The 288,358-nt window shown below is 48.5% G+C and overlaps 1 protein-coding gene and 1 long non-coding RNA gene across 4 annotated transcripts; one reads left to right on the top strand and one right to left on the bottom strand.

The window, feature by feature from the left end:
* Window positions 1–30,453: 30,453 nt before the first annotated feature.
* LOC141278892 (uncharacterized) lies at window positions 30,454–71,391 on the bottom strand. Its single transcript, XR_012332292.1, has 3 exons — window positions 71,264–71,391; window positions 56,337–56,434; window positions 30,454–30,612 (listed from the first exon to the last, which is right to left on the bottom strand). It is a non-coding gene; the product is annotated as an uncharacterized lncRNA (long non-coding RNA).
* Window positions 71,392–141,232: 69,841 nt separating this feature from the next.
* SHB (SH2 domain containing adaptor protein B) lies at window positions 141,233–286,113 on the top strand. 3 transcript variants are annotated; one of them, XM_073806310.1, is made up of 6 exons: window positions 141,233–142,569; window positions 190,712–190,832; window positions 228,416–228,631; window positions 245,645–245,816; window positions 258,715–258,834; window positions 262,637–277,213. In XM_073806310.1, the coding sequence occupies exons 1-6, from the start codon at window positions 141,859–141,861 to the stop codon at window positions 262,758–262,760; spliced, it is 1,464 nt and encodes a 487-aa protein (XP_073662411.1). In that variant the 5' UTR covers window positions 141,233–141,858; the 3' UTR covers window positions 262,761–277,213. The 3 variants fall into 3 exon arrangements, with proteins under 3 accessions (XP_073662411.1, XP_073662412.1, XP_033714190.1); XM_073806311.1 differs by lacking the exon at window positions 262,637–277,213 and adding an exon at window positions 259,323–262,630 and having other exon boundaries at window positions 141,234–142,569; XM_033858299.2 differs by lacking the exon at window positions 262,637–277,213 and adding an exon at window positions 282,106–286,113 and having other exon boundaries at window positions 141,237–142,569.
* Window positions 286,114–288,358: the final 2,245 nt, after the last annotated feature.

The raw sequence follows: 288,358 nt of genomic DNA, 5'->3' as shown, positions 1-288,358 counted from the left end.
CACATTCATCACAGGATATGTCCATCCCACACTTCTGGAGTGCTGTGCTCAGCTCTGGGAGGGGGACAATGGAGAATCATAATGCATGAGGGGTTAGAGGACAGGATGGGACGAAGACCCAGTGTTGAGGGATCTGGGACACTTAACCTGGAGAAGACAGGCTGAATGAGACATGGTCACTTCCAAGTCTCTGAGGGGCTGTCACAGAACAAAGGGAGCAGACATGATCTGGGGTACTCAGGAGCTAAGCTAAGACAAATCAATGGATTTGAACCCCAGCAGGAGTGCTCTTGCTTCACTGTAGAAAAACAAATTCCCATAGTCAGAGCTACCCAAATAAGAGATGAGCTACCTTGGATAGTAGTCAGCTCCTCATTACTGGGGATGTGCAGGACTGTTTAAATAGTAGCAGATTGAATGCGATGATCCCTGACTCCTGAGATTCTCTCATCCGCTCATCCAGCTCAAGATACCCTATTTACTGCAGTGAGCCCAAAAACCCTGTTGCTGTCCCCAGTGGGACTCCAGAGCCAACCTAGTTATTTAATCCTTTGTGCAAATAATCAAATACTAATCATATTTTCACACTGACCATTCATATCCTACCTCCTTTTCCTGGCTGTACAGTGCTTCAGAGAATTCCCCAACACTAGGCTGGAGATCAGGAACCCTTTGTTGGGCCTCTCTCACCACTTTGCTCTGTGACCCTGGGAATGTTGTCTCCTCCCTCTGGACTTCAGTCCTGACATGGTTAATTAAACATCACACCCTGACCCACTGCCAAATATGACAAGTGGAAGTTCACTCAGGATGAAGCCTGTCTCAGGTTCACTGATGAGCCCCAGGACCTAAAATATACTAGGTGTTCAATAAACAGTGGATGGACTGCATTGTGCTTAGCACAGTGACTGGGTCTGTTGAACTGAGTTGAGTTGAATTGAATTCACAAATGTTTTTGGCCCAGAGCAGCAGAATGTTGGTGCTAGATTAAATTTATAAACCATTTGGTCCCAGCCTCTCACCATTCACCCTTCCTTCCCTACGACACCCCCATCTTCTGTTGACAGACAAAGGGGCTGAGGAGGCCTGGTCTCTTTTATCACAGAAAACAATGTCTCTGAACCATCTCACCTGTGCTGAAAGTTTTAACTTTTTGCTTTCAAACCAGACCTCTCTCCTAAGCTCCAGATCTGTTTGGCCTCTGCCCACCAATATTACTATGATGATTCCACATGCACCACAAAATCAACATGTCCTGCATCCCCCAAATCTGTCCCTCTACTGAGTTCTCAATTCATCCCCCAGTCGCTTACTTAGGAAACCTGGCGTCATTCTGGACTTTCCTGACTTTTTCAAAAATTGGGCTGATTCCTGAGGGTGGAAAGTAAAGTAATGAATGATTTCTGAGCCTATTATTTTTACATCAGTGATAAACTCAAGTTTGCAAGCTTAGAATAATAAATTGAAAAAGACGCAGTGCAGAACTGATCTGAAAGTGTACCTTTCAGCAAAGTACACAAATATTTGCTGAAATAGCCAGATTATAAATTCCACACTCATCACAGTTTTCTTCCAGAAGCTGCATCCCCTCCCCACCAGGTTGGTCTAGCCAACCTGGATCATGCTTTCCTGCCTAGGAGGGGTTGGATCTACTTCAAGGGCCTCAGAGGGGCTACTGAGCACCTGACGGTCAGACCTGGCTTCTTCCTTCCCCACCTGTAGTGGGGTCAGGGAGTTGGATTAGAGCATCAGAATGCAGGTGTCCAGGCCTCACTGGTTCAGTAAGTGGGACACTAGACCATGTATCTTCAACAGGCTTCTCAAGTGATCCTGATACAGTTGGTTTGCCAGCACCACTTTGAAAACTACCTAACTAGACCATCTTAAGGGGTCCTCTGGGACTGATAGCTATGAAGCTATGACAGATGCCCCCTTCTGTCCATGCCCAGATGGGAGCTGGCTCTTATGTGTGACCAGAACCACTACAAACCACATTTATGTTATACCCCAACATGCCTACCACCTGAGAATGGGGCCAGCCATGCTCGGAACCAGAATAAGGGATGAATCAGCAGTCTGGATGGTAATTTATAAGGGCACTAAAATATTCCTGGAAATATAGCTGGATTTATTTCCCCGAATGCTCCTTAAGATAGAACCATGCATGCCTGGAAAGTATCCCCTGACAGATAACCTGCTTGGTCTGGGATAAGATGATGGCCTGCCTTCTCAGGAGAGTGATGTAAGTGTCAGGGCTCCTATTAGCAAGCAAAAGAAACAGACTCTAGCTGATAATAAGCAGAAAGGAAATGTAGTGAAAGCATAGTGAGCAACTCACAGTGTGGCTGGGACAGATGCAGAGTCGGGATTAGAAAATGGACAGAGGCCAGGACCACAGCCAAAATTCCACTACAGAGCCAGGATATCAAGGACACTACTACTGGCCCCAAGTCCTGCTAGCCACAGCTCACTGGGCACTGGATGCCACCACCCACCCCACTGCCGCCATGGCCCCTGGAGGCTGGGTGCTGCTGCTGCACCAGGGTGGAGCCTCCACGGCCTCTTTGTGTCACTGGAGCAGGTGGGTCTGAGTGCCCGTGGCCTACTATAAGGCAGGCCTGGGAAGTGAGTGTCCAGCTTTTCTGCTTCTATAGTGAGTCAGGCCCAAACATAGGCAGGCTGTTCAGAAGCCAGAACACTTCCCAACATTTGGTGTCCACTCCAAAAAGACTTGGCTACCTACAGGGTTCTAGTCTTACAGAATAAAAGAGTCACATTTGGGGCCAGAATTAAATATCTCAGGACAGTAGAAAGAGGATTCATGATGCCATTAACTATCCCCTCTTTCTAAATGTCAAGGCTTCCATTCTGAAGCTGAGTTAAACTATCTGCCTGCCCAGCGCACTTTCATGACTCAGAACCTGACCATTCCCCAATCATGACTTCTGTTGGGCCGGGTCAGGAAGGACTTAGACCTTGATGTGCAGGGAGGTCTAAGCTTACATCCTTGGAATGAACCATGGAGGCCTCTCTCTAATTGTGGGAACCTGGCGTGAGAAGAGTGTGGCCTGCATCCTGGGCTCTGGAAATTGCGGTGGTGTGCTCTGTGAGATTAGGAAAGCTATGTAGCTGAGAGCACAAGGAGGACACAATGACCAACGCTATTACTTTTGCCGCATATCTGCCTACACCGTGAGGGTCCTCTGGGGATGGGATGACACAGTTGTGTGGCCCTACACCCTCCCCCTCCCTGTTGACTCCCAATTGTCCACAACCCAATCACTTCGCAGGCAAATTACTGAGACCCAGAGAGAGTGATAGATGGCACCTCATTTGGCAAAAACCAGAGATCGCAGGAACCCAGGTAGGAGCAGGCTGCATCCCTTTTCCAAGATGCGGGTCGGGACCAGCTTGGATTTGAAAGGGCCAGAATCAGTCAGCTTTTGCCAACAGCCCTGAAATGTCAATAACACACAACAAACATTTATTTCTGGGTCACATCCATATCTACTGTGGGTCAGCTCTAGCTCTTTTCCACTCCATCTTCATTTCAAGACCCAGACCAGATGAGAACAACTTATTCTGGTCCTGTGGAAGAAGGGGAAGAGCAGTAACGGAAACATCTGACAGCTCTTAAAGCTGCTACTCAGAACTGGCATATGGCCCTTCCCTTTACTTTCAGTGGCCAAAGCAAGTCACGTGTCCAAATCGGATGTCAGTGAGGTGGGGCAATTATGATCTCACAAGGAGGGCACAAAACAAGGGAAACAGTAACACAACCTGCCACAGAGCCATCCCATCAGAAGCCACAACAGTGGCACCTAAGCCAGGTCTCCTGCTCCTCTGACCTACATGTCCTCCAGCTTTGTCCCATTTCTCTTGCTTCTTCTAATAGGGTTTGGCCCCACCATCCTAGTCCCATTTTAGAGATGTGGAGACTGAGGCCCACAGAGGAGCCCCGGGTCACCAACTCCTCCCTAATGCCCTTCCCTAACCAAAGGGCTCCCTGTCTACCCCATCCTCTTCCTTGCCTACCCCGAGTCACCAGAAATACTTGCTCTCTATGGAGCACCAGCACACACCTGCTATCAATCCGTAGGATCCTCACTTAGTCTCCGGAGCACTCTGTGAGGTCAGTCATTTATAAGGCAGAGCTGGAATGGGAGGTGCCTCTCCAAGCCCCCAGTCCTGAGCAGCAAACCAGACTGGACCCCAGTTTTGCCCAACTCTGAAGCTGGTATCCTGCCACTGCTCTTCATGCTGGCCTCAATACCTTCCTCCTCAGCCCCAGCCCACATTCATTGCCACCTGTGGTGTCAACCCGGGTCAGGATGTCACAGCCATGGAGCTGTTCCCTCCTCACCAGCCGGAACTAATCTTTAATTCAGACCCACAAAGCTGGCCCTTCAGTTCCCATTGCCAGGCACAGAAATGAGGATAAATGTGGCTGTCAGTGGCTTCCTACCTCTTTGTTTTTTTAATTTACTTAGAGCTGGGCAGCAGAGATGGCAGGAGAGGAAGCAGATGGCTCAGTGTGACAGATGGGATCCTATCCAGTGACACAAGGACAAGGTGAGAGAAAGTGTGATCAAGAGAAAACGCAGGCTCTGCGTGACAGCGTGTGTGCACGGGCCCCCATGCCAGGACGTCTGTGTTCCGGCCAGCTCGCCAGCCCAGGGCACTGGGCTGGGGCTCCAGTTTGCCCAGCCCCACACCGTCACCTGACAGTGAGGAGAGTGAGGCAGAGAGGGTCACCCACCCAGTCACGCGCTTGAAGGACACCTGACTCCACGCAGTCCCAGCTACACTGTGGTACGTGTGATGGGCGATGCCTGTGGACTGGCTCCCAGGGCTGTCCCGCCCTTGCCACCCCCTACCATACGTTCTTACAGAAGTCTACCTTCAGCCCTGCCTTGCCTATGCTAACGATTCTCCAGGCGGGCTTTCAGAGGAGTGTTTCGTGCCTAGAACATCCCAACATCTCCAGCACTAGGGCTCCAATCCAGGACTGGGAGCTTGGGAAGGGCAGCTCCCCTTCCACCTCTGGAAAGACCCCCTGAGAAAGCATTCAGGTGGAAGAAAGAGACGACAGGGGGGTCTTACCGGTGGCAGAGCTTTAAGATCTCGCAGTGCCCTGCCCTGGTTATGTCACGGATGGATAATAGTCCTATGTACATGGACGCTGTTCAAAGGGGAGAGGAGCATAAGATGAAAGACCCTTCTGTTCTCCTGGGTACACTCGAGAGATTCGGGCAGGACGGTGGCCTGCAGCAGAACTGGGGAGCAGGGGCTGCACCAGATTGCGGAGCTCAGCACAACAGTGAGAATTTGGAGCTCCCAGGACAATCAGGAGGAAGGGGAAAGGAAAGGAGATGGACTGGGGAGAGGAAGCCCAGAGCCTGCATTGGCAAAGTGCAAGCTTTTTTCTCTTTTGGGGAAGTCTGGTTTTGCCAAAATTGTGGAAAGGGCTGAATATCTCATTAACAGTATAGGAAAGAAACAACATGGGAGAGATAAAAGGATGATCCAGAAATGGGACTAACTCAGAGCCAAAGGTGACCATGGGAAACGAATTCCCTTCAGAATTTAGAGAAATCTCGGGGAGCACTGGATCCTCCTCAGAATTGGGGGTTGGGGGTTTGAGTCGATATTAACGTAAAAGGCTGCGTTTGGGACACAGTATTATGAAGGTCATTTTGCAGGAGATATAGAAAGATGGAAATGGGGAAATTCCTTTCTTCAGGAGCACTGTACTCGAGTGGGGAGGACCTGAGGATGAGCAGGTGTGGGTCACAGGACCACCCTATATCCCAGCCCTTCCCATCTATACCACGTGCAATCCTCGCGGTCACCTTGGAGCATGGAGGCTATTATCACTCTCATTTTACATATGAGGAAAGGGACTCAGCAATGAAGTGATTTGCCCATGGCCACCCAGTGTGTAAGAAGAGGATCTAGGATTCAAACTCAGGTCTATCCAATCCTAAAAGTCAGCTATTTCTTCTCCTGGAAACCAGGTTCCACTTGGACATGATAAGCTTGAAGGTAGGACGAGGCCTTTCTCCTCACTGACCACGTGGTTTTCCTCACCTGCCCCGCGTGAGCCACATGATATACTTGTCATTCCTAGGGACCCCCAAGGCTGGGCTCTGGGGGGTGAAACACAGAGGCACTGCACACTTGGACCAGCAGACCAGACCTTAAGCCACCAGGCCCTAGAGGTGTGAGCATTTCCTATCCTGATGTGCCCAGCCTCCCTGCAATGAAGAAGCCCAGCAGGAAGGCCATCCTCACATGCTGAGATGAGGGAGAAGGCAGGGGACAGGGATTCTCTCAAACCGTGTAGGTTCCTGGAGGATAAAGACTTCTGTAGCTATTTACTGAGAGTGCTAAAGCCAAGCTCTGCAATCAAACCAGAGGAGTCCAGAGGTGAACAAGGCAGGAACCCTTATCTCCAGCCTGAAATCTCCTCTCAGTCAGGATCTTAGCAAGAAATATGAATCCATTCACTGAAGAGACTTTGGCAAAGGGACCATGTGCAGGGATGTGAGCAGGATGGTGAAGCACCCAGAGACTTGTCACAAAGGGAGTCATTCCACACCGAGGCCTGGAGGGGTAGAGGGAAGAGATGGTGTTCTCAGACTCTCATGAGAGCTGAAGCTACAGAGGAGCAGCCGCCTGCTCACGGCAGTCACGGAGGGACTCACACCCTGCCACAGACATGATGCCAGAGCAGGACGGGAGCGGGGAAGAAATACCTGACCTCTCCTATCTTCCACCCTCCCATTTCCTGTGCTGCCTCCCTAGACTGAACCTAACCAGATGCCCAAGGGCAAAGGAGATGGTGCATTCCGTGGGGGTCAGAGACTGGAATGGAAGGGAACTGCAATGGAGAAGAACCATCAGACTTTTCCCACAAACCCCTCCTGATCAGGGCTTGACAAACCCACTGTTATTTATCAGTTAGAGGTTGAAATGAGAATCCTATAGTCAGGGACAGGCAGATTTTCTTCACTGCCTCACACTTCTAGGAAGTTGTTGATTCTCATGTTGACCCGGAGCCCCTTGGGCCCTCTTGTCTCAGACAAATGTGAGGATCACGGTTCAGGTTGGAGATCACGTTCTCCATCCCCTCCAGCTCAGCGAGCTCCTCCTGGGTAGCACCAGAGAGTCTGCCCTGACATTAGACATTCCCTTCATAAGTGTTCCTGAGGACTCAAAAGACAGTCAGCATAAAGAGCCATCTTCATGGATTTTCATTGCACTGAAAATTACACAAGTCTCCAATTAAACACAGAACTTTTCCCTTCCCACTGAGATTTCTCTTCTCCCCTTATTCCTGCTCTAATCTGGGACTAGAATTCAAAATCATTCCTGGTGAGAAAAACTAACTTGGAAGCTCTAAGTCACTGGAAGAGGTACAGGTGCTCCTTGAAGCGATGCTCCTGATGACTTTGAGAGAAGAGGAATGCACGTGAACCAGACCTGTCTGTCACCCTCCATAAGATAATGCCGCAAAATGATTTCAATAGGTTAGCAAAACCACATTGTTATTAGCCAGAGCCTGTCTGTACTCAGCACGGATTCAGCAAACCCAATATTATTGCAATTTTGATATCCTACGATTTACATGTTCCATTCTCCTGGTCAATAATTTCCCAACACACTTGCTCACCTCCAAATCCCCCAAATTCTTTACATCCTTCAAGGCCTGTCTCAAGAGGCATCACCATCAATCATTCATTTATTCAAAAATATTTTCGAAACCTGCTTTGTGCCGAGCATATTTATGGAGCTGCAGCAGTAATCAAGACAGACTTGACCCCCGTCCTTGGGTGTGTTTTCTTCATCATGCAGTCTCTTCCATCTTTGACCTCTCCCTGAGCACCAGCTCTGATGATCATATCACATTTGACCTTCAACGATGATCTCCACAGTCTTGTGTCTAGTCCTTCCCTCCAGAACAGGAGCTCCTGAAAAACTGACACTACACCTTCCTCTGTATTAACCAGTGCAACATCAAACATACGTGAGATTGGAATCCAACCACAATCTTTCAAGCAGCTGAGGCCAATCTCTTAACCTTGGTCTCTTCATCTATATAATGGGAGACATTATCTCAGGGTTTCCTGAGTCGAATTTTCTGAGTTGATGAATGTAAAAGCACTTTGCACACTGTTAACCTCCCAGCACAGTAGCCCGACCACCCAAAACAGTTAACCTAAAAGGAATTCTGTCCGGCTCTTCTGCAGATCAGGGGTTGCAGCGTGCTCCACAGCGAAGCTCAGCCATCGGAAAGACAAAGCAAGCGCTGACGAATCTGCCACCCCACCCCCTCTCCCTGCAGTTAAAAGGCGGGTCAATTACCATCGGCTCATTTGTAATCATTACAGTTGTCTAGAGTTTTCTCTGCTGATTGCTTGGGTTAGGAAGCCCCTAATCAGTGGAAGGGGTGTGGGATCTTGAGAGCGCCTTTTGTCTGCAAGCCCCATCCCGTCTTGCCTGGAAGCTGTGGGGAAAGGATGTCAGGAGTCCGTCTGTCCTTGGTATCGTATCCAGAGGCTTTGTGGAGCCTCGGAGGTTTTTCCGGGCTGACCTCTGATGGAGGAGCTGGGGAGGTAATCCCATTCCGGAAAGGGACCCCTGGAAATTTTCATTACTATTAATGCATACCATCCATATTTCACCATCACCAAGGCAGGTTTTCTCACTCTTTTGACAGGAAAACAGACAGGTGGAGTCGTTTTGATTTGGACTGCCTAGTTTCTTCCCCAGGGAAGCTGCTTCCTCTAGCTTGCATGATAATTGAATTTCACGGATGGAATCTTCCACATACTTCTCAATTAGGCATGTGTATAGGCAGTGAGATTTTTCAGGTGTTAATCTATGATTGTCACCCCCTTTATTTTAACCTTTAAATTAATTTTCTTAATTTCTGCCAGCTCTAAACCCAGCTTTGCTAAATAGCATGATTCTGACTTAAATGGTCTAACCTGTTTGTCATAAACTGGGTACAGCTGAAAATCGTGTATGCGTCAGAATTCCTCATTAATCACAGCTGACAAGAAGTCAGAAATGAAGAAGGCATTTCTGCCTCTGAAGGCAAAGTGGGGAAGGACTGGGAAACGCAGCCAACTTGGTGTGATAGCCGAGCTGGGAGGGCAGGGGAACAGTGAGTCCCAGCTCCATCTGGGTGACCTTGGTTAAGTCCTTGTCTCCTTGGGGCTTCACTTTCTACCCTGAAAAAAAATGCAGGCAGGGGTGGGATAGGGGGTTCAGATCAGCTGAGTCCTCTGGGACCTTTTCAGCTGTAACATTCTCTGAGCCTATACATGGTTTCTCAGGGAAATGCCACCAAAGTGACATCTCAGGATTTAAGTGCGCAGCTGTTGTTGAGAATACCAAGAGGACCTACATTCCCAATACTTTACCATAGCATTCTCCAAAACGAGGAAGGCAAGATGATTTTAGGTAGTAAAGGGTCACAGATTTCAGTCCCCTGGGAGTGCTGAGTCCCTGTGGAGTCTCCATCCCCCTGAGCAGATCTGTCTGGCACATCGCATCTTAAATGCCTCCCTGATGCTGGTGCTCCTCCCAGGTTATCAGAGAAGGAGCATTCTCAGACTCAAATCCTTTGTCAGGCAGCAGATCCAGTTAGAATCCAACACTTGAGCACTTCCCTGGTGGTCCAGTGGTAAAGAATCTGCCTTCCAATGCAGGGGACGGGGGTTCGATCCCTGGACGGGGAACTAAGACCCCACATGCCACGGGACAACTAAGCCCATAAGCCACAGCTACTGAGCTTGCACACCTCAACTAGAGAGCCTGCGTGCCACAAACTACTGAGCCCACGTGCCCTGGAAGCCACATGCCACAACTAGAGAGAAGCCCGAGTGCCCCAACAAAGAGCCTACGCACTGCAACAAAAAGATCCCCCATGCCTCAATGAAGATCCCGTGTGCCTGCAACTAAGACCTGACGCAACCAAAATAAATAAATAAATATTTAGGGAAAAAAAAGAATCCACTTGTTTGGTGGTGTTGAGAGAGGTTTCTTTGTTTTTCTCCATGTAGGGTAGAGATTGTTTCCTTTTAAGACATTTTTACTAAGGAGCTGATTTTGAAGAATATTAAGTTAATGCAGAAGCTGTGTGGCTTGGGAAAAATTAAAAGTAGCATGTGAATGTCTGCTTTTGCAGTCTCTGGAAAAGTATTTAGCCTCAGTAGAGAGCCAGGCACTATTCAGGCACTGGGAAGACAGGTGAGTAACACCTTTAGGTCCTTACCCTCCCTCCCAACCCCGCACTGCCATATCCTGAGTGCGCAGGCCACGCTCCCGTCCAGAGGCAGAGGCCTCCATCCAGGCACTGATTCCAGAAACCAGCATCCTCATAGCCCTTGGATCCCCGTGCTGTCACCACTCTGCCCAGTTGGGTGACCAACCACCCTGAGGGAGTTTCTGGAACATGGGACTTTCAGTTTTAAAACCAGGACAGTCCCAGGCAAACAGAGACAAGCTGGCCCTCCTACCAGTGATCCAGCCCAAACCTAAAGCAATGCTACCCTCCACCTTCTCCGTCCTCTGCCTTAGTGGCTGCAGCTGCAGGTGAATCAGTCTCCCTTCCCCCACTCCCCACAGACTGGCAGCCTTCCAAATTCTGGTCTCTGCTTAGCACTGCCTGTCAGTCTTTTGTAACCCTCCCCCACACCCTCAAGAGCTATTTCACACCTCTCCAGCCCTCCCCAACACCCTCCATACACCACCCATCTGCCCCTGCACAGCTGAGTTTGCTGTGCAGAGAACGGAGAACGGAGGAGAGGGCAGCAAGCACTAACGACCACTTCTCACCTCCCACTGTACATGCATGCAGTCTCCCCTTCCCTGCGCCCCACCCCCCAGCTCTGTCCTTCTGTCCTCCTTGCTGTCTCCTGTATCTGAGTCACTCGCATCCTACTGGAAGCTTCTCTTCAACTTAATAACACTTGGTCTCTCAACCCTTTCACACCCTCCCCACTGAACCACCACTCCCTCTTCTCACGTTCCCATCCAAACAACTCTAAGGAGTTGCCTCCACTTCCCTTTCTCACTCTTTCAGGTCATTCATTCCTCCCTCCCTACACTTGGGCTTCTGCCCCCTCTAAAATAGCTCTCTCCACATCTCTGATGCCCTGCTAATTGCCAATCCCAGTGCCTTTTTTTGAGTGTTTTACAGATATCAACTCATTTGACCAAAACTATGTATGTGTTGTTGAAGTAAAATAAAATGATACGTCAACCTAGTAAGATAACTTATCTTTTACCCCCACTTTACAGCTGAAGAAACAGGAACAGAGAGGTTAAATATCTTGTCCATGGTCACACAGCTACATGTGATAGAGCAATGATTCAGAAGTCTGTGCCCCTCACACTCTCCTCTGGTACTTCTCTGCTGCCTTCACCTCTGCTGTCCATTCCCTTCCTCCTAATCTTTGTCCCCAGCACCTGAGATAGGGTCTGACACACAGAGGGTGCTCAAAAAATGCTCGTGGTCTCAACTAACTGAATGTCTGTGACACACTCAGGGAAGTCACCATCCAGGGGAGGAAGATCAAACGCAGCCACCAGTGTGTTGAATGGTACACATCACATGGTCCGAGGGCTCTGACAACAGTGACAAGAAAAAACAGTAACAGCCACAACGACAGTGCCCACCATTTCTTGAATTCTAATATACACCAAGAGGTATACTAAGTAGTTTTTCTGTTAGCTCATTGAGTTCAAAAGAATTCTCCAAGGTAAGTATTATTTTTAAGCTCATTTACAGATCAAGAAAAGGAAGTTCAGAGAGGTCCCCAGGAAAAAAGCATATGTGAGGGAGCCTCAGACAGAGAGTGGGTGGCTAGGAAGGCTTCCCAGGGGAGGTGCCTTCTGAGTAGGGTTTTGAAGCACGAGTAGGAATTAGTCAACTGAAGAGCACAGGGGTATTCCAAGTAGGGAACAGTGTCTGCAACAGCTCAAGGTCATAAGAGCATGTACCCATCAGGGAACCTCAGACAGCTGGCCTGGCTGGAGGGCAGAGAATGAGATGGGGAGTGGGAGAGGTGAGGCTTTCAAGGGAAGTAGGAAGAGGAGGAGGGGAGCCTCACAGGCCACAGGAAGGAATTTCAACATGATGGGGCCTCAACATGATGGGGCCTCAGCTCTCAAACTGGGGTGTGCATCAGAATTGCAAAACTGCGACCCTAGGCCTCCTCCCCACACAATGAGTAGACCTAGGACAGGGCTCAGGAACTTTGTGTGTGTGTGTGTGTATCTTACTAAGGCTCAAATGTACTTAAACAGCTTTATTACATATAACTGATATACAATAAACTGGACATATTTAAAGTATAAATTTGATATAGTTTAAGATACACACACACACACACACAGCACACACAGATGTGAAACCACCACAATCAGGAGAGTGAGCATATTCATCATTCCCAAAGGTTTCCTCATAATCTTCAAAATCCCTTCCTCCCAACCCCATCCTCACTGATCTGCTATCTCTCATTATAGATTAGTTTGCATTTTCTAGAATTTTATAAATGAGATATAATATATATACCCTTTTGTCTGGCTTCTTTCACTCAGCATAATTATTTTAAAATTCATTTTGAGACAGGCACATGTTGTTTGTAGAAATAATTCATTCCTTTTTATTGCAGAATAATGCTCCATTGTGTGGAGGTGCCATATTTTGTTTACCCATTTACTTGTTGATGGATAAATAATACTGCTGTGAACAGTTGTGTAGAAGTCTTTGAATGGGCATAAGCTTTCATTTGTCTTGGGTAAACACCTAGGAGAAGGATGGTTGGATAGTAGCTTTTTAAGAAATGCCAAATTATTTTCCAAAATAGTAGTAATATTTTATATTCAAACCAGAAGGTATTATATATCCAATACCAGTGAGTGGTATCTCATTGTGGTTTTTAATTTGCATTTCCTTGATAATTACTAATGATGAGCATCTTTATGTTCTTATTTGCCATCCCTGAATCTTCTTTGATGAAGCATCTGTTCAACTCTCTTGTCCATTTTTAAACTGGATTTCTTATTTTCATATTATTGAGTCTTGAGAGTTCATTCTATATTCTGGATATAGGTCCTTTTTCAGATATATGAATTGTGAATATGTTTTTTCAGTCTGTTACTTACATTTTATTCTCATAACAATATCTTTTGAAGAGAAGTTTTTAACTTGATCAAGTCCAGTTTATCAAATTTGCTTCTGTAGATTGTGCTTTTGGTGACATATTTAAGAAATTTTTGCCTAATCCAAGGTTATGAAGATTTTGTCTTATGCCTCCATGTAAAAAAAAGAATTACAGTTTTAGGTTTTACATTTAGGTCTATGATGCACTGAATTAATTTTTGTATATAGTATAAGATATAAATCCACAGTTTTGGTTTTGGGGCCTTTTTTTTTTAATTTGGATATTTAGTTGTTCTAGCCTTTGCTAAAAAGTGTCCTTTTATCCACAGCATTTCCTTTGCACCTTTGTCAAAAATCAGTTGTCAATATACTTGTGGTTATATTTCTGGTCTCTTTATTCAGACTCCTTATTCTCTTTATTCTGTCTCATTTATCTATTTGCTTTTATGCCAATATCATGATTTTTATTACTATATGTTTATAAGTATTGCATTCAGCTAGCGTGAGTTTTGTCCTTCTTTTTTGTCCTTCTTTTTCAAAAGTTATTTTAGCTATTATGGACTCTGTGCATTTTAGTATGAATATTAGAATCAACATATGAATTTCTGCCAAAAAGCCCTGTTGGGAATTTGATTGAGATTGTGCTGCATTATAGATCACAATTTGGGGAGAACTGACATCTGAACAATATTGATTCTTCCAACTTCTTATTTTAGGTTTTCTTTAATTTCTCTCAGCAATATTTTATAGTTTCAGGGTACAGTTCTTTTATAACTTTCCTCAGATTTATCCCTAAGTATTTTATATCTTTTGATACTACTGATAAGTGGTAAGTTTTAAAATTTCTGTTTCCAATTGTTTGTTGCTAGTGTGTAAAATACATTGAAATTCTGTAAATTGATCTAGTATCCTGCAGCTTTGCAAAACTTATTTATTACTACTAGTAGCTTTTTGTAGATTCCAGTAGACTTCCTACATAGATGATTATGTTGTGTGTGAACAAAGGCAGTTTTACATTACCAATCTGAATGTCTCATTTCTTTTCCTTGCCTGATTGCACTGGCTAAGACCTCCAGTACAATGTTTAATAGAAGTGGCAAGAAAGGATAGCCCTGTCTTATTCCTGATCTTAGTGGAAAGGTATTCAGTCTTTAATGATTAAGTATGATGTTAGCTATTGAGATTTTACAGATGTTCTTAATCATGGTGAGCAAGTCCCTTTCATCACTAGTTTGCTGACAGTTTTTATCAGGAATGGATGTTGGATTTTGTCAAATGCATTTTCTGTATTTATGAGATCATGATTTTTTTTTCTTTTTTAGTCTGTTAATATGGTGAATCACACTGATTGATTTTTTAATGTTATACTAACCTTGCATTTCTGGGGAAAACCCTGCTTGGTCCTGACGCAAATATCCTTTTAGTCTATTGTTTGATTCAATTTGTGTTCGTAAGGGATTATTAGACTATAGTTCTCTTTTTTTATAATGCCTTTGTCTGCTTTTGGTATCAGGGTGAAGCTGGCCTCATAGAATGAATTGGGAAATATTTCCTCCCCCTTTCCCCCACTTCTTAAAACTTTTTGAAAGAACTTGTGTTAAATTGGTATTATGTCCTTCTTAAATGTTTTGTGGAATTTATCAGCGTGAGAAAGTTTTTATAACCTGTAAATTCAATTTCTTTAATAGATAAAGAGTTTTTCAGGTTAACTATTTCTCCTTGAGTAAGCTTTGGTAATTTGTGTCCTACAGGGAATTTGTCCAGTTCATCTAAGTAGCTGGATGTATTGGCATAAAGTTGTTCGTAATGTTCCCTTATTATCTGGAGACTCTATAGTGATACCACTACTATTCCTGATGTTAGAAATATGTATCTTTGCTCTATTTTCCCTGGTCAGTCTAACTAGACGTTTATCATTCTTACTGATCTTCCCAAAGAACAAGCTTTTAGTTTCATTGATTCTTTCTACTGTTTTTCTATACTGTTTCATTTATTTTCACTTTGATCTTTATTATTCCTTTCTTCAGTTGTTTTGGGTTTCATTTGCTCTCCTCTTTCTATCCTTAAGGTGGTAATCAAGGTCAATGATTTCAAACTTTTCTTTTTCTAATATAGCCATTTAGTGCTAGAAATCTCCCCATAAGTGCTGCTTTAGCAACATCCCACAAATTCTGGTATTGTATTTTTATTTCATTCTGTTCTAAATATCTTCTAAATTCATTTTTTCTTTGATCCATGGGTTACTTAGGAGTTAAGTGTGTTACTTAGTTCCCGAACATTTGAGATCTTTCTGTCATTGATTTATAATTTAATTCCAGTGTGACTTGAGAAAATAATTTATATGAAGTGATTTGTTTTAAATTTGTTGAGATTTGTCCTGAATAGAGTCTATCTCAGTAAATGTGCCATATGCTCTTGGTAAGAATGTAAATTTTGCTGTTGTTAGGAGTATTCAATAAATGTCATTTGGATTAAGTTACTTAATAGTGTTGTTCAAGTTGTCTATATTCTCACTGATTTTCTGTCTACTCATTCTATCAATTTTTGGTTATTTAAATCCCCAACAACTGTTGACTTTTCTATTTCTCCTTTTAGTTGTATTAGTTTTGCTTTATGAATTTTCAAGCTTTATGATTAGCCACATAACATTTAGGATTATGTTATCTTGATCGACTTCCTCTTATAATCATAAAATGACCTTCTCTATCTCTGGTAATATTTTTTGCTCCGAAATGTACTTCGATATTAATATAGCCTCTCCAGCTTTCTTTTGACTAGTGTTAGCATAGTATTTTTCCCATCAATCCATTTTTAACCGATTTGTGTATTTATAGTTAAAATGTTTTTCTTACAGGCAACATTTGTGCTATTGTTGTTATGCATTTTACATTTACATATATTATAAATCCCACATTACATTGCAGTTATTTTAATATTAACAGTAAAATATCATTAAAAGAATTTTAAATAATACAAATATATTGCATATACTTATCATATAGTTACCATTTTGAATGCTTTTCATTACTTTCTGTGAATTCAAAATTCCATCTGGTGTCATTTTCCTTCTGTCTAATCAACTTCTTTTTTTAAGATGTTGGGGGTAGGAGTTTTAGTAATTTATTTATTTATTTTTGCTGTGTTGGGTCTTCGTTTCTGTGTGAGGGCTTTCTCTAGTTGTGGCAAGCGGGGGCCACTCTTCATCGCCGTGCGCAGGCCTCTCACTATCGCGGCCTCTCTTGTTGCGGAGCACAGGCTCCAGGCGCGCAGGCTCAGTAGTTGTGGCTCACGGGCCTAGTTGCTCCGCAGCATGTGGGATCCTCCCAGACCAGGGCTCAAACCCGTGTCCCCTGCATTAGCAGGCAGATTCTCAACCACTGCGCCACCAGGAAAGCCCCTAATCAACTTCTTTTAGCATCTCTTTTAGTGTGGGTGAGCTAATGATGAATTCCCTCAGCTTTTATAGGTCTGAAAAAGTCTTTATTTTGCCATTGGTTTTAAATGATATTTTTGCTGAATATAAAATTCTAGGTTGAAAGACTTTTTTTTAATCATACAGTATGTCAAAGGTGTTACTTATACTGTTTCTGATAAGAAATCTCGTATAGTTCTCATCTTTTTTCCTCTGTACATGTCTTTTTTCTCTCATTGTTTTTTAAATTTTCTCTCTATCAATGCTTTTGAGCAATTATATCATGATATGCTTTGACATCATTTTCTTCATGTTTCTTGTTCTTGGAGCTCACTGAGTTCTTAATCTGTACCTTTATATTCATCACTGTTTGTAGTCTGAGAACATACTCTGTAAGTTTTTGATTTTTTAAAACTTATCAATGCTTGTTTTATTTTCTGGCCCAGCATATGGTCTATCCTGATGAATGTTCCATGGGCACTTGAAAAAAATAAGTATTCTACAATTGTTGGATATCAAAGTGCTTGATAGTGTTGTTGAGATCTTTCATATCTTCACTATTGTTGTTCTAATAATTCTATCAATTACCAGGAGAATAAAAACTATGGCTGTAGTTTTATATTTTTCTCCATCAATTTTTGCTTTGTATATTTTGAAACACTGTTTTTGCACATATTCACAATTGTAATTGTTTTGTCTTCCTGATGAACTGACCCACTTTTCATTATAAAGTTTACTTCTTTTTTTTTTTTTTTTTTTTTTTTGTGTATGCAGGCCTCTCACTTCTGTGGCTGCTCCCGTTGCGGAGCACAGGCTCCGGACGTGCAGGCTCAGTGGCCATGGCTCACGGACCCAGCCGCTCCACTGCATGTGGGATCTTCCCGGACCAGGGCACGAACCCATGTCCCCTGCATCGGCAGGCGGATTCTCAACCACTGCGCCACCAGGGAAGCCCTACTTCTTTATCTCTGATAATACCTCTTGCCTTGACGTTTATATTACCTGAAATTAATATAGCTACTCCAGCTTTCTTATAATTAGTGCTTTTGCATAGTACATCTCTTTCCATCCTTTTACTTTCAAGCTTTCTTTCACTTGTAGACAGCAGTGTCCACAGAAAGCTGACACCTGTAAACAGCAGTTAACTAGCTCTTGTTCTTTTAACCAGTCTAAAAACGTGTGCCTTTAATTGAAATATTTAGTTCTACATGTAATATTATTTTTGATATGGCTGCCTTTAGGATAGCCACTTTATTATTTGCTTTCTATTTGTCCTGTTTTCTTTTTCTCTGTTTCTCCTTTTGTGTTCTTTGGAGTTAATCAAAATATTTTTAGTATTCCATTTTAATTACTCTATTGAACTTTTTTCTCTTTCCAACATATTATGAAAAATGTCAAACATACCAAAAAGTTGAAAAAGTTTTTCAGTGAGTACCTATGTGCCTACCATCAATAGTTTCTATTCCTATATAAAAGAATAGAAAAGACCTCATTTGGTCAACCCACCTTCCATATTGGATGCCTTATCTCTTGATTTAAATAGGGTAGAGGTAAACACATTGACAGGGTTGCATTAATAGAAATGTAATTCTCAGAATTTGGGAAGTGAAGGTCCCATCTTTACATATATCGTCTTTACTCTGAGAGGGAGCAGGACAATCTGGACTGTGTCCAGAGTGGGTAACCAGGACAAGGCAGTGACTGGATGCTGGGTCATTTTGAGGAAGGAACTGGCTGTGCTATACCCAGGGAAGAACAGAGGGAGTTAAGGAGAGACATTTATAGGTCATAGCCTTTCAGCCTCGGGGAGGAGGGGGAAGCTGTCTTTGGGAAAGTCCATGAGTCAGGACTAGATAGATGGATGCTCCAGGAAAACAGATGTAGCTTCAGTAAAAGGAACAACTAACAGGAAAAGGTGTCAAAGATGGGCAAGACTATCAAAAGATAGTGAGCTCCCCGTCACTTGAGGTATGCAAGCACTCACTCATTCAACAATATTTATTAAGCCTTTACATGGCAAGCACTGGGCTATGCACTGTGGATCAAGTGGTGAATAAAACAGACAGGTATCTTGTCCTCATGAGGTGGTAAATATTAAACGATCCCACAAATCTGTAAGTATCAATAGTGATTCATGCAGGACATGTGCTCTGGCAAAAACTGAAGAACAGGATTAAATGTTTTCTAAGTCTGAGACTAAACAGCATTTAAACAGGAAGCCCTACATAAGTGATGGCTTCTATTCTTACGTTATTATTAGCATAATTATTATTGTTTGTTCTAGTGTTCATTCATTTCACATTTCCTGAGCACCCACTACGGGCTGTGCAAGGAGGCAGAGCTGCATGAGATGGGTCTTTGTCCTTCAAGTGGAAGGGTCGCTCTGTTACAGACCATCCAATACAAGGGGAAGTGCTGTGGTTAGAAACTAGGATGCCAGGGAGGCACTGGCTACCCAGGAAGCAGTTGAGGGTAAGTGGGGGGAGTCCTGGGGTGGGGGGAGTGGGGCGGGGGGAGCTTCCTGGAGTAAGTGGGAGTGAGTTGGATCTTGAAGGACAAGGAGAAAACTGCTGTGTGTTGGTTCCCTTCATTCCCCGAGGGGTCGGCCCCTCCTCTCTCTAACCCCCCTCCCCCTCTCCCAGCCTCATCCCCCTACCCACTTGGCAGTAGAGGGTTTCCGCTCAGCTGGGCCCCTCAGCCAATTAACACTCTTTGCCTCTGAAAAGCTCAAATCAGCTTCTCAAAGGTGTTAGAGATCAGAGCAATTAAGGTCTCTTTCTAATGCAAATCTAAACCCAAAATTGAATGTTTGTCTCCTTGGAAAATTAGGCTCCCAAGTTCTATGAGGAGCTAGTGAAATTCAGCAAGGGGAGGTGATAGCTTCAAGAACTAGAAGCCAATTTGTTGGGATGCTCTCCAGAAATATTTGATTCAATCAAATAAAAATTTACTCCACATGGCAGCAGAAGTGATTTCTTTAAACATGAATCAGATCCTCTCTCCCCTGGTCTCCGATGCACTTGCATTAACATCCAAAGCCCTCACCAGTCTCAAGGCCCCACATAATCTGACCCTCGCCTCCCTCATAACTTCATCTCAGGCTCCTTTATAAAGTGCTTGTCACACTTTGTAATTATTTTATTTACTGGTTGGCCTCCCTCACATCATTAAGTAAATACATCACCGTTACTGCTCACCCTGGAGCACAATATATAAAGTTATCCAAGTGAAAAACAGCTCGATTGCAAATCAGAGCTTGAGATTTGGAATGTGCCCTAGAGCCATTCGGAATAGGGCTCAGATTCAAAACGACATTGTTTTCCCCTCAACACCATCCCTGGCTGTTGTAGTAGCATCAGCCGTCGCTGACCTCTAGCTGTATCTAAGACCTCATTTTTCCGGAGAACAGCTAACTGCTCTCTCTTTGAGATGCCCCTCGGCGTCCCAAGCACTCTTCACAAATGGCTCATTTTTAGGTTGGACACTACTCACAGATAACCTCCAAATGCAAAGAAAATTCCTCTCGCCATGGGAACAGACAGAAACGACGTTTTATTTAACTAAGTTGTTTACTCTTCTTTCTCTTGTCTCCCAGTTGGAATGCATGGAGGGCGGGAACCTGTGTCTATCTTGGTCACCACCTATCAGCGGCACCCAGAACAGTGCCTGGTACTTGATGGATATTCCAGAAATATAAATATTTTGAATAAATGGATTTTCTGAAACTGCCTGTGTATAGGCTCAGTGACAACACAATGGGCACAGAGGTGGGCAAACCCAGATTCAGCCTTGGAGGAGCTCATAGCTCAGTGGGGGGACCCACAGGACCAAGGATTCATTTGTTCATTAAGTACTTGAGCGCCCCCTACAGTGGAGTCAGAACCTCGGTGCAAAGAGACACACATAGGCAAATTCCAGCATGTGAGTTTGAGGGGGAGGGGGGGAAGGAAGCAAGAAATAACCATCTTCCCATTGTGGGCAATTCCCCCAGCTAGGAGGGATCCTAACACCTCCTTTAGCCATCAGACAGACACTGCTTTAGGTACTGAGATACACTGATGAATTAAGGCTGCCCTCGTCCTCAAGTGAATCAGTCTATAATAGATGGCAATGTCACATGGTAACAATAGAAATATTTATGAGTCCAAACCTGTCGCAGAAGTGAAGGTGATTTACCACAGAGGAGAGTACAGTGAGATCTGTTAGAAAAGACAATTCCTGAGCTGGGTTTTTTCAGCTGAATAGGAGTTTTCCTTGCAGACAAAGGAGAGGAGAATGGCATTCCAGGGAAAGGGCAAACCAGGTGCAAAGGCATAGAAATGTAAACCAACATGATGAATCTGAAGAACTGCAAGCCATTTGGGGGTCATTGCTAAAGTATAAAGTGAAAAGGGAGGTCTGGAGGCAGGAGAAGTAGCTGGGCCCAGATGTTACGAGGTTTCACCTGGACTTTATGCTACAAGGGACCAGTGTTGGGGGTTAATCACAAGAATGATAAATCGGCTTTTGCCACACAATAAACCACCCCAAATCGCAGTGGCTTAAAACAACAGTGTTCATGACTTACCCATCTGGGGTCAGCTGGGGGCTGGCTGGTCCTGGCTGGGCTTTGATGAACTGGTTCAGTTCTTCATGAGTCTCTTATCTTCCTCCTGGGGCCATCAGGCCTGCGTTGGCATGTCTTGCTCATGGCAATGGCAGAGGCATAAAAGTGCAAAAGGAGACATGCAAGGCATCTTGAGGCCTGGGCTCAGCACTGGCACATTATCACTTCTACCTCATTCTGTTGACCAAAGGACATCATGTGGCCTAGTCTGGATTCAAAGGCATGCACCTGCAAAGTCATATGAGGAAGGGCATGAGCATAGGAAGCACTGAGGCATGGGGTCCATCAATGCACTCTAGCACAAGCTATGCGATCAGATCTCTGCATTAGGTCTCATGGCCGAGATGCGGAGGGTGGATTAGAAGGGATAAGGCAGTTTCAGAGATTCAGGCCTGAACTAAATGAATGCCCCAGGATCCCACGATTCGTTCTTTCCTCTATTCCGGGTACCGGGATTTAGCCAGATCAGGCAAAGGGGAGGCTTATCTTTAGTCTTTTGTTTGATTCTAAGAACTCAGCCTGAGCACTCTGGTGCTTGCAGCAGTAAATAAGGAGCCTTTGAAATAAGCAGATAAAGGCTAATATTCAATAAACTAGTAAACAAGGATTTTCTGTAACTCTCTTGGAAAAGACATCTCTGAGACAAACACAGAGCTGAGCTGAAATATTGGATAAGGCCCACTGATCACAAGAAAACCTAACATAGGTAATTGACTATTGGCAAATGCAACAGAACCAAATAAAGCGAGTAATTAACAATTATTGTGCTTGGAGGTAATGGAACTACAAATCCAGGCTGCCTATGTGTTTGTCCCAGGCACTGATAAGAACAAACTGGGTGAGTAACCCAGGTGTGAAATTCATTTTATTAGGCTAGATCTAAAAATAGGCTTGAATCAGACAGTGGAAAAGAACAGAATTCATCACCACTTGCTCACCGGGGCACATGGGGAATAAACTCAAGCTCTGGTTTTTGTTTAAAAAGAGAGAATTATGGTAGATTGTTTGCAAAAGTGACCCCCATTATTTCCCTTCCTGTATCTATGATGCTTCGTGGATGTGACTTTGTAACTCTTCCCATCAGGACATGGAGTCTGTTTCCCCACCCCTTGAGACTGTCTAGTTTTGACCAATAGACTGTGACAGAGGTGACACTGTGCTAATTCCAAGCCTTAGCCTCAAGACACCTTGCACCCTGTCACTCGCTCTCTTGGGATTTTTGTCCCTGCCATGTGAACAAGTCCAGGAGAGGCTGCTAGAGACGAGTTAATGTCAACTCAGCTGTCCCAGCAGAGGCCCCCAACCATGTGAAGAGCTCAGCCAAAATCAGCAAAGCCAGCCACAGCTGACCACAGAAGCAGGAGGAATGCCAGCTGAGTCCAGAAAACCTGCTGGCTGAGCCCAACCTAAACGGCCAACCTACAGAACCTTGAGGTTAATAAATGGTTGTTTTTTTATTTTTATTTTTTTTTTTGCGGTACGCGGGCCTCTCACTGTTGTGGCCTCTCCTGTTGCGGAGCACAGGCTCCGGACGCACAGACTCAGCCGCCATGGCTCACGAACTAGCCACTCCGCGGCATGTGGGATCTTCCTGGACCGGGGCATGAACCCGTGTCCCCTGCATCGGCAGGTGGACTCTCAACCACTGCGCCACCAGGGAAGCCCAATGGTTGTTATTTTAAGCCACTAAAATTTTTTTTAACATCTTTATTGGAGTATAATTGCTTTACAATGGTGTGTTAGTTTCTGCTTTATAATAAGCCACTAAATTTTAAAGTGATTTGTTACACAGTAACAGATAACAGATACAGGAATATTCATCATCAAAACAGCTAGAAATAAGCTGTAAAACACGATATAAACAGTAAATAAACAGTAAAAACACGATAATCACCGCTACAAATAACCGGGCACCTATTGTCTACTGGGAACTTTGTGCATCTGAAACTTTGCTGGGTACTTTACATATTCCATGCGGGGTTACATCATCGAAACTCTGCAAGGCAGAGTTATTTTCATCATTTTGCAAGTGGGGCAGATGAAGAAACTGAGGCTGGGAAGACAGTTTATGCAACTTGCCCAAGGTCCACAGCTATTGTTTTCTCAACCTGAGGCAAGTGGGGCTTCTCAGAGGCTAAGAGAGGCCTGGGCCACTTCCAATTTCTGAGATGCTTTGTATACTAGTAAATGAAGATATGAAGAAACAATTACACAAATGGTGACATATTTTAAATCTTTACATTTATTAAGTAATCACTTTTAATATCAAAGAAAAAAGCAATGCACTATAATTGCTAATCACAAGATAATCACGCATTTATTTTAAAAGCATATTAATTTATAGTAAACCGCACGTGGTATGATTTGGTAATGAGATGCAAACGTTACTTTGTGGGCTGAGCATTTTCTGCTTTTATCAGGTCAGGGTACCTCTATGATGGGACCTATAACCCATGTAACCTCCCTTGGAAATAACAACAAAAGATGAAATATGAGGCCTTTCAATGAGGTCAAGCCCAGCCACAGGGCACACCCTGCCAACCCCAGCCCAGCCCAGCCCTCAGGAGAGGCCTGTGCATGGCCAAAGGAGTCCATTCTACACCCTCAAACAGCCCTTGGCTGAGGGGTGAGCTTCCAGGGAGGGCTCGTACAGAAACTGAATTTCCTCCTCTCATCAGAGAATTAAGTCATCTTTATTTTCTATCACAAAATGACTGCATTCTAAGATGTTTCACTCCATTATGTCCAGGCTTACCCAGAACCAAGCAAAGTAGGGATTTACCAAGAAGCCAGACAACATTGCCAGTCTAAACACAGAGAAGGGAATGGGGATGCAGGACTCTGCATGGTCCAGAGGGTTGAGAAGTCATCTTAGAGATAACTTTGAGGCTGGATCTTGAAGCATGAATAGGAGCCTGCTGGGTGGCAGAGAGCATGCCATGTGGCTGGAACAGTGCTGGAAAAGGTATGGAATTAAGAAAAGACATGTACAAGTAGGAATGGTGCAGATGCCAGTGTAACTAGAGCCCAGGATGGGTGGGGGGAGGGTGGAGGCAGTTGAGGCCAGAGAGGATATTGGGGAAAAATAGTGGAGGGTATTTTACCCAAGAAGGCAGCCAAGTCTCAATCCCTTGTGGGTATGGCCTCTTGCTGCCAAGGAGGAATCTCAGTCTTAGAATGCAGCTGTGCACCCAGAATAAATCCCTACAGACCTGACTCCATCTGCTCTTTGCAGTAGCCCATCCACTGTCCTCCTTCCCAAAGACTTCAACTGTCCCCCCTCTGTAGGTGGCTCTCCTGCAAACTGCTGCAAGCCGAGTGTTCCCTGGAATCTAAACCCTGCATTTCTCCACTAATCTGCATAATTTACAAACCAGCTCTGAGGTCTTTCACACAGACTATTCTATTTAGAACAAAAAATGTAACCAAGTTTTGAAGCAGCAGCCTCACAGTTTTTTCATAATTTTACAGACTTAAGAGTAGAGAAGGGGGCTTGCCTAGTGGCGCAGTGGTTGAGAGTCCGCCTGCCGATGCAGGGGGCACGGGTTCGTGCCCCGGTCCGGGAGGATCCCACATGCCGCAGAGCGGCTGGGCCCATGAACCATGGCCGCTGAGCCTGCGCGTCCGGAGCCTGTGCTCCGCAACAGGGAGAGGCCACAACAGTGAGAGGTCCACGTACCACACACACAAAAAAACAAGAGTAGAGAAGTGCTAGACTTCCCTGGTGGCGCAGTGGTTAAGAATCCACCTGCCAATGCAGGGGACACGGGTTCAAGCCCTGGTCCTGGAAGATCCCACATGCCACAGAGCAACTAAGCCCGTGTGTCACAACTACTGAGCCTGCACTCTAGAGCCTGCGAGCCACAACTACTGAGCCCGCGAGCCACAACTACTGACGCCCACACGCCTAGAGCCCGTACTCTGCAACAAGAGAAGCCACCGCAGTGAGAAGCCCAAGCACTGCAACAACGAGTAGCCCCCACTCGCCGCAACTGGAGAAAGCCCACGCGCAGCAAGGAAGACCCAACGCAGCCAAAAATAAATAAATAAATAAATTTATTAAAAAAAAAGAGTAGAGAAGGGCCAAGAAGGTTGGCTTGAAGGTAGAGGAATGACTGAAGTGACCTAGCAGCATTAAGTCTTGGCATCTGGAGCCATCAGGGCCCTCTGGGATCACCTAGTCCAGGGATGGAAAATATATGACACACGGGCCAACCTCCTGCCATCTGGTGTCCAGGGCAGACATTGCTAATCTATTACCACACACTCTTTGGCTGAGCCCAGAAACAACTGAATCCTCCTGTACACAGCACTGTGGGCAGCCTCTACCCATCAGTCAGAGTCAGCCATAAATGAAAACCAGCTGGTCATTCCTGATGGTTTCCATTGCTCCCAGTTCACAGAGGAGAAAATAGAGGCACAAGGAGGGTAAGGGACTTGTCCAAGGTGGGCTTTCCTGTCCCTTTGGGCAGAGCTTTCCCCTATACCACATGGCCTCCCCATTTCCATATGGTTGCAGAGGACAAACACTTCCATGCCTCAACTGTAATTCAGGGAATGACTCTAGCATATGCGATGGAGTTTTACAAGCAACGTCATTTTTCTTTTGCTTCAAGTTGTTATTTGGTCATGCTTTAAAATGTAGATTTGTATTATCATAATCAAAGAACATATAAACAGTTAGTAGATTCTGCCCACACACTTAATAAAACCCTAAGGAATTCATTCATTCACCTATGGGCCAGGCAGGGTGCTGGGCATTGAGTTTATGAGAACACAAAGGACATCCCAGGTGCCCAGGGAGCTAAAATGCTCAAATCTGACATTCTGCTTAGCTTGGGGGAATGTGCTCAGTTCAACTCCCCCATCCTAGCACTGAAGGGACCCAGAGATTCCACACATGCCACCCCTCACCCTGTGCAATCCTCCCTAGAGCCCTTTAACAGGCCCTTGTCCACACACCTTCAATGATGGGGAGAACACTACCTCCCAAGGCTGCCAATTGGACCTTCAGATGGTTCAGCCTGCTACAAATTCTTCCTTTTGCTAAAAGAAAATGAGCCTCCCCAAGTCCTCCACGCACTGGTCCTGCCTTTGTCCCATGGGGCACTAACTTTCTGGGGACCTAAGAGAGAACGTTGAGGGGGAGGGTTGTCCAGTGAAAGAGAGACAAGAAAAGGGGAGAGGGAAGGCATTAAAACCATCCTTTACAGTGTGGCAAGACCGTTTCATATCCTTGCTCATAATTCTTACTCATATCAGTAGAACATCATCGTGCCCATTCTGCCCCAGTATATGCTGAGATCCTTATAAACCCAGCTCCTCCAGAAGGCCCAAAATGCATTTGCTATGGGATCCTGTGCAAGAGAGCTGGCTGCTATGGTAGCAATTGCATGTAAATTTCCCAGAACCCCCAAATAAACTATTAATCAGAAAGATGAAGAAAGGGCCAAGGGGGTAAATAAATCAGTGAAGAAATCGGCTCCTACCGGGAAGGACAGGGAGCAGGGCCACCCCAACCTGCTGAGGCAATAATTCATCCCTCCCTTTGATCCTTTAAATGCAGAAGGAGGGGCGGCTGGAGCCCAAGGGGATGCTATCTCACTCCCTTCTCCAACTGTTTTGTCTGTTATTCTTTTGGAGCCAGAGAGGCTTGATGGTGGAAGCTGCACCTGGCATCCCATCAGTGGAGAGAAAGAACAAGGCCCCCTGCTAGCAGGAATATCAAAGGTAAAGATGTTTGACCCTGAAAAAAATGTTCTGGCCAGCTTGAAAAAAGCATTCTACTGAAGTGTGGTGATGACAGTGGGATGAGGTTCAGCACTGGTGGATAATAGAAGGATTAGAGTGATGGAGCACAAATTTTATCTAGAAGATTGTGGGATGTGTTTGTTGGTTTTTTCCCCAGGATCTTGCTTTTTTTAATGTTTATATTTGGCTCTTAATAAGGATTATTATGGGAAGGCTTACTAAGCTTCCTTGAAGTAAAGTAGACCCACCTAGAACCTGGTGGGTCCCACCACACAGCCCCCTGGGGGGGGGGAGTGCTCTAATTAAAACGCTCCTGGGAGGAAAGGAACAAAGGGTACTATCCCGGTGTACACAGAAGCCTGCAAAGGGAACATCCATGTGACCAAGAAGGGATCTCAGACCTCAGGACAGGGAGAGGGATATTCAAGGTAAGCATGGTGGGCTCCACTGTGACTGTGGCCCCTGCTGACCAGGCCCAGTGGTAACCCCACCCCTGGCTTATGTAGGCAGGGCTATGGCAAGGGGGGAAGAGTGCACTGGAGAGGACCAGCCCTGGCTCCACAGCAAACTCACCCTGGATCTTGGGCAAAGCCCTTCCCTTGTCTGGGCCTCAGTTTCCCAAACTGCACAAGGATGGGCCTGGGGTGACTGAGGTCAACGTCACCATGTAGCTGGCAGTAATGGGCCTTGATGCAAAGTCTAACACGGGACCCTCTCCCCCTACCTTTTGTTTCTCCTTCGAGGGGAAAAAGGGGTTTAATCAAGGGTGTCATCCTTGGGTAAGAAGTAGGGGCAAGGGAGGGGGGAATCCCACCTCAAAAGCCACCCTGGGGGAGATCTGACCAGAGACTAGAGAGGGATGCCTCCAGGACTCCAACAGAGGGGCCCCTGAAGGCTTCTTTGGTGCTCTCTGGCTCTGAAATTTACGTCTCTTAATTGAGAAAAGAGGAAGGGGAGGTGATAGAGGATAGAAGGGGCTTTCTACCCTGTAGGCCAAGGTTGAATTAAAGTCACAAAGAGAAAATCCAAGGGCACCCTGCCTCTCTCCCCCACGAAGCAAGTCTTCACCCCAGAAAAAGCACTTGGCTACGCAGGCCACTTTGCCTGCTGCCTCCTGTAAGCCCCCTCAGAGAACTGTTTTAAGCTCATCAAAGTGAGGAGGCCTTGAAGGAAGCACTAAGGCCCAGAGAGGGGAATGATGGACCCACAGCCTCACAGTGAGGAGGTGGGAGAGGCGGAACTCGCACCCAGGTCTCCCACCCCAGACCTATTCAGTTTCCACTGCCAAATATCCCTACACTGTCTTCCCTGGGCTCTTGCTATAATTCATGTATATTGTACAGTGAAAATGGCAGGGAGAGATCCTGCCGGAATTGGTAATTTTTCACCATGGGTGGCACTAAGGCTTCCCTATTCCCTGGAGGAGGGAAATGAAGCGTTGATTAAGTACTCGAAACATCCCTGACTGTGGACCATTTAATAAGTGCCTCGTCCATCTCTCAGGCATTAGAACAGACATTTGGTCTGCTAATCCAATTTGGCCAGCCTCTCCAAGGCTGCTATCGCTGGCTGCTGGGCGCCATTTTGTTTGACGTGTCAGGAATCAATACAAGCTCCCTGCAATTGCTCTCACTACTGCTTGATTAATTACAAATGAGACCTCTCCCCTTGCATTAATGTTCCACTACAGACAGAGCAACCTGCAATGTCCAAGAAGCTTTGAGGATCTGCTGATGACCCAGCAATTCCCCTGATTCTCTCAGCATATTTCCTGGATGTGAATAAATCATCAGAAAGTAGGTGTGGGGTCTGCAAATCTTCACACCCTAAACTGTGATTTATGCTATGCTGTCCACTTGGGTAAGTGTCACCATACTCCTCACCGACATGATTCGGTCCCAAGTCACCCTCTCCCAAACCCCCTCCTCAGGAGACCACAGGTGTCCCTGTGACCAATTCAGTATCCTTTCTATGGAGGTGAGGCTAGTCATGGTCACACCAGCGGCCTCTTTGGCACCCTAATACAAGGATAGTTGGGCTTTGTCGATGACCTCCCAGACACTCCTTTCCGAGCACCTCTCAGTGGCCTCCCCTTCAGTGCAGACTGAAGGACAGTCTTGTCCTCTCTCCTTTCGTGTTCTCATTCCCACCTTTGACCATCTGTCTGCTGATGCTTCCAAGTCTCTCTCCAGACAGGCTTTTCTGGAGCTCTCCACCTGGGTGCTCCCTGCTCCAGGCATCTCAGCCTCAACATCTCTCCCATCTTTGTGAGAGCACCTTGGTCATGGCAGCTTAAAGACTCAGGACATGTCTTTTCTCACTCACACTCTGCCTCCATCCACCTGATCACCAAGTCCAGGCAGACATCTACCTGATGTCCCCGGAGTTCACTTCTACTCCCAGTTCCCACTGTTTCTGCTTCAATTCCTGTCAAAACCTGGTCTCCACACTGCTGGTATCCGCCCCCGCTCCAACTTACTCTCCATGCTTCCAACCAAAACTCCTCCAAAAATGCTGCCTTCACCTTGTAGTTTCCCTGCTCATAGTCCTCAAGGACTCCCTGTCACCAGACTCCTCACCTACATGATTTGGTCCCACAGTAAGAATAATCCAGCATAAAGTTCATCTTTTCCTACAAGTGCCTCATACTTCCCTACCTCCACATCTTTGCTTACATAGTTCTATCTTCTTCAATCTCAACCAATTGAACTCCTATTCATCTGTCAAAGCCCAGCTCCAATGCCCCTTCCTCTAAGAAACCTTTTAACTACCCCCACCTTAAGAGTCAACTTATAGACAGCCATAGACAGATATGTACCCAATCCATTGCTAGAACAATTATAAAGTCACACAGGCCCACCCTTGACGACTTAAGAACCCAGGACAAGTAAAAGAGGGAGTCTTGCAGCCCACAGCACCTGCTCCCCTCTTTCCACCCTTCTGCCTGACTTCATCCTGTGCTGTAAGGATCTTGTGCACATGTAAGGTTCTTGTTCAAGCCCTCATGCCCAAGATCCACCCCACACCCCCATAACCCCTTTCTTACTCCCACAGTCACTCTTTGACCATCCCTTGGGGCTACGGGTACAACAGCCTTGCAGAAGAGACAAGTACAAGTCCTGGATGCAGGCTTGGTCCCTTTGGGCAGGAAATCCCAGGATGGAGAGTGCTGGAGTGAGGTCCAGAAAGGGCCTGGGCTCTGGGTGGTCCTCATTACCTGTGGGGAAGACCAGGGGAGGAGGGCAGAGCTATAGCCTCTGCAGTAGAGCTTCTCACACTTGTGTGCACATGGATCAGGAGACCCTGCATTTATAACAAACTCCCAGGAGATGCAGATGCTGCTGGCCACAGACCACACTGAGAGTAGCAAGGGACTGGAGCACCAGGCCCAGGTCCAAGGGTGGACGGATGCTACATTAGCTGTATGCTGTCTTCTTTGCCACTTGATGAGGAAAAAACACTAGAAGGTGTGGTTCTCCAGAACGAGGGAAAGAGCTCAGGAAAAATAGGTTCCCATGAGGACAACTCATTCTCACCTCCATAGCTCCCAGGTCCTCCCTGCAGACCACAGAGGCAATGACCAGGCAGGTTGGTAGATTTGGGCCTCCTGACTTTAAGTCCAGACCCTTTGTCTACCTGGTGCTGTGAGGAGTCCACCAGACCCTGGGAGCAGGTAGTAGAAGGAAATCAGGTCATTTCCTGTGTACATATGACTGCCCGTGAAAACAAACCTCACCATCAAAACTGCAGAACTAGAATGATCCCAGGAGGCATCTCGGGGACTTTACAGGTAGGGAGACACTGCGCTCCCCCCAAAGGTCTTCCCTTCCCCTGCTCTCTCTCATGCTCTAATTTCACACCCTGGCTAATTACTCCACTCTCTTCTCCCCTCAGCAATATTGCTACCACCACCATTGGGCCCCCTTCCAGTTGTTTTATATATATACATATATATCTTGCCTGGAGTCACTGAGCAACAGGACTGAAAGTGCTCTTGTACAATTCTCTCACTTTAAAAATGGGGAAACTGAGATCCAGAGAGGGGTGGTGACTTGCCTGAAGTCCTACAAGTTAGGATGGAGCCTTAGCTAAGAAACAGGTCTCCCCACTTCCAGTGCAGCTCTGCCCACTGCCCCACACTGCCTCTTTGCTAAACCCACCCTTCATCCACATTGAGCATGTAAGAGACCTCCCTCAGTTAACATCTGAATGAGTTTCAGCAAGCCATTTCACCTATCTGAGCCTCAGCTTCCTTACTGCTCAGAGGGGAGGACCTAGCCCCACCACAGAGTTGTGGGGAGAATTGGGGGAGCCAGCACAGGGCCTGGAAGCGTGAAGCAATTATGATTAAGAAAACAGGCCCTTTATTAGCTCCCTTTGGCTGCTGTGACAAATTACCACAAACTAAGTGGCTTAAAACAACACAAATTTCTTGCAGTTTTTGAGGTCAGAAGTCAGAAATGGGTCTCACGTGACTAAAATCAAGGTGTTGGCAGGGCTGCATTCCGTTCTAGAGGATCTAGGTGAGAATCTGTTTTCTGGCCTTTTTAGCTTCTAGAGGCCACTCACATTCCCTAGCTCATGATCCCCTTCCTTCTTCAAAGCCAATGACGGCTGGTTGGGTCTTTCTCATACACCATTCCTCCTGCACACCTCTCCTGCCTCCCTCTTTCACTTAGAAGGACTCTTGTGATTACTCTGGGCCCACCTGGATGTCCAGGATGCTCTCTCCATCTCAAGGTCAGCAGATTAGCATCTTTAATTCCATCTGCAACCTTAATTCTCCTTTGCCATATAATATAGCATATTCACAGGTTCTGGGATTAGGATGTGGGAGGCCATTATTCTGCCTATCACGGTCCTAAACCATCTGGGAAGTTGGAGAAACTAAGGAAAACCAGGTTTGAAGAAAAATACACATGCAAAAACATTTTGGCATCTAATCTCAGGGGGTTCATGGGCACCCAAGCATGGACTCTAGTATGAACTCTTGGACTAAAAGGATAATATGGGTCCCCCACCATTTATGGGTCCCCCACTCTAAGTATTTTAGAGTGCACCCACGTGCACATGTGCATACTCATATACTCGTGCACACACATATACTCATGCACACATGTGTACATGCATACATGTGCCTATACCTGCACGCATGCCCTGTGTGCACACATGCATACTTATGCTGATACACACACGTACATAGACATATACACACCACGCAATTTTCCTACAGAAATTGGAAGACCTTCGTTGGCTTCTCTGCGTGAGATGCAGCCAGGAAGGCACAGGAAAAGTCTGCCCCTGCTTTACTTCTCCAACCAGCTCATTCCACCTCCACCCCAGCCCCTTGGGGTCTGTGGCCATTCTGTGCTTGTCCCTGACGTTCATCAGTGACCCTTGGCAGGTTTCCCCTGGTGGAGAGTGCGGACCAGCTGCTGGCTGGCACGAACCCTGTGGCTTATTCTTCTGCAGGGTGTTCAGCTTGCAAAGCTGCTTCCCTGAGGCTTCAGCTTGAGTTATTGCTCTGTACATTTATTTTTTTGAGTGGCAACACTTTAGGAGCCCCAGCTCTTACACCTGTGCATTCAGAGCCAAAGATGAAATTGATAGAGGCAACTCACAAGGAGGACAAGAGGGTCTGATTGCACCCAGGCACCCACATGTCCATGTACACTCACTCTCGGACATGCCCATCAACACAGGTTTATACACACTTACACACACACACACACACACACACACACACACACACACAGACCTATTTCTGACAGGGCTGCCTATCAAGACACCCAGGAAATCCACCTCGTGGATCCCCCGAATACGTGTACATCTCGAGGATGGCAGGTCCCCCAAAAGAGAAAGTCACAAGGGAAAGAGTGGCCTGGCCCCTTCCTCAGCAGGCAAATACACATAGTTGTCCCCAGCCAACCTCCCACACAAGCCCAGTCTCTCAGCCCCACAGTTCCAGGCTCCTTTGAGCTCCACTTCTTCTGCCAGAGTTCCCACCTCATCCTAAATCCCAGCCTCCAGCTTCAGCTGTCAGTCACCATTTACTTTGCTTGAGTTCTGCTGCTCCATGTGGTAGCGGATGCTGCAAGTCTCAAGGGTAAAGGGGAGCAGGGTGAGATCACTGTGATCTAGCCCCAGGTGAAACATCTAAAGTTTGGCATACTTTTGAGCCCACAAAAAATGATTCTTGTTGGCATATCTCCAGTAACTAATTATGTAAAACGATATCTCTTTCCTTCCCAGACTTGAGCCATGCTCCCCAAAATCTCATTGTCATTATTACATTAACTTTGAAAGGGGCAGGGTCCCAGACGGGAGAAGAACTAACCGAGGCCCTCGCCGCCATACCCCAGCTGGAGCTGGATCCCTGTGGTTGGGCTGGGTGAGGCCCTCACCTTCCCAGAGAGACACAACTCGCTGATCTACAGGAATGCAGCAAACCCTTCTGGCAGCTCTTCAGAGGACAATAGTCCATAACCAGGTGGTGATAAGGTCCTTCCACACCTGGATGAAGGGGGACCTGGGAGGCAGGTGGCACCTGGCCCCTGCACTGCTCATGCCAGTTAGCTCTGTGACAACCACTGGGCCCACAGACAATGGCATGCTCCTGGAGGTACAGCTTTGGGGGAGCACTGAGGAGTCACCTGGGGTTTCCCACTCTCAGCTTCTTTGTCCAGAGCATTTCAGCCCTGGCTGGGAGTGACATAGAGATGGAGGCTCTTGGCTCAAGGTGGAGGAACTGCAGGGAAGACCTGTATATGGGGGCAGGGAAAAGATGCTGGATTAGAAGGTCAAGGCCAGAGAGAAAGAGTGGAGAGGAGAGGGCAGTGTGGCAGAGACTACTCATAGCCAATGTCATAGTTAATTCCCCTTCTTCCTGGTTTTCTTGTTGACAGTGTGCCGGGGCTCCACAGCAGCCGTCAGTGGCCACAGCATATAGTCATGGCCAATGAGATGTAAGCAGAAGTCATTTGGGCAGGTTTCCGAGAAAGCATTTTTAGTACTGTCTGTCCTCAGACCCCGCTCTGGGTTCCGTGATTTAGTGGGCCTTGTATATCATGCAGACACACACACACACACACACACACACACACACACACACGCACACCCATTTCTTAATGAACACAAAGATGGTCTCTATCAGTTGAGATCATGTGCTTAACACTGACACAAGCAATCCATGCCCTAAACATCTTATTACAAGCACCATTCAGGCCCCAGGGAAATACACTTCCACATCCCTTGCCCTGTTTCGAAACAATACTGAGTCTGGAAATTTTGTGTCTGTGCCTGATGACAGTGGAGATGAATGCTCCTTCTGAAATCAGGAAGGAATGAATGGCAGAAGAGCTTAGGTAATGGGAAAAATTGTTAATTCCTTCCCAGCACATAGCATGAATGTTATGTTCTTACAGACCAAAGTATCATTTCCCTCTTGTGCCAAGCATCTATTTTCTTGCTCCTTTCCCAGTTCCAATCCCCTTCTGGAGGTACTCACTATTAGCAGGGTGTTCACAGCAGTTGTACATGGCAGCTGAAGAACATGTTGCCATACTTAACAATTCATATTACTCTCAAATTTGTATACTTGTAGGTCTAGACAGAATGTACACAAAGCATGATATGAAGCATTTACCTTGGCAATCACGTGGATGTTGAATGACAGAAGGTCAAGTTTTATTTTTATAGAAATGTTTACTAAGATTTGTTTAACTAAATTTTAAAAATAAATTTATTTAAATATTTCAATACATGAATTATAATTTATATTTTACCTTTTAATTGTTAAATAATTATGACTTTTGTAGAAAAATTAACTTCTATAGAATATGTATATGAAAAATGATTTTTTTTTTTTTTTTGCGGTACGCGGGCCTCTCACTGTTGTGGCCTCTCCCTGTTGTGGAGCACAGGCTCCGGACACACAGGCTCAGCGGCCATGGCTCACGGGCCCAGCCACTCCGTGGCATGTGGGATCCTCCCGGACCGGGGCACGAACCCGTGTCCTCTGCATCGGCAGGCGGACTCTCAACCACTGCGCCACCAGGGAAGCCCAATTCTTTGGTTTTTATGTTCACTTATTTTGTTTTGTTGTTGTTGTTGTTTTGGGCCATGCCACACAGCTTGCAGGATCTTATTTCCCAGACCAGGGATCAAACCCAGACCCTCGGCAGTAAAAGCGCAGAGTCCTAACCATGGACTGCCAGGGGATTGCCTACGTTCACTTATTTTTAACTAATGCTTTTTGATAAAAATATATTCAAATTCTGTATACTTTCATTACATTTACATTTTATGTTTTTATCCTTTAGATCACGGGTTGGCAAACTTTTTCTTAAAGGGCCAGAAATTTCAAGCTTATTAGGCTATACAATCTCTGTCACAACTATTCACCTCTGACACTAACGTGATAACAGCCGTGGACAATATGTAAAAAAATGAGCCTGGCTAAGTGCCAGTAAAACTTTATTTACAAAAACAGGCAATAGAGCGGCAGGTCATAGTTTGCCAACCTCTGCTTTAGATCATTACTGCCAACAGAATACAAATCTGTGAAAATCTTGATGATAACATAATTATTGAATTTTGCTGAGATAAAAGCAAAAATATAAAATTTATGGAATAAATATATGATAACTTATAAATTATGTATACCTTACTTTTATTATTCATTCAGACTTTGCAAGCACATCAACAGAATACCCAGATATATTCAGTCATAATTAAATTAAATTGTCTTTGGTGCTTTGTTGATCTTCAGTCATATAAAAATTATAGCCTGACATATATTCTAGATTTTGTCATTTTGAAGGTATTTTTGTCAAAGCAATAAGACAAAGATATGTTATTTAACAGTCTTCTGGCTTGAATTAACAACTTTTAAATTGATAAACCTACGGTAGCTGGGTGTCCCTTCATACTCTTGTCCTGGTCCCTGCAAATATCTGGAGTAGCCTGAGCCTTTTAGGAGGGGACAGGCTTGGCTGGCTTTCCCTTTCACCATTTTGACTTTCCTGTTTTCCTGGAACATAGACATGATGGTTGGAGTTTGGCTACTATATTGCCAACATGAGGAAGCAGCCAAGTGACTGGCAGAAACTTAGGCCTGACAGCACTAAACCTAATTTAGAAACCACCCACCCCCAGACCCTTACCATGTGAAGAAAATGAATCACTACGTTGTTATTTGGTTTTCTGTTACAAGCAGCCAAACACAATTTCCTAGACATAAATTCCAACTGGGAGGTGGCTCTCCCTCCACATTTCTTCTGATGCACCTATCACAGCTCCCATCACAGGCTGGTATGTGTCACAGTACATTCATTCATTCATTCATTCAATAAATATTCACAAGGGCTTATTCTGTGCCATGGCCCAGAGTAGTTCTGGGGCTACGTGAGGAACTGGAGAGAAATATGGGGAGAGATCTTCGTAAGGAGCTCACAGCCTAATGATGGAGACAAGCATGGAAACAATTACAATGGATCCTTGATCTACTATGGTGTTAGTTAAGAAATAGGTAAGAAACCATAAGTCTGGGCAGTTATGGCAGCTCTGGCTATGAAGTTGTCAGGGGCCCAGGCCTCCTCTCTCTTGTTGCTCTGTCATATTGGGGTTTCCTCATTCACCTGGTCCAAAATGACTCACCATGTGTCCATATTCCAGCCAGCTAGAAAGGGCAGAGGAGAACATGCCTCTTCCCTTTAAGGGCACAACCTCCAAGTTTCACACATCACTTACATCCATTGGGCAGAACTTTATTACACAGCTTTATTAACTTTATTAACTAGCTGCAGGGAAGTCTGGGAAATGTAGTCTTTTTTCTGGGCAGCCATGTGCTCAGCAAAAAACTCAGCTATCTATTATATACAAGAAAGAAAACCAGCCATTACTGCCACACTTTCCAAAACACTTCTGAACCACCAAAATAATGAACTCAGACATATAGGCTCGTGATTTCTAGAATCACATTCCCACAAGACACTGGTATTTACTGTTCTCACTTGCCCCATATGACCACTACTAGTTAACTGCCTTTTGAAGATTTCATTAAAGTTTTGTTTATCTCCACTTACTACATACATGTGCACATATACAACAAACAAAAAATAAACCAAAGTTTTTATCACTTAAGTAGAGTCATTCCCTAAGTGATGAATTGAGAACACCAAAACTTCAGAGAATTGGATGCCAGGCAGTCAGCTAGGTTCACTCACTAGCTCAGTATCTTGGTTCAGCACGTTGGCCTCACAACCCAGGATTCCAATTCACGGCTTTTAGGGTCTTCAGAAAAAGCCAAAACTATGTGTGTTATGCCTGTGAATCCTTTGAGCTGAGGTGAGGGTTGTGATGCGCATATAAGTGAAGCAGTCCATTTTAATGTTGCTATTTTCATTCCAAGGGCATTTCAATGTGGTACTTTTACCAGGTCATTTTGAGCTGTATCAAAACATAAAAGCTGTTTGTTTTCTGTGTAAACCCATCTTTAATCCCACCCTATTTCTCAGCCTCAATCTACTCCTTGCTCTACTCCCTCCTCACTCATTGTTATTCAACCACAAAATTTATGACCACAGCAAATGGCCCATGATAAATGGACCCTAGTAAAATATCTGTAAATCCACCATTCTGCTCCCATGGGAGATTTAATAAAAATGAACTCAGATAAAAATACTCATTAAAAATTGAAACAGAGACGGATAGACAGTGCTTAATTTATAATTAATACATGAGAAAATTACAGTCTCTTTCTCAAGGGTATTTGAAAATATTTTAGAGTCATAATTTTTTACCCGCATCAAAACTGTTCTATCAATTCTCATATTTTAATAATGCCTGTTATGGGGTTTTCCTTTATACATAGAGATAGTATCCTAGGTCTTTTTTGGGTTGGTCCCAGCACTGGCAAATTTCCAGATGGCTTTGACTGGATTGACAATTTTAGTCATTACCCTTCATTTTCCTTTTATGACCTAACGTTAGTAGAAATAATGAGGTTTAGTGGGGTTTATTTTTGACAATTTTGGTGGCTTTAAACAAGTGCCTTTGACCCAATTTTTAAATGGCTGCAGATTTTAAGGGGTATTATCTACTAAAGCATCTGATGGAACTTCTGGGTCATTAGTTGCCAAAAGCAGATTCATTTGAGATACAAGGGAAAAATTCTAACCACTTCTGTTTGGTTCTTTCTTTTTATTTTCTAATAAATTTTTTAATTAATTTATTTTTTTGGCTGCATTGGGTCTTTGTTGCTACACGCAGGCTTTCTCCAGTTGCAGCTAGCAGGAGCTGCTCTTCATTGTGGTGTGCAGGCTTCTCATTGCGCTGGCTTCTCTTGTTGCGGAGCATGGGCTCTGGGCATGCAGGCTTCAGTAGTTGTGGCACGTGAGCTCAGTAGTTGTGGCTCCCGGGCACTAGAGTGCAGGCTCAGTAGTTGTGGTGCACGGGCTTAGTTGCTCCGCGGCATATGGGATCTTCCCTGACCAGGGCTCGAACCCGTGTCTCCTGCATTGCAGGCGGATTCTTAACCACTGCACCACCAGGTAAGTCCCGTTTGGTTATTTTAACTCTTTCTAAGTTAATGTCTTTTACAGTTTTGGGGGGCACTAAATGGAAAATACTTTTAGTTCTCAAGAAGAGTGAATGGGTGGCCTCTAGTGTGTCCTGCTCCTAAATCATTACCACACATACTCAGTTTCCTCATCTGTGAAAGGGAATAATAGTGGTACCTAATTCACAGTGCTTGAGCATTAAATTAAAATATGGAAAGTGCTTAGCATGGCGCCTGGCACATAAAAAATGCTCACTGGATGACAGCTATGGTTCTATTGTTATTCCTCTTTTTTTCTTTTTAATTTTTGAATTTTATTTTATTTATTTTTTTATACAGCAGGTTCTTATTTTCATCAATTTTATACACATCAGTGTATACATGTCACGTCCAATCGCCCAATTCATCACAGCACCATCCCCACCCCGCCGGCGGCTTTCCCCCCTTCGTGTCCATAAGTTTGTTCTCTACATTTGTGTCTCAACTTCTGCCCTGCAAACCGGTTCATCTGTACCATTTTTCTAGGTTCCACATACATGCGTTAATATACGATATTTGTTTTTCTCTTTCTGACTTACTTCACTCTGTATGACAGTCTCTAGATCTATCCACGTCTCTACAAATGACCCAATTTCGCTCCTTTTTATGGCTGAGTAATATTCCATTGTATATATGTACCACATCTTCTTTATCCACTTGTCAATAGGCATTTAGGTTGCTTCCATGACCTGGCTATTGTAAACAGTGCTGCACTGAACATTGGGGTGCATGGGTCTTTTTGAATTATGGTTTTCTCTGGGTATATGCCCAGTAGTGGGATTGCTGGATCACAGGGTAATTCTAGTTTTAGTTTTTTAAGGAACCTCCATACTGTTCTCCATAGTGGCTGTATCAATTTACATCCCCACCAACAGTGCAAGAGGGTTCCCTTTTCTCCACATCCTCTCCAGCATTTGTTTGTAGATTTTCTGATGATGCCCATTCTAACTGGTGTGAGATGATACCTCATTGTAGTTTTGATTTGCATTTCTCTAATAATTAGTGATGTTGAGCAGCTTTTCATGTGCTTCTTGGCCGTCTGTATGTCTTCTTTGGAGAAATGTCTATTTAGGTCTTCTGCCCATTTTTGGATTGGGTTGTTTATTTCTTTAATATTGAGCTGCATGAGCTGTTTATATATTTTGGAGATTAACCCTTGGTCCGTTGATTCACTTGCAAATATTTTCTCCCATTCTGAGGGTTGTCTTTCGTCTTGTTTATGGTTTCCTTTGCTGTACAAAAGTTTTTAAGTTTCATTAGGTCCCATTTGTTTATTTTTGTTTTTATTTCCATTACTCTAGGAGGTGGATCAAAAAAGATCTTGCTGTGATTTATGTCAAAGAGTGTTCTTCCTATGTTTTCCGTTAAGAGTTTTATAGTGTCCAGTCTTACATTTAGGTCTCAAATCCATTTTGAGTTTATTTTTGTGTATGGTGTTAGGGAGTGTTCTAACTTCATTCTTTTACATGTAGCTGTCAAGTTTGCCCAGCACCACTTATTGAAGAGACTGTCTTTTCTCCATTGTATATCCTTGCCTCCTTTGTCATAGATTAGTTGACCATAGGTGCGTGGGTTTATCTCTGGGCTTTCTATCTTGTTCCACTGTTCTATGTTTCTGTTTTTGTGCTAGTACCATATTGTCTTGCTTACTGTAGCTTTGTAGTATAGTCTGAAGTCAGGGAGTCTGATTCCTCCTACTCCCTTTTTTCCTTCAAGACTGCTTTGGCTATTTGGGGTCTTTTGTGTCTCCATACAAATTTTAAGATTTTTTGTTCTAGTTCTGTAAAAAAATGCCATTGGTAATTTGATAGGGGTTGCATTGAATCTGTAGATTGCTTTGGGTAATGGAGTCATTTTCACAATATTGATTCTTCCAATTTAAGAACATAGTATATCTCTCCATCTGTTGGTATCATCTTTAATTTCTTTCATCAGTGTCAGTTTTCTGCATACAGGTCTTTTGTCTCCCTAGGTAGGTTTATTCCTAGGTATTTTATTATTTTTAGTGCAACGGTAAATGGGAGTGTTTCCTTAATTTCTCTTTCAGAATTTTCATCATTAGTGTATAGGAATGCAAGAGATTTCTGTGCATTAACTTTGTATCCTGCAACTTTACCAAATTCATTGATTAGCTCTAGTAGTTTCCTGGTGGCATTTTTAGGATTCTCCATGTATAGTATCATGTCATCTGCAAACAGTGACAGTTTTACTTCTTCTTTTCCAATTTGTATTCCTTTTATTTCTTTTTCTTCTCTGATTGCCATGGCTAGGACTTCCAAAACTATGTTGAATAATAGTAGTGAGAGTGGACATCCTTGTCTTGTCCTTGATCTTAGAGGAAATGCTTTCAGTTTTTCACCATTGAGAATGATGTTTGCTGTGGGTTTGTCGTATATGGCCTTTATTATGTTGAGGTAGGTTCCCTCTATGCCCACTTTCTGGAGAGTTTTTATCATAAATGGGTGTTGAATTTTGTCAAAAGCTTTTTCTACATCTATTGAGATGATCATATGGTGTTTCTTCTTCAATTTGTTAATATGGTATATCACATTGATTGATTTACATATATTGAAGAATCCTTGCATCCCTGGGATAAATCCCACTTGATCATAGTGTATGATCCTTTTTATGTGTTGTTGGATTCTGTTTGCTAACATTTTGTTGAGGATTTTTGCGTCTATATTCATCAGTGATACTGGTCTGTAATTTTCCTTTTTTGTAGTATCTTTGTCTGGTTTTGGTATCACGGTTATGGTGGCCTCATAAAATGAGTTTGGGAGTGTTCCTTCCTCTGCAATTTTCTGGAAGAGTTTGAGAAGGATGGGTGTTAGCTCTTCTCTAAATGTTTGATAGAATTCACCTGTGAAGCCTTCTGGCCCTGGACTTCTGTTTGTTGGAAGATTTTTAATCAATTTTTCAATTTCATTACTTGTGATTGGTCTATTCATATTTTCTATTTCTTGCTGGTTCAGTCTTGGAAGGTTATACCTTTTTAAGAATTTGTCCATTTCTTCCAGATTGTGTATTTTATTGGCATCGAGTTGCTTGTAGTAGTCTCTTAGGATGCTTTGTATTTCTGCGGTGTCTGTTGTAACTTCTCCTTTTTCATTTCTAATTTTATTGAGTCCTCTCTCTCTTTTTCTTGATGAGTCTGGCTAATGGTTTATCAATTTTGTTTATCTTCTCAAAGAACCAGCTTTTAGTTTTATTGATCTTTGCTATTGTTTTCTTTGTTTCGATTTCATTTATTTCTGCTCTGATCCTTATGATTTCTTTCCTTCTGCTAACGTTGGGTTTTGTTTGTTCTTCTTTCTCTAGCTCCTTTAGGTGTAAGGTTAGATTGTTTATTTGAGATATTTCTTGTTTCTTGAGGTAGGCTTGTATAGCTTTAAAATTCCCTCTTAGAACTGCGTTTGCTGCACTCCATAGGTTTTGGATCGTCGTTTTCATTGTCATTTGTCTCTAGGTATTTTTGATTTCCTCTTTGATTTGTTCAGTGATCTCTTGGTTATTTAGTAACTTATTGTTTAGCCTCCATGTGTTTGTGTTTTTTACGTTTTTTCCCCGTAATTGATTTCTAATCTCATAGCATTGTGGTCAGAAAAGATGCTTGATATGATTTCAATTTTCTTAAATTTACTGAGTCTTGATTTGTGACCCAAGATGTGACCTATCCTGGAGAATGTTCCGTGTGCACTTGAGAAGAAAGTGTAATCTGCTGTTTTTGGATGGAATGTCCTATAAATATCAATTAAATCTATCTGGTCTATTGTGTCATTTAAAGTTTCTGTTTCCTTATTTATTTTCATTTTGGATGAACTGTCCATTGGTGTAAGTGAGGTGTTAAAGTCCCCCACTATTATTGTGTCACTTTCCTCTTTTATAGCTGTTAGCAGTTGCCTTATGTATTGAGGTGCTCCTATGTTGGGTGCATATATATTTTAAATTGTTATATCTTCTTCTTGGATTGATCCCTTGCTCATTATGTAGTGTTCTTCCTTGTCTCTTGTAACATTCTTTTAAAGCCTATTTTATCTGATATGAGTATTGCTACTCCAGCTTTCTTTTGATTTCTACTTGCATGGAATATCTTTCTCCATCCCCTCACTTACAATCTGTATGTGTCCCTAGGTCTGAAGTGGGTCTCTTGTAGACAGCATATATGTGGGTCTTGTTTTTGTATCCATTCAGTGAGCCTGTGTCTTTTTGTTGGAGCGTTTAATCCATTCACACTTAAGGTAATTATCATTATGTATGTTCCTATGACCATTTTCTTAATTGTTTTGGGTTTGTTTTTGTAGGTCCTTTTCTTCTCTTACGTTTCCCACTTAGAGAAGTTCCTTTAGCATTTGTTGTAGAGCTGGTTTGGTGGTGCTGAATTCTCTTAGCTTTTGCTTGTCTGTAAAGCTTTTGATTTCTCCATCAAATCTGAATGAGATCCTTTCCGGGTAGAGTAATCTTCATTGTAGGTTCTTCCCTTTCATCACTTTAAGTATATCATGCCACTCCCTTCTGGCTTGTAGAGTTTCTGCTGAGAAATCAGCTGTTAACCTTATGGGAGTTCCCTTGTATGTTATTTGTCGTTTTTCCCTTGCTGCTTTCAATAATTTTTCTTTAATTTTTGCCAATTTGATTACTATGTGTCTCGGCGTGTTTCTCCTTGGGTTTGTCCTGTATGGGACTCACTGTGCTTCCCGGACTTGGGTGGCTATTTCCTTTACCATGTTAGGGAAGTTTTCGACTATAATCTCTTCAAATATTTTCTCAGGTCTTTCTCTCTCTCTTCTCCTTCTGGGACCCCTATAATGCGAATGTTGTTGCGTTTAATGTTGTCCCAGACGTCTTTTAGGCTGTCTTCATTTCTTTTCATTCTTTTTTCTTTATCCTGTTCCACAGCAGTGAATTGCACCATTCTGTCTTCCAGGTCACTTATTCGTTCTTCTGCCTCAGTTTTCTGCTATTGATTCCTTCTATTGTAGTTTTCATGTCAGTTATTGTATTGTTCATCTCTGTTTGTTCTTTAATTCTTCTAGGTCTTTGTTAAACATTTCTTACATCTTCTTGATCTTTGCCTCCATTCTTTTTCCAAGGTCCTGGATCACCTTCACTATCATTATTCTGAATTCTTTTTCTGGAAGGTTGCCTATCTCCACTTCATTTAGTTGTTTTTCTGGGGTTTTATCTTGTTCCTTCATCTGGTACATAGCCCTCTGCCTTTTCATCTTGTCTATCTTTCTGTGAATGTGGTTTTTGATCCACAGGCTGCAGGACTGTAGTTCTTCTTTCTTCTGCTGTGTGCCCTCTGGTGGATGAGGCTATCTAAGAGGCTTGTGCAAGTTTCCTGATGGGAGGGACTGGTGGTGGGTAGAGCTGGCTGTTGCTCTGGTGGGAAGAGCTCAGTAAAACTTTAATCCACTTGTCTGCTGATGGGTGGGGCTGGGTTCCCTCCCTGTTGGTTGTTTGTCCTGAGGCAACCCAACACTGGAGCCTACCTGGGCTCTTTGGTGGGGCTAATGACAGACTCTGGGAGGGCTCACGCCAAGGAGTACTTCCCAGAACTTCTGCTGCCAGTGTCCTTGTCCCCACGGTGAGCCACAGCCACGCCCCGCCTCTGCAGGAGACCCTCCAACATTAGCAGGTAGGTCTGGTTCAGTCTCCTATGGGGTCACTGCTCCTTCCCCTGGGTCCCGATGTGCACACTACTTTTTGTGTGCCCTCCAGGAGTGGAGTCTCTGTTTCCCCCAGTCCTGTTGAAGTTCTGCAATCAAATCCCACTAGGCTTCAAAGTCTGATTCTCTAGGAATTCCTCCTCCCGTTGCCGGACCCCCAGGTTGGGAAGCCTGACGTGGGGCTCAGAACCTTCACTCCAGTGGGTGGACTTCCATGGTATAAGTGTTCTCCAGTCTGTGAGTCACCTACCCAGCCGTTATGGGATTTGATTTTACTGTGATTGCGCCCCTCCTACCGTCTCATTTTGGCTTCTCCTTTGTCTTTGGATGTGAGGTACCTTTTTGGTGAGTTCCAGTGTCTTCCTGTTGATGATTGTCCAGCAGCTAGCTGTGATTCTGGTGTTCTCACAAGAGGGAGTGAGAATATGTCCTTCTACTCCGTCATCTTGGTTCCTCTGCCTCTACTGTTATTCTTTAGGGCAAAGTTAAATCATAAATGTTTTACTCCCTCAAAAAGGCACCTGTGAATATTGGCATAGACTCATACCATGTCCCCACCAGTTACCAAGGGGAAAATGGTGCCTTCACAATGGAGTAAGGTGGGAGACAACGATATAACTAGGTGATTAAAGTTAAATCAGCAGTGGTGCAATGATTGACATCGCATGCCCCCTGACACAGCGCACTGAAAGAGACCAGTGTAGTTTTTATGTGATTCCTGCCAAGAAAGCATGGTCTGAGTCTGGACACGAGAAAACATTGGATGGACCCAGGCAGAGGAACCTGATCCAGAATGAGAGGCCTGTACCATTTAAAACTGTCAGGGTGTGCATGAGTAGAAAAGACTGGGGGACAGCTCCAGATTGAAGGAGACCAAACAGACTTGATTACTAAGTGCAACATGTTAGCCTGAGTTGGTCCTGGACCAGAGAGGGAACAGAGACTCTGCGGGACAGCTGACAACAATGAGAGTTCTCTGTACAACTGGTTCTGCAAATTTCCACTAAATTTGAAATTATTTCAAAATGAATTATTATTATTATATATTTCTTCATGCCTTGATAAGGCAATGGGTCCCAAACTGGAAACATAATTGTTCCATTTTAGCTGAAACTATACACCTGCCGCAAGGGAGTGGCCACCAGCCTGAATGTATCTTCTGGTGACTCCAGGTAACATGAGATCATCAGGCAAATAGCAAACTATGAGTCAGAGCACTTCCACTTCTGCTCATGAAGGATTAACAGCTCTAGAAATTGCCATCCTAGCCTAAACAACTAAAAACCAAACAAAATGAGTAAAATGTCTTACACACATATTGGACCCAGGATACAGGTCTCAGGAAAAACCACAGGTGAGCCTCTACAGCTGTCCCAGCTGACTGCCTGGAGGGAGTTTCCAAGCCACAGCACAGGGAGCAGGACCCAAACCAAGACCAGCAAACCTACTGAGTTGGGGGACAGATCAGAGTTCAAGGAGGCAGAGGCAGCTAGAATCGGCAGTATAGAATGCCGAAGATGGCAGAGATGCTCCACGGGAGCTCCGGAGACCCACAGCAGACACAACTAGAAAGCAGATCAGTGGCTGCCCATGACGGAGGGTGTGCAAAGAGAACTGGCTGTAAAGAAACGCCAGGCAACTTTTCGGGGGGTGACAGAAATTTTTATACCTTGATTGTGGTGGTGGTGGTTACACAACTGAAAACACTTGTCAAAACCCATTGAATTATACACTTAAAGTTGGTGATATTGTATGTAAAATACATCACAATAGAACTGTCGATAAATCAAGCAGCAAGATCACTTGTGGCTTTGAGATGTCTAGAAGCCATGTCCGTGTTGGCCCTGATAACCTTTGGCCTCACCTTCACTGGACTACATTTTTTTGCTGTTTCAGTGTTCAGCAATTTCCCTTTCCTGATCTTGGAAGCACCTTAAAAAGCTCCATTGAGAACTATAGATGGAGCCTGAAGAGTTTCTCAAATGCAATTCTTGTCACCTTAAACTTTGGGACTCTCTTCCACATTCAAGAAATCGTTCACCTGCAGCTGAAGTTCCTCTGCTGCCACAGAATGATGCAAGGTGGCTTTTTAGTCACATGAAACACCTGTCACCATCCCAAAATCAAATGGCTTCTTTGAGGTTAAGTCTATCAGAGCAGCAAACAGACATTACCTTTGTCCTATTGGCTTCTGTTTGGCACCAGTACTAGAGGAATAAAAATGCCTTGTGAACAGGTTCCTGAACTACTGCCAAAAGTTTTCTTTTGACCTGTTGCTGTGATAAATTGCATCAACGCACTTCCTCATCTGAGTCATCTTTACATTCTTGAAATAAAACTGACTTGACTATAAGGTATTATTCTTCTAACATATCACTGGATTGATCACTATTTCATTTGGGATTTCGGCCTCTATGTTCTTAAATGTGTAACCAGTGTATCAAACAGTTTGAAGTCAGCAGGGCATAAACATAAAATGGTTTTATTTCTTTGTCCATTCGCTTACCTTCAGGCAAGTTCTGTCAAATCTCTCCCTCCTGCCCCACACTGGCATTTGAACAGATCACATGGCTTTCTGGTCACTTTTAGTTTTTAAAAAATCCAGGCCAACCTATTACAGGTTTAAAACTTCTGTTACAGTGTAGGCAGCCTCACGTCCAAGTTTAAGCCTGTCAAGAATGTTTCCTTATCTAAGGCTGCCGAGAAAAGTTTAGGGCTCAGAACCCCACAGAAGAGCTTCAGAAGTGTGCCGGCACCTACAAATACTATTTGATCCTCTTCATCGCCAGTGTGAGTTATAGCAGGCTGAGGACATTCAGAACACCTGGAAATAGCAGATGTCCTTTGGCAAGATCAAAGTGGTGACCACGGTGGCCTTGGGCAGAAGCCTATCTGTAAAGTACAAAGACAATCCGCACCAGGCTGGCAAGGAGTTTCTGGGAGAAGTCACGGGTCTCTGATCCAACAACCACCTAAGGAGGAAGCGAATGACATGCCCTGAAATTAGCCACATTCACCACGAGCCTGGACGTGGGGGTCTCTGGAGATACTCCCCTACTCCATGGATCCACACTTGGCCTGCTCACTACCCTAAAGAGGAATGTGGAAGAAATGAAGTGCTGATGCAGGTTACAACATGGACAATACTTGGAAACCTAATACTAAGTGAAAGAAACCAGTCACAAAAAACTACATACTATATGATTCCATTCATCTGAAATTCCAAACTAGGGAAATCTATAATATCAGAGTAGATTAGCGGTTTCTTAGGGTTGGGGGCTGGGGGTTGGGGAGATAGAGGGATGATAGCTGAAGGGTACAGGGTTTCTTTATTTTGAGATGATGAAAATGTTCTAATATTGACTATGGTGATGGTTACACATATCTGTGAATTTACTAAAAACCACTGAATGATACACACTTTTAACAGGTGAATTGTATGGGATGCAAATTATCTTTCAATAAAGTTATTGAGAGAGAGAGAGAGAGAGAGAGAGACTCTCCCAGCTACAGCGTACAGGAAAAGCAATTTGTTAAGGCACAATAGGTCCCTGTCTATAGGTGTGAGATGTCTGAATTCATAGTGGCCATCTGACCCACGCAGCAGTGCAGTTGGGAAGGTTCGAATCAATGATTATGAGGCAGGAAGCACGTCTAAGTCCTCAGAAGTACGGGAGGAAGGGGATCATGACTACTGGGGTACTCAGGCCTAAGGCCATCCCCTGCCCCCCAGGTCACGGGACTCTTCTTCCTGCCCTCCCCTCCCTGGGAATCACTTAGTTGATGCTGGTCTGGGGACAAGGAAGGGAAACAGAGAAGGACTATTTCTATGAAAAAAAATAATTTTTGTCTGCAGATAATTCCCTGTGGTAGCAAAAGGGCCATTTCTTAGAAAAGAACTCTGAAGTCATGCTTTCTTCTGGATTTCCAATATCAGAGCTTCTTCCCAGTCCTGGTTGTGCTGTAGATGCCCATGCACCAGCAGCTTCCTTGCACTGGGAGTGAGCAGCAGAAACTTCAGAGCTAGGATGTCTCTCCTTTCTTTTCCTCTGGTTGGAATGAAGACTTGCTGAGGGACATGAGCTCCCTGGTGACCCTAACCCTTGCCTCATCCCCCACTCCCACTGGGCAGAGGCCTGGGTCCTGCTGTGCCTTAGCCCTATGAATGTCAACTAGAAGAGAAAAGAATTCAGCAAGGTTAAGGCCCCTGGTGGAGCTTAGGGGGTGTAGGATAGGTGAGTGATGTTTTCAATAGCCAACAGTGATCTAAGAGGTTTCTTCTCCTTGGGGGTGACTCAAATGGAGGGTTTTGCCAAAATTGTTCCATTCATAGAGTAGAGAGGAGTTGAGAAAAAAGCTCCTTTGGTGCATGTCCCCCCTTTTCTATCACATTCAACAAGGGAGAGCCATTGCGGACCCCACTGTTGAGAGGCCAGGCTAATTCCCTAATTCCACTGAAGGAGGCTGGAAGCAGCAATACCCCAATAGCAATGAGCACACCTAGTGCCCAGATCTTGACTTCTAAATACCAGTATACACTGAAAGGAACAAAGACTCCTTGGAGAAATGGCTGACTCCAGGGTTTAGAAAGGGAAAGTACAGATGAACCTGGAACATCTTGTCCTGCTAGAAAGTAAGGAAGTACTCAAAGGACGATGGAGGCACAGGAACCAGCTTAAAGGCACTACCAAACACCAAATCTACTGCCCAACGTCTAATCTACTTTCTGTCTCTATGAATTTGCTTATTCTAGGTACCATGTGTAAATGGAATCATACAGTATTTGTTCTTCTATGTCTGGCTTCTTTCAATTAGCATAAGGTATTCAAGCTTCATCCATGTTGTAGCATGTATCAGAACTTCATTCCTTTTTAGGGAGGAATAATATTCCTTTGTATCTATATGCCGCATTTTGTTTATTCATTCATCTGTTGATGGACACTTGGGTTGTTCCCACCTTTTGACTATTGTGAAAAAGGCAGCTATGAACATTGGTATACAAGTATCCGTTTGAGTTCATGCTTTCAACTCTTTAGGTACAAACCTAGAGTGGAATTGCTGAATCCCATTTGCTTTTAAATTCCTGCTTCACTAAGTTCCTCTTATAGATAGCATATAGTCTAAGAATTTTTGTCTTAAAGAAATGCAACCCATTTACATTAATTGTTGTAACATATATTTAGTATTATATCTATCACCTGAAGATAATTAAAAGCTTTTTTTCTGATAAGAACTTTTAAGATCTATTCTCCTTGTCAAAAGGCACAATCTGGGCTTCCCTGGTGGCGCAGTGGTTGAGAGTCCGCCTGCCGATGCAGGGGATATGGGTTCGTGCCCCGGTCTGGGAAGATCCCACATGCCGCAGAGCGGCTGGGCCCGTGGGCCATGGCCGCTGAGCCTGCGCGTCCGGAGCCTGTGCTCCGCAGCGGGAGAGGCCACAACAGTGAGAGACCCGCGTACCGCAAAAAAAAAAAAAAAAAAAGGTACAATCTTCCAGTTATAAAATAAATTACTCACAGGATGTAATGTACAGCATGGTGACTATAGTTAATAATATTGGATTGCATGTTTGAAAGTTACTAAGAGAGTCATCTTGAAAGACCTAAAGATCATTTTAATTCTTGCTCTTTTGAGTGTTTGCTGTTTGGTGTGGGACCATGTATTCTTTGGTTTTTATCTGAGACAGAGAGAGAGAGAGAGTATACACACATACGTATTACATTATATCTCATATATTATACATTTTAATGTATCTTATATTATGTATATGTATATATGAGATATATATTCTGTCTATAATTCAATAGTTTTAAATTTTTTTAAGTATTCTTTAATCCACTTTTTTTTCTAAATATCAGACAAGAGTAAATCAGTACTTCCTGAGTCCTCTTGCCTCTTTTTGAGAATATTTTTAACTTTCATTATTTTGTACCACTTTTAAAACTTCTTATATTTTTCTATGTTTAACAGGCACTTGCTCCCTGCCCTCTTGCACCAGGGCTTCCCCACTTTCAGTTCTTAAATTTGCTTCATCTCTTGACAATATTTAATGCTTTTTCAAGTTTCTTATTCAAAAGGGTACAAGGTGGTATGTCCTTTAAACTCTTGCATACTTGAGAGTATGCGAACTTTAAACTCTTGCATATTTGAAAGTATCTTTCTTGAGATTTCAAATATTAAATGTACCTGGGTGGGGCATCAAATAATGGATTGCAATTTTTTTCTTTATTCTTCTGAAAACTGAGGGCAGTAAGAGTTTGAAGCCAGTTTGATTTCTCTTCCTTTGTAGGTTCCTCTTTATTCTGTGCATATACTTGTAGGATTTTTAAGATCCTGCTTCTTAAATATTTTTGTGAGGTGTCTAGATATAGTTCCATCTTCAGTGATGTTTGCGTGACACACGATCTCTTCTGAGCTGCACACTCAGGATTCGTGTGGTGTTCTCTTGTCTATTGCAGTGGTCCCCAACCTTTTTGGCACCAGGGACCGGTTTCGTGGAAAACAAGTTTTCCAAGGACGGGGGTTGGTGGGGGGGGATGGTTCAGGCGGTAATGCGAGCGATTGGGAGCAGCAGATGAAGCTTCAATTGCTCGCCTCCGCTCACCTCCTGCTGTGCGGCCGGTTCCTAACAGGTCTCCGACCGGTACTGGTCCGCGGCCCAGGGGTTGGGGACCCCTGGTTTATTGGATGATTGCTACTCTCCAATCTCACCCGCAAAAGCATGGAGTGTCTGCTTGGCACTGCTTTAGTCTCTGGTCTCCATACCTATCTTGTCATTTGAATTTCTTTGTCTTTTCCCCTGCATTTTTGATGAGAGTTTTCAACCTTGACCTCTACAGCACTGATTTAATATTTTACAGCACCAATTCTTTTCTTTAATCTCACCAAGGGATTAATGGGGAGTTTTAATTCTGTGATTACATTTTTAGTTTCTATCACAGTGTTTCCTTTTCTCATTAATTCCTTTTTCATTTAACTTTTTAAAAAATCTCATTCTGTGACTTGTCTGTCCCTCTATTCCTATGGCTTTCTGCCTTTATTTCATAGGGGCCATATCTTTTGACATATGCAACAGAATGTTGAATAGGTTTTTCCTTACTGACCCAGAGTTGTTGTTAAGACCCAAAGTGAGGATAAGGAGCTAGATGCCCAAGTTCAGGGGATGCAGCCCATGTAGACCCCATGACTTGATCCTGTGAATTTGTCTTGGTGGGGGCTACAGGGCATTCATGGGGCTCCTGAACAGACAGCCAGGCCTGCATTTCTTTTTTTTTTTTTTTTTTAATTTATTTATTTATTTATTTTTGGCTGTGTTGGGTCTTCGTTGCTGTGCACGGGCTTTCTCTAGTTGTGGCAAGCGGGGGCTACTCTTCGTTGTGGTGTGCGGGCTTCTCATTGTCATGGCTTCTCTTGTTGCAGAGCACAGGCTCTAGACGCGCAGGCTTCAGTAGTTGCAGCACATGGGTTCAGTAGTTGCAGTGCATGGACTCCAGGGTGTGTGGGCTCAGCAGTTGTGGCTCGCGGGCTCTAGAGTGCAGGCTCAGTAGTTGTGGCACACGGGCTTAGTTGCTCCGCGGCATGTGGGATATTCCCCGGCCAGGGCTCAAACCCGTTTCCCCTGCATTGGCAGGCAGATTCTTAACCACTGCGCCACAAGGGAAGCCCCAGGCCTGCATTTCTGAGAATGCTCCCACAGAGGGATGACAAAGACCCTCCTGCCAGCTTCCCTCCTTCCCATGAAGCTGGCAAAGCAGACCTTCCAGAGCCCAGGAGGCTTCTTTTACAGGAAAAAGCTCTAGGGCTTCACCTAGTCAACATCAACCCTGGAGGGAAACTCAGCGTTTTCCCCAGCTTCAAACTCCTTCAGTTTTCTCCCCAGCACTTCCTCCTTGCCTCAGCCTGGGAACAAAGACATCTGAACACATCCGCAGGAACATGCTAATTAGCAAACAACTCAGGCTCCCATTGCCCTGAGGGGGGTTATAGGTCTATTGGGCACTGCTTGGGCCCAACACCTTGGCAATAGCACCCAAGCCTATATTTTAATGTATTCAAATACGTTCCCTCGAGGAGTTTGCAGGCCCTCAGGGATACAGGGAGTCTGAGCTGAAACAATTTCTCCTAATTGCTGAAGCAGACACCCAAATAGAATTCTGAATACGAGGCTCCCACATGGAAATTGGCTCACTCTGGCTACAGGGTCTGCAAAGACCCCATGTAAATCAGGGTCTGCCAAAGTGGGTTTCTCAGAGCACTCTTTCCACAGAATGTCAATAGGTATTTTTGAAAATAGGGTCCCAGTGAAAATAAATTTGAGATATGCATAGTAAACAAAGGGTCAGTTTCCTTTCTGCAGAACTTCTTGGCATCTTGCATATTAATGGCCTATTACAGTATTCAGTCAGTCATTCTGCATACACTGAGTGTCTACTGTGCACCAAGCATTGTGGAAACAGGCGAGATTCCACATGGTCCATGCTTGCAAGCAGCTCACAGCCGAGCATTCCAACAGCTTTAGTACTCAAATCCTGGTCTGGGCCAGTAGCAGCAACACCAACTGAAAACTTGTTAGAAATGCAGATTCTCCAGCCCCACCTCCAGACCTACTGAATCAGAATCTGCATTTTAACAAGTTCCCCAGGTGATTCATGTACATTAAAGTATGAGAAGCCTGGAATAACATATTGCTAGGGAAGAAACATAAGGTAAGGAGAAGGGCTACTCTGGTAAGCTGAAGACCTTCTGCTGTGGAGCCCAAGTAAAACAGTAAGTAGCAGAGTTGGGGAGTGACTCATTGCCTCGCTCCAGCGTGCACACAGAGAGGCTCTGGTCAGGAGGACTGAGAAGAACACAGTTCCATTTTGGCATCAGTATTTGTTGAGGTAAGTTTCAGCTTTGAGGAAAAGAAAAACCCTAAAAATACTGTCTTAAACAAGATAAAAGTTTATTCTTCTCTAACTTTTGAGAAGTCCAGCAATAAGAATTACTGGGCTGGTATGGCATACCACAGGATCAAGAACCCATGTTCCAGGCTTCCCTGGTGGCGCAGTGGTTAAGAATCCGCCTGCCAATGCAGGGGACACAGGTTCAAGCCCTGGTCCAGGAAGATCCCACATGTCGCGGAGCAACTAAGCCCATGTGCCACAACTACTGAAGCCCGCGCACCTAGAGCCAGACTCCGCAACAAAAGAAGCCACTGCAGTGAGAAGCCTGCGCACCGCAATGAAGAGTAGCCCCCACTCCCCACAACCAGAGAAAGCCACGCACAGCAACAAAGAACCAAAGCAGCCAAAAGTAAATAAATAAAATAAAATAAATAAATAAATAAAAAGAACCCATGTTCCTTCTATCTTGCTACTCTACCTCGCATTCCCAAAGTTGACTCATGGTCCTATGTGACTGCCGGACCTCCAGCCATTACAGCTGCATTCCGGCAAGCAAGAAGTAATAAAGAAGGGCATCTCTTCCTACTTTTAAAGATACTTCCTTAAGGTTTATATACCATCTCTATTTATATCCCATTGTGTGAACACATGTGGGACATGCTCAGGGAACAACCTGGAGAGAATTTAAGAGGTGGCTGAAGAACTAGCAGAATTTAAGTTATTATTGTTAACTTTCTTTGCACCCACAGTGAGTTAGGACCAGGGAATTAAGGAGACTGTTTCCATAGGTTCATTCTCCAGAGAGAATGAGACAGTTGGACACAGTTGTCCAACTTTGGTGGTTTGGGAGTTGAATAGGGTCATCTACTCAATGGTTTCCACATAATGATAATAACATTAAGTTCATAGGGAGAATGTGCTGAATTAAAATTTTTTATTTGATAAATTTTTCTTAAAACTAGTGCTTGGAACTACTTGTCTACTTCTGAGCAAAGATTTTTTTTTTAACAAAAATAAGTGAACAAATGGCAAATGGAGAAATGAATATTAATAGGAAACAGAATAAAACTGCAAGTTCAACAACTTTTCCATGAGCGTATGGTTTTTACTATATTTTGCACACATAGAACAGAGCCCTGTTTCCTACAGGTAAACTGTTTCTGGTTCTCTTTTGCACGATGAACTTAAATGTGTTGAGATTTCCCAGGGAACTACAAAGCGTACAGCGATGTACAGACACTCCATCCTTGAATGGAGGTGAGGTCCACTGCTCTAGGCCAAGGCCAAGGCAGGCCCTGAAACCTGAGAGGCTGAGTCAAAGGACCCCACCGTCCTCTGTGGCCCAAACCAGAAACCTGGGAGCATGTCAGAGTTGCCCTCACCCTCACCCACACACCCCAGCAGTCACAAGGCCTGCTCAGTCACCTCAAATTCCTCCCTCTGCTCCTCCTGCACACTGAGAGACAGGAGAGCTTACGGCAAAGGGTCTGGACTATGGAGCTCAACTGCCTGGTGCAAATCTTGGCTTGATTTAGTAGCTGTGTGTGGCCAAGGGCAAGTCTCCTAACTGCTCTGGGCCTCAGTTTTCACATCAGTGAAGTGGGGATAATAATAGCACTTAGCACAGAGGGCTATGGAGGGTAAAGGAGTCCATGGACCTGAAGCAACTGAAACGATGCCTGGCTCACAGGAGCCATGTGAGCGTCAGCAATTCTCACTATCACTATGGCCACCACCTTAAACGAGGCCTCACAGAGGCCAGTAACCATCTCCTCAAGGCCAAGGTCCAAACCACTAAACAGCAAGGGCCCAAAGCCCTGAACCCTCCACTATCTTATTCAGAAAACTCCAGGGGCTTCTTGTGAACCACAGAATTAAGTAGAAACTTTTAATCATCCCATTCAATGCCCTTTATGATATGGAGCTCAATAGATATCTAAGGAGGGAAGAAGAGAATAGAACAAAAAAATGCAGGAAAGGAAGAAAATGATGAGCTAGAAAATTCCATCATCAGCTCTGCTTATTGGCCACTATCCTAAATAAGTGGTCAAGTTGGCAAACACACGTTGACATGTGTTTGTTCCACATCAATCATTAGATTAAGCTGGTCATCTCAGGAGAATCTATTCTCTGTGCATTTCAAAATCTAGACTGTAAATGTCAAAAGTGACTTACCACTCTGAGATAGGCAAGTCTGTACCAGCTTGAAGCTTACTCCTTGAAGCTCTGTGTGTGTGTGTGTGTGTGTGTGTGTGTGTGTGTGTGTGGTGTATATGTGTGTGCATGAAGGTATGTGAAAATAAACAAAGAAACACCAGGTCTTGGTGTGCTTGCAACAGAGTCAAGCTAAACGAAAGGCTTTGTCCTCAATACACACAAACATACTCATGTTCACATTCATTCATTCATGCACGCACGTTCTCACACACATGAAGTAGCCTATGTCCACACACAGGGCCAAAGTCACAGGCACAAAAGCTCACTCACCCACACATACATATGCACATGCACTCACATGCACCTCCAGGCCTGAGCAGGGGCCACCTCCTGGATCCCACATCTGTCCCCCTCTCCTGACAGTGATAGTGCCATGCCAGTAGCACTCAGAGGTCGATTTCCAGGTATAGTAGTGCCACATGCTTCTATCCTGGCCAGTATGTGGCTATCTCCAGATCTTTCCGTCCAGATTCCTGGAATTATGCTGAGCCTTCCCTCCCACCTGTGGCAACCCATTCCCAGAACAGCCTCAGGACAAATGAATCACCACAGTGTTTGTCATCTTGCCACTGGGTAGCTGCCATCTCTAGCCTACCTCACAGGATGTGAGTTGCAGGACCTCCTTTTTTAGTTGAAAGGTGTCTTAGAGATCATCCCTTCTGACCTCCTCAATGTGCAGATGGGAGACTGAGGCTCAGAAAGGGATAGGATTTGCCCAAGGTCGCCCAGCAAGTCAAAGGCAGAGCTAAACTTGAACCCTAACTCTAGGGCCAGGGCTCCTTCTACCTCACGGCCACCAAAAGAAGCCCCTCTCTTCTACTGGAGTCCTGATCCTACTAGTGGGCCTTCCTGGAAAAGTCAGGGGGGAAGAGCACAAGATAACAGCTACAAGTGGCCAAGAGTGCCCAGTGACACACTGACCACAGTCAGGAGGGGCCAGAGGTGCTGCTGTCCAGCCTGTGAGATGCCTCCACACACTGCCCTCATTTCCCCATGCAGGCCCCTCAAATGACTTACTATTCTTTGGTCCCTGGAGCTCAGGGTGATGGAGTCAGGGGAGGCAGTGGGCAGAGAGGCAGGCAGGGAGGCGGCCAGAGCTCCAGCACCTTCTTTTTCTAGAAAATAAAATATAACTCAGTCATTCCATAAATCATCTTTTTTGCTCCCCATGCCTGCTCTGCCCCCACCAGGTCCACCCATTCTCCCTGCCTGGTGTCCAGACCCACGACAAACACAGGGGTACTAAGAGGAATCAGAGCTGGGGCTACCACCTCCCCGCAAAACCCACCACTGCAACCCAGCATGGGAGGAGCAGAAAGAGCTCGGTGGAGGGGTGCTTTCCGGAGGAGGGGATACCCCAGCAAGGCTGGCAGGGGTTAGCCCCGTGAAGGGGTGGGGGGGAGGGGCATTCCAGGAAGAGGACAGGCAGGTGCAAAGGCCAGGAGGGGAAAGCACTCTGACCGATCATTTAGCATGAGTGGGGCAGAAATGCAAGGAGGAGAGGAGTCAGAAGAAAAACACAGAGACACCACAGAGGCAGGAGGAGGGCAGTGCTGTGGGAGGGTAGTCTGGGTCCCAGGGGTAGTCTGGGTCCCAGGCGCACTCTGGTGGTCCTCAGAGCTGAACCTGATCCCAAGTCAGCCTCATCACAAGCCTGCCAGACACAGCGTACTAAAGAAGAACAAGGTCAGTCCTCCCCTACTACCAGAGGGGAAACTGAGGCCCAGAGAGAGATAGACACTTGCGCGAGGTCACATTGCTAGCAGAAGCAGTGTGAACACCAGAAGCTCAGCCTCCTAACTAATGATTTGATTATCAGGTCAAATCATTCCTCGCTGCTTGCAAGTTCTGCCCATCCCAAGCTGGGGTATCAAGACAATCCTAGTGAGAGTGGTAAGAGCACAAGGTTGTGGATGGTGGTAGCTGTTCCTTACAGGAAACAGCCCACTGAGAGCAGAGGTGGGAGCCCCAGAGAGACCCATGGCTAAGCAGATGTTGGTTCTCATGAGGCCGATGTTCCAGGCAGTACACAGCTTGAAAGTTCAGCTCTGAGGCTGGGTGAGGCCCTGAGCCCGCGGAAGCCTCTGGAGACAGAGGAAGCATCTTCATGTCCTGTCTGTTGCTGTGTATATTTGGTCAGGAGAGTTATCTCAAGACAGAAGAAGCAATTATCTTTAGGACTTTCTGTCCCATACATTATTCAGTTGAAAAAAGAATGTCACCTTTGCTGTAAAAATCGATTGTAATAAGGGAAATACTTCTACACTCAACAAAATTCTCAGCCTCAGGATACACAAGCATTAATTAATAATGCCACCATTCCATCTTTTCTGTCACCCGCCCCCAACCCCAATTCAACAGGAGGACACAGGGTCAAAGAATCCCATGGAGTTATAGTTGAAAACTTCCCTAATATGGGAAAGGAAATAGTTAATCAAGTCCAGAAAGCACAGAGAGTCCCATACAGGATAAATCCAAGGAGAAATACGCCAAGACACATATTAATCAAACTGTCAAAAATTAAATACAAAGAAAACATATTAAAAGCAGCAAGGGAAAAACAACAAATAACACACAAGGGAATCCCCATAAGGTTAACAGCTGATCTTTCAGCAGAAACTCTGCAAGCCAGAAGGGACTGGCAGGACATATTGAAAGTGATGAAGGAGAAAAACCTACAACCAAGATTACTCTACCCAGCAAGGATCTCATTCAGATTTGATGGAGAAATTAAAACCTTTACAGACAAGCAAAAGCTGAGAGAGTTCAGCACCACCAAACCAGCTTTACAACAAATGCTAAAGGAACTTCTCCAGGCAAGAAACACAAGAGAAGGAAAAGACCTACAATAACGAACCCAAAACAATTAAGAAAATGAGAATAGAAACATATATATCAACAATTACCTTAAATTTAAATGGACTAAATGCTCCCACCAAAAGACACAGATTGGCTGAATGGATACAAAAACAAGACCCATATATATGCTGTCTACAAGAGACCCACTTCAGACCTAGAGACACATACAGACTGAAAGGGGATGGAAAAAGATATTCCATGCAAATGGAAACCAGAAGAAAGCTGGAGTAGCAATTCTCATATCAGACAAAATAGACTTTAAAATAAAGACTATTAGAAGAGACAAAGAAGGACACTACATAATATCAAGAGATCAATCCAAGAAGATATAACAATTATACATATTTATGCACCCAACATAGGAGCACCTCAATACATAAAGCAAATAGTAACAGCCATAAACGGGGAAATCGACAGTAACACATTCGTAGTAGGGGACTTTAACACCCCACTTTCACCAATGGACAGATCATTCAAAATGAAAATAAATAAGGAAACACAAGCTTTAAATGATACATTAAACAAGATGGACTTCATTGATATTTATAGGACATTCCATCCAAAAACAACTGAATACACATTTTTCTCAAGTGCTCATGGAACATTCTCCAGGATAGATCACATCTTGGGTCACAAATCAAGCCTTGGTAAATTTAAGAAAATTGAAATTGTATCAAGTATCTTTTCCGACCAGAATGCCATGAGACTAGATATCAATTACAGGAAAAGATCTGTAAAGAATACAAACACATGGAGGATAAACAATACACTACTTAATAACGAAGTGATCACTGAAGAAATCAAAGAGGAAATTAAAAAACACCTAGAAACAAATGACAATGGAGACACGATGACCCAAAACCTATGGGATGCAGCAAAAGCAGTTCTAAGAGGGAAGTTTATAGCACTACAATCCTACCTTAAGAAACAGGAAACATCTCAAATAAACAACCTAACCTTGCACCTAAAGCAATTAGAGAAAGAAGAACAAAAAAAACCCCAAAGTTAGCAGAAGGAAAGAAATCATAAAAATCAGATCAGAAAGAAATGAAAAAGAAATGAAGAAAATGATAGCAAAGATCAATAAAACTAAAAGCTGGCTCTTTGAGAAGATACACCAAATTGATAAACCATTAGCCAGACTCATCAAGAAAAAAAGGGAGAAGACTCAAATCAATAGAATTAGAAATGAAAAAGGAGAAGTAACAACTGACACTGCAGAAATACAAAAGATCATGAGAGATTACTACAAGCAACTCTATGCCAATAAAATGGACAACCTGGAAGAAATGGACAAATTCTTAGAAATGCACAACCTGCCAAGACTGAATCAGGAAGAAATAGAAAATATGAACAGACCAATCACAAGCACTGAAATTCAAACTGTGATTAAAAATCTTCCAACAAACAAAAGCCCAGGACCAGATGGCTTCACAGGCAAATTCTATCAAACATTTAGAGAAAAGCTAACACCTATCCTTCTCAAACTCTTCCAAAATATAGCAGAGGTAGGAACACTCCCAAACTCACTCTACGAGGCCACCATCACCTTGATACCAAAACCAGACAAGGATGTCACAAAGAAAGAAAACTACAGGCCAATATCACTGATGAACATAGATGCAAAAATCCTCAACAAAATACTAGCAAACAGAATCCAACAGCACATTAAAAGGATCACACACCATGATCAAGTGGGGTTTATTCCAGGAATGCAAGGATTCTTCAATATACGCAAATCAATCAATGTGATAAACCATATTAACAAATTGAAGGAGAAAAAACATATGATCATCTCAATAGATGCAGAGAAAGCTTTTGACAAAATTCAACACCCATTTATGATAAAAACCCTGCAGAAAGTAGGCATAGAGGGAACTTTCCTCAACATAATAAAGGCCATATATGACAAACCCACAGCCAACACTGTCCTCAATGGTGAAAAACTGAAAGCATTTCCACTAAGATCAGGAAAAAGACAAGGTTGCCCACTCTCACCACTATTATTCAACATAGTTTTGGAAGTTTTAGCCACAGCAATAGGAGAAGAAAAGGAAATAAAAGGAATCCAAATCAGAAAAGAAGAAGTAAAGCTGTCACTCTTTGCAGATGACATGATACTATACATAGAGAATCCTAAAGATGCTACCAGAAAACTACTAGAGTTAATCCATGAATTTGGTAAAGTAGCAGGATACAAAATTAATGCACAGGAATCTCTGGGATTCCTATACACTAATGATGAAAAATCTGAAAGTGAAATCAAGAAAATACTCCCATTTACCATTGCAACAAAAAGAATAAAATAGCTAGGAATAAACCTACCTAAGGAAACGAAAGACCTGTATACAGAAAATTATAAGACACTGATGAAAGCAACTAAAGATGATACAAATAGATGGAGAGATATACCATGCTCTTGGATTGGAAGAATCAACATTATGAAAATGACTCTACTACCCAAAGCAATCTACAGATTCAATGCAATCCCTATCAAACTACCACTGACATTTTTCACAGAACTAGAACAAAAAATTTCACAATTTGTATGGAAACACAAAACACCCCGAATAGCCAAAGCAATCTTGAGAACGAAAAATGGAGCTGGAGGAATCAGGCTCCCTGACTTCAGACTATACTACAAAGCTACAGTAATCAAGACAGTATGGTACTGGCACAAAAACAGAAAGATCAATGGAACAGGATAGAAAGCCCAGAGATAAACCCACACACATGTGGTCACCTTATCTTTGATAAAGGAGGCAGGAATGTACAGTGGAGAAAGGACAGCCTCTTCAATAAGTGGTGCTGGGAAAACTGGACAGGTACACGTAAAAAGTATGAGATTAGATCACTCCCTAACACCATACACAAAAATAAGCTCAAAGTGGATTAAAGACCTAAATATAAGGCCAGAAACTATCAAACTCTTAGAGGAAAACATAGGCAGAACACTCTATGACATAAATCACAGCAAGATCCTTTTTGACCCACCTCCTAGAGAAATGGAAATAAAAACAAAAATAAACAAATGGGACCTAATGAAACTTAAAAGCTTTTGCACAGCAAAGGAAACCATAAACAAGACCAAAAGACAACCCTCAGAATGGGAGAAAATATTTGCAAATGAAGCAATTGACAAAGGATTAATCTCCAAAATTTATAAGCAGCTCAATAACAAAAAAAAAACAACCCAATCCAAAAATGGGCAGAAGACCTAAATAGACATTTTTCCAAAGAAGATATACAGACTGCCAAAAAAACCATGAAAGAATGCTCAACATCATTAATCATTAGAGAAATGTAAATCAAAACTACAATGAGATATCATCTCACACCAGTCAGAATGGTCATCATCAAAAAATCTAGAAACAATAAATGCTGGAGAGGGTATGCAGAAAAGGGAACACTCTTGCACTGCTGGTGGGAATGTGAATTGGTACAGCCACTATGGAGAACAGTATGGAGGTTCCTTAAAAAACTACAAATACAACTACCATATGACCCAGCAATCCCACTACTGGGCATATACACCGAGAAAACCATAATTCAAAAAGAGTCATGTACCAAAATGTTCATTGCAGCTCTGTTTACAATAGCCCGGAGATGGAAACAACCTAAGTGTCCATCATCGGATGAATGGATAAAGAAGATGTGGCACATATATACAATGGAATATTACTCAGCCATAAAAAGAAACGAAATTGAGCTATTTGTAATGAGGTGGATAGACCTAGAGTCTGTCATACAGAGTGAAGTAATAAGTCAGAAAGAGAAAGACAAATACCGTATGCTAATACATATATATGGAATTTAAGAAAAAAAAATGTCATGAAGAACCTAGGGGTAAGACAGGAATAAAGACACAGACCTACTAGAGAATGGACTTGAGGATATTGGGAGGGGGAAGGGTAAGCTGTGACAAAGCGAGAGAGAGGCATGGACATATATACACTACCAAACGTAAGGTAGATAGCTAGTGGGAAGCAGCCGCATAGCACAGGGAGATCAGCTCGGTGCTTTGTGACCGCCTGGAGGGGTGGGATAGGGAGGGTGGGAGGGAGGGAGACGCAAGAGGGAAGAGATATGGGAACATATGTATATGTATAACTGATTCACTTTGTTATAAAGCAGAAACTAACACACCATTGTAAAGCAATTATACTCCAATAAAGATGTAAAAAACAAAAAAAGGATCCCATGGTGGGAGGGACAGGAAATACCCCTCGGGGAGGGGGCCCTATGCTCTGCTAACAGACTATATTCCCTAACTTCTTGGGGCAGCAGCAGCCATGGCACAAAAGTAGGGAAGGGAGCAGTTTATCCCAGAAGACAGGCGGAGGGGACCTTGCCAAAGTCCCAGCAAAATCCCTTAGCTGTCCAGCTTAGCACAGGCATCAGCAAAGGGACCCAACACATAGATCTGCCCTCTGCGACTTAGTTTCCCCATCTGTATAATAATGAGGGAGCTGGCTCTTCCAGCTATTATGTTCTGGGATCTGGAGTCTAGACCTGGTTGGCAAACTATAGCCTGCAGACCAAATCAAGCCCATAGCTGTTTCTGCATGGCCTGTGAGCTAAGAATTGTTTTCACATTTTTAAAGGGCTGTAAAAAAAGAAAGAAAATCACAAGGAAGGCTATGTGACAGAGACTGTATATGGCCTGAAAGACCTTAAATAAACTATCTAGCCCTTTACAGAAAGGTTGCTGACTTCTGCATTAGATTATGTTGGATCTGTGCTCCTTCCCCATTAGAGTTCATAGAACTCTCTGGAACTCTGTGGGATAAGTAGGATTTCTCACAGCTGTGCAATCCATCTTTAATTCTCTCTCCTCCACTGTCCTGTGGCTCCAAGGCACTCCTAGACCCTAGCATGTAGCAGATCTTTAGTCTGAATGAATGAAGTCTATGCTTTTGCATCCTTGTAGCCTATATGCACACTACTCAGGCTGAAAAATTACTCCTGCATAATGGAGACTGTAACCATAGGCTTATATTATCCAATTAACCACCACTAAGGGCTTTACTAGTATTCCACACTAGGCTGGTGCTCAGGGCTGGCTCTGTCCACCAAAGCTCACAGTCCAATAAGAAAAATCAGACAAGTAACGATAATACAAGCTAGACCATGCAGAAAGGTAGAGAAAGTGAAATGCACACACAAAAGAAGGAAGCAATTAAATCTGAACAGAATTAACATGCCACTAGATAAATGGGCAAAACCAGGAAAACACAGTTCACAAAAGGGAATATACTCTAATAAAACAAATATATGAGAAAATCTTCAGCCTTACCAGTAGCCAGAAAAATGCTAATAAAAATTACAGAGATATATTTTTATGATTATTAGAATAGTAAAAATTCTATTTCAAGTCATGATGCCCAATGTTCTCAATGGTACAATGAAAAGGCTCTCTCACACAATGAGAGTGAGTTGAATAACTCTTTGAAATCAATTTGGTAATAATATCATATATAAAAATTACGAACTTTGTGATCCAGTCATCCCACTTTTAAGAACTGGACCAAAGAAAATAATTCAAAATCAGGAAAAGTTTATATGCTAATACATGCAATGACTGCTATAGCAGTTATTTGGAGGCAATATAAAATCTCACCATGGGATTCTCTTCCCAGGATCCCTTTTCTACACCAGCTACCGGGTTATTCAAGGATGACCCACATTAGTAGAATGTGACCCTGCCCCTAACTACACAAAAGGAGTCTGCTCCTAAGAAAGAGGGACCAGTCTCTGAGGGGTGGCTGAATTATCACATGTAAAGCTTGGGCATGGTGTGTGGGTGTTCTCTGCCACGTGGACAGGAAAATCAGAGGAAGATCAGCTGGGAAAGAAGGAAGGAATGAAGTTGACACAGACACAGGATAATACCTTATGGCATTTGCATCCCTGTTCTGGGGGTCCCCAGGCATTTGCATCCCTGTTCTGGGTGTGTTACTAATCTTTTGGTTCTAAGTAACAGAAACTCAACCTAAATAAGCTTCAACAGAAAGGGAATCTTTATGCAGATGATACTGGAACATCTCACAGAAGCCAAGGGTAGGCTTCTGGCTGCTTTTCTTAAAGTTAAGAAAAAATTCTGAGTGAGGAGATGAGTCATAAACCAAAACACCTGTGATACTAAGTGAAATAATACCTGTTGTCCAGACAGAGGGCAGATATAGGGTCATGGAACCCAAAGGAAGGATATTTTTATTACCTCCACTGGAAAGATCAGAGAAAAAGCCATGAAGGACACAACATTTGAAATGGGCTTTCAGCAATGAGAACAAGGAGCAAGGTATCCAGACAAAGAGGGAACTGAAATGGAGAGAAAGAGAAACAAAAGCTTGGAGGTGGAAGGGCACGCATGTTTGGGGAAAGATGAGCCATTCTCTCATCTTTCCCTAAACATGGTAAGAGCAGAAGGACAGAGTGAAGATCAGTAGGAAATCAGGTTACACTGCAGAGGTTTTAAAGTAGCCACCTTCGGGCCACATTGGCCTAGTTGTTTTTTATTCAGTCAACATAGTGATCACACCTTTCTAAATTAGTTGCTATGCCTTTCATCTCTAACCCTACTCCTAAATTCTGCATTGTGATGCCAGACATGGGACTCTGTTGTTGTTGGGTTTGACCAGTTGGCGCCTTCTTAGCCTCTGCCAATAGGGGGCACTAGAGGGAGACCACAAGGTAAAGGAGAGGCGGAAACACACACTGCAGGTGGGAGTATTTGTTGATTTGGCTTTAACTTATGGGGTTGACTGTTCACATACTATATGATCCAGCAGTCCCACTCCAAGATATGTCTTTGAGAAACTCTTCCATTCACACTGGGAGACATGTCCAAGAATGGTCATAGCAGCATTATTCATCAGAGCAAAATACTAGAAGCAAACTAAATGTCCAGCAGCAAAAGAACAGATCAATAATATGTGGCATTCCACACAATGAAATATTATACAGTGGGGAAAATGAATTAACTATAGCTACATGCATCAACACAGATGGATTTTAGAAAAAAACATTGGGTTTAAAAAAGAATACACAAGGGCTTCCCTGGTGGCGCAGTGGTTGAGAGTCCGCCTGCGGATGCAGGGGACATGGGTTCGTGCCCCGGTTCTGGGAGGATCCCACATGCCGCGGAGCGGCTGGGCCCACGGGCCATGGCCGCTGAGCCTGCGCGTCCGGAGCCTGTGCTCTGCAACGGGAGAGGCCACAGCAGTGAGAGGCCCGTGTACTGCCAAAAAAAAAAAGTATAAAAAAAAAAAAAAGAATGCACAGAAGATAATATAGATTATAATACTACTTGAAGTTCAGATGCTGGCAAAAGTAAATAACATATGGCTTTGGGATCTATACATGTGTGCTAAAACTATTACAAAATAGGAAGGAAATGACAAACAACGAAATCTGGGTCGTGGTCACCCCTGGGGGAAGCAAGGAGATAAGATAGGGAAGATGCACCCAGACACATGCAAGAATGCCAGGAAAATTCTAGTTCCAAAGGTGGGTGGTGGGTCACAGGTGCTAATTTTACCATTATGCTTTTCCATGAGTAAATACATCACAAATATCTGTGTGTGTATAGACATATATGCATATACATATAATTACATAATAAACACCTTGAAAAAATTCAATCACAAACTAGCTTGTGACCAACAAGTAGTATCCATAGGTGGTCCCTGTGGGCTCTGCCCACAAACATGGGCTCTGCCCCCTGCTGAGGGCCAGGAGTGGATGGAAGATGGTGGGCTGGACCCTGGCCAGCACCACGTCCAGGCATCCCACCTGTCTGCTGCATCCACAGGCATGGCCACTCCTGAGGGGAGCAGGGAAAGCCCTGGCCTAGAAGTCTGGGCCCCTGGGTTTCCAGCTCTGCCTCTAATTACTGGGTGACTTTGGTCCGGCCCCCCTACCCAGCCTTAGTTTCCCCATTTGTTCAATGGGTGGTCAGAGCAGGTGCTTGCTCAGAGCCTTTGTTCTTAGTGTTATTGACTGACCTGGTTTCTTGATGGCAAGATCTGCTGGGAACTTGACAGTCCTGCCATAATGACCTGGGGGACTTTGAGCAAGTTACTTGACTTCTCTCTGCTTAGTTTCCTCAAGTGTTACATGAGGATGGAACTAGTATCTGTCTCATAGGGTTTTTGTGAGGATTGAAGGAAATGAAACTTGTAAAGTATCTAGCACATAATCTAGAAAGAGGGAGTTCCTAATAGATGACAGCCATGGTGAGGAAGACCAAGCAGCCAGGTAACCACACCACGCCTTAGAGGGTGTCTTCCCACATTGCCTCACTCCAGGAAGTAACACCCGGCCAGGCTATCTCCAGCTTTAGCTTTAGCCATAGCTGAAACTGATCACATCACTCTTGCCTTCTCTTTATTACCTCCTCAGCCTGGCATCCAATCCCCTCCAAAGCCAAACCCCAACCTCCTGCCCTGACTTCTCCCTCATGTCACCCTATAATGTGGCTCATTCTTTGGATGCTCCCTCTGGCTCCTGCACCACTCCCATCCCCTATCTAGGACATCATTTTCCCAACCCTGTCTCTCCTGGGCCAAAATTCTCTTCCATTGAGGTTCAGTAGGAATGGGCCCTCTTCCAGGGAGCCTTCTCTGATTTCGGCAGCTAGGGATATAACCACGCCCTTGTCCCACACCCTCGACCCCTCACACCCACCCCAGCTTTTTGTCCCTGTCTCAGGACTACAAGCTCTGCACCCCAGCATCGCAGCTGTTTGTGTCTGCCCCAGCTGACAGAGAGGCCCTGGAGAGCATGGCTTCATCTGACAGTGTCTGATTGTAGTCTGCTACACCGGCGTGGATTATGGCTTCACTTCAAAAGGAGAGTGCTAGTCCTATTCACGGCCCTTGTGGATAAGAGGCCTGAGGTTTGCTCCACAGCTCACAGGGCACAGGGACTATTTCATACTTTCTATAGTAAAGCCATTTGCCCACACATGTCCATGGTCGACAAGAAGTCCCTCCACCTCCCTTGGATGGTACAAGAAGCCCCCAGGTTTACACAGTCCAGGTCTTGGGGCCACTGCCCCTCATGGTCACAGCTGCCTATGTTCTTGCTCAGACCTGTACGGCCATCCAAAATCAGGTCACTCTGCTGGTCATTCTACTCCCTTCTGCCCCAAGAAATGCCATCAGGGTTGGGAGACAGTCTCTGCTGAGGCTCCTGGGGTTCCTGGGCTCCCATGCAGTCACCCCCACCCCAGGCCACTCCCCCAGGAGCCACACTGTGGTGAGGTTCAGGCCTCCCCATGCAATTAGGAACCCACCACCCCCCAGGGTAGAGAATGGGGAGGGAAAACAGGCAGGCAGTGTATCCTAGGGTTGCGCACTCCTTTTTCCAACCCCCAGAGCACAAAGCCTCACACCCTCTCCTCAGACCCCCTGGGGTCACCATCCCCATTCAAGGAGAGCCTCGGTTAACCTCCACGAGGCCAATTCTCTACTCTGGCCAGAAGACACCAGAAAACCTGCTTCCTTCCCCAGTGAATGGTTAAACAAAAGGCCCAGACCTTTGGAAAAACAGACAGGTTCCACCCTGGGTAGAGATATCAGGGCTATGGTAAAGCCTGGGGAGAAAATGCTTTTGTTCCTTCTGCAAAGCCTACAATAGTCAACAAAACAAGACACCAATTAATTTCTCAATAATTCTGTCTGTTGCACAGCCAGTGTTAGCCAAAATCCAATCTAGCCTACTTTAAAAGAATAATTCTTATCTGCCCCATCCCATAAAATACAAGCTAAAAGGAGAGAAAGCTGCAGACAGCAGGTAAGTAATGATCTTCAGAGTGGCAGGAAAAAGACTGTCTCCTCTGTGAGAGAGTTGTTGAAATGCATCCTGGTTCCCTCTGAGCTCTGTGGTTGGCTGAGGAATGAGCCCAGAGATAACCAGGCCCTCATCCTGGAACCTGGGAATGTCACCTGATATGGCAAAGGGGCTTCACAGATATGATTACGTTAAGGGTGTTGAGTTGGGGAGATTATCCTGGATTATCTAGGTGGGCTCTAAATGTGATCACAAGGAAGCTTGTAAGAGGGAAGCAGAGGGAGATTTACATGGACCAGGAAAATGCAATGTGACCTCAGAGGGAGAGTTTGGAGTGATGCAGCCACAAGCCAAGAAACGCCCACAGCCACTAGAAGCTGGAAGAGGCAAGGAAATGGAGCATCCCCTGGAGCGTCCTGAGGGAATGGTAGTTAGCCTGATAAGATTCAATTCAGACTTCTGACCTCTAGAACTCCAAGAGTATAAATTTCTGTTTCTTAAGCTACTAAGTTTGAGGTAATTTGTTAGAGCAGCCACAGGAAACTAAGACAAGCCCTGACTGCCAGAAACCTGACCTCAGTGACAGCAACTTTCTTAGCCTCGGAGGGCTGGATAATTAGTTTCCCTTGACTTATCTATAGGGGATAAAGAATGTGCATCTAGGAAGAAGAAGGGAAGTGAAACTGAATAGGTAAACTGAGGCCAGATCATGAAAGACCTTAAATGACAAGCTAAAGACTATGGTCCTTACCCTGAAGATTGTGGGAAGCCATAGGTTTGCAATAGGGAAATGATATGAATAGTTTTTTTTAAAATACACCTCAGTTCAGTAGAGAAGGAAATGAGAGGCACAAAACCATATGCCAGGGTACAGGAAACAGGTGACTGCAATAACACAGGGAAGAGATGAGGATGAATGGAGCCTGGAAGAGAGGTCAGGTGGAGGAATGCCCGCAAAGGCCTTAAATCTGGCAGAGAAAGTGAAGAGAAGGTATGCAGGACAGCAGGTAATTTCCAAAAAGGACAATGCAGGTTCCGTCTTATTTAGATGACATATACAGGAAAAGGAAGCCATTTGATCACACCTTTCTGGATATGTTTTTAAATGGCAAAAGCCAACCAAAATAATTCACTTAAAAAGAGAAACTTTTAAATTCCAAGAAGACCAGCGCAATTCTGACTGATCCAACAATCAGGGAAAGCCAGCTTGCACACTTCACTTTTGACCCAAATTTTGAAGAGCATCCAGCTGCATTTCACATGGGCCTCGTGTGATCAACCCAGGCACGCAGATGTGGGGCTTTTACAAGGGAAGCGGCTGGGGAAGGAGGAAGATCCTTCAGGCTGGGATGCAGGAGCTCATGGGTTCAGTCCTGGCTTTGCCACTGGCTGTGTGGCTTCAGGCAAGTCCTTGCCCCTCTCTGGGCCTGTCTCCCCCTAGTCAGCAGTGTTAAAACTGGGTGGCAGAGCTCTCGAATTCTGAAGAGGCACCCAGCAGCCATACAGTCCTGGGAACTGTAGGGAGAGGGTAGGAGTCCCTATCGTGCCCTGAGGAGGGCTGGCCATATGTTGTCTTCCTTTAGCTGACATTTATTGACTACTCGCTATTTGCCAAGCACTGTTCTAAGGCCCTACTTATAGTATGTGTTTGGCATATGAGGAAACTGAGGCACAGAGAGATGAAATGGCTTGTTCAAGGCTGCAGAGCTGAGAGAGGACAGACCTGGGATATGAACACACATAGTCTGGCTCCAGGGCCTGTGGTTTCAGAGGCCTGTTTCATGTGCCAGGTTATGTGCTCTCCCTCCTCTGTGCTCACAGAGCCCCAGGTTGTCCTCCATCTCACCCCTCTAGCACACTGTCCACTTAGCCCTTCCCAGTCACACTGGGAGCACTTTGAGGATCAGGACTGAGTCAGGTTTATCTCTGTCCCTCCACAGCACTGCCTGGCCACGGGCTTGGCTCTTGCTGACTGTTACTGAGGGGCTATCGAATGAAGCTTTAAATGGAGTCAGAGGGAGCCCAGCAATGAAGTGGGTTCTCTGCCCACTCACTGGGCACTGCCTCTGTACCAAACCCCTGTACTGGTGCTGTGGATGAAGAGAGGAATCCAACAGGCCCCTGACCTCCGGAAGCCCAGCCTGGCCAAGTAGACAGATCTGGAAGCTGATAACGAAACCCTGTATGCTACTGTCTAGTGTCACCCAGACAAACCCCACTGCACTGGGGATATAATAACAGGATCAATGAAATCTGCCTATGCCCCTGACAGCCACCACACCCAGCCCCGGACTTGGAGCCTGGCTGGCCATGGGGGAGGGCAGGCAGAGGGCGACACCGGCAGGCCAGCCCCCCTTCCTCTGCCGCAGAAGGCCCTTCCTTCCCTCATTCAGCCAGACATGATCAAGCAGTGCCGGGGCAGGCCCTGGAGGGCACAGACAAGATGGATCAGACACATTCCCTGCCCTTAGGGATTTCACAGGCCAGTGGGCATGGTGAGCTGCGTACACATAACTGTCCCACTAACACACAAGACTCAGACACTGGCAAAGCACCTCCAGATGCCAGGCTGGAGAGACAGATTCATGGATCACAACTGCTAAACACACATTTAACCAAACCTTGATTTTACAGGTACAGAAATTGTGTGCCAAAGTAGGGAGGGGGCTTGCCCACGGTCACACAGAGACCAGTGGCAGAAGCAGGACAGGAACCCAAGCATTCTCTCCCTCTTCACACCCCACTCCTTTCCCCAGTTTGGAAGGTAGAAATCTTCCCCAAATCTCAGCAACTGCTCTCCCAGTAGTTGCTGAGATCTGGGGAGCAACAGACAAAAGAACTCCATGCTCCCATTCCCGACACCCACCCCCCCAGGCCCACATGAACAGCAGCCACAGCCCTGGTGCAGCCACTGCTCTCACACTCATCCTAGACCAGGGCCTGCCTGGGGACCTGGCCCCTGACCTTCACATCTGCTCCCAGAGCCCCAGGACCTTGTCACCTGCTGAGGCACTTCTGTCCAGTGCGGGAATCTCCGGGAAGGGGAGGAGGAGGAGGTGGGAGCTCCCACTTGCTGAGCACCTACTAGGTGCTGGGATAGGGCTAAGACCTTCCCGCGTATTGTCTCCATTCATCCTCACGACTCTCGTCTAGGTGGGTAGGATGACCCCGTCTTTCAGATAAGGAGACTCAGGCTCCAAGAGGGGCTGCAGCGGTCACCGGTGGCCAGTCACAAAGCTCTGCAAGCAAGAAGGGGACTCGGCATCACCCTAAAGACCTGAAGGACCCACCGTCCATTTGTGAACACCATTTCCTGTAGCTTTGTTCCCTCAGTCACGGCTGTGCTTCCTTCTACAAATGCAGGACTACAGGTTCACAAAGCATGCTCTCATCAGGCGTCTCTCTGAGCCCCAAGGTCCTATGAAGGAGGAGTGGGGAAGTCAGCCTCCCGTTTCACAGACGAGGAAGCTGGGGCCCAAGAGCCAACAGGTGGTCAAGCTGACCCAGGTCTCCCTGGCCAGAGTTCTCTGAGAAGCCTAGACCCAAAGTTAGTTTTTGCCAGGAATTATTTTGGGGTTCATTGTGATCCTGGGTTGAGATGGCAAGAAAGGAGAAAGCTGCTAATAGCTTTTCATCAAGGAGGAGAGGTAGTACGGGCATGAAGCAGGGTTCAGGGTAGGTCAAGGATTCCAGACAGAGACACATAGTCTGGGTCCCTCAGCCCTGACTCACACTATTGGTCAGACCCAGTCGTTCAGGACCATGGGTGTCCCCAGATGGAGTCGGTATCGTCACCTAAACAGGCCTCATTCTCAGGCCCCATTCTCAACCCCCTTTATAGTACAAGTAGATGCTATAATGGGTTGCAGAGGGCTGGGCACAAGCCGATACTGGGAGAGTCTTGTCAGTATGTTGAGGCAACAAAAGGGGCTCCTAGAGGTAGTGTGTGTGGTTGGCAGGAACATGGGCTCTGGAAGCAGATGGAATGTAACCTCAGGTAAGGGGCATAGCACCCAAGAACCTCAGTTTCCTCATCTGTAAGATGGGGATGATAGGTACCACCTCCAAAAGGCTGTGAGGACTGATGAGTTAATGCACGTAAAGCACTGAGCATGGTGCCTGGTGAGGAGGGAGAACTCAGAGGACAAGAGCTGCTGGGAGTAGTAACAGCACCATGAGTGGTATCAAGAGTGGTGTCCCGGAATGGATAAAGGCCACAGGTTTCGGACTGGGTCTGCAGGGCCTTGGGGCTCTGAGGAGTTACCGCAGAGCTCAGGGGCCACTAGACATGGTGGAATCAGGAAGGGCTGTGCCTAGCAGGGAGCAGAGCCTGGGGCAATTCAACTAATACAGAGGCTACCTTATCAAGTATGTAAATAATATAAAAAGTAGGTGCTTGATGGTGTGAACCTTAGTATAGTACAGTCAGCAGTGTCTCATGGCACCCTGCCTTTCCCCCCATGCAATGCAAGGGGTCTAGGGATGTAGGGAATTGCCAAATGTTTTTGCTCATTCCCTGTTCCCAGTACCTAGCACAGAGCCAGCCACCTAGTAGGTCCTCAATAATTTTTGTTGGATGAAAGAAAATTCAGGCATGGCTCTGACTCCAGTCAAAGGAGAGCCTTTTTTTTTTTTTTTTTTGGCCGCACTGCACTGCATGCGGGATCTTAGTACCCTGACGAGGGATCGAACCCGTGCCCCCTGCAGTGGAAGCGCAGAGTCTTAACTACTGGACCGCCAGGGAAGTCCGAACTTCTCTCTTCTGTTTTACATAATAGGCTTCAATGTAGATTTTCCTTTGAATGAAAAAGGGTTTTTAAAAAAATAAAATTGAAATCCAATGATGTAGTTCATGCTCCTCCTTTTACAGAAAGTCGGAAGGACTTGCCCAAAGGCACACAGCTCAGCAGCTCGGTCAGAGTTCCCACAGACTCAGGCTTTCTCCTCCACCCTGCTAGGTCATCTTCCAGGATGCTGAAGCTATGGGCCCAAGAGCAGGACTGGGCTGGGCACTGCTGGAGATGAAGCCTCTGGGTGCCTGGTGCCAGGAGTGCAGGGAGGGTGAGGATTTTCCAATCACTCCCATCGCTGGAAATGGACCTTGAGTGCAGTCAGAGATGGCATCCAAGATTTATGCACCAGGATGTTTATCATCATGTTATTTATAATATCGAAAAATTGGAAACGACCTAGAAACAGTTTAATAAATTATGCCACAACCTTTCAGTGGAATATAATGCAGCTATCTAAATTCATCTCTTTGGAGACTGTTAAATGATAAGTTAGAATCAAGGCAAGATTCAAACCTCTTAAGGCTGACACCAATTTTTAAAAATACATATATACCAAAAAAAAAAAAAGGCTGTTGGAAATATATCCTAATGTTAAGAATGGTTATTTCTGGAGAGGTTGGAAGGGGGTGGTTAATAGGTGATTTTTTTTTCTCCTACATATTTTTCTGTATTTTCCAAATTTTCTACAATAAGCTTTAGAATCAGAAAGGGAAAAAAATTAAGATTCCCTGACCAGGGCCAGGTCCCCCTAAGAGGGTCAAGTCTCACTCATCCTTTGATCCAGTGAATATTCACTCAACATCTTGTTTCAGGCCCTTGTGTCTCCAGACATTGGAAATGTCTCAGCTTAAAGGCATACAAATGTCATTTTTAATCAATTTCATGAGTCAGTCACCATACATTAATAGGCTGTCTCTTAATTGCTCAACCAACAATTAGAGATTCTGAAAATGATGTAGTGCGTATTTTGCATTTAGGAAAGCAATTTGAATGTTCAAGCTTTAAAGCTCCAAAAGATAGTATTTGTGCCTTTTGCACACTGTAGACTGCTCTTTATCTTCTAAGAAGGAATCATGACAACTCTCTCCCCTGCATAGACTGAAGGTTCTTTTTTCTTCCACCTGATCTTATCACTGGTGCTAAAAGTCCCTGGTATACTGTGTGATTTTGAACCAGTCCCTTGACCTTTCTGGACTTTAGCGTCCCCTTCTGTAAGGGCTTTTCCAGCAGGAGATTCTTAGCTTCTCTGTTTCTTTGGCGGTAGGCAGCTTCCAGTGTCAAAATTAAGAGTTTCAGCCTCCAGACCCCTTGACTGCATCCTTACAAGATACCCCTCAAATTCTGGGCTGTTGATTTCCATATCCAGACTTCCAGGCATTTCAGAGAAGAAGTGGCATCCTTCAGGGGTGATGCTAAGATAAAATCAGCATCCTAAATGTGCAAATCATTCTGATCTAAATCTTTGTGGGCTCCCAGTGCCTCATTAAACATCCAAGGCCCCCAGGCTCTGAATCACAGCTCCTCTTCCCTCGCAGCCCTTCAAGAGGACTTCTGATTACCCCATAAATTACATGGTGTCAGAGGGTACCTGCAGGCTCTTCATCTTGCAATCCAGCCACCAACGTTTTTATGGGATATGGATCCTGCCAGGCTCCTACTCTCCTCCATCCCCATGGTTACCAGGGAGGGCCCAGCAGAACGTCTTTCTTGGACATTCACTGGCTCACTCTCCACTGATGTCTCTCCCCTCCCAGGAATGCATTAAATCCTCTGGAATGGAGAGTTCTTTCTACCAGAAGCCTTTGTTCTCAGCTCTCCTGCCAAAATGAAGTCTAGGTGGCCCATGGATCCTGCTGCCTCAGTGAAACTGACTGACTTTCCAAACACTCTTACCCCTCTTAGGAGCTCAAAGGGGCTTTCCCAGTGGCCAGACCCCAAATAGTAGCCATAGTGACCAGCCAGCCAAGCACCAAAATGATGGAGCCATAAAAACATCAGGTCAGGGAAGCTGTAAAAACATCAAATGTAAAGAAGGTCAACACCCTCTCAGCTCACACCCTAGGCTCAAAATCTCTGTCTCTCAGCTCCAAGGGGCTTGCCTTTGATTCCCGTGTCTGGAATGCCTCCATCTCACCCCTCTGGCCACTTAGGTCCATCGCCCACCGTGTTAACTTGGGTTTTCCCAGATGTTGCACATGAGACAAGCATTCAGGCGTTAATATATATTTGGGAGGTGAGCTCAGGAAGCACCTACTGGAGGCAGGGAAGGGAAGGCAGTCAATAAGGCGGCGTGGTCCAGCCTCAACCCACTGGGGAGCCTGGGGGTCAGAGTTCTCCATCCCCCTCGGTCATTGGTTGGAGGCTGCTGGGGAGGACACTTAGTTCTCTGGCACTTCTGACCTGCCATGGGCTCTGGCCAGCAGGATAAGCCCCTGGGAAAAGAGATGCAGATGCTAACACTGGAAATCAGGTGTTCATCACAATGGGAAGGGCAAAGGAATCATCTCCTACAGCTTCTTAGACACTTGGCAAGCAGCTTATCTCCCCTGGGAAGCTGTTCTGGCTACCACATCCTGTACCGAGTTAGGCCAACTTGATCCCCTTTCGTAACCTTGCCTCCATTCGGGGGAAGAGGGAATGTGTGGACACTGGGCCCCAGGGAAGAAAGTGAGTGCCCTAACAGCCAGTGGCTATGAGGATAGGACCCACCTGCTAATATCACCAGGTATGACGGTCCTTCTCCAACCTGATGCCCCTCCATTCCCAAGGTGATACATTTGTTCTCGCAAGAAAATTTGGGGAACCCAGATGCTTGATGATGCATCTCTAGTGGCGGCCTTCCCTTCCCTGCCTTCCCTTCTCAGTCTCCTACTACTTGCACTCAGGTCTACCTCTGGGGAAACCAAACAAAGGTAGCAGGCAATGGGCAGAAATGGTCAGAGAGGTGAGATGGGGGCACCTTTTGGAGAAGTCTGTATACCAAGACTGAATAATATAAAAATGTCAGTCCTTCCCAAATTAAATTCTCTGCTTAATATAATTCAATCAAAACCACAGTGGAACATTTAGAACTTAGTTTTTAAAAGGAATTTTAAGTTAGTGTATCAGTTTCCTGTTGCTGCTATAAGAAATTGCCAAAAACTTAGTGTCTCAAAATAATACAAATTTCCTCTCCTACAGTTCTGTAGGGCCAGAAGTCTGAGGTGAAGCTTAAGGAGCTAAAATAAAGATGTTGGCAGGGCTTGTTCCTTCCAAAGGCTCCAGAAGATAATCTGTTCCTTGTCTTTTCCAGCTTCTGGAGGCTGCCTACATTTCTTGGCTTATGGTCCCATCATCTTCTCTCTCTGCTACTCCTGCCTCCCTCTTATAAGAAGCCTTGTGATTACACTGGGCCAATTTGGATAATCCAAGACACTCTTCCCATACCAAGATCCTTAAATTAATCACATCTGCAAAATCCCCTTTGCCATGTAAGGTAACATTCACAGGTTGCAAGGATTAGGACACAGACATCTTTGGGAGGCCATTATTCAGGCCTACTACAGTTAGATTAGACAAATAAATGAATTGGAATTGCTAAGAAACTTTTGATGAAATAAAGGGAAATGAAAGTAAACTTGCTTACTTGATAAATAAACTCTAATAGTTAAAAGTATACTATGTGTAGAAAAATCAGCAGTAACACAGTAGCATAGAAATAGATCCAATTATATGTTAAAGATTGGTTTAAGATAAATGTGTTAAATCAAGTAAGTGGGGAAAGAAAGGAGTAATTATTCAATATATAGTTCAGTTGGTTAATTATATGAGAACAAACAGTTTCCTTACAACTTAAAACAAAAAAAATTATAGGTAGATTAAAGAGTTTAATGTTTAGGAGTTTAATCAGTAAAGTAGTAGAAGGAAATATAAGTAAAAAGTTCAGAGATGAAGAACACTGAGCCCAGCATGTTGTCTATGCTGACCATGAATTTTTATTCTGACTCACAAATTCCTTCCCACCTCTCTCATCTTTGTAGCCACCACCATGACCTAGAGTCCTAGCCTTTCAGTTCTCAGTCTACACTACGCTCAGTCTTTTCAACCATGGCCTCCCCCCACGTTCTCATGCAAGAGATTGACTTGATAATCTGGTATCAGTCAATAACATCCCAGAAGGTCAAAGAGCCTGAGGAAATAAGGGTTTCCCTGATATGTATAAGAATGTGCTATCCATCAAATGAGCAGAGAAGAGGGACAGGCAGTTCAGAGAGATGAAATTCAGTTAATTAACAAACATATATAAAAATTCAACTTCATGGGTAATAAAAAAAATCCAAATGAAATTAAGGCCCTATTTTTATCTACAAAATTAGCAAAAATTAATTTTTATTAACAAACCCAAGCTGGTAAGAGTATAATGAAATTGGGGGTACTATGTACTGTACTGTCCCTTGAGAAAGCAATTTGACAATATGTATTGGGGCATAAAAATGTCCACGCTATTGACCCAGCAATCCATCTTCTGAAATGGTACACTAAAGAAAAAAGTCTAAAAGAGAAGAGAAAAAAGCTTTATGTACAAAGATGTTCACAGTCATTTGGAAACAACATAAATAACCCACAAGAATATAGCTGAATAAATTAGGACACATACATAAAATGAAATATTCTGTAGGCCTTAAAGGAGTGTGACTCATTAAAATGGAAAAGCAATTGACTGAAAAATGATCAGCCACCCTTGTGATTAAATAAATGCAATTATAGCAATAAAGATATCCCATTTTTCACTTTTCAGACTAGTAAAGATTAAAAATTTTGTTAATGTCCTCTTGGGAAAATGGGAGCATGCTCATTTACTGTTCATGGGAGTGTAAATATTGTGTGTGGGGGGGGGTAAACTGTCCAAGCATACAGAAAAATATGGACAGGAATATAATAAACACCTGCATATCTCCAACTCAAATTTTGAAATGTTATCATCTATAGCACTTCTCCAAAAAGCAATTTGCCATTATCTATCACTCTTTTAAAAGTATATACTCTTATATACTCCAATAAGTCCATTTAATAATATATATTCTCGGGCTTCCCTGGTGGCGCAGTGGTTGAGAGTCCGCCTGCCGATGCAGGGGACGCGGGTTCGTGCCCTGGTCCAGGAAGATCCCACATGCCGCGGAGCGGCTGGGCCCGTGAGCCATGGCCGCTGAGCCTGCGCGTCCAGAGCCTGTGCTCCGCAACGGGAGAGGCCACAACAGTGAGAGGCCCGCGTACCGCAAAAAAAAAAAAAAAAAAAACAATAATATATATTCTCTTTGAATGTATATATTGTTACATACTCCAATAATTCAATTCCTAGGAATTTACTGTACAAAAATAGTTCTTTCTGCACACAAAGATACCTGTAGTAAAATGCACACTGAAGTATTATTTCTAATGGCAATAGATTGGAGACAACAGTAAGTTCATGCAGTGGAGAACTGGTTGAACAGACCCTGCTCCAGTCCACAATAGAACACCACCCTTTTGGAACAGAATGAGTGATCTCAATACATGCTAATAAGGAAGTATCTCTAAGATACATCACTGAGTGAAAAAAGCAAGGTGCAGAACAGAATGCACTCTAGGATCTCACTTGTCTATTTTAAAATATATGTATATATACACTTACATATTCATGAAAAGTTTTGGGAAGAATTCCCAAGAAAACTTTTAAAAACAGTTATACCTTGATGAAGGCAGCCTGGGGGAAATGGAAAAGACCTTTATTTTATATGTTTATTCCTTTCTGAATTATTTGCATTCTGTTTTATCGTATACAAATGTTATTTTTGTAATTAAAAAACTAATTTTAAAAGATAAGTATAAATACTCTAAGGCAAGTGGGAAATACATATGCTGTAATATTAAGTCACCAAAACAATAAAAAACAAGATGGATTGTGCACTCTGCATGTAGCATGGCTGTGTGCAGGGGGTCTTTTGGAGACAAAGGTAATCCTGCTGCCTCTGTCCTTCATTCCAGCCCTGCCCATGTCCTCCAGCCTTTTCTCCCCTTCAACCTCTCCCTTAAGCACTAACACTAACACATGATCAAGTGTCTCCTCATTAAGACAACAAAAACTCACCGACGTCTCTGGTTCCCTCACTTTCTTGTTCCTTTCATAGCCCCTCCAAGCTGGCTTCCATCCCACCCATCCCTGGCTTTTTGCAAGCTCATCAGTGGCTTAATTGCTAAGTCATGGACACCTTTCCACTACTGATTCACTGGAGCTATCTGCAGTGAATCACATCATCATTTCCTCCTTGAAATGTCTCCTCCTGGGGCTTGGGTTGACCTGGACCCTTCCTGCTTGTCATGGCTCCTGGAAGACCCTTAATGGCCACTCTTCTGCCCATACTCTTGCCCTGAACTTGGGCAGGTTGAGCATTGAGCCTTAGTCCTCTCCTCTCGTCTCTCTACCGTCTCATCCACTCCTCTAGCTTCAGAATCACCGTTGTGCAGTGAAGCTGCCCAGACATAGCCCGTGGATGCTGTTGTGTTCATTGGCCCACATGCACCCCCAGCAACAATACCCCACTTCTACTTTAGAGAATTCCTCTCTCCCTATTCCACATGGTCATAGTGCAACTGCCAATCATAATGGCAGCCCTCCCTTTGCCCCAGTGCTGGGTACCCTTATCCAGTCCTGGCCAATCAAAGTTCTCCCAGGACTTCGCTGCTGGCAGAAATTAGCCTCTTTCCACTGAAGATACTAAGCCTATCTGATAGAGAGAGGCTACATGAAGAATGAAGCCAAGCAGAGACCACAGCAGAACTGGAATGTGAACAGACAGACAAAGCTCCAGCAACTTCACTGAACTCCTAGATGCAGCCACATCTAACAGGATCATCATCCTTTGGACTTACATGAGCCAAACAATTGCTTTTGGCTTCACATAGTTAAAGTTGGGATTATGTCTCTCACAACTAGAAAAACCCTGGCTAATATACTCCCAAATCTATACCCGAGACTTCAAATTCATAAACACAACAGTCTTCTGGAAATCTCCACTTGGGAGCCACCGTGCACCTCAGGCCAGAACTAAACATGTCTTCCCCTCCCCCAGCAGACCTGCTCCTCCATCTGTGTTTCTTTTCTCAGCCTCTCCAGCCGCTAGACACCCAGGCAAAAACTGAGCCAACAGGAAGCTTAAAATGACAGCTCTTTCTACTCTGTTTGAGATTTTCCAATTCGATTGTTAAAGCATCAAATATTCAGTTGTACAAGCTCCAGGAAACTAGGTTAAAATGGCATCCTTAGAAAGACTGAGGATCAGCTGAACAGGACCTGTGCGCTGATGCCTCAAGCAACCGCTTTCCAAAAGGTTAGACTTGCTCCCACTTCATTGGCCCAGAAATCATTGCTAATTAAGTCCACACATATTGGATTTCACTCTTCTCAAACCTAATACTTTTAGCTAATGGCAGTCTCAACACTGCCATTAGAAGTGACTTGCTAATCACTACACACCTCCCGCCCCATCACTCCACTCTTCAAGAATATTCTGTGCATCTCCGTCACCAAAATGCTCCAGCCATCCGAGATCCAAGCAATTCCCTAGACATAATGCACAGGTTCCTGCTCCTGGGGCTGCTCTGACTCTGGTCCCTCATCCTTCTATTTCACCTCTTCTCCGCTTCCATTCTCCCAAGGTGTGGCTCAAACTCTGTCTCATCCAGGATGTCTTTGGTGACTCCTTCATGCCCAATTAGGAAAAAATGTCCTCTTATTCCAAAACCCAAAGTACTCATTTGTATCTCTAATGCCTCTGAGAACATATTGCCTTTGGCCTGTGTGTTTGCACAGCTCTTCTCTCCAGGGAGGTTGCCAAGTCTACTTGAAGCCTCGCCTGAGGCTGGATGGACGTCTTCCTCCTCCAGCTCCCACTGCAACGGGGAACGTCTCCTCACACTCACTGCCTATCACAGTGACTGTCACTGCCTTTTCCCAAATCTGGCTCTCCTCTTGGAGTGCAGGGCCAGGCAGACTCATCTCTGTCTTCATGACAAGACCAGAAGAAGGACCCCTGATGCCTTTGCCTGATGCCCTCTAATACTATCTCTCTAACCGGATGCCCAGGTGCCTATGGGAGCTTCAATCAATTGAACTCAACCCGAAAGGAGCAGTTGCTGCTTTATCTAGGGCAAGAGAGGCAAGAGGACACAGTGGAACTCCTCTGAGGGCACCAGCAATCAAGGCTAAATGTGTGGGCCTGGTCACCCCTTCAACTGCTGACAACCCCTGCCCTGGGATCCTGATGGCAGGTTTGCACAAGCGCATCACACTGAAAGCTGCCAAGGCTTCTCCCTTAGAAACACTTCGGGAGCTTGAAGAAAAATCAGGGAAGACAAGGAGGAGTGGTCTGAGAAGAGGAGAAAAATCAAAAGAGCCAGGTGTCAAGGAACCAAGGAAAGAGTTTCAAGAAAAAGAGAGTGATCTGCAGGGCCAAACGCTGCACCCGAGGAGAGGTCTGGAGAAGGAGCCTGAAGGCACTGGCTCCCCTGACCTAAAGGAAGGGCAATCTGGCCCGCAGGGATGGGGAGGGCGGGATAAGTGCAGAGCAGCTGGACTCCTTCAGACCTGCCCCCATAACTACTAGGAGGAGAAACTCTCTAATGTCACTTCCTTCCACCTGCAAAGTCCTCTCTACCTTCACTGCCCAGCTTGATATCACCTCTCCACTAAGCTGTCCCCGGATGTCCCCAGGTGGGAGGGATTGCCCTGTCCTCTGAGCCTAATGCTTTGACTCTTGTCAAAACACATTCATCCTGCTGCACATCAGTTATGTGTGGTCTATCCTGCCCTCTAAGCTATGAGAGCAAGACAGATGGCAAGTGGGGAGGAGGAAGGGCAGCAACTCCTGTAAACTCACTGTGTGCCAAGTCCAGGTCCAGGATGCTCTCTCCGCCTCTGGTCTGAAAGATCCCGAGGGCTGAGAAGCCTGAATGCACACACCCCAGGCTTTGAGGGTGAGGTTCAAAGCAGCAATCAGAGGCAAGATATTTCTTTTCCTTTTAAAAATGTAGGCACAAAACCACAATGAGGTACTACCTCACACCCATTAGGATGGCTACTATGAAAAAGAAAACAGAAAATAGTGAGTGTTGACTGGGATGTGGAGAAACTGGGACCTTATGCACAGTGATGGGAATGTAAAATGGTACAGCTGGTGTGGAAAGCAGTATGGCAGTCCCTCAAAAAGTTAAATATAGAACTACTATATGATCCAGCAATTCCACTTTTGGGTATATACCCAAAAGAATTGAAAGTAGGGTCTCAAATATTTGCATACCCATGTTCACAGCAGCATATTCACAAAAGCCAAAAGGTAGAAGCAACCCAAGTATTCCACAGATGGACGAATGGATAAGCAAAATGTGGTATATACATACAATGGGGTGTTATTCAGCCTTAAAAGGAAGGAAATCCTGTCACTGCTATAACATGGAGGAAACTTGAGGACATTATGCTAAGTGAAATAAGCCATTCACAAAAAGGCAAATACTGTATGATTCCACTTATACAGAGTACCTAGAATAGTCAGACTCATACAGGCAGCAAGTAGAATGGTGGCTGCCAGGAACTGGGGGGAGGGGAGGATGAGAAGTTATTGTTTAGTGGGTACAAAGTTTCAGTTTTGCAAGATGAAAAGAGTTCCGGAGATTGGTTGCACAACAATGTGAATGTATTTAACACTATTGAACTGTATACCTAAATGTGGTTAAGGTGGTCAATTTTATGTTAAAAATTTTTACCAAAAATTTTTAAAACTGTGTAAAACATGCATTCTATTCCATAATATATCCATCTGATTTTAATATAAAAATGATGCATATGGGGCTTCCCTGGTGGCGCAGTGGTTGAGAGTCCGCCTGCCGATACAGGGGACATGGGTCCGTGCCCCGGTCTGGGAAGATCCCACATGCCGCGGAGCGGCTGGGCCCGTGAGCCATGGCCGCTGAGCCTGCGCGTCCCAAGCCTGTGCTCCGCAACGGGAGAGGCCACAACAGTGAGAGGCCCGCGTACCGAAAAAAAAAAAAAAAAGATGCATGATTTTTCTCTTCCAAAATCTTTGATAACAACTGATGCTCCAGGAAGATACTCTCTGTTTATCCTGACCCAGGAGGGAACCCAAAGACCAGAATCTCTATGAGGGGAGGCCATGTGTCTGACCCTTCCCTGTTCTCCCCATCTCCAGGGCCTCAGGTGCTCTCCTGTCAACAGCCAAGCTGCCAAGAGCTTCCTCCTCACCACAGTGGCTGGCCAGAACTTCGGATTACTCCAGGCCCTAAAGGACAGAACCTAATTGCCTACCTCAACTAGCTAATGGCAGAGCCAAGGCCAGGGAAGGAAAGCTAAGTGAGATGTTAGAATTTGACCAAAAGCAGCTTCTTCGGTTGATGAATTAAGTTTCACAAAGCAATCCCTTTTCTCTTTCCTTAGAGTAGTGATGTCTCTCTCCTGGCTCCCACGTGGAGAAACAGCCATACGGAACAAAAGAGCTCAATTATGCTAATATATTTTTTCCATAATTGTGCATGGAGTGCTGAGGCCACCCTAGGATAAGCCCGTGGCTAAAACCCACCCCCTCTTCCAACTTCTATCTTAGCCCTTTCTTTCCACACACCACTGAAAGGGAGATCCTAAAACAGGCCACTCAGCAACCCTATGCCAGACAAACTGCTAAGCCACATAGGACAGAGTCACTGACTCCATCACTTTCCTGTCCTCCGTGTCCCCCAACTGCCTTCAGGTCAAATCTGAAACCCCGTAGCCTCGTTCATAAGCCTCATCTCCTGCTACCTGCCCCATACACTGGAGGTTCCAGGTTCCCACAGCTTTTACACATTCTGCTCTCTCTCACTGATTCTAAAACTGCTCTCATCCCAGAGCACCACCTGTCTCTCCTTTAGCCCTGGGGCACTTCCTGCCTTGTGCTTTGTTCTCAGGTTCAACTGTGATGGCCCTAAATCTGAGGCTGCTCACAGCTCAGCCCCAACAGGTGGTGGCATGTAGGAGATACCAACAAGCACTCTAAAGAAATCGACCAGCATAGGCTCCTGGAAGAAGGATCCCTTAGCTCACTGTGGTTTCTGTTCTCTGGAGACAGACCCCAACACCCTATGGTTCAGGCCATGGGTGGACATCTCACCCAACCCCAGGATGGTTTAAGTCCTTCTGGGGATGTCCCCAACTGGACGTGAGGAAAAAGGAGCCATCTGTTCCTTGTGGCAAAGCTCTGAGCTGTGGGATACTGGAGAATGGTCAACATTGTGTCCCCTAACATGCAAGAAGCTGTTAGAGAACGAGGATGACACACAGATAAGCGAGCTGAAAGATGGGAGGAGGGGCTTGGCTGCCTCCTCGAATTCTTGTGTCCCTGAAGTCAACCTGGATATGATTTGTTGATGTGAGAAAGGCCTTTCCATGATTTAGTGGCATAGGAAAGCCCAGTATCTTCCCAATAACCTCCTCTCCCCCTTGTCCTACACGTATGTGAGTTGGGTTTCTGTGATAACCAAAAGCATCCTGACTGAGTAAACAAAGTGCATTCTGAGTTTTGCCTCTATCCTAAGGAATCCTGTAGTCAAGCTTGGAAGACTCCCTGTAGGAAGAGGCCCCATTAAACCCCCTTATCTGCCTGGGGCAACAAGAAGCCTCAACCATGCCTCTGCTCCTTCTTCACCTGCTCTAATCTCCCTCCACCTTCCCTTCTAGAGAATTCTATGAAATCCCAAAGGACCTATCCTAAGGCGGCTGCCTGTCTATCCTCCTTGGTTCCAGAAGCACAAGCCCAAAGGAGTTACTCACTATTACTCACTCCTCACCTGCCCAGACTTTGCCCTGAGACCCCACACAGATAGCCTGGCCAGCAGACGAGCAACTGGGAGGGAGGCCTGGGGTGGCTTCCACTGCTGGGCTTGGGTAAGGGGCATGGGAATGGGGAAGGATTTGTCTCAAATGATACACTGTACAAGCCAAGAGCTATTCAAAAGTCAATTTGAAGATCCCATCTCAGTGCTGCCTCTCCAGCCCCTCATCCTTAATGAGATGAGACAAGATGAGATGAGGTAAGATAATCGGCAAGAGACAGCCTGAAGCACTGGAAAACCCCTCGCTGGTTCAGAAGCCTCAGGCTCTAGTCCCAACTCTGCTCTGACTGGCCATGTGGCCAAGCACAGCCCCTTCCACACTCTGGGCCTCTTTCTCCAGCTGCCAAATGAGGGGGCTGAAAGATTTCAAAGGGCCCTTCTAACTCTGATGTTGGTGGATTCCCCTGTTGCATGGAAAGGGAGAGGTAACGGAATTCCCAGGTTGGGAAGAGAGAATACAGCACAGACATCAGGGGTGCAGAACCATATACATGTCAGGCTGGGAACCCAGTCCCAGGCACAGCCTGAGACCAATGCTTGCCACCCTACCCAAGCCCCTCACTCCAGACAGCAGGGTGACATGGGGGCCTCATACCAGAGATAAGGCCCTCATGAACAAGTTCTCAGCTCTAGCCCCAGAATGGAAGTCTCTGCAGCCTAAAAAGTCATCTCTCTGCATCCTACTATGTCTCCTATTCCACTTCATCTTGGCCCTTTTGATGGCAGTGAAAAGGGCAGGGAGGACCAGGGGACAAGTCGGAATAAAAGGCACCTTTGAGGGAGGCTTCAGGAGTGGGGGGACGGGGGACGAGTCCCTGGCTAGGAGACAGGAGACCCTGGTTCACAGCCCAGCTCTGCCACTGTCTGCTGTAAGCCCCCAAGCAGTCCCTTCCCCTCTCCAGGCCCAGGTTTCTGCACAATGAGGGGTGAGAACATTTGACTGCTGAGGACCCTCCATATCTGACATTCTGTCTTTCTGGGAGAGGCTACTCCAATAATGATTCCAGGTCTCATTCTCCCAGGGAGGTGCAGCTTGATAACCTCATAACCTCATTTACCAGGGCATTTGATGACCATTGAGAAGGAGACAGAGAAACAGTCCTTTTCACTCAATTTACAATCTTCAGCCCTCCATAGGCAGCCAAGGTGCCTTACAGATGAGACCTGTGCCACCTCCCCATGCCAAACCTACCACCACTCCCAACCTCAGGAGACAGGCCACATCTTTTATGTGGCTCAGAAAAGTGGGGTGAGAAGGATTTGGGCAGAAACAACCACCCCCCTGCCCCAGGGAAGATGTGGCCCAGCAGAGCAGGCACCTGTGCTGTGGAAAGACCCCAGGACCTAAGAGTCAGCTGTGTGGTCTCAGTCTGGCCGAGAGACAGGGTAATGCACAAGATCACAAGATCAGGAAAGGGGAGGCATAAGGAAGGGGAGTTGTGGTCTCCTGGCTTCTCTGCACCCAGAGCATCGGAGCTTCCTGGTGGACCCCATTTAGCTCCCTGAGTAAACACTCCCACATTTAAACATAGGCCCAGGGCAGCCCAAATATGGAAAAAAATGATTTGCGAATTGTATCAACCGCACCTTCACTCTATGTGAATAGATGAAGAGTTGGTTCTACCCCAGCTAGACCTTGTCCTCTAAGATCTGGGCCCTGTCCTGGGACCTTGCTGATGTTCAATCACTGAGACTGTAGGACTGTTTTTACTGCAGGTCGCTTACCCTGACTCATATATTATCCAAAGTAAGTAACTAGATTCACCTTTCCTTAACTGCATGGTGCCTGAGGTTCTCCTTGGTATTTTCAGGATCCCCAGGAAGCACTCCCATTTCTCTGGGGAGTCCTCGTCTACTCTAGCTCTCCATGTCTGCACCCAGATCAATCCCCCCTCATTCCCAGCATTTCATCACCAGCCTCCAGGCCTGGCCCTCTGCCCACAGCCCTTTACCCCACCCCCACCCCAGAACCATCAACCACTAGAGCCACATAAGTTCACTGAAGGTCTGAGGGTCACAGCAGGGAATTACTTTACAGAATAAGAAAACCATTTAAAATTAAACATCAGGCATCACTCTTGCTAAAGCTTGTCAGCCAAACATACCATGGGAAGTCCCTTATTGCTTCAGCTTCTGGTAAGACTCCAGCCTCCTTATGTTTACTTATTCACTCAACAACACCGACTGTGCACCTTCCATGCTCTGGGCACCCCTCCTAAGTGCTGGGGACATGCAGAAAACAGCACAAAGTTCCCACTATTATGACGCTTACTTTCTAGTAGGGGCAGAAGACAAAAGCAAACAAGCATATGATGTCAAAGTTAAGAAAAAGTATTCAAAATATGAAAATAACACCCTTTCAGCTACAGCATTATCTAACAAGCTGTCTAACTGTCATCAGGGGACTTCCCTGGTGACGCAGTGGTTAAGAATCCGCCTGCCAATGCAGGGGACATGGGTTCGATCCCTGGTCCAGAAGATCCTACACGCCGCGGAGCAATTAAGCCCATGAGCCTCAACTACTGAGCCTGCGCTCTAGAGCCCGTGAGCCACGACTACTGAAGCCCAAGCGCTGTAAGTACTGAGCCCGTGTGCTGCAACTACTGAAGCCCGTGCGCCTAGAGCCCATGCTCCACAGCAAGAGAAGCCACCGCAATGAGAAGCCTGCACACTGCGACGAAGAGTAGCCCCTGGTCGCCGCAACTAGAGAAAGCCAGCGTGCAGTAACGAAGACCTTTATAAATTTATTTTATAAATAAATTTATAAAAAATAAATAAATAAATGTCATCAGACTTCCCAGGGCTATGCTGTCCAATAGGGTAGCTAGTAAAATTTATGGTGGCCACTTAAATTTAAATTTTAACTTATTAACTTTGTATTAATTAATGAAATATATTTAATATAATAAATATATATTTACATATAATTTCTATTTATATCATATTATTGATATCACACTATATTTATATCACATTGTTATATATATCGGTATGCACATAAAGTATATTTATGTATCAATTAAATTTATTGAGATTTCATTTAATTCAAATAATTAAATACTAAAATTCTGTTTCTCAGTCACACCAACCACATTTCAAGAGCTGACTGGCCCCATGAAGCTAAGGGCTATCATACTGGATGGCACAGACATATTGAATAGAACATTTCCTTCATTATAGAAAGTCCTTTTGGACAGCACTGCTCTAGGAGAGCAACTTTTGTTTGACTTACTATTTGCTATTGATTAGGGCCCAGACTCCTATAAGTAAAATGCTAACTTAAAGAAGACTGATAAGTGGCAAATGATTTTTGTCCAGCAGAGATGCAAATGATTTCTGTCTGGAGGAAAGGGCAACCCCAAAGGTTACGGTTTTGTTGTGCTATAGGACATTAACCAGCTTAGTATCTAACTTTGCAATCTTATTCCAGTGCTCTTTTTCTATTGATTATATACATCAGTTTCTCATACTTCCTTTGAACCAGCTTTGTCATCCTGCTGATTCCCTCACTATGAGTTAAATAAATTACTGGCACATCCCACTGGATGCTTGTGAGAGGGTCATGTTTTTGACTCTTTGGAAATTATACTTTGACATCAGGTAATGATGGGGGCTTGAGAGAAATTTAAGCAGAGTGTGGAGTTAGAGAGCGACAGAATGCAATTTTAGCTAGGCAGGTCAGGGGGGTGCCTTTCTGAGCAGGTGACATTGGACCAAAGACTGAATTGAAATGAAGGAGCAGGCTGTTTGGATATCTAGGGGTGCATGGTCCAGCACAGGGGGGACACAGGTGCAAAGGTAGGTGCTGAGGCTGTCTTGTGCTTGGTGTCTGAGGCGAGCTGGGAAGCTGGTGTGGGTTGAGCTGTGTGATCCTGATGGGCGGAAGAGCTATGGGAGAGGCAGGGGCCTGATTTTATAGGGCCTTGAGTCCAAGGTAAGGACTCTGGAATGCATTTTACAGATGGCTGATTATTTTAAGGCAGAAGCATAACTCCTTTTCATATTCCAGCGGTAGTGTTGAAAAGCATCCTTTGTGATCTATCCTGCTGAGGCTCTCCTGGGCAGCAGGGGTGGTGGGAGGGAATGGGACACCCTTCACCACGTGCTGAGTCCCATTCATGTAGAAGCACTGTGGGTGAGCACCTAGAGGTGCAGAAGGCCCAATCTGGGAGAAACCTCCCCTGACACCCCCAGCCCCACCCACCCCCTGTGTCTCACTTAAAGGTTCTTAAAAGAACTTCTCTAAAGGAGCAATTATCTCTGGAAGAAGACTCTGGCAGACCTTCCAGAAGGTTCCAAACTAGCCAGCTTTCAAACGAGAGGTTTTTTCTCATTCCAGATAGGTGAAGCTGGGTTTTCACCAGACATGGTAGCAGGTCTGGGGCTTCAGAGAGCGGATGAGGTTGCTAGTACGAGTCCAAGGATTGGGAATGATAAAATGAAGATAGGAAGGGCTAAAAGACTGGGTGAAATGGGGGAGGGTACAAAAAGCACCTAGAAGTGTCTCTAAGGTAGAAGAGCAAGGGCAGAGGGAAACTGTAGCCAGGGAGTGAGATGTGACAGCTGAGATTTCAGGGATGGGGAAGGCCCTGGTGGATGTGGGTCCTGGCACAATGGTGCTTGCATCAAATCCCAGCTCTGCTACTTAGAACCTGCATGACCTTGGGCAAATAATGTACCCTCTCTATGATGCACTTTCCTCATGTGTAAAATGGTAGGATAATAGTATTCCCTTGGAAGAGTTCGTTGTTGGAGCACAAAATGAGATAACATGTGGAGGCTTTAAAACAGTGCCTGGCATGGGGCAAGTGCACCACAATTACTAGCTGCTGCTATTGTTATAAAGGGCTATCCTGAGACTGCAGGGCTGAAGCTGAGTGTGAGTCCAGGGGACACTGAGGTCACTTAGGATGGCGGTGGGGCTTAGGTAGAGAGGAAGGGTGTGTTGAATTGAATGCTGCCGTTGGTGTGTTGAGGCAAGGGCTGTCAGAATGATGACCTGGCTGCCCGGGCGTCCTCCAGGCTCCAACTCCTGCTCCCCTTCCCCCAGAGGAGCCCAGAGTAAACCCCAAGCCACTCAGAAGCCCTCAGTGCCTCCCAGCATTATGAAGTCCTGGGAGCTTTACATGCATCATCACATTCCATTCTCTTACAGCCCTGAAAGACAAGTATGACCATCCCCATCTCACACTTCAATCCATGGTTAGGGGTGAGTTGATCAAGGGCTAAGCTAGGCAGGAACTTCTTCCTTTGCTTTAACCAGAACAACTCCTTTCTGTTGGTGTCCATGTGGATTTTCACTGAAGATATTGCTTGACAAAAGAATGCCACAGCTTAAAAAATAACAAGGATGGAAGGACTGAAAAGACCTGGACTTGATCACCTTTAAAAGGCTCTTAAAATTCGGATACTTTTTTGCTCTCAAACTGCACTGAAAACTTCCAAGTAACCCTTAGTATCAGTAGGACCCAAAGAGGTCTTTTCCCCCAATGTCATTGCTAAGCATGCTCCTTTGGCATCACACAGATCCACAAATAAACAGAAATGTCAGGGATTCTGGGAGGCTCTGCTCATGGGCAGAGAAGGAGAAGGAGTGGTGCCAAAGGGAGCAGAGAAAAGGAGTATGATCTTGTTCCTTTCCAGATCTCCCTTGCTCATTGAGATTCGGCAGCAGCCTACTTCAATACACTTCAACACATTCCCCGGGAGTGACACACAGAATGCAATGATCTGAGAAGCTTATCTGCTCACCCAGGCGGGTCACAGGACAAAGAGCACGCAAAGGGAGAGCCCATTCTGCTCCACCCAACCCCACCCTACCCCTGTCCAATTCTGTCAGCAGTATGTCCACTTTCATTGCCCCATGTGTCACTTCTCTTCCCCGAGGGAGGGCGGGACCCTTGCCCCTGGTAATGGACATGGCTGTTCTGGAACAATCCCTACCCCTTAGACACTTTCATTCCATCACTCATACTGCTTCCTCCATCTGGAAGAGAATGTCCTTCTGAGTCGGGAACCTCTCAACCTCCATGTCTGAGCGTAAAAATGACCGCTCTTAGCACTTCCCTGGTGGTCCAGTGATAAAGAATCTGCCTTCCAATGCAGGGGACACAGGTTCGATCCCTGGTCGGGGAACTAAGATCCCACATGCCGTGGGGCAACTAAGCCTGCGTGCCACAACTACTGAGCCTGCACACCTGAACTACAGAGCCCATGTGCTCTGGAGACCGTGCGCCACAGCTACAGAGAAGCCCGCATGCCACAAGGAAGATCCCATGTGCCGCAACTAAGACCCAACGCAACCAAGAATAAAATTAATTAATTAATTAATTTAAAAATAAAATGACCTCTCTCCCCCATCTTTATGTCTAGGAAGTGAGATTTTGGCTAATTTAAAATTTTTCTTATTTGTACTTTTCTATACTTCCTGGTTCTGTTGAATTAGCAGGTATTACAAATATAAAAGCAATAAAACTATTATTTTTATGTAGATTTCTTCTTTTATTATGGCTATTTACCCTTCAGGGTCCAGAAAGAACTTCCTGAGCCCTAGCCAGCAAAAACTTCTATCTCTTCCAAAACCCCAAAACTCTTAATTTCCCTCTCTCACATCCCTGAGCATTGTATGTCTGCAGTTATGGTGTTATGGCCAGGTCATACCTCCTTCCCAACCAGCCTGCAAGTGCACTGTGGACCAGACTGGGTGATCTGTCTCCACTGCCCAACTTGCCACCTCCAATATCTCCATCATTTACCACCACCATTCCTCTTTTCCACAACACCACACTATCACACCCACCACCCACTAACATCATCACTGTCACCTCTACCCCCATCACTACAACCACTATCACCCATTACCATCACTACACTCACCATCACTGACACCGCAACCAACAGCAACCACCAGAGTTACCACCACCATCATAATTACCATCACCACCATCACCACCACCACCACCACCATAACCCCTATGATAGGCAGAAAAATTACTTTCCAAAGATGTCCACAACCTAATCCCTGGAACATGTAAGTATATTACCTTACACAGCAAAAGGACTCTGTAGATGTGATTAAGGATAAGGACCTTGAAATGGGGAAATTATCCTGGGTTATCTGAGTGGATCCAATCTAACCACATGAGTCCATAAAAACAGAGAATCTTTCCTGGCTGTGATTAGAGAGATTGACAATGAGAGGAGAGTCGGAGAGATGTGACATTGCTGGCCTTGAAGATGGAAGTAGGGGCTCATGAGCCAAGGAATGTGAATGTTCTCTAAGAGCTGGAAGAGGCCAGGAAATAGATTTTCCCTTAGAGCCTCCAGAGTGGAACTCAGCCAGCTGATACCTTAATATTAGCCTAGTGAGCCCTGCATTGAACTTCTGACCTACAGAACTATACGGTAATAAATTTGTGTTGGTTTAAGCCACTAAATTTGTGGTACCTTTTGTGACAGCAATAGAAAATACAACCTCCATCAACAATACTGCCACAGTCACAACCACTCACTCATCATCACTACCCCCCAAAACACTACCCTATTACCATCATTAAAAACACCATCACAACCACCATCTCCAAAGCCACCACCGTCATGAACAACAAATCACTGTTACCATTACCCCCATTAAAAATACGTTAACCCTAAAACAACACCTGTCACTACTATCCCCACCACCACCACCACCATAAATGACACTACCCACCATCACAACCCACATTAGCACCACCACTTTTACCCCATCAACAACACTACAGTCACCACTGCCCATCAGTACACTCCCCCCAAAAAACACCCATCTCCCGCCACTACTACCCATCGTTACCAATACCAACAACCTATCACCACCACCCACTACCACCACAACATCAGCACCACCACAATCACCAACACTTAACAATACCACCCACCACTTAAAGCACCCTCTACCACTACCATCATCACCACCAATGCCACCCACTTCCACAACCATCACCACTCCTGGGAATGTGCATCATGAATGACTGGTTGGTTGGTTACATGAGTGAATGAGTAAGTATATGAATGAATAAGTAAAGGAATAAAGAAAAAGCCCCAGAATGCCTATGAAAGTCAGCTCCATCATTTGGTGATTTGTGGTGTGTAATGTAAATAGATTTGCACGTCAGAGCTTCATCTTTTTAACATCCCTTTCGTCTTCCCAGCTACCCCATCTGCTGCCTTCTTCAGCCACTGTCTAGCACTCCCCAAAGCCTGAAGCAACCTCCTCCAAGACAGTGCTTGAGATCAGTGTGTCCAAATAGATGGACTGGCAAGGCTTTGAGACAGAGGAGCTGAAAGTCTGAGTTCTTGGTGAATGAAAGGTAAGTGTGCATCCAGTTGCCTCTCAGCTCCCGGAGCGATGATGTGGGGCTACCCAACGAGCTCTGAATAACAACCTAATTTAAAGTGTGGAGCAGGAAGGGAGAAGCAGTGCCACTCAACCCAAATTCTGGGGATGTTTCTGGTGCCTTGGCTATTCTCACTGCCTATGAAACCCCAGTCTTGTCCTCCCAACTGCCCTCCTTGCCACTCAGCATATAGCCTAACACCCTGGGACATGGCTGGGAGCCAACAGATCGAAGTTCTAGCTTCTAGCTCCTGCCCTGACAATGGTTTTCTGGGTCTCTGTCTCCCATCTGAGTAATGGGTAAATTAGGAAAGATGTGTCTGGTGTTCCTCCAGTTCTGATGGTCTGTAACTTAACATTTCTACCAAGAAGATTTTTTTGTTGGAGGCATCAACATGTGAAGTCAGTCTCCTTGGACGTATAATCCCTCTCTGTTCACATGCTTGATGGCAGACACAATTCCAAAGTAAGGACTGAGCATCCAAGAAGAGGTGGAACCCTTTACCTTTATATCCAATGGCTCAGTCATGAATTTTAAGCCAGAAGGCCTCAAGGGTCAGCTGATCCAAAGCCTGAGTTGAAAACCTTCTCAAGATACCCAGTCAGGCAGTGCCATACTCCAAACCAGGGCCAGAGTTCCTGACATCCCTGCTCTGCTGAGCTCTTTCTGCAGCCCCAGGAAACCTGGAAGAAGCTACTGGATAAACCCCAACACTCTTCTTGAAGTCTCACCTCATACCCACATAGCTGCTGCAGCCCACACACCACCTGAAGAGCTGAAGTCCCAGCCCCCAATAAAGAAATCTTAGGACTTCTGAGGCCACATCATCCTATGAGCCTCAGAGAACCCAAAGGGAACAATAGCTGTACTCACCTTTGAAGCACTTCCCAGGGCTGGGTAGAGGAAGGAGATAGGAAGAAGAGGGGAGGGCTCGGTAAGTATAGCCTTCCCCCATCTCTGCTTCCTGTCTCTCTCACACACTGTCTCCTTCTGACTCTCTTTTGGTCTCTTTGTCTGTCTGTTGGTCTTTGATCATTTTCCATCTCTATTTCTTTCTGTCTCTTGGTCTCTTTCTTTGTCTATACTTCATTCTCTATGTGTTTCTCTCTGTCTGCCTCTTCTCTCATCTCTTCCCTCCCCCTTCTCTCTCTCTCTTTCTCTCTTACTCATCCATCAGTGGTTCCGCTCTTAGAATTTAAAAGATTGGTGCCAATTTCAAGGTCATATTAATCCAGCTCTAGGAAAATCCCTGTTTGTGAAATAAGATATCCAGGAGTTACAACAATTCTTACAAAACTCCATGGCCTGGTGGAGAGGGAGGAGCTCAGGCCTAGGAGTGAGAGCCCTGGGTTTCTTTCTCAGCCCTGCTCCAACCTGCTGGGTGACCTTGGGAAGCCTTCTTGGGGCTTCAGCTTCTGTGTCTATTTGGACACACTGATCTCAAACACTAGCTTCAGCTCTGACAACCTAGTATTTGGAAGGATCCAGATGTTCAGATTCCCCAGCTCAGCCAGTGCAAATCCTAACTGTGGGCCTCATCAACCACTTGCTTTTGTGCACACTGGCAGGGAATTCCACCAGAGTTCCCCATGCCAGTAGGTGTCTCTATGCTCAGTGATAAGGATCTTGCACTAATCCTTGCTTCTTTATGTTCCTCTGTTTAAATGTGTATGAACATGAGTTGGGTTTGGCAGCAGATAAACCGAGCCGCCCTTTGGGAAGATCTGTCTATGATAGGTGGTTTGGAGGGGGCCTCTCAAGTAGCCTGGTTGGGGACCGAGTCTAAAGGCAGAAAGCCAGAGAGGAGTTATTCCCTTTTTCAACAGATGTTTACTAAGCACCACCTATGTGCCAAGCACCCGACCAAATCAGACACTGCCTTTGCCTTTGTTATAATACGAAGAAGAAAGTGATTCTTCTCTGCTGAATGAGTTAACATTCTGTGGGAATCCAGAAGCTACAGTGTTTTGCTTTGAATGAAGAAATCAAGAAATGCTTCACAAGAAAGTGATAGCTGATCTGAGCCCTGGTGGGTAAGTAGGATTTCAATGGACAGAGAAGTGGGGGGGAAAGGTGTAGTCCAGGCAGAGGGAACAGAGAGCAAAAGAATAGAGGGACCATTCCTTTAGAAACAACTGAGTAGAGAAACTGAGTTGAGTTCAGACTGTAGAGGGGTGTGGGAACCTACAAAAGGAGGCTAAGGAAATAAACTTTATCCTGGGGATATGGGGAGCCACTGAAGGTTTTTCAGCAGGGTAGTGACAAGCTCCAATTTATGCTTTAGAAAGATCCCACTGGCCATCAATGTGGCAGCTGGATGGAATAGCAGAGACAGGATGCAGAGACTCTCTGGAAAGACCAAGAGAACACAGAAGTAGAAGCTGTGTCAACAATCAGAATAAATTTATACATCAGCATACATACCCTAGCTACAGGGTAGGGGAAGAAGCCAAGTGGAGTGAGTCAGGGACAGGAAATGAGGTCTGAGTAAGACTTGGCAAAAGAGAATTCACCTTAAAAGACAAGTCTGTCAAAGCAGGGAGAGAGAGAAGGAAGAACATCTCAGAAGCCCCATGAATGAGCCCTGTATTTGAAAGAAATCACATGTGATAAATCAGCATACATCAGAGCTGACAGGAGCACATTCAAAACAGTTCAATTCTGCATCCTCACTGCATGGATGGGGAAACCAAGATCCACAGAACATGAAGGACTTGCCTGGGTTCTCTAGCAAACCCATGGTAGAGCCTTGTCTAGAATCAAGAACTCCTGCCTCCAAATCCCACAGTTTACCCCCTCCCATATTTTGTCTGGCTAGTGTGTGGCTCCATCTTGCCAGGAAAAAAAGGACAATAGCCACAGGGACCACAGTAAGGTGCCTGGAATCCTAGCTCCTGTTAGGCAGACAGAAAGCTGTGGTATCAGGGAGTGTCACTCCATTCAGAGTTCAGTGAGGGCAGAGCTAGGGCAGAGCCAGTGAAGGTAGAAAGAAAAGATGGGGAGAGGGATATTTTGAAAGAAAAGTTAGCAGACTTAAATGAATGATGCTCCAAGAAGAAAGAAAACAAGAACCCAGGCATCCAAAAGCTCTGGTGATGCTGGATCCATACAGGATGTCATCATCATTAGGGAACAAGACCAGGTTAGAGGTGACCCCCAAACTGAGGAGACTGGGGGGCTGGAGAGGGCAGAAGACAGAAGGGCTTGTTTGGAGTGAAATTACGAGTTTGCTTGGGATAGGCTGAGTTCTAAGTGATGGTAGAACCCCAAGGCTAATTTTTTGAGCACTTACTCTATCATGGGCATGTGATAAGAGTTTTCAGCCTCACAAAACTCCTTGAGATAGCACAATTATTATCCTTATTGGATAGATGAAAAACTGAGGAATGGAGCTGTAAATAAATTTGTCCAAGGTTCCCCAGTTTGTAAATGTCCAAGCCAGATATCAAACCCAGGTCTGGCTAACTCCAAAGCCTGCTCTTGTTATTAGTGTGCTCCAGTTCCATCACCAAGGAGCTACAGAGAGGAGACAGGTGAAGAAATAAGAATAGATAAACTTGGAAGTAGAGAGGACAGAGAGAAAAGTGAGAGTATGGTAAACCCCAAGCAAGACAATGAGCCCAGTAAGGAGTCAGAGAGGAGCAGAAAGAGATAGAGGGAGAATAAATAGAGTCTTTGTCACAGAAGCCAAAGTTGGGGGAAGTTTCAAGCCAAATGTCAAGCCTAGAAGACTCAGAAGAGAAAGTCAGAGTGCAGATGAGAGCTCTAGTTGGGGCAGGGCTAAAACAATCAGATCTGTGAAGGCATATCAGGAAACATGCCCTGACACATTCCAGGGAATAGCAAAAACAAACTCTGGGGATGGGGAGAAAATCTGATCTCCAGAGTTGCCTTTTGTATTATTAGATATGTTCAGTGTTCGATAGCAACAAAAAAATATAACACATGCAAAGTAAAAGAGAGAATGTGTCATACATGCTGGGAAAAAGCAATCAATAGAAACTGTACCTGAGGAAATCCAGATATTTTAAATTAGCTCTTTTAATTATGTTCAAAGAACTCAAAGAAACCATGTCTAAAGAACTAAAGAGGGACTTCCCTGGTGGCGCAGTTGTTAAGAATCTGCCTGCCAATGCAGGGGACACGGGTTCCATCCCTGGTCTGGGAAGATCCCACATGCTGCAGAGCAACTAAGTCCATGTTCCATACTACTGAGCCAAGCTCTAGAGCCCATGAGCCACAACTACTGAGCCCGTGTGCCACAACTATTGAAGCCTGCACACCTGGAGCCCATGTTCCACAACAAGAGCAGCCACTGCAATGAGAAGCCCGCGTACCACAATGAAGAGTAGCCCCCGCTCGCCACAACTAGAGAAAGTCACAGGCAGCAGCAAAGACCCAACGCAGCCAGAAAGAAAAAAAAAAAGAACTAAAGAAAAGTATGAGAATAATGTCTCAGCAAATAGAGAATAACAATAAAGAGGTAAAAATTACAAGGACAAACCAAATAGAAATTCTGAGGTTGAAAAGTACTATAACCAAAGTGAAAAATTCACTACAGGAGCTCAGTAGCAGAATTGAGCAGGCAGAAGTATGAATCAGCAAGCTTGCAGTTAGGTCAATTGAGATTATCCAATTGAGGAAGAGAAATTTGCAAAGAGTGACTTAAAATAAACAGACCCTTAGAGACCTGTGGGACACTACAAGCATTCCATTATTCACATACTGGAAGTCCCAAAAGGAGAGAAGAGAGAGAAAAGGCAGAAAGAACATTTGAAGAAATAGAATAAAAAACTTCCCAAATTTGATAAAAAACATGGATCTACCCATCCAAGAACCTCAACAAATTTGAAATACAATAAACACAAAGAGATCCACACATAAATACATCATAACCAAAATATCAGAAGCCAAAGAATAATGGGGAATCTTAAAAGCAGCAAGAGAGAAGCAACTCATGTACAAAAGGGCCCCAATGAGGTTAATAGCTAATTTTTCATAAGAAGCCATGGACATCAATAGCCAGTGGGATGACATAGTCAAAGTGCTGAAAGAAAAAAACTGTCAATCAAGGTTTCTATATCCAGACAAAAACATTATAAGAAAAAAAACAAAACAAAACACCTAGAGACCAATATCTCTTATGAATACAGATGCAAAAATCCTCAACAAAATACTAGCAAACTGAATCAGGTAAAATATAAAAAGGTATTATGCACAAGGACCAAATGGGACTTTTTTCCCAGGAATGCAGGGTTGATTCAATATATGAAAATCACCCAATGAGATATACCATACTAATAGAATAAAGGGGGAATAATCATCTCAATAGACACAGAGAAAGCATTTGACTGACTCCAACGTCCTTTCATGATAAAAGCACTCAAGAAACTAGGAATAGAAGAGAACTTCCTTAACCTGTGAAAACTCCACAGTTAACCTTACATTTAATGGTGTAAAATCTTCATGGTGAACCTTACATTTAATGGTGTAAAATCTTCATGGTGAAACCATGAAAGCTTTCTCCCAAGATGAGGATCTTCTCTTACTACTTCACAGCATTGTACTGGAGTTTTTAGCCAGGGCAATTAGGCAAGAAAAAGAAATAAAAGACATCCAGATTAGAAAGAAAGAAGTAAAACTAGCTCTATTTGCAGATAGCATAATTGTGTATACAGAAAATCTTATGGAATACACATACACACACAATTAGACTAATAAATTCAGCAAGGTTGCAGGATACAGGATCAATATACAAAATACAGTAGTATTTCTGTACACTAGCAATGAAGAATCCAAAAATGAAATTAAGAAAACAATTCCATGTGCAGTAGCATCAAAAGAGTAAACCATTTAGAAATAAATTTAAGAAAAGAAGTATAAGACGCATATACTGAAATTCCAAAACATCATTGAAAGAAATTAAGAACTGAAAAAAATACAAAGACATTTCAGGTTCATGAACTTAATATTGTTAAGATGAAAATATTTCTCAAATTGATCTACTTATTCGACTCAATCCTTATCAAAATCTCAGCTAGGGAGCTTCCCTGGTGGCGCAGTGGTTAAGAATCCTCCTTCCAATGCAGGGGACACGGGTTCAATCCCTGGTCCGGGAAGATCCCACATGCTGCAAAGCAACTAAGCCTGTGCACCACAGATACTGAGCCTGTGCTCTAGAGCCTGCGAGCCACAACTTCTGAAGCCTGCGGGCCTAGAGCCCATGCTGTGCAACGAGAAGCCACGGCAGTGAGAAGCCCGCACACCGGAAGGAAGAGCAGCCCCCGCTCAATGCAACTAGAGAAAGCCCGTGCACAGCAACAAAGACCCAACACAGCCAAAAATAAATAAATAAAATAAATAAATTTATAAAAAAAAAATCTCAGCTGGGTTGTTTGTTTATTTTTAAGAGACTGACAATCTAATCCTAAAATTCATAGGGAAATGTAAGATATCCAGAAAATGCAAAACAATCTTGAAAAATAAGAAAAATGTTGGAGGGTTTACACTTCCTGATTTTAAAACTTACTACAAAGTTACAGTAATCAAGACTATTTGGATCTGGTGTAAGGACAAACTTACAGATCAATGGAATAGAACTGAGAGACCAGAAATAAACCCATATATCTATAATCAATTAATTTTCCCCAAGATAGTTCAATGTGGAAAAAATCGTTTTTTCAACAAATGGTCCTGGAACAAGTAGATATCCATACGTAAAAGAATGAAGTTGGATCCCTCTCTCATACCACATACAAAAATTAAATCAAAATGGGCTAAACACCTAAATGTAAAGGCTAAAACTACAAAACAATTACAAGAAAACATGGGTGTAAATCTTCATGACCTTGTATTAGATAATGATTTCTTAGAATGACAACTAAAGCACAAGCAACGAAAGAAAAATAATAAATTGGACTTCATCAAACTTAAAAATGTTTGCTCTTCAAAGGGCACTATCAAGAAACTAAAGAGATAAGCCACAGAATGGGAAAAAATATTTGCAAATCTGAAAAAGTATTTGCAAACCCTTATATCTGATAAGGGTCTAGTATCCCAAATATTTAAAGAACTTTTAAAACTCAGCAATAAAAAGACAAATATCCCCCCAAAAAAGTGGACAAAGGACTTGAAGAAATAAACTTTTCTCTAAAGAAGATATACAAATTGCCAATAAACACATGACATTATTAGTCATCAGGGAAATGCAAATCAAAACCACAGCAAGGGCTTCCCTGGTGGCGCAGTGTTTAAGAATCCGCCTGCCAATGCAGGGGACACAGGTTCAATCCCTGGCCCAGGAAGATCCCACATGCCGCGTAGCAACTAAGGCCGTGCACCACAACTACTGAGCCCGCGCACCTACAGCCCATGCTCTGCAACAAGAGAAGCCATGACAATGAGAAGTCAGCGCACTGCCACGAAGAGTAGCCCCCGCTCGCCACAACTAGAGAAAGCCCGCGCACAACAATGAAGACCCAACACAGCCAAAAATAAAAACAGATAAATAAATTTATATTAAAAAAAAAACCCACAGCAAAATACTACTTCATACCCACTAGGATGGTCATAATAGAAAAGACAGACAATAACAAGTGTTGTCGAGGATGTGGAGAAATCGGAACGCTTATGCATTGCTAGTGGGAATATAAAAGGGTACAGCTGCTTTGGAAAATAGTTAGGCAGTTCCTTAAAACCTTTTGCAGAGAATTACCATATGTCCCACATAGTCCACTCCTAGATATATGACCAAGAAAAGTGAAAACGTATGTTCAGATAAAAACTTTTACATGAATGTTCACTGTAATATTATTCATAATAGCCAAAAAGTAGAAACAACCCAAATGTCCATCAACTGATGAATGGATAAACAAAATATGGTATATCCATACAATGCGATATTATTCAGCCATAAAAAGGACTGAATTACTGACACATGCTACAATACAACGAACCTTGAACACATAATGCTAAGGGAAAGACGCTAGACACCAAATGCACTGCATTATATGATGCCATTTCTATGAAGTGTCCAAAATAGGCAAATCCATAGAGACAGAAAGACTAGTGGTTGCCAGGGGCTAACAGGAGAGATGAATGGAGAGTGATTGCCTAATGGGTACAGGATTTTTTGGGGGGTGATGAAAATGTTCTAGAATTAGATAATGATGATAGTTGTACAATCTGTGATCATACTAAAAACCACTGAATTATACACTTTAAAAGGGTGAATATTATGGTATGTAAATTATATCTCAATGAGAAAGAGTAGGTAAAATTTTCCAAAGCAAATATTGAGTGGTTGCTTAATCCCTGAGAACATCAAGAGCTCATTTAAATTATCCAGAAAAAAACAGATTTTATTCAACTGTTAAATTCTTTTGAATTTATTACTCTGAAGGCTAGCTTATGTTGCATTTTGTACTACCTTCTTACGAAGTGGTATATTAATTACAGCTGGATTTATAGAGAAATGTCTGCAAGGTTGTTATCTGAAATGTCAACAGTGGTTGCCTCTGGGAGATGGTATCTTCTGTAGTTTTAAATTTATTCTAATGCTTTTATGTACCACCTACATTTTCTATATGCATATATATCAACTTTATAATCACTAAAATCCAAAGCTCTTTTTTTTTGGCAAAAGAAAAAACACTGGCTATTTTGAGAAAATGTTGATAGATCATTTAAAAAATTCTTTCTACTCACATGAAACCCATAGCATTTTGCTAGTTGCTCCCAAGGGGGGAAAAATGCCCAATTAGCCGAGTGATCACAATTCAAGAATTATTTTTTAGATAATGAAAAAGGCCCTGTGCTAAGCCGTGCTGTGTGAGAGAGAAGGAAGTTTAGGGCATGGTTTCTGCATTCAAGAGTCTTTTGATGTAGTAAGGGACCTCAGATATGTAAATAAATAACTGAAAGAAGGCAGAACAGAAGTCTAGCAGAGAGGCGCCCGAGACGCTGCAGAATCCCTGAGGAAGCTGTGATTCACCACCACCGGATTCAAAAAGACCGGACAGCTTTAGAGTCTGGTCTTGAAGGCGAGTTGGATTTCACTTGGGAGGGAGCGGGGAGCCAAGGCCAAGGGTGAGGCATTTCTGAGCCCTGCCCACCTTTCCTGTCCCCCACCACACCTCCCCTTCGAGGCCCTGGCCTTCCTGAACCACTTACACTTCTGGGCACTGGCTGCTGTTTCAGGCCTTCATGCTGTTGTTCACCTGGAGTGCCCTTCCCTCCCTCATCACCTCACTCTCTCCTGCTATTCTATAAGACTCAGGTTCCTGTCACTCTTCCAAAAGAATTCTCCTTGACTGAAACAGGTTGAGTTCAAGGCCTCCCACCTGTGCTCTGACAGCAATCTGCGTCTGTCTCTATTGCTTCACTCTACACCCTGCATTGTAATGATCCGTTGAGTATTTATTTCCTCCACCAGATTGTGAGCTCAGGTGAAGGAGGGGCTGGGAACCTCGCACAGAGCACTAGTGCTCATTACTGAATGAAACACACACTGTAGCTAGTCCTAGGGATGGCAGCCACACAGTTCTGTGTGCCCAGCACACTCTTCTACTCCCTTCTTCTAGGAGCCCACCCTGCCCTTCTGGCCACAGAGTTGGGCCAGCAATGCTGGCTGGGCCAGTTATCACTCCCCATGCCCCAGATAGTGAGATTGGTCCAGGGAGGCAGGAGGCTCAACCAGGCAACTCAGAGTCCCTCCCCCAGGGCAGCGGGGAAGAGGTACACTTTCCCCATTGAGGAGTTCAGCCTTATTGCTTGCCAGGTAGACAAAACCTATCTGCAGGAGAGAATGACACACAAGACAAGCAAGCACAAATGAGAGGAAAGCAGAAACGGTGTGATGGTAGTTACTGACAGTCTTGGAGACTCTGGTTCCAGTCCTTGAGAGTCCCAGAGCTGGGCTCATTATCTTTCAATAAATACCTTCGTGGGTATAAGCTAGTCAGGCTGGGTTTCTGTCACTTACAAGAATATCCCTGTCCAGTGCTGGGGTCCTCAGTAAGACATACAGCTGGAAAGATCAGTGAAGGCCAGATTGAGGAGGATTTCTAAATGCCACATAAGGAGTGTTGGAGTTTATATTATAGGTGCAGTAATGGGTAATGGGTAGTCAGAGCCTCAGGAGATGACACCAGCAACATGTAAGTTTTGAATTAGAGGGAGAGGGGAGAGGGAAGGCCAGTTGGAAATGCGAAATAAAACCACCCCTATATATCAGAGAAGTCAAGGAGAAAGAAGGTTGAAGAAAACCCTGATTTTATTAGGTAGGAAAGAGCAACAAGGCTTGTGATAAATGGAGAAGTAAAGGAGAAAGGTGGACATGTTGAATAAATTGTCATTTCTAAAACACTGCAAACAGCCCCATGTGCAAACATTAGTCACTAATACAAATGTCTCAGGGGTTTTATAAACAAGCAAGCCATTGCCAAGACTTACATCTGGCAGATGATACATCCATCATGTGTAAATACTTCACGTAGCATCGATTACCCTGATCAATTTTAGGCATCTATCATTTTCCAGGCCTGCAACCCAGCACAGAGAAATTACAAAGAAATAAAATGTTCTGATCATTCTACAGCTATGCCTGGCTCACAGGAAAACAGTGAATAAATCCATGGCAAAACTCAGGTGGCTTCTGTAGCATAAAGAAAAAAATTGCTATTTTGTTTTTCCATAGAATTCTTTCTTAACCTATATCAAGAAACCATCATTTTCAAAATTCACTTCAAAAACCATCCTCATCTTCGGAGGGAGAAAGATCAATAGTGATATCCAAGAAATATGGACAAGAAATGCTTAAAACTAGGAGCCACAGTCATTGGACCTGATACAGCAGCATGACATCTGGTTAAAGGAAGAGAAAGTAAGACTGGAAAGGTGGAAGGCGGTAGGGAGGTTTTATTGTGTAGGCAAAGGGGAGTTGTAAGAGGTTTTTTAAGCAGGAAAAAGACATGGTCAAAACGGTTCAGAAAGGGCCTTTTCTAGGCAGGCATGGAAGGTAATAAGATCGCTGCAAGTGGGGAGGAAATCAGCAGACTCAGGAATGTCAGTCAAGAGAGATGATGGGGGTTGAAATGGGATGTGAGGAGCCCTTAAGACAGAGGTGGTAGCTGAGGCCCTGCAATGAGCAGGAGAGAGTGACTGACATGCTAAGGACAAAGAAAGCAGCTGGTGCTCACTGAGCCCTTACTGGGTACCAGCACTACCTTGGGCACTTCCTACTTACTATCTCATTTAGTTCCTCAAAACAATCCTGCAGGGTAGCCTTTATTAGTTCCAAATTTATATATGACAGAAAGGAGGCTCAGAGAGGTTGAATAGCTTGCCTGAGACCACAAAGATCTTTTGGACACAAAAGCCTGTGTCTTTTTCAATATGAGACACTACCTCCTGGTGTACATTATTTAACCCTCTCAACTTCATCAGGTAGGAGCTGAAGCTAAGATTTAAAACTTGACTGACATTTCCAGCCGGCGAGTGCCCAATTCTGGATGGGAGCCCAAGTTCGACCTGCTCCCACTTCCCCCTCACCTCCAAGGCAGCTGACCTGTTTAATGAGCCTTTGTTCTGCCACATTGTGTAGCTCCCTCGTGTTCATTGTTAAAGCAGGTCTTATTGGGTTTGTTTTAAAGGGGACCCTAAGAAGGGCCTGGGGGAGGATGTGGGATGGGGATGGCTCTTCCTCCCACCAGGAGGAGCCTCAGCACCTTTGAAAATAATTCCTCCAAAGTCGCCTAAAACCCTAGGTCTCTATCCAGCAGCCCTGGCCTGCTGAGGTAATTTCCAAAGCCCCAGACTTGAAGGCTCACAAATCCTCTGTTCATGTTCAGACATATAAATTGCATTAGAGGAGAGGAGAACTATGCACCTGGTGGTGTGATCTCCGAAGAAAAGGCGCTGGAGTTCAAGTGCACACACGTGAGCACACTTGGCACCTGGCCCATCTCTAGCAGAGCCCGGCGGGAAGGCTGGGCCTCTCCAGCCCTCTCCAGGCTAAGATGAAAGGAGCCCATTTCCCTCTTAAGAGCGTCCTAGTTGTGAGGGAGAGGGATCTCCCGCACTAGCAGGCTCATGCACACACACTCCAGGTCATAGTCACTAGAATTAACAATGTTCTCTCGAGAGGCTTGGCCCAGAGGGTCTGAGGGAATATATGGGGCAAACAACTTTTCCTGCAGACATACCAAAGATTCTGGATTTTTTCCTTCAGCACTTCCATCTAGTAGTTTACCAGAATTCCCAAGAACGAAATATTTTTCAATCTGTTCACATCTACCTTAAACCCCTGATCTGTTTTAGGTTTTGTGCTGGGTTCTAAGGACCCAGAGGTGAATTGGAAATGGCCCCTGATCTCAAGTTCTCAGTCCAGGGGGGAAAGCAGACAGTGAATGGGGTCAAGGACTTAAAAGGGCTCTTGGCAGGTTTGGACGCAGACTTGGGTTCACATCTCAGTCTTCATGCGTGCTAGTTGTGTGGCCTTAGGCGAGTCATTTGAACAAATGAGCCTCTGTTTCTTCATCTGGAAGTTAAAATCTACCCAGCAGAGTTGGTATATGGAAGAGAGAGAGAGGATTGATATAGTATCCAGGACAGAAAAGATGTGCCATATATGCTATTGATTATTAAGAGAAGAGAGTAAATATTTTCAGTTGAAAGAATTAGTGAAGGTTTCCTGGAGGAGGTAATATCTACATAAGACCCTAAAAGATGGATAGATTTTGACACATAAAAAGCCAGGAAACATGGTTGTGAGGGATTAAAGGGAAGGATACACAGGTGGCGTGCAGGGGCTTTTTAGGGCAATGAAATCCTTCTGTATGATACACTAATAGTGGATACGTGTCATCATGCATTTGTCAAAATGTACAACACAAAGAGTGAACCCTAATGTAAACTATGGACTTAACAATAATGTGTCAACATTGGTTCATCAGTTGTAGGAAACGTATTACATTAACACAAGATGTAAATAATAGGGGAAACTGGAGGGGGTGCTGTGTGTGGGAACGCTGTACTTTCTGATCAATTTTTCTGTAAACCTTAAAAACAAACAAACAACAACAACAAAAAAGCCAGGAAAGAGAACTTTAGACAAAAAGACCAGCATAAACAAAGCTCGGGTGGCTGTGACATGTGGCTGGAGCATGAAGCACGTGAGAGAACAGTGAGCCCAGAGAGGTGGGTTGAATATCATGTTATGGTGTTTATGCTGAGAGTATGGAGAGATGGCAAATATTTCAAACAAGGTGCTAAAATGATCAGTCTGCATTTAAGGACTATCAGTTAAGACTGCCGCTGAACAGACGTGAATCTGTAACAAAGGCCAAGACAAGAAACAATGAAAATGTGAGTTAAGACAACAGCAGTGGGATGGAGAAAGGGGGCCAGATGCAAGACATATCCTGAGGTTGTCTCGGTCAGGACCTGGTGATTGATTGATTAATTGATTGACATGAGTGGGAGAAGGGGAGGAGTCTAGTAGAATGCCTGGTTTCTGGTTTATGCTAGATGGGGTGGGCAGGGCCATCCCTTCAGAGACCTAGAATGTAGGAGGGCTAGATCCGAAGACATGATGACCTGGCCAGCTTCAACACGTTTTTAAGATAACATTATTTCAGATGTTGTGCAAGACACATTAGAATTTTCCTGATCTGGCCCCTTGGGGCTGACTGGGGGATCACTACCTATAGACATGGGCCCATGCTTGCCTGTGTGGACACTCAGCCTGTTATAGAGGTCTTTCCAATGCTGAGCTGAAGGCTACCTCCCTGAAGCTCCCCCCCACTGGGCCCAACTCATCCCTTGGCAGCCTCACAGACAGGCTTTCTCAGCCTCAGGACAGTCCATTCGAGATTTGTAGGCAATGTCCCTTGAATCTGTCCTTCTTCAGCTAGAGAGCTCCTAATCCTTCACTTGTTCTAACACAATACAGTTTCCAGGCTGCCCTCTCCACCCCAGACATACTCCAGGACACAAAACCCCAGGAATGTCTGGTGCAGCCCAGAGTGTATAGAAATTTAACATCCTTCCTTCTAGACATTATTTCATTAGAGCACCCTGAGAGCCTCTCAGCCCTTGCAGATGGCCCCTCATACTTCCTACTCATCTCCATCAATTCCATCACCTGAGCCCTTCTCTCACTTACGTCTGTTGAGCCAGAATTCTGCAACTGGATTTTTAGCTCCAAGAGTAAGACTTGATATTGATCCTGGATAAACTCCACCCTGCTATGGGGCCATCTACAAGACAAACCAGTTGGAAACTGGAACACAAAGAGCTCCAGACAAGCCTTTTGGAGGACTTAGAAGCAGGTGAGGGGCAGCTGAGATGGTCCTGGCCCTGCTCTGGCCTCAGCTCCTCCATCTTCCACATGGGCTTTCCTGACAACCAGGAGAAGTGATCATACCCAGGTGATCATACCCCACCCCCAGGAACAACAGACTCTGAGAGGTCAACTTATACATCCTTCTCCTGCCGGACAACACCCCCAATCTATCTGAACAGGAAATTCTACAGAAGTTCTGATGTGCAAAAGTGTCCCCATAACTTGTTAACACACGGCCTTCCCAGGGTGGAGCACCCTGGTGGCTTCTGGGGACCCCTGCTCATGATAAATCATAAAGCTGGGAGTTCGAAGCTTGGAAGACATTCCCACAGCCAGTCAGGGACACAAGCCAGCCTCCTCCTACCGGCCAAGGGTGCTCATCCCCCATCCCAGCAGCTTGCACTGTGGGAACCCGGCCATCTCTACAAGAAACACAATTGCGCTGTTCCCAGCCCTGAAGCCCTATCCAGAAGCTGATTAAAGGTCTAACTTGCTTAGCTGCCTCCTTATGTCATTCAATATTTGGCCCATTGGAAAAATATAAAATTAAAAAACAGAGGCAGGTGATGTTGCTGACCAGAGCAATGATCTAGAAGACAAACCTAAGGGTCACTTACCTTTGAAATTCAATTCATTTTGATTCATCAAATACTAATATAGGGTTTAAAATGAAGTGATCCAGAGTTACACTGGCAAAATGGCAGGGTAAGGATTTCCAAAAATCCTCTCTGCACAAGCAATGAAAACACTGGCAAAAATTGTCAGAATCAACTTTTTCTGAACTCTGGAAATTAACCAAAGGCTTGCAGCAATCCAGGGAACATTTACTCAAGAAACTGCATGTCATTCAAAGACTTGCACATGAATGCTCATAGCAGCATTCTTCATAATTCCCCAAGTGTGGAAACGACCCAAATGTCCATCCAGTGAAGAAAGGAGAAACGTGGTATATCCACACACGGCAATATTATTTGGCCATAAAAAGGAATGAAGTACTGATACAAGCTACAAAATGGATGAACTTGAAAACATGGTAAGTGGAAGAACCCAGTCAGAAAGGCCACATAGTGTATCATTCTATTTCTATGAAATATTCAGACAGGTAAATTCATAGGGACAAAAAGTAGGTTAGTGGTCACTAAGGGCTGACAGGAGTGGGAAATGGGGAGTCATGTGAATGGACATGGGGTTTCTTTTTAGGGTGATGAAAATATGCTGGAAATAGACAACGGGGATGGCTGCACAACCTCATGATATAATCAAAATGACCGACTTGTATACTTTTAAAGAGTGAATTTTTATGGTATATCAATTACATCTTAATTTTTTTTAATACCCGGTAAACTAAAAATACAAACAACAAAACCCAAAAAGCAACAATAGCAAAAACACATAAATTATCTCTGGTAAAGCCAGAGATATTTTTATTTAACATAAAAATAGAATTTGGATAATAAAATAAAGTCTAACCTTTTTTTTTTTCTCCTCTGTGCTTAGTCTGACTTGACTTGCTCAGAGGGGGCGCTGGCAAAGTCCTCGTGCCCCGCACTTCAGACCACAGCTCCTAGTATGGAAGGCTGCGCCGCCGACACCTCAGCTCCGGGCCGTGTGAGGAAGCCGCGCTCCACACTCAATTCAAGATGGCGGGGCTTCAGTAGTTAAGAATAGCGCAGTAGTTAAGAATCTACCGGCCAATGCAGGTGGCGCAGTATTTAAGAGTCCGCCTGCCAATGCAGGGGACGTGGGTTCTGAGCCCTGGTCGGGGAAGATCCCACATTCCGCGGAGCAACTCGGCCCGGGTGCCAGAACTACTGAGCCTGCGTTCTAGAGCCCGCGAGCCACAGCTACTTAAGCCCTCACACCTGGAGCCTGTGCTCCACAAGAGAAGCCACCGCCTGCACGGCTCAATGAAGAGTAGCCCCCCGCTCCCTTTAACTAGGAAAGCCCGCGGGCAACGAAGACCTAACATATCCAAAAATTAAAAGATGGTGGCGGCAGCGGGTCGCGTGCCGAGACACTGCACAACGGCACTACAGAAGCACAGCTGCTCCCGTCTCGCGAGAACTCCTCTGACGGACTGACGCGATCCGGATAAAGATGGCCTGTCGGAGAAGCGTGTACTCTAGAGCGCAGACTCACACCTCTTCATTGTTTGATCAAAGAATAAAACTTTGTGGGCTTCCCTGGTGATGCAGTGGTTAAAAATCCGCCCGCCAGCAGGGGACACCGGTTCGAACCCTGGTCCAGGAAGATCCCACATGCCGCGGAGCAACTAAGCCCGTGCGCCACAGCTACTGAGACTGCGCTCTAGAGCCCGCGAGCCACAACTACTGAAGAGCTAGAGCTCGTGCTCTGCAACAAAAGAAGCCACCGCAATGAGAGGCCCATGCACCGCAAGAGTAGCTCGCAGGAACTAAAGAAAGCCTGCACACAGCAACGAGGACCCAACGCAGCCAAAAATTAATTAATTAATTTTAAAAAAACCTTTGCTTCTGAACTTTGTCTCTTTCTGTTGGCTCGAATGACATCAGGCAGGAGGACCCTTGTTGGGGCCCGACAGGAAAGTGTCAGCAACAAAACTGCATCTGTTCTGCTGTTTAAAACTCTTCAAGAGTCCCAATTGCTCTTAGATTGAATCAGACTCTGCATGACCCCCCTCCCCCTGCAGCCCACACCAGTCTCCCTGCCCTGCATGGAAGCCACAGCGGCCCCTGTTGTGTCCCAGGACTCATGCACTCTGCCTGGAGCACCCTTCCCTTCAGGGCTACTCACTCTCAATCACTGGGTCTCAGCTCACAGTCCCCTACTCTGTTCATCCACTCCACAGCACTCGACTCAATCCATACCCACCACGTGTGATTTGCTTTCTTGTTTGTTATCTAGTGCCCACCGGAGAAATGAACTCCATGAGGGCAGGGACTTGGCCTGCTTTGTTCACCATACCACACAGTGGTCACTCACTGCGTGCTTTTTATAATGAATTAGTGATGTCCTCTCAAAGCTTGTTGTTGTTTGGAATTAAACATTTTTTTTTTCTTCTATTCCTTGCAATATGTCTCTTTCCAAGAAAGACATTTAGTCTAATTGGTCCCCTGATCAGGATCTTTTTGAATCACATGAAAGACATATGATGATGGTAGGGGTTGGGGTCATGACACTTGTCTAATAAGGGGATATTCCACTCTGTATTGGAATGTCTCAGGCCAAGATGAACTAACTTCTGTCCTATTGGCCATGTTAGCAGCTTGAGGGGCACCAGGAGGCACTGCTGCCCCACAGAGCTCTCACTTTCTGGTAGAATGACTTATTTTCCCTGTTTGTGGACACACTGAAGTGAGCCGGCCTGGTGCCCTTCCCGCATTGTGTGACTACCGCGTTAAGGTGCCATGCTGAGAGGAAGGGCTCCTCTTGGCCGTTGACTGGAAGATCCTGCCAGACCGTCTCCAGCTTTTTTCTTAGCTAGTATCAGCCCTCTCCTCACCTCAGACTTCCACGAAATTTCTCACGCAGATGTCTCTGTTTCACAGGCATGGAGAAGACACCCACTTAGATGATTTTCATACTGTTTTCATGAATACCAACAGTACTTCCTTCTATACACATCCCTGTGCACACGATTTTGCATTCTTATCTGTTTATTTCCTCAGATACATTCTTAACACTAAAATTACTGAGTTCAAGAGTATTCATACTTTACAATTTGATTACCAAGTTGCTCTCCATAAGGGTTGAACCAATATATCCTCCTCCAGGAGTATATAAATTCCTGTTTTTGAAGGCATTTCCCAAGAATTTTTAACTCCCAATTCCTACCTTACTATATTTTACTTTTCATGGAGGTTGAAAGTAGACTCCCTGTCTCACTGGAGAAATTTGGTGGAGGGGGGAATCCGTCCTGTAGGGGAGCAGCGTGGACAAAGCGGAGAAGGGTTGCTGCCTCCCGGGTACATCCTGGGGCAAACAGTGTCTCAGGCGGTCGCCCGTCCTCTGGGTGAAAGTATCCTAATTTCAGGGGCCCCAGACAGCAGAGGAGGAGTTACAGTGAAGCAGCCTTTGTAGGATTCTCTGAAACATTCCAGACACTTCCAAAGAGCTGCTTGGAGAAGAGCCCTGCCAGGACTTTCCTCAAACTGTTCTGTGTCTTTCCCCACCTCCCCAGGCACCCCCTCTTCTGCTGGCTAAGGTCAGGCTCATCTTAAGCAACAAGAGAGCACTGCTCCCCTCCCCGCACCCATCAAAATGGTGAGGATTTAAATCAGAAAATACTGTTGGCAAGTGTGCAGTGAGATCGGAGAGCGCCTGTGTTACTGGTGGGAGCGTGATGGTCCGTAGGATTCCAAAGCCAGAGCAATGTTCACACCCTTTTTCTCCAGGAATTCTATTCCTCAGGATCTGCCTAAGGGAATAACCAGGTGCTGTCACAGGTTTCACATACGAGGATGCTCACTCAAGCATTATTCATAGTAGCAACAAATTTGGAAACTACCAAAATATCCTATGATAGTGAAGTGGTTACACAAATCCAAAGACTCAAATACTGAACAGCCATTCCATAACATGTTTTTGAAGAATATTTAATGACATGGGAAAAGGCGACACATGAAATGAAAAAAAGAGACTGCTGCCAAATTATATCTACACGACGATTTCAACGTTGTTAAACGTAGGTAAGAAGCCTTGACGGTTACTCACTAAAATGTTTATGGTGGTTTCTCCGGATTAAGCGTGGTTATAATTATCTTTTTCACTCCTTTGTGCATTTCCCAAATTTTCTTTAAGGAGCGTATATTATTTTTAAATTTGAACAAAAATATTAAAAATAAAGTCCTATCATTTTCCAAGGCTCAGCTGAAATTATACTTTTTCCTGGAAACCCTCCTAATGGGTGTGACAAGCGTTTCAAAGATGTGGCCATTAACGTGACAAGTTTCTGTGCCTGTCAGCTCTGGTCATTGAACCTTCGCCCTTGCACCTCTTTTGTGGCACTCATCTCGGTCTCTCTTGCTTTACAGTTATTTAATAAAGTGCCCACCTGCTGCCCTCTCCCCAGGGAGAGGAGGCAACCCGAGGGACAGGGACAAAGTCTGTGTTTTTGTCCTGTTTTTCTAGGGCAGAAGACAGTGAATGTTTATTGAATTTGTTGACTGTGATCAGTCAGATTGTCCAGAGAACAAGAAATTCTAATTGTATCCTGAAAACCTAGATCAGTGGAGCTCATATTCCAAGATTGGATCAAGACCTCTGCTTCTGACCATGGCCTGTAAGAAAGGGCTTGGCCGGGGCTTCCCTGGTGGCGCAGTGGTTGGGAGTCCGCCTGCCGATGCAGGGGACACAGGTTCGTGCCCCAGTCCGGGAGGATCCCACATGCCACAGAGCGCCTGGGCCCGTGAGCCATGGCCGCTGAGCCTGCACGTGCCCAGCTGCTGCGCAACCACGCAAGCAACGGTCCGCCCCATGCTCACAACTCCTTGGTCGTACTCGCTGTCTCCCTCCATCTCTGGCCCATGCCATGCTCCTTTCAACCTAAGGGCCTTCACACTTATTCCCTTGGCATGTTCCCTTTGTCCCCAGAAAGCTGGCCATCTTCTTGTTATCTGTCAAGTTCAACTCCACAATAGGCTGGTATGGTCCTCCCAATAGTCATGTCCCTTCTTATCCTTTCCCACAGTGTTCATTCTACATTTGTGTGAACATTTGCTTTATGCTTGTCTCTCCTGCTTCACCAGAATCCCCAGAAAGCCAGGTCTGTCTTGATTGTTACAGCTGGTCCCAGCCTCTGGCACACAGCTTGGCACAATCGGGGCTGAATGAACGAAAGGAGACAGATGATGTGGAAAGGACCTGGCAATTAGTAGGCATATTTTTCCACTTCCCTCCATCCCCAGATCCCAGAGCTGATCCAACTCCCTGCATTCAAGCTGATGATGTGGCATCAGAGTTTTACAGCCAGCCAAGGCACAGAGAGGTGAAGAGTCTCGTGGGGCACACAGCTTGTTTACAGTAGGGTGGGGTCCAGAGCCCAAGCTCCCGACTCCTGGCACAATACTCCAAAGAGCTAGCACGTGGAGTTGGAAGCAACCCGAGGACAGGCTCTGTTTTCCCACTTCCCAAGTCCCTTCCAGGGAATGAGTCCTGATATGGTAGATGAGAGTGAATAAAGTCTTTCACGCCATTATTTATCACCAGGGCAGGGAACCCGGAGCTCTGGCCTGTTTGGATCTAGGTCAGTGCAACAACAGTAATCCCTTGCATCTTTACACTGCATTGTCATTTGTAAAGCACAGTTGTTCTCTTGTTTTAGCTTCACAGAAATCCTGTGAGGATGGGCAAGCAGCTGATTAACCCATGTAACACGTGAGAAACAAGAAGCCCAGAGAGGCATGTCAGTTTGCCCAAGTTCACACCACTGGTTAGTGGAAGAGCCAAGCCTGGAAGCCAGGCCTCCTGATGACTAGTCCAGAGCTCTTTCAGTATTTCCAGCATCTAGCCATGACACGCAAATATTTCTTTATTTTTCTTTATTTTTTCTTTATTTGTTTGTTTATTTTTGGCTGTGTTGGGTCTTTGCTGCTGCGCGCGGGCTTTCTCTAGTTGCGGTGAGCAGGGGCTACTCTTTGTTGCGGTGCGCGGGCTTCTCATTACGGTGGCTTCTCTTGTTGTGGAGCATGGGCTCTAGGCACACAGCCTTCAGTAGGTGCAGCATGCGGGCTCAGTAGTTGCGGCACACAGGCCCTAGGGTGCTCAGGCTTCAGTATTTGTGTCTCATGGGCTCTAGAGCGCAGGCTCAGTAGTTGTGGCGCACGGGCTTAGCTGCTCCACGGATGTGGGATCCTCCTGCACCAGGGATCGAACCCATGTCCCCTGCATTGGCAGCTGGATTCTTAACCACTGTGCCACCAGGGAAGTCCCAAGTCTTTGTTTCTTATAGTACTTTTTAGTCAATGACATCTCAGTAGTGTTGGCCATTTGAAAATAGCTCAGGGAGGAGCTGATGGTGTGATGGGTGTGGCCCCCCATGACTCTGGCTGTCTCCAGGCCCTGGTTTCCATCACCCCAATCATGTGGTCTGGACCTTATGGCTTAAAGTTCCTTTCCTGGCCCCTCTGCTCCGATCCTGACTCTAAGAACAAAACAGATCCTGTACTCTTCCTCCAGGCCCAGCCCCTGCAAAGCAGGCAGGACAGGCATGGGGAGTGTTTGTGATGGAATCAGAACCAGGGATTATGTGTACCAGAGAGGAAAGTGCAAGCACTTTCCAGTTGACAAGAATTTGGGCTGTGAAACAGAGAGAGAAGAGAAAGGATGGGGGTCAGGAGCAGAATTCAGAACTCTTAAGAATCTGTCATAGAGATCTTAAGAACAAAGAATCATAGGGACTTCCCTAGCGGTCCAGTGGTTACAACTCCACGCTTCCACTGCAGGGGGCTCGGGTTCAATTCCTGGTCAGGGAACTAAGATCCCTGCATGCTGCGCAGCCAAAGAAAAGAAAAGAACAAAGAATGATATATATTGGGAAAAGCCCAGCTTGGATGTTAAGTTCTGACTTCCAGTTAGATTTCATGCTATAACCTTAGATAGGTCACTAATACATCCCTGGACTTTCATTTTCTCATTTGTAATATTGCATGGAAGGGGAGGGGTTAAGATGTCAAGCTTCCAGTCTTCCCAGTTTGTTCTGGCTGACCCCCAAACTGTTGCTGGGACGGTTCCCATGAATACCTTACATGAAGGATCACTTAGTAAAATATCCAAAGAAAGCAAGTCCTCATTATCTGGGACACCTTAGAACAGTGCTTTAAGAACATAGGCTCAGAAGCCAGACTCCATGAGTTCAAATCCAAGCTTGCCACTTATGAACTGTGTGACCTTGGATCAGTTACTAAATCCCTCTGTGTTTCAGTTTCCTCCTTTGTAAAACAAGAATAATATGTATACCATTGCATAGGGTTGTTTCTTGGATCAAAGGAGTTAATGCAAGTAAAGCACTTAAAATAGGGCCTGAGATATGGTAAACATTCATTAAAAGTGACTCTTATCATTACCTAGCAAAATCTGATACTCTCCATTCCACTTAAATGAAATTTACTGATAACTGATGCTTTCCCTTGGCCCCAATGTTAAAAAGTATAATTACTTTGGATATAAATTAAGAACTACAATCATTTTGAATGTAAACCTTTCCAAAGCACACTGTAAAATGCCTTGCTTTCTTAAACAGGATCTATTAAATATAGTTCCCCTCCTTTCCTGATTCAGGCTGAACAAGAATGGGAGATCACTGTAGACTAGATCATTTCTAAAAACCTTCCTAGTCTAAATTCTAAGATCTCACAGGTAGAACAGGTAAGGTAAGCCCACCTCCACCCTGGGGTGGCTTGTGACATGCCCCTGTCACGGCCGAGTCCCCGGGTGTGGATGGGTCCCCGGGAGCCCAGTGCCCATACCATCCCTTCCACCTTCTGTGCTGTCTGACTCTCTAGGGTCTTCTTGGGCCGAGCATCAGGATCGACAGCAAAGTTATGCTTCCAGGCTCCTGTGCTCTTCCAATATGTTGAAACTCAAGCCGTCTGGCAAGAAATTTGACTCCAGTGGTGCCAAGGATGGCAGTCTGCCCACTGCCCCACTGTGTGCCAGGGCTGGCCTGCAGGCTAGAGCTTGCTTCCCTTCTACCCAGGGCTTGCATCAGACCAGGCAGGGACCATGGGCTACCTGGTTTCCCACGTGGCCCAGGAGAAGGTTTCTGGCAAGCCCACACCAGCACTCAGGACGCCCCTCTCAGCCCCTTTGAGGAGAGGCCCTCAGAGCTGAACGGGAGCCAGTGATGGTGGGGTTCCTTGTCACTGGCAGAAAACCTCCTATCCCAAACTGGAGAGCCTCTGATTTTTTTCCCCAAATGGGAGAACCTCTGCCTCTTGCAACCTCACCTGAGGCAAGGTTAGACGTGAACTCCTGAAACTTGATGAAGGAAATCTCTCTAATGGTCCACAGAAAATGGAGGGAATGTCTCTGCTTAAGCTTTAGGGTCAGACAGATAAGCCTCCAAATGTGTGGTTACCTAACCTCTCTTGCAAGACTGGTGTTTTTGGGTTTTTTGTTTTAGCTCTCAGAATGGTGTCTGGTATATAGCTTAATAAATAGTAGTTGACTCTTCCCATTCCTGGAAGCTTCCTCATCATATGCCCAACACACACAAACACACACACACACCAACCACACGCACATAAACACACATGCCTTTCCCAATGAGGGCCTGGAAGCCTGGGTTAAAGAGGAATTAGAAAGAAGATAAGGGACCAGTTCACTCCTCACCATTGCCTCCCTTCCAGGTATGACTCTTTCTCTCCTCCACCACACTGCCAAGACGACCCCAAAGCCCACTCCCTCCTCCACCCCAGATAACAGCAATTATACCAAACAGTTCTTGAGTGCTTCCTCTGTGCCAGGTGCTGAACACCTCTCATGCATCACTCCACCAGCCTAGGGGCCAGGCCAGCCATCCTCAGGGGTCCCAGCCAGGCCGGGCTATAAAGACAAAAACTTCCGGGTCTCCTGCAGTCCCAAAGTCCAATTCCTTTAGACAACACCAGCCCAGAAGATCGCCAAGCATCATTTTCTGACGTCAAACATTCCTGAGAAAGTGCCTTACCTTCCGTGCTCTCCCATGCTCCACCTTTTTTTTAATCTTCAGATTATCATTTAGATTTTTTCCTGAACTGATATAGCACTGTTCTTTAAAAAAAAAAAAAAAAAGGTTTTTTTACATGACAATTTACCAAAGTCTTCTTTTGTTGCCTTTTTACTGGTTGATCAACTTTGCTTTTCAGATGAGTTTTACTGATTTTGACAAATTGGAACTACAAGAATAGCTTTCTTGGGCTTCCCTGGTGGCGCACTGGTTGGGAGTTCGCCTGCCAATGCAGGGGACACGGGTTCGAGCCCTGGTCCGGGAAGGTCCCACATGCCATAGAGCAACTAGGCCTGTGTGCCACAACTACTGAGCCTGCACTCTAGAGCCCGCGAGCCACAACTACTGAAGCCCCTGCGCCTAGAGCCCATGCTCTGCAATAATAGAAGCCACCGCAATTTAAAGCCCGTGCACCGCAACAAAGAGTAGTCCCCACTCGCCGCAACTAGAGAAAAGCCCACGTGCAGCAACAAAGACCCAAAAACAGCCAATAAATAAATAATAAATTCTTAAAAAAAAAAAAAAGAATAGCTTTCTCGTCCTTTCATAGAGACCCTCAACTCTGAAACTTGAAAGGGAAGGAAATTATCCATTTAAATAGACCAGTTGTTTTGCCCATCATCTCCCTTTCCCCTTCCTTTCTCTCTCTCTATACATATTAACATAATTTCATAAGACATCTCCAAGCAGCATTTCCACTGTAATTAATTGCCTTTCACTCAAAGTGACACATTTAAGAAGTGAAATAGCACAAAGAAAGATATATTTAAGAAATTGAGAGCTCAGTTAACTTTGTTACTGATTGCTGTGAAAATGAGATGCTCTTCCCTAGGAAAAGAGCGACTCAAGGATTAAAGAAGTTTGCCTCATTTAGGGGAAAAAACTACAAGAAACAGAATGAAATATTATCAGGGTTGCCTCAGCGTGACGGAGTGATGGATAAATACTTCCTTGCTTCTAAAGTTTTTCTGAGCTTTCTCATTTTTAAAAACTAAGCATGACTTGTTTTTATAATAAAAAGAAAGGAAAAAACACACTCAGGGTGATGACGGCTGTGATGAAGGTGCTTATCTAATGAGTCATTTCCCACCTCTCACTTCCTGTCTTTTCCTGGGGGAAACATCAGGGCAGAGGAGGGAGGAGGCTATGTCATCAAGAAAGACTTGTCCCCAGTGGGCAGATGGAAATTCAGAGGTTGCACAACTTGCCCAGAGTCACAAAATCTTTGGCAAAATTAGAATACACTCTGCCTGTTGGTTATCAGGTTGTCTGCCCAGAGCTCAGTGCTATGCTTTCCCCATTGCTCAATGCCAATGAATAATTACAGGCATCCTAAGCCATTCCAGAAACACAGCCTCCTAATGAAGACTAGGTTCCAGACAACCTCATACACATTAGGAAGGCTACTATCAAAACACAAAAACAGGGGCTTCCCTGGTGGCACAGTGGTTGAGAGTCCGCCTGCCGATGCAGGGGACACGGGTTCATGCCCCAGTCCGGGAGGATCCCACGTGCCACGGAGCGGCTGGGCCCGTGAGCCATGGCCGCTGAGCCTGTGCGTCCGGAGCCTGTGCTCCGCAACGGGAGAGGCCACAGCAGTGAGAGGCCCGCGTACCGCCAAAAAAAAAAAAAAAAGAAAAAACAAAAACAAAACAGAAAATAACAAGTGTTGACGAAGATGTGGCGAAACTGGAACCCTTGTGCACTATTGCTGGGATTGTAAAATGGTGCAACAGCTATGGAAGACAGGATAGAGGTTCCTCAAAAAATTAAAAATAGAACTACGTTATGATCTAGCAATCCGAATTCTGGATATATATCCAAAAGTATTGAAGGCAGGGACTTGAAAAAGTATTTGTATACCCATTATTCATTATTATTCACGAAAGCCAAGATATGGAAGCAACTTAAATGCCTATCAACGGATAAATGGATAAACAAAATGTGGTTTATATATACGGTGGGATATTCTTCAGCCTTAAAAAAGAAGGAAATTCTGACACATGCTACAACATGGATGAACCTTAAGGACATTCTACTAAGTGAAATAAGCCAGTTACAAAAAGACAAATACTGCATGGTTCCGCTTATAAGAGGTATCTAGAGAAGTAAAATTTATAGACATAGAACGGTAGTTACCAAGTGCTGGGGGGAGAGGAGGAAAGGGAGTTGTTTAACGGGTATAGAGTTTCAGTTTTACAAGATGAAAAAGTTCTGAAGATTTGTTTCATAACAATGTGAATGTATTTAACACTACTGAACTGTGCACTTAAAAATGGTTAAGATGGTAAGATGTGTTTTTACCACAATTAAAAACAGAAAGACTAGATCGAAGGCGCGAGCAGGTTACTATCTACTGTTTCCATAGACTTGAAGAGGAAGGGTTATTACATTACTATAATAGCCTTGGTAGTGCTCTCATTGGATCACATTGGTTCCTTTGTGTAACATACATGCACACCCATGGCAAGAGCCAGGCGTAGGTGCACCAGACACCGAGGGACTGGAGCCCAAGAATAAAGAGGGCCCTGGCACCAAGCTTGTTGACTCCCAGCTGAGAGCCCCTGGTGGGGGTGGGAAGGAGACAGGATTGGCCTCAGAGCTTCACTGGTCTGGGCCTCTTAAGAGAGGAGAGGGTAGCTTCTGCTCTGGGAAGAAGAGGGCTCTGCGGCTGGAAGAGAGTAACGGTCAGGCCCCTGCAGAGATGTGAAAGGTTTGGGACACGAGAATTACTTTCCAAAGCAGAAATCAGAAGAAATCAGCCCCTTCCACAGCTGAGCTGCCTTTTGTGTGCAAGTCACTGATGCCCTGAGATTCGTTCACAGCTTTGTGATATCTCTCTGACTCCTCCAGCTTCTGCTCTCCCTCACCTACCTTGACCCCCACCTCTTGTGTCTTCCTGATTTTAATACCTATTTCCTGCCTTTGTTCATGCACTCCTTCATTTGCTCTTCCACTCGTTCTTCTGTGCAGCCAATCATTCAATATATCACAGAGGTTAACAGCACAGACTCTGGAGCCATACTGCCTGGGTTCAAATCCCAGCTTTGCCCCTTTCTAGCTGTGTGACCATGAGCAAGTTACTTAGCTTCTCTGTGCCTCCACTTCTCCATCTCTAAAATGAAAATAAAAATAGTGCCTATCGGGCTTCCCTGGTGGCTCAGTGGTTGAGAGTCTGCCTGCCGATGCAGGGGACACGGGTTCGTGCCCCAGTCCGGGAGGATCCCACATGCCACAGAGCGGCTGGGCCCGTGAGCCATGGCCGCTGAGCCCGCGCGTCCGGGGCCTGTGCTCTGCAACAGGAGAGGCCACAACAGTGAGAGGCCCGCGTACCACACACACACACACAAAAAATAGTGCCTATCTCAGAGTACTATTCAAAGACTAAAGACTTAAATCCATGTAAAGTGCTGAGACCCATGACTGGCACAAAAGTATGTTAGGAACTCAAAGTATGCACTCAAACTATGTTAGGTATGATCATTCATTCATCAAACATTCATAGTACCTACCACATATCAGGCACAGGCAAAACAATACTGGGGCCATGAGAAAAAGAATCTAGATAAAGTGCCCCTGAGTTGTTCACAGTCTAGTAGGGGAAACAGCCTTATAAGCAACTAGATATAATCCAAAATGGGCAATAAAGTGCTATTAGGGGGTGGGATACGGAAGGTGGGAGGGAGACGCAAGAGGGAGGGAATATGGGGATATATGTATACATATAGCTGATTCACTTTGTTATACAGCAGAAACTAACACAACATTGTAAAGCAATTATACGCCAATAAAGATGTTAAAAACAAACAAACAAACAAAAATGCTCTGGGGCAAGAGGACAGAAAGAAAGGAGAAGCTGATTTAGGGGAGACGTCTTCACAGAAGTCAGGCATTTGTGCTGGACATTGTAATGACAGTATAAGATTCAAGAAGCTGAGACTGGAGACAGCCTCTTCCAGGTGGAGCTTGAACCTAGAAATATGTAAGTACTCAGGAAATGAAAAGAAGTGCTGTGTCCCTGGGGTCGGGTTGCCAGAGAAAATGCAGGACTCTCAGTTAGATTTGAATTTCAGATAAATATATAAATTTTTAGTACAAGGATGCCTCAAATATACTAAAAAATTATCTGTTAACTGAAATTCAAATATAACTGGGCGCCCTATATTATTTTTGCTGAATCTGGCATCCCTACCCTGGGGAGAAAATGAGCCCTTTTGAAGCCTGTGCCCTGGGCCTGAGCTGTGTCCCCACCTCACCCATGTGTGGTTTGCTACCTTCCTGAGTCACTGGCATTGTTGACTCCAGGCTCCAGAGGGACCCTGATGAACTGTTGGTGAATCATTCGGTGCCACTTTGTTATTAACAATCATGCTCCCCTTGTCCAAGACAGATGATGGAAAAATCCCACATTTGTTCATTTTGTTGAAGGTCACTGGGTCTGCCGTTTTTATGTTAGCTTCTTTATTTTTCTGAGATCACATCTCTTTTTTTTTCCTTTGAGATTCATTAGAACTATGATGGAAAAGAATTCATTCCCTTCTTTGCTGTTAGACAGAGAAAGAGAGAGAGGAAAATTTTTAAAATACCAGCATAATGGAGTAACTGAAAACCGTAGCCTTGGCTGGGAAATGCACTGAGGAGACCGAGGTTTCCATGGTGGGCCCAGAATGTTACAGGCTGGTGGCATTTTGTGCCAACTGTTTGGGAGCCTCTCTCTGTAGCTTCCACCCACACTGGGCCTTTAAAGCTTCAGGTGAGCAGCAGTGAGTGAAGAGGACCGCCACACGCAGAAGAGGACCGCCACCTGCAGAAGAGGAACCTGGCCATCCACAACCAGCTCAGAGGCTGTGGAAACAAAAGGCGGTCCTCAGGACCCTCCCCTCCCTCATCCATAAAACATGCCTCTTGGAGTCATTTCACGCCCCAGCATCTGCCTGCTGTTCCAGAAAGGTACACCTATTCATCTCTCTCAAAAATGTTTATGGAGAAAAATTATTAGCAAGAGAAAACAAATTCTCTGGCAAGATATTGCCCTTTGCGAGATAACTATTGCTGTGGAAACGTTGACAATGGGGATGGTGTCTGGCTTGAATGTGGTACGCCTGGGAGGACTGGGGGGTGCCCCTCTACAAAAATGCCCGAGCAGGGAGATTCTGCCTCCTAGGAGCCTGTCTATCTGGCTCGGCTGAAAGGTATGGTTACAATGAAATTTCTGAGACTAAAGGGAAGTGGGAGGAGGTGTCCTTTTCTTCTCCAGGCACTCAAAGCTTGCTCAGGCTCCCAGGCCAGAAGACACAACACAAAATGTAATCACTGAGATGAAAGGGAAGAACCTACAACCAAGATTACTCTACCCGGCAAGGATCTCACTCAGACTCGATGGAGAAATCAAAAGCTTTACAGACAAGCAAAAGCTAAGAGAATTCAGCACCACCAAACCAGCTCTACAACAAATGCTAAAGGAACTTCTCTAAGTGGGAAACATAAGAGAAGAAAAGGACCTACAAAAACAAACGCAAAACAATTAAGAAAATGTTCATAGGAACATACATAATGATAATTAACTTAAACGTGAATGGATTAAATGCTCCAACAAAAAGACACAGGCTCACTGAATGGATACAAAAACAAGACCCATATATATGCTGTCTACAAGAGACCCACTTCAGACCTAGGGACACATACAGATTGTAAGTGAGGGGATGGAAAAAGATATTCCGTGCAAATGAAGATCAAAAGAAAGCTGGAGTAGCAATACTCATATCAGATAAAATAGACTTTAAAATAAAGAATGTTACAAGAGACAAGGAAGGACACTACATAATGATCAAGGGATCAATCCAAGAAGAAGATATAACAATTATAAATATATAGGCACCCAACATAGCAGCACCTCAATACATAAGGCAGCTGCTAACAGCTATAAAAGAGGAAATGGACAGTAACTCAATAATAGTGGGGGACTTTAACACCTCACTTACGCCAATGGACAGATCATCCAGACAGAAAATTAATAAATGACACAATAGACCAGATAGATTTAATTGATATTTATAGGACATTCTGTCCCCAAAGAGCAGATTACACTTTCTTCTCAAGTGCACACGGAACATTCTCCAAGATAGATCATAACTTGGGTCACAAATCAAGCCTCAGTAAACTTAAGAAAATTGAAATCATATCAAGCATCTTCCCCAACCACAATGCTAGGAGATTAGAAATCAATTACAGGGAAAAAAAAAAAAAAAACGTAAAAAACACAAACACATGGAGGCTAAACAATGTTATTAAACAACCAAGAGATCACTGAGGAAATCAAAGAGGAAAAAAAAAAAAACCTAGAGACAAATTACAATGAAAATGTGACGATCCAAAACCTATGGGATGCAACAAAACAGTTCTAAGAGGGAAGTTTATAGCAATACAATCCTACCTCAAGAAGCAAGAAAAATCTCAAATAAACAATCTAAACTTACACCTAAAGGAACTAGAGAAAGAAGAACAAACAAAACCCAAAGATAGTAGAAGGAAAGAAATCATAAAGATCAGAGCAGAAATAAATGAAAGAGAAACAAAGAAAACAATAGCAAAGATCAATAAAACGAAAAGCTGGTTCTTTGAGAAGATAAACAAAATTGATAAACCTTTAGCCAGACTCATCAAGAAAAAGAGGGAGGGCTTCCCTGGTGGCGCAGTGGTTGAGAGTCCGCCTGCCAATTCAGGGGACACGGGTTCGTGCCCCGGTCCGGGAGGATCCCACATGCCGTGGAGCGGCTGGGCCCGTGAGCCATGGCCGCTGAGCCTGCGCGTCTGGAGCCTGTCCTCCGCAACGGGAGAGGCCACAGCAGTGAGAGGCCCGTGTACCGCAAAAAAAAAAAAAAAAAAGAAAGAAAAAGAGGGAGAGAACTCAAATCAATAAAATTAGAACTCAAATCAATAAAAAAGGAGAAGTTACAATGGACACCACAGAAATACAAAGCATCATAAGATACTACTACAAGCAACTCTATGCCAATAAAATGGACAACCTGGAAGAAATGGACAGATTCTTAAAAAGGTATAACCTTCCAAGACTGAACCAGGAATAGAAAATATGAACAGACCTATCACAAGTATTGAAATTGAAATTGTATTAAAAATCTTCCAACAAACAGAAGTCCAGGACCAGATGGCTTCACAGGTGAATTCTATCAAACATTTAGAGAAGAGCTAACACCCATCCTTCTCAAAGTCTTCCAAAAAATTGCAGAGGAAGGAACACTTCCAAACTCATTCTACGAGGCCACCATCACCCTGATACCAAAACCAGAGATACTACAAAAAAGAAAATTACAGACTAATATCACTGATGAATATAGATGCAAAAATCCTCAACAAAATAGTAGCAAACAGAATCCAACAACACATTAAAAGGATCATACACCATGATCAAGTGGGATTTATCCCAGGGATGCAAGGATTCTTCAATATATGCAAATCAGTCAGTGTGATACACCATATTAACAAACTGAAGAATAAAAACCATATGATCATCTCAATAGATGTAGAAAAAGCTTTTGACAAAATTCAACACCCATTTATGATAAAAATTATCCAGAAAGTGGGCATAGAGGGAACCTACCTCAACATAATAAAGGCCATATATGACAAACCCACAGCAAACATCATTCTCAATGGTGAAAAACTGAAAGCACTTCCTTTAACATCAGGAACAAGACAAGGATGTCCACTCTCAGCACTCTTATTCAACATAGTTTTGAAAGTCTTAGCCATGGCAATCAGAGAAGAAAAAGAAAGAAAAGGAATCCAAATTGGAAAATAAGAAGTAAAACTGTCACTGTTTGCAGATGAAATGATACGGCAAGGATACACAATGGAGAAAAGACAGTCTCTTCAATAAGTGGTGCTGGGAAAACTGGACAGCTACATATAAAAGAATGAAATTAGAACACTCCCTAACACCATACACAAAAATAAACTCAAAATGGATTAGAGACCTAAATGTAAGACCACACACACTCTAAAACTCCCAGAGGAACATGGGAAAAACACTCTTTGACATAAACCACAGCAACATCTTTTGTGATCCACCTCCTAGAGTAATGGAAATAAAAACAAAAATAAACAAATGGGACCTAATGAAACTTAAAAGCTTTTGCACAGCAAAGAAAACTACAAACACGATGAAAAGACAACCCTCAGAATGGGAGAAAATATTTGCAAACAAATCAACGGACATAGGATTAATCTCCAAAGTATATAAACAGCTCATGCAGCTCAATATTAAAAAAACAAATCAAAAAATGGACAGAAGACCTAAATAGACATCTCTCCAAAGAAGACATACAGATGGCCAAGAAGCACATGAAAAGCTGCTCAATATCACTAATTATTAGGGAAATGAAAATCAAAACTACAATGAGGTATCACCTCACACTGGTTAGAATAGGCATCATCAGAAAATCTACAAACAACAAATGCTGGAGAGGATGTGGAGAAAAGGGAACCCTCTTGCACTGTTGGTGGGAATGTAAACTGATACAGCCACTATGGAGAACAGTATGGAGGTTCCTTAAAAAACTAAAAATAGAATTACCATATGATCCAGCAATCCCACTACTGGGCATATACCAAGAGGAAACCATAATTCAAAAAGACACATGCACCCCAATGTTCATTGCAGCACTGTTTATAATAGCCAGGACATGGAAGCAACCTAAATGCCCAACGACAGACGAATGGATAAAGAAGTTGTGGTACATAGATATAATGGAATATTACTCAGCCATAAAAAGGAATGAAATTGGGTCATTTGTAGAGACTTGGATGGATCTAGACACTGTCATACAGAGTGAAATAAGTCAGAAAGAGAAAAACAAATATCGTATATTAACGCATATATGTGGAACCCAGAAAAATGGTACAGATGAACCAGTTTGCAGGGCAGAAATAGAGACACAGATGTAGAGAACAAACATATGGACACCAGGGAGGAAAGTGGTGGTGGGAGGGATGAACTGGGAGATTGGGATTGACGTATATACACTAATATGTATAAAATAGATAACTAACAAGAACCTGCTGTATAATAAATAAATAAATTAAATTAAATTTTTAAAAAATGTAATCACTGAAAGAAGTGACCCCCGGCCCCAACCCTGTCTCAGCTGCTTCAGGCAAGAGGGTTTTAGTCATCAGGTGCCATAGACACAGGACTGAGGACATACAAGTTGGACATACAAGTTTTTTAAGACCCTAGAAAAACACTTGCACACCACAAACGTTCTCATCGACTCCAATTTACAAAATGAAAATTCCAAAATTGAAATTTAACTAAATGTCCATGAAATACAGTATTATGTCAACTCTCTAAATTGTTCAATTTGTTATCCATAAAAATGGTATATTTGAAAATGTTGAGTGGATTCTTTCACTTCAAGTTATCCCTAACTCTGCACGATGACTTCTGAGAAATCATAGTCACTAAAAATTAAATTGGCAAAATAATCTTGAAAACTAAATTATTGAATATGCCCTCAAGACTACTTTAAAGCAAAATAATTGCATTTGTAGTGGAATATGGGGGCATTTTGATGTGTGCTATGACACACGGTGGTGCATGTAAAAGTTAGACTGCTTGGCTCCCACAAAGGTAATTGAACAGCCTTGGTCCCCTGGCACCGGGCCCAACTAAAGCTTTAAAGAGAACATGTGGACACAGACAGGGTAATGAAGGTTCTTGTAGCCAACTGAACTGGTTTGTTCTTATAAACCCAGAGGCCATCTAAGCTGGAAGGATCCCTGGCCATCATGGAGTCCAGTGTAAAGACAGGGCCAGTCTCTGGGTCTCTAGACACCAATCCTCTTTGTATAGGATGAGACATCTGAGGCTCAGAGAGGGGCAGATCATCCCATAGGTCACACAGCCAAAGCATTCATCAGGCGCCATAGACACAGGGCTGAGGACCTATAGGCTTAGAGATGGGACTCCAAGACTCCTCCCTCCTAGACTTTGCCTTGGCCACGATACCATGCCTGGACTTCCTTCTTTCTTCACCAAAACACTGAGGCAGCCCCCTTGTCCTTAGCAAAATATCTAGATATCTTTAAAGATCACTGATTGCTTTGATTTTGTAGGGTCCAGCTCATACTCTCAGATGCCTGTTGATGTCTGCCATCCACTTGTTCATCCTATGGCTTTCCCAACCTTAGTCTCGGTTGGGATAAGGCCCACCTTATGAGTTATCCTGTGCAAAACACTTAGACCAAGATCTCCTTTCCAGCAGGGCTCAGCTAGCTGACCAGCTGGCAGATCCAAGTGCCATACCTACAGTGTGAGAACTGGACTGTGCCCTCTGCCGCCCCCTTGTGGCCACTAGGAGAGGTGCGCTGCTTGGGACCCACCCATGTGTGCCAGGCCCTTTTGAGCGAGCTTGATTGCTCTTTCTGGAAAGGCTTCTTTATTCCTGGATGGCTGGCACCTGGACAGCATTCATCTCCTCCATGCCTGCTCTTCCAGTTTATTGCCCATGGCAACTTCAGCATCCTCACCGAGCAATCAGTCCATCAACTCCCTCGTATTAATTGAGCACAGGTCAATGGTGATAAACCTGGGGATGGGGGATTGCAGAGGGGATGTAAGATGTAGTCCATGACCTTGAGGCGTTCAGAGTCAATAAGAAGAGTCAAAACACACGAAAAGATTTTAATAATTTGATGTTCGAGTGTTCTGTGCCAAGAACTTTAAGAATTAAGAAATGAGGTGAAATAGTTGAGGAGGCCCTGGAGAGAGTAGATTTGAACTGGTGTTTGGAAAAAAGGAAGTATTTCAGAAACAAAAGTGTAAAGGAAAAACACTCCTGGGAGTTCCCTGGTTGCCTAGTGGTTAGGATTCTGGGCTTTCACTGCCATGGCCTGGGTTCAATCACTGGTTGGGGAACTGAGATCCTGCAAACTGCGTGGCGTGGACAAAAAAAATAAAATAAAGGAATATACTCCTACATATCTCCTTTAATCTCATTCTTCCACCACACTACTTCTGGCACCAGATATGTGAGTTTTCCAAACATCAAGCAATTCTGTGACACCAACTGGGTATCCAACAATTTAACTCAACTCTGACACTGTCTACCAGGAGATAGCATCAGATCCCATAGATTAAGGGCTTAGTCCCACAGACCGTACCCCCCACACCTTCAGATGGCCAATTGCAGACAGACCAGTTATAACTTGGAGATTCCCACTACCCCCTCCTCAGGTTTGATTAATTTGCTAGAACAGAACTCAGGAATTACTAGATTACTGGTTATTGCAAAAGGATATAACTCAGGAACAGCCAGATGGAAGAGACACAGGGCAAGGTATGTGGGAAGGGGCACAGAGAGCTTCCATGCATTCTCCAGGGCACCACTCTTTCCAAATGTGTTCACCAACCCAGAAACTCTCCACCCTCTACTCTTGAGTTTTTAAGGAGGTTTCATTACATAGGCACGACTGATTAAAAATTAGCCATTAACAATTAATTCAACCTCCAGCCCCTCTCCCCTTCCTGGAAGGGGGGCTGAAAGTTTCAACGCTCTAATCACTGGTTGTTAGTCCCCCAGCAACCAGCCCCCAGCCCGAGGAGCTTTCCAAAATTCACCTCATTAACATAAACTCTGGTGTGGTTGAAAGGGGCTTGTTCAGAATAACAAACGACACCCATTTCACATTTGTGCTCTTAACACTTAAGAAATTCCAAGGATTTTAGGAGCTCTGTGGAAGGAATGGGATGAAGACCAAATATATATCTCTTATTATAAATCAAAGCATCACAAGAAGGAAAAGAAGAAGAGTATTCTGGAAGGTAGTAACAGCCATGAGAAGTAACAACTAAGAAAAAAATTATGGCTAAAATAATATTTCCAAGATAAAAGATAAAATGGAGATGAGCTCTCTTCTTATTACCTTCTCCTCTGGGTGCTCCTACCACTTTCTTCACTTTGTTCTTCTTCTTTGCACAGCACGCATTGCTCTCGGACACTAATGTCCTTCCTGCTATTCATTAGGACCCTGTTGGTTGCAAGTAACAGCAAATTACATTAGCTTAAGTAAAAAAGAAATTTATGAATTGAAATAATTGAGAAGGACATGGACAGCAGTGGCAAAGGGTATGACCAAACCCAGGGTTGACACCATGTCACAGTGTCATCAGCTTTCGTGAATGTTCTCTCTCTCCCTCCCTCCCACACCCCATCTCCACCTCCATCTCTCTCTTCCCCTCCCTCCTCCCCTCCCTCTCCCTCTCCATCTCCACCTATGTTTTTCACTCTGTCCTCACTCTTTGAGAGCCTCATTCTCCCCTACCACAACTGGGCTTCCTCCAAAAGTCATGGAGGATGGCCTTCAAGGTAACCAGTACAACCAGTACTTCTAGTTGTGACCCCAGAACTCTTCCCCACTAGTTCCATCAGAAGACTCCCCAGGAAAGACTTCTACTGGCCCAGTAAATGATAGAGGCAATGACCCTTCTATGTTCTTCCCTTTATCAAGGGGCTAGAAGTCTGGGAAGTGCATGTTCCAGAATTCCTGCCTTCAGAGACAGCAGTTCTTCCAGGAGAAGCACTTGCCAAGATGTGAAAGGCAGAATAAGGCAGAAGCCAGGTTTTCGCTACTCTGGCACCGTCAAACTTTAGGCTTAGGCAGACATGACACTTTGCAGTGGTCTCTAAGTATTTTCCTGAAAATCTCGTGCCTCAGGATGGGAGGCAGCTGTGATCATCCCTACTGGTTTCCTGAGTTCCTTCAAATTCCTGTCTCTGGAAGCTGGAGGCCTCCCTTGACCTTTGTCCAGATTTTCCAGATGCCCTTCATTAAGTCCCTTCCTTCTTAAAATACCTGGAGCAGTTCCTGTTTGTGATCATATCCTAACTGATACATGCGTACACCCCGAGGGTGGAGCGTGGGGTAAGGTCTGTAACACTAATGAAGGAAGAAGAGGAAGAGTGTGCTAGCAGCCAAATCAAGAGCAACCACAGTTCCCCATGAAAAACAGTGGAGGCAAGTTCAGGTGGGTGGAGTGAGGTAAGACTATAGGGAGGCGCTGAAGGCCGGGCATTCAGAACTGATGGACCCGGGAAACAGGAAGTCAAGTGAATATGATGGCAAGGGCCGCATTTTAGGGTAACCAGTGGTGGTGGTATGGGACAAGTTAGGGCGTGGGCAACAGAAAGGAGACAGTGACAACAGAGGTGCCCTAGAATGGGAGAGGTGTGAAAGCACAAGAAAAGGTGCACCTGAGAGATTTGTGGAAAACAAGGATATTTTGGTATGTCACACTTAAGGACTTCGGAATAGCTGCCATTTATGAAGTTACAGTTAATTATACATCAGATAATCTGCTCATTTTTTTTTAACTTATGTTAGGTATAACCCTGCAAGGCAGGAATCATCGACATTGACAAATGAGAAAACCAAGGGTCAGGAAGAGTAATTGATACGCTCAGTGTCAATCAGCTAGAGGTCACAGCCAGGACGTGAACTCACTTCTATTGCTCTTCAAGGCCTGCACTCATTCCCCCAAGCTATGCTGCTTTTCTTCCAAAACTGGTCCTTATAACAGTACAAAGGGCCAACCTTGACCCTCACCTGGCAAGAGGCAGTGGAGGACAATCAAAAGGGCAAAGCCTTTGTCCCTCTGACACAAAGCCCTAAGAAGACTACAATCATGAGAAAGCAATGTGACAAATCCAAACTGAGGTATATTCTGCAAAGCAACTGGCCTGGTCTCTTGAAACATGTCAGTGTCATAAAAGACAAAAGATAAAGACTGGAATGCCAAGCTCTAGATGAGAAGAGACTAAAGAAATGTGACAACTAAATACAATGAATGATCCTGAATTGGATGCTGAATCAAAAAAAAAAAATGCTATAAAGGACATTTTAGGGCTTCCCTGGTGGCGCAGTGGTTGAGAGTCCACCTGCCGATGCAGGGGACGCGGGTTCGTGCCCCGGTCCAGGAAGATCCCACGTGCCGAGGAGAGGCTGGGCCGCTGAGCCATGACCGCTGAGTCTGCGCGTCCGGAGCCTGTGCTGCGCAACAGTGAGAGGCCACAACAGTGAGAGGCCCGCGTACCGCAAAAAAAAAAAAAAAAAAAAAAGGACATTTTATAAACAATTGGTAAAGTAAACCAAATATCAAATAGCAATGTATTAATGTTAAACTTCCCAAGTGTGATAATTTTACTGTGGCTTTGTGGAAGAATGCCATTGTTCTCTGGAGATGAGCTGAAATATTTAGGAGTAAATAAAGCGCTTTCAAGTCATTCTCAAATGAATTAGCAAAATTGATAGACAGATAGATGGATGGATAGATAGATACAACTGAAAAATGTTGCTCACCATCTGGTTCTCCAAGAATGAAGTCTCTAGCCACTGCAGTCGCTGACCTTCAACACGCCCTGAAAGGAGTTCAGGATGGAGATCAGGAACAAGGCACTCTGATCTGGAAAAACCGGCAGAACAGGCCTTCAGACAGTTAGATATTTTCAGGAGGAAATTTTATGAACCCAATCTCTTGCATCTTCTCATACCTAGAAAAGCACTAAAATCATTAATGGAGACATCTGCTCCCTGTGACCAGCAGCAACCTTCTGCAGAGATGTGTGCTTGACTGCACGTACCCCCTTCACCAAAATCATATATACACTGACCTCCCCCCCACCTCTTTGGAGCAGTCCTCAGAGCTATCTGAGAGTCTGTCTCCCAGACTATAGTCCTCAGTAAGTCCCCAAATGAAACTGAATTCACAGCTCTCAGGTTGTGCAGTTTTGTTTTGTTACTTTCAGTCGACAATAGATAGAGTGCAGATGTGGCAAAACGTTAAAAATTAAAGGGTCTGTGGGGTTGGTTGTACTATTCTTGCAATTTTTCTGTAGTTTGAAATCTTTCACAATAAAAAGTTAAAAAATTTTAAATGTATCCATCCCTACTCCAAAACAAACAAACAAACAAACAAAAAACCCAAGGAAAGAAAGGAGGCCTTTACATCGAACATACCTGAGTCCAGCTCTTATTAGCTGTGTGACCTCTGAGCCCTCACGTCCTCAGCTGGAAGATGGGTGTTAGTGCCCACCATATGCGCTTCTGTGGGATGATGAAGCCTGGACCTGGAGCACAGTGGCCAGCACAGCGTCCTCTTGTGCTCTGTGTCCACATTTGTTCTCCTCCCTTCCTCCCGCCTAATCCCCACTTCTCAGAATCCGTTACACTGGCCTCTGAGGGAGATTTGCTCAGGATAAATAAGAAGAACCATATGTCCCTTAGAATGCACAGGTGAGGTGACATGATGCCCTGCAGGGACACACTGCCTGAGAGGCAGGCTGGCTGACCCTCTGAACGTTGGGTCTTGGGAACAAGAGTAAGAAATGCCTCCACCCGTGATTTCTTGGTTCACACCGTGGATCAGAGCTCAGAGACTAGCCAGAGCTTCTCATAGTGGGATAGTTGGCTCGCCTGAGCAGAATCAGCTGTGGTTCATGTAAAAATGCAGATTCCTGAGCCCCACTATGCTCTGAGTCGGCTTCTCTGCAGTGCAGGCAGTGTACATTCTAATGCTATTTTCTGAGGTGATTCTGAGGCATACCCAGAGTTTAAGCACCCTTGACCCACACCGTGGCCAGGGTGAACGTGTTATTTTATAGCAAAATTGGTCCATTGGAGAAGTGGATTCTCTGTGGTTAGAGCCTAACAATAACATTAAAAGGTTATACCCACCACAAAAATGTCCACAAATGGGAACCAACAGAAATACGAATCGCGTTGTACATAAAGATAAAAGCAGGAGACTTAGGAAAGCAATGTTTCTCTCTGGGCTTTGCCAGCTCCAGACTCAAAGTATATGAATGAAATGCTGCCCCGGTCTTGGGGGTGAGGGGACCCCCCCAAATCCATCACTGTCTGCACCTTGGGACTAGAGCGATCAGAGCGAGCTCGAGGCCCAGGCAGAAGGAACCCCTCCACTCAACATGACTCTGGGAAGCCACAAAAGCCAGCAGTTCCCTCCTCTGGACACGTGCAATAAACGGTGATGCTACAGCGTCTTGCAAACCCCAAGGGCTCCAGAAATTCCAGGGACTGAGAGGCTCACTTAGATTCTGCCCTGGATCTGATGGGACCTCTCCCACTGGCCTTACAGGACTCTGTCTGGGGATGGTCACTCTGTGGGCTGCCATCTGGGTGAAAGAAGCTGACAGGGATCACCTGGTTTTCCCTGGGGCCAGGTGAGGGCTTGTTAGTGGACATTTGGTTTGGAAGGTGCTGGGCTCCTCTCTCTTCCAGCCAGGAGATCAGATTATTTGGCCGGGAGAGCTCCCCTCTGATCCTGAGAATCTTCTATTCCAAACCAGCTCTGGGCAGGCATTTACCCACATGGTCAGAGTTATTTTGGGAGATTCAACATCCTGCACTCAGCCCCAGGGAGGGAAAGAGACAATTGGGCCGTCTCCAGCCCCACTCCATCCCCAAACTGAGACAGATGACAGACTGCCCTTTGCAACTTTAACTCTTTCCTGGCTCTGGCTAAGAACAATGCACCCCCTCAGGTAAGGCTCAGATGGCAGCATGGTAACCACTGTCATCCAGGAAAAAAATAAAATGTAGCGCTAGAAAATTATGCATGGAAAATGATTTTTAAAAATTGTCTTTAAGAAAAACAAATACCGTATGCTAACACATACGTATGGAATCTTCAAAAAAAACAAACGTTCTGAAAAACCTAGGGGCAGGATAGGAATAAAGACGCAGACGTAGAGAATGGACTTGAGGACACAGGAAGGGGGAAGGGTAAGCTGGGACGAAGTGAGAGAGTGGCATGGACATATATACACTACCAAATGTAAAATAGATAGCAAGTGGGAAGCAGCCACATAGCACAGGGAGATCAGCTTGGTGCTTTGTGACCACCTAGAGGGGTGGGATAGGGAGGGTGGGAGGGAGACATAAGAGGGAAGAGATATAAGGATATATGTATATGTATAGCTGATTCACTTGGTTATAAAGCAGAAACTAACACACCATTGTAAAGCAATTATACTCCAATAAAGATGTTAAAAAAATTTTAAAATACAAATTGTCTTTAAATATTACAATGAAAATGAAAGGATGCAAATTGCATCAGAAGAACATCTGTGTGTGTGTGGTTTAACATTGAAGAAATAAATCACTTTCCCAACTGTAGGGCTTAAAGTAATATTGTACCTTTTAGGAACTCCGAAGTTTATTTTGGAGATGAGAATCAGACTAAAGGCCTCAGATTTATAGTTTTACACACTAGCACACAAAGTCATTCGCATTAGAACACAGGTAAGTGTAATCTTGGAGGTTTTGATGTTTGCTGCCTTTATGCCTTCTTTTTCAATTGTTCCCTACAATGTCGGGGAGCTGTGCCTTGTACAGGCGAGGAGCTCTGTGAAAAGAAGGGAGAAAGGCAGGCAGCAGGGAGCAGAGTCTGCGATGATCCTATAAGGGTGACAAGTGCCCTTTTGCATGTGGAATGTCTGTGGTTCCTCACTGGTGTGGTTTATTAGGGCCTGAGGTGGTAACTCATATTTAAGAATCCTGCTTTGCTGGATCTCTGTGGGATTCAGTTCCACACACAGTCACTCAGGGTCTAGCGTTTGGCAGGTGCTGAGGGAATCCTGGGGGTGGACAGCAATGAATCATGCACAGCCCCAACGACTTGCCCTCCAGAAGTCTCTCAAGGACAGGAGAGTCACACATCCTGGGCACCTGGCATCCCCCAAAATAAATCAACCTGGAACTGTGAGACCCCCATAGACAAAAACCTGACGGTGCCAGTGGGCTTGTATTTTAGTCTTTCGAGGCTGCAGAAAAACCCTGCTCTGTTCTTGATCATCACAAAACAAGCACAGCCTTCCTTCTCCACCTCCACTGGTTGGCCTCAGCTCTGGCCTGCCCTGGTCCTGGCTCCTCGCAGAAGCAGTGCCTGACTCGGCCTAACCAGCCCTGGAGATATCCTTATTTCTCACTGCTTCTCCCCACCCCATCCCCACCTCATCTCCTTGGGACCTGGGCTGACCTCCTGCCCCCCCGACCCTGTCTGGTTCCTTTCTGTCACACTTTCTGCTTCCTCCTTGCTCATGGGCTCCAAGCCCCTTCCGCTGTGCCTTCGGGCTGCCTGACCCAGAATTTTATGCCCTCCGACTCCTCTGGCCTACTTCTGGCTTTTCCTGGCCTAACCTGTCATGCTGCCAGGTGACGATGGTAGCCTTCAAGACTGCCATCAGACCAAAGTTTGAGACTCAAAAGATCACTGCATTTGGTGGGTTGCAAACCCCATAATTTAGACTGCAATTGCTAGAGGATAGGCAGTTTGACCATTAAGATGCATCACTGCAAATCAACCAATTCGCTTTTCTAGCACCCACTTGCTGATCAGGTGCCCTACTGGCATCAAAGGAACTTTTAAACTGGCTCTAAAACTTTAGATACAGCAGAGTCCCTGGAGGGCTTTCTGGGCCACAACACCCAGTTTCTGATTCTGAAGGTCTGCAAGCTGGGATTTATATTTCTGCCAGGTTCTCAGGTGAAGCTGATGCTCTGGTCCTGGGACCTCCCTTTAAGAGCCCTTGCTCTAGCCCAGTGGTTTTCAAACTTGGCTGCACATTGGACTCATCTGGGGAGATAAAAAAATATAGACTGATTCCTGAATCCACCCTCAGAATTCTGATTTAATTGGTCTGGAATACAGACTGGTCACTAGATGTTGTATAAGCTCTGTAGGTGATTCTAAATTTTCAGCTGGAGTTGAGAGGTCTGCTCTCGTACATTTCATCAGCAGAGGCTGGGCTAGGGGTGGGGAGCCGCCTTTATCTCCCATGAGAACAATTGCCTGAGATCACCAGATAAAATATAGGACACCCAGTTAAATTTGAATTCTAAATAAACAACAAATAATATTTTACTATAAGTATATGGCAAATACTGCATGGATGTCCATTTTTGTTATTGTTATTTTGTTTCATTTTTTCTAAACCTGGCAACCCTGCCCTTAGACACTCCATGACATGCAATGAGAAACAATGATCTGCCAGCTCCCATTTTATAAATAGTAACATCGAGGCCGCAGAGGCCATGTAGGAAGTCAGAAGAGAGCCAGGATAACAACTCAGCAGTCTTGACCTCCATCCAAACTCTTTTCCTTCCATCACACTTAACTGTGCTAAAGACACTTGTATCCTTCTCTTGTTAGGGGGTTATTGTCAGTCTCCTGGAGGTGACTTCAAAGGGGTCAGTCTGATTTATGTCCTCTCTGCTGCTGTCCCAGTCCTCACCTCCATCCTCCCTTTCTACTGCTGCAGGTACCATAGAGGCTGTCCTGGGGTATGGCCATTCTCGGGGCCATATAATTAATGGCCACCTTGAGGAGGAAGTGGGCTGGAAATGGTCCCAGCCACATACAGCCGTGAGGGAGAGCCCATAATTGGGTAACACAAGGACTAGTGGGATTTGGCACAGGCAAATGACAGGCAAAGCATGTTGGGAGAGGCCCACTTAATTCACAGAGACACTTGGAATTAGTTCTAAATTCTCTGGGAAGAAATCAAGGCAGCAGCATAAACAGCTCAATTAAATTGTCGGCTCAACATTCAGTGCACAGTAATGGTCAAAACACAGCCTTTAATCTAGATATAGAGGATTATCTCTTGACCAGCAATGAGATTCCTAAGATTAGTTGTACCAGAGGTGGAGGGAACAACAGAGCTGGCTCAGCGACACCCCGGACAGGCTTGCGTGTCAGCACGACTGGGACTTGTGTGGAAGGGGCTACCTGGACCCTGCAACCTTCCTGGAGCCCCCTCCGGATGCTGGGAAGACAGGAATGAATCTCGCTGTGCTTCCTTTGTGGAAGAGACACAGTCTGGGAAGAGATCCCCTGAACACATCTGCTTTAAAAATGTGGCAAGTCTGACATGCTCCCACCTCCAGACCAAAGCTAAAGCCACTAGCACCAGGTCCGAGGCAGAGAGATGGCGAGCTTTAGCCCTCTGCTATTCTACCCTCCACGATCAGCCACTCACGTTCACTCATTCATTTTGCAAGTATTGATCCCATGTCTGCTAGGTGTCAGGCCCTGTTCTTGACACAGAAGATATGCAGTGAAGAAAGAGTAAAGATCCCTACCCCATCGTGGGGCAAGACAAAGAATAAACAAGAACAATAAATATGCTGTGTGTGAAATGGGAATGAGTGATAACTCAGAAAAATAAAGCAGAGATGAGGATAGGAAGTGTTGAGTGTGGAGGACAATTCTAGATATGGTGCCCAGGAGAGGCTTCACTGAGCACGTGCCATTTAAAAAAAGACCAGAAGGGAGTGAATGGTGACAGCAGTGGGGAAGCATTCCAGGCAGAGGAGATGTAGTGCAAAGGCCCAAGGTGAGAGAGGGTTCAAGGAACAGCAAAGAGGCTGCCTGGCTGGAGTGGGAATTTAAGGGGACTAGGTCATGTGAGGCCTCATGGGCCACTGTAACTATTTTTGGCATCTATTAGGGACGTGGGGATTTTTTTTTTTCTTTTTTGGCTGCAAGCATGCCATGTGGGAACTCCCCGACCAGGGATCGAACCTGTGCCCCCTGCAGTGGAAGCATGGAGGCTTAACCACTGGACTGCCAGGAAAGTCCTGGGACATGGGGATTTAATGGGGGATTTAATCAGATTCTTTTTTCTTTTTTTTTTTGCAGTACGCAGGCCTCTCACTGTTGTGGCCTCTCTCGTTGTGGAGCACAGGCTCTGGACATGCAGGCTCAGCAGCCATGGCTCACAGGCCCAGCCGCTCCGCGGCATGTGGGATCTTCCCGGACCAGGGCACGAACCCGTGTCCCCTGCATCGGCAGGCGGACTCTCAACCACTGCGCCACCAAGGAAGCCCCCAGATTCATTTTTAATAGGATCACTGGTTGCTGCGTTGAGAAAGAAACCAGGAAATGGGTAGGATACGCCTGCAATGATACAGTCAAGGGATGAAGGAGTTGGACCGGGGTAGGGGCAGTGGGGGTGGTGAGACGTGGTAGGATTCTGCATATTCTTTGCTGATGGGCTGGATGGAGCAGGAATAAAAAAGGTGTCAAGGATGACTGAGGGTTTTGCTTCAGGCCTTCACTGAGGATTAATGACTCTCAAATCCATGCTTCCAGCCCAGACTCCCAGGCTGGTACATAGCAAGGGACTGACATTAACATTTGACAGACTGAACTGAAGAAGTTTTGCTTGATGAATCTGTTGGGATGGTGGCACCATTTTTCTAGGCCTCCACCAATGGCAGAGCCTAGCTCCAGATATTGGGAATGCAGAGAAAAGAGCTGCCACGTCCCCACCTTGGTCTAAAATGAGAAGTTGAGACAGGGCAGAAACAGGAACAGGACCACACCCAACCCTTCCAATAAGAAAACTGGGGACAAGAAGGAGGGATATAAAAGTAAAAAATGCCAAGAATGATGGCCATAGAATTGGGTTTGTGATGTCAAAGACACTGGATGCCAATCCCAGCCATGCCTCTTGACTCAACCTCTTCCCTTCACTGGTCCGCCTTCTCTCTGAAATGGGGTGGCTGGCTTTCTGAAGAGTCTGTCCAGCTCGAACCATCTATAGCGTTCTGATCCTTTTCTTACAAGTCCCTGTCTCCTCTAACCATTTGACACACTGCTTCTCCAACATCGTCTTTCGGGAACTTTTCTGTTTCCTTTCAGACTGATTATTTCTGACTCTGAGTCTTGTAAGATGTCACTATTAGTTCCCAAAGGAAAACATCCATGTGTTTTTTTGCCTGCTTGAAATAAATACTACCTTAGGTCAGTTACCTCATCTGTAAACTGGGAATAACACGAGATTGTAGGGATGCTGAGGAGGGTTAATTATATACAGAACATGTAGGGGTTGAGCACACAAGTGCTCTGGAAGTTTTTGGCATAATACTATAGCATTACAATAATTTTGGCTTGCAAATTATACCCCAGCAGAGGCATCACATGGAAAAGTGGGTCTGACCCCATGGCCTGCTGAAAGTGAAATGGGAAATATAAGTTGTGAAATATAACTTCTCTTCCTAAACCTTTGGAAAAGGCAGAGATCACTCTTCCATTTGCAACCCACGTGCAGGGAACAAGTTTCCAGATCCTGGAGAAGACTCTCTTGCCCAGGGTGTCCTGGCCTGCTGCCAGGATCTGGCCATTCCTCCTTCCTGAACCTAGAAGCAGAGATGGGAAGGAAGGGAGCAGGAGAGGATTTGTGGTTGGTTGAAAGGTGGGGCTCGCAAGGAGAATGTCCTTGCCTTTCAGGTTTTCTATTTGAGCCTCTCTTACTTGTGGGATAATTAAGTGCTTATACAGTAGAGGAATGAGTTAAAGGGTAATCTGAGATAGTTAAGTCTAGGGACACCCAAAATAAACATCTTATCTCAGGTCAACTTCTGGGTCCTCTCACCATCCCCCAGACACCCCACAAACACCCCCCCCCCCCACATCATAGATTATTTGCTGTGAAATTCTAAAAAAGTAGATCTCAGGCAATGAAGGGGCTGTGTAGTTGTTGATGATGTCTGTGACTATGGCGTCATATAGTGGGTTTGTAAAATTTAACTGGCTCATAGAGGATGACAGTCCTGTCTGACCAGAGGGGAAGAGCAAATAGCTTGATCCTGAAGGGACAGTTTGCAGTCAATTCCACTGCATCACTGTTTGTGGCTGAGTGGACAGAGCACAGGCTTCAGGGTAAGACCCAAGTTGGAGTCCTGGTTCTGCCACTTGCCCCACGGTGGCCTCAGGCAGGGGAAGAGGCCCTCCCTGCCCAAGAGCCTCAGACTGCGAGTCTGACCTCCACCTCCAGTTCTGGCCAAAAGAGTCACTGGCCTTGCTCCCTGACCTAACAGGTCCCACTTTACCTACGGGATACAGGAAAAAATAGATTCCCCCAAAGCCCATCTATAATATACAGGTTGCCAGTGGAGGTAATTAATGATTTGGACTATCATCCTAATAAGTTAGCATCCTTAGAGAATTTCTCAGGTGTCAATTCATACCTTAGGGTATGCCATATTCTGGAGCTTGATTAGCCTAATTCAAAGGAGCACCGGCTCTACTGGCAGTTACCTCATTTCTAGGCAGCTCCTCTTCCTCGGCAGAGCATATGCCGCCTCCCAGGAAAAGCTTTACCAAGCAAGCTGTGCTCCTCACTCGGCCTCAGTTTCCGCATTTTAATAATCAGAGGACGACCTTAAATTGCAAAGCAGAGACTAGTAGAAATGACACAATTTCGGCGCCACCATACCGGGAACTGGCAAACAGGCCCACCTGGGTGACCTTCCTCTGAGCCTCAGTTTCTCCGTCTGTAAAATGAGGGCCCTGGATTAAATGGAGCCTTGCCAGCTCCTACAATCTTAGGCTTTAAACGTTCCCACAGCTCGCTCTGCCAGGTTGGCCGTGAACGGAGTTAAAGCCACGACTTCCTCAGAGGTGAAAAGGTAAGCAAACATTCCGACCTCCCCTTAGCTTGGCTCTCCAACTGGTGGGGGGCCGGACCCCTGCCGCCTATCCTGGCCGCATCCGTCATCTGGATTGTTAAAACGCTCATTTGCATAAGGATTCCTCCGAAGGTCTGGCACAGTGGGCTGAACCGGAGTCTTCGTCCCTTTAAGTAGGGAATAGACACCCTGTCCCTAAGGGGTCTCGGCACCGCAATTCCTCCAAGCGGGTCACGCCGTAAACTAGAAAAGCCTCGTGTCCCCAACAGTGGGGATCCCTGGGTAGCACAGCGCGCGGGTCCCGGGGAAGGGTTTGGCCTCTGCGCGCTGCAGGCTTAGGCTGGCAACCTCTCGCCCTAGGAGGCGGCGGACTGCGAGCGAGACGGGGCCGGTTGCGCCGCGGGACCCCGGCGCCCTCAGGCGAGACCCAGGGCCTGGCGCCGAGGCGGCCACAGGAGGTGGCGCGTGCTGAAGAGGGGAGCTGCTTCTGCCCAGGACCCGGGCGCAAGAGGGGCGGAGCCAGGGCCGAGGTCTGGCAGCAGGACGCGTGGGGGTGGGCGGGGCGGGGTCTGCGGGGGCGGGATGGGGGCGGGGCGCGCGCGGGCCCAGGGAGGGCGGGGCCGCAGCGCGGGGCGGGCGCTGGCGGCCCGAGTGTCACACACGCGGCGGTTCGGGAGGCGGCGACAGCGGCAGCAGCAGGCGCCGCCGGGACGGGCACGGGCGCGCGGGCTCGGGCGGGCGCCGGCTGCCTCCTCCCTCCCTCGTCGCTTGCTCGCTCGCTCGCTCTCCGGCCCGCTTGCTAGCCGGCCGGGTGCCGAGCTCGCTACAGCGTTCTCGGGAAGGAAGAAGTGGGGGGCCGAGGACGCCGACAAGTTCCAGCAGTGCCGGGAATCCGGGCCAAGGCGGTGGCTGCGGTTCCGACGGGGCAGGAGCGCGCTCCGTGGCGGAGCGCACGGCCAGAGCGTCCGAGGAGGGGGGCGCCCGGGCCTTTAGTTATCTGTGGGGCCGCGGCCGGATCCCATGAGACGCGCCCGCGAAGGGCACGAGATCCGAAGCCTGGGAGGCGCGCGGAGGAGGCGGAGGGCGGTGCTGCAGCGGCCGGAGCCCGGGAGCGGCCGGCAGGAGGCGGAGGAGAGAACTTGAACTTGGCGTCGGGAGCGGGCGCCCCGGACGCCCCTCGCCGGGGCGGGGGCGCCGAGGGACCTGGGCGGCAGCACTGCCCCCCGAATGGCCGCGGCGGCGGACCCGGCTCCCGCGCCGCGGCCCTAGGCGGCCTCTCGCCATGGCCAAGTGGCTGAACAAGTACTTCAGCTTGGGCAACAGCAAGACTAAGAGCCCCCCGCAGCCGCCGCGGCCCGACTACCGCGAGCAGCGGCGCCGGGGCGAGCGGCCCTCGCAGACCCCCCAGGCCGTGCCGCAGGCCCCCTCGGCCACCTCGGCGTCCTGCGGTACGGCCGCCGCCTCCTGCTTCTCGGCCTCATCGGGATCGCTGCCCGACGACAGCGGCAGCACTAGCGACCTTATCCGCGCCTACCGCGCACAGAAGGAGCGCGACTTTGAGGACCCCTACAACGGGCCCGGCTCGTCTCTGCGCAAACTGCGCGCCATGTGCCGCCTGGACTACTGCGGCGGCGGGGAGCCAGGCGGGGGGCAGCGTGCCTTCTCGGCCTCGTCCGCGACGGGCGCCGCGGGCTGCTGCTGTGCCGCCTCTGGCGCGGGCGCCGCCGCGTCCTCGTCCTCGTCCTCGGGCTCCCCTCACCTCTACCGCAGCAGCAGCGAGCGGCGGCCCGCCACGCCAGCCGAGGTGCGCTACATCTCCCCCAAGCACCGCCTCATTAAGGTGGAGAGCGCCGCGGGCGGTGCCGCAGAACCCTCGGTGGGCTCCTGCTCAGGCGGTCGCACCTGGAGCCCGACGGCCTGCGGAGGCAAGAAACTGCTCAACAGGTGTGGCGCCTCGGCCGCGGAAGAGAGCGGTGCCGGCAAGAAGGACAAGGTAAGGCGCCCCTCGGCCTCACCCGAGGTTCCAGAGCCACCGTGCGCACGGGTAAACTGAGGCACCTCTCTAGTTTCGAGTTCCTACATCCACTCGGGCTAGGACCTTTGGGGTCAGGCCTCTCAACGGTGCTTCCCAGTTCTGCCTCTGCATGCGCTTTGCCCCCGATCGCCGGCCTCCTGACACAGCCTCTTTCACTGCTGCTGCCAAAACGTCCTCTCTCTGAGCCCACAGCCAGGTGCCCCTTTCGGAAGTAGCCTGACGAGAGCGCCCCGCCCAGCCTTGCCCAAGAAAGAGACACCTAACTAGCCCTTCAGACCCCCGAGGAGGAAAGTCAGAGAGGCGGAGCTGTCACGGACTTAAAAGCGTGTTTACTCTTGTCTACCTCCTCTTCCTCCTGCCCGATTCTATACATGGGAAACTGAGGTCCAGAGCTGGGAAGGGACTCGCCGGATATTACCCATTTCCGATGGCAGATACAGACGGGCTGTCTTTAAATGGATATATGTAAATCACTCTAAACGCCCTGCCCTGACCCACCCCCCTCGCGCCAGGTTTCGAAATGGGACGGCCTTTTGTACTGGAGCTGCACCGGGAACCCCCAAGCGTGCTCTTCCAGTTGCAGTGAGCTGGCCTACAAGAGCGCTCCACTTAGACCTGTCAGTTCCTCCAGCCGCGCATGGGAGGGGTCCGCCTACCCAGCCAGCTGGAAGGAGACCCACCCCTCCAAAACCTCACCTTCCTTCCTGACCTTACCCCCACCCCATACAGCCCCAGGGATGAGGGGGACGATTTTGTGCAACCCCCCCTCCCTAACAAATCAGACCATCTCGAGCCCCACCTTTGAAGCAGGTTAGTTAATTCCAGCCAGATGGGGCCCTCTCCTCCCCCTTCACACTCCTGTGACACCCTCCTTTCCCCCACGAAATAATACTTGTTCTGTCTACTTCTGGTGGAAGGCAGTGTTTTGATTACATCTGAGGCCCAGTGCCTTGCAATGGCTATCAGGCCGCTGTCCCTCTTGTTCTCCTCTGGCCCCCTACGTTCTCCCAAAGGTAAACTTTTGCCCAGGTGTGGGCTGGGGGAGACTGATAAGAGTCTGAGTTTCTTTTAGGACTGGATGTCCAGACAGGAGGGAGACAGGCTCCTACCTGCCAGCTGGTGCTTGGAAAGGGATCTTTTTTGTTTTCCAGGCAGGAGGAGTAAGGGGATGCCCCTCCTGATTTTTTTCTGCCTGACTTCCTCTCCCCCAAGGTCCTAGGTCCCCCGAGTACTCCCTCCTCCCCCCACTGGGTCTGCTGAAGGCATCGTGGGCAGTCGGTGGATTCCACCTCCCTCTGGGCCAGTTTTGGGGACACATCTTGGAAGCATGGACTCTGGGCTTCCTAAGCACCCAGGATGCCATACCTAAATGACGAAGAGCTGGAAGCCAGGTGGCCACCTAGGTGCTGCCTTGGGGACAGAGGAGGTTTCTCTGAGAGCCCCCAGGATTATGGGTTTGTGGTTGATCTATGAGGGAAACAGCAGAGAGGCTCCCTGCTGCCTTATGTGTGGCCCAGGCTTGGCTAGGTGCTGGCCTGGGAGAACCTGAAGTCCCTGGGGATGGAAGGACGGCCCACCCTAGCTCTCCAGAGAGATTGTGCCTTCCCCCATTACTCCATGACCACCTCCCAGGTAGGCAAATCTCCTTTCTCTACCACTGCTTGTCGTTCTGCTTGCTCACTGAAGTCTTTCTTTATGGTTTTCAAAACTCTAGTAAATGTTTTTTCTAATTATAATTAAGACTGTTTCAAATACTGAGGAATAATAAGTTTTATAGCTGGAGTGTCAAGTGTGTTGAAGACTTGGCTTGTTTGTATTTCTTACAGGTCTTCTCTGTGCTCTCCCTTGCTGGGTACTAGAGCAGGGTCTAGTGAATACTGTGGCCCAGGCCGCAGTGTGCATGATAAGTGCCGTGATGGGACGTGGTCAGGGAGGACCATTATTATGGTTGGCTGCAGAAGAGAGCCTGGTGCTGTAGGGGACTGCAGGTAAAGGCCCTGTGGCCAGAATTCAGAGGTTAGATTTGGGCAGGACCCCAGCGGGGCAGGAGGGCCCGGGTGAGGGAGGACCTTGAAAGCTAAGCACAGTGAGGGCCAGTGAGGGGGTTTAGCTGCTAAATGATGTGAGCAAATGTGGTTTTTAAAAAAGATCTCTCTGGGGACTTCTCTGGTGGCACAGTGGTTAAGAATCCACCTGCCAATGTAGGGGACATGGGTTTGAACCCTGGTCCAGGAAGATTTCCCCATGCCGAGGAGCAACTGAGCCTGTGCGCCACAACTAGTGAACCTGTGGTCTAGAGCCCATGAGCCACAACTACTGAGCCCACCTGCTGCAACTACTGAAGCCTGCGTGCCTGGAGCCTGTGCTCTGCTCACTGCAACTAGAGAAAGCCTGTGCGCAGCAACAAAGACCCAACACTGTCCAAAAAAAAAAAAAAGATCTCTCTGGGCTGTATTTTCACATACTAGGTTGTGACTTTGAGCCCTTTGGTCTTTTAAGAAGTTGTTGTGATCCTTGGAGTTGGAGGGATTGTGGCTACCAGATGTTCTTTCTAACGAGTAGGAGGGGAAGGAGCCCGCAAGGGTCATAGTATGCAGTGGTTCTCAAACTGGCACCCGGAGGACTGGTTAAAACACAGATTGTGGGACCCATCGCCTGAAGTGCCTGAGTCACCACACCTGGTGTGGGGCCTGAGAATGTGCATTTCTAACAAATTCTCCGGTGATCTTTTGCTGCTGATCCTGGGACCACACTTAGAGAACACTAATGAAACAGTGGCTTCTTAACCCTCCCTCTGGGTCTTCTGGTCAGAGCTGCTTTGGGATGCAGACTCTGGATGTCCTCATCTCTGCCCTCTTTGTGGGACTGCCTCCTAATCCGGGGCTAACACCCACCCCCAATTCCTGGCCAGGCAGCCAGGAGGCAGCCTGGTTTTCACATTATTTACAGCCAGATAGCTTTTGGAAGGTCAGGCATACTGCAGATCCAGCCCTGAACACCCCAGAGCCCGCCTTCTGCCCCTCACCCACAGATCCAGGAAAACCTACGCTAGCCCACTTAATCTCAGACCCAGCTTCCTTTTTTCTGTTGTTAGGAGTTAGGACAAGAGTCCCTAGGGCTGCTGAATGCCGCCTGCGTGCCAGGCCCTGTGTTTTTAACATCGGCCTGTGTTGAGGGTTGCTATGGCATGGGAGTAGGAGCTATTGGTCCATAGATCCTCCTTTGAGGGCCTCCATTGCCACCTCCCAACCAGCTTTATCTTTGGGGGGCCCTTCTCCTGCTTCCCTTAGTTACCTGTGCTTCCTTCTGACACATACGTGGGTGTCCTTCTATTCTCCCAGGTAAGTCCCGGGGCACACACACACCTGGTCACATATGCACCACTCAGCCAGCCTCCAGTTTGGGGCATTTTCCCTTTTAGAATCATCTGTAACAGACTGTGTTTTCAGTTTAACTAGCTTTTCCCTGCACTTACTTTTGTGCTCAGAGATCTCTTGGTACAAGGGCGAGCTAGGAGGAAGGGAATAAAGGCTGCAAAAGACTTGGCAGTAATCTTTGGCCTAAGCCTCCGGAGGATATCTACACACATTGTCTTTTCATCATTTGTTTCCCAGTGTTTTTGTCTTGGGGAATTTAGTGAGGTCTTCACCTAGGAGGCAGCTTTGAGCTGGGGAGAAGGCTGACTGAAGCCTGCGGGAGCACTTAGGTGCCTGTGCTGTGAGTGTACATGCATACGTGTGTCCATATATGTATGTGTGTGGGCGTATGTGTGTGCAAATATATGTATGAAACCTTAATGTGGAAGGTGTTCTTAGAAACTAGAGCTTTCTTGCAGTGGGCCTCACTTGGGGAATGAGAGGTGACAATGTGAGATACGTGGGGTCCTGAGTTTAGATCCCACAGGGGAATCCTTGAAGACTGTTGAGTCAGGAAAAGGATAGACTCAGAGCCATGGTTGAGGAGGATCCCAGGTTACACACAGCTGCCACAGTCTGGGGGAAATGGGTTTGGAGTTAGGAGGCAATTACAATACAGTCCGAGTGAGACACAGTGAGGGCCTGAACTCCTGGGAAGAGAAAAACGAAACTTTAGTAGGTGGAAATATTATTCCGTCTTTATAAAAAAATAATGATGACAAAAAGGCCAGTAACTTGGTAGGTCTCCTTTTGTGCAGCCGAACAGGGCTCATCCAGTTGTATTTTCTGCTGAAGTCTTGTTTCTTTTATCAAAATTAAGTAAATGTTTCCACTGCAACTGAGAAAGTCAAGATGCACCATGACATCAGTTCCCCAAGTTTTAAATACATGCTGATGTGTACCAACAATTTATATTTTGTCAGCATCCACAGAGTTGAGTTAAATAACATGTTTCCTAAGGAATAAATAATATCATGTTCAACTTTTTTTTTTTTTAAACACTCAGCAAACAGTTTCTGAGCAGCATGCTAAGCAGGGGGCAATTCAGAGAGAATAAGTGGTGGCCAGCTTTCCAAGAGGGAAGCTTTTCAGTTTGTAGTTGAACACGAGCTTTTCAAGATCTAGTCTGGGAGACAGAGACGGGTAATGAAGCAGTGTCGCAACATGTGGCATGCCAGAACAGAAGGGCTGGGAGGGCCTCAACTCTGTCTGTGAATTCAAGGAGGGCTTTTGGGGGTGGCAGCATTTGAGCTTCTCCATGCAGAGGCTTGTGCCAAGAGAATGGTTGGAGGCTCTGAAGGGTGGGTGTGGCAGGAGGTTGCAGACGGAGGTTAGCGCCACAACAGGAAGAGAGTGTCTCACTGTCTTTGTGGGGAGTTGTGACTTGTCTTTCAGTCCTTTTCACTTCAAATCATTGATGTATAGCTTGATTGAAGCCAGGGTCAAGCATGAGCTGTCAGTCATTTCTATTTGGTTAACAGCTACATTCTCCAGTTCTGAGAAAGTAATTGATTGGAAAGGTAAGAGCCAAGCTTGGTAGCTGTGGTTTGGCTTGGAACACTTTCTTCTTTGAAGTCCTGTCCCTTGAAAGTAGTGTGAGAAAAACGCTGCATATCAAACCCAGTTTTTCCCATTGATTCCCCGGAAGAGAAGTATGTTCTCCAGGCTTCAGGCTAACCGCTTAATTGGTCCTTGAATCCTCACAATCACCGAAGAAGGAGTTTATGTACTGTATCGGTTAGCTATTGCTGCGTAACAAATCACGCCAAACTCTGGTTTTAAACCAGAGGTTAGCAAAGTTTCTTAGAGCCAGTTAGTAAATAATTTAGCTTGCAGGCCAGACAGCCCCCATCACAACTATTCAACTGTTCTGCCATTGTAGCTTGAAAGCAGACTTAGACAATATATAAATTAAAAGGGTGTAGCTGTATCCAATCTTTATTTACAAAAACGGGAAGCTGGCCTGTGTTCTGTAGTTTCCAACCCCTGCTTTAAATGATAAGCCTTTATTATTGACCATGAACCCACACGTCAGCTGAGTAGTTTTTCTGGCCTCAGCTGGGCTCACTCAGGCATCTAAGGTCAGTGTGGAGTGTATGTGCTGCCCTGCCAGTCCTAGCCAGGCTCTCTTACATGTATGGGGATGCCTGGTTTAGGATGGCCTTGGCTATATCGAGTAAGCTCTGTTCCATGTGGTCTCTCATCTTCCAGCGAGTTAGCCTTGTTCATATGATGGTGGCAGTGTTCCAAGAAATTACAGAAGCCCATACAGTTTCTTGAGGTAAGAAACTGGCCTACTGTCCCTACTGTCCCTTCTGCTGCATTCTGTTGACCAAAGCAAGTCATAAGGCCAGCCGGGATTCGGGGAGAGAGGAGGAGCTGCAAAGTCCCATGGCAGAGGACAGGGATACAGACAGGCCATTAGTGCTATTGGGGCCTTTAGTGCTATTCCTCTACCATGGAAAGTATTGCCCCCATTTTACAGTTAAAGAAACTGAGTCTTAGAGGTAATAACTTGCCTAATGTAACACAGCTACCAAGTGATGGGGCCCAGTTTATACCTATTCAGTCTGAATTCAAAGCCTATATGCTTTTTATCAATTTGTTCCTCTCCTTTCAATGATTTAGATGGAGATAGTAAGACTCTGATTTTTTAATCTTTTTTTTTTTTTTTTTTTTTTTTGCGGTGCACGGGCCTCTCACTGTTGTGGCCTCTCCCGCTGTGGAGCGCAGGCTCAGCGGCCACGGCTCACGGGCCCAGCCGCTCCACGACACGTGGGATCCTCCCGGACCGGGGCACGAACCCGCATCCCCTGCAGCGGCAGGCGGACTCTCAACTACTGAGCCACCAGGGAAGCCCCTGATTTTTTATTTATTTATTTATTTGACTGCGTTGGGTCTTCATTGCTGCGCACCGGCTTTCTCTATTTGCAGCGAGCAGGGGCTACTCCTTGTTGCGGTGCGCGGGCTTTTCATTGTGGTGGCTTCTCTTGTTGCGGAGCATGGGCCCTAGGCGTGCGGGCTTCAGTAGTTGCAGCATGCAGACCCTAGAGCGCATGGGCTTCAGTAGTTTTGGCACGTGGGCTCAGTAGTTGTGGCTCGCAGGCTCTAGAGCGCAGGATCAGTAGTTGTGGTGCACGGTCTTAGTTGCTCTGCAGCATGTGGGATCTTCCCAGACCAGGGATCAAACCCGTGTCCCCTGAATTGGCAGGCGGATTCTCAACCACTGCGTCACCAGGGAAGTCCCAAGACTCTGATATTTACTGAAATGTGTGTTGTATGTCTCCTGCTCCCCTTCATTTAATGCTCCTCTTCTTGCACCCCCTCCCCCATCCCTTTCAGTCTGGGCTTTGGTGGTCCCCAAAGGCTCCCCAGAGCTGGCTTTTCTCTCTCCCTCCCTTATCTCCCTCTGAGTTCCATAAATGAGATGTTAATGTAGCACTTGAGTTATTTCATAGAAAAATTCTGCACACAGAGTTGCCACTTCCCAAGGGACAGCTGCACAAGATCACAAGATGTGTGTCTTGTAACTGTTATGTCTTCTCATTCAAGGACTGGCGAGGCTGTGTGTACTCTTTTAAGAAAAAAAAAAAACACTGATATCTTGGCCCTTGTCAACAAGGAACCTAAGTTTCCTTGAAGGAGATCTGATGACCGTCTTCTAATCTGACAACCTCAGAACATGACTGATTTCCCCAGACTGAACCCCCAAGACTTGACCTCGTCCTCTCCCCCAAAGCATTTCTGACCCATAAAATAGGTGTTAAAAGGCAAATCTGAGACAAGTGTGTTTTCCTTTGGCCATTTAAGCAAAGCTGAACCTGCCTGTGGTCGAGTGCTTCCCTGGGCAGTTTCACTTGGAGCTGACTTTCTCATCTTGTGCTGAGAGAGCCAAGTGGTAGTGGCCTGTGGCGAAGGGGTAGGTCAGGCTGGGCCCTAGAAAATAAATTGGGATTTGTGGCTTTGAAGCAGAGAGCTGGGTTGCTGGCTGGCTGATGGCAGCACCTCCGTCAGCTTTCTGAGGGAGGCTGTTCCTGCAGGATGGAGACAGGCTGCCGGTGGTGTCTGCCACACTGACTTGTAACTTGTTTGGCTTGTGTTGACTGAGAAATTGCCATATGCAGGCCACTGTCAGGAGCTGTGTGGATACAGGGATGAACTAGGAGTTGGGTAGTGCCTGCCTGTAAGGAGCTTATTTTCTGGTGAGGACACAGGAACCAAGGTTAGAACACAGCTCTGTATGGCAGAATTTGTCTATAAACAAAGTGGTGTGGGCAGAATTTGTCTATAAACAAAGTATTGTGGGTGAGCTGAGAGCCATCCTGGCACAGAAGCTGTTCTGGGCAGAGCCTTGATTCCGTGGAGCTGAAGGAGAAGCAGGGTCAGGAGGACGTTCATTTCAACTGAGGGAAGCAGGGAAGGTTTCTTGGAGGAGGAGGCGTTTGAATCAAGAAAGAGTAGTCACTTGAATTGAAGGAGCTTTCCACAATAGCAGTATTAGCCAGTACTTCCATTGCATATACTCTAAGGCAGACATTGTTCTTTGTGCTCTACATGCGCTAACTTACTGCTCACCAAAGTCCCTCGAGGTAGATGCTACTGTCATTCCCATTTTACATATGAGAGCACGAGGCAGAGAGGTTAAGTAACTTGTCTAAGGTCACCCTGCCAGTAAGTGGCAGAGATGAGATTTGAAGCTGGATTTAGGGTCTTTGTTTTGAATCACTGTGCCATATCACCTCAGGCTGCACAATCTCATACCTAAATTTTCTCTGCCTTATTTGTGGCTAGATTTAAACTCTTATAAAAATCCCCTCTGTTAGCATTGTAGGACCCACCCAAACTCCTACATTTGGGTGAGTATTCCACAGCTGAAGATACTTTCACACCCATAATTAATTTGACTCTAAGAGTCACTCAGTGAGGAAGGTGCTGTAACACCCATTTTACAGATGGAAAAACTGAGGGTCTAGGGAGGCATGGAGCTCACCCTGCCTCCCAGCAGGAACTGCAGTGGCCAGGCTGTTGACCTTGTGTTCTGAGCCCAGTGCCCTTTGTGCCGGGGTGGTGTGGAGGTGGTTTGGCCAAAGCTCCAGTCCACAGGAAGGGTGACAGCCTGATTGATTTCCAGTTCTTTCCGTGTTTTGATTCTGAAACGAGTTACTGAGATCATTAAGGAGCATCGACAGAGGACCTTGCTTCCACAATGGAATTTTCCTTCTCTTCCTGTTTGGTATTTTCCAGTAATATTTCTATTAATGTTTCACTTTCGGAGGCACTGGCTTCCTGAGAGTTTGCACTTTCTCAATTGATGAGCCAGGAAGAACTGAATTTTCCTCTTCTCCAAGGGGAGCTCTCTCTGGATTTCCCATTATGCTGTAGAGGAAGGATCTTGGAGGTGGGTCCAAGGGATGGAGAGAGAATTAGTCAGGGCCCTGGGGAATGACTCAGGCCCTGAGTTTTCCAAGCAGAACTTAAGAATAATGGTCAGAAAGGGGCTTCCCAAGGCCGGGGAGGGGAGAAATGACTTGATAGGTGGGTGGGCTGGGGCAGGGCTTGTCCACTGCTGGGCCTTCACTTACAGGCTGGACTCCGAGTCCTCAGCTGGGCCATGAGAGCCCATACCAAGTCCTTTCTCCTCATTCATTCATTAAACACACATTGTTGAGAATGGGCTACCTGCTGGGTATTGTTCTATTTAGATGCTGGGGATACAGCCGTGGACAAAACATAAAAATTCATGCTACCCTGAGTTTACCCTCTCGTGAGAGGATTCAAGCAAATAAAGTATGTTGGGTAGAGTGTAGAGAAAAATAAAGCTGGGGTGGGCCTCAGTTTGGGGTGGGGTGCTGTTTCAGATGGGTGCTCAGAGGGCTTTGCTGAAGGGTGTGATGGTGTGATTCACACGGCTGTCGGAGAGAAGTGCATTCCAGGCAGAGGGAACAGTCAGGGCAAAAGTCCAAGGCAGGAGCATGCCTGGCTGCTTCAGGGAGATTGGCATGACTGAGTGGAGCAGGTGGAGAGGAAGTGGGGAGACGAGTTCTGAGAGGTGGGACAGGGAGGCTGAGTGTTTCGGGCCTCTCTCGCTTTATCTCTGGGTGAGATGGGAAGTCAGTGGAGGTTCTGAGCAGAGGAATGTCGTCATCTGGCTTTTGGGTTTTGAAAGGATCACTCTGGCTGCCTACTGGAGAATAGACTGGAGGGGACCAGCCAGGAGACCAGCTGGGAGGACCTTCAGCCACAGGAACTGGGGTGCTAGCGGTAGGTGATGAGAGGAGACCAGATTCAGGACATGCCCTGAAGGTAGAGCTGCAGGATTTCCTGCCAGGTGAAATGTGAGATGTGAGGGGTGAGGAGAGTCACAGATGACTCCAGGTTTTAGCTTGAGCAGCCGGGAGGGTAAATTGTCATTAGCTGAGATGGGAGGACCCTGGAAGCGCAGTCACAGTCCAGCCAGTGGAGTTGATCCAGCAACTGATTCTGGGACTTAAGAGCCAAACACGCTCTGAGAACCCAGAGAAGGCATGGGTGGCCTCTGTCTGGGGCTGGGGGAAACCACCAGGAAGAGGAAGTCATCTGGGAGGTGGGTCCAGAGGAAGGTGCACATGGGGCATCCCAGACAGAAGGGGTCCTGTCGACAGTGACTGAGATTGGAAAGGGACCCCTGCTGGGCGCAAGCAGGTGTGGCCAGAGCCTGGGGATTGACTAGTGTAACTGCACGTGATAGAGGAAAGAGGCAGGGAGCTGGATGTGAAGGGCCACCTGCCACTGGTCGAAAATTGCCCCCATTCTCCAAATTGGGAGGCCACCTGCTGTGTTGTGTGCCTCAGCTGGGCACCAGAGCAGGGTGAAGAGGAGGCTGGAACCTGCCTGTTTTGCTAAGCAGAGCATTTCCTTACGGAGCGCTTGTGATTGTTGCCAATGTTCTTTCTCATCTGGGGCTCACCAGTAGGTGGGCTACGAGGAGGAGGCAAACAGAAGGAGGAAGAAAGGAACTTTCCTGGTTTCTACAGGCCACGGCTAAACTCTAAAAATGAAAATGACCAGAAAATTCTTCACAGTGAAGCTTCACTGTTTTGTGGGGCGTGCACTCCCAGAAAGCCAGACAGCCTCGTAATCCTCCCGGTGCATTCCAAAGCCGTGCATGTGATTTGGGGCCCGCGTGGCATTCGCGGAATGACTCAGCCCCTACCTGCTCTCCCATGTGGGGCAGATGCGAGTTGGCCGTGTTCTAAGGCCGTTCCTCAGAACAGCAAGCTTGGATTTTTTGATATATTTCAATGTTGATCTCTGTGTTAACTTTTCTCTTCCCCCTTCAACAAAACTAAGACAGGTTTGGTATAGAAAATGCTGGTAAGCAAAACTAAAATAGAAACCAACTTTAATTCTACAATTCAGAGAAACCGCCATTAACATTTCACTGTTTTTCCATCTAGCCTTTTTTTCAGTGCATATATATGTGTGTGTGTCTGTGTATATATATATTTCCCTTCACAAAAATTAATATTGTGTGTATCTATTTGTGTTCTTTTTGCTTAAAGACATGGAAAGATGTCTACATTGTCTTAAACATTCAACAACAGTAATTTAATGTCTGTATAGTATTGTTTGTTTATTTAAGCTCTCCCAGTTTTCACTAATTTAACAGTGCTATAGTGAACATCTTTGTAACTTAATTCTTTGCATAAATAAGTCTGTGATTATTTATCTGGGATTGATTCCCAGAGGAGAATTGTTGGGTAGGAAGATAAAAATTTTGATACATTCTTTCAAATACTAGAAAGACCTTACAAGTTTTCACCTGCTTTACTCTAATGCAATTTAGTTTAATTTGCAGTTTCTTAGGTTACTGGTGCATATGTTTGTTGACTGCTTGTGTCTCTTTTCCGAAATTGTGTACTTCTACCTGTCCATCCTTCCTGCCATAGGGTTTATCTTTTTATTGATTCGTAAGAGCTCTTTGTGGATTAAGGATGGCAGCCCCTCGCCTGCCGTTTGGGTTGCAGGGTATTTTTTTTTTACAAGTTTGTAATTTGCCTTTCGGCTCTGTATCTGGTGGTTGCTTTTGTTGTTTACACTGAATGGTTTTCTGTTGCTGAATCAGTCGATGTTTCTCATGATTTTTGAGTGTGCTGCTTAGAAAAGTTTTCTGTACTCCAATGTATTTTCTTCTAATACTTTGATGGTTTCTTTCTTTCTTTGGCTGCGTCAGGTCTTAGTTGTGGCACATGGGATCGTTCGTTGCAGCACGCAGGCTTTTTTGTTGCACTGCGTGGGTTTCTCTAGTTGCAGCGTGTGGCTTAGTTGCCCTGTGTCCTGTGGGATCTTAGTTTCCCGACCAGGGATCGAACCCGCGTCCCCTGCATTGGAAGGCAAATTCTTAACCACTGGATCACCAGGGAAGTCCCTCTTTCTTTTTTAACGTTGACATTTTAATCTGGAGTTTGATTTCAGGGTATGAGGTAGGGTTTTAATGTTATTTTTCCGAATGACCAGTCTGTGTCTGGACATCCTCTCCTTGCTTGCTCTGTGAGCTGTCTGTATTTCTTCAGGTGCCTTTTTAGACTTCAATATTTTGACTCCATCTTGCCCTCACTGTGTTAAATTCTCATTAGCTATTATGATAATGATGATTTCACCTTGTCTTTATAAAATGACACCTTCCGTCTGCAGATACCCATGCACTTATTATACATTCAACTCCTGACACCTGAGGGAAGTAACTGGGTATTAGTACTTCATCTTTGGATGCCATACCTGACGCGGTGGGTGGGATGAGGCCAGGAAAGCTTCGCCTCTCCTCTACTGGAGTCAGCTTCCTCCTCCAGGACCAGGGGGCCGGCTGTCTAGGTATATCCAGTGCAACCACTTACTGTTCGCCCTGCCTATGTAGCCTCATCTGGGTGGGTCCATTTCAGCTTTCGCATGGTGACTTTTGTGGAGAGAGGGGTGCAGCATTCAGTCATCCATGCAGCAAACATTTTTTAGATACCCACCATGTTCCAGCACTGGGCTGAGCCGTGCAGACCATCAGCGATGAGTAAGCCCCGGCACTCTAACTCAAAGCCCAGGAGGGGATATTGGAAAGGCCCAGGAATATCTCTGCTGCAAGGCAGCAAGTGTTCAGTGCCAGGATACAGAGGCAGGTAATGACTCTGAGTAACAAGAAGCATTGGAACCTGAGGTGGGCATGGGCAGCACTGTAGTAGAATTTGGGTAGCAGAGCTCAGAGAGGACTTGAAGGTGTGGTATGTGGGGACTATATTATTTTGGATATTTAAATTTTTTTCACACCCACCAAAGTCCAGTGCAAGTGACATGAATTCACAGAGTTCTTTCCCCACCCACCGACCTCTTCTGGCCCCTCAACCCAGGTGTCCTATGTCTTCAGTTAGTGAGAGACCCTTTCCGAGGCTCTGTTGCATGTTCTTCTTTTCCTGGCTCAGGCCAGCGTCGGGATAATCCATCCTGCAGTGTCTGCTGTGGGGTTTGTGACATTAATGAATTGGTGTTGATGGAACAGATTAAGACCAGGAGTGTTCACAGTGAATAAGTCAAGGAAAAAAAGATGCAGAATTTTCTGCATGAACACGGATGAACATTTTTATGGGTCTAAGAGGCTGAGGGTGTCTGCCTAATTCACTATGCTGTGTGTCACAGCATGTCAACGAACCCTACCTAGACCAGCCCTGGCAGCACAAATCACCAGGAGAGCATTTTTCAAAATTTTTAGTTGCCTGGGCTCCACCTCACACTAATCACACCATGGTTTCTGGGGACAGAGCCTGAGTATCGGTACTTTTGGAAGGTCCCCATGTGATTCTGATATGCAGCCAATGCTGAAAGTTGCTGTCCTGGAACTTGGTTTGGGGTTCCAGGGGAGCCTAGGGATCATCCATCCAACCCTCCTGCATCCGTGCCTGAAAACTTCCAGTGAAGGGGGGATTTGTCACATGAGCACACACTCGTTTGCACAGCTGAGCTTTCAAGTTTTTTCTGCTGTTCCCTCCAACTTAGTACAGGTTTGTTGAGTACCTGGTGTTTATGGGAGCTCTGCTGGCTGACCTCATTCTCTCTGTGGATTCTGTTACTGTTTTAGTTGGACTCTGAGGTCAAGCAGAACCAGTCTAACCTTACTTCTTCCACATGACGACCCTCAGATGTGTGATCGTATCTTCAAAGGCAGAGGGAAGCTGCAGGCTGTAACATTTCCCCATAGAGCCGGATTCCCAGCCAGGACACCAACTGCTAAGGGCAAGTACCCTTCAGCATCACAAGCGTGGAGGGCATTGATGGACCCCCAGTCCAGGAGCTTCCCGGGCAGGAAGTGGCAGGCTGGAGCGGGTTCTGCGTTGGGGGGGCTGAGGTTGACCCTGAGGAGTTAATCCTTGTGAAGCGTGACCAGATGGGGAGCAGAGCATTGTTGGATTCGATTCCCAGGTGGATTTTGGGGGTCTCAGGGCAGAGAGAGCAGGAGAGCAGCAGTCAGGAGTAGATTCCGGGGGAGCGGGTGGGATCTTGCCATCAGGACCTCAGCGCTGAGCAGGTAACAAGCAGAGCAGAAGCTGCCCGGCTGAGAGCGGCGTGGTGTCAGGAGCCAGGTATTCTCGGGCCAGGTGTTTGCCCTTTGTGGGGGTAGCCGGTGACGCTACACACCACAGGTGCCCAGAGCTGTTGATCCAAACACGGCAGGACCCTAGGGGTGTCCACTGTGGTGATGTGAAATGAGCACTAGTTTTGGGGTCAGAAGTCTGGGCTCAAATCCTGGACCTGGTGCTCAGAAGCTTAGTAATTTGGGGTTAGCTTCTCCGGGCCTGCAATGCTCATCTGTCCTAACATGGGCATAATAATAATAGAGAGTGTCTCCTGACCCCTCACTCTGTGCGTCGTGCCTGTGGGACACTTTCTGTGTGTGATCCTCACGGCCAGTCTTTGAGGTGGTCCTGTTAGAATCCCCTTTTTACAGATGATGAAACACTCTGGAGATGGGGTTCAGGGGCAGTACCTAGGGTCTTTGTGAGGATTTAATAAAATTATTTGTTTAAATGGCTAAGCACGATGCGTGGCATGTAGGAAGAGCTTTATGAATTCTTTTGGCCACAGTCTGTCCTGGGCCTCAACCCAGCCTCGAACTCTGGGCTTCTTATAGCCACAGTCAAGCCAGTGGGACTTCCCTTTCTGGCCGGGTGAGGTTGTCCTCAAAAATTATCCCTGTCCTTATATTGACAGTCAGTTTGTGGTTGACCTATGATTCTCTGCAGTGGGAGAATAGAAGTAAAAACTCTACCTGGATCACCACTCTGTTCCGAGTGCTTTATGAATGTTAACTCACTGAACCTCATGACACCCTAGGATGTAAGTTCTATTGAGTCCTATTTTACAGATGGAGAAACTAGGGCAAACATGTATGGTTTTGTTTTTTTTTTTTAAGTACTTTGTCAATAGGTGACACAGCTAGTAATGGGCAGAGCTGCAGGTGGGGGTGTGAAGCCCAGGAAGTTAGTTTGGCTTCTGTCTGCCCTTAACCTCTATGCTACTCAGCTATAGGGAACAGTGACAGAGGTCAGTTCTGTATCATCTGGTTGTTCCAAAACCATGAGGCCAGAGCCATTTAAAAACCATAGCTTTCTACTGTTAATAAAGCATCTGGTTTGAGCCAGGCACTCTCCATATGTCTTCTCAAGATAATGCTGCCAAAGTAGCATCAGGAAGGCTTCATGGAGGAGGTGGCACGGGAGCTGGGCCTTCATGGGTACAGAGGATTTGGATATTTAGAGATTTGTGGATGTTAGGAGGACATCCTGGGAGGGGCGTTGCGAGTGGTCCGAAGTGACTGAAGGAGAGGCTGTGAGAAGACAAAAGAGAAAATATACAAGAGTGAGAGATAAGGCCAGGTGACAGAAGGCCCAAAGGGACAGGCCACAGAGTTTGGTCTGTCCTCTGGTAATGAAAGGTGGTGGAGCACAGGAGTGACAGGGTCAGATCTGGGCTTTAGAAAAAAACCTGTCTCCCTCTTAAGAGGATGGGTTAGAGAGGGTTGGGGGAGGGAGGCCTAAGCTGAGCCTGGGGGTGGGGAGCCCCGTTGGGAGGACACCAAATGCTTTATGCAGACTGGCCTGACCCCAGTCTGCATTCTTTCTTTCTTTATTTTTTAAAATATTTATTTATTTATTTATTTGGCTGCATTGGGTCTTAGTTGCGGCACGTGTGGGATCTTCATTGTGGCACGCAGGATCTTTCGCTGCAGTGCGGGCTCTTCGTTGCGGCGTGCAGGCTTCTCAAGTTGTGGCGCACGGGCTCCAGAGTGCGTGGGCTCTGTAGTTGCGGCACGCGGGCTTAGTTGCTCTGCGGCATGTGGGATCTTAGTTCCTTGACCAGGGATCGAACCCGCATCCCCTGCATTGGAAGGCAGATTCTTTAACCACTGGACCACCAGGGAAGTCCCCCCCCCGCCCCCCGCCCATACTGTGACTGACCTTTCAGGCAGCTCTCAGATGACATTGGGCAATGGAGGGAAATCGACCGAGTACCTGTCTAGGGGATAGATTCTCTGGATCACTCTCATCAGTAGTTGAGATATGCCTTCTGTGTAGTTTGTAAGTTACCCAGTCCAGGAGAGCTTTTGTCCACATTCTGTCAGAGTCAGACGGATGGTGCACCAGGGGTCCCGGGGCCTGGGTCAGACATAGTGTTACGTCTCCACCTATGGTCTTTCTGGAAAGTTGGGTGGGAGGAGGCCTTGTATGAACCAAGCAGCACCTCAGCTGCTTGCTTCTGTAGAAATACAGAGCAGGAAAGGGCAGAGCCACTGAACAGCTAGCTCTTCTATGAGGGAAGTTGTGTGGGGTGAAGGAGGTGGGAGAGCATGCACTGTTTGTTCTGGGGGGCCACAGAGCTAGTCACCTGACCTTGAGACTGAGGTCCAGCTCTCCCATCTGTTGACAGCACCTCGGGGAGTTGGAGGCAGCCCAGGATGTCCGGGCAAACGATAGCAGGTCGAAGGAGCCACAGTAAAGCTGCTGCTGGAGGCTCTAGAAGAAGGGAATGCAAAAGGGAGAAGGGAGCGCTGGGGTTCTGGCTGCCACTAGGATGCTGACCTTCAGAGGACATCCTCCACCGGAGGAGCTCTGAGAAGCAGGAAGTGCTCAGGAGGCTTTGGGTCCCCAGGGGGGAAGAAACATTAGCCTTGATGAAGATGTTTGCTGGGCTCAGTTGAAGGGTCCCCTGAGGATCCCTGTCCATTCCTCTCTCATTCATGGCTGAATCAGAGGTCCCTCTGGCCAGCAGAGCACGCTTCCCAATTCCTGAAGAGACGCTTTGTAAATAAAGATCTAGGAATAATGTGCCATCAGGCCAGCTCATGGGGCTCTTGCCACATGCTTGGGGCACACGCCTGGGGAATTCAGCTGTCATTCAGCTCCTCCTTGCTGGGCTTCTGCAAGGCCTGGGATCCATCTGAAGGCCATCTGTGGCGTGACTGTGAAGTGACAAGATGGTGGGAATTGGTGTCATCACTTCCGAGTCACCCACAGGACAGCTGAGAACATTGTCAAGGCCTGGATCACACACGCAGGCCTTGGGCCTGATGTTCTCAAAGTGCAGACGCCCAAACCAGGCGTGCGTCTGGGGCCTTGCCTTCCTTCTCTTGTCCCGCCCCACCCTGATTTTTGTGTGCACCCTTGATTCTGGTTCTTTATCACCCTCAGACTAGAGCAGAAGTGGGCCTGGTTTTGAAAAAGCTGAGGAACTTTTCTCCATCCAGGCAAACCCTTTGTGTTGAGGTGTCCTTAAACTTATTAGACATGAAGCCTCCAGAGGAAGCAGAAATTGCTTCTGACGGCTCACAGAGATCCCTGAATGAAGAGTTTGAAAGTAAGAAATCAGTGGATGAGGGTGCGGGCACATTTTTTGGGGGGGGGTACTATTTAATTCCTCTCCTAAATTAGAAATGCCTTTCTTTATACCTGTCAAATCCTTTGGGGAATGGTTATTCCAGAAAATTTCATAACTTCTTTGCTTTTGATGGTTTCTTCTGGTTTTACCTATTTCTCTACAACCCAGCAAGTACTTTGGAACATTGGATTCCTTCAAGTTCAGAGGCTATAGTTCTGTCTGTGCTCAAATATTTCTTACTCTGCAAGTAAATTTCAGTTGTACACCTTCATTCAGTCAGAGGGTCATTTTAACTGGGACATTGCTGATAGGTGGGAAGGAAACTTTAAATTTATAAAGGGTACTGAAACAAAACAAGAAGTTCATGCCGTCTTGTGTTCCCCAGACTTTTCTTTAAAAAATTCGGAAAGGGAAATCAGGGCCTCCCTTGTAGGAAGAAGGAAGGCTTCCTTAGAAGATCTGGATTTTTGAATTTCAAAGGCTTGTTTGAATGTGAAATCTAAGGTCATCCTGTATTCACAGTCTAAAAATCAGAAAGAAGTGAGTTAGATTGTCATTATTAAGTTTATCCCTGCAGCCACTAGGGGCATGACATTTTCTATTCCTTAGTTCTTTAGTAGTAAAAGAGAATCTTACCCATTGCTGAATAAAAGACCACTTGAGCCCTGTTGCTGAAGAACCGTGGCATGTTTCCCTGCATTGGTCTGTAGTTGGATGGTCAAGACTGACAAACATTGACAGGTGGACCCAGAATCACAGGATGTGTCTCAGGGATTTGTAGCAAGCTGTGTGTGTTTTAGATCATCGTGCACTCGATTTTAAAACACTCCGGAATGCCCGCTCCGACGCTGGCCTAGGGATCTGAGAGCAGCAGTGTGGAGCAGCACTGACTGACTGTTCAGGCTTAGTCTGGGTTCAAGTTGAGGGTCTATGACCTTGGGTAAGTCACTTGACCTTCCTGAGCCTATTTTCCCATCTTTAAATGAGGGTGTTCATCCCTATCATGAGGTCAGCCAATAAGGCCACTGTAAAAGGACCTTATAAATCAAGGTTGCCTTAAAAATGTTGTAGACTTGGTTCCAGGTCAGAAAGAATAACGGGAGACTGAGGGAACAACACAGAGAAGCTGAAAAGTTGCTACTCTCTGGCCCAGTGGTTCCCCTGTTAGGAGTTTATCCTAAGGAGAGAGTGAAGAGAGTCACAATGATTTAGCTACCAGTATCCTACAGCATTTGGAAAAAAAAAAAAAAAGGAAATTACTTAAATATCCAGCTGTGGGAAATGGTTCATGTATATGGTGGAAAGGAATGCGGCCACCCAGAGCTGGGTTGAGTAACTCAACTGCAGAAGAGTCAAGAGGGGAAAGGCTCACCACAGAAGACTTTAAAAGTAGGGTATAAGAACCCGAATAGTTGTAGTCTCCCCCTACCCCATTCCCACCTACACAGGTAGAAAAAGGGCCAGAAGTAAATAGACCCAAATGTGGATAGCGGTTGTCACTGCAAGGTGGATATTTTTCACTTTTTAAAAGCAAACACTATTTAATCACAAAGGAACATTTTTTCCAAGTAAATTAATGACATGGCAAGGGCAAGGGGAATGGGAAGGTGAGCCAGTGTAGGCTCTCTGCCTCCCAGCCAGGCTCTGCCCAGCCTTGTGAATGAGCAGTTGAACTTCAAAGCCAGGGCAGAGAGAGCGTCTCATTGTGTTGGAATGTGGGCGATGAGGCTCACAGGAAGTGATGACAAGCCCTTTGTTATATAAGCTCACCAAGCTGGCTCGGCGGTGCCAGTGGTGGCCCTTGGTGCCCGATCAGGACATCATCTGTCTGTGTCTGTGGTCACAGCCCTCTTATCGGAACTGTGCAGCCAGGCACCGGAAGATACAATGCACACCCTCTCTTCCTTTACTCCCACTGGCACATTGGGCTATTGCATACAGGGAGAGAGGCCAGCGTGAAGGAACTTACTGGCATTATTTACGACCAGGGAAGGTGTGGGGATTTTCCCTTGACCCTTCGGAAGACATCTATCCTGGCTGCCTCCAAAAGCCAGGGCTACCTGCCTTCATCTACTTCTGTTTCTCGGTTCCTATTGGTCTGTGCTGTGTTTACAGCTGTGGTCCTGCTGAAGGAGTTAGTCCCGGAAAGAGGGGATGATTCCCTCGGGCTGGGAACGTGGCTGCTCCAAAGGCAGATTGCAGTTTCCCTCTCTGTTAACTTCCCTACAGCAGGCAGGCCGAACCGGGCCAGGCATAGGACAGGTGCCCACAGAAGCTGTGCAGTCTTGGAGTTTCCTGTATGCAAGGGTGTGTCCGTGCAAGCGCTGTGGCTAAAGATAGTGGAATGTTGCACCCAGTTGCACTTGCCCTTGCACCAGAGATTCTGAGCTACTTTGTATTGAGAACCTATTCTATGCTGTACTCTGCTGGGTGCTTTAGGTACAACACTAAACTGTAATCCTCCCAGGAACTCTGCAAGGAGGTTATTGTCCATTTCTTGTATATGAAAACAGATTCAGGGCAGGGGACATGGCCAAGGCCTGTTAAATTTCCGAGCTTTTATTGACATTCCTGTCTTACTGGATACCAGGGACTCAGCATGTACTCATTTTTTATTTTACACTCGCAGCTCCTGGCTCAGAACTTGGAACACTCTAACCACTCTGGATGAATTGAACCTTGAGACTCCATGCTGGGTGGCTTTGGACAAGTCCCTTCTCCTCTGTGGGCCACAGTGTCTCCATTTGTAATGGCCAGGTGTCCTTCTCTGTCAGCAGGCCCCGTCTTTTCCAAAGACTTCCCAGGACAGCCATCCCCAGACCACAGGTTCCTGTGGTCTTATAAGAGGTCTTTTACTATCGGGCTGAGGCCCGAACATCAGATGACTGTTGTCCCCAATTAACGAGACACGAGAAATAAAGTTGCGCAGCTTTATAATGAAACCACATTTCTCACTGCCATTTCAATTCACCCAGAGTTTAAGGCACGCGTTCTGCCCTTGGCAGGCTCATGTGTTTCATTCCTTGGTGTGATCACCCACCTTTCAGCTGAATTGGTTTGAAAAGCCTTGGGTAGTTTCCAGAAATTAAATCCACTCTATAGGACGGAAGATTTACCACCCCAAGATGTTTAAAGAAGTGTGTGGCCACCTCTGGGGGCCGTACTCAGAGAGGAGCGCAGAGGGGCTTTGGGAACAAGGTTGTTCCTTCCAGGGGGGCCCCTTGTTCTTGTTTGCATGTGTCAGTTCCCACGCCTCAGCAAACATTCTGTAAAGGGCCAGGTGGTAAGTATTTTCAGCTTTGGGGACAACATGCAGCCCCTCAATTCTTCCCTTGTTGTTAGAAAGCAGCCATAGACAATATGTAAATCAGTGGGCATGGCTGTGTTCCAATAAAACTTTATTTATAAAAATAAAACTTCGCAGACATCTAGTCTAAAATGTTAGGCACATCTCTTCATAATCACAGCCCATGTTGACTTGTTCCCTCCGTGTTTTGTACATACTTGTTTTGACCTCCTGATTGTATGGAAGTTCCCCCCACCCCGACCCCAGCTCCCACCCCTCCCCAGACCCGTGGGGTTTTTGCAAGCTGTCTCTGACCTAGACATGCTATAAGAGCTTTCATCAATACTTAGTTGCACAGAAGTAGCCCACATTCTCATGTCAAAAAGTATGTCTTTTAAAAATGCACCATTTTTTCCTACAACTGTGTTGTCCTGTGTAGGGTCTCTTGTTGTACAGTCTGGCTCATTATAAAGATGTAGGAAGTTGATATATTATCAAATTGCTTACTGTTACAGATTTTTTAGATGCTGTCAGAAGAAAAGTCCCATCCCTGACGTCCCATAGTGCTTGAGTCTTGACTCTTCTGGCCGGTCCTTCATCTTCTGTCTTTCAAAAGTGACTCCAGTCATGTCATTACTTAAATACTCTCCACAGCTTCTATCATGTCTAGACTCATAGTGTGACATCAAAGCTGACCCTTGGGCTTCCCTGGTGGCGCAGTGGTTGAGAGTCTGCCTGCCGATGCAGGGGACACGGGTTCGTGCCCCGGTCTGGGAAGATCCCACATGCCGCGGAGCGGCTGGGCCAGTGAGCCATGGCTGCTGAGCCTGCGCGTCCGGAGCCTGTGTTCCGCAACGGGAGAGGCCACAACAGTGAGAGGCCCGCGTAACCGAAAAAAAAAAAAGCTGACCCTTACCTCTGTGAAAGGCTCCCTCTGGCTCCATGATTCCCGGCCAGCCGGTTGGAAATTGCTTGCCTTCTGCCAGGATTTTACCTCCATGCCTTTGTATCTTTACCTGTAATGTGTCTTTATGCTCCTCATCCTTCCCAGTGGGAGCACCTCACACAGGGCTGGACCTGGAGTGGGCCCAGGAATGCTTGTCAAATGAGTGGCCTCAGTGAGGTTGATTGAGGGCCCAATGTGCTCTGAAACTCCTGGAGTCCCCAAACCTCCAGTGACTCCAGCACAGGGAAACACCCAAACCCCAGTGCCCCCCAGGGCAGCCAGCACACTCTAAATCATGGCATCTAGCGGGCCTCCAACAGGCAGAGTGGCTTTTGTGCCCACCTTTGTGGTGTGGTAGTGAGACTTACAGGAGGGTAGGGAGGTAGGCATCTGCGACGGGCAGCTTCCCCTCCACAGGGGCAGGTGGGAGTGATGATGATAACAGTTACCAAGCTCTGAGCACCTGCTGTATGCAGAGCTCTAAGCCAGGGACCTGTATGGGATCTGCACAGGCTTCAGGGCGGTGGCACTTAGGGATCCTTCAGCTCCTTCAGCATCATGCCCAGCACCTAGTAGGTGCTCAAAAAATTTATTTTGAATGAATAAATGAATTAGGCTAGAAGGAGGTTTTAATGGAAAGATTTGTTGTGGCCAGATGGAAGGGCCACAAATGCCGTACTAAGGAGTTAATTGAACCTTTGCTCTGTAGGCAGTGGGGACTTAAGGACAGGTTTGTGCAGGGAGGGGCATCTGTGCAACATGTGTCACGCTTACCCCATTATTTGCCCTTTCCGGTGTTACTGAGATGCCAGATAATGAGGTGTTGGGCTGCACAAAGCACTTCCTTGTGCCGGAGAGAGGCAGGGCCGGCCTTGAAGCCAGTTGGCCACTGGCCTCCTCCCTGTAATTCATGTGCAGCAGCAGGTGGGAATGAGCTGCCAGACAGAGCCAGGGCTTGCCTGCCTCTCCAGGTCGCCGCCTCGGCTTGCTGGCTCCAGCACAGGGGCCGTGGCCCTGATGCGAGGCTTGCCCCTCTGAGCTTTCCCTGCTGCTAGCATGTTCTGGGAGGATTAAAGGCAGCTGGCCGGCTCTTCCCAGGACTTGCTGACTCAGTTGATGGTTCCTATGGCAGGGGAGGGGGGAGGACCATTGCCTCTTGATTTCTCTCCCCATGTCAACCTCCACCACTCCAGCTCTCTGCATTCCCAGGCTGGGTCACCTTGGGCTTCTCCCGTCTAAAGGCAGCTGGTCCCACAGCTAAGTGCTTTTGCCCCCTTGTCCCCCAGAGACCACTTTTCCAGGGAAGATGCAACTCATTGTTTTTAGGTTGGGAAATGCACAGTGAAGATGTAAGTCCCCGGAATCTAAGTATGTGGAAACGTTACTTTGTTCATAAGGGGCTGTTTTAGTGCTTCAGGTCCCTACACGTGTACTGGGTAAGCCCCCTGGCGTGGGCATGGTGAAGAATGCAGAACAGGGCACTGTGGAATAGGTGGAGAGAAGCTGGGGGGCAGGGCAGCAGGCACAAGGCATTCCACCACACAGCAAAATGATCAGGGTCGCAGGGGCATCTGATTGATTGAATTTGGCCGGGATCTGGGCAGATTCCTTGGAGAACGTTTCAGTCTGGCCCTAAAAAGTGGCTGTGGGAAGAATGAGAAGTGCTCTAGGCAGAGGGCACAGCTCGGCCAAAATCGTGGAAGTCAGCAAGTACGGCTGGGGTCTGGTGGGAAAGTCATGGGGCCGGAGCAGGCGGGGCTGTGGGTGACCTGGCAGATGGAGGCCTTCGAGTGGCTCTGAGGGCCTGGCTAGACAGTTAGCCATGTGGTTCTGCAATGTAGTAATGGGTCTGAGGGGCCCCTGGCTGGGCCTCTATCACCCAGGGACCCAGTGAAAACCCAGGGCCTGGCCCATGGTGAGAGTTAAGAGGAATGTGACATCTAGTCTGGGCTGGGTTGCTCCAGGAAAGCCCATGCTTGGCCAGGCTGGAAATGAGCCCCTGCTGTTCTGGCTGTGACATCTGCTTCCTTGGGCTGGCCTTGGAAGAGCCTGTCACAGTGACTTCTGAGGGAAGCCAGCAGATGGGCAAGATGGAAACGCCCCTCCTGTGGAGCAGGGGAGCAGTGACCCTCACACGGGCACTTAGTTTGCCCTGAGCCCTCACAGTGGTATTGTCTCAGCTGCCACAGGGGGCAGAGAGAGCAGGGATTTCCAGTTCCCATTTTAGGGATGGGGAAGTGAATTGCTTGAAGTCCCCACAAAGTCAGGGAGCCCCCGAGCAGGGCTGGGGTATTAGTCACCACACAGCACAGTCCTCCGTAATTAAAGGGCATGGGCACAGTTAGGAGGTGAAGTTTGCAGTTAAATGACAGTTGAAGATGGTGGGTGATTTCTGGCTTCACTAATACATGTTAAGCTCCTCCTGTGTGCCAGGTGCTCTGCTAAGCTCTTATTGGCGTCATTCTTGCGACAACCCTCGTCAGTAGGTACTTTTCTTATCCCCAGTGAGTGGAGACTGAGGCGCAGGAGTTTGAGTAACTTATGTAACAACCCAGCACAGGACAGACGTGGCATTTGAGCCCAGGCAGTCCCACCCCAGGGTCTGTTCTAGCCCAACGCCCTGGGGCCTCTGTGAGGCCAGACGTGGGCACGATCCCCTCATCGGCCTCGGCAGACTCCTAGCATGCTTTATAATTAGAACAGACTGCAGCTCCTGCTAATGACTTCCTCATGAGATGCATACTCAGAAGCTCGGGAGAATATTGAAGAACGAGAAAGGAAATAGGTAGAGAATGAGGTTTCCACTAAGGCCCAAAGCACTATTTATAAAAAGTACGTGTGCGGGCTTCCCTGGTGGCGCAGTGGTTGAGAGTCTGCCTGCTGATGCAGGGGACACGGGTTCGTGCCCCAGTCCGGGAAGATCCCACATGCAGTGGAGCGGCTGGGCCCGTGAGCCATGGCCACTGAGCCTGCGTGTCCGGAGCACAGGCCACAACAGTGAGAGGCCCGCATACCGCAAAAAAAAAAAAAAGTACGTGTGCAAGCCAACTTCGACCAGCTACGTTTTGGCAGTCGGCTGACTCCTGCCATAACTCTGTCTCCTCTGCTGTCCTTGATGCAATCAGTACTGGCCACACCTACCACCCCGTTGTCCTTGATGCATTTGGTACTGGCCACACCTACCACCCCGTTATGGAGGACAGCTGACATCATGTCCCTCCAGTAAGAGCACAACTCTGATCTGGTCACTTGGCTTCTCAGAACCTCCAGTGGCTTCCCATTGCCTTTTGGAATAATGTGGAGTTGCTTTAACCTGGCATTCAAGGCCTTCTACAAGGTGGTCCCCGTCTCCTTTTCCTGATATGCCAGAGAACATCCTTCCCTAAACTCACTGAATTTTTACCCCTATGCACTTTGCCCATGGCCATTTCCTGAGGCTGGCGTGTCCGTCTTCCCTCCCAGCACTCCATCCTATCTGGCAAATGCAGGTTCAGCTCAGATCTTGCCTCTTGACAGAACGCTGACACAGCCTCTCTATTCTGCCCTCCCCCACCTGTGGGTCGTGCTTCTGCGCCTTGCTTGTGATGATCTGACCCGCCTCACAGGTAGTTTTGCGGTGCTGTGACTGTACCCCTCCCCTGCACAGAGCTCCTTGCTGCGTGATGGATTCACCTGTATGTGTGCATGGTGATGGGAAAGACAGCTCAAATAGAGCCTTTTGGGGCAGAGGTAAAATGAAGGATCCTGATTAGTGAAAAGGGCTTTCTGGGTATCAGGCATGAAGGGCTTATTTACGATTGTGTAGAAAACAAAGGACCTGGTGGTGAATGTACTTAGACCCTTCGTCCCTGGCTGGAAGAAACTGAGCTGTGACTTTTTAGTGTGGAGAAGAGAGGATCTGAGTGAGGATAAATGTCCTAAGCTCTCATCTCTTCCAATCCCTGCAAGTGCCAGGTCCTCTAGAAGTTAACTTCCCTCTAAACACCTGTGGGGCAGGTATCTTCTAAATCAACCCTGTTACCTTTCCCTGGGACAGCTGCATTTCCCTCCCACCCCTGCACACTCCATCACCCCTCCTCTTGCTGACTACATGTTATGCCTCTGCTTCAAAAGGTGTGTAAACACGTTCTCTGTTTACAGTAAAGCCCCAAAACAGAGCCCTCAGTCCACCCCCAAACTCCATTTCTATGTGTCTTCGTTACACACCCATACAACCCCTTCAGCATTGTAGCCTGGTCACTTTACTCTCCCTTCCCTCACTTGCACACCCCCCCCTCCAGATACCTTACTGCTGATCCGCCCGCCTCGCGTGTAGTCACTCCTGCCTGAACCCACGGGAGATGCGCCACCTTCTCCAGGAGGTCACCCGACCCCCACCAGCATTGCCTGCCTGCCTGTCTGCCTGCCAGTGCTCTCTCGTGACCATATCTCGTCTCCTTTAGCAGAGTGGCTGGAGCCTGCGGGTGGTCCCCTCGCTGCATCCGCCCCTCCCCTCCACCTCCACCGCGTAGGCGCTAATGCACGTCTGAGGGGGCCACCCTTCTGCAGCCCGGCTTCAGTGATATGGTTTGCCAGCCATTGTGTGGCTTCACACGTGGTCTCATTCCCACCTGAGACAGCCCTCAGGTCACCATGGTCTCTGTTTTCCCCGCAGGGTGGCTGGGCCTCGCCCAGGGTCAGACACATTGCCAGCCCGTGGCCCAGGTGGGACCACAACCCTTCCTGGCTCTCTCTGCCCCTCTGAACCTAGAAGTTTAGCCACTGTTTGCGTTTCTCTGAGGGAACTGAGCCTCCGGGGAGAGAACTGTGGGGGCAGTTTGCGAATGTCTGAGGACAGATGATAAGCCTTGTCCTCTGGGAGCGATCACTCTGCAAGGCTTAGGCCGCTACCCACACTCCCGTCTGTGGTGCAGCTTTAGAACGCAGCCTCAGAATCCGAATGAGCCATTCTGGCTCAAAATACGACTGTGGCCCAGGGATTTGTGGAGAGCAGGGCAGGGCTGCCAGACCTTCTGTCAAGAACCGCCTGGTGGGATTCCTCCTCCTCTCCCCTCTCCCTTCAGCCCTGAGCTACCCTGGGGAGGGCTTGGCCTTTTGGAACTGAGTCGCTGGGCATGGCCCCCACCAGGGCGGGTGGTCGATGGCGGGCCCTGGGCCAGGGGTGTCTTGGACTTGCGAGGTGCCTGAGCTTCCCTGAGGTGTTTCTTACATCAGAGCTGTTTCCGGACAACTGCGGGTTGTGCGGTCAAGTTAAAGAGGTTGTTCAGAAAACCAGACTGGCACCTACAGGAAGTAGCATTACAAGGGGACCTTGTGGCTTTGTGACCTCTGCTCTGTAGATGGGGGAGGGGCAGGGGGTTGTAAAATCCGAGGGTTTGAGCCAAGAATCATGGAATCCATTCATCCACACGCCCCTTGGCCACAAAAATAGGATGGAGTCCTTGGCCCTGGGGCCAAGACCCCCTTTCTTTGGATCTTGCAGCCTTGATATCTGCAGCAGCACAAACAGGCTGATGACAGAGTAATTCCAGAACCGTAATAAAGTCTTGCACTTGGTTTTCTCTTGGGCTTATTTAAAGTGCACTTTTTTTTTTTTTTGTAAAAAAGCCCAGTTTGTCAGTTTTCTCATTTAGATGCAATGACAAATCAGAAAAAAAGTTTTGAAATTTTTTAAGACCCCCATTGCCTGGTTGGGAACTAGAGTGGATGTCTAAAGGCCTGATAGCAGCATCTGACAGAGCACTTTTTTTTTTTTTTTTTTTTTTTTTTCGGTACACGGGCCTCTCACTGTTGTGGCCTCTCCCATTGCGGAGCACAGGCTCCGGACGCGCAGGCTCAGCGGCCATGGCTCACGGGCCCAGCCGCTCCGCCATGGCATGTGGGATCCTCCCGGACCGGGGCACGAACCCGTGTCCCCTGCATCGGCAGGCAGAGTCTTAACCACTGCGCCACCAGGGAAGCCCTAAAATTCATTTTTTTACTTACTGAGCACCTTATTATGTGCCCGCCCCTGCGTTAGACACAGATACCAGAAAGATGAGTAGGCATAGACCCTGCCCTAGAACCCCAGTTTAGGAGGTCTTAATAATCACGACAGTATGACTTCACGGGTGTTTCAGAAGAGCAAGTGACATTCTGACATGGAAGGGTTTATAAACTGTAAAGTACAGTGCACGTGGAAAGAGTATTGGTTATTGGGGCTCCTGGGTCCATCGCTTTTACAATAGAACAAGGCGACTCTTGAGTCTGGAGGTCCCTTCAAGCCTGGTGCCTGTGCACCCACCCTGTTCTGCGGCATCCAAGCCCTAGTGTGCATGGAATGCATGGGGCTGGGCACACATATAAGGGGGCTGCAGAAGTGGAGAGGGCGGGACCTGGATGGCCAAATCCAGACTGTAAAGTAAGGGAGCGGGGAAGTTCTGGGAGCCATTTGTAGTTCTCTGAATGTGGTTTGACCTGATTTTTTAAAACTCTTATACAACTCATCAGGAGTTAGTGAAACTGCCTTTAGTCAGTGAGAAGAGAGCCAGATTTTTAAAAAATCTTGTTAGAGTGTCACAGGATGTGAAATATCACTTCTTAGCCCTCACAGCTATTTGTGAGTCTGTGTCTATCCCCCTGACTGGCCTGGGAACTCCTGTAGGACTGCAGTAGTGTCTCGCTCTGCTCGTGTCCCAGAGTCCAGCGTGAGACCTGCCCCAGAGTCAGCCCAGGGAAGCTGAATGGAGGTGCAGACAGAACTATGGGGCTTAGAGGAGGGAGAACTCACTTCTAGCTGGGGTGGGGGGATCACAGAGGTAGGTACATGCAGGCTGAACCACGATGATGGTAATACAGTGGAGCCCCTACTGCTGCCAGGCACAGAGGTGGGCTCTGTTATTATCCTTACTTTATAGATGAAGAAACTGAGGCTCAGAGAGGTTGAACAAGCTTCCCAAAGTGACACAGCCAGGATTTGAACTCAGCTTTAACTCCAGAGCTCATGTTCTCAAGCACTGTGCCTTGCAGCCTAGGCAGAATTTGAACGTGCAGTTACCAGAGAAGGGAGCATCCTTGGAGGGCAGAGTGTGGGCAGAGAGCCATGGCAGGGGAAGCTGGGGGCTGGTGACTCCTGTGGTTGAGTGTTGGGTGAGGGGACAGTGAGGGGCTGACGTTGGAAACAAGCAGACAGCCCTCTCCACCACGCAGGTGGGAACAGGAAGTTCCTGAGTGACATGGGGTCTCCTAGCGGGCATTCCTTCACGCAGGCTGGCAGACAAGAGCCCTGTGAACTGGCTCTTTCTCCAGTTCTGCAGGCCCTCAGCACCTTGTGTGAGCCCATTCTTATGTGTCGTAGAAGCTGGCAGGACCCTTCTCCACGAAAAGAGAGGGCTCTCTGAGGGGTGGTACGTGGAATTGGTTTTGCCCCAGCCCCCCATGTGTGACCCCACACACCAGCCCCTTACTCTCTCTGGGTCTGTTTCATCACCTCTGCAGGGAAGAGTTGCCTTAGTAGAGTCACTTTCAAGTCCTTTGAGCATAACATTAAGAGCCAAAATCTGGGACAGAGCAGCTGAGTTTGAATCCTGACTCTAACTCACTGCCTTGGTGACCTTGGGCACATTACCCAGCCACCTGGTGCCTCAGTTTTTTCATCTGCAGAATGGGGACAACATAAGAATCTACTCCATAGGAGTTGTTGGGAGCATCAAAAGAACTGCACATAGTCACTTGTCTCAGTATTTAATGTATTATGATCGTGCTTGTCCCATCCTTGTTCTCTCCAGCCCCTGACTGACTCCATGACTCAGTGGAAGGGGAGGGTCTGGGGCTCAGAGGCTCTCTGGCCACCTGCAGAGCTCCTGCAAGGCCAGGGATGCCTCGGTTTGCCCCGTCTGCTGAGCGCGTTTGCACTGTAGAAGTTGAGATCATTGCTGCCAGTGGCCGCCCAACCTCAGCCAAGCTCTTGCAACATTCCCCAGGGTTCTTGGGGTTCCTTGTGCCCCAGTCCTGCGTGGGCAGAGCTCCAGGCAGGTGGCATATTTTGGCAGGTCCTCAGTGGTGTCATTGGTAAAGAGTTTCCTGTGACTGTGCTAGTTAGGACTGTAAAACTACAGTTTTTACAGTCCCCTTTTGTTCTTCCCAGGTGCTAATAAACTGTTTAAAATTTGGTCAAAATGCTGCTTCTCAAAAAAAAAAAAAAAAAACGGAGTTGTTTTGGGAATTCTGTTCCCCTCTTTACTTTCAGGTCATTGAGGTTGGTCTGGGGAGAGGGCCTGGTCCCATGCATTAGAGTGTGTCGGGTGAATGTGTTTGGTATTTATTTCTGCAGGGTCCTATCTTCCGGGAACAGCGGGGCATGAGCTAAAAAAAAGCACCTGCATCCCAGGCTCCGAGATGGGAGCACGAGCCCATCTGTGTCTGCTGCTGTGGTGTAAGGGAAAGCTCATGGGCTGGGATTCCTTGCCTCTTGACTCACTGTATGACCTTGAGTGAGTCACTTCCCCTGGGTTGGGTTTGTGAAATCCTGTGGATTATTGTGAGATAATAGTGGGATTACACGTGCCTCTCTTCTGCTAGAGATCAGTGATTCTCAGTCTTGACTGCATGGTACCATCACCTGGGGGAGCTTTTAGAAAACGCTGATCCCAGGCCCCACCTTAGACCATTTAAATGTTATTTAAATTTAAACGTTATTTGGAGGCCTGAGTTTAGGCATTGGTGCTTTGTGAAAACTCCCCAGGGGTTCTAATGTACAGTCTTTTGCAAACCGAAGGACTAGCCCAGAGGTGGGCACACTGCAGTCCTTGGGCGAAATCCAGCTGCTGCCTTTTCTTTTTAAAATAAACTTTTATTGGCACACAGCCACGCACATTCATTTAGTGGAAGTGAGAGAAGGCGGTGTACTTTTATAAGGTTGGACCAACCCCTGCCTCCCTTACCCTCAGTCCCATGCTTTGGGATACCATAAAAATCCCAGGAGGGGCATAGAGATTCCAGTGGCAGAGGATCTTAGTCTAGGTCCTTCTGCTGGCTCAACCAGGTTCTGCCTGGAGATCCCTGTGGCAGGGAGTTCACTGCCTCCTAAAATAATCTTGTTCTATTTTGAACAGCTGTGTCTGATCAAACAGTCTTCCTAAAATTGAGTTGAAATCCTTTCCATAACCTCCACCAACTGGTCCTCATTCTGTCCTCTCTGACCCCACAGAACACGTCTGCATCCGGTTCCAAGGATTAACTGCCCGTCCTGCACTGCGCACACATGCCCCTGAATCTTATCTAGAACATACACACTTCTTGGTCTCTTTAATTATACTCATGAGACTTGAAGTCCAGGCTCTTTATCATCCTGGTGGCAGCTCTTAATTAAAGTGCAGGGCCCAGAGCTGGACATGATTCTCCAGTGACCCTAGGATTTGTGCAGATTGGAGGGAGACAGTCCCTCCCTGGTGGTGGAAGTCATAAGGTCACACCACTGTCAATGCAGCCAGTGGGCAGGTTGGCTTTTGAGAAGCTGTTAGACCGCGTGAGCACAGCGTCACTTTAATAAAGGTCTCAGGCACCTGAGACCCCTGGGTTATTGCATATCTATGGCAAGTTATGGCGTTATTTCTCCTTCCTGCCCACAGTTGGCCTTGTGGAGTGTCAGTGGGCTTCCCAAAGGGCTCTGTCCCTTCCTGGCTTGCCCCACAGGGGTGAGAGGCACTCACCCAGCCCCCTCACCTGGCAGATGGGAAGTGTGGTCGTGAGAGAGCTCTCGTGGGCCTTGGGTTTATGACATCACTGGGCCAGGAACGAGGTTAATATTTTTAATGACAAAGGGTGAGCCCCATTATTACCCCAGCTCATTAATCAGTGGCAGAACCCGTTTTACCTGTTAGGTGCCCTGGTGTGGGGAGTTCATGAATGGGAATCCAATTTTCTCTTTAAAACCCAAGCCACCTCTCCCCTTCTTAAATCCGGGGGCAGTTCTGGAGAGGGTGTCGATATTTTATAGAAAATTTTTTCTTGGGTGGAAAGGGCTGTGGGAAGCCTTTGAGGGCCCCCCTGCCTTACTCATCTGGCCAGGGGTGCAGGGAAAGTAGCAGCAGCTATACAGCCTGCCCAAGCCAGTCCCTAAGCCCGCGACACTGCGCCACAACAGCTTCATTTAGGGGACCCAGAATGGATGGGGAGCTCCGGGCCATCTGTTTAAACCTGTTGCCCACAGATCGGAGGATGGGCATGACAGAATTGTGGGGAGAGGGGAAGTGTGGCTGGACCACTCAGGGGGACCAAGTTGGAGCCCTTTCCAATTGGCTGGTCAGCTGAGGCGATGGTTTAAATGTCCCCAGGGAATACATTCTTCTGGGGTCTGTGGCCCCCTCCCCAGTTAGGTGGCCCCGTCACCTGTGTTATCCCCATCTAAGAAATGGGCATGATGGAGCGCCCATAAAGACGAAAAGGTGCTCCCTTTTATCTTAGGAGAACACTGCTTTGAGTTATTCCTGGAAACCCCTTGCCCCATCCAGGCACCATCATCACCACCTCTGGGCTGTGAGGGCCTGTAGGGATTTCAAGCTGGCCACCCTGACCCCGGGGCCATCTCCTCTACAAGGGAACATCTTCAGTTCCTCCGGTCCTCATTGCATATGTGGATACTTGGTTTTCTCCAACCTGCTTGGCTTACCCTAACAAGGTGAAAAATGAACCAGTTCTACCACAAAATCCCCTCCCACTTTACAATGAGAGAAATGAGACTTACAGTCAACTTTGAGAATAACAGTAACTTACTGCAGGTTGGGCACTGTCCAAGTATTAACTCTTGTTAATGAAGCAGCGGGCCAGGATTCAGGTTCACCTTCTGGCTCTCATTCCCCTCCTGTGCTGAGTGATGCTTCTGTGTGCAGAGGTTTGGGAATGTGGGGAGGGGGCCCCAGAGTCTCTCCACTGCCTCATGGCTGCTGTGAACACCTTCAGAACATTCCCTCTAAGGTAAGGACGTGCCTGCGCTACTTCTGGAGGCATGTTGGGGGGAGTAGAAGGAGGTGGGATCCCGGGCAGAAAGGAGAAAGCAGTAGGGGATGGAGGGAGGTAATTGCTGGAAGCCGAGCACACAGCACGGCAGCTGCAGGCGGAAGCGGCTGCTTCCCCAGGTATGGCCCTGGCAGGTTGCAGGTGTTTTTCAGTCACAGGGCGGCTGAGGAAGAGGAAGGGAGACTTCCAGCACCCAGCTGACTGAGGGAGTGTCAGGGGTGGCCCTTGCCCAGGTTGGCACATCTGAGCCAAATTGGCAGAGCTGCTTCTTCTTCCTTTCAGACCTCCCTTCAGAGATTTCCTCCTGCTGTCAGGAAGGAATCCAGGATTTTAGAAACTCATGCAGCAGGCCGTGGGGTGGCACAGAAGAGCCAAAAGTTGGGAGGAAGGCCGGCCAGAGTTGAAACCTGCACTACCTTGTGTGCTCTGAGGCCTTGGGGAAACTACAAAACCTCTCTGGGCTTCGATTTTCTTATCTGAGAACAATGTAATTAGGAGGATGAAATAAGACAGTGTTAAAATCGCAGTCTTGCCTGACACGTAGTAGGCGTTCCCTCCATCGTCAGCATCACCTCTCAGCCTCTTGCCGGTTCTAATCCTCTAGCACGCTTAGGCTCTGGGAGGGTCTGGTTTAACGTTCTCAGGTCGTGGCCCCAGAGGACCCTAGTCTCCAGGCGTTAGTCCCTGGGAGTCAAGCAGGGCCTCACTTCCTGGCAGAGAAGTGTGTGAAAAGAGGAAGCTGATGATGGGTTGGGGATGTCTCCTGATGGTGTGTTGTCAGCGAGGGGCCAGGCCTCCACGATGCTTGATTAACACAGCAGCAGTAGATCAAAGTTTGCTCTTTTGAAATTAATAAGTCTGGGACTCGTTCAAGATACCTTTGCCTCCCTTTAAGGACAGAACACTTCCGGTGGCAGGTGATTTATGACCTTGTTTGGAAGGAGATTTTACAATGTGCTCCGATAATTAGGGCCACTTCATTCTTGATTCATGAGGCTACTGTCAAGCACTGTGTTGGCATCTCATGGAGACCAGTCCTCGGTGGTCTAGAATGTGCTCTTGGAGTGAGCGGCAGGAGAAGCCAGTCCCCTTAAGTAGTGGATGTACACCGCACCATTGAAACCCAAAGGAAGACTTGATTTTTTTTTTTTTTTGGAAGGCTTGATTTTTAAAATAATGTTGGAAGGACTGAAATGCCCGTGTGGTCCAGTGCTTCCCTCAAGAGCATAGTGATCTCCAGTGGAATAAGAAAAATGAAAACTTGGGGAGTTTTTTTATGACACTAAATTCATTCACTTTAAAGGACTTCGCTTTATTCTCAATTTCCTTTTAACTGTGGTTATTGTTCTTTCCTTTAGAAAATGTCGGTGAGGACATATGGTAGTTAGGTTTCTTGTAGTATTCCTGTGTCTTTTCCCCTCCTCTTTTTTGTAAGTACAGTTGTCCCTGAAATCCAGAATTCTGGCCCTGAATGGGACCCAGTTTACTCTTCCCATTTTACAGATGGGGAAACTGAGGTCCTGACAGGGAGTGTGACTTAGCTAATGGTGCCCAGCTGGAGAGAGGAAGGGATTAGAGTTTGGACCTCAATCTCCCCATGGAAACTTCTGGATGTGGAGGACCATCAGGATCAGCTACAAAATGTGTGGGGCCCACCTAGTGCGAAACAAGAATCCACAGGCCCCTTGTTCAAAAAGTACTACTAATTTCAAGGTGGTGACAACAGAGCACTAAGCCGAGTGCAGAGCCCTGTGTGACTTCACAGGCCACATGCCCATGAAGCTGGGCCTGGGCACCATAAATGTCACACTCCCTGAAGTACTGGCATTTAAAAATACAAGCCTATAGTACTTAGCTCAAGAAATGAAATGCACTGGACTATGCCTTTGAAACTCCCTGAAATCCCCACTTAGAGCATTTCCTCTGTTCTCCACACAGCCCTTTGTGAGGAAGCCTGAGGTTAGAGAAAGAAGCCAGTGGGAGGAATTATAGAGATGAGGCCCCTTCTAAACCTGGAGGAAGGAGGCAGGACAGGTGGTGGTTATCAGGGCTTCTTCTGCCATCTCACCTGCTAGTGTTTGCTCTGGTGGCCCCATATCTCCAGGGAGGGGTGTTGTGCATCACTGAGGACCAGTGGGTCTGGGGTCACCTGTCACAGGAGCCTGGGCCAGGCAGATAACTGAGTTGTTGCAAAAGGCCAAGGTTCACGGCCATGGCTGTCGGTCAGTGCCCTGGCTGGACTTTGCTCATTGGATTTTTTTGGTTTAGGGCAGACCACAGCCCTTCTCTCTTTGCCCATTGGCTGTGGTAGAGGGCATACATCTGACCTTACAGCATATCTGGAAAAAACAAATCAAGGTCCGTGGCCTCCTGGAGCATGTGTGCCTTTGTGGACATGCATGTACCTGCATGTCTAGGTGCAGGTGCATGTGCTAGGCGAGTATGTATATATTTACTTATTTTATTTACTAAGCACTTAACTGATGCCTACGTTGTGCTGTGTGCACAATTCTAAGCATTTGACAAATATTTAAGACACTTAATTCTTAACAGCAAACTAATAAGCTACATCTTAGTATTATTCCCACTTTATAAATAAGGATACTCAGGATGGACAGTAAGTCATCTGGCCTGCCTAAGGTCATGCAGCCCATTGGTGGCCCAGCCAGGAAGTGGGCAGGTGGCTTCAGTGAAAATGTGCCCTAAGCACGAGGGGCCCCTTATTGGCGTGGAGCAGGCTTCCCCCTGGAGAGAAATGGCCCAACAAACCCTCCGTTGATTCATTAGCTCATTGACTCATTCGGCATTTACTTGGACCCCTTTATGCCAGGCTGGGACTGGGCGTGGAGGTGTGGATGGGCAGAGCCAATCGGACCACCCTGTGTTGAAAGCTTTGGGCACTGTGGCATCACCCTGGGGTTCTCAGGGCAAAAGCTGCAAGTCTGAAATCACTCACATGTTTACAAATCTGGCACCTCTGGGTGGGACATCCAGGAGCAGAGGGGGTGTGGAAAAATGTGTCCATGAGCCTGGAAAGCTCAGTGGTCCTGAGTCCACCGGTCCACCCCGCCAGGCTCTGGAGGGCTTGATCAGAGAGGAGCCTCGTGGAGTGGCGGGTGATGAGAGGGAGGGAGCTAGTGTGCACACCCACATTGCCTTGTTTTACTGAATTTCCTTCCAGTCCTTTTTCTATGCACTTAAATGTACTTCTTTCTCTCTCTCTCTCTCTCTTTTTTTTTTTTTTGGTGTTATATTTTAGAAAAATTGAATCCTCCTATTAGTTCTGTTTTGAAACTGGATTTTTTGTCAATTGGTGAAGTGCCAAGAGTAAGGTTTTTTTTAGTCAATAAAGATTCTGTAACCTCTTTTGCTGGCTGCATAGGGGGTATCTTCAGGCAGCTCACCCCATCCTGGAACGGGTCCGAATCCCGGCTGCCGGGTCAGATTTTCTCCCTTCTGCACTTTTGGCCGTGGCCTGAGCCAAACATGTCTGCACAAAGGAGAGTCGTTTTTAGACTATATCAGGAAAGGTGTCACTATAGGCCGGTGGCTACTCTGACTGTGGAGTCAGGAGCCAGCATGGGCTGCCAGCATCCTCGACTGCAGGGTGGGTGATGTGTGGGTACCACAGTGCTCTGGTGCTCCATTAGCCAGTCATGGGGGGCTGCAGCCCATCCGCACACAGGCTCACCATGGTGAGGGTCTGTGCCCCTCAAGGCCTTCCCAGGTGCTCACATGCTGCACCAGCTCACCCGCTGGACAGGAGCTTGGGCTCTCCCTGAAGCTGTGAGGCAACATTGCAGGCCTCTGTAGGGACTAGTGGCCCATCAGGGTCCCCATTTGGTTTTGTCCAGGTGCTTGTTCAGGGAGCTGCCCACTTGTTCTCTGGAACAGTGGCCTCAGCCCGGGAGAAAATGGCCCATGGCTTCGTGTGGGGACTCTGCCTGCACTAGGGAGGGTGGCTTCCGGGGACGACCTGATTCCATGATTCTGTACAGTCCCCACTGCCTTTGCAAAGCTATTATCTGCTCAGAACCCTGGGAGGGAGATGGAACAGGGAGATCCTTCTTCCCTTGGTGCAGATGAGGAAGCTGAAACTCAGAGGAGAGCAGCAACGTGGGCAGGCTAGGGGCCAAGTAGGACAGGAGCCTGGGGCGATCTGATTGGCCCTCCTATTGCTTCAGCTGGAGTAAACTCACCAGGTGTGAGGTTCTTCCCAGACCCAGGCAGCGATGCTGTCAGCCTCCACCAAGTCCTTCCTGCTCACCAGTCTAGCCTTCTTCAGCTGGCTTGTACCTACATCTATCCCCAAGCTTCGTGCAGGTCCTGGGATGGGGCAACCAGCCTTCCCACACTTGTGAGGCAGCCCAGAAGCCGGGGCCCAAGAACAGCCTCCAATAGTCACTCCTGGGAGTTAGTTGGTATCTGGCTCTGCTGCCCCCTCGCCCTTGGTTAAAATGACTCTGAGCAGTGGGTTGTGTGGACAGTTTCCCAGAGTTTCCCTTTTCGGTGGAGTTTTGGTTTGTCCACCTTGGTAGCTGGCTTGATTACCCAGCCAGCTTTCCTGCTACCTTCCCCTCCATGGCCCATTTCCCCATCCCTTGTGTCAGCTCCCAAATAAACCACTTGCACCTGAATCCTGGCTTCAGGGTCTGCCTCTGGGGGAACCCAGACTAAGGTACCTGGCCTGTGGCATCTCAGAGGTGGGAACAGCATCCTTTTCAGGTTCTCCGGTGCCCTCGCCCATGCCAACAGCTTGTTATCCATTGGTCCATTGACTCAGTCTCCTCCTACCCCTGGAGGAAGATGTTTTCTCAGTGAAGGTGGGAGAGCTCAGGCTCAGAGAAGAGAAGAGATGTGCCCAGAGCTCCACACGTGGTGAGAAGCCAGGATACACTGAAGCTCGGGTCCTTGAATCCAGTGTTGCCCTGTACGTCCCTGCCCACCCCTGCTCCTGCCCAGCACACCTTGTGCGGGCCCTGCTGTGCCCAGAGGCTGGCTGCCACGTGGAAGGAACCTGCTCCAGAGCCTGCCTCCCACCAAAGAGCTTGTTACCTGGCACATCATGAGCACGGGTAACTATGATTGAACAAGCCACTGACACCGTTACGGACGGGTATGACATTGTAAAGCTCTGTCCTCGGTAACTTACCCATACATTAGGAGGGTGCCAAGGACATATAAGAAAAAGTGCTTTGGGGCTCAGGGACAGCTTTGTAGCCTAGAGGACTGCACGTGAGAAGGTGTTAATTGAGGCTTGGTTGCTGGAGGGTTCGAGAACATGGCATTATTTTCAAAAGTGAATCACCATTTATTGAGCACCCACTATTAAGCTGAATATAATTGGAAACCCTCAAATACGGTGGTGGTGATTATGGCCGATGCTGCTTGTCCTCCATAAAAAGGCAGTGACTCTGGGGGAGGGCAGCTGTTTAGTGCTACTTGCACTAAACACTTAAAGACACTCTGGCCTGGCCTGGCCTGCCTTGAGGCTGTCATGTTGGAAATGTGCATGAATCATCCTAACGGGCCTCATCCGGAGACAATGACCCTTCTCTTAGAATGGGTCCTGCACCGCTGTTGCTGGTTATTGAAATGCCCTGTGCCAGCCTGAGCCCCATCTCCCCTTAATCCTGGCTCTGAGCACGGAACACAGGCTGGTGGGAGACGCCGCCTTGCTCGGCCACTCCTGCTCCCTCCCGGCCCTGCGTGGAGCACGGAGGCCTGGTTTTCAGAGGTGCCATAACCCTCAGGAGAGGCCTTGGCGTCTGGGCTCTGCATTTTGCTTTACATACTTTTCCTGTGAGTCCACGGGAGAAGTTGTTCTTATTGGACAGAGCCTCCTGTTACTGTGAGAAAGCCCCACGGGCATTCCCGATCTTTTCTTGGGAAGGGAATGGTGGATGGGACAGAAAAAGGACTCAAATTCAGCCATCTAAAACCCACTTTGGAAGCAGGCAGGCTATAAATATGTATGTAGGTCACCAAATGACTTGGATTTTCATGCAGCTGGCATTTGGTGGGAGGCCGGTTTTGTTACCCTGCTAATGAGCATTCCCTTACTGGACAGGACATCCAGGTGACCTCTGCAAGACCCTTCCCCTCCCCAGGCCTCAGTTTCCTTCTCAGTTAGAGGAGGGAATCCATCATGCTGGATGATGAGTTGAGATGATGATGATCGGAACTGACATTTCTTGGGGCTTGCCGTGTGCCAGGCCCGTTCTAAGTACATCACTGAGGTTGGCTTATTTAATCCTCACTCCGCTGTCATTTTATAGGCAAGGAGGTTGAGGCACCAGAGGTAACTGACTTTCAGAGCCATTCCATTTCCCTGTTCCTGATGATACAGCCTCCTACCGAGTGCCCTGCCAGGGGAAGGAGAAAATCCTGACCTTACCCTTCCTGTCCCAGGTCTGGTCTGAGAGCACTTTCTAGTCAGTGGCCCCAAACCTCAGGAGGGGCACCTGTCCCCCTTTGAGCAGGAAGCTTGGAAGAAAGGACTGTCTGGGAAGGTGGGTGCAGGTTGATGAGGTTTGCAGGAGGGCTGGGTAGTGCTGAGCCAGAACTCAGGGGAGGAAGAGGGGAGGCCCAATGGGTGACCCCAGGTGGACTGAGCCTGGCCTGGGGCTGCCTCCCACAGGGAGCTGTCTGCGGGGCTGGGTGGAGGTACTTGCAAGAGGCGCTAGGGTGTTTTTTCTGGGGGGGTAATTGTGGTGGATATGCCCTGAAATTTTTTTTTTTTTTTTTTTTTTTTTTTTTGCGGTACGCGGGCCTCTCACTGTTGTGGCCTCTCCCGTTATGGAGCACAGGCTCCGGACGCTCAGGCTCAGCGGCCATGGCTCACAGGCCCAGCTGCTCCACGGCATGTGGGATCTTCCCAGACCGGGGCACGAACCCGCGTCCCCTGCATTGGCAGGCGGACTCTCAACCACTGCGCCACCAGGGAAGCCCTGCCCTGAAATTTTTAAGAAAGACTTTAAGAGAGAAATTAGATAGCCATCCAGGTATTGCAGAAACCATGTGGACCTGAGAGTGAGGAAACATTTGGTTACCTGTTTCTGGCAGTGACCTTCACTCCCCCCTCCCCAAGACCTCATGCCCCCCAGTAGATTCATGCTTTTCAGGCTGTGGAGAGTGGAGCATATTGGGGTTCCTTTGCACAAATTACACACATAAAAGTTTGAAACCCACTGGACTAGACCGTCTCCCAGGGCCCTTTTAGCTCTTGACCTCACATGTAGTGACTCTGCAGACCCCATGTGCTTCTGTCCTCAGGAGGGATGCACTGAATTCTCTGTCCATAGGTCCTGGCTGAAAGCAGTTCTAGGATAGAGCTATTTCTGAGTTCAAAAAAGAACCTCCCACTGCTTGAGAGATGCTGAGAAGCCAGTCCCTGCCACATAACAGCAAGGTTCTGGGGTAAACAGAGGGCCAGGCTGGGCTCCGCTCCCGCAGCCTCCCACCCGTGACCCACAGCCTTCTCCACGGGGTGAAACTGAGGGAGGGTGGGGTGTGCGTGTGAGAGAGAGGGGGGCCGAGAGAGCAGGGCCCGAGAGGCGCTGACGGAGGCTGTAATTTGGAATGCATTTTTCCTGACAAGTTGGAGCCTGCAGGTGTCTAGGCAAGCAGCTGTGGCCTTGGGAGGGGCAGGACTGGAAAGACCAGTGGAGACTACCACCTCCTGACATGGGCCAGCTAACTGGCTGGTCTGTAAAGAAGCATTTACCCTAAAGTACCCAGGGTCTGCACAAAGAGACAGATGGCGGTTGCTTGAATAGTGACGACTGTCCCAAATGACTGAAGCATGAAGTTGTGAGCTCCTGCCCCCGGAACCTTGCGGGCAGAGCACTTGACCTCCATGCGTGAAAGTGGAGCCTAGAACTTTGAGGTGACTCTGCATGACTGAGTCAGACCTTCAGGGAGAGAAAGGGAACTGGTCCTAGGTCGGTGTGGAAAAGCATCCTCCCCACCATCTGATTTCCAGGAGTTTCGGCTGAATGCAGGAAGGTAGCTAATTAATCTTCCCCAACTTAATTTTCTTACCATGTCGGAAATGATTTATTGCTGTGCCTGTAAGGAGAGTTAGTCTATGATGGTCAAAGCCGGGGACAGGGAGAGGGAAGCAGGGACTGCTTGCTTGTATCTCTGCATGGGGCGGGGTGTCCCCATAGCCCTGCGTATGTCACAGCCCAGTTCTGTGGACCCCTCCGAGCCCTGGACGCAGGCATAGACCGGGAGCACACTGCTGTCTCAGCACGTGGAGGGTAGCCCTGAGGTTCTCTACCTCTTAGCCGGGTGCCCCGACTAGGTGCATCTTACCCAAAGCATAAAAGGGGGAAAAACGGATCATTCACAAACATTTTTCTTTTTGTGGTTGAGAAATGTGACAGCTGTTGTCATGCCTAATTGCAGCCAATTTTCTGTGTGTAATCACTGGGGCCTCAGCTGGGGTTTCTTCTCAGCTGAGAAGAAACCCCAGCTTGTTCTGTCTTCCCGACTAGATGTTCAGCTTCTCGTGGGCAGAGACCCCAGCTTGATCATGGGCTCCCAGAAGGGGCCACCATAGCGTGTTCTTTATCAACTACTGTCACGTCCCCAAATCATGTCATTATTTGCTTTTCACAACATTCATGTGAAGTTGAGAAAGCAGGCAATTTTGCCCCGTTTCACAGATGAATTGCTCAAACTCAAAAAGATAAAGCAGGTTGCTCGGAGTTACCCAGTGAGGGTGTAGCAGAGCCAGCTCAGGTCCAGAACTCTCTGTCCCGGCTGTTTCTGCTTGGCTGTGTCCTTTCTGTGGTGCCACCCGCCTTTCTGTGTTTTTGCACAGCCCCAGGCAACTGCTGCAGCCCAGCTGCCGCTGGTCAGCCTTGGGGCTGTGGAAATGCCACCCGCCTCGGTCACAGTGGAGTTCCTGCAAACAGCCACCCACCAAGGCGTTACGTGTTAGCTTTCAGGGATCTCTTGAAGGCTGTGTTCTGCTGTGGGGGCAGCCGAAGCTGCGCTAAGGAACAGAGCACAGACAGGTGGTATCCAGTTGCCTGACCTCGACCCAAAGCAGACGCCCACCTTAGAGCCTCTGCTTGGACACCCAAATGGCTGGCGCTCCAGCGCCCAGGCAGTGTGTCCTTTTATCAGCTGTTAGATGTCCTTCCTGACTCACTGAGTTTGCTTCTGTATAGTTCTCAGTCTATACAGAACATCTGTCCACTGCCTCTTCTCCAGGCAGCCCCCGGTCACTGGGAGCTCTCTTCAGACCCCCAGATCCCTGTTTTCTTAACGCCATCTCTTGGTCGGCATGGCAACAGAGCCTCCATCTTGGGGACATCAGGCCTGCCAGGGCCTGTGTCACAGTGGGTCCCAAAGGAAGACCAGGACTCCAGCCTGCCGGTCCCCTGATGGGGGCAGAAGCATGGAGCCATCTGGCTGCTGCTGCCATCTCATTGCCATCTCATGCCCTGCACGCTGTTTGCTCACCTTCCAGGAGCCCTCCTGACTCCCAGAGCTGGGGAGAGGGCCGGGTTGCCCCTGTTCCAGAGGGCTGTGTGGCTCCTGGGTTTCAAGCTGGCAAGCCAACCCACAGAGTCCCAGGCAGTCCTCTCACGGTGCCCCCCTCCCCCCGCACGGTCAAACGGCAGGCCAGTCACACACCAGCCTGGATTTTCAGCCAGGTGTGTTGAATTATGATAGGGTCAGCACCTATCACCTCCCTAAGACAGAGAGAGCACCTCTCCTCTTAGCTGTTCTCTAAAGTGGCTCAAATGCGAGGGAGCTTGGTCATTTTATCTGGGGCTCCTGACCTTTCTGAGATGTGCCCAACACTTTGCAGGCTTATATAAACATGATGGAGGGAGCAACCACTTCGTCAGTTATCAGATTCCCAAAGAGATCCATGACCCCCAAACCATTAAGAAAGCTAACGCATGGTCTTAACGGTGAATTGATAAGGAAATGGTCCAACTGGGACCATGTAGAACATTCCCAGGTTTGTTCACATGCAGTTTGCTTTGGAGTAGAGCAGGAAGAAGTCATGGGCTCGGAAAGGACCCAGGACCTCATGGGGTGCCGCCCCCTCACTTTCCAGGGAGAGGAGAGCAGCACAGGGTGGGGGAGACTTGTCTTGCCTCATCCCACAAGTGGCCGAGCTGGGGCAGCCCGATGCTGCCAGTTCCCACAGACAGCAGAGCATAGGTGCCTGTATGGCTTGGAGGGGCACTGCCTGTGGGGCAGTGGGGACAGTGCAGGTCACCCACTCCTGGAAGGTGGCGGCTACTCCGTCTCCTGTCCCTTTTTTTTTTTTTTTTTAGCAGACTTGAGTGATTTTTATCAGGGATACCGGTATATTTCAGTAGTGGCTTCTCTCCACGGTCCCACCAGCCTTCCCTGGAGCCAGGTAATCTTCCTGGAGAGTTTGCTGAGAGCCAGCTAGTCTTGTTCTGAAAGGGTCTGTGCTTCCAAAGAGAGAGGCTTGCACATCCTCACGGCCAGGGCAAGCTTTGGCCGGGGCTCCCCTCCTGGGCAGGTCAGGGTCTTGCCTCCCACACTGCTCAAGCGTGTTGCTCAATCCGGGCCAGTCCTCAGGATTGCACAGAGGATGCCATTACTCCTGCGTCTCAGATTCTGGAGATGGACCAAGGCATGCTGGATCGTCTCTTACTCCAGTTAACCCCCAGGGAAGAAAGCAAGAGAGAGCTGCATTGAACACTGACTTCTTGCTTCACTTTAATGAACAAGGCTGAGAAACATCTGGGAAAAGTGGAACTCCAGAGTGGTATCGGGAGGCTTAGCTTTAGATTGGTGGGCGAGGGGGCTGGCTCTAACTTAGCCTTTCCCAAACTTTAATCATAAGAATCACCTGGGTTGCTTATAAAATATACAAGTTATTAGGGCTAGGAATCTGGTTGTTTTTAAACAAGTGTCATTCCTATCTTCAGGCAAGTTTGGGAAGCAGTTTATCTACTGTACCGAAAATAACCTGTGAAGAGGAGTGCTTTGGAAAAGTTTAGTTTTGCTTATAGTACGTTAATAAGTTTTTCTTGTTTGAAAAATGTGTTAACATTACATACGAGTCTCCTTTTAATTTCCTTTCATCACCCAACTACCAGTCCTTCCCTCCTCCCAGAGGTGTCAGTTTGAAGTGTCTGTCTCCCCAGACGTTTTTGTTATTAAATAGAGATACAGGTTTTTGTTTAATTTTCATAAATAGGTATCATCTTTTTTTTGGGGGGGTGCCATGTCGCTCGGCCTGTGGGGTCTTAGTTCCTTGACCAGGGGTTGAACCCAGGCCCCCAGAAGTGAAAGCGCTGAGCCCTAACCACTGGACTGCCAGGGAATTCCCAATCATCTTGTATTTACCATTCTACAGCCTGCTTTCTTCCACCCAAAGCTATGTCTCGGAGCACTATGTATAGAGCTATAGAGCGACTACTTTCTTTTTTTTAACCTGCTACATAATATCCCATAGTGTGAAACCGGCACGGTTTATTTAGCAATCCCCCTATTGATGGGCATAGCAGGTGCTTGCAGTTTCTCCTTATTACTTGCTCCAGTAAGCATCCTTGCCCATGTCTCCCTGTGCACATTTGGGAATAAATACTGAAATGTGAAATTGTTGGGTTAATCCATGTGCATTTTTGGATTTTAATGGACGCTCCCAAAGTTATCTTTCACAGTGACGCTACCAATTTACCTTTCCACCCAGAGCCTATGGAGAGGAACCAGTTCTCAACGCAGGTGCCACTGTCTCACTAAAGCATATGGGCATGTGGCCAAGTGGAGACACCCACTTTCCACTTCCCTTTGGGGATAAATTGGAAGACTACCTCCTATCATGAAACTAAATCCCCAAGAAAAAACACCCAGGCCTCAGACTGCTGGAAGGGAGGGACCAGTTCCACCCAGCAGTGTATGCAGAGCAGAAAGGAGGCTTGTGGAGCTCCAGTCTGCAGCCAGCTCCCAGAGCCTTGTCAGAGAGGCGTTGGGTGTGCTGGAATTCTAGAATCCTCCGGCCTGCAATGGACCATGTACAAAAATGGGAGGTTGGAACAGGTCTCTCGAGGACACACCCCCAGCTCCCAGTTTCACTGCTTTATGAGCCTGTAAAAGTCCTTCAGGGCACTGGCTAACCTGGGGTCTCCAATTTTGTTTGACAGCAAGAAAAGGCCTGCCTGGGGTTTAGCCATAACCCTGCTTCATTTTTCAGAGATGGGCTGGTATGCCTATGCCAGGAGGCCAAGAAAGCAAAAGAAGGTGTGTTCTATGAGTTAGGTAGCCACACTCTGACAGCCCATCTTTCTGCTGCTCTGCTCCATGGTGGAATGGTGGGACCAGTGGCCTGGGTTCCCCCTCAGCTCTGCACCTGCCCTGTGTAAGGCAAGCAAACCATCTGAAGGGTTCAGTGCCATGTTGGATCTTTGCCAATCCAAGATCAAAATCAAGGAAGGCTTCTCATGTGCCCAAGTGGCCTGACCTGTGGAGGAGTCCTGGCTGGCTCCCTTTTGCTTGAATTGTTTAATTAGATTTAAGAGACTTGTCCGCTAACTGGGGCATTTTAAAGCAAAGCAAAAGCAACCCCCCCCCCCCCCCCGCCCCAGGAATCCAAGCCCACTCCTGGGCAAACTCTCGCTTCCTTTCTTTTAACTCAGAAAATCAACAGCCTTCACTCAAGCCCCCTGCCTGGCCATCCTGACTTACAGTGTCCCTGGGTCACACTACCCAGTCCTTGCACCTGAGGCCTGTGGCACGTTGCACGGCACTGTGGTTAAACTCCCCACTCAACTCTCCTAACACCTGGTTAAATTTTTACTCCAAAAACCGGGACATGATTTTGTGAAAGGTCAGACAGCTCAGTGATTGTTTGCTGAGTTTCACGTTGCTCAAACCTCAAATTCCCTCCCCTCTACCAACCTCACTTTGAAGTTTGAAAGGAAATTGATTAAATATACATTTTAGGAATCTTCCGATTTGCTTCTTAAACTAACAGAATTCTAAACTTTTTTTTTTTAAATGGAAGGATTTTCAACTGTCAGCAGGTATAACTGGAACCATATGTCAGCAGAGACCAAGAGCTTTTCCTGGTTTTAGGATTTGTAAATTCTTATTGAAACGGAAGTAAGCAGGGCAGGCAGCCGGAGGGCCCCCGTGACAGCCCACGCTCAGATCTCATTTTAATTAGAAAATACAGATAGCGCCTGCTGAACCAAAGGCCTCCCAGAGCTCCCATCCCAGGGCGAACAAAGATTTGGTTTACATCCTGCTAGCCTCTGTGTTTGCAAATCATAGAGCACTTCCGGGAGGAGCTGGAATGTTGATTTCTAGATTACGGAGAGACTGCAGCCCAGCACCCTCCCCAGCTAATCCCCTCAAGTGATTTTGTTTACTTGGGGAAATATTTGCTCCCTTCTTCATTGCAGAATAGACGGAGGGTGTTCATTCTGAAAAGAGACAGTAAGGAAGGCCGGGATGAGAGAAAAGAGATTAGATGTCATCCACAGCAGGTTCCTCATTTTCTCCTTTAGATTTCAGGCCCCTTGAACTCTGAGACCCAAAACCCTACATGCACTGGATTGGCATCTGAGCTGTTCTGTATGACAGTGGTTCACTTGTCTAATTTTCTCCCTAATGTGTTCTGCAAGTGGTAGAGTAGAAATGTCCTATGAAAGACATGGCGGGCCCTAGCGCTCCCTCTCCCCCATCTTTCCCTGTCTGGTGTCATTTGAGCTCAGTGAGTCTCCAGAAAGGCCACGATTACAGTGTCAGCATCTGGAAGCTCCCCTGCTGGCACTGGAGCCTGACCCATGGCCACAGTGGAGCGGTGGCAGGGGGGCTGCACATGCTCAGACTGCGGGCGCTCCAGCCTTGGGTCTTCCACCGATAAGCCTGCTCTTCTTAGGGGAGCAGTGACTGCTATGTGCTATGCCTCCCGTCGGCCCTCCCGGCCACACGCCAGTGACAGGGCTGCGGGCATCACATTCCCGGCAACTGGAGGTCACTGGCTCCTGCTGCCAGGGTTGCTGCCACAAACTGCCATGACCCGGCAGACAAAGGGGGATTTTCCCTTCCCCTGGGTTTACAGGCCGCTCAAATGCTTTACATTCCAGGAGCTGGGAGAGAGTGGAGGCTCCTGTGGTTTCTAATTAACCCCACAATTTAAATAACAATTCATGAAACCCCAAGGGTTGAGAGAAAAGCTAACTTACCCCCTCCCGAGAAAGGCAGCTGGGTGGCCCTGGCTGGGAGGCTGAGGACTTGCCCTTTGCCAGATGTGTGACCAAAGGGGCAGAAGTCACAGTGAGTTTGTGGTGGAGCAAAGGGTGCATTGAAAGGGAACGGGTTTGGCGGGTTCCTGTCCTTTCCCCTCTGGTGAGAGTGCCTCTCCTGAAGGTTAGGTAGTCAGAAATGGGAGGAGGGCTTCCCCGGTGGCTCAGTGGTTGAGAGTCCGCCTGCCGTGGAAGGGGACGCGGGGTCGTGCCCCGTTCTGGGAAGATCCCACATACCGCGGAGCGGCTGGGCCCGTGAGCCATGACCGCTGAGCCTGCGCGTCCGGAGCCTGTGCTCCGCAACGGGAGAGGCCACAACAGTGAGAGGCCCGCGTACCGCAAAAAAAAAAAAAAAAAAAAGAAATGGGAGGAAAAGTTGCTGTGTTTACTCTTAGCCTCCAACTGAGAAGTTTTACCCTTCTCCAGGGAAAATGTGGAACTTTGAAGTGTTCAAAACTCAGATTCTCACACTCTTAGGGGACTCCCCTGCTGTCCCCACTGCCTAGCCCCAGGTGACTGCTCTGTTTGTTGTGGAACTTTGCTGTTTTCTGGAATACAGACAAGAGAGGAGTCCAGGAAGGGCTCTGGGAGGCAGAGGGTCCAGCCAAGGTGCCCGCTCTGGACCTCAGTTTCCCCATCTGTTATGGAAGGGTCTTCTGATGTGTTGCTTCCAAGGCCCTCGCTGGCCTTGGCAGTCTATCCATTCATCCCTGAGCTGCTTTGGTGTTTTCACTGGGCCTGTCTGGGGACTCAGTCATCTCTGCAGAGCGTTGATCTCACCAGATTGTTGCCTGGTTACCCAAGGGATGGTTGTGTTCCAGATTTGGGGAAAATGGAACGCTGGACATAATTATCTCTAGGCAAGCTCTTCTATGCCTCAGCCAGCTCCAGGAGCATGTCAGCATTTCTAGGCTCTCTGCGAGCTCATTTCCAACTTTCCTCTGTTTCCATTCCATTAAATCGAGCAAGTCACATTCCCTGAAGACACCTTCCAAGTTCTTGCCTCTGTGCTTCTGTACTGAGATGCCCTTTTGTCCTCACTTCACTGTGCCCGGAGCAGCCACCCTACATATGCAGGCTCAGGCCCCTCCCTTACGATGGAGCACTGCAGCATGGGCCCCTTGTCACCCCTGCAAGAATCAGAGTTCCCTGAGGGTGGGCACCAGCTCAGATTCCTGCCTCTGCCTCCTACTCCTTGCTCATCTGGCACAGGCTCAGTTTATATTTGTTGGAGAAAGCCTGGCTGTGAACAGAAGCGAAGTAGACAGCCACAGGTGGACTCACGCGCTTGCCATCTTCCTTGCAGGTGACCATCGCTGATGACTACTCAGATCCCTTTGATGCCAAGAATGATCTGAAAAGCAAAGCAGGAAAGGGGGAGAGTGCTGGCTACATGGAGCCCTATGAGGCGCAGAGGATCATGACAGGTAAGCAGAGCCCTTGGCACAGAGACTTGCAACTCAGCAGGGAGGCAGACGGGCGCTGTGGTCACCGCCAGCCTCCAGAGGTGAAGGTGTGTACTTTCAAGGTGGTGGTTGGGGGGCAGTGCCGTGTTGAATCTTTACCACAGTTTATCTGTTCGTGTTTCACCGACCTCAGGAAGAAACTGGCAGGGCACAGTGACAGTCCAGATACCAGGGTACCAAGTACAGTTAACCAAGATAGGGACTAAGAAGTACATGGGGAAGTGGGGGGGGAAGTTCTCTTAGAAATTTCAGATTAAAGAAAGATACAGCACTTGAGATGGAAAACTTAGCTTGGAACTTCCTAGTAGCCAGGGCAATAAAAGAAACAGCTGGGTCACCTTGCTTTTATTACTTAGTAGAAGGGGGCAGACTAGATCGTTAGGGACAGAATTATCCCTGGCCCCATACAAGAAAATCTTTATTTTAGGGCTGGAAGCAGCTTAAAGAGCCATGGTCTACGTGGCAGGTTTACAGGAAACACAGAGACTTTCCTCCTTTGGCTGTTTTCCTATTGGCCCTTGATGATAAAACCTGTCAGAGCAATGGTGTAGGGCCCAGGAGAATGTGGCCAGGTATGTGGTATCCTGGGGGCCTCTTTTTGCCAGGATGATGCTTGGAGCATCTCTAAAGAATGAGCAGTTATCAGATATCAGCCATCTCAACAGACCCCAGGCATGGGCGGATGGTAGGGAGATCACGGGCAGAGGAGAAGCCCCCCATGAACGTCCTCCTGGCTCAGGAGGATGGTCCAGGCACAGAAGAGCAGCTGTGTGGGTTGGCCCCCTCTGACCCTGCACAGGACAGTGATATGAGCAGAGTCACTACGTGCTGCAGAGCGCGGGCGGGTAGCCCCCCGAATTTTGAGGCCTAGTGAGTTGGTGCCCTGTGTGTCTCAGGATTTGGGATTCAGGTGCCTCCTTCTGTGACTCTATTATTGTTTATTTGTGTTCATGTCTTTGAGCACTTTCTCTTGATTCCTTCTGAATTAGAAGGAAGAAGGGAGGGACTTCCCTGGCGGTCCAGTGGTTAAGACTCTACGCTTCCACTGCAGGGGTCGTGGGTTCGATCCCTGTTCGGGGAACTAAGGTCCAGCATGTGGAGCGGCCAAAAAATGAAATAAAAATAAAATAAATATATTTTTTAAAAAAGAAGAAGGAGGAGGAGGAAGGGAAGAAACAATTACTGAGCACTTAGTACATTCTGGGCCCGCGTTGAACGTTAGCTCTCGGTCTGCGGAGACCCTGTAGGATAATTGCTGAAGAATCTGGGTGTGAGTCCAGGCCCTGCTTCCAGGACTCTGCGTCATGCCCTTCCTGCTCATGGAAGGCAATTCTCTGGCCACCAGTGTGGCCTCCAGAACACCTGGCCACTTTGTGAAGGGCTGAGGCAGGAAGCAATTGACCAGAGGGACTTCGGCCAGCCTGCTGGAGGGCCACCTCTTGTGGCCGTTCCCATCTTTCTAGTCTCTCCTGGCAAAGCGGCCTCCATGGGCGGCAAGAACCCAAGAGCTGAGTATGTGTTTGGGGCCAGGGTCCCAAGGTGGGGAGCAGCCTGTTCTCTTCCAGCAACTCAGGAAAGCAGATCTGCTGGTGGAGTCTTCACCTCAGGCCTGTAGGAACACCCACTCCCGCCATCACGCCCCATCACCTCCACCCACGTGCCAGCACCCCCATCAGGCCCAGAGAAGCAGCCCCGAGCCCAGCTCAGCCCTGAGGGCCAGTGGTGGCAGCCGTGGCCCTGCGCCTCCCTGTAGCTTCCACTAGTCTTGCACTCAGCGGGCCTTGGCCTGGGTTAAAGGAGTGGTGGATCCAGGAGTAACTTTGGGACACTGGCACATTCAGACATCAGGGCAGCAAAGGATCTTTGAGGTCATCCAAACCCAACAGCCTTATTTTACAGATGGGGAAACTGAGACTAGGAGGGAGAGGGACTTGCCCGAGGACACATAGTAAGTTGGAGGCGGACTGGCCAGCATGGCCTGTGCTCAGCAGGGCAGACTCTGGGGTTGGGTGCTGGAGGAGGTGTAATGTTGAGTTTGATGCCCAGGTATCCGGGCATGAGGAAATGGCAGGAGCTATTGAGGCTGGAAGCCTCTGCCAGGTCCCAGGCTCCATACTGGGCCCCGTGACATATACACTCTTTAAACCTCACTGTGTCCCTGCAAAGGAGGTGTTGTCTCATTTCACAGGTGAGGGAGACTGTGAACAAGTCACTTCCCTGGGGTCACACCAGCAGAAGGGAGAGACCCAGACCTGCATCTTTGGAACATGGGGGCAGGGGGCTGAAGGGGATGGGTGGGAACATCTGCTGGGAGCCCAGACTTTGGGGAGGGTCCGCCACTGCTCAGTGTCTTTGGAGTGGAGCTGGGCCCCTCCTGGGTGCTGCCATGGACCCCAGCGGTAAGGAGCTGATTAACTGGGTGGAATTCTCCTGTGAGACTTTGACTTTTTAATGAGGCACACCCACGGGGGCCAGGTCCAAGGCAGGGCAGTGTGAGTTTGCTGGAAGTCTGGTAGGATCTCAGGCATTCTGTCTCCAAAGAAGCATCCTTCTCTTTGCTGCTCTGTGCTTTCTTCCTACCTTGGAGATTATGCCCAAATTTACCCGTGTTTTTGTTTTTAAGGAAATACGTGATTAAACAGGACGTTTTCTGGGTGTAATGACCTTGCAGCAGCTCTCTTTGACTTGGAATTCTTTGTGTGTAACATCACCATCACCGCAGTGACTGATGGCAAAGATGGGGGCTGGGTTAGCCAGCACCATATAAATGTTCCAGGAAGTAGCTCACTGAGCTGCCACGAAGCTCCCGGGGGAGGGGGAGGTAACAGAGGTTGGTGCTGGGGATGGCAGTGGAGCAGGGGGTGTGGCACAGAACAAGTTATATTCAGCCTTTTAGGGGGACCATTTTTTTTGATGCTGTAACATTTATGTGTATGAGTACACGTAGCTTCTAGTAACGAGGCAGGCATCTTTGGTACGTAAGACTAATGCTGCCAGGGGAATTCCAGTGGTTAGGACTCCATGCTTTCACTGCCCAGGGCCAGGTTCAATCTAGGTGGGGTACTAAGATCCCACAAGCTTTGTGGCCAAAAAAAAAAAAAAAAAAAAACAAAGGAAAAGAATAATGCTGCCAGGAAGAGCATGGCTTCCCTGCCTGAGATGGCGTGCATCTCTGTACTGGTTTGAAAGGAGACCAGACTGGAGTCAAGCAGATCTGGGAAGGCCAGTTGTCACCTAAGTGACCCCTGGGCCTCAGTTTCCCCCTGAGAAGCAGTAGCCTTGGAGTGGGCAGTCAACAGTACTTCTAGCTGCTTTTGTCTGTGAACTGGCTGTTTGACCTTGCGCAGCACATTCTGTGCCTCTGTTTTTCCCTGTTTAAGGAATGATGGGTCAATAATAACAGCAACAGCAGTGGAGGCCACTGCTAAGGTCTCTTGTACTTGTTTACAGCACTTGGTGTGAATTCTCATTGGATCTTCAGCGTCACTCTTCGAAGTGGAGGTGCCCATTTTACCAATAGACTGAGGCACAGAGAGACTAAGTAATTAGTCCAAGGCAACACAGCCGGGTAGTCAGTTGGGGGGCTGTCTAAGGCCCTGTTTAACTGCTACACAGGACTTCTCTCCAGGGCCTGTCCAGCCCTGGTGCACTCCCTGGAGCTTGGTCTTCAGACTCCCCAGCATGGCCGCCGTGGCCTGTGATTAAGTGGTAAGGTTTTGTCCTCTGTGTCCTTGGCACCATGCAGCAGGTGGTGGGGAGCCTGTGGGAGGTGTGATTTTGTGAACAGAGAACTCGGCCCAGCCCATTGGCTGTAGCTAGGATGGAGGGCATGGAGAAGCATGCCTGTTTTTCTAGGGGCTCCTCTTACCCCCTTCTCTCTGTCTGCCTTAACTTACCATCTCCCACAGACTCCCCTTTGTGTCAACCACAGGAATTAGGTTCTGGATCCAAAAGGGAGGCTCAGCTCTCCGTGGAACCTCAGAACCCATGTATGCCTGGGCCTCATTTTCTGGCCTCATCACCTCTCTCACCTCAGCAGCAGCTCTGGAGATATTTCCTTAACACCCTAGGGCTCTATGGAACCCAGCTGGAAAGCTCGTGACCCAGTCCAAGCTTTCCTTTTTATAGGTAGGAAAACTGAGACTCAGAAAAGTCATGATCCTTTTGAGATTTTTTTTTTTTAACACACTGATTAAATGTGAAGTTGTCTTGTGAGGCAGTGAGTTGACCATCCCTAGAGGCATCCAGGCAGAGGCAAGACAACCGGCACTGGGAGATGATATGAAGGTAGTTAAGTCTCAGATGTGTGGTTGGTTCAAGCTACCCCTGAGGTCTGTGTCAGTCCTGAGCTCCGAGATGTCATGATTCACTGTGTCCACCCCCATCATTAGACACCCAGGATCAGCCCCACGAAGGGAGCACCTGAGACCAACTCTGAATAGGAGAGGATCTGGTTAGGGCTGGCAGCTTCCTTTCTCAGTGCCAGCCTGACTCATGCCAACTGTGCAGTCCTGGTTCCGCTTTTCGTCTTTCTTGGCCCATCTCTTGAGGTCAGATTCTGGTTTTGGCTTTTTCCATGTGTGAATTGAAGAGGAAGGATCACACCACTTCTTGGTTTCCTTTCTGCTCCCTTGTCTATGTATTTGGTGTCCCCAGGCCAAACCTCCCACTGAGCCGATAGGTAGGCCACCTCTCTCCAAATCCCTGCTTAGCAGCCCATTCTTTCCTTCTTCCTGGAGACTTGATCCTGGGGCTTGAGGGCCCCTGTTGCACAGAGACCTGCTGATGTGGTGGGAAGGGTGCTGGGCTCCCTTTTTTTTTTTCTTTTTTGGCCGGGCCACACGGCGTGTAGGATCTCAGTTCCCCGACCAGGGATCAAACCTGTACCCCCTGCATTGGAAGCTCGGAGTCTTAACCACTGGTCTGCCAGAGAAGCCCAGGGTGCTGGGCTCTGAGTCAGGCTGACTTGGGTGACTGTGTGTGTCAGGATGCTTAGCTGGTTGGGGGCTGCTTTGTAAAATAGGGCACACAACACTGATGTGAGTCTTGGGTGGAGGAACAAACTTTGTCCATGTGCTTGAGATTATTGATATTGGGGGGCAGAGGGCCTGTTCGGTTCTTCACATGGTTTTCTGTGCTGTTGAATTCTCTGGCCAGTCCCTGTAGGGGCCCCTGCCCACTTGGAGGTGGGTGGCAGGACACTGGGGCAGGTGGTTCCCCAGCCCCTCTGTGGTACCCTTGGTACCCTGGAGCCCTTGCTAAGCCCTGTTATGTTGGAATCTGGACCGTGTAACCTGGGCAAATAGTGCCCCTGCCTTTAGCAATAATATCCATGAAGCAGGGAGACAGGCATGGACCTGGGTGTCTGGTTGGTGCACAGAGGTGAGCAGGTGAATCTCCAGGAGTTCAGAGGAGAGACCACAGCTTCTAGTTTGGGCCAGCCAAGTGGGGTGGGAGGTGGGAGTGGTGGGGATGAGAGCTGGGCCTGGCAACCAGGAAGAGGGAAGAGCTTGAGCAAAGGCATGGAGGTGTGGGAATTCTCTGCTGGAGAGGAGTGGAAGGAGATGAGGCTTTTGATAGGATCCTGATAGGAAAAGCACATGGGGCAAGAGCTTGTAAAGTCGGATTGTATCATGAGGCCCTAGTTAGCCTAAAGGTACAGAATATTTCTCACCTGGGATCCTTCTTCCCCAGACCTTCAGCCCCAGGAATTCTCAGAGGTACCCAAGGTGGTGCTGGTGACAAGGACTGTGGTAGTTTGTTTTTTCAGAGGGCTTTCCTCTCTGCCAGGCACTGCTCCAAACACTTTCCACGATTAGCTCATTTAATCCTCCCAAGGAGCCTGTGAGGTATGGGTACTACTATCATCCCCATTTTATAGATGAGAATACTGAGTCTCAGAAAGGTTAAGTAAGCAGTAAAACCAGGAAAAGCAGCGCCATCTGGAGCCCTTGCCTTCAGCTGAAACACTATCACATCCGTCCTGGACTCCCAGAGGGTCTGCAGAAATAACTGGGAATTTTACAGTTACTTAGGCCTATTTTTAGGTGTGACTCTCACCCCCCTGCCCCCTCCCTGTCCTATATAAAATTGTTCAAAGTGTCATCTCACAGGATGAATCATATAAGTATTAATTGAAAGCATTTTCATATAATTTTTAATATGTAAGCAATTACACATTAAAAAGTCCTTAGCATGTTTTTATTATTAAATCAACTTTATAGCACAATAAGAGGAAATTAAAAGAAAGCCATTTCACACACAGCCCCACTGCCCTGGCGTGGCTGTTTTCCTTGCTTAAGACTTGCCTTCTGCCCTCTTAAGCTCCACGTGCTTATAGGCACGCTCCAGGTAAAGCTAAGTCACCTATTTTTAAGGCAGGGGGTGGAGGCGTCCTTTTGTATCTTCTCTTCCTCTGGCATGGCCTATTCTAGCAGCAACATACTTTCCTTCCAAGAGAATGGTGGTTGTGTACCACGTTCAAGTCTCTGTATTCCAGTGGTGGCCTGTTTCAGGAGGAAGGAAGCAGGAAATGTGGATTCTAGCCCTGGCTCTGCCCTGGTCTGCTGTGTGACCTGAGGCAGGTTGCTCCCCCTCTCTGGGCCTCAGCTCCCTCATCTGAAAAATAAGATTCTGCCTTCTTTCCTGGGCTCCATGAGGATCTTTATAAGCACTTAGGTTCCCCGCTTCTGTGGTCACATTGGGCTTCTCCAGCTGTCCTGGTTAGGACTGCACCTTCCCCCACCCCACCCACACCCACTTCCACTTGGCACCAGCCCAGGTCTTGCCAGGCTGTGAGGAAGAGCTGGCTCTGGCACCATCCCAGGAGCGTGCATGCTGCCCTCTGCTCTCAGGGCAGACAGGGCTGGGAGCTGCAGGTCTGCACCCTCTGAACAGCCAGCATCCAGAGGCCTTTCCTGGAGCTGCTATTCTTGAATCCCAGAATAAAAGCCCCAAAGACCCGCAAATGCTTCTCAGAGAAGGGGCCCTCTTGAGTCCTGACTGGCCATTAGAGAGGTCACCTCCAGCCACCCTACCTGAGATTTCTGCCTTCCTCGCATGTTGACTGTCATCTCTGCCCTCCTGGCTCAAGGCAGCATTGTTGTTGTTTTTTTTAATTGAAGTATAGTTGATTTACAACGTGTTAATTTCCGCTGTACAGTAAAGTGATTCAGTTATACATATATATACATTCTTTTTAAAATATTCCTTTCCATTATGATTTATCACAAGATATTGAATATAATTCCCTGTGCTATACAGTAGGACCTTGTTGTTTATCCATTCTATATATAATAGTTTGAGGCAGCACTGTTTTCCTGTCCTTTTGGTGGTAGGAAAGTAGAGGGCCTTTCTGTCTGGGCCCTGAGCCCAGGCCCTTCCAGCTCCACAGTGCCGGTGGACTCTGCTCCCAGAATGTCCATGCACTCGCCTCTCTTCCTCACCTGGCCAGCTCTGCCGCCCTGCTACCCGAACAGTCTCCGCACCCTTCATTCCCCTCCCCCTCTGCAGGCCCCGTGCTCCTCCCTGGCCTGCCTGCTCTCCAAGTCGCCTCAGGCTTCAGCCTGTCCCCGGGGTCACAGCTCTCCGCCGGCTGGGGGATGTCAGGCTGGAGCTGTCCCTGAAGAGCAGTCTTTCTGTCTTGCATCCTCTTTCCACTTGAGGCCCAGAGAGGGGTACAAGCTGGCCAGAGTCACACAGCAGCAAGCCACAGAGCGGGTCTCCTGACTTCTAACGTAGGGCTCCTGGTCTGGTTTTGAAATGTTTGGAAACCTGCCCTTGCCCACTCCTGCCTGACAGATAGAAGGCTCTGTCATGGACTGTGCATAGGTCCCTGGCTGGTCTATCATTTACCAGAATGACTTACCTACTGGACAGGAAGGAGATAATCAAGTGTAAATAGATTTTGTATTAGTCACCCGATGACTTTCCTGTTCTTGAGAAAGCACAGCTCACACACACGCCCAGCGGTGCTTTACCTGCTGAGCTCCAGGCCCAGGGAGGCCCAGTGGGGAGGGGAGCTGCAGAGGAAGACAGCAGGAAGCCCAGGTTCCCATGGTGACCAGTGAGCCCACACTGGCAGGTGCTTCCTATTCTCTCACCCCACATGCCCCTTGCCCTTTTGACCCTTGACACTGAGCTTGTTCAGCTTTTCAGGAAAGTTGCGACAGGACTGGGACAGGCCACGGAAAGCTGACAGTCATTGACAGCATTCCTGCTGTGTGCCAGACCTCGGTCCCTGCCCTCCAGGTGCCCCCTGGCGCATAGGGAAGGTTGACAAGGACCCAGACAAACACGGATGTCTGTAGTAGAAAACAGCCCAGGCAGAGTGATACCAGAAAGAGAACAGAGGAAGGGGTGCCAGGGGTCCTGAAGACCAGTGTGGGCTGTGCAGAGAGCGGGTATTGAGCAGAGCCACACTTGACGTCTTGACCCAAAGTGGCCTTCCCATCAAGGCCTTCCCTGGCCACTTAACTTCCATTTCAACCCATCCCCAACGCTTCTCACCCCCCTTCTCTGCTTGGTTTTGTTCCTTAACTCTGCTCACTATTTAGCATACTATATATTTTACTCACACTTTATCTGTTTATAGTCTGTCTGCCACTAAGGTGTGGGTTTCACAGGGGCAGAAATGTCTGCTTTGTTCCTGCTGTAACCTCAGTAGCTAAAGTAGTATGTGGCACAAAGTAGGGGCTCAGTAAACAGTTGTTAAATTCATGAGGCTATTAATTAATTCCAGGGACCCGGGGCTGGTAGACAGATTTGCTGGGGCCCCCTCGGGAGCCCAGAGACATGCCATCCTCCTCTGAAAAATGCCAGATCTGGAAAGTCTGAGTTTAACCAGTTGCTAAATGGGCGGAAAGGTAGAGAAGGAGCTGGCTTGTTCTCTGGGTGGGAGTTGGGTGGGAGTCGGGCAGGAGACCTTTGGCGCCTTGCTCCGTCTTGGAGGTCAGTTCTGTCTCCATGCTGGTGGGCTACCTGAGGTCTCTGGTTGTGCCTGCTCTCTCTGTTCCCTCCCTGGCCGAGAGCTTCTTGAAGGAGAGGACTGGGTCTTACCCATCCTCATGTCTCCTCTGGGCCCAGTACATATTTACCAATTGAATGAATGAGCCCAGGAATACAAGTCTATGTGGAGAATAAATGAACGAAAAGGAAGCAAACAGTAAACAACTACCTGCTTTAAGCAACTTTTTCCATTTGCCAAGACACAGTTGTCTGAAGTCACAGGGCCTTAGTCAGGGAGCAAAGTGTGACGCATATGTCCATTGGATGGGTGTTTGCAAGAGTCCACTGTGTGTTGGCCCCGTTCTGTGCTCTAGGGGTTGAGGAGTGAACAAAGCAGAGTCCTTGTTCTTGTGAAGCTTTCGCCGTGGGTACAGGATCAAAGGGGAGCGTTACGTAACTGTGAGTCCCGTAAACTCATTTCTGGGAACTCTGGTACTGAGAGGTCTGTATCCCAGACACTCAGCAGCCTCTGGTCACTTCAGCTCAAGGGCTTTCTCAAAGTCAAGGGCAGATTGGAGGCTTGTCCCCAGAACCCTGACCACCTTCAGGAGGGTAGGATGGTCTCAGTGCTGTCTTCAGGGTTTGAGGGGCACAGCTTTGGCCCAGTGGCTGCCTGCCATGTTCCTCTCTCTTCTTGGCCTCAGTGCAGGAGCACAGACTCTGGGGGTTGTCATGGATTTTCCCAGAGGAGCAAGCACCATCCTGTGCGCTGGCACCAGCCTCACAGGGGTGAGGGCCCAGACCCCGGGAACGCACCCCTAACTCCTCTCTCTCTCCTGACAGCTGTGAGAGAAACGGGCATCCTCCCAAAGGTGGAGATGAAGGAACGGGAATGTGAAATAAAGGAGCTCACCTCCCCATCCCTGTCTCTTGCCCTTTAGAATTCCAGAGAGACATTAAAAGATCTGAAGGCACAGAAACTGATGGAAATACCTGTCCAAAAGTAGATTCAGGTCAATTGGCAGCAAAGTTTCTGGCATCCTCTGCCCACCCACCAGCGCGCCTCGTGTGTGGGCAGAGCGTGGAGGCTGCGGGGGACGCCACCCATCCTGAGCAGGTTAGGAAGTTGTTTAGGACGTTGTGCCGCCTGGGTGCGTAGGATGGACTAGAGCAGAGAGAAGCAAGAGGCAGCGAGACTGGTTCTGTGGTTCTGTGGCTACGACAGTCATCCGGGCCAGGGGACTGAGGCCGGAGCCAGGGCCGTGGCTGAGGGGTGCTGCAGGTGGGAGCAGGTGGGTGGGGCAGAAGAGCTTGCCAGCCTTGGGGTGCAGTTGGTGAGAGGGAGGGAGGAGCTGGGACCCTGGTGAGTGGGAGGTTGAGAGTGTCAGTTACCTGATGGGGACTGTCCTATCCAAGAAGGGGAGGAAGGTTCTTGTGGGGGAATTGAGTGGGTTCGGATGTGGCACCATTGCATTCATGTGTTCAGAGGAGGGCCCCAGGGGAGAGGAGCTGGTTTGCAGGGGCTGCCCAAGCAGACTGCCCGCCATAGTTTCTGCCCCACCAGAAGCCTGAAGAGGGAGATTTAGTGATTTGCCCCACACCCTATTATTTGACCAATTAATTAGTACCCTCCTCTAACTAGCCCTCAGCTTGGCTTTCTGGAAGTTTGTAGCGATGACAGAGGGCTGTATTTAAAGGGCCCTTTTGTAGATTATGCCGGGAATCTCCCTAAGGCTCTGGGAGGAAGCAGTGTCATTATTTCCATTTTGCAGATGAGAAAGCTGAGTCATGGAGGCTAACTGGAACTGTGCCGAATTCCAGGCCCCCTCTCCCTGCAGGGTCAGTGCCTGGCCGTGCCAGAGAAGGATGCTGAGTAACAGCGGGTTCGTGTTTTTTTGATGAAGCCTTTCTGTCTAAGGGGTAACAGGTGCCTGAGGTCCAGTCCTCCTCTTCTTCCTCCTCCTCGGCTAGTGCTGCCTTTCAACTCTTTCACCTGGCTTAGTCTGTGTTTTGGGGGTTTTTTTGTTTTTTTTTTTTTCTTTTCGGTACGCAGGCCTCTCACTGTTGTGGCCTCTCCCGTTGCGGAGCACAGGCTCCGGACGCGCAGGCTCAGCGGCCATGGCTCACGGGCCCAGCCACTCCATGGCATGTGGGATCTTCCCGGACCGGGACACGAACCCGTGTCCGCTGCATCGGCAGGCGGACTCTCAATCACTGCGCCACCAGGGAAGCCCAGTCTGTGTGTTTTAATGTGGTATTGTGCCTCCTTTTTGGTCCTTTTCCAAAACTGGCAGTGTGAGCATCATAAATAAACAAAATGCCTTTTTGCTCTCCCTTCTAGAATGCAGGCTTCTAATTGTACCTGGCAACCAAAAAAGTGATGCACTGGAGAAGGGGTCACCTTCTGGGGCCCAAGCCTTCCTGTGGGTCCTCCCTGGTCTGGTTCCACAGTAGCTCTTTGTGCAATCTCACTGGTACAGCGCTTACCACATTGCTTTGTAATTTATCTGCTGGGTTGGGGCCCCCCTGGAGGACAGGGACCACAGGGCTTGGAACCCTTTTGCCCTCAGACTGTCGGCACCCGGTGCTTGAGATATTGGCCCAGAACTTTCCGGTAAAGAATGTCCCCAGGTCAGAATGTGCTGGTTTTGGTGGAGTGTTGTGAAATGATTGGTAAACTCTTCCCCCAAGGTTAGAGCTTTCAGGTCTCGAGTTGAGTCACGAGTCCCCAGTCGGCTCACCCCTCCACCCTGGCCAGTGGGCCCCCCTCTCCCTCTCGCTGATCCTGGGCTCAGCTTACTGCCTGTGCCTCTGTAGGTTCACTCCCATCACCAGGCCTCAGGTCTCCATGCGGGGACTGGCATGTACACTCGTGTCCCTATGAGCCCCAACCACAGAGCGCCCCAGATTGGGCGTCCTTTCAAGTCTGCGCTGTCCTTGTCACCCTCCCTTGGCCCTTGGTGTCACCAGCTGCCCCTCCCCCCCGCCAGCTGGGTGCCCAAGCATCTGAGCCCTCGTCTCCCTCACATGACCAGCCTTCCTCATGCCTTTCCTCAGCACCAGCATCCCGCCTGCCGAAGCTGGGACACCTCTGGCCTGACCCAGCTGATCTTCCCAGCCAGCAGGCCCGGCACAGTGCCAGGTAGGGGAGAGTCTGCTCCCGTCCGTCTCTTCTTCACTGGGTTCCAACTCGGTGCGTTTGCTCACGCTCTTCCTTCCCTTCCAACCCCAGCTCAGCCTGCCAGCTCAGGGTCGCCTTCCCTCGAAGCCCTTCCATCCCCACCAACCAGCCTCTTTCAAAATCAGCAGCCAGTCAGGAACCCTGCCCTGCAGAGCTCCCTGTTTCCATTTTACTGGTGAGGAAGCTGGAGCAACTGCCAGGGGCCATGAAGAGGATTTCTGGCATCCTGGGAACTGTGTTCCCAAGGCCAGGCAGGGGCAGGTCAGGTGGTCAGTGGGGTAGGGGAAGGACCCTGGGCTGAGGATGGTGGAGACAGGGACAGCAGCTGTAGGGTCAGACTGGATGGATCGATGGGCGCCAGCTCCCACCCTCCTCAGGGACAAAAAGCAGAAACCTGAAGGGGGGCGGGTGTCACTCCAACAGCAACTTCACAACTCAGCAGAACTGCAAACAGCCTGTGGGCGACAGCGCCCCTCTGCCAACTCCACCCCCACCTTCCTTGGCCTCTTCTAGGGCCTTATTCCCATTCGCTAGCTCAGAGCTGCTTCCTTGGAGTCTGCGAGGGAAAGAGTTAATGCTGGGCCCTGCTTCTCCTGGGGTGGTTGGAGTGTGGGGAGTGTGGTGCCAGAGCAGGTGAGATAGAGGAGGGGCAGCACCGCCCTTCCAGGTGAAGCTGAGGAGGGGGCTTTGTCCAGCATCTGTTAAGCCCCAGTTGGGCTGGGCGTTTGGAGCACACCTGGGCCTGCCCCCTGGAAGGCCATTCCAGTGGGAGGTGGCACGTGCTGTGGACCTGCATCAGTGGTTGAGGAGGTGTGGGCATAGAAGTGAGTACCTGGGGGCTGTGGGAGAGGGCACAGACTGGTCTGCTTGGGTTGGTGGGGCGTGGGTTAGAACAGACTCCTCCACCTGGTGACCGGGCTGGGAAGGGTGGTGGGAGCAGAGGCGGTGAGGGGCGAGGCCCAGCCCCATGTGCCAGGGAGGCCTGGGAGGAGCTGCAGGACTGTCCCGACAGACCCCAAGGAGGCCCCAGTGTTTTGCTGAGGAGGCCTCAGAATTGTGAAAAGCACCCACCCAGGGCAGTCACCTAGGCTGCTGGCTCGCCCACCTCTGCTCAGTCCTCCTCACCCCACCCCCACTCAGCCTAGGCTTTCATGCAAAGGAACCTTGTTGAATTGAGCCTCAGAGAAAATCCGGCAATGTTTTCATTATTTTGATAATTCACACCCAGAAAGTAGGAGGTAGGGTTTGTTTGTTATTAATACACTCAGCCTGTTTGACCCCTAGACTTGAAACTAATTTTCATCTGGACCAAGATGTGCTGTAAATCCCAAGGATCCCAGTGCTAATGAAAAGCTCCAGGTGGCCCTTTGGGCCCCTGCCCCACGCCCTGCCTCAGTCCTGAACATTCGCAGGAGAAGGGCGGAATCTCCTGGGCTGAGACCGAGGAATCGCCTTTGGTTTCATGAAACCTTCAGGCTTCACAGCTTCCCAGGGATTTGGTGCCAGTCCTGGAGTCCGCAGGAAGTAGTGCTTCATCTGAAATCTGCCGTCAGTTTTTAGCTGCTTTTGACCTGAACTGTGTGTGGTGCTGTTTGAAAAACTTGAACTCGGGTGTTAAAACCTTTCCCCTCTCTGGAAATCATCCTTCCTAGAGTGAGGGTTTTAGAGCTGTGCTAGACTTAGGGACTGTCTGGTCCTCCCTCGTTTTACAGGTGAAGAAACAGAAAGCCTTCGGGGTGGGGTAGGGCTGCCACTGAGTGGTGGATAGATGAGGTCCCAGTCCTGGGCTCCTTCCAGTCCCCACAGTGTTGTTTGGTAAGTGATCCAAGGCCTCGTGAAGCCGGTGTCCCCTTGTTTCTGGGGAGTTCCTTACCATAAATGACCCATCTTCCCTCCTTCGTGCATCCCCTCAGCCTTTGCAGTGGCCGGCACCCGTGGGAGGTGTTGCCTCTGTCCAGTCCTGGGGGAGAATGAAACTTCTCGCCCCCCACCCCTGCGTTCCTCTGCTGGAGCCCCATCTAAGTCAGTCCTTCATTCCGCCTCTGGGGCCCCATCTGCAGGCAGTGATGTCTCTTCCTTCTCTGGGACTCAAGAGCCTACAAGGAAAACATCTTTGTTTCAGGAAATCTGTGGGTCTTTGGAATATTTCTAATTAATATTGTCAGATTAGTTGGCCTTTCTCTCATTTTCTTCCAGGACCTTGGCTATCAGTTATACACATGGAGTGATTGTCATAAAAGTTTATATTTACTTTTCCTTCTACTGATTATAAAGTGCTTTTTTAGACATTATCTCATTTCATCTTCAGAATGACCCTGGAGGCAGCCCAGTTATTCTCGTTGTTGAGACAGAGAAACTGCAAACTAGGGAGTAGAGGCAGCCCGCACAGAGTCACCCAGCAGCAGGGCCAGCACGTGCGCTCAAGTCTCAGGGTGCCAGGTCCCGTGTTCACTTGCTGTATCACATCAGGCCCTGTCCCTGCCCCTTTCCTTCATTGACTGGAGCCTGTGCTCTGAGCTACATCCTACAGGACAGGTCATGGGAGTTAAAAACAGTCACAGCCACTCCTGCCCTTCAGAGCTCACCTCTTATCTACAGAGGCCTCAGCGGGGAAGTGTGGGTGAACTGCTGTGTGCGCAAGTCAGCATTCAGACTCGTTGACGGACGCTGGGGGAGAGAGCTCTGCATGCCGGCGAGTGCGTGGCCTCCAGGGGCACCAACCTGGGTTCCCTCCGGAGCCAGCCGGCCCTCCTTCCCGCTCTCATGTCAGGGGCTGCCTGTCAGCCCCGTGTCCCCCGGCCACACCTGGTCTCATCCTGCAGTGAGGCGGGACTGCAGAGGACCCAGCTCTCCTGGATGAGGCTTCCAGGTCAAACCGTCCAAAGGGCTGGGCCTACAGGAGCCACCCAAAGCTAAAGGACAGGGCTGCCCAGGGCCTCCCCATCCACAGAGAGCCCGTGTGTTTTCACATACAGGGTGAGGGGAGGCACAGTCGTGTCTGGAAAGAGCCCTGGGTTTGACGCTAGACGCGGAGCTATAATTATCATCTTTTATTACACGACAGTGCCTCTGCCAGGGAGACGTGCTGGCCGATTATCTCCTCTCCTGACAAGGGTGGTTCCATCTCCCTTTATAAGTACTGACATAAACAGCACACATGCACTTGAGATTTCAAAATTATGAAAGGCCCATTCAGAGTCACCTACCAAGGACCCCTGGCTTCTTTTCCCAGAGAAAGGGGCCAGCCAGGTGGAAGCCATACAAGTGCTTTCTTGCTGGCTGCTGAAAAAGAATGCCCGCTTACCTCTGCGTGGCCTTGATCTTCAACACTAGAAGAAAAGAACACACCTTTTTCCCGATGCTTAAAAAAAGAATAGTAGAAAACCACGTAACAATAGCTGTTGTGTTTGTGTTGATGTCCTGAACACATCCATGCTCCTCGATTCTCAACCACCCTGGGGAGGTAGACAGGGCACATGGTGTTATCCCCATTATGTAGCTGGGGAGATGAAGGCTCAGAGAGGTTAAGGCACTTTCCTGAAATCACACAAGAAACCAGGACTGGAGCCCAATACCTGACCATAAGCCGGGCTTCCACACACACAGGGCAGTTTCTATGGTTCATTTTGGGAGCTCCCTCAACCCCTGATGCTCTGGGGCTCCGTGTTGCAGGCAAAGCCATTCTGGACCAGGGTATCTTGCACATTATAGGGCTCTGATGAGGGGAGCCCCCAGAGACTTTGGAGGGCAAATCATGCTAGAGTCCCCAGGTGGACAGATTAGCCCCGCGTTGCAGACGGAATCCTGCCTGGCCTCAGAGCAGGTCCACCAGGGCAGGAGCACTCAGTGCAGGAGACGTGGAGGCTCCGTGGAACACCTGCGCAACTCTCTGCCCCCGGCCCTGTTCTCTGGGCAGCCAAGAGGCCCCTCACCCCAGCCCGTCTGTAAAACATGAGGAATGTCAGTCCAGCACCCTGCCCACCACCCTGGGTCAGGGTGAGGGGCAAGCTGCCCTGAAGATGTGAGTTCAGGGCCTTCCAACGTCAGTTTGTGTCATAGTCACATGGGGAGGCGAGGGGAGGTGGGTGTGCCGTGTTGCAAATGCAGATTCCTAGGCCGTGCTCCTTATAGGCTCACTGGGGCCCAGGAATCTGCATTTTAATAGCTGGCTCCATGACTCTGGGACAGATGGTCCCATGGTTTGAGAGGCCCTGCTTTAGCCTGGGGTCTCCTTCAATGCCTGGCCCTCTGGTCTGGTCTGCCAGCAACATCGCACTCCCTGACTTCTTGCCTCACTCTCTTTCTACCTCCACTGCAGGGGCGTGGACATCCATTCTGGTGTCTCCTTGACATCCCTCTCTGCAAATCCTGAGCACCGGGGTCTGCAGAGAGGAGCAGAAACCCCTGCTCTGGGAGTGGGCAGTGTCGGGGGCCCAGTCTTGCAAGCTTATCTTGTTAGCTTCACAGCTGTGATCTTATAGTGAGAATCTTGTAAATCTTTGAGTGGCCAGATAGAATAAGGCCAGGGTGGAGGGTGTGTTATGGTTTGGGGGAGGAATCGTGAACTGAAAGACTCTGGAGCTCATCCCAGCACCGCTGACTCCTGGTGTGAGTGTGGGCAAGGCGCTGCCCCTCGGGGCCTCATTTTCCCCATCTCTAAAGTCAAAGCTTCAACCTGATCCTGAGGTGACTTAAGTGCTGATCTCCCCTGGTGGTGGCAGTAGCAGCAATAAGACACACTGGAAGCTCACAGATCCCACTGGGCCTAAGGACATGATCCCCACACACACACAGAAGCCCTCCCGGGCACTGCCTGCTGGGCTGCAGCCGTTGTTTGCTTGTCACCAGTCATGATCAGACGCTCGCACGCCCTGTTTCACTCGGTGTCGGCAGCTTCCCCTCAGCACCCTGGAAACCTGTTTGTGAGCCGAAGCCACACTAGAGACCCTGGGGGATGTCTTTCCAGAGAAGCCTGCTTCCAAATGGAGAAACTTTCACCATGCCCACTTAAAAAAAATTTTTTTTAAATATATATTTTAAAGGGCTGTCATTTTTGCATGTGCGTCATCCCAGTAAAGAGGAAGAGCATTGGAGCCCCTGGGTACCCTGTGTCCCTGCAGCACATGTCATTCCCCTCTGAAGAGGGCAGCTCTCAGAGAGGGGAGGGAAGTGTCGAGGACCACGTGAGGGGCCACGAGCCAACCTCCCCTCTCACCCCTCCCAGATCCCTCCTTCTTGCTCTCACCAGATGATTTCCCCAGACGCGGCCTGACAGTGTTACTCCCCTGCCCGTAGACCTTCACTGAGCCCCACAGACCCAGGTGCAGACTTTCCAGGCCTTCCTCAAGCCACGCCTCCCTCTGCGCCCCACTCAGGAACCCCGGGCTCCAGGCAACACCTGCAACACCTCCCTGCTCTCCTGTGTCAGTTCTCACCATAACCTCCTTCTCCCAGGAGCCTTCCCCAAGCTCCTTGCTCCCACAGGACTCACATAGTGCTTCTCATTCCTCTTTTCCTGTTCCTGTTTCTGAGTTCTGAGTGAGCCTCTCTCTCCTCCAGCAGCCTGGACAGGGCCTGAGTCATTCCCCAGAGTCTAGCATGGTGCCCGGCGCTTGGGAAGAGCTTGTTGAAACGGGATGAAAACAGGCCTTTCCTCCACATGCGTCTGAGCCTTGCCTTTGAAGTTGGTTTAATGGCTGCAAACGTAATAATCAGTTGGGATGTTGGATCTCCTGTTTGTCCCTGAAAAATGAGCACTCACACACAAATAATGATTTTGAGGCTGTCAGAGCACATGCTCTCCTGAATGTGAAAACAGGCAATGCAGAAACAGTTGGCCTCACCCTGGTGGGAGATGTCGCGGGTCTCTGGAGTGTCTGTGGTTCGGGGAAGTTTACAGTTTATGGAGCTGTTTGTGGTCGGGGAGTCCAGGCCAGCGGGGTAACAGTCTGGTCTGACCCCGGCCCTAGTGATTCGCCCCTGCCAGTGAGCTGCCGGCTGCTGGTCACTGGTGCCTTGGAATCGTATCTCTGAGATCTCAGAGCAACAGGAACAGGGAGGTAAGCGGGGTGTCACTTTACAAGGGAAAGAAGCTCTGCCCCAGCAAGATGCAGCAAGTGCCCGTCACACGGCTTGCCTGCCTCCCAGCTCTGTCAGCTTTGTTATACCCCGTGGGAACCAGGAGCCAGGAGGAAACATGGCTCCTGTTGTCCCCACCCCCATTTCAGGGCCCTCTGTCCTTCAGTGGGGTCCTGCCCGACCTCAGGTGTCCACAGCCCTGTTTTCCATTCTCCCACTTGCCCTTGTCACACAGTGAGAAGCTCCTGTCCACCCTAGACACCCTGACCATCAGCCCTGGGCTAGAGGAGCAGGGCCTCAGTGTCCATCTCTCTTTCCTGTGTGGAAGGCACAGGACTCCAGGCAGGCATGGGCCGAGGCGCGGTGGGCCTTAGGGAGGCGAGAGGAGGGTGGTGTCAGGTCAGCCACAAAGAGATGGCTGGGGTGGGGGCAGGCTGGCAGGACTTTAGGAGCATTTTGTCCATTCACCGGTCATTTTGCAGCCCCATGCCGTGACACTGACATAAGTGAGACCCTGGGAGGCAGCCGTGGATCCAGGTGAGGCAGCAAAGTGTCTTGGACTTCACTTTGTGGGGTGGCAGTCCACACCAAGATGGCACAATCACTTGGGTTCCAAGGGAAAATGAGGCAGGAGAGACTTCCCAAGAGCTGAAGCTTGACCCAAGTCTTGACAGACGAGCAAGCTGGGAGGAGGGGACCCACCAGCGGTTTCACGGGTGCTTAGCGGGGTCCTGAGGAAGCTCAGAAGTGGGTGTTCTGTTGGGGAGGGGGAGAGACGGCCAGTGCCATGCCCAGAGTGAAGAGAGCAGCCCCAAGTGGCCGGTGTGGCTGCAGTTTCAAGGCTTGTGGAGGGCACGTGAGGAGTTGTGCAACTGCGGGGTGTTTGATGGCCAGTTGACAGAGGGTTTTCTGAGCCCCTGGAAGGGTTGGGGCTTTACCGTAGGGACCGCTGGGAGTTACTGAACTGTAACCCGCCCCTCACCCACATCCCCTGAATCAAATCCAGCTTGCTGAGACCCCCCTGCTGGTACCAGGTGGGCACTGGGCCATTTGGGTGCACACATTGATCCCATTGAGCCTCTGCCCTAGAACCGAGGTTGAATTGGAAAATTAGTCTAGGATAAGGAGTTGGGTTGAGTCAAGTGGAAGTTAAAGCCAGTACTGGAAAAAAATGTCTTGAGGCCTTGAGTGCTTAACTAACATATGAATAGGATAGCTCTTCAGTGCTAGAGTGGGCAGCAGAGGGGCAAAATGCCTCCCGAGGGCGGTCAGGAGTAGCGCTTGAAGGAGGTGAGCTCTGAGCCTTGTCTGGAAGGGCTTGGGGAGCTGAAAGGAGAGGTCACTGCTGGTGGGGAGCATGATATGGGGAGCAGGCGGTGACCTTGGCCCAGGGCCTGGCGCAGAGTGGACGTGCTGACTTTGTGATTCTGAATGTATCCAGCATTCAGGGGATGGGGAGCCAGCCTGGTGTTGTAGAAATGAGCGTTTTAGACTCTCGCCTAAGTATTAGCTGACCTACCAAATATTTTTAAAGAACTGCTGCACTATTTAAGTCCTTAAAGCAGGCTTCTGCCATCTGGTTACCTATGCATGTAATCACAGCTCCTGCACACACCCAGGCCATGGGCTTGGGTTAGGGACCCTCCGTCCAGGGTTGGCTAGGCTGCAGGTCTGTTCTTCTGACGTGCTGCTTCTCCCTCCTGAGCAGGCTTCGCCTGGGAGGCCCAGCTGAGCTCGAAGGCTGTCATGCAGGTGAGAACCTGGGGAGCTCTTCTGGGGCGTGAGGGCAGAGGTGGGCTTCAGATCCTCCTGAAAATTGAGACACACAATCAAGCCTGCGGACAGGTGGCCCATTCTGTGTCTTCTCCCACCTACAGACCATGGCTGGCTGCAGGCGCACAGAATGGCTGCAGTCACTCCAGCTCAGGGATTTTTCAAAACAGCCATTTCAGGTTGTCCACCACATAGAAAAATCTCCATAAAGCACCCCAGCACATCTCATTTTAAACAGCAGGAGCTTCCTGGTGAACCCTGTAAGAGGAATTAGTTGCAAATTAAACCCCCAGGAAACAGAATGATTTGACCTATTGTAGAGAATTGTTGGACGTGAACCAATTGGATGTTGAAAGACATCTGCCTAAGCTGATTTGGCTCTTAGAGTAATTGCTCCTGAGCCGTTCCTTCTGGCAAATGTGAGGGAGTGCAGTTAAGGGTCCTACAGCAGTGACCTTCTCTACAGAGCAGATGAGAACATTTTGAGCACCCCTCTTCTCTCTGTTCCCACTTCCCTGCCGCCTACAGTGTCACTCCCACTATTAATGTCCTCAGCATGGTCAGTGAGGGAAGCAGGTCAGGAGGAGGGAGGCTTTCTCCGAGTGAGGATGAATGAGGTTTTTATGGAACTTGGGTGACAGAAGCCTCCTCAGCAGGACCCCTGTTCTCCCTCAGGCTTGGAACACACCGTGACCAGTGCCTGCGGGGGAGCATTTTTACAGACTGGCAACCAGTGGCCAGCGGCTGCTGAAGGACACAGTGGTCAGCCCACTGAGTTGGCAGGAAGACTCAGAACAGCAGAGCCTTCTCCGAGTCAGTGGTGGGCGTACCGGGCCCAGAGGCCAACAGGTTTCAACACCAGAGGAGAGCTTGCCCTGAACACAGGTTGAGAAATGCCTCCGGGGGACGGACGTCCCTGGCAAGGAATGGCCTCTTTGTCTCGCCAGGATGGAGTGGGGAGCCCTGGCGGTCATTTGGCCAGTGGCCGGTGCCTCCTTCCAGGGAGACGTGAGTGAAATCTGAAGTGCGTGTGTGTCTGCGTGGCGGCAGCTGTAACGTGACAGCTGCCACCCCCACCCTCCACCCCCCGACTCCTTCCCCTCTCAGTGCCTCAACCCCCGTTTCCGAGCCAGCAAGGAAGCTTGTCTGGCAGCACCAACTCAGCTGTCATACCACATCAGTTTTTGTAGGTTCCCAGCTAGTGGAAAAGTGCCAAACGCGAGCAGATGATACACTTAATGAAATGCTCAGGAAGAAAACTTTGGTTCCAGTTACTGGGGGCTTTCTATATAGCATAAAAGCACTCCTTTTCCCACAGTGTTTCCAAATTATTCGGTGGTAGGTACCACGCAAAAAAAAAATGTCATGTTTCTAAACCCTGGAATCAGATCATGTCTTTTCAGAACCTTGTCACACATTGCAGGGTTCTTCCTTTTGGGGATAAATATGGAAAATATTGATAGTGAGGTAGAAGTTGATTCTGTTTGTTCAGCGTCAGTGAAAGACCTAGTACATGACTGAAATTACAAAAGAAAAATGAAATGGGACGTCTTCTCCTTGTGAACATAAACTGATGGAATGGCGAGTCATTTATACCAGATGTCAGCTAGAAATAAGGCTGTGTGTATCTGTGCACGTGTATGTATATGCTGCTCTAATCTGTAACGTCTGCACAGGGTTTTATGGTTTACAAGGCTGTTTTTACATCCTTTGTCTGGTTTTATTTTATAACAGCCTCATGCAGTTGGTATTAGTATTCTCCCCACTCCACAGCAGAGGATGCTGAGGCTCTCCTGGGGCAAGTTGACCCCCAAAGGGTGTGAGCTGGTAAATGGCAGAGCCAGGTCTTGAACCTAAGACTACCGAGTCTGGTTCCGAAATGTACACACCAGTCAGTCTATTAGAGCTGCCAACACGTTTGGTACCTGGGATTAAAGCATTACATTACTGGGGGAAGTGAGAGGCTAATCATTTGAATTATATTTGCACTTATTCCAAGACAGTCAAGGTTTGAAACATGCTGGAGTGCGGGGGGGCGGGGAGCGGGGACAGAAGACAATACTGTTTTCACGCACAGCACTCTTCCCTTGTTACTTATTGGGTCAAGTGACATCATTTGGCCATTGAGGAGTTGGAGGCCCAGAGAGGTTGGAAGACTCTCCAGGGCACCCAGCTTGGAAGTGGCTTGGATCTGAGAGTCAAATCCAGATCCCATGGACACTTTCTGTGCTACTGGGTTGCTACAACCATATATAAATGTAAAATGTGGAAAGGAAGGAACAGTATGAAAAGGGGTGATATAGTAAATAAACGAGCAACTGAGATCAATCGTCAGCCTAACGTTTAGTCACTTTACAAATGTGGAAGGTGCAAGGAGCCCAGGGTCTGCTGGCCGTGAGCGCAGCCAGGCTCCTGACCCACAGCCCGAGCTCTGCCCATTGCGTGCCAGGTCTTGGCTTGTCTGAATTTTCTGCAGCTCTTTGAACCAACAGATAGGAATGCTCTTGAGTTGATCTCTGTCCTCTATTGCCAGCTTCATAGTTGGAAGAGAACTTTAAATTCCAGACTGCGGCAACCCCTCCCTACCAAGTGAGACTGCAGTCTCAGGCTCATTTCAGAAATTCCGTATTTCTCAACGGTGAGTCCATGTTAGTCCTCCAGTTATTTTTAGGTGGGAACTTTATATTTTCTCTTTCATACCAGTTTGGCTTCCCTGCTTAGCAGGGGTTATATTTTCTGTCTAGCAGTAATATTGGAGCCGCCTTATTTTTAGCTTGGTTCGTTTTTCTTCCTGTGATTTCTTTTTTCTTCAAATTTAATACACACTCAAATAGGTTTTCTTTCCCTCCCTGCCCCCCCGCCCCAGTTCTCATTCACTGCGTCCTAAGACTTAATCCAAAGGCAGGTTCTAAGTCTCATTTTGTTCCAGGGAAAAGGAAGAGGAAGAGGCTTCAGCAGGCCTTGAGTATCTCTTGTCACATGGGCTGCTACTTGTCATTTTATTAAAGTCTCTTCACCGATCACTCACCCTGTGTGCCCCTAATAAGAAATGCTTTTGACCCCTGCACTCCACCCCCATCCCACCTCTGCAGAGAAAAACCTACTGACCAGGGTAGCGTGAGGGACTCTGAGGGGCTAGACTGCTAGAGGGCCTAGCGTGTGAGCGTGTGACTGTGCATGTGTATGTACATACATGTGTGTGTTCATACACGTGTATGCATGTATGTTTGTACGTGCAGGTACACACACACATACTCTGGTGCTCCCCAGACCCTATTTCCATCTCTGGCACCCGTAGCATTTGATTCTGGCTCACGGGCACCCCACAGGTAACACCTGAAATAGGACCCACGGTTGATATAATATGTTGTCATCATTTAGTTCATTTATGCCACCCTGCATGTGGTGGCAAGGCAGCAGTGAGAATGCAGTCTAAAACTTGAGGAAACAGACCCCCAGGTACCTGACTAGCCCAGCCCCCAGCACAGGATAAGGTGAGGTGGGGCAGACCCGGAGCCCTGCTCACCCCTTGGCCTCCTCAGAAGCCTTTGATGGCTCCCTATTGCCTCTCCACTAGGGTGTGATCCTTTTAGCCTGGTGGTACTTAAGCAGATGACACACATAATCACGTAGCCCCAGAGAAGACTGTATTTTAGGCTGCGAGCTTCTCTAGGGCAAGGACCAGGCTTGACTGACCAGCATTTCCCCATAAACCAGCAACACGGGAGCTCCGTAGGGAAGAGCAAGTGAAAGAACGAACTAGTGAAGCAGGTTGCCACGTCCAGACCTCCTCCCTCACCCATTTGCCGTACGGATTTCCAGGGTCAGGATCTCACTCCATTTCCCGAAGCACCTTCCTTGTGCTGGAGCCGGAATCCTGTCTCACTCCGGTTGGATAAGAACTTGTCAAGCTGCTTGTAATCCCTTCTGATGCCCTCGGCAAGGAGTCACCTTTCAGGAGGCAGCCTCTCTTGCAACTGGGCCTGAAGGTCTAGACCTGCTTCCCTGAGCACCCACCCCCCAAAAAGGGCAGCCTGTTTGCTATCACACATCTCAAGTTGATTTTGGTTCATAGCTTGCTGATCAGTGTTGGTTGATGGGAATTACCTCGACTTGTCAGTTAGAGGAAAGGATAACAAGCCCCTGGGAGGGTGGGGTCCTTTGCAGTGAAACCATGGGTCCCAAATGCTTTCAGGGATCAGGCCTGTCCTCGTAGCTGTGTTTTAGGGAAGCTTTAGTTGTTTGTGGTGCCGAGACTTGTAACTACAGTTCTTCAACGTGTCTCTAAGCATGGAGTGCCTCCACGGATGACCAGGGACATGTTTGGTGGCTGTGTTATAATTAATATGTACATCTTAGAGTTAAAAACCAAAACATGGTCTCCTCGAAACTCTATTTCCTAAACTTCAAATGTGTAAACATGATATGAAACGGTAATTGTTTAAAAACAGTCACAAAAGCAGAAGCTGTTGATCGGAAGCCTGTTCCACAGGAATGTTAAGTAGAAGATGAGGGAATTCCACAGCCATGGTGCTTCCTGAAAGCAACAGGGAACAAGAAGGACAGTGTGCACGGGCTCTGATGAAGGCAGATGTGGCCAATCCCAGCTCTGCCCCACGACCTCACTCACCTACTCTTCCTGTTGCAGCCTCAGTTTCCCCATCTGTCCTGCAGTTAATATAAAGCTATTGGCACCATGCCTCGTTCAAAGTAGACCCTCAACAAGTGCTGTCACGAACAATAATAATAATAAAGAGGATAGTTTCATGTGCCACGTCTGCACGTGAAACTTCCTTTAAAAATATTTTTTTAATTATTCCATTAAAAAACCATGTGCTCTGGGTAAGAAAACATACAGGCATATAGGAAATTAAAAAATGAACTCTCTCTTCCAGAATCAAGAATCGTCATTAACAATTTGTTTTATATTCCTTTAGCCCTTTTCCCATTATCTTACAAAAATACACATCTCTACATACTACCAGCATTTTTTTCCCTACATAAATGCTATCCTACTAGACATCGTTCTGCATCACAGATCTTGTCCAAGGTCATTAGTCCTTGTGAGTGGTTCTATAATGTGACTGTAACACAGTGTATTCAGTCATTCCCCTATTCATAGACTTTTAACTTGTTTCAAGTTTTTCATTCTTACATTCTGCAGCAAACATCTGTGTATATTTATTTCTGCTTGTGGGTCTGGGTATTTCTGTAGAATTGATTTCCAGAAGTGGAACTTCAGGCCTTAGGGTATTTAATTTTTGTTAGATTCACCAATTTGATCCCTGAAAAGGCCATTTCCAGTTTATACTCCCTCCACCAGTCGGTGAGTTTGGCTCCCTTCCTAAGGTAGACAAATGTTTTAAAAATATTTTTTCCTGTGCTAAATTCTGAATTTGCAAAAGACTGCTTACGTTAGGACTCGCAGGGGATGTGTCAAGATGGATTGGACTTGAACTCGGCCCTCAGAAGCTGGAGTGGGGGTGGGAGCTGAGTGTGTAGGTGGCTAGAAACATGGTAGAGTCTCAGGGTCCCTGGGCTGAGGCACCCTCACCACTAACATTGAGGGTGTGCAGGGGTGGTAAGTACCATCCTAGCTTCTTGAAGGGAGGTGTCAGTGACAGTGTCAGATTCATCTTTGAGCCACTGTACCACCTCTTAACACACTGGGGGTTCGATACATGGGGTCCCAACCCAAACAGAAACTCGGACTTGGGGTTCTGGGGCTCCTAGAGGGTAGCTGGTTGGGAAAGGCCACCAGTGGTGAGAAGGCCATCTCCACTCAGCATCTCATGGCGCCTCTGCTCTCATGTTCCAGGCATTGATGGTACCTTTCACACAGTGTGGAGTCTCTTCAGGACACCTTTTTAGGGCCCCAAGAGGGGCTGTTCTTGTGTTTCCCAGCATAAAAACATTCATTATCCAGATGTTTCCTTCCAAAAATTCTTGAGATGGTCGTATGGATGGTGTCATCTGTGATAGCTGTTGACAGGAAAGAGCCGCTTGAAAGCAGTTCCGAACAGTGGTAGCTTTCGGGTTCCTAATTCTTGTGTATAGCACCTCACACACACCTTCCCTTTCCCCACCCTTCTTTCAGACCAAACAAAAACACTCCATCGGGTTTTTTGTGCTGCGACACCAAGAAATACAAGATGTAATAGTACAGTCGGAAGGACCGGTAGCGTAGGAATCGTGTGGATTTCTCACTCTGACTTCGGCAAGTCCCTTTGATTCTGGGTTTCCTGTTTGCCCTATTAAATGGGGTTGTTGGCTCTGACCATTAGGATCTGTCTATAACCAGATGGTTATAAAAACCAAATCACACAAACTTTGTGGGCCAGAAAGTTCTATCTAGAATGAGGGAGTCTTGCTGTTGGTCTTTCTTGTTAAGTTTGGATTGGCTCTTGGCAGGTGGTCACTCCTGGGCCGAGTAGGGATCCCCACTGAGATCCCCACTCTTGCAGTGGCTTTGCTACCGTGAGGTCTCCTGAGGGTGGAATTGCAGGTTCCTCTAAGAGAGCTGAGGCTTGGCTGCGTCCCTAGTTCTTCAGGGTCAGGAAAAGTGGCAGGTCCCCTCTGCATTGTAATAAAGAGGTTTTCTTATAGACCTGGCTTCTGTGTTGATAACACAGTCTTTTCAGGAACTGTTTGAGAAGGGGAGCAGACAAGCAGCCCATCCTAAGACCATGCATGGTAAGCATGTGAGGAAGGATTCTTCACGGAGGCATAAGTTAGGGTTCTCCAGAGAAACAGAACCAATAAGAGAGATTAATTATAAGAAACTGGCTCGTGTGATTATGGAGGCTGGCAAGTCCCAAGATGAGTCAGAAAGACCCAGTAGAGCCAATGGTGTAGTTCCAGTCCAAGTTTGAAGGCCTGAGAACGAGGAGATGTGCTGGTGTAATTCTAGTCCAAAAGCCAACAGGGTCGAGACCCAGACAGAGCCAGTGTTTCAGTTTGAGTCTGAAGGCAGAAAAAAAGTTGATGTCCCAGTACAAATGCTGTCAGGCAGGAAGAATTCTCTTTATTGGAGGAGGGTCAACCTTTGTGTTCTATTTGGTCCTTCAACTGATTAGACAAGGCCCACCACATTAGGGAGAGCCATCTGCTTTACTCAGTCTGTGGATTTAAATGTTAATCTCATTCAGAAACACCGTCACAGAAATATCCAGAATAATGTTTGACCAAGTATCTGGGCAACCCTGTGGCCCGTTCAAGTTGACCCACAAAATTAATCACAGGCAGGAAAACACAACTTTGTGTTGGAATAGAGCTTCTCCTCGTGGAGGGTTCTCATTGCATATTGGGGTTGAATTGTGGAGGAGTTTGCTGGAAGGTGGTTAGGATGCCAAGGTCAGGGACCCTGCGCACTGTAGGATGGGTGCTCTTGTGTATGTCCCCTCCTCCTTCGTGTGCTGGAGCTACAACACTGGAACAAGGAGCCTGTGTGAACATCCACTCTTTGTAGGATCAGACTGAGGTCTCTGGAGCCAGAAAGGCCTCCGAGACCATCTGCTTCACCCCCTCCCGCCTCACCTGGAAGGAATCTTAGCCCTAGCGGATCAGGCAGCTGACCAGGGTCACACAGCCAGTGAGCGGAGGGCCAGGCTGGTCCCAGGCCGGCAGCCTCGTCATCACCATCCAGCAGGCTGAGGTTGTCTACAAGTCCTCAAGGAGATTAGTTCCTCTCTTGAAGCAGTTCCAAAGCAAGGAAGCCTGGGGCAGAGAGCTTGCCAGATCTCAGCAAGTCGCTTCCGCCCGGACAGCTGTGCTGGGCATGCGGCACAACGCCAGCAGCACCCCTCAGCATGAGGCAGTGACCCTGCAACCAGCCCCAGGGCTGCCGCCTCCACCAGATGGGTATGGGTGGGGTTTGACCAGTTTGACTGCAAACCTGTCACATGGCAAGGGGGGCTGTTAGGTACAGATGGAGGGAAGGGTCATGCCTGGAAGGAGTCCCTGGCTCTGCCCTGGGAGGCTGGCACCCTGCACCCAATGCCAGTTTGTAATCACTTGCTTAGAGCCAGCCAGCCTGGGACCAGCAGCATGCATTGGCCACCCCTCTAAAGATCTAGAATGTGCTTAAATACCTCTTTGATGGGCAGCTCTCTTCCTCCTGATACCATCCTTTGCTTTCCTCCCAGACTGCCTAACGATTCCTATAGGTACCTACGTGTGGTCCTGGTCAGATAAAGCCCAAGATGACCTGAGTTGCCTTGACTAATGAGCAAACTGATGACCAGAGGGAGGAAGTAACCTGCCTGGCGTCACTCAGCACGGTGAAGCTAGGACCAAGTTAGGCGACCAAGTCGGCTCTTCCAGTGCTTGCATTCCCTGCTGACCTGAACATGTTCATGTTATTTTGGACCTGGTGAAGCGGAAGGAGCACCAACTAGTGTTGGTATAGACAGCTGCATGTTTAAGAGCATGGGCTTTGGAGTCAGGCTGCCTCCATCCCTGGCTTGCTGTGTGACTGTCTTTAAAGTGGTAATGCCAGCAGCACCCCCTTATAGAAGTGTTGTGAGAATTAAGTGAGAACTTGGAGGCACTGCGCTTGGCACAGACCTTGGTACACCGTAGGCACTCAGCACTCTTCAAGTGTATTATTGAGAGGTGAGTCTCCTAGACCTTGGCTGAACCGCTCTGAGCTGCAGATTTCATACCAGGCAGGTGAGGAGGGGGCTTGGATGTGGTCTTGGATCCTCCAAGGCTTTGCTCTGGGAGACAGGCTTTGCTTTGTTCCGTGAGAAAGGGCTGGCGATGCTGCTCAGTGAGGGGTGTAGCCAAGGTGGTCTGGCATGAAAGCCTGTCCCCCGTGGCTTTATCACATTAGAGTGCGGCCCAAGGCCTCTCTGGAAGCTGAGACCTCACCGTGCCTAGCAGACTGGAAGATCGCACCAGAGGGGTGGCTAGCCCTCTCTGTAAGTACAGTCTGTCAATATTTGGAAGACACGAGGCTGGACCGTCTCTGGCTCTGTTTGCCAAGGCCCCTGGCAGTCCCCCCTGGGCCCCAGCCTCTGTCTGCAGCACGGGGGTCAGAGGACACCTGCCCCTCTTGAGGTTGACCTGAGGGTACTGGTGCCACCCCGATTCTGCCTCGTATCCCAGTGGAAATGCTTTCTTTTCCACTTTTGGGAACTGTTCGCTGGAGTGTGTTTTTCTTTCAGGAACCCCGGGCATCCTCTCTCCACTATTTGAAAGGGTAGAGACCTAATTGTTTGGAGGGTTGGACCTTCAGGTCATCACAGTTGATCACCACGCCCTGGTGTTTCCTGCCAGCTTCTGTAAAAGCTTTTTTTCTGAAAGCGCAAACCTGATTGAGACTGCTGGCCCACATTTTGCAGTTTCCTACCCCTCCTCCTGGCATTCAGGGCCCTCCATAACCCAGCCCCAGTTTCCTTTTCTAGCCACTCCCCATCTCCTCTTCCTCAGTAGCGCCGGGCTCGGGACAACTCACAGTCTTTCGTTTTACCTCACAATCCTTCAAGCTTTCCTCTGTCCACGACTTGGCTCTGTTGCCCTTTATCCTGGGGCCCTGTCTTCACCCGTCTGAATCTTCCTTATTTCCTTGAGTATATTATACCCTGGGCCCCCCATTCATTGTCTGTGATGCCAGGCAGGTCCCTCGGCTTCTGTGGCCCTTGAGGGGCCTCTTTGCACTAGGACTTGAGATCCTCTGAAAAGCCACCTTCTCCCTAAGGTTTTTTGAAATCCCTGGGACTGCCTTTGCTTTCTGCCTCTTCCAAGCTGCCACTGTCTGTACCACTTTAGAACTGGGTTGGTCCCAGCGGAGGCTCTGAGGCTGCCAGTCACCCTTGCCTGTCTGTGTCATGGGGACAAGGAATGACATGCAGCCAACACCCAGGACAGTGCCGGGCACAGGCAGGTGTTCGGTAACTCGTAACTGTTATTCGCTCAGCACTTAGGGATGCTGGTGTCCCGGTTCTCCTGCTAAACCGCAGCTCCTCTGGGGGTGGGGGGAGCCTTGTCTCCACGTGAGTGCTCAGCATTGGCCTGGGGTCCGCCTTAGCACCCAGTACGGGCTCAGTGATGTTTGAGAAAGAAAAGCAGGCAGGCTCCCTGATTGCCTGTGAATGTGGGTCTTCCGTTGACATGGAAGCAGAGAGCTGTCTTCCTGAGAAAGTTGCTGCACTAAAGGGATGCTCGTTGATGCACTGCCTTGAGCCTGGGAGCAGCCTGGATCCTGGAGTGGCAAGTTCGCCTCAGTGAGTCTCTGCAGGGGATGGCGACAGAACTCAGGCCTGCAGCCGCTTGGAGGCCTGTGCACGTGAAGGCAGTCACTGGAAGAGTGCAGAGTGATGGGCAGGGCGGAAGGGCCTGGCCATAATTGCAGGCAGCTCCCGAGAGCTCTGTGAAGAGGCCCATGTGGCCTTTTAAATCGTGAGCAAAGCACATTCGGTGTCATCAGGGGTGTGGGCTTGTCTCCCCCAGGGACCACAGAACAGGGCCCTCCAGGGGAGACCCCGTCCTGTACAGATGTCCAAGGGCAGGGATCAGACCAGGCTCCCTGACTCAGACCTGGGCCTTCCCCTCGCCCTTGGGCTGAGCGTAAAAGAGCAAGCGGTGCAGGTTCCACCGGGCAGTGACAAGCCTGCACGGCTCCCGCGACGTGACCATTGTTCTTGTTCCACACCCTTGCTCCACAGAGCTCACCCTCTTTTTCTAGGGTGTTTCTATGCACGTCTGGAAAAGAGATGGTAAGAGAACTCCAATTAGTCAGTCTCGTGGCTTCTAGACAGCTCCGGAAACCAGACTAGATGGAGGAGGGGGTGGGGCCTCTGCCTGTGTTGTGTTGGGTTTGTGTCCAGGCTCCGTCTCCAAGCTGCCCTACCCTTGCTGCCCGGCGGGGTCCGCCCCGAGGACCCCTGCTGCCCCATGCTGCCACCTCAGCCTCCGGGGGCCCCCTGCATTCAGGCATTCATTAGGAGGAGGGTCTTTCTCCAGCAGATGTTTTAACAGTTTAGATGAGGAGAGCGTCCCCTGCCTTCCCTTTGATGTGGTGCCCGGAACTTGGCGGGATTTCGGCTGTGTCTAATTAGGAACAGCTGCCCGCCCCTCCTGTGGAACTCCTCACTTGGGCTGTGATGCCGGGTGTGCTTTTTAACACCTCAGGCCTGACTGAAGTAGATGCCCCTGCCTCCAGAAGATTACAAACAAGACAGTCTGATAAAAGAGACATGAGGAAGCATCTGGGAAAGGTAGGAAGAAGAGCCCTGGTCTAAGAGTTAGAGGACCTGGGGCCTCGTCCTTCCCCAGGCCTCAGTTTCTCCATCTGTAAAGTGTAGTCATTAGACTCCTGGGCACTGAGCCCTCCCCTGTGTGTTTTGTGTTCCGCACAAGAGTTGATCTGGAGCAAAGCTCCCATGTGGAGGCGAGAGGCTGCCAAAGCAGCAGCTAAAATCAGAAGTTGTGGATCCAGAAATGGAAGGTTCATAGATGGGTGGTGAAACCCTGTCATCTCCAGCGCAGGGTTGCCTGTTAGAGTTCATAAGCAGGCCTTCTGTGGCTCTGGGGGATGAAGGGTGATCTCAGAGGAGGAGGGCTCTTGGAATGGTATTCCAAGGATGCCCCAGTAGTGGTAACTGACATGAAGTCAACATTCCCGGAGTGCCTTCTGTGCACCAGGCGCCGTTCTAAACACTGAACGTACAAGAATTCGTTTGATCCTCATAACATCCTGGACACTGTTGTCTCCGCTCCAGAGATGAGGAAACTGGGGCAACATGCTCTGGGTCCCCCATTGGGGCCGGGATTCGGGCCCCAGCGGTCTGGTAGGATCAGTGTTTTCAGCCACCACACTGTGCTGTTGAACCTATCGCTTTCCTGGACCCAGGGCTTTGCCTCCCAGGTGGCGGGTGCAGGGCAGCACCAGTCAGTGGCGCTGCATTGTCCTAATAATGCAGCCCTGGCCCATGGAGGCCTGAGGGCACAGCCAGGCAGGCCCACCACCGGCTGAGTAGAGGTTTCTTGGGCTGACAGGGGATGGCAGGGCCTGGGACTGGAAGCCTCCTTGGCCACACATCTCTACTGAGCTCTGCCACCCTGTCATTTGGGATCTGGTGTGGATTCCCAGACAAACCAGCTGGGAAGATTAGAGGTGAGGGGCCTGCAGGCTGGCATCTGTCATTTCCAGCTAGGCTCCTGCATGTCTGTGCCAGCCTCACCCCGCCCAGCTCCACCCTGCCTGGGGGTTCTCCAGCCTGCACCTCTCCTTAGACAGTCTTGGGGGTGCTGTCCCGTGGCATTCAAGGCTGTCCAGAACCACTTCCAGCTGCCTCAGCATCCCCTCTCAATGGGCCCCCTGGACGGCCCACCTTCCCCACATACACCTCGTGCTTCCAGCCCCTGTGCCTCTGCTTCGGTCCTTCCTTCATCAAACACCCAACTTCCCTGCCATACCACCGTGCCACGCCCTCATGTCTAAATTCTTTAAGGCGCTCCCAGATTTCCCTCAACTGAGTTGTAGAGTCACATCTGCTCCCTGTTGAGGACGCTAAGCCTCCTCTGTCTGTGTTGGGGGCTCTGGCCCTCTTTCCCCAAGGGCTCCCTGAAGACCAGGACTGTGTCTGCTTCATCTCCGTCTCCTCTCGTGCTGGGCATTCAGTAGATGCCTAGCGGGGTGTGAGGACAGGTGGATGCTGGCGCTCCCAGAGAAGGCTGGGTGCACCAGCGAGTACGTTGATTTCCTCGGCCTGTTTCCCAGAGGTGAGGCCAAGCCCTGCCCTCCTTTCTCTGTTCCTGAAAGGAAGGTAAAGAGGTAAAGAAGAGGTTTTTTTTTTCTTCTAGTCTTTTTCATTAGATGTGTGTCCTCCTGCTTTCAGAATACTGACCTGAGGCTCTGCATAATAAAAAGAAATGTATATGATGAGGCTGTTATAATAGACATCAAGATCCACAATAGAAGGAAGGGCACGTGAAAATGATTCTACCCAATATCTAAGCTAACCTAGCTATCGAGGCTAAGCATCAAAATGAACCCTGAGCTTCCTGACAGCCAAAGGAAATAAACAAAACACAAACACACAAACAAAAAACTGTGAGGGGGAGGCACGGAGTTGGTGAACACCAGAGCAAAGCGTAGCTTGTTGCCAGTGGACTGGGGGAACTCGAAACACTTAGAGCCACTCAGGAGGCCCCTGGTTTGCACCAAGCTCTGTCCTGGGCCCCTCACTCAGATGATCCCCTCGGCTCTCCTTGCCTCTCAGGGCCACGGCCCTTGGTCAGTACACCAGCCTCACCCTCCTGGCTCTGTGCCCTTGGTGAATACGCCCAGGGCCCCTTCCAGTTCCAACATTCTCCGATTCTAAAACAAAGTGCTCTCATTTTTTTTTTTCCTCCATATATAGTTCTACTTGAAAACCTTTCTACTTCAGAAGCCGACAGAAATCCCTACCCTGTCAATTTAATGTTCCTGCTCCCTGCCTAAGAGGCGTAACATCACAGCCTGCCACCCAATATTAAAGGTCATTTTCCATGAATTTATAGATGGTGATGTCGAGATAACTTGTGACTTAAAACATACAGTTACCAGCTCCCCTATTAGGTCAGTCTCTGGACCGTCCCAGATCGGTTTGGGTAATAAGGAGGACGGACCGTCCCAGATCGGTTTGGGTAATAAGGAGGACGGACCTGGTCATTAGGCAGGGGACAGTGATGTCTGGTGAGCTGCCCTGGCGCAACTGCCCTTGACTTCCTGGGGCTCTTGGCAAACGTCTCCTGGGAGAGGAGATGTTCCCTTAAATGGGTGTTTTCTCAGGCAAAGGCAGCTGCTTCCGAAACACGCAGCTCCTATAAGCCCAACTTAACATCGTATTTACTTTCATGTGATCCACTCTTAACTACATTTTTTCTTTACTAACATACTTATTCATTATTTAAAACAACTTTGAAAAATTACTATGCAATAATTCCTCTATACACAGTAGCTGTTTATCTTCCTGTATCAGGTTTTCTGTCCTTTATTCATGTGTATCTGTACTTACAACATTGCTGTCATCAGAGTTTAGATATTATGGGCAAAGTGTGTGATGACGGTGTTCAGCAATTCCTAAGCAAGGAGTAGAATTCCTCTGGGGCATTGTTCACATTGCCCAGGACTTGTTTAGAAAGCCCACATTATATGGTTTGCTCAACACATAAACAGTCTTGTATTTCACTTTTTAACTTAGCATAATTTCATGCACGCTATTCCACGTAGCTACATAATCTTCAGATTTATCATTTTAATGGCTGTTTAATATTCCATCCAGTTAGCATGCCGTAATTTACTTAACTGCTCCCTATTGTTGAGGCCTTAATGAAAATTTGAATTCACCATGTAATAGGGGGGAAGCTTGTTTTAATGATTACCATCATAACATCCCCTACCCTAACTGCATGCCATTACTAACCCAGCTTTGGTAAGGTGCAGATGCTTTGGGGACAATAAATCCTGTCTGAGAGGTGTATGCCCAAGTCCCTCTGATTTAATAGCTAATCTGTTCCCTGCACATGTTTTCCTTTTAAGCTAGTGTTTATGTAGACTATCCATCTCTTCTGAATATTGTGTAATACTGGGCTATATGCATTTTTCATATTGTTCCAGGTACCTTATCACTGAAGTCAGGGACTTTCATAAATTGGAATTTGGGGGTAAAGAGGGGTTTCTGGCTGTCAGTTGTCATTCATTTATCCCACCCACATTCATGGAATATCTGTTTGCGTCTGGGCTCTGTGTGAGAGGGAGAGAGAAAGCAAGGATGTTCATGATTATTGGGGGCCCACAGAAGTGCATCCACGAGTTGCTTTGTGGCCCAGGATTAAATGACGATTTGCATGCAAAGTGCCTGTCAGCTGCATTCCCAATGTCCCTGTCCCTTGGAATTCTCCAAAGGCAGGAAGCTAGACTGCACTCCTTAGAACCAGGGGCGGCAGTGGATGCAGATGATGATGACCCCACAAAGCAAGCACTTTGGTAGATTTCGTAATTTACAGAGTTGTCTCCAGTACTTTACAGTTGGTCTTCGCCTTAAAATGACCAAGTCCTGCCTTTTATAGCTCTTCTCTTCTCCTCTTACTCCCCCATAAAAAGGAAAGCATCATCCTCAAAACTAATAAATCATCCCAGTTTACTCATGGGACCCAATAAAGACGTGTTTTGCCAAAGTAAGGGACATCTTCTCAGAGGAGACATGATTTTAGGCAGCCTGAGAACCACATAGTGAGGTTTTTCCCTTTTCATTTACTTTCTTTCTAAAAAGAGAAGGTTATTCTTGTTTGCCAAAGAAAGTATCTTGGTTTGCTGCTTAGACCTCCCGCCTGCCCCCACCAGCTCTCCAGTACTTGCCATCTTCCTTTTCAGCAGAGAGAAAGTGAGCCTTGGGCTTGCCTCCTGGCAGTGGCACCCACCTAGTTGGTTTTGTTCTTGTTCATTCTTTTTATGTTTATCATCTGTTTTTGGTAAGGATAATGGCTTATGGGATGGTGATTAAAAGTTTCCTTTTTAAGTGAATTTATTTACTGTAAAAAATGAGGCAACATCAATAACAATGGTAAATAATAAGCCAGGTGGTACTTGAAAACAGCAAAATCATGAAGTCGGTATGTAACTCAGTGAAGTTTGGGAGATACTACCACAGCACTACTTAATGTCATCACTAAAGGTCACTACCCAGCATTGGTTAGTTTGTGTTGTATCAGGGCCTGTGCGCAGAGGTGGATTTTTTGTCGACCCTATGAGCTGGCCTTGGATCATGAAGCCCAGCCTAAAAGAATGCTCTTTCTCAGAAAGGCTGACGTCATTCATGTGTTTTGTCAACTGCTCTTCAAGGCACATGACTCCTGTGGGTTTCTACTATATCTTTATGGCACTGGACCTCTGATTTGGAGAATGCCTCGAGATTCCACTTAAATAGCTCACTCTCACCACCCTCAGTGCTTTTTTATCAAGCCCCACCACCCCTCTCCCACCTCCTTGGACCTGGTGCTCCAGCAAAAGTAGACAGTGAATAGACACACGGTGGAATATTATTCAGCCTTAAAAAGAAATGAACTTCTGACACACGCTATAACATGGAAGAACCTTAAAAACATTATGCTAAGTGAAATAAGACTGTCACAGAAGGCCAAATACCATATGATTCCACTTATATGAGGTACCTAGGTAGTTAAATTCATAGAGACAGAAAGTGGAAGGGTGGTTGCCAGGGGCTGGGGGAGGGGAAATGGGGAGTTAGTGGGGGACAGTTTCCGTTTAGGATGAAGATAAAGTTCGTGAGATGGATGGCGGTGATGGTTGCACAACAGTGTGCATATACTTAATGCCACTGACTTGTGCACTTAAATGTGGTATAATGGCAAATGTTATATACATGTTACAAATAAAACAAGAAAGTGGGCAGTGAGCACGTTCTCTCCAGCTGCACTGCCTTGGCTTGCCCTGGTCCTACCACAGGGAATCCTGTCCCTCTCCTGTTTCCACTTGTCAGAGCTGTCAGTTCAAATGTCATCTCTCCTCCTGTCTCATCCCTCCCAGGCCCTGCAGCAGCCCCTTTGCTGCAGAGTATTATGGTGATTTAGGTGCCCGTTGTATCTCTTCTGGAAACAGTGGGCTTGCCGAGAGCAGCCTCAACAGTGAACCCCCTCCTTTCCCCCTGTCCTCACGTTGGCCCTGCGCACAGTGGGTGTTTATGATCAAAGCAAGAAAAGTGCCCCTGTGTGAGGAGGAAGCACCTGATCGTAGCATCATCCTGGAATCCATCATTCAGCCACTGCTGGCCTCTCAGGAATAAGCAGCAGCTGAAAGGAACATGCCCTGTCTGGGGCCTCATCTAGATGGGCGGTCGCCCCTCAGCCCACACTGGAGCCAGGCCTTGGCATCCTCTCCAGAAGATTAAGAGCTTTCCTTCCTTATTCAGAAGTGAAACTGGACATCTGCTCTCAAGTTTCTTGGCTGTATTCAGTGTGTTAGAAGATAGGCAGGCCCTGGGGGAGGTAGAAATGCAGGAAAAGGGTCATTCCTGGGGCTTTGTAGGGGAAAAATCAGTGACCCTGCATCCCCTGGGGGTGGTTCTTGGCTTCGTAGGTCTTTAAAATGAATATGTGAGCTGGGTGGAAACTTGAGGGTCATTTGGCCCAATCTTCTCGTTTTATAGCTAGGGAGTGACAAGTCCAGAGACCAGGGAGTTGCCCTAGTGGGAAGACCACCCCCGCCTCCGTAAGCGATGGGGCTGAGAGCTCTGCCTGTCCGGGGCTGGTGTCAGAACACACCCGGAACATCACGCTCACTTCTGCGCCGTGCCCTTGAAGACTGCAGGCGGTGGCAGGGAGGCTTCTCAGGGAGGCTTCTCTTTCTATTGTTTGGTCCAGAGCCTGAGATCTCTGTGAGGAAGCCTTGAGCAGTGAGAGCAGAGACCCCGCCCTCGAGGGGTGGGACAGAAGTTAAATACAGCCTCCACCTCCCTGGCTGGCGGCTCTGAATTCCTTTGGCGTCACCTGGTGGGTCCCAGGTGAGGAAGCACGTGCTGTGCATGCCTTACATCTCTGCTTCCTTCCTTTTTGACCGCAGAATTTCAGAGGCAGGAAAGCGTCCGGTCCCAGCACAAAGGCATCCAATTATACGACACCCCTTACGAACCCGAGGGCCCAAGCATGGACTCCGACTCAGAGAGCACGGTCAGCCCCCAACTGCGGGAGAGCAAGCTGCCCCAGGATGATGACAGGCCCGCTGATGAATACGACCAGCCATGGGAATGGAACCGGGTCACCATCCCAGCTCTGGCAGGTAAGGAGCCAGTGGCCCTGCCCAGAGGCGGCCGCTGACCCACATGGCACTCACCTTTGTAAAGGGAGTAAGTGCACGGGTCCCTGCCTGCTCAGGTAAACCACAGGGTTTCTAGTACAGCTGGGCCCTTCAAGGATGAGGAGGGTCCTGGCGGAAGTCCCTTAGGCCAGGCCTAGGGGAACTCCTGGGTCTGGCCTCCAGGGTCTCCGTTCCAGTCCCTCCCCCCATCCCCAGAGACAGCCCAGATGATCTCATTGTCTGACTCTGTCTTGGTCCTGTTGGTAATGCTCTAGTTCACTGAAGCCAAGATTTCAGATTTCAGAAGGAAATCTTAGAAGCTAGAAGAAAATCAATCTGCAGAGTGGCTCCTATTGGGCCTTGTGGAGCCCAGTGGCTCCATCCTGTCATACAGCTGCTACAGGCCTGCATGCATCCAGGGCTGCTGCGTTTCCTGTCCCAGCTTCAGCACGAGCCCATCCACAGAGCACAGGCCGTGGCCACATCCTGACCTCAGCAGTTGACCCCACCCCTGGCCTAGAGCCCCTTGAATGACTCAGGTGCCTCTCCTCTCCCACAGCCGTATGGAGAGCAGTCTGCCACATGTGTCACCTGTCCTAAGCTATGTACACACCCTTTGATCCTAACCCCAGTCCTTAGGATCCAGGCTGAGGTTATGATCTAAAGCACAGGAAAGGCATGATGATCATGAGAGATGGAGAATGACCTGAATGTCCAGCAATGGGGGTCGGTTAAATGGAATATTGTGCAGCCACTACAAAGTGATGTTGACACAGAGTTTATAACAACCTAGGGAAATGCTTATGTTTAATGTTAAGAGGGGAAAAGTCAGATGCAAAAACACTTTTATGCTTCTAAGAGTTTAGGCATATAAACAGACATCGAGTGAGTAATTTAATTCTTACCACATTGAAGGTCAGAAAGGGAGTCTTTTTTTTTTATTTAAGATTCATTTTGCCTTGAATCTCCCATTTTCATGCACAACTAGACCCTCCCTCCCTTCCTAGCCCCCCAAAGTGAGGCCTCTGCCCTCCACTCATCTTGATCCCCTCGCTCGAAGTTCTGACTGTTCTAGCACAGACTGCTCACAGTTCCCTGGATGTAGCGTGCTGTGCAGTCCCATGCCTTCTGTCTAAGTGGCCTTCCCTGCTGTGTCCTATCTGGAAAAGTCCTGTGCCTCCTTCGCCATCCCTGTGAGCCCTCCTGGTACGCAGCCACACGTCCCACGGGCTTCCTTGCTGCCTCTCTGAGCCTGTGGAGCTTCCTGCACGTGACTCTGGTGGGGCACTTCCCTCACCACATAGACTCAGTGCTGTAGGTGCTGGGCCCGCCTGCCAGGCCTTGATGCCAGTCAAGAGCCAGAGCCGAGAGTAGTCATGTGGCTGAGGTCCTTGGTCACCTCAGGTCTCTCCCGTGCATTTCACAGCCTCCTCTGCCCTCGGCACAAGGGAATCCAAGGCCTGTCCACTGGCATGGCTGACAAGGCTGTGCTCCTCCCGGGTGTGGGAGGAACTAGAACGGAGCCGATGATGTCCCAGAGGTGGCTCTTCACAAACACCAGTTTGATTAAAGGGCTAAAGGGCTCATGTGACAACTGTCCTAGATACCAAGGGCCCATGGCAAGAGATGACATTCCAGGCGGTGTGGCGTCTCACCCTCTCCTGGACTGACCACCTTGCAGGTCATGTCACCTTAGGTGCTCTAGTCTAGTCTGGTGCTTTGCTGCTCAAAATGTGGTCTCTGGACCAGCAGCATCACATCACCTGGAAACTGGTGAGAAATGCAAGGTCTCAGGCCCCACCCCAGACCTGCAGAGTCAATCTGTTTTAAAAGACCCCCGGGTGATTCGCTGGCATGTTAAAGTGAAAAGCCCTTACCCTACAGGACATCATCTCTTCAGAAGCCTCTCAGACCAGAACTTGCCCACTTCTGCCCAAAGCTAGTTTTAAAACTACTGTACATTTAGTTTTTCACAAAGGATCACAAGGTCTTAGATGGAACTGTCTCCAGACAAGTTTCTGAGCCACAGGTATCCACTGTGGACTTGGTTATATGTTGCTGAGTTGCTATCACAAGTGTCATTATAGGTCAACTTCTTAGGCTGCTGATAGAAAGTAGACTCAGACTCATGTCCCCACCTGTGTCTCATCAAGTCACTTACCTCATCAATTGTGTGTCTTGCTCTGGGGTGGATACCGATTGTGCTTTTCCCCAAGAAGCTTTTGGCTCGGTTCTGATTTCTGGGGCATAGAAGGAAGCTGTTTCACTTGGGCTGGAGGGATGCTGTGAGCACCAGCCTTTAGTCTTGACCAGATCCCTCCCCACATCTGTGGACAGAGCCTGTCAGGTACGGCATTGCAGCCAAGGAGCACCCTCCCGTCTCCTAGCCCCAAAGTGCAGGTGGAACGAGGTGGATGGGCCACCTCTCAGGTAATAAGGACGAGTTGAAACAGTTCGATTAGGTTGCTAAAGTGCTGCCGTGGTCCCATCTGTAAACCCAGAAGGATGGCTGCTCAGAAACAAAGGATAGTGTTCCCATCTGAATCAGTAGTGTGTGTGGCACGCGCTTTAGCACATCATTGGTGGTGCCAGGGAGCAAGGCAGGCTGGGCTGGGCCTCGTCCTCCTTATCGCAATACCTGTTTGAAATGCCCCACACAGTTTCTCTGGGCCCTCGGGAGCCCTGTGATGGGCCCCGAGAGCCTGGGGTGCAGGATCTGTAGCCGTGGTAGAATCCATTGGGCAGTATCGTTAGCATCTCTTTCCATTCCTTGTTTTTTGTTTGTTTGGTTGATTTTTTGCCGCACCGCGCAGCATGCAGGATCTTAGTTCCCCAACCATGGATCGAACCCGTGCCCTCTGCAGTGGAAGCGCAGAGTCTTAACCACTGGACTACCAGGGAAGTCCCTGCATCCCTTGTATTCTGATTCTGCCTGTTTAGCTTACATGAGGTATCCTGGTCAGTGTTTTCAGATTTCCGAAGGTGTGTGGTGTGGGGACCCCCAAAGGGCAGAGGTAGGCCCACCAAGAAGGAGTCCTAGGGATTTAGGGTCACAGTGAGTGGTAAGAATTTCAGGTACACCTGAAAGTGTATAGTGAGCTTCCTCTCACCAAGATTTGCCCGCAGAAGCTTGAATGAGGCAGGATTGGTGTTGGGAGGGCTTTGCCCTGCAGTGGGAGGTTGGCCTGCAGCCCTCTCCAGGGCTGCTTCCAAGCTTCATTCCTTCAGGATCCCAGCATGCTGGTCAAAGGCCAGGAGAAGGGAAGGCCTCTGAACTACTCTGTGATTCAGTCTAAGAAGCAGAAGTGCTTTCCGCCTTTCAGAGTGCTGTCCTGCACTGCATTCGTGAAATGAGGCTGTTCTCAAAGGGATGCTTTGGCATTCTCCGCAGAAGTAGGCCTTCTCAGCCAGTGCAGCCTTTCGGGAAGGCTTGATCATCCCTTCCCGGTTGTCGCGAAAACAGCTCTTGCAGGGTGTGAGGTGGTCCTAGCTTCTCGGGAATGATAGTCTTCCCTTTTCTCAGAATTCTGTGGCCAGGTGAATGAGAGACACCGCAAGCTCCCCAGGAGCCCTCGGCTTCCCTTGCCTGCCCTCCCTCCAGGAGGCTGGTGATGGCCTCAGCCAGAACCCCTGCCCGCACCCATCCAACACCAGAGTCCCAAGCCACACACATGGCCTGAGCTGATCCCAGCCCCGGGACAGATGCCCAGTCAGTTTTACCACCAGCTGCAGCGAACAGAGCGGTGCGGTGGCTTCCATCGGGCTGACAGCCCCCTTGCCACCCAGCAGAAACACCTGCCTTCAGAGCTGGCTGGACGCAGTTCTCCACCCACTCAGTTCTCCAGGGGGTGAGTTCTCCACTCACCGCCCCCTGGAGTCTTTACAGCCGGCAGGTCCAGCCCCCCGTTGCAGCTCCGTGCTCAGCGTGGGGCAGGAGAAGCAGCCTGGGTGATTCCACGCTGTCTTGGGGGTGACGCAGCTTGTCTGACCAGCCCCTGGGCTTTGTGGCACGAATTGTGGGATGGACAAAGGAATCCTGCCCAGGAGGTGGCCACACAGGCAGGGGGCCGAGGAGCTGGGTGGATAACCTGGCAAAGCAGACATGGATTTGGAGTCTTCAGATCTCTGAGGGGCCATTGGAAGGACAGGGACTGAACCTGTCCTGGGGCTTCTATTCCCTCACCTGGGAAATGTGTCCACTGCAGAGGGCCCTGGTGGGGCTTAAAAAAGGGCACTGCGTTGGGGAAGTGCTGGTATTTACAGAACACTTGTGCATGCATTATCTCATTTAATCCTCACAACCACCCCCTGGGACCTTAGTTTCCTCCTTTTACAGATAAGAAAACCGAGGTGCAAAGAGAAGAAATGATTGCCCAGGAGCCTATAGCTAGTCAGCTGCAGAGACGGGATTTGAACCTGGGAAGTCCCACTCCAGAGCCCAAGCCCTTACCCTGTCAATGTCTGGGCTCTCTGACACCATCCAAGATGCTGTATATAATGTGGCTGGAGCCCTCGCCCTCCCAGAGCCCACAGGAAATGTCACACGCCTTTCATCGCCCTTGCACCAGTTTCTCCCTGCGTCTGCAGCTGGTAGGATACGTGCCTAGAGTGTATGTTCCCACTTGGAACAGTTCCAGCTGAGGATTCTGTGGGAGCCCAAGTTCTGGAGGTTCATGCCTGCATGGGGTGACCAGAGCCATCCCACGGGTTGGTCCTCTTTGCCATCCCTCAGCACAGGAAGGGGTCCCCACCCATGGCATCCCACTCCCCCTTGTCCAGCTAGGGAAACTGAGGCCCGGGGAAGGGATGGGGACTGCTGGAGACCTCATAGCAGTCATGCCGTACACGGAGGATACATCAGCGTTTCCTTTTAATTCAATGGGTCAAGTTAAAAACTACATCCTTAATGATTTGCAGTTGCTTCTGGGAAGCGAGTGATCAGAGTGCCTGCTCAGGGTTGGGCTCAGGGTGCCAAGTGGCAGGAGAGACAAAAGTCACTTCATTTTCGATTCATCGTCTGGAGATTTGTCTACCTTGAAGCTACTTTTCAGGCAATGTCCTGGGTTCAGCCAGAAACAGGCCTGCCTCCCAGTGAAAATAGAAGACAGACCTGTGACTCAATGCTGAACATATTTATTTTGGGTACTTGTCTGGCTTCCGCGCTAGCTCCTTGGCCAGTGTCTCCACCCTGGAAAGCTCAACACAGTGTCTTGGTGTCGGGAGCCATTGGAACAGTAACCAGAGTCAGACAATCCCAAGTTCACATGCCAGCTCCACCACTCACCCGCTGTGGGACCTCGGGCTGTTCAGTCTCCTGAGCTTTAGTTTTCCCATCTGTAAAACGGGGATAGTCACAATCCTTATCACACTGGATCTCTGTGTTGATCAAGGGAAAAAATTGGATGAAAAGACTTCGTAACCTCTAAAGGGTCACACATGAGAGAACGGTTGTTGGCACTCAGGGAAGGCTTGCTGTATTAAGTCAAATTTAATTTTATATATTAAAACAATACTGCATAAAGAGGTACTCGGGGGCACAGAGGGCCCATTTATGAAGTTCATTCCCAGTTATTCCTGGCAGTGAGAGGCATGGATAGTGCGGAAAGCAACACTTCTGTAGGAAATACTCCATCTCGATTCCAGCAATAGTTCTCACCATGAACCACCTGGTTCTTCCATCCTTTATTCAGTGCCTCCCGAGGATTGGGCCACTGGTCCCCAGGTGTGAGAGGGTCTCTACTGCCTTTCTCCCCCACAGCCCTCCCTCCCCATTCTGGTTCTGACACGTTTGTTGATTGGTTGGTTTGCGCAGAGCGTGCAGCAGAATCACCTGGAAGAAGTGTCAAACATTACCGGGTCCCACCCCTAGAGTTCCTGATTCAGTAGGTTCCAGGAATGAGGCATGAGAATTTGCATTTCTAGCAAGGTCCCACGTGTTGCTGATGCTGCTGATCTGGGGACCCCACTTTGAGAACCTGAAGTATACTCAGTACATACTATGTTTTAGGTGCTGGGGTCAGGGAGGAGTTAGGGAGGGGGTGTCACAGCTCTGCTCGGGTGGTGTCCATGCCACCTCCTCCAGGAAGCCTCCCCTGACATGACCAGTCCCTTCCCCACCCTCATCCCAGGTTGGGCTGGGTCCCCTCTGTGCTCCTACCACATCCCGTATGGGTGTGCATTGGTTTATTCTGGAACCGCCAGATACACACTTGTTACTGTCAGCATGGGGGGTGCTAATGCTGTGTTGGTCACCCCTTAGGCAGGCACCCTCTTGAGTTTTGACATTTTCCCAGCTCATCAAGTGAGGCTCAAAGGGCAGAGAAAGGGGAAAGTAAGGTCTCAGGTATGTCTGTTTCCTAAACAACTGTGAGTCATCTCTGAGCCAGTTCAGTTGGCTAATTTAAAATAATCCTATGAAGGTAAGGGGATGACAGAGGAGGGGCAGGCAATTAACAGCTAGTGAGCGCCAGTTAGGAGGCTGGCACAGGTTAACCCTATGAAGTTCTGCAAGGTGGGTGTGGTTTCATTGTCATCACACAGATGACACTACTCAGGCTCAGAGAGGGTGAGCAGCTTGCCCACAGTCACACAGCTAATGAACTCAGCTCAGGCTCTCTCCACTGCTGTGTTGACATTGAGAGTGCGTAAAGGGCAGGTCTGAACATTCTCTTTAGCTGTGCTCGGGCAAGGTGGCTTGGGCTGTTCTGGAGGCAGAAGCAGTTGTGCCCACTTTGTGCTGAGCTTGTGACTTGTCACAGTCACCGTGAAACACAAATGCTCTGAAGGTGGTAGTGCTGACATTGAGTCCATCAGACCCTGCTCCAGGCTCACTGTTCCCACCAAGCCCATGACTCATCCTTGTGTACTCAGAATAAACAGGCTCAGACTCTGCAGAAGTTTCCACGGGGAATCTTAGACCTGCCACCATCACCTGGCACACCCAGCACATGCCACCTTCTCCTTACCATTGGCCCCACTGGGGCTCCGGCAGTGCTTCCTGCCCCCTGCTCAGGTTCCCAGAATGCCTTGGGCCTGGGAGGAAATTAACAATTGTGTTTGTACTCGGAGCTTTTTGCTATGTAATGAGTAACAGTTGTAATTAATGTTTAACACGTGTGAACAGCAGGTCTGCAGAGAGAAGGGGGCTTTAAACAGAGAACTGGGATCACTCGCTTCCTTTGGCTGAGGGACAGGTTTTTCCAGTTATTTTTTCTGTTTGACATATGAATGAATTCATTTAGTAACATAGAAAAAAAAGAGAAAAACACTGGTGTTTCATAGCTTTGGTTTGCCTGCTAATTATATTGATAGGAATGTTTTTGCTTCAAGTGCGTTTGTCTCCTGTGTGGAAGAAACCCAAAGGTTTAGTAGAATATCTTTGCCCTTCTGCTTGGCAGGTCAGAGATCTTTGTGTGGTTAGAGATTTTTAAGCTCTGTGAGGTCAGAGACTCTGCCGGCCTTGTTCACACCTGGGTCCCCACGTAGATCAGTGCCTGGCACATAACGAACACACAGATATTTGTTAAATTATTGAATAAATCACGTCTCAGGAAAACCAACCCCAAGTTCTCTTCAGGACACAGAATACATAGGTATCATGCAGCCTGCTCACACAGAGGTGATACGTTTTCACATCATTCTTTCGTGCTGTATACCTGTCTTCTCTCCAGATGAGGGTGAGGGACCTGCATGAAGAGGGGCGTTTGTGAGTGGCTGTTGTCTGCTGCGGTTGCAGCCCCTGGTCTGAACTCAAGGCCGAGAGTGTGTCCCTGGGTGTTTGAGGATTGACCTGTGCGTCCGGATGCCATGTTGTGAGTGAGGAGACTGGTGTGCCAGTAGGTGGCAAGCAAACCCTTGAGAGCCATGCACCTGCTTGTCCCCTCCTGTCATTCCTCCCTTCCCCCACCACCATCTGTGGAGGGGCAGCAGCAGAAACATATAAGCAGCTAGGCTGGGGCTTTGGGACTCCTGGAAGGGGAGACTCATTTCCACAAATGCCCAGCCTGCTCCCTGCAGGTCCTCAGAGGCTTGTGGATGGGGGAAGTCCCTTTCCCAGGCCCTAGGATTGATTCTAAGTGTCTGTGGGTGTCTGCAGGTTAAAGTGTCAGGAGACACACTACATCAGACCTGAGGGGACACCTGACACTGAGCCCAGCTCAGAACTAGGAGAGTTGGAGGGTCTGGATTTAAAGCCCTGTGCTGCCCCTTGCTAGCAGGATGACCTGGGGCAAATTGCCTGTTTCCTCGTCTATAAAACCAGGTGGTAATTGGTGCCAGGAGTCAGGGGCACAGTCAGTGTGCTCAGTGGAGGCTGGCTTTTGGTATCATTATCATTACTATTGTTTTTTTTGAGAACCTGTTGCACTGTAGACAGGATTTGCGCAGAACTTGTTAGAGGCTCCTGGGATTCAGAAGACGTGGGTTCAAGTCCAGGTTCAAATCTGGCTGTTGACATGGGGCAAGTCAGTCCCTTTTGCAGCTCTTGTTCCTCATTTATAAAATGAGTTGTGATGGTGGAGGTGGCTTGCTTCATCAGCTGTAAAGGCCTCTGCGTTTGGGTCATTTCATCATTTTCATCAGGATTTGTCCCTACTTTTCCTGCAGCCAAGCAGCAGCCCTTGGGGCAGGGTCTTTGCACCAGGCAGCGGTGTCCATGCTTCCTTTTTGGGGTGCAGAATAGGAGGATGCAGGCACGCCCCTCATGCCAGGCCCTCCTTCCCCAGTCCAGGCTTGGGTGTACATGCATGGACAGCGTTCCTGGAAACCAGATGGGATTCCTGGAGCCCAAGTGGGTTTCCCCACGCCCTGCTTCTCGGGGAGCCACCACTGCCCCCTCTCATAATGAGAACCTCTGTTCTCAGGCACTGCCCACGAGACGTGGCAACTTGGTGCCCTGGGGCCTGCATGTGTCTGCAAGGAGAATACAGAGGCCTGTCATAGGTGATCCTGGAAAAGCAAACCAAAACATTTGCTAGGCTGCCCATCACCTTACAGCCTACCTGGAGGCACAGCCTTCACTAACCGGGCAGAGGGGAGAGTGAGGCCTGCTCTTGAACTGCAGGGGAGAAGAGGGCTTCACCTCTCTGGGCCTTAGTTTCTCCAGCTGTAAAATAGGAATTCTAATACTTGTCTTACTATGAGGAGCAGGCGAGACGAGGCAGAACATATGTTTAGAAAGTTGAAGCAACAGAGGACCGTTGTCATAGGAACAGAGTTTTAGTCAAGTGCAAGTGTTTGCTCATCGTTGTGAAAGCTTGTGGTATTTCCATACACTCTGGGTCATGGGGGCCCCCCACCTGCCCAAACCAATGCGCAGTCTCCCTCCTTGCCCCCTCTTGGGGGCTTATGACTGCCTGGGCTGCAGCCCCTTCCATGCCTCTGCACCCCTGCCCTCCCCACTCCCCGCCTGTCCCCCCACTACAAACCCACCCGGCCATCAGCAGTGTGGAGGAATCAGTGCCCAGGACTGTGTGGAAGGGATGCCTTGGGCACCTTCATTCTGTTCTCTGTGCCCTTGTGTTTTCAGAGTCATAGGACATCCATGAACAAACACCAGGCCTGGAACACTGTGCAGGCCCCTCCTGTCAGCCCCGTATTCACTCCCACCTCATCCACACGGGGCCTAAAGAAGCCTCTTTAGCACCTGAGAGCTCCATGCACAGGGTTTTGTTTTCAGTTCTCTAATCCTTGTTGCCTTATGCTTAAAGGACTCTGTCCTGTACTAGAGAACTGGGAGGGCCGGAGACTCCAGGCCAGCCAGAAAGAAGCAGCCACTGAACCTGGAGCACATTGCAGGCCTCACCTGGGACCCAAGACCCTGGGCCCCCTTTGCTCCCTTCCGGTTCCCTGTGAATGACCCCTGTCCTTAGGGGCCACCATCCACACTCGTGGTCCGCCCAGAGGGCTGGGGGATGTTTGGCAGACTGTCGACTCTTCTCTCCCTGCCCGTCCCCAGAGAAAGGCACTTCTAGAGGCTTTCCAGGGTTTCCAGGAGGCTGCCCCGTGTTTCCATCCCAAAGCAGAGGGACAGGGACTGGGGTCTGGGGCTCGCTGCCTGGGGTGACAGCCTGCTTCTATCTGCTGGGGCAGGCTATTCGCCCGCACCAGGCCCCGTTCATAAAAATGTAGGTGAAGTTGCACCAACCTCCTCAGTTCATTGTGAGGGTCAGAAGAGAATGTCACGTCGGATCCTCACATATGCTTGCCCATGCACAGGAAGCACTCAGTAAAGGTCAAGCCATTTTTCAAAACTATTTTAAAATAATTTGAGGTGGGGAGTCCAGCTCCTAAGTTTCCTTTCTTGATTGATGAATGAGTTTTTTTGGTCCTGCTGACCATAAATCTGGATGGAGATTCATTCACTCAACAGATTCTAAGCATCTACTATATATCAGGCACTGTTCTAGGCATTGGGAATTCGCCTTTGAATAAAACAGAATATGTCCTGTCCTCTTGGAGCTTCCAACTTCGGAATTCCAGCACAGGTTGGAGAAGATGGTTTCTGATACAAGGTACTTTATCTTCTTGAGTACATGAAAAGGAGCTGCTCTGAGCATGGGTGTGACCATGGGGAGAAGGGACCACCACGTACAGGGGGCCTGCCTGGACTTTGGTACATCATCTGTTACTAACCACCTCCACAGTCCTTTATGGTATAGGTGTTGTCAGCCCTGTTCTACAGAAGAGGCAGCTAAGGCTCAGAGAGGTTTAGAGTCTTGCCCAAAGTCACACAATAGTGGCAGAGGCAAGGTTCAAACCCGGATCTTCCTAACTCCAGAGTCCACGTCCTTTCCATGATGCTGAGCCGCTGCAGTTCCTCTGTCCTCTGGCCTTGTTGCAGCCCATGGCCTGTGTGTCAGGCATGGGGAAGTTCAGAAGAGGCTGAGGCACGAGGCCCCATCTCCATCCCGTTCTGAGAAGACACCTACATAATGCACTGTAATACAGACTGGCGCGGGGTCAGACAGTGGCACAGACAGGGGAGGCGGGGTTCAGAAGAGGAGAAAGGAATTCCACCTGGGGGGGTGTCTAGGACAAAACTTCCCCCCAGGAGGTAGCATTAAAGCTGAACTGAAGAATGGCTAGGACTTTTGCACCAGAGATAGTGAAGAAAGGGATTCTGTCGGACAGGCACAGCATAGCAAAGTCCTAGAGGCAGGAAGGCAGATGATGGATTTGGGACCAGCCATTCTTTGTGACTGGAGCCTAGGGGTGGATGTGGAACCCGGAGGGGTTTTTTTAGGGGAAGATGCATCCGGAAGGTCAGGTTGTCACCAAGTCACAGAGGACCTCAAGCATCAGAGTGAGTTCTCCGTCCCAGGGAGGTAGGAGCCAGCAAGAGCTTCTGAGCCCAGAGAGCTGTGCTTGAGAGGCCCTTTGGCATTTTGGAACCTGATCTCTCTGGCCAGCCCTGAATGATAAACAGGAAGGAGCCAGATCCTGAAGAAACACATTTACTTCATCTAAGCAAACATTCACTAAACACCATCTCTATGCCCAGCACTACAGTCAGTTTAGGGACAGACAAGAGATTGGAGAGGAAAAAGAGGCCTAAATCCCAGGCGCTGCCCCCGCAGAACACCCGGGCTGGCTGGGGGCCCACTGAGCTACAGGAGAAGGGCCAAGTGCCATGAGCCGCCCAGGAGGAAGGTAGCTCTCAGCAGGTGGGATCAGGGGAGGCTTTGTGGAAGGGGGACTTCTGTGCCAGACCTTCGAAGCTTCTAGACTTCATACAGGTGGTGGTCGTTTCAAAGACTAAATGAGTGAGGCCCAGCTCCTGCCCGGCCAGCCCCGCTCCTCAGCTCTGCGACTCTGGCGGAATTCTTCCTCCCCTCCTCTGGGCCCCCACTCCCTTGCCCACAGGGTGGCAGGGTTGTTGTGAGGGTTAGAGCTCGCATGGGCACCTGGAAATGCCGTCTTCTGTCATTGACAATGACCCAACTTCAAGGCTGATTGGTATAAAATCTACCATACGTGTAGGAAGGGGACCACCAGTGGCAGAGGCTAATCTGCAGGGAGGAGGGGCCTCCCGGAAGATCTGAGCTGGGTCTTAAAGAATGAGACGTGTCATTAGACCAGAGCTTTTGGAAGGACATTTGGGACATCACGAAGGGCCACCTCACCCTCTCGGGAGACAGGCTGCTAGAGCTGTCAACCGGGCCACTTCTCCCACTGCCACCAGGGTACTGGTCCCCATCATCACACCAAAGGCAAAAGGGCTCCAGAGGCCTGGCCCTGCCCGTCTGAGTCTCCCCTCCCTCCCTCAAAACTCGGACTTCTGTTTGTAATTGCCTATAGGTGGAATTAATTAGTTACTGTCATTCTAACAACTCACAAGGGTGGCATATTTTTTCTCTAAATGCAGATATTCTTTTGAGGGCTGTGTCTTCCTTTACCTTTTGCAGAAAATCACTAACTTAAAAGAATTGCCTTTTTAAATTGCAGATTAAAGGGAAGCTTAATTAGAAGGAATGAAAGCAGTTGTGTTTGGAGCTTTTGTTCTTAACTTTTTTTTTTCTTGTGCTGCTGAATCACTTGGAGTTTGTATATTTTTACTTTAGGTGGAATGATTTGCCTAATTAAGCCTGTCATTCATCACCACCTGTTCCCTCTAAAATGTATGGCTATATTATTAAGCTTGCAAGCGGATGTATGAATTAATTCAGTGGGGATTTACAGTGTTGACTGGGACGTTATTAGGTTTTATCCAATTTATCTGGTATGAAAACCGATATTTTTCCCCAGTACAGTGAAACAGCAGCTCATTAAGTTTCTTCATTCAGTCATTCTTTGAGCACCTGTTATGTTGTGGGCATGCTCTAGGGATGGGAGGTAGGGGCAAGTATGGTGTAGCCCCTGCCCTTGAGGGGCTCATGAGGAGCCAAACAAGGAAACTGGCAATTAGGGTACCATAGGCTGAGATCAAGGGGAGTCTGGGAAGGAGGTGAGGCCAGGGAAGGCTTCCTGGAAGAGGTGACCCCTGAAGAGCAAGTGGAATCAGTCAGGTGGACAGTGGGGAGGGGAGGGTGTCCTGGTAATACAGGCAGAGAGCATGGCCTGGAAAGGGACCTGGTGAGATCTGAGACTAGGCAGGTTGCCAGGTCGTTGGTCGTGAGAGCTTGGGTTCCTTCCATGATCGGTGTTCCATGCTCCATGCCTCTCTTTTCACCTTCTGTGCCAGGAGGTGTGTCGTGGGATTGTATACTGGGAGAGAGCCCCCAATTCTGATTTTAGCCGGTGGAACACCCAGGTTGTCAGAGGTGAAAGTGCCTTACAGTTCATCTGGTTTCTCCCTCTCCTCTGCCTGTGGCAAAACTAAGCCTAGAACCTCATCTCCCGCCTAGCCCCTTCCCCAACCCCCACTCCTCTGCCCACTCCAGCACTGTTCACCCCCAGGGGCCAGAGGCCTGCCGAACTGCCTCCTCTCCACTCCCGACATCAGAAAGTTAGCAGAGGGGAGGCTTCGTGGGAAAGTACACACTGGCCCTGTGCTCCCTGACCCCCTCCCCTGCTGTGCCCCGATCTCCATCTCGGTGTGGCATCACACAGGAGTCTTCTCTGACTCGCCCCACACGTAATCAAGTCCTGTTGGAGTCGCCTCCCACATCCCTCTCATCACTGAGGGATTCAGCCTTCCCTAACTGGTCTCTCTGCCTCCAGGGTTGCCCCCAGACCCACCCTCCTTCAGCAGCCAGAGAGGTCTCTAAAGCCCAGTCTGAAGAATGGCGTTCCTTCATTCAGCCCATCGTAGGATCAAGTCTCAGCTCTCTAGAAGGGCGACCAGGCCCTCACCTGTCTACCCGATCGCAGTGCTCACCGCTGCCCACGGTCACCCGTCCAGGACTCTGCAAGTTAGGGGGCTCAGGTCAGAATCTGCTTCACCTCTTCCTCACGCCCCCTCCCAGAACATACGCCCCATTTGACTGGTTGCCATGAGGGCTGGTGTGGTTCAGCGGGAGCCCTGGTGGGGGAGCTGGGCTGCTGGGAAGCCAGGGAAGGGCCCGCGGTGACATGTGTGCCAGGGCCCCGGCTCTGAGCTTCACCCCCGTCACCACTGTGAAAGCCCAGCTCATGAGCCAAATGGAGGAGGCCTTTCTCAGACACACAAGCCCAGGACGTATTCCCTGCAAGGGTCTTGAGGTCATTGCCATCTTGCTGTCTGTCCCTGTGGTTGGACACAGGACAGAACCGTAGCTGGAGACGAGGGCAGGAGCCCCCAGCCAGTCCTCGCTCTGCCCTTACTCCACACTGCCAGTCCTGGCATCACAGGCTGTGGGCGTCTGGAGGTTGGAGCTTGGCCTCCATCCTGCCTTCTCATGGAGCTTAGAGTTTTCTGTGAGTCTTCTTCACCTGGACGATGCCAGCCCCATCCTCCAGCACTCAGGCCAGAAGCCTGTAAGTGACCCTGATCTTCTGTCTCACTCTCACTCCAGCCTGAAGACACAGACCAGTCCTGTGCCTCTGCCGGAATCTGGTTTCTCACGGTCACTTCCACCCGCCTCTCCCATGCCAGCCCATCCTGCAGGAGCTTCCCCTCTGCTCGGCCTTGCTCCCCTTCCATCTTGGTCTCTCTTTTTTTTTAATTCACAATTTTTTTCTTAAGTAGGTTCGCAGCAAAATTTGAGATGAAAGTACGGAGAGTTCCCATATACCCGCGTCCTCTATCCCTTGTCAGTCCAGCAATCCTGTTAAAAAGTGCCAGGTTGGGCTTCCCTGGTGGCACAGTGGTTGAGAGTCCGCCTGCCGATGCAGGGGACACGGGTTCGTGCCCCGGTCCGGGAAGATCCCACATGCCGCAGAGCGGCTGGGCCTGTGAGCCATGGCCGCTGAGCCTGCGCGTCCGGAGCCTGTGCTCCGCAACGGGAGAGGCCACAACAGTGAGAGGCCCGCGTACCGAAAAAAAAAAAAAAAGTGCCAGGTCAAAAGGCTTCCCCGCCATCAGAACATCAGAATGGCTCTTCATTTCTCTCAAACCGAAGTTCTTCCCAAGGCCTCCAGAGCCCCACGACCTGGCCCTGCTCCCTCCCACTCCCCTCAGCCTCAAACTCCGCCCCCCCCCCCAATCCCTCCAGTTGCCCTGGGCTGTGTTTTCTCTGTCACCCTTGGCCTGTTCCTAAATTCAAGGCCCTTGAATTTTCTCTTCCTTCTCCCTGGGATGTCCTTCCCCCGGATGTGCACGTGGCTCGGCCCTCCTTTCCTCCAGTCATTTATTCAGATGCCATCCTTCAAGAGGCCTGCCCTGTCCTGCTTTTGTTTTCTCCGGAGCACTTAGCACCAGCGGGTGTGCTGTGGATCTGACTCATTTCACTTGTCGTCTGTCTCTCCTCACTTGGACCCTGAGCTCCAGAGACAGGGATTTCTGTTTTGCTCACTGCTGTTTCCCCAACCCTGAACTGTGCCTTGCACATGTGAATGAGAGTCTAGGGTGGACAGCCTGCTGGACCCCACTGCAGTCATGACAGTGACCATATACACATGCGTCCAACCTGTTCAGGGCCTTCCATTGGCAGGTACCCCCTCGCCCCTTCCCTCTGTTTTCTGTAGTGATTAACAGAGAAGAGTGTCTTGGAGGGATGGAAATGTTTCACAGTCCTGATGCGTGATCTTGCTCCGCGCCTGAGACGCACAACAGGTTCATTCACCTCTGTCCCCGTGGACAGCACATCACCACTGTCAGGGCAGGGGTTTCCCAGCACCTTCTGTGAATGTGAGATTGATTGCCGTGCGGCTGGTGTTGGAGGACAGCTGGCCACATCCACGCTCGCTGGTTGGGGGGAGATTTATACCATTGTGTGTCCGTGGGCCTGCACCTTGATGTGGCCTTGGGAACATTGTTCCGCAGGCCCTGGCCCAGCTTACTAAGCGCTCTGTGTATGCTGGGCCCATAGGATGCAGTCCCTCATGTGATCTCCCCAGCAGCCTGGTAAGGTAGGGAATGGGGCCTCAGAGAGGTTGAGCAGCTTAGCCAAGGCACACAGCCAGTCACTGGCCAGCTTAGGAGGGGGGGACTCAGGTCAGTTTGGAAGCTTCTGTGAAGTGCTTAGTACTGTGTCCACACTGAGCAGACATGATAATAAAAATAATAATATAAATCATAATAAAAGAAAATATTTATAATAGCATTGACTGAGCACAGACTAACTGCATGCCAGGCGCTCTGCTAAGATGGCTGCACACCACCTGGCAGAATCCTCACAGCAACCCCATGAGGTGGGTACGGTCGTTATCCCTATTTTCCAGGTGAGGAAATTGAAGCCCAGAGAGATAACTTGCAAGGTGGACTAGCCAGTCTCCAGGAACACTTCTGGCAACTCCAGTTTTAGCTCAGTATTTTCTGCTTTTTGTGGGGTGTCTCCGGGGTCCTGCCCTCAAGAGGCATCCTCCCCAGCCCGTGGGGTGAACAACACTCTCACAGGTCCAGGGCGGGAAGAAGGCACACTGGAGGACCCATTCCGCTGTGCCGGACACTGCTCCAGGCTCCCCTGGGTGCTTGGGTCCAGGACAAGGAGTAGACTTGGGTGATGCAACATGACCCTCGATTAGAACTCTCTAGGGTTGTCCTAGGAGAAAGGGGGCAGATGTGGCCTGTGCCGCCCCAGGTGGGATGGGAGAATGGGAGGAGGAGAGGAGCCGCTTTGAGACAGGTTTTTGGCAGAAAATGAGGAACTGTCTAGGGGACTGTGCCCCCTCTGGGAGTGCCATGTCACCTTTGGTGGAGGTTGCAGGAGGGTTCCTTTGGGGACCAGGCTGAGCTCAGTGGCCTCTGGGGATTCAACTAGCCTCTCGAATGCACCATCTGTTTCTGATGGCACAGGCTTGTCCCGTTTTAGGAAGCCCACATCTTTCGAGCCATGTTTGTTCGTTGCCTGGAACCCTTCTGCCTGCAAGTTGTAAAGCCCCAACGAGAACCATCAACCGTGACCCCACTATGCGCCACTCCTTGAGCTGAGCTCTGGGTAACCAGGTAACCGTGCTCTTTCTCTCTCTCCCCCACAGCCCAGTTTAATGGCAGTGAGAAACGGCAGTCATCCCCCTCGCCTTCCCGGGACCGGCGGCGCCAGCTTCGAGCTCCCGGAGGGGGCTTCAAGCCCATCAAACATGGGAGCCCCGAGTTCTGTGGGATCCTGGCAGAGAGAGTGGATCCTGCTGTCCCACTGGAGAAGCAAATGTAAGTTCTTAGGGAGCAAAGCCCAGACTCAGCAACCAGTTCATGGAGTCACTGTGGAGGCTCATAGAAGGTCAAGGCCACTGTCAAGTCTGTCCGATCGGGGTTAGAGTGCGTGTCTCCTGATTTCTGGCCCTGTCTCTCCACACTGTGTCGCCTGCCTTCCTTTAGTTGGCTAGTAGGAAGTTCTGTGAAATCGTCCACATGGTGCACCCCTCACTCTTACATGCTCCTTTCTAATTTCATCATCCAGCAAGTGAGTTTTTGAAAAGCTGAATGTATAGTAAATCTTGCTGCCTAATTATATATTAGATTTATTTTTATAGCTGTAGTGATGGTTTTTGGTTTTTTTTGTTTTTTTTTTTGGTAGTGATGGTTTTGCCCCACATCTGCTTGATATTAATTGGGCAAGGCCTGGACACTCTTGACTTGGGTTTTCCCCAGAGATTTCCCAGCTTTAATTGGCGTCCAAGTCCCATCCCTACTGCCCCTTTCCCTCCCTGTTTCTCCTCAACACCGCTGGTCAGTGTTTACTGCCCCTCCCCTTGACCGTGATGACCATCTCCCTCTCTGCTGGGGTGTCAGGTCCCTGCTCTGCTCTGAAACTTTCAGTGGCCCCCCATCACCGCCAGGATGAAGTCCCATATCCCATCTGCCGCTCACTCTGTGAGTTGCCCCCAGACTGCTTTTTCAGTTTCTCATCATTCCACATACCTGCCCTAGAGTGAGCTTCTCCAGGAGCTTAATAAAACACGTCCTGGATCCTGTGCTGGCACCGTCAGGTGTATCATCCTCTTAACAAGCGAATGTGGGATAAATGGGGTGATCATCTTATTGCAAAATGAGAAAATCGGGGCTCTAAGAGAGGTGGAGCCTTGGCTAGGATATCATGGCTCAGAGTGCAGAGGTAGGATTCGAACTCCATGACTCAACCCCACACTCTCCCCTCACTTTCCTCTCATATACACTTCCCCCTCACCCTTAGCACATGGCCGGCACAGAGTAGGCACTCAGTAAGGCCAAGAGATTAGCTGACACCAGGCCGGTTCCTTAGGAGACTTCATTGTGTGTGTTATGTACTATGTTAGTCTCCGCCCAGGGGATTCTGGTCTCACCCAGCCGGCAGTGCATCCCTCACAGGAAATGCTCCCTTGCTGAGCAGGATGCAGAGTTTTCCGAATGATGTCATGTGCTCCTGTGCCCCTTTTTAAGCGTGTGCTGCAGCCTCCTTTGTGACAGCCCTGCGCCTGCTACATCAAGCACATTGGAGGTGGGGTGCGCTCCCAGCGGGTGTTGTGTTAATCACTTCTCACAGCCACACAGATTGGGTGGCAGGTTTTGCTTATTTCTGATCAAACTGTGAGCTTTTTAATCAACAAACAAAATATGATCCAGAGATCCCTGGGAGTTGGGAGCTATTCAGCATGCATCCTGACCAGGTCTGCCTGGGTCAGTCTCAGCAACCAGTTCATGGAGTCACTGTTAAGGCTCATAGAAGGTCAAGGCCACTGTCAGGTCTGCCTGATTGGGATTAGAGTGCGCATCTCCTGATTCCTGGCCCTGTGCTTCCTCCCTCCACACTGTATCACTGCCTGGGGTCAGCGGCCCAGCCTACCCTCTTCCCACTCCCAGATGGAACTTCATGGGCCCCTTGAGGGCAGTTCTGCCTTTCCTTTCCCGTTCCCACCCAACAAGGCCCTCGGCCAAGTCCAGAGTCGTGACTGGCTTCCCTCCCCCCACCACCCCCGTCTCATCTCTCTGGGATTATTCTGGCCTGCTGGAGACCCTGCCTCATCACCCGAGAGATGGGCTTAAATAACATCCCACTTCCAGAGGAGCCTGAGGACCCAGGTTCACCGTATCCCCCCACCTGGACTGGTGTTGCCTCAGAGATTAGGGGGCCCCTTCAAGGCCCGACTTCTCTCCACCCTAGCACAGAGGAGAGGGAACATGGGGACACTGAGGGATGTGCCCCAGTCTTAGAGGGTTATTGAAGGTGGACAGTCACACATCTGCCCGGGTACCCCTACCACTTGCTTGCTCTCCTGGGATGGTGGAAAGGCTGCTCAGGTACTCAGGGCAACTGCTCCCGGCCTTCTTCAGGCAGCCCACCGCCCCCTCTGTCCTGCGTCATTATTACCATCAGCATATAAACATGTGCCAGTTGTGAACTTCTTTTTTTTTTTTTTTTTTTTTTTTTTTTAAACATCTTTATTGGAGTATAATTGCTTTACAATGGTATGTTAGTTTCAGCTTCACAACAAAATGAATCAGTTATATATACACATATGTTCCCATATCTCTTCCCGCTTGCGTCTCCCTCCCTCCCACCCTCCCTATCCCACCCCTCCAGGCGGTCACAAAGCACCGAGCTGATCTCCCTGTGCTATGCGGCTGCTTCCCACTAGCTATCTACCTTACGTTTAGTAGTGTATATATGTCCATGCCTCTTTATCGCTTTGTCACCGTTTACCCTTCCCCCTCCCCATAGCCTCAAGTCCATTCTCTAGTAAGTCTGTGTCTTTATTCCTGTTTCACCCCTAGGTTTTTCATGACATTTTTTTTTTCTTAAATTCCATATATATGTGTTAGCATACGGTATTTGTCTCTCTCTTTCTGACTTACTTCACTCTGTATGACAGACTCTAGGTCTATCCACCTCATTACAAATAGCTCAATTTCATCTCTTTTTATGGCTGAGTAATATTCCATTGTATATATGTGCCACATCTTCTTTATCCATTCATCCGATGATGGACACTTAGGTTGTTTCCATCTCTGGGCTATTGTAAATAGAGCTGCAATGAACATTTTGGTACATGACTCTTTTTGAATTATGGTTTTCTCAGGGTATATGCCCAGTAGTGGGATTGCTGGGTCATATGGTAGTTCTATTTGTAGCTTTTTAAGGAACCTCCATACTGTTCTCCACAGTGGCTGTATCAATTTACATTCCCACCAACAGTGTAAGAGGGTTCCCTTTTCTCCACACCCTCTCCAGCATTTGTTGTTTCTAGATTTTTTGATGATGGCCATTCTGACTGGTGTGAGATGATATCTCATTGTCGTTTTGATTTGCATTTCTCTAATGATTAGTGATGTTGAGCATTCTTTCATGTGTTTGTTGGCACTCTGTATATCTTCTTTGGAGAAATGCCTATTTAGGTCTTCTGCCCATTTTTGGATTGGGTTGTTTGTTTTTTTGTTATTAAGCTGCATGAGCTGCTTGTAAATTTTGGAGATTAATCCTTTGTCAGTTGCTTCATTTGCAAATATTTTCTCCCATTCTGAGGGTTGTCTTTTTGTCTTCTTTATGGTTTCCTTTGCTGTGCAAAAGCTTTTAAGTTTCATTAGGTCCCATTTGTTTACTTTTGTTTTTATTTCCATTTCTCTAGGAGGTGGGTCAAAAAGGACCTTGCTGTGATTTATGTCATAGAGTGTTCTGCCTATATTTTCCTCTAAGAGTTTGATAGTTTCTGGCCTTACATTTAGGTCTTTAATCCATTTTGAGCTTATTTTTGTGTATGGTGTTAGGGAGTGATCTAATCTCATACTTTTACATGTAGCTGTCCAGTTTTCCCAGCACCACTTATTGAATAGGCTGTCCTTTCTCCACTGTACATTTCTGCCTCCTTTGTCAAAGATAAGGTGACCATATGTGCGTGGGTTTATCTCTGGGCTTTCTATCCTGTTCCATTGATCCATATTTCTGTTTTTGTGCCAGTACCATACTGTCTTGATTACTGTAGCTTTGTAGTATAGTCTGAAGTCAGGAAGCCTGATTCCTCCAGCTCCATTTTTCGTTCTCAAGATTGCTTTGGCTATTCGGGGTCTTTTGTGTTTCCATACAAATTGTGAAATTTTTTGTTCTAGTTCTGTGAAAAATGCCAGTGGTAGTTTCATAGGGATTGCATTGAATCTGTAGATTGCTTTGGGTAGTAGAGTCATTTTCACAATGTTGATTCTTCCAATCCAAGAACATGGTATATCTCTCCATCTATTTGTATCATCTTTAATTTCTTTCATCAGTGTCTTATAATTTTCTGCATACAGGTCTTTTGTCTCCTTAGGTAGGTTTATTCCTAGGTATTTTATTCTTTTTGTTGCAATAGTAAATGGGAGTGTTTTCTTGATTTCACTTTCAGATTTTTCATCATTAGTATATAGGAATGCCAGAGATTTCTGTGCATTAATTTTGTATCCTGCAACTTTACCAAATTCATTGATTAGCTCTAGTAGTTTTCTGGTAGCATCTTTAGGGTTCTCTATGTATAGGATCATGTCATCTGCAAACAGTGACAGCTTTACTTCTTCTTTTCCGATTTGGATTCCTTTTATTTCCTTTTCTTCTCTGATTGCTGTGGCTAAAACTTCCAAAACTATGTTGAATAAGAGTGGTGAGAGTGGGCAACCTTGTCTTGTTCCTGATCTTAGTGGAAATGCTTTCAGTTTTTCACCATTGAGGATGATGTTTGCTGTGGGCTTGTCATATATGGCCTTTATTATGTTGAGGAAAGTTCCCTCTATGCCTACTTTCTGCAGGGTTTTTATCATAAATGGGTGTTGAATTTTGTCAAAAGCTTTCTCTGCATCTATTGAGATGATCATATGGTTTTTCTCCTTCAATTTGTTAATATGGTGTATCACGTTGATTGATTTGCGTATATTGAAGAATCCTTGCATTCCTGGAATAAACCCCACTTGATCATGGTGTATGATCCGTTTAATGTGCTGTTGGATTCTGTTTGCTAGTATTTTGTTGAGGATCTTTGCATCTATGTTCATCAGTGATATTGGCCTGTAGTTTTCTTTCTTTGTGACATCCTTGTCTGGTTTTGGTATCAGGGTGATGGTGGCCTCGTAGAATGAGTTGGGGAGTGTTCCTCCCTCTGCTATATTTTGGAAGAGTCTGAGAAGGATAGGTGATAGCTCTTTTCTAAATGTTTGATAGAATTCGCCTGTGAAGCCATCTGGTCCTGGGCTTTTGCTTGTTGGAAGATTTTTAATCACAGTTTCAATTTCAGTGCTTGTGATTGGTCTGTTCATATTTTCTATTTCTTCCTGATTCAGTCTTGGCAGGTTGTGCCTTTCTAAGAATTTGTCCATTTCTTCCAGGTTGTCCATTTTATTGGCATAGAGTTGCTTGTAGTAATCTCTCATGATCTTTTGTATTTCTGCAGTGTCAGTTGTTACTTCTCCTTTTTCATTTCTAATTCTATTGATTTGAGTCTTCTCCCTTTTTTTCTTGATGAGTCTAGCTAATGGTTTATCAATTTTGTTTATCCTTTCAAAGAACCAGCTTTTAGTTTTATTGATCTTTGCTATCGTTTCCTTCATTTCTTTTTCATTTATTTCTGATCTGATTTTTATGATTTCTTTCCTCCTGCTAACTTTGGGGTTTTTTTGTTCTTCTTTCTCTAAATGCTTGAGGTGCAAGGTTAGGTTGTTTATTCGAGATGTTTCCTGCTTCTTAAGGTGGGCTTGTATTGCTATAAACTTCCCCCTTAGAACTGCTTTTGCTGCATCCCACAGGTTTTGGGTCGTTGTGTCACCATTGTCATTTGTTTCTAGGTATTTTTTGATTTCCTCTTTGATTTCTTCAGTGATCACTTCATTATTAAGTAGTGTATTGTTTAGCCTCCATGTGTTTGTATTTTTTACAGATCTTTTCTTGTAATTGATATCTAGTCTCATGGCGTTGTGGTCAGAAAAGATACTTGATACAATTTCAATTTTCTTAAATTTACCAAGGCTTGATTTGTGACCTAAGATATGATCTATCCTGGAGAATGTTCCATGGGCACTTGAGAAAAATGTGTATTCTGTTGTTTTTGGATGGAGTGTCCTATAAATATCAATTAAGTCCATCTTGTTTAATGTATCATTTAAAGCTTGTGTTTCCTTATTTATTTTCATTTTGGATGATCTGTCCATGCGTGAAAGTGGGGTGTTTAAGTCCCCTACTATGAATGTGTTACTGTCGATTTCCCCTTTTATGGCTGTTAGTATTTGCCTTATGTATTGAGGTGCTCCTATGTTGGGTGCATAAATATTTACAATTGTTATATCTTCTTCTTGGATCGATCCCTTGATCATTATGTAGTGTCCTTCTTTGTCTCTTTTAATAGTCCTTATTTTAAAGTCTATTTTGTCTGATATGAGAATTGCTACTCCAGCTTTCTTTTGGTTTCCATTTGCATGGAATATCTTTTTCCATCCCCTTACTTTCAGTCTGTATGTGTCTCTAGGTCTGAAGTGGGTCTCTTGTAGACAGCATATATAAGGGTCTTGTTTTTGTATCCATTCAGCTAATCTGTGTCTTTTGGTGGGAGCATTTAGTCCATTTACATTTAAGGTAATTATCGATATGTATGTTCCTATTCCCATTTTCTAAATTGTTTTGGGTTCGTTATTATAGGTCTTTTCCTTCTCTTGTGTTTCTTGCCTAGAGAAGATCCTTTAGCATTTGTTGTAAAGCTGGTTTGGTGGTGCTGAACTCTCTCAGCTTTTGCTTGTCTGTAAAGGTTTTAATTTCTCCATCAAATTTGAATGAGATCCTTGCTGGGTAGAGTAGTCTTGGCTGCAGGTTTTTCTCCTTCATCACTTTCAGTATGTCCTGCCACTCCCTTCTGGCTTGTAGGGTTTCTGCTGAGAGATCAGCTGTTAACCTTATGAGGATTCCCTTGTATGTTATTTGTTGTTTTTCCCTTGCTGCTTTTAATATGTTTTCTTTGTATTTAATTTTTGACAGTTTGATTAATATGTGTCTTGGCGTATTTCTCCTTGGATTTATCCTGTATGGGACTCTCTGTGCTTCCTGGACTTGATTAACTATTTCCTTTCCCATATTAGGGAAGTTTTCAACTATAATCTCTTCAAATATTTTCTCAGTCCCTTTCTTTTTCTCTTCTTCTTCTGGAACCCCTATAATTCGAATGTTGGTGCGTTTAATGTTGTCCCAGAGGTCTCTGAGACTGTCCTCAGTTCTTTTCATTCTTTTTTCTTTATTCTGCTCTGCATTGGTTATTTCCACTATTTTATCTTCCAGGTCACTTATCCGTTCTTCTGCCTCAGTTATTCTGCTATTGATCCCATCTAGAGTACTTTTAATTTCATTTATTGTGTTGTTCATAATTGCTTGTTTCATCTTTAGTTCTTCTAGGTCCTTGTTAACTGATTCTTGCATTTTGTCCATTCTATTGTCCATTCTATCTCCAAGATTTCGGATCAACCTTACTATCATTATTCTGAATTCTTTTTCAGGTAGACTGCCTATTTCCTCTTCATTTGTTAGGTCTGGTGGGTTTTTATCTTGCTCCTTCATCTGCGGTGTGTTTTTCTGTCTTTTCATTTTGCTTATCTTACTGTGTTTGGGGTCTCCTTTTTTGCAGGCTGAAGGTTCGTAGTTCCTGTTGTTTTCTGTGTCTGTCCCCAGTGGCTAAGGTTGGTTCAGTGGGTTGTGTAGGCTTCCTGGTGGAGGGGACTAGGGCCTGTGTTCTGGTGGATGAGGCTGGATCTTGTCTTTCTGGTGGGCAGGTCCACGTCTGGTGATGTGTTTTGGGGTGTCTGTAGACTTATTATGATTTTGGGCAGCCTCTCTGCTAATGGGTGGGGTTGTGTTCCTGTCTTGCTAGTTGTTTGGCATAGGATGTCCAGCCCTGTGGCTTGCTGGTCGTTGAGTGAAGCTGGGTGTTGGCGTTGAGATGGAGATCTCTCGGAGATTTTTGCTGTTTGATATTATGTGCAGCTGGGAGGCCTCTTGTGGACCAGTGTCCTGAAGTTGGTTCTCCCACCTCAGAGGCACAGCACTGACTCCTGGCTGCAGCCCCAAGAGCCTTTCATCCACAGGGCTTCTTAATTTGGGATGATTCGTTGTCTATTCAGGTATTCCACAGATGCAGGGTATATCAAGTTGATTGTGGAGCTTTAATCTGCTGCTCCTGAGGCTGCTGGGAGAGATTTCCCTTTCTCTTCTTTGTTCTCACAGTTCCCAGGGGCTCAGCTTTGGATTTGGCCCCGCCTGTGCGTGTAGGTCGCCGGAGGGCGTCTGTTCTTTGCTCAGACAGGACGGGGTTAAAGGAGCCGCTGATTCGGAGGCTCTGGCTCACTCGGGCCGGGGGGTAGGGAGGGTCACGGAGTGTGGGGCGGGCCTGCGGCGGCAGAGGCCGGCGTGACGTTGCAGCCTGAGGCGCGCCGTGCGTTCTCCCGGGGGAGTTGTCCCTGGATCCCGGGACCCCGGCAGTGGCGGGCTGCACAGGCTCCCCGGAAGGGCGTGTGGCTAGTGACCTGTGTTCGCACACAGGCCTCCTGGTGGCGGCAGCAGCGGCCCTAGCGTCTCATGACTGTCTCTGGGCTCCGCACTTCCGGCCGCGGCTAGCGCCCGTCCCTGGAGCTCTCTCAAGCAGCGTTCTTAATCCCCTCTCCTCGTGCACCAGGAAACAAAGAGGGACGTAAAAGTCTCTTGCCTCTTCGGCAGGTCCAGACTTTTCCCCGGACTCTCTCGCGGTGCACTAACGCCCTGCAGGCTGTGTTCACGCCGCCAACCCCAGTCCTCTCCCTGCGCTCCGACAAAAGCCGGAGCCTCAGCTCCCAGTCCCGCCCGCCCCGGCGGGCGAGTAGACAAGCCTCTCGGCTGGCGAGTTCCGGTCGGCCCGATCCTCCGCGCTGGAATCTGTCCGCTTTGCCCTCCGCACCCCTGCTGCTGTGCTCTCCTCCGCGGCTCCCAAGCTCCCCCACTCCGCCTCCCGAAGTCTCCACCCGCGAAGGGGCTTCCTAGTGTGTGGACACTTTTCCTCCTTCACAGCTCTCTCCCGCTGGTGCAGGACCCGTCCCTATCCTTTTGTCTCTGTTTAGTTTTTTCTTTTGCCCTAACCAGGTACGTGGGGGGTTCCTTGCCTTTTGGGAGGTCTGAGGTCTTCTGCCAGCGTTCAGTAGGTGCTCCGTAGGAGTTGTTCCACGCGTAGATGTATTTCTGGTGTATCTGTGGGGAGGAAAGTGATCGCCGCGTCTTACTCTTCCGCCATCTTCCCGGAAGTCCCAGTTGTGAACTTCTTAAAGCAAATAAAGAAGTAATCCTGACGGGACATCCCCCTCTGGCTCTGGCCCCTGTTGGGAACATAAGCTCCATGAGGGCAGGAACTTGGCTGGGTCACCACTGCTCAGTGCCTGGAACAGTGCCTGGCACATAGTATGTGCTCAGTGAATAGCTAGCTGTCCACTCAATGGACAAAGTCCCCAAAGAGGGACTTTCGGAACCTTTTCCCACGTGTCAGCACGTCTTCTCTCCCTTCCATCACCTGCCACTCTCTCACCCACCACAATCTGCTTCCCTTTTCTGCCTGAGTCACCAGGTGACCTCCTCTGACCTCTGTGGCAGCCAGCACAGTAGACGGCTCCCTCCTGCAGAGACAGTCTCTGCTCCTGGTTTTGCTCCTGCCTCCCCCGCCGGATCCTTGTCTCAACCTGACCTGAAAGTCAGACTGTCCGAGGCTCAGTTTCCAGCTACATACTCTCCCTGGGTAGTCTCAGGATGCTGGTGGTGATTCACCAGTGCGCTTCCCCAGCCCACAGAACTCCCAACTCCTACGTCCAGCTGCCTTTGTGGAATCTTCACTTGGCTGACGAATGGGCATCTTGAATTTAACACGTTCAAAACTGGACTCCTGATCTTCTCCTGGACACCCCCTCCTCCCCAGCTTCCCCACCTCCACAAATGGCATCACATCTACCTAGTTGCCCAAGCCACAACGCTGGAGTCATCTTGATTCCTTTGTTTGCATTATACCAGCATCTAGTACATTACTAAGTTCTTCCAGTTTTCCATCCAGAACACAGCCCGAATCCATCCATCTTCTTATCTCAGGTCCTCCCATGTGGACCACTGCAGAAGCCTCCTCTCTCGTCTCCTGCTTCATTTCCCCTCTGGCCGCTCTTCAGGGAAGCCTGGCTAACCTTTTGTAAGATCATCCAGAGCAAGTATCTCTTAAGCATCTCTGTTTAAAACTCTCATTGCCCTCCCTATGCTTAGAATAAAATCAGACTTCTTCCCTTGGCCCACAAGGCCTCAGGGAACTGGACCCTGCCTTCCTCTCCATCCTCATCCTGTACCACTCACCACACTCACAGTGCTGGACCATTCTTGCTGCCTTTCTGCTCCGTGGACACCCCAAGCTCATTCCTACTTCTGGACCTTTGCATTTGCTGGTTCCTCTGCAGAGAACGTGTTTTCTTTGGCTCTTTACATGATCGACTCCTTCTCACAGTGCAGATTCTCAGGTCAAATGCCATCTCCTTGGGGTCCTCCCCTGTCCATTCATTCCATAGTAAGCACCTCCCCTGCCCCAGTCACTGCCTTCTCACAAACCCAATATTCCTACGTAGCACTTGTCACTATCTGACATTGTTTCCTGAATCTATTTGTTGATTCTCCATCTCCCTGCATCAGTCCTGTGAGATCAAGGGTGTAGTAAGTGGTGAGTAAATATTGGATGAGCTCATGGATATTGGTTGGACTGGATGGCTATGGTTGAGTCTTCTTAATCCCTATGGTTCTGGCCTGAGTGGCCAGCTCTGCAAAGTCCAGCACATCCCCAAGATGGCCTGCTGCCTGGAATCTCTTTTCAGTCCAGACAAAGCCTCCTCGGGCGCAGGGGTTGGTCCCCAGCCGTGCCCCCCAACCCCAAGGACCACCCAGGCCCATCCTGGCTGCCCTCTCCCCATCCTCCAGTCTAGTGTCCTTTGCCCCATCTCTCCCAAACTCCTGGTTCTCCTTTGATCCTCGACCCTGAGTCTCCTGCCTTTCTCTCCGTGTGGAGTGACTGGAGCAGCAGGGGAAGGATCCAGCAGCTTATCCTGTTTACCCACCAGGGATTACCCTTAACGAGGATCCAGAGCCCCCGGAGGCCTGTCTGCCACCACCTCCCTTAGTGCTGCTTGTCCTGTGTTCAGGGGGCAGATGCGGACAGCACTTCCCTGGAGACCACTTCTAGGCCTTCACTGAGGACGGCTCTGCTTCAAATATCTGAAACTTGTTTTCCGAATAAAACAGCATTTTGTCAGCTCACTGGGGCTGTGTTACACAGATGAAATTTCTCTTGTCTAACCTCTTCTCTCAAACACAGTCATGTATCCTTTCTTAAGCATATCCTGAGCCTTCACGTCTCTGGGAGGGTGAGCGGTCACCTCCTGGCGATCAGTGACCCGGTCACATGCTCATTGGATGGGGATACTCACATCATACTCACGCTCCAGTCCTTGCTTTCCTAGAGCTGGTTGGGTTTTTTTTAGGTTATAATTATGTCATCCTCACTGCTGCTAACTATTCAGAACACTGCCTTATAAACGGCAGAAAGTGCAGAGAAAGGCAGTGCGACGCTTTTCTCCAAGCAGAATGTCTGTACCAGAACTTTCACGGCTACTGTTCACAGGGCACTCCTGGGCAGGTCCAGGAGGCAGCCTCCCCCATACACCTGGGAGCTTAAAATGTAGTCTGCACGGGGAGCAGCAGCCTGAAATAGTGATAGTTGGGGAAGTGACCCTTGGCCATCAACAAGTTCAGTCTCTTTCAGCTGATGCTCGTAGCTGCCGTTTGTGCAAACTCACCCCATTGCAGGCTGTGCACCAGCCCTTTAATGCATCGTCCCATTTGATCCTCACAACCCCCAAAACAGGGGTGGAGTGATCCTAACTTGGTAGGGAACCCCGAGGTGTACCCAGGTTCAGCCACTTGCCCCAGAGTGCCCGGCTGGCCAGTGGCAGAGCTGCATCTGTGACTCAGCGGCCAAAGGGTGATCCATCCTTGACCATCCAGCACCCCTGGTTCTCTTCCTGACCCCATCTCTGGCCACCTTCCCACTGATCCAGCCCCTCAGAGACTGTCACGTAAACAGAGACCCGTTCTGAGTATACCCGCTGGTCGGCATCTTTGGATCCTCACTCTGCCACTGCAATTTTACCTTCAGCTTTTTCAGTCTTGAAAATCAACGTTCCCCTTTTGTTCTGCAGTCAAGCATCTGTCACTGCACCCCTCCCTTCTGATTCTGCCACTCACCACATGCTGTCCAGAAGCAGTGGCACTGGGATTTCCACGTGCCCAGTCGATGCCAGATGCACTTGGCAGGAGCACTGGTGTGACCCCCACCCCCACCCCAAATGCCTGCTCTCCTGAGTGATGAGCACCGCCCACTAGTCCCACAGATGTCGCAGAGCCAGCACGTGTCCCTCCTGTCAGCGCCCTCTGACGGCTTCTGTGTCACTCAGATGGAGAAAGCCAGAGTCCCCGCATTGCCTTGCGTGCAAGGCCCCCGAGCCGGCCCTGCTGCGTGGCCTCTTCGGCCTCAGCACCCACCCCACTGCCTTGCCTCGCTCCAGCCACGCTGGCCTCCTTGCTGTTTCCAAAACATGCCAGGCACTCCTGCCTTTGCTGCCCTTCCTTCTACCAGATGCGCTCTTTTCCAGCTGCTGTCCTTCGTGGCTTCCTCCCTCACCTCCTTCAGGTTCACGCTGAAATGTCACTCTCTGCAGAAGGCTTCCCTGGCAGCTGCTTAAAGTAGCGGTCCCTCCTGCCAGCTCCAAGCCAGGCAGCCCAGCTTCGTTTCCTCCATAGCCTCCACACTAGACCGGAAGCTTCATGGCGAGGAGATCGCAGGTCTGCTCACTGTTCTCTCCCCAGGACCTGCGTGCAGCAGGCATTCGGTCGATGTCTAGTGAATGACTGAACGCACGGATACACACAGGTGCACGCACACACACAAACGCACGTGCACTGCCTCGTGACAAGGAGGCCCGGGACGCCGACAGCTGCCCTCGGAGAGGCTGAGCCTCGTCGGGGAGGAGCGGATTTCAGAGTGTCAGCTGTGGGGGTCCGTCCCTGCTGGGTTCTGACCCCGTCTCTTCTCCGCAGATGGTATCACGGAGCCATCAGCAGAGGAGATGCGGAGAACCTGCTGCGACTCTGCAAGGAGTGTAGCTACCTTGTCCGGAACAGCCAGACCAGCAGGCACGACTACTCCCTCTCCCTGAAGTGAGTACACCTTGGCCACCTCCTGGGCCCTCGGCAGCCTCCAGCGATGCGTGGCCTGGCCCCAGTGTCTGGGGCAGAAAGACCCGCCAGTGTCCCCCAAGGGAACTTGACAGCATGAGTTATTTCAAGCCTTGCTTTTCCAATTTGATCTTATTCTGGGATACAGAGGAGTTTTTATGTCCTCTGTTTCTGCCCCCCACAAAGAGGGGGGGCATTTTCCTAGAATTTATATTAAATATCCAAGAATAGCTTTCACACGTACGGTGAGCCAGGGACTATAGAAGTGCGTAGCATGCCTCATCCCTCTCTCAACCCTCACACAGCACTTTGATGAGAAACATCTTGTCCCCATTTTGCAGATTAGGAAACTAAGGCTCAGAGAGGGGCCATGGCTGGCCCAAGGGGCAGGGCCAGTACTCAAGGCCTGGTGTTTGACTCCCCACTGTTCCTGCTGCCGCCATGAGAACCACCCTTTCCTTATGTTCTAGGTTGCTGTTTGGGAAAGTTTCACTTTTAGGTGTCACACAAAGGTTGTGAGGAACACTGGGAAGAGCCAGGAAGAACCTTGCTGGCATTATCACCTGTCAGGTCTTTCTGGATACGAGGCCATTGCTTTCAGGATAGGTGGCCCTGCCATAAGAAAAGGGTTTTTTGATTGAGGGCTTCATCATTTAGTGCCGTTACTGACTGGATGGAACCCAGCGGATTGTCTGAAACCCATTTTACAGACAGGAAAACTGAGGCCTGGAGAGAGGACGGATTTAAAGAATTAGTGACAGAACTGGGGCATAAACCCAGGCCCTTCAGCCAGCACAGACCATCAGGAGTGGTGCAGCCCTCTGCCTGCTTCCTTTCTGCTCTACTCACCATTGTTCAAGGCCATGTGATGGAGAGAGGGCCTGCTGGGATGCAGCTGTCAGGAGAGCCCTGTGCAGGCCGGGTTGTGTAGTCAGTAGGGTCAGTGCAGCCAAGGAGAGAGAGATTGGCCTGTGTTCTCTGCTCAGGACTGACCCCACCTGAGAGGGACAGTGACAAACTGCAGAGCAGAGCCTGGGCAGGAAGCAGAGGCACTGGAAGTCCGCCTGGAGAAGGGAGGGTGTGTGGAGACTTGGGGACACCACAGATCTCTCAAGGACATCAGGGCAGAAGTGGTAGATGGGAGAGTTATGGGCAGGCAGATTCCAGGTCAGTGAGAGGCGCAGTTCTCTAACAGAGCCAATCAGGAATCAGAACGATCCAAAGCTGCCTCAAGAAGTAGCGAGTATCTCATCACTGGGGGTGTGTGCAGCCAGGAGCCGGACAACCGCCTTGCCAGGGAGGACGTGGAGGGGATTTCTAAGCAGCTGGGAGGGCACTCAGGACAAACGGCACATGCATGCTTCATCGTCCACCATCAGGCCTGACAGCTTAAAGAATCAGGCCAGTTATTGCAGCCCAGGAAAATTCAATACACTAAACCGTGGCTGGGCTGGAGGCGGCCAAAGCCAGAGGGCCACAGTGGGGTCAGGTGCACACCGCTGGCTGTGCTGCCTGGGGCCAGGGGGTCTTCAACTCCCCACTGCTCCATGCAGCCCCCTCCCTCCCTTACTGTTCGAGGTAACCTGGCAACCCGGGTGCCCATGAATGATGCTTCCAGATCTTCACCTTCCCGCCTCAAGGTGAATTGTGCCTTTCTGGACTGCAAGAGGTAAAAGAAGCAAGTGACATCAGAGATGGGACTCCTGTGTCACCACCTTTCCCTGGTGACCCAGACAGCCTGCCCACGCCCTGGGCTTCCTCACTCTCATCACGCTGGCAATCTCTGAGTTCCTCAGTGGATCTCATTCTTCCTGGAATTCTGTCGTCTGGGACCAGGCCAGAGGCGTCTTCCCGAGAGGGCTGATTGAATGCACAGAGAAAAGGGTGGGGCTCCCCGTGCCAGGCCCAGTCGTTCATCATGAGGGCCAGGGCCCCATCGCACTTTTATTCATTCACTGGGCGCGTGCTGGGCCCCTGCACTGGGCAGGCCTGGCTGAACACTGGGGCCCCTGGTGACCCCACCACAGCCCTGCCTGCAAGGAAGAAACAGCCTCCCAAGTTCCCAGGATGTTTGGGGCTGAGGCGCCAGCATGGGAGCACACAAGGAATCTCGAGCCAGTGGCAGGAGTACTCATGCCAGCGGTGCCTGCGTGGTCCATTCCTCAGTGCCCTGAGCCCATGCCCTCCGTTATACAAACAGGCCCAAATGCCAGCTCACCGGTGGGTTTTCAGAAGAGTGTTTCTGTCAAAGTCCTAAGAGCATAATTCCCTTTTCGTTCCTGGTTTGCTCCCTTCCCTAGACCGTAGGACCACTCTCGGGATGGAGAGCGCCTTGATTCTCTTCTGCTCTGTAACAGGCTTATAGTCCAGGGGCCGGGCTTCCCCACTTGCTGGCCTTGTGGCCTTGGCAGCCACATCACCTTTCTGAGCCTCAGTGTCCTCATCTGTGCATGAGAGGTGACGCTGCTTTCCTTACATCGATGCTTATCAGTGTCTCTGGCTCTCCGGGGTTCCCCTGCCCGTGGGCTCAGCCACCCATTGTCCTTGGAGTGCTGTGGCAGGATCCCCTGCACCTCCCAGGCGAGGGGAGGAGGTGGAGGAGACTGAGGGCGCAGCCCAGGGGCCTGCGCTGGGATCCCAGATCAGAGCACTCTGCCGTCAGGCCCAGGTTTGTCTTCCTGGACCCGTCCTGTCAGTTCTCATTATCAGGAAGTGCAATTTGGATGACTGATCTCTGCCCATGGGTGCTGGAGGTGGAGGGTTTAGTTTTGCATGCTTGTCAGGAGCCATTAGCTCCCAAACGCCAGAGGGGTGGTCTTACCTGGTCAGCCTTCTCTTGAAGAAGGCCAGAAGTGGGGAGGAGGGCTAGGCCATCCGTGGCTGGCCAGAGCAGCCCGCTAAGTGGAGGTGGGCTTGTTTTCCAGAGCAGCCTCAGTTCCCAGTGACCAGTCAGGCTGCCGGCCAGGGAGTGACACCTGGCATTCATCACCTCAACCACAAATGGAACTGCCCTGGTACTGAATGTCCCGGCTGCTTGGGGCAAGTGCCAGCTTTGCCAGCCACCATGGAGGTCCAGGGACTCCACATCCCGAAGCCTCCCTGGTGGGGGTAGGGTGGGGAGTGGCATTATCAGGAGTGAGGTGCAAATGTACATTGGAATTCCAGCTATGTTATCATGTGAGCCTTGGGTCATGCGATGAGGGTATTCCAGGGTGGAGGAAAGTGTTTGGGGGAGTCTGGCCCCAGAGGACAGGGCCCTCCACCCCTCCCGTCCTTCCCTCAGCATATATTTGTCAGAGCCCTTGGTACCAGGCACTAGGCCGAGCAGCACAGGGAGCAGAGGAGAGGACAGCCCGGCCCGGGCTGCAGAGCTCCCAGTCTGGGCCTTGTTGCTTGCATGTCTGCACAGAGGCCCTTGGGGGCCAGAGCTGGCGCTGGAGTGAGAGGGTCTGGAGAAGCTGCTGCGCAGAGGTACACTTAAGCCTTAAAGAAAGGGTAGGCATTCCCCAGGCAGGGACAGTTGGTGGGCATCTCAGGTGGAGGGGACAGGCTAGGCAAAGCCCTGGAGATGCAGAAGAGCCTGGGCAGGACTCGCGCCCTGCAGAGGAGCTGAGACTCAGTTCTTAGTGACGGGGCCACTCTCAGGCACCCGCCTGTATGCTTAAACCCCACTTCCACCCTGCAAATCCACAGCACTTCACGATTTAGAAAGCCTGCGCGTTCGCCTCGGGACAGCCCCACGGGGTGGCCAGGGCAGAGACCACCATCCTCGTTCTCACCTTAGGGTAGAGGAAGCTGACCGACCAGCTGAGAATGGAGTGGAGGCAGAGGATTCCCAGCCCAGTGTCTCCCCACCCGCTCCCAAGCACTCCTTACACCGGCCAGAAGGTCATCGGTGTCGAACCTGAAGCGACCGTAGAGGCCTGCCTGGTCCAGTCCCTTTGCTTCATGGCTGGGGAGACTGAGACCCACAGGGGATTTGTGACTGACCAGCTCCCCAGCTGGCAGCTGACCACACTGACGAGAGATGGCGACTGCTTCCCACTGTGGGGACCAGGCAGATCCCTGGACCAGCCTAAGCTGCCACCCACCTGCCCCTTCACCAAAACCCCCCGCACCCGTGGCAATCCAAGATGGCGCCTGCCTCCCTCACCTCCTCGCATCCATCCAAGTCCCCTCCATGGCGGACGCCCCCACCCGTGAAGCAGTCTTGCAGAGGTCCTGCCTCATGGCTTTTGAACACTGCCCTCATCCCCTCCTTCTGCAGAACTCTCCCTCTTCCCCTCTCCAGCCTGACCTGACAGGGCGTCAGACCCTTGGCGCCCTCTCAAGCCATCAGCACACACGTTGGCCCCAGCGCCAACCATTGACCCCTGCTACACTCACTCTAGCCTCGGGGAAGTGAAAGGTTGAGCTTTTAGAAGTTGGCAAGAAAACATCACCCTCTAACACAGTTTACTGTTTGGAAAGGCAAGCAGCGGGGGAAAGGGATGAAAAATCTCATTAAAAGGGTTCTTTAGGCACTTTGGACTGTGAATGACTCTTTGCAATTTCTAGTTTCATGAGTTTTTGCAAAGGAATCTGGACAAGATGAGGGAAACAGGACTCCAAAGACCAGAGGGTTTGCTGCTGAGGGCCGGGGAGGCAGGGAGAACGCCAGGGCCTCCTCGTACACAGGGCAGGCTCTGCCTGTTCTGGGCACCCCCCCGGGATGGGGGCAGACAGAGTGGCCCTCCTGAGGCCTCAGCAGGGATGCCCCTGCTCCTTTGACAAGGGCCCAGCCCTGTTCTCTTTAAGCACTGAGAGCCCCAACTCCAGTGGGGGACATGGCCCCAGGGAGCCCTCACAAAGGGGCCTTCAGCTTTCAAATCCCCAAAGGCAAACTTCACAGCATCCTTGCAAATGTGTGGCCCAGATTCTGACCTCAAGAGACATTTCTGGGGTCTGACCTTTTCCCATCAGGGTACAACTCAGCCCTGATCACTCAGGAGCCTTCCTCAGCCCATAAGCTCTGCCCCTTCCGTGTCTTGTTATTTAATGGGCTCCAGTCTCCAGGAGTTCATAGCCCAATCGGGGAAGAAGTGGTATTTACACGAGTAACTCAGATACTCATAGAACGTGTTTAAGGCTCCCCAAGGCAGAAAATGCTCAGGGCTGTGAAAGAGGGAAGGAACCAGAAGAGGGGGTGTTTGAAGGCCGGGCAGATCTTAGACCTGTGCACAGGGTAGAGAGGGCAGCCAGGCAGAGGGAATGGTACAGAGGCAGGAAGTGCAGAGCTTGTGTAAGAACAACAGATGACATTGATGGGAGCCAAGGAGACGGGTGGCCCTAGTCATCAGGCTGAGGAACTGGGGACTCTAACCTGTAGGGCAGGGAGCGTTCCTGAAGGTTTTGAGCAGCGTCGCAGTCATGTCCCCAGAGCTGTATTCTAGAACCATTCATGAACCAGGGTGTCAAATGGAACACTACTCTGCCTCCCTCTCCCCGACATGTCCACAGACATGCCACCCGAGCTAGCACAGTCCAAGAGGTGGGCAGCACGTGGCCACACGTCCCAAGGGGAGATCCAGGGCAGCCCTTTTAAAGATGTAGAGGGAAGGGGCTTTCCTGGTGGTGCAGTGGTTGAGAGTCCGCCTGCCGATGCAGGGGACACGGGTTCGTGCCCCGGTCCGGGAAGATCCCACGTGCCACGGAGCGGCTGGGCCCGTGAGCCTTGGCCGCTGAGCCTGCGCGTCCGGGGTCTGTGCCCGCAACGGGAGAGGCCACAACAGTGAGAGGCCCGCGTACCACACAAAAAAAAAAAAGTAGAGGGAAAAGCATGGGCTCTGCAGCCAGAGATACCTGGGTTCAAACCCTAGCTCCATCTCTTACCTGCTGTGTGGTTCTCGGCCAATGACTTTACCTCCCTGATCATCACCTAGAAAGCCACGTAGGCCACTCTCATGAAGTTGTTGTAATAATTAACGCAGCTCAGCAGGTATATGCCAGTCTCCACTCCTCCCAGCTTTCCCGGAGCCTTTAGAAATTGCCGTGGAAGCAGCAAGGTGGACAGGGCTGCACCAGGTCAGGCGCCCTCAGGGTGCGTCTGGGCTACATCTGCTTCTGGATGACACGGGCGAGTGTCTTCCCCGTTCCCACAGAAAGAGGGTCTGGCATTTGATTCGTAAATTTGCTTCCAGGTCCAAGCTGTCTTTCTGCTCAGTCCTAAGCGTGGTGGGAAGGAGGGAGCGGGACAAGAAGATGCCTCCTGCTCTGATTGCTAAACGAGGCCCGTCAGGTTCCTGCTTGGAGCTGGGGGTCTGTGCTGACTGCTGGGCAGCCAGTCTTCACCCAAAAGATGCTTCCTGGGAGGGTGGTGAGCGTAGCAGGGCCAGAGGAGCTGATGGGCTGCGTTCCAGGGGCTCTGGGGGCACATTTCTGTTAGAGTTGTTTTTCTTTCTTCTCTCCCCTCGTTGATTTATATAGTAGAGGAGAGAGTTTTCAAACAGTAGGCATGTCTGGGTCTAGGCAGGCGGGCCAGTGATTAATCTTAGTTTGTTGCTGCTGACAGCCAGGAGCAAGAAATAATAAAGGTTTGCAGGGCGGGGAGAGGCGGGGGATGAGGAAAGGCTGCTCGCCCTGCGATCATTGGCAGGGAGCACGGACTTCATTTCCTTCTGCCGTCTGAGCACCCCTTGTCGGGTCGACATCTGAGGCTCCAGCCTCTCAGCTCCATGGGGGCTGCTCCCATGGTCAAGCCCCCAGGGTGGTCCCCCAGACCACAGTAGAGCCTCCCCGGCCGTTGTTGGGTTCCCTGCCCAGCATGACCTCCTGCTCCAGGATGTAGGACTCCATCACCACCACTTGCTCTCCTCTCCAGCCTGCCCTTGAGGGCAGAGCTTCGAGAAAGGCAGGTGTGTGCCGCCCGGGGCACTGCTCTGCTGACCAGGGCCCTGGGTTCCTGGCTGCCTGCTCCCGTGACTCTGCACCTCTCTGAGCTGCCAGGTGGGTGTGAGGGCTGGAGAAGGGGGAGTACAGAAGAAAGAGAGGTGGGGGTCAGGCAGACCGGCACAGGGGTAGCTGACTGACTCCAGGCAGACAGTGATGGCAGGAAGGGGTGGAGTGAGGAGGGGTTTTGACATGGGCCTTGGGAAGTGAGGAGGGTTGAGGCAGTTGGGGATGGGCAGGGTAAGGAGCTGCCCATTCTGAGGAAACAGCAGCCCAGGAGGACAGAAGCTGCCTACTTTCCAATCCACAGTTTTCAATATATCCCATCACTAACTCCTCCCCATCTCCCCAGGATAGAGGCAGCTCTGTGCAGCAGAAGACATGGGCTCTGGATCAGTCTGGATTGGGCTCTTGAACCCCAGCTCTACCACTTACTAGCAGGGTGGCCTTGGACAAAGGGACTTAACATCTCTGAGCCTCAATTTCCTCATCTATAAAATGGGTTTTACAGAGGTATTCCTGAAGAGATGATATACGTGAAGTGCTTGGCATGTGCCCAGCAGGCATTAAGTGAGTGTGGTAGCCCACTGTCTTTGTTACAGACTATGGAGAGCCACGGGTTATTGAGGAAAGAGCTTGGTGTGGTCCAGAGCCTTGAGAATTGTCTGGATCTGTCCATGCCCGCAGCTACTCCCCTTTATGGTGGTGGGATTTTAGAATTTATGCAGGCTGCAACTTGAGAAAATCCTGCCTTGTTATGACTGAGACTCAAATCACAGGGCTAGAGTCAAATCCAGGCTGCCCTTGTTCTGGCTGTGTGACCTTGGGTGAGTCACTTAACCTCCCTGATCTCCCAGTTCTTGATCAGTACCTGAAGATGATGACCACTTCAACAGGCATTCCTTTCTGTCCCCCTCACTGTCCTGCTGACCCCTATCTCTCCCTCCACATCTTCAGACATTATGAGTCGATTACAAGAGCCAGAACCTGGTCCAGGAAAGTAGCTCTCGTACATTAAGTACACTTGAGCAGAAATCTTGGGATTTAGGGAACAGAAAGAGACCTTTTACATCACCTGGCCCAATGCCCTGTACAGGTGGAGAAACTGAGACCAGAAAGAGGAAGAAGCTTGTTTGCCTCCTGGCTTCCCATGCAGGCCCTGTTTTCTGGCAGCATTTGCATTGGCCTGAGACAAAGGGCAGGCAGGGGAGAGGGGCCGTCTGCCTCTTTGCTCTCACTACACAGAGGATTTCACATCCTTTCAGGACTGATGGAGGGAAAATGAACTTTCTGTTCAATTAGTGTGCGACGTGTTTTCTCCTTCTAAAAGGTTTAAAGGAAGTGGTGCAATTAGGAGCTCCTCCAACGCCCCGTGCAGGAGACTAAATGAAAACAGTGAACTTCAGAGACAGAGGTTCGCAGAAACCCCGTCTGACCGTGGAGGTGTCTGGAAGGCAGATGGGGGTGAAGCGCTGGCTGCTGAGGAGGCTGCAACAGCTCAGCGAAGGACTAGGGCAGTGGGAGTAGAACAGAGGCCGTGTCCTGGTAGAACTGAAGAGGGTGAGAAACAGCAAGAAGTCAGGGGCCTCATCCAGATTCCTGAACAGCTGGGTGAGTGGTGGCACCACCAGCTGCAACATGGACCTGGAATGGTTTTGAAAAACCCAGGAAACTCGTCCTAACTCAGCTGCCCAAAACCAGAGGCAAGGGGTGCCCACACTCACACTGCCAACCCATTGTCCAGAGCACCCACCAGCCTGGCAGTGCCCAGCGTGCCTGCTGATGGGCTGGGTTTTCCCTTCCTGACTTGCTGCATCTCCCCTCCCAGCCAAGCACACGGCATTGCCCTTTGCTCCCCCGAGAGCTCCCTGGTCCCCTCCAGAGTCAGAGCCACCCTGATTACATTTCCAGCTGCTTTTTAATTATCTCATATCAGCCCCCATAAATCTCTCCGTAAGGCTCGCCTGCCGTGGGAGGCGTTCCAACTGTTGCCAGGAAGCCTCTTGTGCCCTGGGACAGCTTCCCTTCTGAGGCACTGGGTGGTCTCTTCAAATGAGAAAAATATTTCTTTCCAATCACATTTCTAACATCTTGTTAATAGGACTTATTTAATAATACTTTTGCAAAAGCCATCTGGGAATGGCTTGATTGAGAGGGCATGTGGGGTGCAGCAAGGACAGGCCATGGTGACAGATACAGACCTTGTATCTGCCATCAGCAGATACAGCAACATGGAGAAAGATGCAGTCAGGGACCAGAGGACCAGGGCCTGAATCACTGCTTCCACCAGCCAGGAGGGTCACCCAGCAAGTTATTTCACGTCTCTGAGCCTCAGCCCTGAGGCTCAGGGAGACAGCGGAAGGGAAAGCTCTTAGTAAACCCTGAGTGTCTGTATGAATGCAGGTGGTGTTATTTACAGAGCCTTGTGCTTTCCCCGGGGGAGTATTGGGGGTCTTACTTTGCTAACAGCTAGGTAAATAACTCAAAGCCCTGCCCCCCGCCCCCCGCCCAGAGGCATTTGGCGGGGCTGGAAGCAACCAGCTTCATTCAGTAAAATCCCAAGGTTTCCTGTTCCCCATACCTTCAGGCCCTTGCAGCCAGAAGGCTCTTGAATCATCCAGGTCAAGACCCTGGCTTTCGGATGAGAGAAACAGGCACAGGAAGGGAAAAGGACCTTCCCAAGGTCCCGCAGCAAGTTGCTGGCAGAGCCCAGATGTCTCAACTCCCATCCCAGGGTTATTACCCTTCTGAGCCCATAACACTATATTTTCTCTCCCATTTTCTCCATAAACATTCTTGGTATTTGCGGCAGATTTATACAATCGGATGTCAGATTTTATAGCTCTCGTCTTTGCTCCCACAGTTCAAACGCTAAAGCTATAAAAATGATATTTTGCTGTGTATGAGTGTGGGTGTGTCACACTCACACGTGCACACACTTCCATTTTGTGCCTCGAATCTGCCCTTTTCTGAATGAAATTGGGTCATTTGTAGAGACGTGGATGGATCTAGAGACTATCGTACAGAGTGAAGTAAGTCAGAAAGAGAAAAACAAATATCGTATATTAATGCATATATGTGGAACCTAGAAAAATGGTACAGATGAACCGGTTTGCAGGGCAGAAATAGAGACACAGATGTAGAGAACAAACGTATGGACACCAAGGGGGGAAAGTGGCGGGGGGTGGGGGTGCGGTGGTGGTGGGATGAATTGGGAGATTGGGATTGACGTGTATACACTAATATGTATAAAATAGATAACTAATAACCCACTGTATAAAAAATTAAATTCAAAAAAAACCCTACGTTTTTCTGGGCAGCCCTCCCCCAGTGAGCAGCCCCCATCCTCCTTCCAGCTAAGGGTGCTTTCTGCCACTTTTAATACCTTTTTTTTAAGGATTGTTTCACCTAGGAGGAATATCAGAAACAATTGGTTTTGGCAAAGCTGGCTTATTAGAAATGTTTTAATTAGAACTTTTTTTCTTTCTCTATTTTCCTTTTGAAAATCTACACGCTGCTCACGGCCCTGAGCGGCTTGAGGATCAGCCTGTCACATTCTCAGCACAGACTTTCAGGGCAGGGGCAACAGTTCAGCAGTGTAGGTGTCACTGCTGCGTTCCTACCAGGCACCAGGCCTTTGACTGGATGGGGAGACAGAGGCACATCAGAGTCTAAGCTTGTAGTCCAGGCATGGGGACAAGAATAGGTGACTACTGTGATGGAGGGAGGTGTAGCAGAGAATGAGTAAGGGAGGAAGAAAGTGAGTCTGACTGGGGGCATCTCAGAAGGCTTCCTGGAGGAGGTAGCATGTGAGCAGGGCCTAGGACGATAATAATGTATTGGGAAGTAACAGAAAGGTAGAAGGATGATTAGGTTTGGTATTAGAGGAGAGGTCTCTGCAGTGTCCCCTCTCCCTGTGGTGCTAACTCCCTGTGGTGCCAACTTTTCAATTGTCCCCTCCACATAAGCCCCCCGTGGCCCAGGTGACTAATAATATTGTGGACGTAGATGTACCTTGTAAACTCTGAAGTCCTAGTCAGCTCTCTCTCTGTCTCCCTACAGCTTCTGCATCTCTGGTCCTTTATCTTTTCCACAATTCCTTCCCACCCCCCAACTTGCCAAAGAGTAGCCACATGCCCCTCATTTCCACCTGACACTAAAGGTGTGTACCCCACCCTAGCTGAACACAGCCTCCCAAGGGAAAATGCATTTACACGGTGCTGGGCAGGCGCTTTGCAGTCCCTGGTACCTGGTGTTAGAAATTGAAGAGGCTTCTGCAGCGTATCCTCTGAGGCAGGTAGAATTGTGCCAGTAACAATGATGAAAAACTTGGGGGGGGGCAGTATATGAGTTCTGACACAAGTGATGATGAAACCACTGAGGCGGCAAATGCATGAGGTGGTGTGTGCTGGGCACACCCACCTTTCAGATTCACGGTCTCCCAATGGGAGCATAATCCCGTTTTGAGTTCAGATTTTCAGGCTAGAAAAATACTTTCTCCTGTCCTCAGTTGTTCCAGTCTTACCCCCTAAAAATCTTCTGTGATGAAACAAGGGTTGACTTTTACTTTTGTGGAAGTTGTGCTTTTAAAAAGCAATCAGTTCCAATAGTAAGTAACTTTTGGGAACTCAATTACTTGCAGCCATGCTGAAAAAAACTGTAATTAACGTGGTCAAACCCTAGCCAAATAATAAAATGAAAGCTTTGTTGTGTATCAAGGCAGAAATCAATTTCATTAGGGAGCAAAGAGCCAGAGATTTAATTTTGAGAAAACTCTCCACCCTGTGGACAGAGGTTGTCAAGAAGCTGCCAGAATGAATGCCCAACATGAGAGGATTCGCCCTCCAGAGCCCAGATTACTAAGGGCTGGCAGTGACCTTTCAGAATTACATTTGCAAACCTTCCAATTGTGGCCACAGCCAGTGGGGCTTTTGCTTCTTAATGTTCTTGGACTGGTGCCCCTTTTGGTTTGGTCAAGAGGTGCATGTTGTCTGCACCCACTGACACTTGCATGCCAATGAGATCCTGTCCCTTGGGATGGGGAGGAGGAAGAAGACAGAGGTGGACTCTGGAGGTCGGAAGACACCAGAAAGGAGTTCAGCGAAGGCTCAGAGTGTCCACATGGTGATGGAGTCGTGTCCAGACAGCAGGGCTAATAGCCAAGTGGGACATACCCACTGGGGACACTGTCCGTTTGCAGGCCAGCATGTGTATGAGAGATTGTGAGCAGCAGGGGGGACCAGGACGAGAGAGGACAGCTGGAGAGGAGCAGTCTCAGGTCTGCGCCTGCTTCTGTATTCCGCTCTCCAGGGGGCCTTCCCACGGCAGGCAGAGCAGCTGTGACCTGCTGGAATGTGCTAAGTCACATTTCAGCTCAGAACATAGAAGGACTTTCTCATGGTCAGAGCCATCAAAGGTTGGAAAAAGTTGTACCCGTAAGGAGTAAGCTCCCCAACACGGGATAAGCCACAAAAGCTGAACATTAGATGTGAATATGGACTTTGCATCATCAGATAGAACGGTGGTTTTCAAACTTGAATGTGCGTCGGAATCTCTTGAAGAGCATATTAAAAAGCTGATTCAGGTTCCAGAGAGGCCCAGGGAGTCGCAGGCTTAGCAAATCCCCAGGAACTTTGATGTAGGCATTTTGGGGCACATTTGTAGAAACTCTATATTTGAGAAACCTGCACTCCTCTTCCAACCCTGAAACTCTGGGATGTCTGTAATGAAGTTCAGTCCTTTTGTTTAATATCTGAATAGTCATTCCTTCTTCATTGCATGGTGTGAGCACCTATGTGCTAAGTTTCAAAGGTTTAGCAGTTTGTGGGACCTCAGTGGTCACCTAGTTCTCTCCCTTTGTTGTATAGATAGATGGGGAAACTGAGGCCCAAGAGGACAGGAGCCAGGGCTGGGACCAGGTCCCTGACATCCAGTTCAGAGCTCTTTTCACTTGCTTTCAGTGACTTTAAGGACTATCATAAAGTCCACCCCATTTCACAGATGAAGAAACTGAGGCCCAGATCCCCAAGGACTGTTGGGAGCTTTTCCACTGAAAACCACCATCACCATCATTCACATGATGTGCAAAAGGCCCTTGGCCAGGGTGTCTGGGTGGCTTAGAGTCAACTGTGTGCCTTTGAAATTTCAGGGAGGAAGAACGGACCCTCAGGTTAGAGGAAGGACCACTGAGCAAGTAGGTCTGTTTTAGCTTTCAGTTTTTAAAGGCCCTCCTGGATTTTTCCTTCTTTACTTGTTTGAGTAAAACTGTGAGTTGGATCAGGTGCTTTGTGGGCGAGTCCCCTTCTTTGCTGTGCTAATGAATCGGTTGGTCAGTTAGCAAGGGACGCCCCAGCCAGGAAGGGAGTTGGGTCTGGAGGATAGTGAGGGTAAGCACTGTGCTTTAAGGACAAGGATGAGAATTGGGGTTGGGGGGGATTGCTGCCTTCTTCCCCCTCCCTGCACGTCCACCTCCACCTTCCACCTTGTCACAGGCATTGCTGCCTACTCTGAGCATACAGAGGCTATGGGTAGTGCCCAAGAATCCCCTACAGCGAATGGCACAGGGGTGGGGTAGGGGGGAAAGGGGCACATTCTGGATTCACTGGAGAATGGGAGCAAACCTCCACCCCTTTCTGGGCCTTAATGTCGTCTGTAAAATAAGAGCAGGGAAACACATGGTCTCAAAAGCCTCTGCTTGGTGTCTGGTCTATCTCGGAAATGTTGAATACGGAGCAATACACACAGTACTGCCATAAACCAGTATTTTTTAAGCAGAGAAGCCTCTTTCCTCATCATTCCCATTCTGTTTTCATGTGGACCCTGCTGTGTAACAATGTGCTTTTGAGAGTGTTGGGAAATACCACTCCATGTTTGGGAAAGTCGATCTCAGGGTCATAAACACCATGCCCATAGTCACCCAGCGACAGAGCTAGGACCAGAACCCAGGCCTGCCACCCCAGCCAGGCAGGCTGCCCAGCTGGAGGATGTGGTCCTGCTGCCAACGTGGCCATGAATGGCAGACCAGGCAGACAGGGAGACACGCTCGGTGCTCAGCACGGAGCCAGCAAGGCAAACCAGATGGGCAGCAACTTCTACTCAGGCTCCTGCAGTGCAGGTGGGGACAAAGCCGTGTCAGAACCCCTAGAGCCTTAGCACCTGCCAAACTTGCTCATGCACCATCCAGCTCGGATCTCAGGATGGTTCTTACGGGTGGGCAGTGAAAACTCCATCCCGCAGATGAGGAAACTGAGGCTCAGAGAGAGGCACAGCTCGGAGTGGCAGAAGGGGACTCAGACCCAGGTCTGGGTCCCGCTGGGTCTGCAGGTGGTGGTCCCTTTGCCCTTGTCTTGCTGCCCTCATCCCGGAGTACTCCCCTCATCTCACTCTCCAGCCTCACCTGGCTCAACCCCAGGTTTCCAGCTCCCCTTTTGCTATAAAAGCCCCTGCGCCCCTGGCAGCTGGCGCTTACCCTTAGGGCTGCCTTTGCCCAGTCCCTGTTCTGGACCTTCCTTCAGGTACCGTGTGTTCCCCCTGCACCTGCTGGTTGGTGGTGAAGTGGGAGTTGGTCCTTGGAAACAGCCTGGAGCCCTTTGGCAAATTCTGTGTTGTGTCTTAAGCCCTTAAATAAGGAGCCGGATGACTAACCTTTATCAGGTGTTCATGCTTCCTTCACACAGGCATTCTCACTTCTCCCTCACAACTACTGTGAGGGTGGACTCTTCGTTACTCCCATTTCACAGATGAAGGATTTGAGGCATGGGTGACCAGTGAGCTGCCACTGTTGAAATTTGGGGCTGGATTATTCTATGCTGTGGGGCTGTCCTGTGCAGCATCCCTGACCTCCACCTGTAGATGCCAGCAGCTCCCCTGTCTCCAGACATTGTCAGATTCCTCCAGGAGGGAGGTAAACTCGCCCCAGTTGAGAACCAGTGCTCCAAGAAGAGTATGGGTGGAGAGAGGCTTGTCCTAGTAGAAGGAAACCCCCCTCTACCCCACCCCAGGCCTGAATGCATTCTGTCCATCCCGTTGGCACAGATGTTAAGAAGCCTTGCTTTTGCCACTGTGCTGTCCTCAAGCCCGGGGATTCCCTGTACCTGCATGAGGATAGCCGTCCTGCCCTGCCTTAGTCCTCCTGGCCGAGGCTGGCACACCCTCCACACCACTGTGATGTCTCTCATTAGCTTGAAAACTTCAGCACTGGAGGAACCCCCTCTACCTTTTCCAGACGGGGATGCTGAGGCCCAGGGAGAGGGGACCTGCCCAGCCAATGACATCAGTGGGATCAGAGTTTGAACCCAGGCATCTGACTTCAGTTCAGCCACCACCATCAACCCCACGTGCTTCAAACACAAAAGGGTCTTCGTGTTCCTGGAAGAGTCCTCTTTCCCCCTCCTAAAGCTCTGAAACATTTCATGTCATCCCTCCCCCTGCCTCCACCTCTCCCCTTGCAGTTTTCATGTGCATTTGCTGGAGCCTGAGGACTGCTAGGAACACCGACCAGAGAGACTGCAAAAGTCATCCAGCCTGCCCCCATGCATCATTACCCTCCCACTTACACGCCCCCAGTGATGGGAGGCTCACTCCCTCAGCTGTCAGTCTGGATCATTAATATCTTCCTGCCTGGCACTTTGTTAGTCTACTCCTGGGAAAATTGCCCCAGATCAGTTCATTTTGACCTATGCTGCCTTGCGTGGCACAAAACAAGCTTATGCGTCTCCATGTTTGCCGCGAGATGCATCTGCCGGCTCTCCTGCCTGGAGGTGGCTTTTCGTCACGAATTACTGGAGGCCCTCTCCCTGAGCCACCACCTTAGAGCTTGAGAAATGCCCGGGCTTCCTGGGGAGGCTCATCACTGCCAGTGTGCTTTTTGAAAGTCTAATTATTTGGTTGTAAATCAAGTTGTTTGGCTCAGCGGTGTTCACATTTAGATGTTTGTTCACCATAACTTGGCGCGTGTGTCTTTGGCTTGTCCCCTTGAAGGCTATTTCGGAAGGCAGTGGGTGGCATGTGACCTCATAAGCCCCTTCCCGCAGCTCCTCAACCCCTAGAACATCTCAGCTGGAAAGGGCTTCCATGCCCCTCACCCCATGCATTGCACAGTTGGAGAACCCCGACACACAGCTAGAAGGACTCACGCCCTGGTCCCCCGGTTCAGAAAGCCCTGGTGTCCTCTCACTGTGACTCAGGCAGGTTGCTTCTCCCTCTGGCCCTTGGTGTTCTCGTGTGTGCAGTGGGTGTCTTGCAGATAATGCCAGCCCTCCCAGCTTCTTTGTGAAGCCACAGGTTGGTCCAGTCCGACGGCAGCGGTGGCAATCACATTGTACATGTTTGTTCTGCCAGGCTCCCAGGACCTGTGCTGGTAGTTCTCAGCACGTGCAGATGCCAGCCTGACATCCTCAGGAGATGTCAACCAGGTACCTTTCCCCTGAAGGCCCCCATCACTTGAGATCTGGGTATTTTTTTCCCACAGCGGGCCCAGGGCTCTCCTCAGAACATGCTTCTCTGCAGGCACTCATGAGTGTTTCTGGAGTGGCTTGTTTCACAGATGTGGCGAGGAGTTTCTCTGTAGACACTTACCCAGCAAAATATCCCATCTCCCAGGAGGTCAAAGAGCAGACGTCCTGAATCAGAGCCATCTGCTTGCAGAGGCAGCATTGGCGAGCAGGGGGCGGGGTTATGGCAGGAAGTACCTGTTTTGTAGGCCCCTAGGTGGCCATGGAGGCAGGAGGTATCTTGCCATGGTCACCCTCCAGGCTGGCTCCCTTGGGATGCTCCCTCACCCAAGATCACAGCAGATCAGCATTAGAGCCGGGCCTAGAACGCACCTGTGCCCAGTTAATTCGATACAAACGTCCGTGTCCATCTCCACTCCGACTTGGGTGCACACTTCTGGGGTCAGAAGGACCTGATGGGCTGGTCTCATGCCCTCTCCACGCTGATCACAAGACCTGTGCTCCGAGAGCTCTGAGGGTGAATTCTGGTTGCTCTTGTCATGCTCATGGAGAGCAGGCAACACCTCCCTCCCCTGAGAATCATCCTGCAACCAATTGTTGAGGGCATTCAGGTGCCCAATTTCATCCTTCCTCTTCTCTTAACCGATCTGGCCTCAGGAATCTTTGCACAATGTAAGATTCAACTTTTTAATTAAAATAACCCACAAGAAGAGGAAGAGGGCTTCCCTAGTGGCGCAGTGGTTGAGAGTCTGCCTGCTGATGCGGGGGACACGGGTTCGTGCCCCGGTCCGGGAAGATCCCACATGCCGCGGAGCGGCTGGGAGCCTGTGCTCCGCAACGGGAGAGGCCACAACAATGAGAGGCCCACGTACCGCAAAAAAAAAAAAAAAAAAGAAGAAGAGGAAGAGATACAGCCACTTTGAGATCTGCTGGGCCCCAGAGCGGGGAGGGCCTGGGCCCTCAGGAAGATGTGGTTTTAGGAGGGAACTTGTGTCACATTCGTTTTATTTATCTAGGCCTGGGCAGGGGGCACTGGCTGGCTCTGTACCCTTGAATCATTTCTTGTAGAATCCCAAGGAAAGAAAAAGGTTTGACCCATTCTTCTCTGTGGCTTGTGGCTTCCCTCAAGTGAGACTTCTCTTTCCAATTTGAGAGGCAGGTGCCTTTGTACCCCCTGCAGAGGTGACCCTCTAGGTTCTCCCCATGGCTCTGCCCCTCACTAAGCTGGCTCCTCCTGGGACCAATGCTGACCAGGCAGAGCAGCCACTGTGCCTGGCCTTGAAAGAGGCAGCTTCTACCCAGCTTCTACTCAGGGGCCTGGTGGAGTCGCCACCATTCAGGAAGATGCTCGGGGCCTCATTTCCTTGGCTCAAAATAGACACTCACTAGATAGCTGCTGGATGGATGGATGGATAGATGAATGGAGTGCTCGGCTATGCGCCAGACATGTGCTGAGGGCCCAAAGGGGAATAAGGCTTGACCTGCTGAGAAACGTCCCAGTGAACAGAGTTCCCGACCTCAGGAGCTCACAGAGCTGCAGGGACCTGGACACCTGGATCCGTCTGGTTGGGTGGCTGAGCAGGGGAAGATGAGGCTGCAGTGGTAGTGTCAGGGCCCTGAATGCTTACCACAGGCTTCAAAGTCAGACAGACACAGTGAAATCCTGGTCCCACCGTGTCCCATGGGACAAGGCACACAACCTCCTTCAGCCTCAGTTTCCCCATCAGTAAACAACGGTAGTCACACCAAGCAACTTATCAACCTTGCTGTGGGCTTAAATGAGGTCACGTGTAGCAGTGGCTCAGCTCAGTGCCTGGTGCACAGTGGGGTTCGAGCATTCATTCTGCAGTGGCAGTGGGGAGCCCTGGACGGTTTCGAGCTGAGGGACAGTGTTCTGGGGCATCTCAGTGAAGAGAGCAGCTCCCCAACCACCTTTCAGTAGAGGGAAACCAGAGATCACCTCTGTGTGTGGTTTCCTGTAACCAGGTCCTACATGCTAGTCCCCAAGGGCAATTTCCTTGCCTTCTCCTGCATAAATATTATATGCAAGTATTTTTAAGTCACTTCATTGTGAAAAGAAGCGATTTAACATAACTATTACCCAAGATTCTTCATGAAATATGCATCAAGCAATTAGGTCTAAAAGCAAGAGGTGAGGCCTCGCACCCTGTTCGGGCCAGCAGCTGCAGGCTGAGTGATGTTTTATTAAAGCCCGTGATTATGAGACAAGGTGGGGTCTGTTATTAGGCCCAGCGCGCCAGGCACGTTTGATAATCCTGGTGATGAGGACGTGCTTTTTGTGATGATAATGAGCCATTTGAACGCCCTGACAGCCACAGCACCCCCAGCCTCTACCAGCCTTACAAGACTCATTAGTCAGGTCACCCACTGGAGACACCCCTAATTGTGACTTAGCTCTTGCAAGATGTCCTATCAAAGGAGACAGGGCTGACACGGGAGCTTGGCAGGCGGTGGCCTGTCTGAGCTCCCCGGGGACCCATGCCTTCTCAGAAGCAATGATGGGAGGTGGCCCGGGACCCGGCCCACCTGGTCCTGGACGCGTGGGCCCCAGGTTCTTGCCATAACCACAGCTTACCTTGCTGTGTGCCCCGAGCCAGAGTGCTGCTCTCTCTGACCTGTTTCCTCCAGGGTACCCCAAGAGGGTGAAACGAGATGGTCCCCAGGTTGCTTCTTGCTCCAACAGCAGTGTCCAGAGCACCGCAGCATCCCTGGGCATGCTGGTTATCTGATGCACCCTCTCTTCTCCCTGGAAAATTTAATCCTTTCTCTTATTGTGCTGGATGTCGTCTTCTAAGTAGAGTTGGGAGTCTTTTTTTCTTTTTTTTAAATATAAATTTATTTATTTATTTATTTTGGCTGCATTGGGTCTTCGTTGACGCTTGCGGGCTTTCTCTGGTTGTGGCGAGCGGGGGCTACTCTTCATTACGGTGCGTGGGCTTCTCGTTGCGGTGGCTTCTCTTGTTGCAGAGCACGGGCTCTAGGCACACGGGCTTCAGTAGTCGCGGCATGTGGGCTCAGTAGTTGTGGCGCACGGGCTTAGTTGCTCCGCAGCATGTGGGATCTTCCCGGACCAGGGCTTGAACCCGTATCCGCTGCATTGGCAGGCAGATTCTTAACCACTGTGCCACCAGGGAAGCCCCCAAGTTGGGAGTCTTTAAAGCCATCCCTGGCAGCTGTTTTTAAATCTTCAACTGTTATTAGGTGGCACCTTGCTCGTGGGGACCTTGTGACCCATCAGGGTGTATCACTGCCGCACACCCTGTAGCTATGTGTTGACGAGGCTCTGCCTGACCTTTGCATAAGTCCGGGTTTGATAGATTATCTCAGAAGGAAATCCTGCTTACCTCGCAGGGCCCACCAACTCCGTGTGATGGTCCCTCCATGGTTGGGGACTCTGCCGGTCAGGACACACTGTCCCCAATCCCCAGGATGGCCTTTCACTGCTAGCCCCTGTGCTGCTCTGACCCATCATCAGCCCTGCAGGGTGGGTGTCGTGGGGACTGAGGCTTGGAGTCAAGGAGTCACTTGTTCAGGCTCTGATGCCTCTCGCCCACCACGCGCCTGGCCTCACATGGAGTGTTGGGGGCTAACTAGGGCTCTCTCCTGGAGCTGGACAGCACTGAGGTCAGGAGCGTGGGCTCTGGGAAAGGCCCACCAGGGAAGGAAGCAGCATCGCCACTGCTGATTGCTGTGGGACCCTGGGTCAGCCACCTCCCATCTGAGTCTCAGTGCTTAGCACATGGCCTGGCTCACAGGAAGTACCCAGGACACATCAGCCTGAGGGCCATCCGGACCAGTACCCTGTGACAGCGGCACTCCGTGGGCAGCAGTGGAAGGGAGTGGGGCGTGAAGCTGCCTCGACCCCTTCCTGCAGGAAGCCCTCACCGTGTGGGCAGCAGATTATGCTCATACACATGGACTCCAGGACCTTAGGCCCAGAAGCACCCTCAGAGGCCATCCAGTTAGTCTCCCCATGGATCCAGTGGGGGCAGGGAATGAGCCCAGTACGGCCCAAGGAGAGCCTCAGGTCCAGAGAACCAGAGGGTGCAGTGCGTGAGCCCAGGGGGAAGGGCCGTTCCTGCCAGGGCTGCAGGGTGAGGGCCAGCTCTCCCTCTGCCGGGAATGGTCAGGCCCTGGACTCAGGGGTCACGGGCCTGAGTTCTCTGCCTTGGGCTCCGAACTTTGTAACCGCCTGCCCCCTCAGTACAGCCCAGCTCAGGGTTATAAACTAGTGTGTACTGAAATACGAGCGTCAGAAGAACAAACAGTGGGCCTGGAGAGTCAGGAGGGACTGCAGGAAGGTACCAGCGGCTGCCTGTGCCTGTTGAGGTGGAGGCGTTAGTGTGGAGTTCCTAATATCTGGTGACCTCGCAAGCCCTCAGCCTGGGAACAGAGGAGCTTCAGCTTCTGTCTCTGGCTCTGTCCTCTGTTACCACCATCCCTGCCCACTTCCCTCACTGAATATTTTAAGAAAAACTGGTGTGAAAATACCCCATTAACCCGTATGAGTTATTTCCTTTAACCTCCTTAGAAATTAAATCAGCTCCCCCTGCAACTTCGTACCTGCAGTGCCATCAGAGCTTTGGCGTTCAGACCAGCTCACAACAGGTTGCTGTGATCTAACACATCCTGCGCTTTGCAGCCCCAGCTGTAGACTGTGGTACATAAAGCCCAAAATATCACCCCACACAGAGGGCGTGACATGTCCAAGGCCACACACACCCGCCCATGTCACTCACCTGCAGCTCCAGCTCTGCTGTCTCCCGTACACACCCCTTCTCCAGGCAAGGCTGAGCACGTGGCCTCCAAGAATGCAAAGCTTTTTAACTGTCCCCGGTTTTCTTAGCCACACAATTTCAGCCCTGCATTCAAGCAATTACAGCCCTTTCCAGGCCAGCACAGATTTGCCATCTCTCCATGGATGTGGGTAGCAGGTAGCGGAGTCTTCACTCAGAGGGAGTTGCACGTTTTTTCACTTAAGGCACGCACCAGTTCCTTTCTAACAGCTTAAGCAAGTGTGCCTCCTGCTTCTAGATGTGACAAGGCAATTCTCCAATGAAATGACCCTTCACTGAGGAGCAGAACTTGCCACAGGCTGTGTAATTAGAACATTGTCAGCCTTAAAAAATCTTGATTTAAATTTCAGTTCTTTACAGGAATTATTCTCTCTTGAAACATAATTGCACTCCGAACGATTTCCTTTAAGCTAAGGGTAACATCTCTAAATACGTTATTATGAGCAGCTGTATTGCTCAGTGCTTGCACTTCATTAAGCATTTGCTCTGCCCATTTGAAAATGGTCCTGGAGTCCAAATTGACGCATTAATAGAGCAGGCGCCGGTAAGCGTGTGGAACCCGGTCCTGGATGGAAGAGATGTGGGAACAGCTGAAGCAAGAAGAATCAAAGCTCAGAAGGACTACAAACTGCAAACCTGTGTCCACACGGAGCTCTCGGCCTTGCCTGGGGTGGGCCTGGTCTCCTAGGAGCCGGGCCTCTAGGGCTGCTCACAAGTTATCGGTGCCCAAGGATGGGCTCTGGAGAAGGCGCAGGAGGTCAGAGCCCCAGCTTTCTCACTAAGTGACACACCCTCAGTAAATTTGGACTGTGCTTTGGAAACCAAGCATCCACAAGTGTGGTGGCTAAATCTTGGAGCTGAGTGAGCAGGGAAAGGGCAGCCTGAGCACAGGCAGGTTGATGGAGGGGTTAGTGACCCGATGTGGCCAGAGTCCTGGGTGGGAGGCGGGAGAGGTCTGCTAGGGCCGGGTGGAAACAACACCCCACCCAGCATGCTGGTGCAGCTGGCAAGCCGCGAGGGTCACAGACATAGGGCTCTGCTCTGACCTCCGAGGAACCCACCCACTACCCATTTCGGAGGATGCCGAGCATGGTGGGCACAGAGCCTGCGCACTCCTCTGGAGCTCTCAGAGGAATTGAGAAGATGGACAAGTAATCACAGTTCAGGAAGGCAAGTGCTGATGGAGGCGTTATATCCTCGGTGCAGCTGGAAGAAGGAAGGAGCTCTGCCAGTGGGAACCTGGAAGACTTCCTGGCAGAGGAAACACTACACCTGGGCCTTGGAGAAGGAGGCAGGCAGGGTTTACTGAGCAGAGAGAGGAAGTGCAGACAGGAGAGTGCCTGCGTTGGGGCAAAGCCGGGGAGCACACATTCTCCCTAGATTCTATTGGCTTAAACTAGTCACGTGACTACAGTGGATACAAGGGAGGCTGGGAAATGTAGTCCCTGGCTTGGCAGTTCCATAGTACTGAAGAGAGAGCATCAGTTTTTGGAAAACAGCTCGCCTGTCATCCTGCCACACTCTGTTTCCTAATCTGTAAAGTGGGGGTGATGACCCCTGTCCTGCCTACTTGTCAGGGCATTGGGGACTTAAACATTGTGCCTGCCAGGCAAGGCTTAAATTTTCATCTGCATCAGTAATAGGAAGAGGGGCCAAGTTTGGGGGTTTCTTTGTTTTCCTGAGGAAGTCCCTCAAAGCTCCCGAGGCCGAAAGACTCTCCTGCAGTGTTTGCTGCTGATTCCCTGTCTGCTGCTGGGATCGAGGGGGCTCTTAGGTGCAGCTGCATTTCAGCCGGTCCTGGGCTCTGTTCCTGGCTGGGAGAGGTGCAGCTCAAGTCTGCTTCTTGGCTGGGATCTCTTCTGTCCCGGGCAGCAAGGAATCTTCACACCTTAGCAGGAATATGGCCAGAGGGAGAGTTCTCTCGGATAATGAGTGTGAATTCGTGACACACCTCGGTTCAGAGCAAAAGTGAGTAGCTCTATGGGAATTGCTTTCCTGATTGATCTTGGGCCTTCGTCACTCTGCACATCCTAATAATCTCTGCGCTTTGTTCACAGGAGCAACCAGGGCTTCATGCACATGAAACTGGCCAAAACCAAAGAGAAATACGTCCTGGGTCAGAACAGCCCCCCGTTCGACAGTGTCCCAGAAGTCATCCACTACTACACCACCAGAAAGCTGCCCATCAAAGGGGCCGAGCACTTGTCCCTCCTCTACCCCGTGGCTGTGCGGACCCTGTGAGCCCCTCCCTGCCCTGCGACAGGGCCCAGACGTGGAGGAGCCGGTGGCCCCTGCCGACCCGCCCGGCCGCTGTTGCCAGCCGTGTCCAGTTTGTGTCGTGTGTATGGTACTAGCACACCACTGCATGTCTCTAGAATGCTGTTGTCACTCATGGGGGCTGGAGAAGGCCTGGATAAAGACTGAGGGACGGCCAGCCCGCCACCGCAGCCCCCTCCCCCAACCCGTCTTCGAGTTTCTGTGAATTAAAATATTTGCAAATCCAAAGAGATGCCTTCCAGGATGAACAAAGGAGAGCAGCTCCGAGGGGCGGGGCGGGAGCTCCCGGGGTTGCGGCTCTTTGTTCTCCAGCCGTCAGGAATTCACACCTGTGTGCGGGGTGCAGTTTTCCCACCGGGGCCCCGCTGGTGCTGGGAGCCAAATGCTGGTGCTTTGAGAGCCCTGAAGGCCCTGGGAATCCCGCCTCCCCTCTGGTGTGTGTGTGTCAGCGTGTGTGTGCGAGTGTGAGCACATATGTGGGAGAACATGGCCACACACAGATATAAGCCCACTAATCCACTTTTAGTCATTCAGTGTAATCATTAGGAGATCTCTAAGGAATCATTGTGCGGTCAAAAAAAGGATTCAATTATTTATGAATAGGCTGTGTAAATAAAATAGTCATTTAATATATATTCTTATCCCTTTTTTTAATATACTGCAGTGGGTCTCTGGGGGGGCCAGTGCTTACCTGCGGGTTTCGTCCCCAGAGCAAGGTGTGTCCCCTCTGGGCACGCGGGAAGGAGGCAGAGCCCCCAGCTCAGGGCTGAGGCAGCCGCTGGGGCAGAGGGATTTGCTTTGCCCCCTGAGAGTCAAGCTGCAGGAAGGGGCATTCAGGCTCCAGCAATGGTAGCCTCAATTGTTGACTCAGCACCCACGCTCCCCCTTCTGCCTACAGCAATGCAGTGATGGCAGGTCTGTGTTAACCCCTCAGGTGCACAGCACCCAGCAGTACACAAAGGGCTCTCCCCATTAACTGGGGTCACTGCTACCCTGTGAGGCATTTAACATGTGGGGAAAAGGAGGCTCAGAGAGGGAAAGTAGCTTGTCTAAGTTAACACAGCCCATAAGCAGAGGATGCTCTAGAGCCAGTGCTTTGGCTCTACATGGCCTTGCTGTCACCCTGGGAGAAGGCAAATCCTGACCTCTCAGGGGACATGGAGCCGGAGCTCCTGGTCGTCCGCACTGCCTCCACACAGACAAGAACACCCGCACACACACTCCCACACTCCACCCCTATCTAGCCCCTGCCCTTGACAGGAGCGGGAGTCTTGCTCACATAGCGCAGACCCTCAAGTGAGATTGCTGTTACTCAGTTCCCCTTCCTTTCCCCCCCACCCACCTACCACCGCACCATGCATGTTAAATGCAGTGGAAGAAAGAGAAGAATCCCACCCAGCAGAATGAAAGGCATGGCTTCCATCCACTGAAGGAGGTGCAAGGGATCCAGAGAGAGCACAAGTGTCAGCGCCTTCGCCAAGCACACGTCAGTCTGCCTGCCAGTGGTCTGAGCACAATGGAATTTCGGTGACCATCGTCCCCAGCAGGAGGGGGCTGAACCGAGTTTGAACATCACCAGCGCTGCCAGGCCTTCCACGATGCTTCAGACTCACCGTTCACATTAGAGACAGAGGCCCAGCGAGGAGAGAGGACTTGCCCCGGCCGCCTGTCAAGCCAGGGCAGGGCAGGACTAGAATCCGTGCCCCTGTAGGTGGCTGCTGTGGACTTTAGTGGGTTGTGGCCAAAGCTGTTTCCTTGGCATCTGCTTCCTGCCCAGTCCAGCTCTTGGGTCGGCCTCCCGAGTCCTCGTCTCAGTCCGGGCAGCCCGAGACCCTCCCATCCATGGATCCCACAGGCCCGTCCACCTCATGGTTGCCTCGTGGCCTGTGGCCTGGGTCTAGTCTCCAAAGCCTCAGTCCTGACCTTTTACCCGCTTTGCGTTTTCCGAAACATCCTTTAAGGCAGGAGTACCTGGAATGGTTCACGCTTTCCTCTTTATTTATTTATTTTTCTGGTGAGTGAGGAGTTGACACTTATCCAAACAGAGGTGCCGAAGGAGACTGGATCCCAAGGATCCAGTTAGACGTTGGGGACGAGGAAGGCAGCCCGTGGAGCCGGGGGTGGGGTGGATTTTGCATTAGTGCCTCGTCCTCCAGCAAGTGCAGATTCCCACAGGGCCCTTCCTGAGGCTGTAGGTGGGGCAGTGCAGGAGCCCACGACCCTTCTCAGTGGACAGTCTTCAGAGCAGACCTCTCCTCAGAAGAGGCTCTGCCTGTGGTCTGAGGAAAACCGAGGCTGCTTCGCCCTTTGGTCTTGCCTTTGCTCTTTTAAGGGATTCCTGGGCCCTCCCTCCTTCCCCTGCCTTCGTCTTCCTGAAGTTTCCCTGGGAGGCCCAACCGGCAGCTCCCCATGGGGACTGAGGCCGGCAGAGGAGCCAGCTTACAGGATGGGAGCTGCTAAAAGGAATTTTTTTCCTTAATTTTATGAACCTCTCCCTCTTCTTCCTCTAATTGTGACCGTTTCCTCTGTCGGCGTGTATTCATGTTTTCTTGGACATCTAACAATTGAAACAGCTTTTCCCTTTCAGAAACACTCACATTCAGGTTACTGGCGTTGGTTGGGGTTTTGTTTTGGCTTTTTTTTTTTTTTCATCTGCTGCCAATTAATGGGGGAAAAAATGAGCTGGATTTCTTTGAGGGAAAAAAAAAAGCTCCCTGCCACACAATATCTCGCCTCAGCATTTTGTCTCAGAACACAACCTCTAGCCCCTAACAGGCTGCGTTGCTCAGAGCCACAGGACTGTCGGGCTTTTTCCCTTCTTTCCCTCCGTCGTTGGCTTCATTATTGACCATAATGCCCCGACCACTTCAGCAGTAATGTCCTTGAGCACTGAGGAGTCAGGGCCTTTTGGGCAGTGCCCCGCCCGCCCCAGAACAAGATGACAGCCCAGAAAGAAAGGAGGCTTTGTGGGGAGAGATGGCCCACCTGCCTGTCAGGAGAGAGGCTCACAGAGCACCTCTTCTAAAGAAAATGGTGAAAAGGCTCCTCTTCAGGAAACTCAGCCAATCCCAGCTGAGCTGTGCCTCCCCTCCCAGGGCAGTTCCAGGCTGGTGCCCCTCAGTGGCCAGTGGGTTAGCAGAGGGGAATCATGATGTAACTTCCAGGAAGGGCCTGGCATCAACAGGTGGCGCCCTTGGCAGACGCTCTGCTTCTCCTACAGTCACAGGACCCGGAGATTGCCTTTTTAAGATTTGGAACACCGAGCTCTGGCTGGCTTCAGGGAAGTGCTTGCTGTCACTTGACCAAGGGCCCAGCAGGGACAGACATCCGGGCTTACCATGTGCTCTCACAGGCCCCAGGGACAGTGCGTGCAAAAGTGGGCAGACAGGGCAGGCTGGCGTTTGGAGTTGGCCCGTCGATGCTCATGAAGGGTCCTGGCTGGATCAGATGGTCATCCATCCAGCAAACCGATACCTTCCAGAATCGATTACCAGCAAAGACAAATGGGGCAAGTTGTCCGGTGGAGCCAGCACAGCCCAGGGCTGTAGATGCAGGAGCACCTTCCAGAACCCCCCAGAGACCCACTCAGGTATCCCCTAGGCACTGACAGCCCCCAGCCCCTCCCCTCTCCTCAGGGCTGTTGTGTCACCGCCAGGAGCCTTGGGACGGCCACCTACTGCGAAAAAGTGTCCCGTAAAGATCTACTGATACAATAATTCTGTGCGATCATCTGTATAATGTATATTTAATGTGAAGCTTTTAATATACAAGTGTTTTGTTTAAATGTACCTCACTGAGCACGCATGTTTTATTTCCTTAAAATGCAAACGTGTGCCCCAGGATCTAGTTTGATTGCCGCCTTCTCGCAGAAGCTGAAGTTCTGCCATCATCCCCCAAAGGTGGATCTTACAAGAGGAAGGAACCTTCCTGCTTCCTAATTAGGAGGAAGCTAGAGCCCTAGTGAGCTTGTTAAATGGAAACACATTAATTTGTTCAGCAAACATTTGTTGAGTGCCTACCCATCCTTGGGCCTGGTGGATACAGAGGAGAATAGGACCCAACCCCTACCCTCAGGAAGTTTCCAGTGTGGCGGAAAAACAAACAGGCAACTACACGTGATGTAATGACAGGGGCCGTGCACGCCCAGATGAGGGGGAGTTGAGAATCTGCTTGCAGCTGAGGAACGAGTTGGGCCTTAGCGGATGAGTGAGGAGCCTGGAAGCCTGGTGTTCCCGGCAGAGGTAACAGGTGGGGGGATGATCGGGGGAGTCAAATAGGCCTGGTGTGGCACAGCCTGCATGGTAGGAGATGGCAAGGTCTCTGGGCCTCCAAAGGCTTCATCCGGTGGAGGCAGAAGAACAGAACAGGGCAAGGGGAGGGGCGTTCATCCCCTTGTGGCAGGAAGCCATTTTTGGTCTCCCTGAAGACTAGGAGATGCTGGCCTGTTTCCTGGAGAGCGGCAGGCAGGGCGTGACGGGCACACTGTTTCCCATTGTGTGCCCTCATGCCATCATCATGATGATGTCCTTATGCAGCCTGAGCAGGACGGTCTGCAGCCCAAGCCCCTTCCTCACACACAGGTCGGCACCTGAGGAGGCATAGGGACCCCCGGCTCGCCTGGAAGCCTGCTCTGGAGTGGAGGCCGACCCCCACCTGGCCCTGGAGGAACTCACTGCCTCTCCCTCTCTCCCAAGGTTGTGGCCCGCTGTGCCCCAGTGGGCCTCTTCCTCCCCCACTACCCCCAAGTCTCAGGCTTCGATTCCATATTCCAGTGACCCAGACAGAATCCATACCTCCAACTCCTAAGCCCCTCAGAGCACACCCCCCACCACAGCGCACACACACACACATGCACACACACACACACACACACACGCACACACGGCTCCCTGTTCAAGGGACGGCAAAGCCCTGGCATGTTCCTGGGCCCACCAGGCCGATGCCAGTGCTCTGTGACCAGGAATATTTCCTGAAGAGAGGAGAAAAATGTCTCTAGTGGTCACTTTTATGTTTGGGACAGTTTTTTATTTCCGTTTTGGTTCAATTTAACAAACATGGAGCATGAAACAGGGCCTGGAACGAGCTGGTGACCTGGAGCAGGAAGCTGAGCACAGGAAACCTCTTCCTCAACTAGTCGACAGGAAGTGGTGGACGACCTGCCCTCCCTCATCTATGCACAGAGACCAAGCAGCGTGGGCCAGAAACTGAGGTTCAGAGAGGGATAGGAGGTTGCTCAAAGACACACAGCAAGTCCATCTCCACATACCACCAGTGCTTGAGGGTGGCCAGCTCAGAGGGTTACCTTGGCCAGTGCAGCAGCTCTGGGAAGACTGGGGTAGGGGTGGGGATTCTTCTAGGACAGAGTTTATGAAGCAGTTCCTTCTCTCTTGCTCCCTCCTGAGTGGGAGCGTCCCAGCCTGCAGTGACTAGTATCATCTCTGGCTTTAGGGGACAGTTTTGAAGGGGCCATGATCTGACTGGGTGGCAGGATGTCACCAGTGTGGTTCTGGCGCCCTCACGTGGTTATCTTCAGCATTGCAGCCAGTCTCAGGGGGAGGGGAAGGCAGCTCTTAAGTCACTTGGCCTGTTACACAGACAGAAACTGAAGCCCAGGCTCATATCCTAACTCCATCCTTTCCAGCTGTGTGACGTGGGCAATGTGCAAAAAGCCTCCATTTCCTCCACCGTAAAATGGCACGAGAAGTGACCTCACGGGTTATTGCAAAGATTACACGCAGCCTTGGATGAACGCCCTTCGCGTGCCTGAGTTTTCGTCAAACTTCAGACAACGTCAGCTACGATGAGAACAAGGTGAGCTTTCATAGGAAAGGCAGGGGTCATTACAGCCACAGGATTTCAAAGGAAAGAGGGCCTGGGGTTCCAGGAAGGCTGGGGCATTTTAGGAGGTGAAAGAGGAGTCCACTTTACAAATTAAAAATGCCCCAGCTCTATTGAACATCATGAAGGATCAGCGTTCAAGATCCTTTTCCTCTCCAGGCTGAAGTCCAGAGTGGCTCTCTCCATTCCCCTGCC

Source organism: Tursiops truncatus, chromosome 6, assembly GCF_011762595.2.
Source record: "Tursiops truncatus isolate mTurTru1 chromosome 6, mTurTru1.mat.Y, whole genome shotgun sequence".
Taxonomy (NCBI): Eukaryota; Metazoa; Chordata; class Mammalia; order Artiodactyla; family Delphinidae; genus Tursiops; species Tursiops truncatus.
The sequence above is the reverse complement of the archived record's forward strand: the minus strand, read 5'-3'. Positions and strand labels throughout refer to the sequence as shown.

What these genes read in the sequence shown, in the direction of transcription:
- SHB (XM_033858299.2), top strand. Translation starts at nt 141,859, where the DNA reads ATGGCCAAGTGGCTGAACAAGTACTTCAGCTTGGGCAACAGCAAGACT. An exon ending in GGCGCAGAGGATCATGACAG is followed by an intron (nt 190,833 to 228,415) that starts GTAAGCAGAGCC and finishes TTTTGACCGCAG; the next exon opens with AATTTCAGAGGCAGGAAAGC. An exon ending in CACCATCCCAGCTCTGGCAG is followed by an intron (nt 228,632 to 245,644) that starts GTAAGGAGCCAG and finishes TCTCCCCCACAG; the next exon opens with CCCAGTTTAATGGCAGTGAG.